This window comes from Hirundo rustica, chromosome 5 (genome assembly GCF_015227805.2).
Source record: "Hirundo rustica isolate bHirRus1 chromosome 5, bHirRus1.pri.v3, whole genome shotgun sequence".
Lineage (NCBI taxonomy): Eukaryota > Metazoa > Chordata > Aves > Passeriformes > Hirundinidae > Hirundo > Hirundo rustica.
In genome coordinates this window covers 27,244,320-27,532,677 of record NC_053454.1, presented here as the reverse complement: position 1 = coordinate 27,532,677, position 288,358 = coordinate 27,244,320, and the positions used below count along the sequence as shown (strand labels likewise).

The 288,358-nt window shown below is 40.4% G+C and overlaps 5 protein-coding genes across 17 annotated transcripts; 3 read left to right on the top strand and 2 right to left on the bottom strand.

The window, feature by feature from the left end:
• Positions 1-54,293: 54,293 nt before the first annotated feature.
• On the top strand, positions 54,294-68,116 carry NMU (neuromedin U). Of its 5 annotated transcripts, XM_040064645.2 has the most exons (10): positions 54,294-54,458; positions 57,148-57,206; positions 60,366-60,413; positions 60,512-60,571; positions 61,102-61,131; positions 61,235-61,285; positions 63,257-63,331; positions 65,549-65,602; positions 67,030-67,069; positions 67,642-68,116. In XM_040064645.2, the coding sequence occupies exons 1-9, from the start codon at positions 54,320-54,322 to the stop codon at positions 67,063-67,065; spliced, it is 552 nt and encodes a 183-aa protein (XP_039920579.1). In that variant the 5' UTR covers positions 54,294-54,319; the 3' UTR covers positions 67,066-67,069; positions 67,642-68,116. The 5 variants fall into 5 exon arrangements, with proteins under 5 accessions (XP_039920579.1, XP_039920580.1, XP_039920581.1 ...); XM_040064646.2 differs by lacking the exon at positions 61,102-61,131; XM_040064647.2 differs by lacking the exon at positions 63,257-63,331.
• A 10,442-nt stretch (positions 68,117-78,558) lies between these two features.
• CLOCK (clock circadian regulator) lies at positions 78,559-145,249 on the top strand. Of its 8 annotated transcripts, none has more exons than XM_040063987.2 (23): positions 78,559-78,627; positions 88,737-88,838; positions 109,098-109,208; positions 111,446-111,536; positions 113,240-113,299; positions 113,697-113,845; positions 117,921-118,012; positions 119,334-119,423; positions 120,706-120,826; positions 122,337-122,450; positions 124,957-125,075; positions 128,754-128,836; positions 129,058-129,164; positions 129,616-129,763; positions 129,969-130,044; positions 130,941-131,082; positions 131,442-131,542; positions 132,467-132,556; positions 134,495-134,641; positions 135,993-136,199; positions 137,242-137,450; positions 137,749-138,013; positions 139,569-145,249. In XM_040063987.2, exons 4-23 carry the CDS (start codon positions 111,490-111,492, stop codon positions 139,743-139,745), a joined length of 2,544 nt encoding a protein of 847 aa, XP_039919921.1. In that variant the 5' UTR covers positions 78,559-78,627; positions 88,737-88,838; positions 109,098-109,208; positions 111,446-111,489; the 3' UTR covers positions 139,746-145,249. The 8 variants fall into 8 exon arrangements, with proteins under 8 accessions (XP_039919921.1, XP_039919915.1, XP_058276529.1 ...); XM_040063981.2 differs by having other exon boundaries at positions 134,483-134,641; positions 139,569-145,248; XM_058420546.1 differs by having other exon boundaries at positions 78,566-78,627; positions 88,740-88,838; positions 134,483-134,641; positions 139,569-145,248.
• Positions 145,250-148,900: 3,651 nt separating this feature from the next.
• Positions 148,901-158,568, bottom strand: TMEM165 (transmembrane protein 165). The gene is made up of 6 exons (XM_040064262.1): positions 158,401-158,568; positions 156,546-156,771; positions 154,020-154,195; positions 153,248-153,430; positions 151,070-151,175; positions 148,901-149,804 (listed from the first exon to the last, which is right to left on the bottom strand). The coding sequence occupies exons 1-6, from the start codon at positions 158,566-158,568 to the stop codon at positions 149,728-149,730; spliced, it is 936 nt and encodes a 311-aa protein (XP_039920196.1). The 3' UTR covers positions 148,901-149,727.
• A 1,333-nt stretch (positions 158,569-159,901) lies between these two features.
• Positions 159,902-166,693, bottom strand: SRD5A3 (steroid 5 alpha-reductase 3). The gene is made up of 5 exons (XM_040064968.1): positions 166,485-166,693; positions 163,459-163,610; positions 162,851-163,045; positions 161,673-161,795; positions 159,902-161,269 (listed from the first exon to the last, which is right to left on the bottom strand). The coding sequence occupies exons 1-5, from the start codon at positions 166,691-166,693 to the stop codon at positions 161,010-161,012; spliced, it is 939 nt and encodes a 312-aa protein (XP_039920902.1). The 3' UTR covers positions 159,902-161,009.
• Positions 166,694-224,672: 57,979 nt separating this feature from the next.
• On the top strand, positions 224,673-255,510 carry KDR (kinase insert domain receptor). Of its 2 annotated transcripts, none has more exons than XM_040064947.1 (30): positions 224,673-224,794; positions 226,028-226,118; positions 226,632-226,828; positions 228,011-228,135; positions 228,428-228,596; positions 229,809-229,948; positions 230,148-230,316; positions 231,720-231,831; positions 231,925-232,088; positions 232,895-233,051; positions 234,160-234,280; positions 234,870-234,978; positions 235,743-236,087; positions 236,990-237,136; positions 237,281-237,412; positions 239,076-239,182; positions 239,626-239,761; positions 240,011-240,115; positions 240,755-240,868; positions 242,124-242,212; positions 243,908-244,064; positions 245,565-245,665; positions 247,008-247,130; positions 247,275-247,386; positions 247,775-247,874; positions 247,990-248,095; positions 249,157-249,308; positions 252,573-252,669; positions 252,768-252,856; positions 253,710-255,510. In XM_040064947.1, exons 1-30 carry the CDS (start codon positions 224,743-224,745, stop codon positions 253,912-253,914), a joined length of 4,023 nt encoding a protein of 1,340 aa, XP_039920881.1. In that variant the 5' UTR covers positions 224,673-224,742; the 3' UTR covers positions 253,915-255,510. The 2 variants fall into 2 exon arrangements, with proteins under 2 accessions (XP_039920881.1, XP_039920880.1); XM_040064946.1 differs by having other exon boundaries at positions 252,570-252,669.
• The last annotated feature ends 32,848 nt before the right edge of the window (positions 255,511-288,358 follow it).

The following is a 288,358-nucleotide window of genomic DNA, read 5'->3' as shown; positions in this document are numbered from 1 at the left end:
ACTCTAAGCTTCAGGTTTTATAAGTATGGGATTTTAGGATAAATTTAATCTCTTAGCTTTAAAGTCTTAATTTAGGAAAAGAGCAAGATGCTCACTTCCAAATCAAGATATCTGCATTTCAGGAAACTGCCTTCTTATTGAGACTTTCCAGAGGATATCTGAGGCACAGGGATGCCCAGGTTTCTGCCCACAAATTTGATTACTTGGCCATGCCTTGAATATGAGACTGCTGTACAAATTGGCTTGCAGTTCACTGTCCCTCTCTGTCGGCCAGACATTGGAAGAATTGTCAAGGCTGATACCCCAGGCTTCAGTTCATTACCACCAGTGTTTAATAGTGCCATGGCTGGAGGTTTCAGTGCTCATACTCAGTGCCAGACTCCTCATTAGGAGACTAATTTTGGCTTCGTCAGTCTGTAGCTCATGTTGCATCTCAGTATCTTCAAAAATTTGTTTCAGATCTGAAGCAACAAAGGTACAGACAAAAATACTTTCAGAAAAATACTTGCAGCTCTGGAATAATTTTCAATCAGTTTTTCCCTCATTAAAGATTCAGCTGGTATCAGAGGAACTACCTAGAGGGCAAGTAAGGCATCACTGGCGTCTCGGACATGATGGAGCTAAGACAAAAGTAATGATTAGTAGATCTGACCTCTCTTGAATCAGATTTTCATTTTTCACAGTTTGATCATACTGTGAGTTTCCGCAAGAGTGTTCTGAGGTTTGATACATATTCTGCAATATCCTTTATTGTATTCTCAAATGCTGCATTAAACAACCCCTCTGAGTATGTCGTAGAAAGGTGCAATGAAGATTTTAATGGGTAATGTTTTAATAGGAAACATAAAAAATTTGTAATTCACTATTGCTCTTGATTCTTTGGATTATTTATTCACCATCCTCTGTTACAACATAGCAGATTTCAGATCCACCTTAACTGTGATAGTATAAACCCAAATCCTAACAGAATTCTGAAAGGCAACAGTTGAGCTATAACTCACGCAGCAAACAGGGATACACTAACTATGGACCAGGAGCAACTTATTTGACTCCCAACATCCCAGCCAGCCATCCCTACCTCAGAAAATAGCACCCTGAATGAGAGTCATATAGACATAAATCAGAACAAACTAAACTAATTGTTACAACGACCACAAAAGAATTTGCATCCAAATTTACCTGGGATTTACATGTAACTGCCCAAATAGATGAATTACAGATGATTGTGAAAGTCACACAACTCCTAACCCAGGCTGACAAAGGGAGAAGTAGTCACTGGGGAAGTGTTTTAGTCCCTTCTGTTAAATATTAATTACTTTTGTACCGCCCCCCCCCCCCCTCCCTTTTCCCAGGCAATTTTTTCCCATGTCCAAATAGAGTTTTACTCTACCTAGGATATTAACTTTAACAGATGTAGCAGCAGATCCTAAGAGGATAAATCTCTTTAATCTTCATTGTTTCTCAGTCACACTGTTATGGTAAAAAACCTATTCACCAGCTTTAGAAACAATGTTTGTGATGAGCCCCTCTACTTCTTTGGATCTACTACTGGGCATTAACCTACACAGGTAGCGTGATTATTTGAGGCTTGATCCAAAATGCCTTAGATCAATAGCAAAATTGTCTTTTATTCTGGTGGGCTTCAGAGTAGTCATTACAGGTGCAGTAGAATAGCTACCGTGTTTAGGTGGGACTTCACTGTGGTCTGCGTGTTGAAGCCCTCCAGAAGATGTATATTTGATCTTTCTCTCAGTTCCTGGCACACCTTACAAGGTAGTGTTTGCTGGAAACATCTTTCCCATTGCTCCTTGTTTAACAATGTCATGAAATAACGAGAAGGAAAATGCAACATGAAGAATAATTTCTCAGAGCTGCAAAGAATCCCTGTAGACCGAAAAATATAATTTATACTCTCTTTGAGGTTTCAGATACAGTTTTCTCTTTTAACAATTAGTTTATTCTCTGTAAATATTCTTCACAGTTTTGAGTCTCCAGACCACTTTTTTAGCGTCACAGATGAGATTTTAGAGTGTACAACAGAAACTGCAGATCACATTCTGCAGTGACCGAGCTGCACAGAGCAGTTTCCAAAGCTGACTTCAGAAAACTAGTTCTGAACAATCATAATTTTTTCCCTGTGATCTACTAATGATTTTTTCTCAGGTCTCTTTCCCCACTGGCATTTATAGAGGATCTGGCTCCTAACTATGGGTAGTTATTCCCATGTTTTTGTAACTATGCCAATAAACTTAGATCTCTGTGTAGTGAGGCATGAACCTAGCTGTGTTGTCCTGAACACCCTTTGAAGCAGCAGACATATCAGGGTTTCATGCAGAAATGCTATTCAGTAAGCCACAGCTTGAGACACTCAGTTTTAAAGTAGAAGCATAAAAATACGTGAAGTAGAAGACATCAGTTGGTTAAACCGTTCTTGCAGTGCTGCTTTTCTCCTGAATGTTTTGGGGAGCCCATTAAAAGAGTCTTGTACTGATGCCAGGATATTTGGGTGCTCAAACAGACAGTGACTCAAGATCTCACCAGTTCTGGTAAAGAACATTAAACCCCATATATGGCTGTTGTCTCTAATGGTATGATGCAATTACTCGGTTTTTAAAAGCAGTACTGTACTCTTTTCTTGGAGGAAAGGAGGTAAAAGAGTTTATTTTTGATTTTATTTAACTGATGTTCAAATTCTTCATGTTTATATTGACTTTATACTGGTTCATCATTTTCAAAATGTAATCATGAGTGTCACTGGAATAAATAGTCCCACACCATGCCAACATCCCATCCAAAATTTTCCTTTCACAAGAAAACAAACATGTCCTTCCTAGAATAGTAACCAGATGTTGTTTTATGGATGGAATTTGAAAGCGTATTTTGAAACATAACACAGAAGTATGAAGTATCCAACTCTTCTATGAAGAATTTACACATGTTGAATTTTACACATATATGAGCTAAAAATTAGGGCTGCATGTAAATTAACTTAAATAGTAAGACTTTCAGTTCCTGTTCAGCAGAGCACCTAATAACACCTTATGAATTGCAGCCACATTTAATTAACAGTGTGAAATCCTGGCATGATGGATTCCACACTCTGTTACTCAAATATAACCTCTTCAACGTCCTAGTTTTCTTTGTGGAGGTAAAACCATAAAAATAAGAATAAAGGGCAAAATAAGGGAAAAAGAGTTAAATCCTATTAATTTCTAGGCATACAAGTGACCACTAATCCTCTGACAGCTGATAGCTTTTGAAATTTTAGCCAAGGATTTTGGTAGCTGTGGCATGTTTTATAAAAATACAGAGGAGAACCCATAGTAGAGAGTTGCATTTATCAAGAAGTCAAGAAGTATCTTGATAATACATTAGAAGTAAATTAGGTTGTGATGCCAATGAAAGGGCCCTTTTATGTTCTCATTTCCTTGTAAATTTTTTAATAAATGGATTTTTTCTTCCAGAGTTACCCAGAGCAACTTTAACAGATATTCTGTCAAAAGCCTCTTTATACTTTTTAATAATTTTTTTCATCTCTACCTCTGTAGTTGCAAGTAATAAATTTCATTTGTCTTGGCACAAGAACCATTGTCTTCTTTCATGAAAATTGAACATTATTATTAATGTAGATAGTCAATTACTTCAGATTAATGTGGATTTATATTTTAAATCAATACATCAACGTGATGCAAAGCACTCTTAAAACACTATAAACTTCTGGTGGACCTCCAATCCATTTTTAAAAAATTCATAGAGTCGGGAATCTATACAACTGCATAATTCGTATGGATATTGTATTTAGGCCATGAGCTCATAGTTGACAGTTGTGTGGCTTAAAATATGTTTTATTTTATATAGATCTTTATAAGTTCTTATCCGGTCAGTTACTCAAAAATGTTAACGTCAAATACATTAAGAGAAGAAATAAAATACAAAAATGTTGAGAGTAAATTTGATTCACCATGGGAAAATACTGATAAGAGAATGTTGGACACATCTCCAAATGCTTTCAGAGGTGGCTGCCGTTGTCAAAGAGGTCAATTATAAAGTACAGAGTTCAGTACAAGGATAATTAATGCAGATGTAATGACATTAATGCAAATGTGTGAGCATTTGCAAATTGTGTGATCTGACTCTAAACAAGTTTCTAGCTTCCCCTTCCTGGAGTGTCTAAATGAAGACAATGGCCATTCTGCATCATCCAGTTTAGTGGAGTCCTGCACATGGAAGAAACTACTTGAAGATAAAACTATTCACAGGACTAGTAGATCACTTACTTTTCTCATAGCAGGATCAACTTGATCTCCCTCATTGATCTGGTCTACTTGTAATCAGAGCCACAACTTCTATAGTGGTCATAAAGTCTTATTTCTTGCATACCAAACTGCAGCACTCAAAGATTTCTATTTCCTCTGTTTGCTTTACCCAGTGGATGTTCTTGGAACTCTCTGGGTACATAAAGAGAGGAAGATTGATGCAGGGTATTTGAAAAACAGAGTAGGTAGTTTGTTCCAGGCCAAACTTCTGCTTTTTATGACTTAAGAACTCCTTAAAATTTGGTGTTGAAATCTTGGATTTATTATGGGTTCTTTTCTTGGTCTTCATTCAATTCTTACATTTCACTGCAGATCTGAAAATAAAAAACTAAAATTACATATTGATGTAAGATCAATAAAATAAATCTACGTGGTGCTTCATAACTTTTTCTTGTCTGAAATTTGAGTTAGAGCTAGAGAATATTGCAGAATGAGAAGATACATTCAATTGCACTGCTAGTGGGTCCAAGCTAGAGACTTTTGATTTTGGTTTTCATATTTTGGTAAACTTTTCCAATAGCCTGGAAACAATACTGAATAAAAGTATTAAATATATCTGTCCTCCCACCCCAATGATTCAAGCATATTGCAACAGGTTAATGAATTTTCACTATGTCTGCCAAACATAAAAACATTTCAGAACCAAGCCCATTTACTGAACTAATTAAATAATTTGTTCTGCAACTAATTAAACCTGGTTTCCAAAGAATTTCTGCCTACTGGGTGGTTGATTTTGTAGCAGATTTGCATTATGGCTGTGGGGGACCTACTCCCTGCTTGGACATCAGACAAAGCTGGTGGGGGCTGCTATGGATCCTTAACCACGGAAGAAGTTTTGGTCATAATTAATGTCTTATTGGACACCAGAGAAACCACATCACCCCTGTTTCAGTTTCTCCTGCAGTGAGTGGCCTGAAGGAGCTTGGGCTCCTGCTGAAGCACGCACTGCTCTGGGTGTGCTCTCTCCTGTGTGGCTTTTTGAACCTCTATCAATGACATTAACCAAGAGGTGGGGAAATGGGGTGTGTGACAATAATGATTGCTTGCACTTGCATGTGTGCTTCCTGCACCATTGCCTTTTGCAAAAATGTTTTCTAGGCTAGAATACTGCAGATGATTATGATGATTTAAATTATAAATGTACATTTTAAATAATGCACGCATAGCAACACGTATGTCACTGTTTTCCTTGATGCTTTTTTTTTTTTTCATTGCTTTGCTCCTCTTTTCTCCAGCTGCTTACCATTGAAACAAATGAATAATCCCGTTGGATTTACTGTTCTCATTTAAAACAAAGTGCATACAAAAATATGTTTTGAAGTGTTTTTCTTTCATTCAAGTAATAACTGTTTGTACTTCTTTTCTTTTTACTAGAGACACTGACAGGAGTGCCCTGGGCGATGCTCAGTTTAGGCTGTCTCCTGTTAGAAAAGCTCTTTACTCAAAACCAGTGATTATTTTACAGATAACCTGGTTAACCTTGTTGTCTACTTATTCTCCACAGTAAGACTACCCAGGAAGAGTAGCTCTGATACCAAGAAGATAAAACACTCATATTAAGCCGAAAGGGAGACTTTTCCCTGCTTCTCAATATCCTGCCTTGACTCTGGAGTAGTGGTAAGGAAAGTGGAGTATTGGTACAGAAAGAATTCAAGTTGGGCCCATGTAAGAAATCTTTCCTAAAATCATCTGAATCCTGGTAATCAATGCCTTAGGGACATTCTAAACCTGAGACTGTGTTCAGTCCATTATGTTTAGTAACCACCAGTAGATCTATCTTCTATGAAATTATCTAACTTTATTTTTAAATCATTTATACTTTTGTCCTCCTTAACATCCTTTGGCAATGAGTTCCATAATTCTGTTAATATGTTGGATTACAAAAGTATTCCTTTTCTTTCATTTTAAACTTGCTATCTGAAAATATCTTTGGACATCTCCTCATGATTGTGATTTAAGAAAAAGTGGAGGATTATTTCTGTTTTCGAATGGTTTGTGATTTTGTAGCTTATACTATATCCTTGCCCTTAATTATTTAATTTGCAAAGTGAAAGACCGTAACCTTTCTAGTCTCCTTATATCTCTGATCAGTCTTTCTACATTTGCCTCAAGCTTTTTCTTGTTCTATTGTTGAAGAGTATTTCTCAGCTGAGTGTAGCAGTCCATCAAAATGTCAGCTATTTGTCACTCACTGTCAGCTCTAGATTTGGTCAACCTGGAAAAAGTTAGTATTCTCAATAAATTGTGTTATCTAATTATTTACTACCTTTTTTTTCTGGTTTACTTGTCTATATATTGGACAGTTTATGTTCCAATGGTCCCTGAAAGACCTTTTGGGGGGTTTGTGTGTTTTTGTTTGTTGTTTGTTTGTTTGTTTTGTGAAAGCTAACCATTTGTTTCTGCCTTTTATTTCCTCTGTTTTAATGGGTTCATGGAAGGAATTTCCTTTTTACCCCATACCAGCCTTACCTGTGTCAGTCTCTTTATTTCTGGTTCTCTTCAGAGAAATGTCTCAGAAACCTGGGTACCCTCCTTCAGCTGGACAATGTGACCATAGGATTGTCTGCTGTTCTGGACTGTTCAAAACTTATCTCTGCAAAGCATATGGTTTCTTCTGCGATAGGTGGTTTCATGAGTTACATTTTATCCTGTGAAATAATATAGTTTCTAGCCATTTTTTGCTGTATACCATGTCAGACACGAAATCTTGTCGAATATTGTCTGCTCAAGGAGATTTATTCCTCATTTTACCCATCCAGTCCCCAAGCTTGCTGTAGTCTGCCCATCTGGTTGACCCTGTAGGTATATAAAGGCTCCTTCATTTACAGGAGATGTGGCCATGTGTAGTGGTCTGCCTGGAAAGATCACAACAAATTCTTTCTACTTTTTCCTATATTCTTGAACCAGTAGTAAGAAAATAAATCACACCAGAAAGTTCAACGTGTTTCAGACACAGACTCTGTAGTGGACAGAGCAGGTAAAAAATCAGCTACTGTATAAAAGCTGAAATTCAAAAGGTTGTAGCTGTTGGCTGAGTTTTTATTTGTGTAGTAGAAAGCATTCAAATATTAAGTATTAAATGTTTCACAACTTGTATATTATTGTATTTTGTAAAGAATCTGTTTTATAAATTATGATGTATCTCAAAACTTTCTGAAGAAAGCAAAATCTTTTTTCTCAGATACTTCCGTATCACTACTGTAGAAATTTTTATAATTAAAATACGTTGTGTCTGTGGGGAATGTGGGATGCAACTCACATATTTGCAGGGCCCAAGGTTTGCATATTCCCCTTATTTCAGAACACAGATTTTGAAAAGCTAAAGTATTTACTGAATAGTTGCTCCAAGCAAAGAAGCCAGCAAGACTGCAGGCAGGTAAGGAAAATCGATTTCTGCTGATAAATAATTAATCCAGTAATGCTGCTGCCCCATACACATAACCATTGTATTTATGCAAATACAATTTAGAAGGAGAAAGAGCATTTTCTTGGAGTGTGGAACATTATTGACAGTTCTGACGTTTTAGACTATTTCACTTGGAGCTGTCATTCCTGCCTTGAGTAGGAGCGTGCTCATCTAGCTGATATCAGTTTCCCGGCTTGAGGGAGCTGCACTTGGCAGCCTTTGCCGTGGTGTGAAAGAGGAGCAGATGACAGTATTGACCACTGGCAGTGTGTATCCTCTGGGGAAACTTGGCCCTTCAGTATATATTATTAGATATAAATACTAGAGTACTAAAATATGCCAGTACTTTAAGAGACCTGCTGCTATTTCTTATATTGAAGCAGCAATTCGGTTGGAGTCTTTGCTGTTACTTTACATTCTGCAGAGGGTAAAGAGAGAGAACAAGGGTGAAATGAGATAATTAAGGATGAATGAAAACAGTTCTTTGATACCAGGGCAATGAATATTCAAAATGGGAGATTTATTTCTGATTGGCGGAAGGTTTTTTTAGACTTTCAAACTAGTTCAAAGACATTCTCTATAGGGTTATCCAGTTGTTTTGTTTTTTTTTTTTTTTCTCACACTTAAGCAGGACAAGAAAGACATAGAGGGACAAGATGTTTTTCTGCACTATAAGTTCTAATACATTTATGTAAATAGAGTAATCCTCTTTTATTAAAATAAAGAGCAAAGAAATTTTGATTCCATTTTTTTTTTTTAGTGGATACAAAATAAACAGGCTTTTTAGAGTTAATAGGTTTTTGTTTATTTACATTAATAGGATAAACCTTTTCTGCAAGCATGAGACTTGGTCTATAGCATTTGGCAAATATTGACAAATATTGCCTCCTTTAAGAGGCTGCAACATCAGCTGTCTGACATCATGAAGGTGACTGTTAAACTAGATATCACTAGATACATTCTAATGCTTATAGTTCAAGCTACTCTTTTTTGTTGTTGTTGTTGTTGTTGTTATTTCACAGACTTGGCAGTGAGACAAACTTTAGAGAATTAAGGATTTTAGAGGGGTTAATATTTTAGTTAGAGATAAGCTTTCCTGAAATTAACTAAAGTAGGTAGGCTTTGCTGAAATTAAAAGTTAGTAATTAACTAAGAGAAACTTAGTTTGGGATCACTCTTCCATATTTGAATAACTGATTACTTGTCAGCTTTATGTTTGGTTAGCTGTGTTTATAACGAAGAATACAGAAACTGATAAATAGCTTTTAGGAACATAAGACAATTGTAGGCCTCCTCTGCCCAGAAACCCATTGAACAGTCACAAAGACAGGAAACAGGAGTCCTACCAAGGGTTCATTTATCACATTTGCATTGAACAGGTAGAAAGGTCAGAATGAGGAAGAATTCTTTACTTCCTCATTTTGGGGACCTGTCCCCATGAAAAGGAGCACCGACCCATTTCAAAGAACAAACTACGCATGCTTAATAGCTTTTGAGCTAATTACCATTTGAAGCCTGGAATGGGATGTACCAGGGTTATGAATATGCATTTGTGTTTTGGGTATTCAATACTTCTGTAAATAAAAGGACTCTGTGCTCACCTGTAAATCACAGTGTGCATTTGGGAGCTATCCCACACACTGTCCAGCATAGTAATAAACATACACCTTCTAACTTTAAACTGTTAGAGAGTTTTCATCCGTCACAGTTGGGTATCGATATCAGTGCCCATATTTTCTTTAATAAGTCAGCAGTATAATCAGTGTTCTGTTCTACCAAATATTTCTTAATATTTCTTGAGTTTCAAAGAGCGCTTTTTAATAAATATATGGATTTTATTTTTACAAATATTTACAAAGAGGAGCAGAACATTTCTGTATTTATCTGATAAAATACACCTCCAAGCTATAATTTATTGAATGTTAAAGGAAAGAACATTGCACCTCTCTCCAAACAGGCATTATTTTCAAATAAAACCATACTCAAAGTCTCATCAAAAAATGTTAATTATACCTCAGGCTCTTGACCTTGCAAAGTAAAATGTTGGCAAGTACCTTTCTGATATTTTGCAAATTAAGCCACAGCCCCATCAAACTGTGTCCAGAGTGGTTAAGGAATAAATGTCCACTGTAGCAAAATCAATGCTATGCTGCACAGCAAAACCAGTGTGCCATATAGAAGACTCTTTAAAATGTTAAAGCGAATTATTTAAATTTTAAATCCTTCAAATTGATCAAGATATTTCTTAGCTTTCTATCCTATCCTATCCTATCCTATCCTATCCTATCCTATCCTATCCTATCCTATCCTATCCTATCCTCTGTGGTTTGTTGTACCCACTACACTGGAAAATTTCCTCCTTTGTAAACATTTCTTAAAGGATGGCCTGCATGTGTGACATGTCCCAAGACAGCATAAGTGAATTTTTCCAATTACTCTGCAATTTCCTTTTTTTAGGTCTTTGAACGACCTTGAAGATTAATACCTCAGTAAAAAGGATTAAAAACCAGTCTTTCAGAATGCTGTGTACTACAGTTTTATGTGAAAATTGGTATTTATGTGTTTAATGTAAAAGTGTGGTTGATATGTTAGAGAACTGCTGAAGTAAATGGGACTGCAAGTTACTAATCAAGTGTTTTAGTGTTGTTTTATTTGATAATAACTGTACAGGAGAGGTGCATTTATCAGTGATTTCGTGGACTGTTCTGACCCTGGTATGACATAGTCTTGCTCACCATACCGGCCTTAATAAAGTCTCAGTGAGGGAACCTTATGCTTGGTTTTCTAAAAAACGTTCCAATGTCTACATTTTGCTGCCAATATTTTATACTTATTTACTGATAACATTTCAGCATGTTTAGTTTTTTATTTTGTTTTGTGCATGTGTCTTTTATCTATGAAGTTGGAACCATTGTTATAAGACAAGGACATGCACCAGGCAAATGCTATTTAATACTGTTCAGAAAATTCTGAAACAGTCAAAATTTTAAAGCTCAGACTTTTGCCTCTGAAATCTGAAGGGGGAGATTCTTTGTATGTACTTTCAAATTTAAAAAAAAAATAAAATTAAAAGCCCTTAAAATCTTTAAAGTTTTATTTTCAAAGGCAAAGAATGTAGGTTAGTGCTTTAACAATTACTTGCTGTCTTTTTTTATTAATAATTGAATAATATTAATAGTGTCAAAATAGTGAAATCTGCACTTTCACATACACGAATGTATATTGATGAGATTTATATTGATGTTGTGTCTGAGAATTTTGATGTGCAGTTTCATTTATATTGGTGAATGGGAAAACTGAAGTGGAAAGCATTGCAGCCCCTTGGACAGTAATATTTGTTCTGTCTCTGCAGAAAGAACATCTGTACAGGAGGAAATGGCAGGCTAGGGAAAACTGTCCTACAATTTAATGTAGAAGTCATTTTAGATATAAGGCTGAAGATTTCTTTTTCTTTTTAAGATTACAAATAAGAAAAAGTTTTTGTTGCCTACTCCAGAATTCTTTTTTGTATTTCTAATCTATTTACCAAAGGTATTTTCAAGTGTCCTTGTTGTTATTCAAATCATGAGTTCCTGAGGTTAGAATTCTCTCTAAGTACTTTTCTAATGCTGTTTTCCCAGTGTATTCCTGTTCTAATGAAAGCAGAAGGGTTTATATCAAGACATGCCAGGTACTGGAGTGAATTGATTATGTTCTCTGTAGGAAACTTTGAAGTAAGAAACCTGATTTATCTCCTTTGAGAATGGAGAAATGGGGAAACTTACTGACCCTTTTAGAACACTGCAGTGTATCTCTAGGATACTTTGTGGTCTTCAGTGATAGCTCAAAAGTGCTTTTGGTTATTGGTGTGTTTAATGATATGCACAGGAAAGCAAGGAGAGGCTTCACAGAGTTATTTAATGGAATCAAATAATGGTTCTAGATGGGTATAAAAGGTTGAGTATTTTTAATCAGACTCTTTTGTCAATGCTAAGCAAATAAAAGTCAATATTTAATATTCACAGAGATAAGTAAGGCTTTGAATAATGCTCAACCTACTCTACAATAGTGTAACTCCATTTGAGAATGTCAGTGGCGACATAGTTTGTTGTAAATTTTAGCAAAGTAACCAAAATATTGAAAACTATTTTCTTGTTCTTCAAAAAATCGTGAAAGTAGTACTATGATTTATAATAGAAGTATTATGATTTATTATAATCTCCTGTGCTGCAGAATATGCTGTTGAAGAAATTATATTTTTCCATATGTAAATACTGGAGAGAGGAATGATGAAAGAATCATAGAATATCCTGAGTTGGAAGGGCCCCTTCGGGATCATCGAGTCCAACTCCTGGCCCTGCACAGGAGACCCCAGGAGTCACATCATACGCCTGAAAGCATTGTCCAAACACTTCTTGAACTCTGTAGGGCTTGGTGATGTGACCATTTCCATGGGGAACCTGAAGAGTAAGCTGCATCCAGGAGTTGGAAGAGCTTGAGGAAAACAAAGATGTTATTTTTAATTTTGGAGAGTATCACACTTACTAAACCAGATGAAATTTTTTTATATTTTACTCTAAGATTCTAAGTTTTTGGATTAATTTTAGATTTGAATGTGCTGTTTGAGACAGAGGTGCTCAAAGGAGCAGAGGAAGAGAATCATCCCATTTCACCGCGAGGTAGGAATGAGTGTGTCATCCTGTGTCCTGAGACAAAAAGATTATACTTTTAATAATTCACTCCCTTAGTATTAACTGTTTCCAAGACAGATAACTTTCATGATTCTATGAACTGAATGCCAAAATCTTTGTGTACTGAAGGAAGCATCTCATACACCTTGGAAAATTGGGTAGTAAAGCAGAAGCTAATCCCAAAGACAGTACTTGCACAGCTCTCCTTTGCAGATGAAATAGGTCCAGTCTCAATTAGTGCACCACAGTCAAGACTGAAAATGCGTAGTGGCTCCTCTTCTCCAAGCAACCTCAGTCTTTGTAATACGGTAGCTTCCAGACAGGAGCTGCTCTGGTTTCTTTGAAAGCCTCATAATAGCTCACAAGCCACCCAGCCTCTAAAAGGGTGCTTTGAGTCATCCATACAGGGACTGTGACAATCTTCCAGAACTGCTAAACCCTGTAGCTTCTTTGTGACTCTCTTTATGATGACAGATACATTTTAAAAGTTTAAGCAGCCTTTGAGAAAAATGTAACTTTTTACAATAACTTTTTGTTGCATTTACAGGTTTTTAATATATCCACAGCTCAAGAATGATAGTCTAGCCATTTTAAAGAAATGCTTCTCCTCTTTTTCTTTGCTCCTTATGAATTTTGTTATGCATATTTTGATGGGGAAATGCCCTCTAAAGCTGAGAGAATGTCTTCCACTCACATGGTAGATGTCCATCTACAACTTTATGCATTATTAATGTCATAGAGTCAGCAAGGGCTTGTGGTTCTTTGTCTTATAGGGAAAGAATTGAAGTTTAAACTCTGTAGAAACTTGTCTACTTAAGGTGAACTAGGTAATGGAATAAAGAAAAAGAGTTTAAAAGCTTGCTCAGCTCTTGGGATTTGGCAGCACACTATAGAGGTTTTCACCTCTTGCATGAATAAACTGATGTAGAAGAAATTTAAAGTGTGGACAAACTTCTTCATCACTTTAGCAATGGCAATTACAGTCAGCAGATATATTGAAGAGATCTCCAAGCAGCAGCATCTGCTGTAAACTCCCCCTTTTGCAGTATTTCTACATAGCGGTCAGCGCTGTCCAGTAACAGCTGATGCAAATCGCAATGAAGATTCTGTCATATTCAGGCAAAGATCAAATTTGGTTTCTTTTATAGTAAGTCCTCATGAAGCCTATCAAGGTTTTATTACAGAATCACAGAACAGTTGAGGATGGGGGGCATCTCTGAGCACATCTTGTCCAGCCCCCTGCTCAATGGCAGCCACCGAGATCCAGCTACCCAGGCTGTGCCCAGGCAGCTTCTGAACAACCACAGCGATGGAAACTCCACAGCACTTCTGGGCAACCAACTGGTGACCCAGTGCTTGGTCACCCTCACAGTAAAATAGGGTTTTCTGGTGTTCAGAGGGGTAGTCCTGCATTTCAGTTCATGCCCACTGCCTCCGGTCCTGTCACTGGGCACCCCTGAAAGGAGCCTGGCTCTATCCTCTCTGCAGCATCCTTTCAGACATTCATACATGTTGATAAGATGGTGAGTTAAAATGTAATTCTGTTTTACAAAAGTACTACAAGCATTGAATTTGTAATTCTCATATTTTTAATCTCATCTGTAAAGACATTTCTGGGCCCACCCAAATCCCTTTGGAATTTTGGATTCTTTTTCGATTACCTTTTTGAAAAAAATGATGGGTAGCTTGCAGCTTCTGGATATTTGGCTCCAGAGTCAGAAACAGAAAAGTTCCAACTCTCTTTCTTTGAAATATGTGGCTCCTCTTTCATCTGGAAAATGCTACTGACTCCTCTTGCCCTGAAAAGAAAAATTCAAGTGCAGAAAGAAGTGGAAAACACTCTGAATCCATGAACTTAGAAACTTCAGCCAAGCCCTACCAGGGATGAAAAAATTGCCAAAATTAACCCATCAATGAAGAATCTTGAAATACTACCCTAAAAGAAACTTAATCTAAACAGGAAAGGAATGCCATCTAGAAACTTAAACCCAAAAAAATGCAGAGCAAAAAGTTTTCACTCTCCCATATCAGAAATGCCCAAACTTACATAAAGTTGTTTTTATTTGTTATTGCTGTTGATTTAATGTGGAAGACACTTGGGTGCAACCACCTCTGACCAAAAGTTTTACCATGGCACTGTGTCTTCTGCTTTATCTTGTTGAGATTTAGAAATACAAAATGGGGATCTCTTCTGTAGTATTTAGCTTGTTTTTATTTAATTTTGCCATGCCCAGAAGGGAATTTAGCAAATTGAATTTTCCAGCTAAAAAGACTTAAATTTAAGATTATAAGTTTTGCTGTGAAATCTAACTTTTTATAATGAGTTGGAGGAGAGGATGCCAGAGACCATTTTCTGTCTCTTACTAAGTAGGATCCTTCAGTAATACTTTTTAAAGAGAGTAATTTGTTTAATCCTGAGAGACAGCTACAATAATCTAAGGTCATTTAAGAGAAAAGAAGCTGCAGAAAACGTCAGAGCAGCGCCACCTGGGTCAGAGCAAACATTTAAAGAAGCAGCGTGTTAATACTTGAAGAATTTATTCATGCATATTTTATAACTTCTAGCTTTTGTAGTTGAACGTAATGAATGGATCTCCAAGAGCTTGAGTCATCATGCCCGTAGCTGATGCCAGTTTCCAGGCATTAACTTTAATTATTGATGCTTTCCCTAATAGACCTGATGGCACATTTTTAAAGTAAAGGTTCTGTCTTACTGAAGGCATGCCCTGCTGCTGGGCACACTGGTAGAGGGAAACGTGGAGCTTCCATCCGCTCTTTAAATTAAAGCTTGGTTTCTCAGGTTTTGTTCTCTAATTACTCAGTGCTTGGCTGTCACCTCTAGGCTAGGTTCTCTTTAGAAGTTTGTGGAGGAGCAAACCGAGCATGAAGGGCTTGAGGGGTCTTTCCAAGCCCATGAAGATCCTTTAGAAGGCAGCACACAGCTATGTTATGGCTTCTCAATGTTACCGAGCGGCCGCTTCCAGACTGATGTATGTGCCCCAAAGATTTTCAATGACAATGTTTTGTGCTTCATATTTTTAAAACAGTACCTTTTTAGGAAGGTAGCTGGGTGTTCCTTTCATGAGATTAAAAAAAAAAAAAAAAAAAAAAAAAAAAAAAAAAAAAAAAAGGTGGGGTGGTGAAAGATGTACTCAGGTGCTGGATTTAGAGGTAAATTTGAGGTAAAGAATTCCTGAAAAGTTGGAACTGAAGTTATACATTAATTAATAATTTTGCTTAAATATGTGCAAACTCATATTTAAATCTATTCTTCACCAGCAGCAGTTCATGAGGTGAGAAAGAGACGGGGCATTGTTGTTTCTGAAGAAATGACTGATAACAAAATACTTAATAAAATAGCTCTTTAGTAAGATATCATAAAAAAGGTATTATAGATGGTGAGTAAATGCCCTTCAGATTCTGAGCACACAGCATTCTTTCAGGGCCAGAGAGACCCCGGATGGATATTCCCATTGCATTTTATATCCCCTCCATGGACAGAGGCTCCTTCTTTCCATACGTTTGAGCTCTTATATGCTTTTTTTAAAAGAAAAAGAGACATAAAGGATATTCAGGTGAGCGCTTCTTCCTGTACTTTATGATACAGGTGAGGCCGTGCAGATGATGTAATTCCTGGTACTGAATGGGCGCTGCCCACGGGCTCTGGTGTTGCAGTGAGGTGGCTGAGGTTATCCTGCAGCCAAGGAATCAGCACAGCCCAGCCTTGAGGCCATGCTGGGCGTGCAGCACCTTAGCTGCCAGCTCGGGTTAACCTGAGTTAGTGTGGGTCACTAACTCCTCAGTGCAGGGTGGCGTCCCAGGCAGGATGGATACACCCTCCTATCCGGAGTAAGCTCTCTTTCATTTTGCGAATGAACGACCACACATGAGCTTTCACCAGCAAGGTTCAAACTGACTTCTGTGATGTGAGTATCCTCGCGAACAAAACCTAAATCTTGCGTGTAAGATGCCTCTCTCTCTTCTTTTTTTTTTTTTTTTTTTTTTTTTTTTTTTTTTTTTTTTTTTTTTTTTTAATAGAAGCTGTGAAAGGAAATTGAGTTACGTGTGTAATTTATTGCGTGAGATCAGTCAGGTATCGGTGTAATTTTGTTTTAAAGTTAAAGCATTAAAAGAACAATAATCATGAACTAAATAAGGCAGAAGATCAACAAAATAGATTGAAAAGGGACTGGACATTCAAGATCATCCAAAATTTAATCCTGGCATTAAATCCTCTCATCTTTAACAAGCCTTTTCATACTGTACTTCTGTCCCATGTTCTATAAAATGGACTAATTAGGGTTTTTTCTTCTGAAAACTGTTGATTTTCAAACCCTCCATGGGCACGCCTGCCCTGCAGGTGTTGGCTGGTCCCCGCGCTACGGCATCTCCCGGAGGGGCAGTGACACAGCGAGCCGCCACTTTGTTCCCAGTGGTGTGCTGAGAGAAATTTGAGCAGAAAGAGCGTGGTTTAGGGCATGGGTGACTGCACAAACCAATTCCAACCTTTCTCATTCTTCTTGCCTGGCGCGGATATCGGCCACGCACATTTTAAGTCTGTCATGTTACTTTCATGATACGATGTTATGTTAAATTGTTACTTATAATGCTGCTTGAACAACCACCATTTGACTAATTAACACACCCCCAGAACCTGACACCGGCTTTTCTAGCGTGAGATTTACTGATATTTTGTATCTTACTCTTCCCATTTCTGGAGAGCTACCCATTCAATGTTTTTCTTGCAGGTTCACAGTGTGTTCTGAGCTGGAAGGGACGCCAGGCTCTTTGGGTCCGACCCTTAAATCAGTGGCCGGTATGGGCCATTGAACCCACAAGTCTGGTGTTACCGGGTTCAAAATTGAACCCACAAGTCTGGTGTTACCGGGTTCAAAATTGAACCCACAAGTTTGGTGTTATTAGCACCATGCTCTCACCAACGGAGCTAATCTCAGCAGATCTCTCAATCATATTCTTGCATATTTGCTGTATGAAAAACTCTCCACACTATAAAACTTTCCAAGGCAAAATTTTCTTTAAAAAGCTGATTTCAGTCAGAGAGCCGGACCTGGCTATAATACTTTCAGGTGTTAGAGATAAGATGATCTCTTTGTCTTTCTCGGTTTTCTTTGGATTTTATTTAGCTTCATTGACAATCTGTCTAAATCCACCGATAATAACTGGAATCCTCTAGTTGACTGCTGAGGGTTGAATGAGGTCGTGATGAATAGGCAGCTGCAGAGTGCTGATAACTATTCCTGTGTAGTGAGCCAAATCCATCTCTAGTTTAACCATGTCTCTTCCATACAGATGCTGCTAATAAATTCACTTGTGGCATTAAAAACCGCATTGATTTCATGAGAGGTGTTTGATTTGGAAACTGAAGATAAAGGCCAAGGTAGTGGAACATTCATCAATTGAAGGAGCAACATCGTAAAAACATGAAAGAGAAGCCTAACAGGGAAAACAACAGATATTTTTAAAGCATCTTAATTTAGTGTTCTGCTTGGCTTATGCCTAATTCTTGTATCAATCAGGGGGGTTAAAATTTCTTTGTGTTACTATCACCATAGTTACAGCACAAATATAAATAAAAGCACAGAATAGTCACTATGAGAAGCTTAATGCATGACATCCAGGCATATTTTCTTAGTAATTTATTATTATAAAATCTGTATAATAATAAACTGCACTGCACTGCTGGCTGGTTGCAAATAAATGAAAATGGGTATATTACACCCAGTTTACAAATATCAGTCACATCAAACAGAATTAAAATTTGGTTTAATTGCACTTTGATTAAACTGCCACAAACTATTGGAAGAGAAACTTTTATTGGTTTAAAAATATTCTTATGCCTCTTAAGTGACAAAAAGAGAAGCAGCCAGCTTTAAACTGAACAACTTTAAACTGAACAAAGGTTGTCAAGACAACACTTCTCATATTTTTGTTAGATTAAAATCCCAATTTTAGTTCTCCTTACAGCACAAAATGACAGCAGTCTGTTCTGCACTGAACTGCATTCAGAAGGCCTTAAAATTGGCTGTATTAATGTTATGCCTGACATTTTCTGATTTCTGACTTCTGCTACCACATAAGTCTCTGGTATTTTTTATCAATTTTGTGAGGGACCCTCAATTAATAACATCACATCTTATTTTTGTAATAATTTTATGGAAACAATAATTTTTCCCTGCTTTCTGGATATAGTCCACCACATGTTCCCATTCCTCTAACTGGGTCAGCATGGTCTTTTTACCACAACATCTCAAACCCTTCAGAACATCATACACTGAGCACTGCTTAGGACCTCCCACTCTTTTTTGCCCTTGAGTGCATAAAGGATGGTGCCATTACCCAGATATGCCCCCCAAAATTTGATACCAATGAGCGTGGGTTTTAAACTGTAAAAAATACATAGACCCCAAATCTATACTTTTTGGAATTCTGGAAACTTAGATTTTAAGATTTTAGTATATAGTAATGTGTGTGAAGCAATATGGAGGATTTGAGGCATTGTCTAAGTCCTTCCTCTTCATCTTCTTCCTTCTTCTTTATGGATTTGGGTGGTTTTCTGTAATTAGTTAACAAAGTCCACATTGTGGATTTCAAGTAGTTAGTTATTTGGTTTAAAGTAAAAATAATTTAGGTGGCATTTCACAATTGGACAGATTGTCCTTGAAAAACTTAGTAGAGATAGAGAGGTACGCCATTTTGCACTTTGTTAACTAGAGGCACTGCAGAACTAGAGGTACTGCAGCTTGTGAGGCTGTAATATAGATAAGGATTAATGAATATCCAAGACCAAACTCAAAAACTCTGTTTCCTGTGTTTCAATCTCAGCTTCAGCAGTGGCTGAAAAGAAGCCAAAATCCCGACATAAACAAACAAGCAAAAAAAGTGTCTCAAAATGAGATAGCATGGCCACTCTAATTATTAATAATTAATCTTTCAATTTGCTGATGTATTTCATTATATACATCTAAATTATTTTCCATGTCTTCAATTTTTCCATTCTATATTCTCATAGGCTTCCCTCATTTGTATGGTAGCTGCCAGAGGTTGCAAAGGGTCTGGACACAAACCAGGTTTTTCTCTTTGTAAAACCTTGAGTGTGATGATGAGATCTCTAAAGTTCAATCAGAGACAAGGACCCAAGTTAATGAATCTGAAGGGAAAGCGTTTCCTGATCAGCTCCCACAGTCCAAATTCTTGGTCCAGCCTTCAGCTGACACAGGTGATTGCTGTTCCTGGTTTGGTCCCCAGGCATCTCCTTTCACCTACAGAGCTGCACTGTGGGGATCTTAGGATGTGTCCATCTCCTGGAACACAGGTTGTAAATTGAACAAAAGGGGTCTAAGCTCAGAAGTTGTGAGACCGTTTAAATCACGAATCTGGAAGTAATTTCTGACAATACTATTTTTTTTTTTCCCTGAATCTGCCATCTCTTTTCTATGTGACCTTCTTTCAGCCTTCTTGAAGTCCAGAATATGTTCTGGGGTTACTTTTGGCAGCCTCAGATAGAAACACATCTGGTAAGCGGCATAAATCATGTCCATCCCTAATGCTTAATGTTCCATTACCACATTTGCTGTTTAGTTTTGCTTTTAGATGTGAGCACATTACTGATGTATACTTGTAGTTTGAATCCCAGTGTGATGTGGCCTCATTTTTTACAGTAACTCAGCAAACTTGGCTGAGGGAAGAGGATTTGTTCCCAGCAGTATTTTTAGAAATGCCATGTGTTTAAACCTGGCTTTAGATTTTTTTCTATTTTATTTTGCTGAAATATTTCACTCTTTGGTAATTAGATTGGAATATGTCAGACATTTCTGGCAGCAATTTGTGACTGGACTTATTCACATCATTTTTGTAAAGGCAAAAGATTTAATAAAATCAATTTTTTTTTCTCCATGCATATGATGAAATAAAAATGAATATCTTGTACTAGAAGTAATATTTTGAAGTAAGAGCTTCAAACTTTCATTCTTGGAAGAGATGTGCATTTTTTTTTTGGTGTAACTGATGAAGGAGATTAGGAGGGACCAGAGGGAGGGAGATGCTCCATTGCTGCTGTTACTGATAGGTGTCATCCTGTCCAAATTTCTCAGGTTGACTTGTGTGTTACCAGCATATTATCCATGTGCAGAGATTTGCTTGTCCCATGTCTTCAACCTCCCTTGTGAGAGCACAAGTTTGTGTTGGCTGTGCAGGGAACTGAACTGAGGGCTTAATCCAAGTTGAAAACAATCCAACAGCAGCAGGAAGCAATAATGTCCCCAGACCAGTTTGGCCTCATAATCGCTTTTGCCAGCAGGAGAGGTTGATGTAGATGTGGGAATGAGCAGCAGCAGCAGGAGGTGAAATAACTTCTGGCTTATTTGATCTTAAACTAACCCTCTGGTGAGCAACCGAGCCCCTAGAAGTGTGTGTTTGTGGACAGAATCTTCCTTGTCAATTTGCATAACACTGCAAACAGAAACATTTATAGATCCTTCTCCTTAATGCAAACAGATTACATGTTTTGCTGGCTTAGTATTTTTAAACATTTTTCCAATATGTGACATGTGTCCCATCCTATTCCCTTCTAGACTACATTAGGCTACTCTCCTTAACACTGACAAAAGGTTTAAATGATTGTAAAGGGAGTAGGTGCACACCGAACATATTCCTTTGTGAGCAGCAAAACCACACTTGGTGGAGGCCAGGCTCTTCACCACTAAATATGTGTGGGGTTCCCAGCAGAAGAGTGCTTTCTGGCCACACAGCTGCAATTTTTAATTATGCAGCTGGTGACATCTGGTGCCAAGATTACATCCAGGATTCCCCGTGGCCGATGAAAGCTGGTGCTGCTTTCGTAACAAGGAGATGGTGGAAAAAGGTTTATGTCTGGGATTAGGCTCACATGTTACAAAACACATGCATGACCTGCTGGAAAGTTCTCTGCTATTTTTTTTTTTAAATTATTATTATTATTATTATTAAATTTACTTCCTATGTATGGCTAGATTTGAGATGCAATATCTTGTAACCTATAGAAGGCGATATCCAATTTACCCCCCACCCTTAATAGCAGCAAACTTTTAAATACCCCTCTGTGTGATTGTACATCTTTGTAGAAAGCAGGGCAAATCCTATTATTTTAGGTCACCCTAATTATTTTGAAATACTGCTATGAAACTGGGGAAAAAAAAAAAAAGCTTTAAGTTAATAAATCTTAAAAACATTAATTGACACAAAGAAGTTACTATTCAAGAGACACAGGGGGAACAGATTAGAGCTCATGAGAACGCTTGATTTTGTACAGATCTCAGATGATCTGCTCTGCCTTCACCTTTGCCAGATTATTTGAAAAAAGCAATTGGGTGTCATGGGAAGCTAAAAATGCCCAGCAGATGGTGCTGCCCGATCGCTCATAGACCCAGCCCGGGCAGGGAGAAGCAAGAACCCGCTGTTCGGCGTCTCCTGAAATGAATGAAAGGTGATGAAACAGCAATCGTGTCATTGGAGCAGGAACTGAAACAATCGCTGACATGACTTTTTTCCCTTAGAACTGATGTGATAGTTCATAAGCAAATTTTTCAATTCTCTTTGTTTTTTCTCTATTGTCCTAAGTCTATTGAAAGTAGATGTAAACAAAAATGGGAGCTCTACAGAATAAAATATTTTAAACAAAACTTGCAACTCTATTGAATGATGTATTTTAAAGATATTTACACATTACATAAGCTTGCAAAAATCTGTATTCATGATTATATCTCATCTAAAACTGTAGTTACATACTCATTCTTCAGTAGGCAACATTTCCTTTCAAAAATTTTTTCTTATACATGTTTGTATGAATTTCTCACAGGATTTAGCAGTTAACCACTTCATCACCTCAGTACGATAATTAGGACTTGTCAAACCCCGTTGATTTTGTAATTAAATACTAGTATTTATGTCGATAGCAGAAACCACTGCTGTTCCTGAAGGAAATCTGGTGTGATTTATGACTTCAGCATGAAACCTTTAATGTTGCATTTTGTACCTGCCTCAGCTCTCAATAGATGAATGATGCTGACTCATGTAGCGTGTGCTACAATAAACTTATAAGGGTATTAATCAAAAAAGAAAGGCTCATATCTTCCTAGTCCAATGAAAATAAAAGGTTGCACACATGGTCCACATGTGAGTGTCCACACTCTCATGGGGAATTAACCATTTGGCAGTAACTCAGCCACTGCACAATCTGCCTCCAGAGTTTTAAGTGCAGATAACTTCCCATGCCCACAAAGACACATGTCCAATCGCATCTTCTGCTTTTGCTTCCTCACTCACCAAGCTTCCTTGGGTTGGACAGGTTTTCTTGTGGATTCTTGGAGGATTTTACTAGCAGGGCTCTTACTGACCTGTGTGACACCAAGACCTCTTCTGGTCCCTCCTGCCCCGTGTCACCTGCCCAAGAGCTGAGCACCCTCTGGAGGGCACCGGCAGCTCAGGCTTTGCTTCACCTGCAGAAATGCTGGGGGGGTAAGAAGCACCTTCCCAGGGTGAGTTCTGTCTGTGGACACGTTTAACAGCATCTGCATTTCTCCTGAAGCAAGGGAAAAGAAAATTATCTGAGAGCGTTTTCTATGCATTCATCCCTTTCAGATTTCAACTCTTGCTTATCCGTGTCCGAGTGCTTCAAGCAGACAGTGATTTAATGATTTTGCAAAGGTTCCATTTGAAAAGCTGGGCTGAAGTAGCCTTATGTCACCGAAAACCACGTTTTGAGTTTCCCCCTTTTCATTGTTTATACATGAAACTCTCATAAAAGAACAGTAAGGTCTTGTGATCTCTTGGAAGTAACAAGATTAGAAACTTGTAGGCTCATGCATTCTATTTTGTTGTTGTTCCAAAGAACTTGGGTGCCAGTGTCCTTGTCAGTCTGAGACTTGGACAGGTAAAAATAGATTTTTCAAAATATTTTCCTTTTTTCCAATAAAAGCAACCATTTTGTAGCTAAATTTCTTCTTTTTCTTCTTTCATTCCCAAGCAGTTCCGCTTGCTGAAAGTCATATACCTATTTGTCACTGTTTTTTCAATTCATCATCTTGTCACTAGTGTTCCTCATGAGGAGAGATGTTTTCATTTGTTGATAATAATCTTTGGTTTTTTCTCAAATCCTGTTGTTTGACAGTCAGACTTTTTTGTATACTTGCCTACTTTGAGCAGCAATTTTCTTCCAACTGATATTTTTCATTTTTTTTTCAACATATACACACCAAGAACAAAGGAAGATTTTTATAATAATAGCCTTTGCCCTGATTAATTTACCAGTTACCTCCCTCCTACCTTGCCAAATAAAAGAGCTGCATGGTTTAGCAGTGTTCTTGTCAGGTTTTGGGTTAATGGTTGGACACAGTGATCTCAGAGACTTTTTACAACCTTAACAATTCTGCAATTCTCTGGCTCTGTTTCATTCCTCATCACTAGGCATCAGCATTGCTCACTCTACTTTTATAATATTTCCCAGCTAAGAAATGACGCTGTTTAACTTCAGTCCTAGCAAGGAAATTATTAGCTGGTGAACTATACGTCTTCAGTCGAGTTTTCTGTAGCAAATGGTCTTGAATACTCTGAGGACAAAGTTATAAAGAAAACTCCAGGTCAATAATTATCTGGTGTCTACTATGTGTGTGCTGTATTGATGTGATCAGTGCAATGAATACTCTAAATAACAGTTGTACTTGGTGGTTTACAAGGAATGGTTTCCAAAAGCTCAAAAATAAAGGTTAGCAAAATCAGGTGGAGAGAGAACAGAACAGAACAGAACAATGAAAATAACAATTAACAGTCGCTCGAGTGCATTTTACAAGATGTTGAACCCACGATCCAGATTCTTTTCCAAAAATATATGCTTCCTGTAGAAGTATTGTTTATACCTCTATAGGTATACTTCTACAAGGTACAACTGCTTAAATTCTTAATTTTAATCTGCCAAGAGAAGAATTGCATGTTAAATACTTCTGTTCTCTTCTGGGGAGGAGTTAATATAAGGGAGATAATATTTTCTATGGTAATGCGGAAATAATTTCAATTCTTGGAGTAATGAGGAGTAATTTTAATAAGGATATGGTATTGTAGCCTCACTTCGGAGGTCTTAGGACAGCTAGTATTGTCTGAGCGAAAGTTAGGATACTAACTAAATCTAAGAATGTTGGAAAAAAGCACTGAGGAACTGAATACTTTTTTTTGGTTGTATTTTTTATATAGTTACACAAATAGATATGAGAGTAGGCAGGGCATTTTTACAGGTGGTTGCATAGCGTCCTACAAAACAGAAAACTTGGAAATGCTGCAGCTTTATGATAGAAAGCCAACTGACCATGAAATCCCATTGCAAACTACTCGACAAGTAGCCAGAAAAGCCAAAGTTGCCCTGCAAATGTGTAAAACAGAGGAATATCAAGTAAGACCTGAGTTAAGGAGCAACACTGAAAGATTCAAAGACTAAAAGAAGAGCTGCAGGAATGGTTAAAGAACAGGAAAACCTGGTCTGCCTGCTGTTGTCTCAGACAGTGGTGGTTTCAGGCAGATTTTGGGAGAAACCCTCCCACGGGGCCCCCCTCCCCTCCTCCAACCGGTTCGGAAAAAAAGATTTCCTCAGAGAGAAGTGGAAAAAACCTGTTTATTAAACAGGCAAAGCACTCCTAGCACAATACTCAATGACAAGAGCTTCGTGCCGCTTACGGAGGGATAACAAACTTAAAGAAAGTCTCCTTGAGGGTCGTCACTGTGCTCTACCGCTCCGTCTCTGCTGACGCTGGGAGAAAAGGAGATGTGCAGGGCTGGTCTTGGTGGGGTGGGTCCCCTGTGGAGGCCCCCGGTGCTTCCCCAGGTCCTTAGTCCGGAGAGGTTGGAACAGTTCCGAGGAGAGGGCAAAAAAAGCAAAAAGGAAGGAAAAAAGGACAAAAAAAGAAAAAGAAAAAAAAAAAAGGCAAAAAGCTTCAGCTATTCTACAGCGTCTAACTACGCTAGCACTAAACTAACTAACTGCTGGGGAAAAAACAACAGAGCTTCTTTCGTCTTGCCGTGTTCCAGCTCCCCCGCTTCAAGGTCACTCCGATGAGCAGAGTTTTCCTGGGGAAAAACAAACCGCGCTTGCCCTCCCCCCCGCACCCAACAGAGGATTGGGGATACACAGTCACCCCAGGACAATGGGAGAGCAGGACTCCCCAGAGGAGGGGAGGAATGAGATGAGCCCTTGTAGCTGTGGCCTGAGTCGGGGGCTGGCGTGGGCTGGCTTCCTGCAGAGCCAGGTTTGTTCCCTTGGCATCCAGGCCACAGCTCATCTGCACCGGGGCAAACCAGTGACTGGCACGCGTGAGCTGCCCATGGGGAACATCGCCGTGACCAGAAACTGAAACTAGACAAACTCAAGTGAAAATAAGATGAGTTTCTGAAAAGTGAGTGTAACTGACCATGAAAACTGTCTCCTAGAGCTCGCTTCTCTGCCAGTGGAAATACTGGTAGCAGATGTAGTCCATTTTTCTCCTTAAGATAAGCCTTACTTGAGGTAGGAGCTAATTCAGTCTGGTTTCTCTGAGTGGGTGTTCTTCTTTTGCAACACGTGTTCATTCTGAAAAACAATAAAAGCTCTTGGAGCAATTATTTTAAAATTTAAAATATTTTCTCTGTAATAACTTTCTAAATGGAAGGGATTTTGCTTTCAAAAAATCATTATGACAGTTGTTTTTCTAGATATAACCAATAAGTACAAAAAAGTAGGCAATTTTATTCTCAACATTTATTTGTCATTAAATTTATTCTACTGTGTTTGTGCAACAATATAAATAAAACCATACAAAGAGAGGATGATTTACAGGCAAAAATTGTTCACAGATAGGGACAATGAACACAGGATGGACAGACCATCCAGCTGGGATAAGTGTTATCCCACTGCTCCTTTTGTTGCTTGCTCCCCTGGAAAAAGGACCTGGGAAGTGAGAGTCCCTTTTGCCCACTCCCCAGCCATGGCATAAGATGCTGTGGAATTGCACAGCGTCTTGGACATGCCCACACAGCTCCAGACCCTGTCCCCTCATGGCTACTGCAGGACCTTAGCCCTGTCCTTGCAGGAAACCTGGACAGAATCTAAATTCTCGTACGCACTGCGGAGCACTTTGGCCGGTTTGTGACAGCCATATCTATGAAAAAATCACGGTTTGGGACACATTTATCCTTTAGCAATTAATGAGCTTCTCTCCAGGAGCTGGTGAAAGTACTTGAGCTTTCAACCCAGCACACCATCCCCATTGCCCTGACACGTCCTGGCTCTGGAGGACAGGAGCTGCTGGTGACAGCCCGTCCTGGGCTTGATGTCCCCCCAGGCACAGTCAGAGCTGATGCAGTGACGTGGGTTTGCAGGCAGCTGGCTGGAAGCACGGGCAGAGCACACACCCAGCTGCATCCATCTGGATGGCACTGAGAAGGGAGGTAACAGAACTGCCTTCTGGCAGCAGCAGGTGGGGCCAAGCCAACCCCAGTACCGCTTTGCTCTGATTCACATGGAACCGGTTTAGCTGATGTCTGAAATGATGTGATGTTGCTTCCTGATCTCAGCAATGGAAGATGTCACCTACCTTTTGTCTTACAGAATTTGCTCCTGTGACTTAGACAAAGTCAGTGGGTTTGAATACAGTGAGGAAGAAGCCTTGGTATTTTTGATGGCACCGATATACATCTGTTCTGGTTGTGGTTAGGATAGAGCTGATTTTCTTTCTAAGACATAACAACATCACAGACTCCCTACTGCATGATCAAGCACAGGTTTGGGCATGCTGTTGTCTTGTTGGAAGCTAGGAGGCTCTTGGATGGTAACCTCATGGCTGGATTATCGAGGATGTCCAAAAGTCCAAACAGATGCTATTACGCACCTAATTGAATAAAATGGGTAGTATTTAATTCCCGTTTTACAGAAGAAACTGTGGGTAAGTGCGTGTGAGAGTATGTGTGTGAGAAACAAATTGTGAGAAACAAAATTAATTTTTCAGGGAATGTATGCCTTGAGCTATTCTTTCACAGCAGGCACTTCAAATTTGCCTGGTCCTCTTACTACCAAGCTGGCCATGAAAGACAAAACACAAAATTACTTCAGTTCAGAAGACTCCACCTCTCTAGTTGCCACAGTTATACCCAGAGTCTCCCTTTTTACCTTATATATGGGAGAAGGACAGCCTTGGCACCAATCTTAGCTGATCCCCTTCTGCTTTAACGATCTGAATATACTGGGTCTTTATTCCCCAGGAATGGAGTCATTTATGACTATAAATTTATGACAATAAAGGATGACACCAGGAAAATGATCAGCTCGACTTGCCATCGCTTTGCAGTGCAATGCAGTTTTAGTTAAGCAGCAGATGTATCATGAAATTTGATGTCATCAAGTATTTATAAGGTCATTTCTAATGTTATTTCATGTTTGTCTAATCTTTACAGAGAGATTTTCTTCCTTTCCCTGGGTCCAATTTAATTTAGACCAAAACTAGTCTGGATTTTGCAGGACAGAAGCCCTAAAAAATTAAATTTTGGGGGGCTTCTGGATATTAAAAAGAATTGAATCAAGCACCTTATGAGTACATTGGTCCTTCCTTTGCAGATCTCCTTAAATTTGCCATATGACAGCATAATTTCCAGATACTGCCGCTCAGTTGAAAAAGCGTAGATCACAAGGAAAACGGGGATAGATAAAATTATTAACATATGGAATTTTATTGTGGCACCTCTATAAATGCTTAATTATGCTAGCAAATGTTACGTTTAGCAAATGCTGTCATGTATCCCTTGTATCACATACTACTACAAAGCTAAGCAAAACCTAGAACAAAATAGGTCAGAGTCCAGACAAAGCTGGGGGTCCTGGAGGTTTGTGCAAGCACCTCTCACAACGCTGAGCAAAAGCCAGCCAAAGGTGTGGGCAGAGGCACTGCCTCTGCACTTCAGGCTCACTTTTCATTCTTATTTAACCTATGTATTACAGAAAGATCAGAAGATCCCAATTAAAAAGTGCAGTTCACTTCAATTTCATAAAAATAAAATCTCATCCCAATGCTTTGGAGCAGAGTAGGAGGTTTATTAACAAGCATAAAACGGTGTTTCATTTTTTAACAGATTTGCGGTGCCTTTTCAGAAAAATAGAGCCCAGTACACTGCTCCCTGTAGAGATATTACAGATTTTGCTACTGAAATGTAACATAATCAAATATTAAAAAATAATACTTTTTCTTGAAAGAGTGGGGAGAATTTTTTAATAACTAGATGCAAATGTACCCAGTTTTAATAGCTCATAAAACAGTTGCTTTGTCGCATTATTAGTGTATTTATCTGCCTTGATTTGCCACCATTATATTGCCAGCCTTTTCCTGGATTTGTATTGCTGGTCCTGGTTTTACTGGAACAGTAAATTTGCTCCTGATTTGCATTGTTCCAAGTACAAGGAAGGACAGGCTGTTAAAAACTTGACCTATAACTAAAATGTGTACCATATGGCTGCTAACAAGCTACATAAACCCTATATTTCTACTCACAAGGCTTCAAATTTCACCATGAACTGAAAAATATGTTAAAAAAATTTGCTTTCAAGTCAGCTTTTTGTAGCTTGGAAAGCACAAATTTCTTTCACTTCTATGGCATGAAATTACATTTTAGTAATTTTGGAGATTGCTTTGCTCCCAAAAATTTCCGTGTTTTTTCTTCTTTCTTTGGGACAGGAACAAGCATTATCTCGGGAAGCTCAAATGGTCACTGCCATATCGGTGAGTATTTAAATACACTACTTTCCAGAAGGTGCATTTGAAGCCACTATAAGGCGCAGCACTGAGGGTTGCTGTGACAGTGCTAATGCAAAGTCTGACAGCCATGAAAGCCTGACAGGTTTAAAGTTTCTCTAGACTGACAGGGCCTCCCCTGTTTCCATGTTAGGGTTTTCCTATCAAGCAGCCTCTGCACAGCTTTGTGCAGTCAGGATGCAGGATTTTGCTCATCTGTCAAGAAACAAAACCACAGAGAAGTGTCGCATGGCTACATCTGTCTACTGAGACTTGAAGCAGTCACCGCATGCTGGAAGGAGCTCTAACATCTCAGTAATCTGTCATTAGAAATTTTTCAACTATAAAGAGTTTCTCAGGGATGGAAAGATGTTACCTCAAGAGCCATCTGGGAAGCACCATAAATTTCTAGAGCCAAGACTTATGGATAAGGTTTTATGTTTTTATTAAAGGCTGATTGAGGACCCCACAGCATTTGAAAGGGAGAGCATATTTTACAATCACGAATTTTCTGGGTAATCAGAGCAACCTTAATATATAGGGCTGGTATTTGCTTTTTAATACCATAATTAATACTCTACCTTTTTTTTTTTTTTTTCTTCATATAATCTGATAAAATAAAAATCTGTATTCCTTAAAGCAAAACTGTATGGACTCCTGCAGTTCCTACACCCCACAGACCTGGCTGTCTTATGCAATTTCTTAGACTGGAGATTTCAAACCAGAAAGTCTTGTGTTTTAAAAATTACTAAAAGAGTGTTAGCTTGAGCTTCTTGCATGTTTCTGCTTAAATACTGATAAAATGCATAATCATAATAAATACGTTTTACTAAGCTCTAGCCTGGTACTAACGTGGGCAGTTGGATTGATTTGGACAGGAAGATGATCAAGCCAGGTAACGATGAAATAATGGCTCTTTATTATGATTAATGCTTCCTCTTTCTTTCTTTCTTTTCTTTTCTTTTCTTTCTCTTGTCTTGGATTCGTTCTGTTTGTGCTTTTGTCTTCTTTCTTTGTCGTTCTTTATGTATGGGGATGGGCTGTGGTGCGATCTGTTCTGCTTATTGCTTTCGTTCTTTCTTCTTTATTTCTGTCTTTCTTCTTTTTCTTTCTTTCTTTCTTTCTTTCTTTCTTTCTTGCGTTTTTCTTTCTTTCTTTCTTTCTTCTTTCATCTTTCTATCTTGTATTGGTGCGTGTGTGCATCGGTGTGGTGCAAAAATGGCAAAGAAATAATATTAATCAAGTGATACTTAAGCATATTTTAGGATGGTATGGAAGAATTGTAAGTTCAGTAAATGTGCTGATAAATCTTTAGGCAAAAAGGAACCATTTTTTAAATTAAAAAAACTTGACTCCAGAGGACACAGAATTATTTGGAATTCATCACTTTTTTTTTGTTTGAATGTACTCACCATATCCTGGTGTTCAAGCTGCAGTATTACAGCGTGTGAAATGAGGACATCATGCCTAATTGAAAAACTCATGCCAGAATTTATTTTATTAGAAGGGAATTTAAAAAGTCAGAGAAAATTAATCATTTCCTAAATTAATGAATGTATCACTTACTGTCATTAAAACCTTGCTAATTTGATCCAGTGACAAAGCTAATTAAGAAGATATATGTGCTTCTAGAAACTAATGAATATTTTAAACGCTTTATTCTTTTAACATCTTACTCAATTGGTTTAATAGACAATGTCAGCGCCGTGTCACTCTCTGCTGGCCAGAGGTGCCTTCGGAGCCCTGGCAGGGAGAGGTAAGAGGCACTGCAGGCAGATCAAAGAGCAGGCAGCATTTCTGGGAAGTGACAGCTCTGTTGGAAAGCCAAAGGGTGAAAGCAGAACTTCTGAACGAGGGCAGATCTTCCTCATCGGCAGCAGATGGTTGAAGCCAGAGACTTGTCATAAGTCTACTAACTCAAATGCAATTACAAAGCTGAGGAAATAGTAAAAGCCTTGTCTACACCCTTAAATGCTTAAAATGTTCTTGCTAGAGGATTTGTTGCATTGCCAGCAATAATATAAAAAGCCATGTTTTCAAATAAGCTCCTCACCTGTGCCCAGCCTTGTGCTCTTCGATTGATTTATAAAATATTTCTTTTACCCATGAAACTGCACCACCTCTCTTGAGATATCTTTTTTTGCAATTTAAATGAAGATTTTAACCTGAGGGTCTCTCTCTGTCATTTTTTTCACAAGAATTTATGCTCTTAAATAAACACAAAAATCTGAGTGTCTAGCAAGTTGTCATATCCAGTTTTTTCCTGTAGACTTTTAGAAAAAAAGCAGCGACTAAACCAGGCAGGCTTCTCTTTTATTGCATTTCTACAGTAGTTTAAAAGCACATGCCACTATTTTCCCTTCTCCTTCTTTTCTCAATATTCCCCCCCCCCAAAAAAGAAATATAAATTAAATAATTCAAACCCTCTCTCCTCCCCCTTACAGGCATTGCCTATTGCTTTCTGAACCATTTAAAAATAAGGCTTGAATAATAATTTGAATCTGATGGTCAACTTGTAGCTATTCCTTAGAGTGCTTTATGTTTCTAGAATAGCTGAGATTACAGATTATCCATATTCCATATGCCTTTCATTTTGCTGACATCTTCAGGTTTTCAGTCCCAGTATCTTCATCAACACTGGCTGTAATGCTTTTTAGCTGGTGGAGATGGCATTGTAAAGTTTTGCACACATGTGTGAAGGCATAGTGAAGGGAATGTTTAAGAGGATGGCTTTACAGCAAACAGAAGGATAAATTCTGTTCATTATTAAGAAAATAATTTTAAAAATAGTATAACTATTGCAGACTGAAAACCAGAAAATGTGGCCATTACCTTATAAAGAAAGCCTTGGAAGAAGCAGGTTAATGGTACAACAGGGGAGGTGTATTCTCATGATCATAAAATATAGCAGCAAATGGGATATAAAGATACTTTGGGTTTATCTGCCACGTGACTGAAGCATGGAAATATCTGGCAAATCAAAGTAAGCGAGGTTTATCACCAGATAAACCTAGAGTTTAGAGTCAGAAATGTAGCTGCCTTCTAATGCTCTAAATCAAGAAGTCAAGAAAATGTCTTACAAAGCCAAGAGTAACCCCGAGCCAGGCTTTGACCTGAGAGAGACCCTGCTCCTTCTGTGCTCTGCTGAGAGCTGGGCACACAGACAGAGGCATCTCATCAGTACCTGGGAGAATTAGGGCTTGGGCTGCAGCATTGAGCCCTGCTGCTGCTGCTGCTGTGGCGATTTAACTGCAAAGTGGATGCCAAGGCACAGTTTCTGCACCTAGCTGTTGGCCCCTGAAAGCAGTGGCCTCTGTTCTGCTGATTTTATAAGCCTCTAGAATGTTACCAAGATTGCTGACAGCCAGATTTGTGGGGATTTTTAAGTTGAAAGCAATTTTGGTTTATTGAGGAGTAAAATAATAAAAAGCTTTCCCTTGTGAAGCTTGTCAACATGCATTTAGGAAAATTAGTTTGGAAACTTCTTTGCTCCCTGTTGGAATGAGAAAATTGTTTTAAAGTGCCCAGCATTTCATTAATCTGGGGAATGTTTTGTTCTCGTGTCATCCTGACTGCTTTCACAAAAACAAATACAGGCTTGATGAACAGGATTTTTAGAGATACTGTCTACGTACAGTGGCTTTAAATGGAAATCTGTCTCTTGGGTAAAACTGATTCTGTGGATATTACATCTTGCTTCAGAGAATAATATTTGTGTGGGAAAGGAGGAAAAATGACTGGGTTCTTACTGTTTGTTAGAGAAAGTGTCTAGGCTCTTCACAGTGTTTGTGCATACACACACAGGCACACACAGTATGCTCAATGAACAAAGACCGACATAAAAGCAAATAATGCATTCCTTCTTTTAATAAATGCAGGATAGTGGAGAGCTGAAACAAAAATAATATTAATTAGATTACTAATGTTGCATGTCAACAAGTCTAAAAACTAGCTTGGTGCCAGGCTTACATTAATTCTGTGATTGCCATGCCCACCAATATCCTCTCCTAGTTTCCTTGTTCTCCCCAAGTCTTGTTTTGTTTGGTTGGGTTTTGTTTGTTTGTTTGTTTTGGTTTGGTTTGGTTTGGTTTGTTTGTTTGCTTTTGTTTCAGCTTTTAACTTTCAAAGTGCAAGTATTTTGCTTGCAACAAATCAGCCCTTTCCAACCAAAATAATTATTCTAGGCAAAAAACCCCCCGACACTATTGCTGTCTTTCTGATTGCATATATTGGAACTCTGGCCCTTGTTTGTTTGCTGGATGTACTTGGTCTTGGGTGACTGACGCCTCATTGACAAATATTACTGGAGGATTGAAGATAACAACAGTGCATTGAGACACTTTCCTAGGTCTTCCTGCATAGGCTGTGGAGTGATTCTTTCCACTATCCACCATGGCTTTTCCTAGTGGTATTTTCAGTAGATGATGCTTCGTGTTGTACTGCTCAAGATGTGAGATAGTATTCAACATTCCCACGATTCAAATGGAGGCAGGCATCAGCAAATTAGCATGTTAAAAATTTAAAATACAAGTTAATAGACATTGAAATACAGATTTTGTCAAGAAAGTTATCTCTTAAATTAACAACAAATTATTTCTGAATTAAATTAATTCTGAATTAATTCATATTAATATTAAAAAGACCTTATGGGCAGTAAAACAAAGGAGAAAGATGATTGACCATACATGTGTTTCTTAGGGGTGATGGCTGGTAGCTGTGCATACGTGTCACAAGACAAAAGCAGACCATCTCAGACAGATTTTGTGTTCCTCTGAGCCTGCAGCATGGCTGAGGGTAGGCCTTGAACAGCAGGTTTTTTTCTTGAAAAGTCTCTTTATTTTTTATTTGTCCCATTAAGAACCACTCCATTTGCTTGCCTCAGCAGTTCACCCAGGTTGGAAGGTTGTCCAGCTCACCTCTGGCCCCAAACCCTGGTGCCAGTTGTGAGATGTCATGTGTGTGCTGAGCAGTGCCAACATCTACATGTGGTATGTGGAGCTCAAACGCTTGACCTAGTGTCAGACACAGACTGAGCAGCAGAGGGCAAAGGGCTTCAGTATCTGGTGGGTGTCCCTGTCCAAAACACCGGGTCAGCGTGTGCTGGGGGTCCCCAGGGATTCACAGCTGAAACAAGCAGAAAAACAAGCAGATTTCCACCACCAGTAATTCCCAGCACAGTGCTACTGTTTTAGTAGTATATTCATTGCAGGTGGAGGAGTTTGTAGGGTGGGCTAAGATGTGGCTGGATGGCTGCCCTGGCTTCTTGCTCTTAGTCCATAAATACCTGAGGGAACACGTCTGGAGCTTTGCACAGCCCAGCAACCACACGCTGAATCATGACTTCTGGGCTCCTGTTGTACCAGTCTATGTGTCTTTATGCACCTTCAAGGCTCATTTTTCCTCCTCTTAGTTGTGGCAGGCTTACATGCCCCATTACAATGGAAAGGGAAATTAGTAATCATCCTGCTTCCAAACAACACTTTCTTTGTTTCCACTCCATCGAGCATTAGCTTAACTTATCTCTGTAGAAAGTCATTATGCTTTCCTAACCACAACACTTACTTAAAGTACCTTGCAGAACTGGTTGAACATCTCAGATGTTCCACATGCAGTTTGAGATTTCTGTAATGACATGCTGGAGTTCTTAGCTATTTGCTACTTGGTCGGTAAAAATGAGTTTGCAATTATATCCCATTTGCTATTGTGTGCTGTCAGAGATAAAACAGTAAATTATGTTTAATATATTTTATAGCGTGTTTTAGCCTCTGTCTTCACTGACTCTCCTCAGACTGCATCCTTATGTTCAGTCTCTGAGTGTTATGACTTATTTCAAAGCAGTACTGTGGGAATATGCTTCAGGCACTCAGGACTACCACCCTGCCAGAGCAAATTGTCACTGGAATTGGGGGTGGCTTGTGGAACTCATCTGTATTTGAGTTGGATCAACATTTGACTAGAAGTAGTTTGCAAAGTTGCTGTAAATGTAGCTGTGTAAGTGTAAAAGTTGCAAACCGTAATATTTATATATGAACTATAGGGAAAACAGTTGGTTTTTTACCAGAATACCTGTGTTATGTGAAAATAGTCATAAAATACCAGTAATTGGAAACAGAAGCAATTTCTTCCAGTGTAAGAAATGAGTCTTTCTGAACCACAAAGACTTGTGCTGTTTTCTGGGACAGCACAAACAAAACCAGAGAGGCCTGGAGAAGAATTTAATGTCACTAATATTTTCAGTCCCAATAACAGTACAATGAAAATGGAAAGCTTTCCATTTGTAAGGACACAGGTTTAGAGCTGGCAAGCTCTACCACACCATCCTAGGTCAGGTAGGAGACCTCACTATATATAATCCAAAATCTTTCTGCACTTGAGCATGGGAACTAAGGCAGAAAAGGAAATGTTCTGGGCTGGGCTATTGTGGGGCAACCAAGTGGGACATGGAGTGCTGTGGAGTGACCACGTGGGACTTGTGAAGGCCTTGTAATAAATGAATGCTGGTTTTGGGGGAGAGTTGGCCTTTGAGGTGTATGCTGTAGCCATCTGTTTTACATGGGTACCCATGCTGGCTTTTCTTTTTCTAGGTAGAAAAGTGGTTGGGTGTGTTTGGGGTTTTTTTGTTTGGTTGGTTGGTTTTTGTACAGCTTGGACTAGAAATACACATTGAAAGAGATGAGAGCTAACCAGGAAGTTCACTCACCACGCTGCAGAAGTGCCTGTTTTCTAATTATTTTGAGCCTGTGGCCATAGGCTCCTCTAAGGCCAGAGATGCGCATTTTTTAATGCATTGTACCTAGGAAGGGTATAATGAAACAGGTTAAACTTGCTGTAAGGGAAATGAAAAAAAAAGTTAAATACATGCTCTGGTTGTAAATTTGAAGGACTTGGCAAAGAACTATTTAGCCTCAGATAGAGATTTTCAGGATGTTACTTTTATTTTAGTTATGCTTCAAAGAACAAACTGGGTTTTTTTTAGATTTGAAGGACTTGGGAAATGCGAAAATGTGATGAATCAGAGGTATCACTTCTTCCAAAGCAAGAAATCAAATCATTTTATTAGAATTTGTTTTCCTACAAATGAAGCAGTACTGTAATTAGAATGTGGTTTGTAATGTAGATACTCTAGAAATTTGTGCATACTCCTATTTCATTGTCTGTTTCTGTGGGCTATATATCTTGGTGTGGGGTTTTTTTGTTTGCTTTGCTCTCTTTGAGCAAACCAGCTGCAGCTTCTTTTACTTTTCATCAGCAGTTTGAACTGGACTATAAAAATCCCATATTTGGCAGTAGTCTATACATAAATAATCAATGTAATATGCTGATTATATTTATAGTAAGGTGAAAATATAGCCTCATTAATCTTCAGAAAAGAAGATGTGTTATTCTTCTAATAAGTTTTGCATAATCCTTTATTTTCTAGAATTTGTATGTATGCTGTCTATACGCTGCCTGAAAACCACATGCCTTTTTGAACATCTTAATTTTGCAGATCTAATGAACTCCTGTGGGCCCAGGTTTATGAAACACAATTTATTAAAAACAAAGACCATCAAATTTATCTTCATATACGGCACACTTAACTCTGATCAGCCTCTTTTCAGAGCTAAAGACAATAGATTTTCCCCCAGTTATTAATTTTAAGCCAACATATGATTTGCATGCATGTACCAACACCATGTTTGTAGGTTATATGCACAATAATACTCAATAAAGAATTGCCTCAAGTGCTATGGCTTCACCCTGAAAATGTGTACGTAAAGATCCTGCCTGTGCTAGAAGATGCACACAACTTTGTGTTTTTCAATATCCTCATAAAAAGTGAGATAAATTGCTTTTTTAGAGATAGGAATCAAGTACACTCAAAAGTTTTTTATGAGAGGCAGGACAGACCCTGGAAATTTTTTTTTTTTTTTCCACTATGAGTTTATAAAAATTATTGCCCATTGAGGAAGGTGAGCGAACCCCTTAACAATGTGTCGCCATTGACAGTTACTTTATAGTCTTATTTTATATCACGAAATGAGGGCTACTGAGGTTGGAAATGCACCTCTTTGCCTCATGATTCTCAATCAAAGAATACTGAGTTGAAATTTAGGTAAATCCACTACCAGAACCTGGGTGAGAGAAAAGTTACGTTCACGATCTGTTAACGTACCCTCAAAGATAATAGCACCACTGAAAAAGAGAGAACTGAATAAAGTCAAATGCTGTTCTCTCCTGATGAGAGCTTTAAAGAGTCTCTTGAAGGAATAGGCTTAAGGAGTCTTTCTTTTACAATGTGCCTCTAGAAATAGAAGGCGCCTCTTTCTTCTCTTGAGAGAAATTTGTGTAATTTAAAAGGTCATTCTTACTATTCATGTATCCCACAGGATCACATCTGGAATAACAATTAGGAGAGACAGAGTGACTGATGCTATAGTTACTACCCTTGCTATGTATGTCTAAGGTCTGCAGATGTCCATAGAGAAGATGACCCTGGAGAAAGCAGCACCCACAAATCCAGCCTGCCTGTGGTTCTGGGGTGTGTTTGTGCCTCGTGTGGACGTGTGCTTCGGGAAGAGAGGAGCTGTCTTTGTGTAGTTTTGCTGCATCTGTTGCACTGCGTCCTCCTGTAGTCCTAGTCCATGTCAACCCTTGTCTTCTCTTCAGCTGGGGACTTGCACTGCCAAGCTGTGGATTAGCATGAGTATTTTAAGTATTTAAGTATTTTAAATTCATGACTAGTCCTTGCTGGCTCCTGAAATTAGGTATGTACCTCAGCTGTGTCTCGAATACACAAAGAAAATTAAACCTCCACTGATTCTTCATTTCTGCTGCCTGAAAGGTGTGACCTAAGCAAAACCTGGCCAGGGACACTATCACAGAGTCGGGCACCCATAGCCAGAACAGGCACTTTTAGTGCTCCATGGGATAAACTTAGCCTTAAACCTTTTAGATGTCAAGATCCCAAGATGTACTTTGGGAAATGCTTCCAAGTCTACCTGCACCCCTTTACTCAGACAATGTTAATAAGAGCTCTAGGATTCGACTTTAGGATAGCGACTACATAGAAGTTCATTTTAAATGAATATTAAACCCCCCTGCTGAATAAAGCTAACAGCTCCATGGCTGTGCTTGAATGCATTCATTATGAGAAACCAATTTTACCCCGGGCCAGAAAGACACTGAGCAGGCAGATCAGGGAATTGTCATGATGAGGCTTTCTGAGCCCCTGGGCAAAGCTGGGAAAGTGGGGAAGTATTACAGCAACTTCAATCATTTTTCAGGTAATGCTGTAATTAATATTCACGTAATGAGTAGAAGCTTGTGCCTGAAGAACCCTTTAGTGTGAGATGTGATGAGGGGTGAGCAGTGACAGGAGCAGAAGCCATTCCCAAGTGAAGACTGTGGGCAGTTGCTGGGGCAGCTGCTGCCGTGTCTGGGCTCCTGCCACAAAGGGCTCCATGGGTTGTCCTTCTTGTAGTGGTGCTGCCACCTGGGGAAACGCTTCCAGTCCCCAGTGTGTCCTTGCAGTGTGGGCACATTGTAAAGGAAAGCACGGAAGCAGCTCTCCCAGGCTGGGCAAATGGAAAGCCAGAAATAAAACCAGCCTTCTGGGACCTCTGAACAACAGGCAGGCAGCTGGGAAATGCTGAAATAGACATTTTGGGGGAGAGCTTTCTATACTCGAACATTTTACTGCTGGTTCCACAGAGTATAGATCTTTTATGTTTTACTTGTTTACTGTAGGAAAATTTATCGTAGGTGTCACAGTGTGAACATGGGAGCACAACAACTGTGAAGGAAAAGCTGCAGGGCAAATAATTCAGGACAACTTTCCTACTCTGGTATGAACCAAACTGTTTTTGTACTTGTCATCTTTCTTATTTTTACTACTCATCAGGCTGGGGGCCATGTTCTTCTCTGAGCTGTAGCAGGAAGAAGAAAGAATAAATTACCAAGCCAAGCGTGGGCTAAACTGAAGACAGATGATTTGCTCTGGATCCTTCATGCTGTGGATAGGCTCAAGGTGCAGGTGTAATTCAGCAGAAACTGGCTTTTTATATTTTGTTAGCCAAGACACTTTGTTTCTCAGGCAAGGCATTCTTTCAGAGAGAGCTGTCGCGCAATGGAATGGGGTGTGTGTGGGGACAGCCTCAGCCCAATAATCCTCGGACACTTCAGGATTATCCTCCAAGCGGCATCCCTGATCAGGTCCTTATATCACTGATTGCTGGTCTAATTGTGCTACAGCCTCTGCTAAATGCTCCAAACCCAGTTGCTTTTCCAGGGATCCTGGAAGGATCCAGGAAATCCTGGATTTCCTAGGGCCTTTGGGCCCTGAGCCAGAAGCTCTTTAAGAGACATCAGCCCCGCAGATGTGTGTAGCTGTGCACCACGAGAGACAATGTCCCCGTTAACAGGGCTCTCCTGCCCCTAACAGCGCACCAGCTGGAGCCCCCGGAGAGCCCTCTGCTCTCTGCCTCCATGGCCACCCCCAAAAGCTTTTTTTTTTTTTCAAGCTGTCCGCTAAGTTATAGGAGCAGTTTCAGGATTCGCCATTACTGGTTCAGGATTACTTTTACAGCCTGACAATGACCAAAAGCCTGAAATGTTAGTGGGAATTAACGCCTATTGCAGACTTCCACTGGTGAAGTATTAAGTACAGAATTGATGAGGCCTCATGAAGCGTCTCAGGATGTTCAATGGATAGCTTGCCCCTGAAACACCTTCTCACATAGTATATCAAATTGTCCCTGGGTATTTAGGGGAATGAATGAGACTTTAGTACACTTTTCTCTATGTGTAAATCTGTAGTTGATTTCATCATCTATAATTTAGAGTATTCTTGTCATCGCTGAAAACGTTTGAATATGGCAGGATTCATTTACAGCTTTCAGTGTGGGATTATATTTGAAGGATGGAAAATTCCTTGTGTTCCTCTCATAAATTAGATGGTGCTCAATTTCTATTCTTTTTTTAACTGCTCCAGGGCAAAGGGGAGCAGGTGTGAGAGAGAAGCCTGTCAGAATCAGTTCAGGAGCATCACCCCTCCAGGTATGTCAGAGCTCCTTTATTATCTTAGGATCAAACATTTTGCTGCTGTACACAGCGGTGTTACCTTTGCATAATTTGTGGGTGAGTGCTTTAACTTCCCTCTTGTTTGGAAAGAGGAGTATGAAGTTAAATGACAAATCCTAGATGATAAGCTACAGCAGAGGTGGTCCAAAGGGACTACTTTTCCTAAAAGTGTCTTGGGATGTTTAAGGTATCGTGTCACTGAGACACACAAAGCAGTCACACGCAGACAAGAGATTTTCGCAGAGGTCCTTCCGATCCAGCTCCCAGCTGAGAGAGCCGAGAGAAGGAGAAGAACCCCTTTGTTTATTTTTTACTTTTTATACATTTGTGGGTCTAGCAGAAGATTGGCTTTTTGGGGTTTCCACCCCTCAGCCTCAGTGGCCAGATGAATTGTCAGTTACAATTGTTTTCAGGTTAGAAATATGCAAACAAAGGACAGAGAATGAAAAACAAAGGATTTGTTTATATTACATCTGTGAGAAAGGTAGAAAACTGCTCTTAATATTGTACAATAACTAAAAAGTTCTGACTCCATTTAAGAAAATCAAAAGGCTCAGGAAAACTAGAGTACCAGTATCAGGCATCACTTGTAGAGTCACCACTTCACATGTGTCATATATAGACTGCTTGAAGTAATACATTAGTACTTTCAAGCACTTGCATCAGCGGGGAGGCAAAGTTAAAAAACCTGTGTGTGAGAAGTTTGTGGCACAGCGAGTTGCAGGGAGGTAGTTTATAATAATTATCTTCAAACACAAATTGTATTTGTCTAGCTAGGAGAAAAACCCTGTAACTAGCCATGAAAAAAAAAATCATCACAAAGAAAATAACAGGTCTTAAGTCAACCTGACATTTGTTCTCCACTTGAGGAAAATATCTGAAAGAAACTTGGCCATTAGAGCTGTAGGAAAATGGGCTATTGGAGTGCAGATGAACTTGTTATCTGCCGTTCTGGTTAATGATACACAACTGCTAGTGCCACATGCACAGGATAACAAAAGAGCCATCTTAGCCAAGTCAAGAAAGATTAAATTGGCCCCCTCTATGCTCCTACTCATTTACACCATTAAATATTTAGCAGCTTGGTTGGGTGTCATAAAAGGGGAGAACATTCGCCTGAGGACTCTTAATTACAGTTTTGAGCTGTTCTTTAGTGTTCTGCAATTCCAGCACCAAGAACTTAAATAGTTAAAAGTGTAAATGGGTTATTAACTAAAACTTCAATGTGTGTTGTTGATGTAATGAAATAAGCTAGGCTGGAAATTGTTATTATTTCTATTCAAATCCAAGATTAGTACTGCTAAATCCTACAGATGGGCATATTGACAATCACTTCAGTGCTTTTTCTGCATATCTGCTTTATGAATCTCCTAACTAATCAAGGTAAGGCACATGTACCTTTCCTTTCCTTGGAAGTTAACTGAATGCCAGCATGAAGCCTTGGAATAGATAATTCTTGCTTGCAGGATATAATTTTTCTGACATTTGGTTAGAAAGGAGAGGAAAAGCAGGGTTTGCTGGAGATCAAGAAAAGCTGCCCAGGCAAGACAGAGTTATTCACCTTTAAAGAATCTTCTCCCAGCGTGACAGACATAGCAGTGGAGGTTGATGCCCTCCAGTGTCCCCCATTTGCAGGCTGATGAACATGAAGTATCCCCTGAAGTACCAAGGTACCAGGAGAACAGTGTGCCGACCTAATCCCTGCAGCACTGTCAGAGCTGGTACATGCTGTTCTTGTCCTGGTGACCAGGAAAAGCAGTTAATTTCCTAGCAGTGAGAAGGAGGGGGATTTACTGTGCAATTTCAACCACCACTGTTTTCTTATGCAGAAAACAGTTGCTGATTTTGGACTCCAGTGGTTATTTAACAACAAATTTACTCATTTAACCAGAATTATTCATCTCTCATTATGTTTGATTTCTACTGCCAGCATTCCATGTACCTATATAACTCAGTTCCATTTTTTAAAATCAATTTTCTGCAGTCTAGACCATTGTCGCATGTAGCTGGCATCAGATCAGTTTGATGTCCTTGAAAATGACACCATCATTGAAAATGATCTGGTGTGAAAGTGCAAGATTACTTGGCAGAATTGAAGAAAACCCCACTACTGCTTTGACACTGGACTACATTTGGATCTGGTATAAACAGGGAAAAAACAGATATTGGGATATCCACCCTTACTTCATGCATAAATTTAGCCTGATGCCTCAAGTTTTTATAACTTTGGTTTCATGGTCTTGCTTTTGGCCAGTAGACACCAGCTTTGGATCTGAACTGTTCTTTTCTTTGGGGATTTTTTTTTTTCCCCCAGCTTTTTGCTGTTACACATAAACTAGCTTAACATTGTTTCTTCTACTTTTACTGCTGATTTTTTCTTTTAGGGACTTTGGTTTAGGAGTTTAGGCTTTATTTTTACACAATGGGCACTATATGTAAAGGTTTTTTGTTTCTTTTTTTCTTTGTTAAGGTTAAGATGAATAATACTTGAGAAACATTAAGTTTAAACTTAGAATGTTTATTATATTTTTTTTATTTATGGTATTTACAGGCTCACGCATTGTGAGCTCAAAAAAAAAGTAAAACTGAGTACTTCTAACTTTTAAAAAAGTATTTAAGAGATATTTTTTTAATAATGAGATGATACATTATTTATAATTTTGATTTAATGATGATTATTTAAGGCCTGCAATGTGGACTTTCTTCATTTAAATACAGAAAACTATTTTAACTTATGAAGAAGAAGGAAGAAGAAGGTGAAGAAAGACTTAGACAGCACTCAAAATCCTCTATCTTGATTCACATGTACTACTGTACACCAAAACCCCATATTCTAAGTTTCTCTTATAATCTTTTTCTTCCCAATAATAATGCAGATTCCTTGAAGTCTGAGATTTTCACACCAGGCTGTTCTAAACATTTTTACCTAAAACCTGTTTTCTTTCTTTTCATAACATTTATCAGTTATTTCATTAGTAAAGATGAACAAATTGCTGAGATTTGCCTACATCCGCCTGATTGGATGGAGTGATTGAAGAGAGCAGCAAGGAAATATGTCAAATTAATTCAAGGTCACAAGTTTGGCAACAAAGAAACAAACAAACAAGAATATTTTTCCCCTTCCCAAAAGTGATTTATCTTTCTTAAAATTTTTTTTTTTTAGTATAAAAAAAAATTAAAATCTTCTTAAGGTATTAACAATAAGAAAATCATCAGACACATTACTTTTAAAAGCTCACTGACTTGCTTCCTTAGGAGTATCGTGGGAATGTGAAAGAAAAGAACTGGCCTGTAATAGGGCTGTGTGGTGATTCTCTAGATAGACATGAAGAGCTCACATGTCTTTAAAAGTATTTGAATGCATATTGTTATAACCCAAATTTCCAGCCATTATTCCCCACAGGTATTACATATCTGAAAATACAAGTGAAGTATCAAAGCTCATTTTAAACTCCTACATCACAAGCCTACTGCTTTTTCAATGGCTGGAACACAGCATTGTGTTTGAGTTCCTTGGGTCCGGACTGAAATCATCCCACTGTCTCCTTGACAACGTGAGGAACATCAAGCAATTGAGAAAAGGAGAGCCACGGTGACAAAGGCTGCAGCCCTTATAAAAGACATTTCAAAGACTTAGATCTGCCCAGAGAAGAGACGTCAACTCCTGCTTGACTTTTAGAACCAGCTGACTTCAGGGACATTATTTTTCAACTATTTTTTATGAGATGGAGATGATGTACCTGATCACCCCATATGTCTGCAGCAGCAAAAGAAGAAAGATGTGCTTTTACACTGTTACTGCAAGATTAAGAAAGACTTATGAGTAATTAGAGATAGTGAGAAAGTAACAGATTTGTTACAGATTTTAACATAATTTTTCATGCATCCAGGGTACCCTTATTTCTAAGACCGTTCTTTTTCTAAACAAAGTTTGTACTCGGTGAAAATCTTGACGTAATGCCCATTGGGGAGGTTTAGATTAAATATTAGGGAGAGTTTCTCCACTGAAAGGGTTTCTGAGCACTGAAACAGGCTGCCCAGGGAAGTGGTGGAGTCAGTCCCCAGAGGTATTTAAAAGTCGTGTATATGTGGCACTTAGGGACATGGTTTAGTGCTGGGTTAACGATTGGTCTCAGTCTTAAAGATCTTCTCCTAAACAGTTCTGTGTATTGTAATTCAAGATGAATCAGGACTGGTAAACTGAAAGAGATACAGGGGCTGCAAAAATTTCTTAAATCTTCTTCCTACCATGTAAGTGAAATGGTTTGCAGGTACAGGAGGCTGTAGTTGTGGACATAGCAAAGAATCATCCATAGCTGAAGACATATCAAGGAATCACAAGGAGAAGACCTGTATGTCTGAGGCTGCAGAAAGGGATGCTGCCAAAATAGGGGAAAAGGTGGGAAAAAATAAAAATCAAAGTAAAGAACCTTTATTTTCAAACAATAAATGTATCATAAAACAGTAGATTTAGTTTTAGGTACTTTACCTGTTGGACAGGCATAACATATATTACAGCTGCTTTATGACAGTGACCAACTCAGATTTTTAAAAATGAGGAAAGAATTCCCACAGCATATGGAATTAAGCCTATATGAGCATTAAGACTAAGTGTTCTTCAGCTAGGTAAGGACTCTAAATCTGTCTAACACAGAGAGGCATTTACAAATTTTCAGATCTTTAATCTGGAAATGTGAAGTGTGATTTGAATCAATTCAAAATATCCGGAGTGTGTTTATTTTTGTGGAAGATGATATCTCAACTCCCACTTCTGAATCAAGTTTTAAGAAGACAAAAATTACCACTTTGATCCCAAGGTAGGTCAGAAGATTAAGAGAGAAAGTCATGAAATCATGCCATCTGAAAGGGGGAAATTGCAAACACTGGTGATCAGTCATTCTACAGAGGCAACCAGGGCATCTGTTACAAAGAGTGCACCCGCCCTTCAAACCTTCTTGGATGCAGCAAAAAGAGTGGTCTGCTCCCCTTTCCCATGTAGGAGCCTCCTGAGTGTGTACAGAGCCTTGTCCCAATGGAAGGAAGGAGGTTTTGATCCCTTGTTTCTTTTTTTACCTGCCTGTTCATTATAGCTGAGTAACGTAGAGTGTGTGTAGTGGTTTGTGGTCTTCTCTTTTAGTTGTCCAGGGGAAGGGTATGTGCTTCTATGTTTAGAAACCAAGACAAGGCATTCAAACCTTACTGGCTGTCCTTGCTGGCCTTTCATGAATAGTTTCTAGTTCTGCTCTCTGTTTTTGAGAAAAGCAGGTGACACATACTCTGTTTTACCTTCCTTCTTGGGGCACACCAGGAGTGGTTAATCTCTTTAAGTATCTGTTCCTGTAGAAGTACTATCCTGCACAAATATTTTTGTCCATGGCACTGGAAAATGCACACAGACTTTCAGAAAAACATAATCCAGAAAAGGAAGCAGAGCATGCCATTGTGATCTTCAATGATAACAGAAGTTGTCTGGGCAATTAGGCTGGGGAATATTTCCATGTAACTTCTAAGGGATTTCACTTTCATCAGCAAAAATAATGCTTTTCATACGAGTTTCACGAGTTTGGGTTATCCTGTTGCCTGATTCTGCACATGGTGATGGCTGCATAAGGAAAAGCTGATTTCATAAAACAGGGAGTTCACTGTGTGACTGCCCTTACCCTCACATACCTGCCCAGGACTTGGTTCAGCTCTGAGTCACATGCTGTAAATTCCGGTTTAAGATGTCAGAGCTGGTGCTGGCCACTAAGGAAAGCCAATGCTTCATTGCCTTGCTGAATCAGCTCCAAAATTTCTGCTGTCACTTGGAAGATGGAGAAAACCCTCTATATGCAGCATAGAATATGGTATATGCAATATTCTATGTTCAAAATTCTACAAAAATCTACCAAAAAAAAAGTACAAAAATTCTATATACAGCATAAAACATTGTATAAAAATATAGAGAAAAACTCCTCATAGATTATTGTATCTAGAGCTCAGTCCTAAGCCACCAAGTAAGATTATCTGGAGCTAAACTTCAGCTAGTGTAAACTCATATAAGTCCCCTGATACATGTCCTTAGCATAATTGTGTGGTTCATGCCAACAGAGTACATGAGGTTTTTTTTCCTTTTAATACTTTTGAAAATCAGAAGCTGTCTCAGAGCATTTGTCACAAGGAGCTAACACCAGGAGCTGTCAGATCATGTATGTCTAGCCAAATGTCTAGTGAAATGTTAGCTCTCCAACCCTGACAGACACTGCAGCTATAGCTTTAGAATAAAAATTTCCATAACAGAGCATGTTAATGATTGGCTTGGTCTCAGTTTAAAGTTAGTGTAGCTCCATTAGGTCTCTGCTTCACCTGTGGCACACTGGAGTAACAGAGCAGTGGATGCTCTTTCTCTGGGGACTGACCAACCACTGTAGGTAGTCCACACCTGCCATTCAAGTGGAAATTGCACTTCCATTTAAAAGTCTATTATTTTATTAGAGTGCAATAAATGTGTTTTCCTTAGTTGTGATCCCCAGCCTCTCACTGTCTTTCACTTCTAATGTGTTTTCTTTGGTGACATTTTTTCTTGTCAGGGAAAGGTCGTGACATTTCAAGGTGTTCACTTCCTGAGCGTGACTTCTTGAAGTAATGAGATTCAGCTGATCCATCAGTAAAAACCTGCCACAGTGAAAACAAGCCTGGCAAAAGCAGAGCTCAGAAGCATCAACACAGGGTCACTCCTGATGGAGCTGATGGCTGCCCGTGTTCTCTGTGTCATTACAAGATATTACAAGAAAGGACAAAACCCCCAGGATTATGTGTCACTGAGCGCTGTTATTATTTGAACCTCTGTTTTCAAGCATCCCATTAATTTGCATGGTGATTCAAGCTCAGGCAAACTTTGTTTCATTTAAAATTTAAATGATGTTAATCTTAAATGTCAAAAAATGTTTTAAAGCAATTTTGTTTCCTTAATAAGTATAAATAGATTTCAGACTGCATATGCTAGTTTCCTGACTGAAATTCTTAGGCATTTTTATGGTGGTTGTCACTTAGGAGAGCAACACTGAGGACCTTGATCTCAAAGGGAAGTCCTTTTAATGCTGGCATCTCCAGAATGTAAATCAAAAGTAGATTAGGGCCTGACTGAAAAAGCTGGTTGTTTTCAGCCCAAGTTTCTTTATAGCAGAAAAGTTGCGTACAGTTTTTATTTTGATTTAACAATGCTTTGCATTGTCTTTTCACCTGGGAAGGACTACATTATTCTACAAAAACTTGCTCAGCCCGGGGCGAACCTAAAAATAACCTTACTTGTCCCCTTGTGCCCATGCATGCAGAAATGATAAACTGTCTTCTGGAGAGAGAAGTGTGCTCTAGACCTTTTAACCCCTACACAATCTTCTTACTAGTAATATTTTGTCAAATAAACCTTTCTGATAAATTCATCACATCTCCTCAAGAAAAGACACGATTTGACTGAGTATATATTTTTGCCTGTTATGCAGTACTCTGTATTTCATCCTTCTTCCATTTTAGGGGCTGTGCTTCAGGCTGATAATTCTGCTTTTCATAAGTTGCTGTAAGTTTTCAGTCCATTAAAAAAAAACTTTATTTTTAGGCATGAACTTCTTGAATTGATTTATTATCTTTTATTGGATCTCCCAACTTCATAGTTTTATCGGAATTGTACTTGATTGTCTTGATTTTATCGGAAATGTACTTGATTTCTCCAGCGCTGATTGATCATATTCACCAACAGAAACAAATAACCACTTTTTAAGAACCTCATGTCATCACTAAAACTGGAGGTTTTTCATAGATTACGTGTATATTTGAGGAGTTCTTTTGTCTGGGAAGACAGCAATGTGAAATCAGAATGAAAAGAATTTAGGAATCAAGATCTCATTAGTGTAGACTGATTTTTCCCTGAAGAATATGATGGTGTCATGCTCCTCCTTAAAAACAATTAAAACTATTTTGTCCTAAATTTCTAGGTGTATTTAAAAACCTCCAAAAACAAACCCATGTCTTTCTCCTGACATCAATCCATTTTTAACCTATTACAATATGTTAAAATATTAAGTTACTGTACTTTTTATAGCCCTTGTAGGTTCACTTCCATGATAAGAATAAGAAATAGTGATCCTACTCACTCCAGGGCTGTCATTTGAGATGAAGAGTGCAAGAGTGGTGCAGACAGTTGGGTTTTATTTGCTTTTATGGGGAGAGCTGCCACTCATAGCAGCAGTAATAATCAGTATTATTCATAATTTGCAAATGTTCCTTCCTGTTAAGTAGAATTTTTATAAGGAAAGTCACCTTCCATTTTTCCTGGAAGTAACTGCGTGACCCATCATGTACTAGGAGCAGCTAGACTTATAAAGAGAGGGTTTTCAACAAAATCTGGAAGGAGTGGGCAAGGATTATGAACTGATCATCAGATTTGATCAATCTGCACAGAAAACTATTCAGTTTTTAAGATAATAAAGAATGTGGTGTGTATAAAAGGTTTTAGTAATTCAAAAGTTGCAGTTTATTATTGTAAAGCCGTTGAAAAGTTCATGTGTCTGATCATGGTGTCTCAGATTAGACAGGCAAGCTGTCTTACAAAACCCTCCTCATGACGGACTCCAAAAGACCTAAAACTATGAAAAGAGAAATTTCTTGAGTTGTGAGGGCAAAGACTCTATTGATGGGTTTTGGCATTCTTCTGCATTCAGTGGTTGGTAGAATTAAAAAAAAGTAGTTGCAGGCTCTGTACAGAAATAAAAATCCTGCACAGTAAGGTGCCTTGCTGATTAACCCACTGCTGATTAAGAGCAGCTTTGTGCTGGGATAAGAATGAAGGAATTGGTAGAATTGGGGGTTTGTTTACAATTTTGACATAAAAAAATCTATGAATTTTTCTTCAGTTTTCTGCTCTCTTAATAAATACAATTTCTAAGAAAATCTGACATGAGCCAAGTGCTCTGGTCTTAGGAAGAGAGTGAGCAGATAAACAGAACAAGCAACAGACCACTGGGACCCCACTGCTTCACAGAGAAGTGGGCAGAGAATCTCTGAACAATTCAAACTGGAAGACACTCAGAGATTTTAGTCCATTCTTCTAAATTATTTCCTTTTGGTCTTTTCCTTCAGACTTTCAAGCAAGTGCTTGCATGTTGCATCCATGCAAAGAAATTCCCTGCAGTTGGCATCAGTTGTACCTCACTAGGAAGCAGGGAGGAAACTTTTGGTGAAATACTAGAGTTTAGACAGAGTACCAAATTCAGCCCTGGATTATGTATTTTTTTTTTCTGAAGCCAATGACAATTCAAAACTTATGCAAAATATGAACTTTAAAAACCAAATTTAGGATTCCTTCCTTTCTGCTGGATTTATGTGCATGCTGTAAAAAAACTGCACAAAACCATTGAGAGGTCATGATATGAGTTTGTCTCTCATTATAAATGATCCCATTGTAAACTCAACTCATCTCACAGAGGTGTGGAAGAGAAAATGACATTTTCTAAGTGTCATTACTCATCTACCTTCACTCTTCTATTTTCTTCCTCAAGGTCTTTTCAGATGATAAAAGCTGTAGATTCTGAAAGCAATACTGAGGAGAGAAAAGTGAGATGAGACTATCTTGAAGATTAGCCTTATTCAAAAATATTTATGCAGCCATACTTCTTACATAGTAATAATAGTAGACAATTATCTCTTTCCTTTGAAGAGAAATTTGTATATGTTTTTACAATCATCAGGACTTCATAAAACAATAATCTCTTCTGTTTCCAGTCCCATGTTTGTACAGGATGCTGGTAGAAAATATGGAAAATGGTGTGAGTTGGGTGGAGAAAGGTTTATCATCTGTGACCTATTCCACTTCTAAAACAAACTCAAGTCCATAAAAATTACACATTTCTTCTGGGTATTCACAGGTAGCCACCATTTTGGAAAGATTATCATGTTTTTCCTGAATTTCGTTAATGTCATCAATTTTTCTTTAGTCATTAAAGGGTTCAGTCATCTCTTTTTTACACAAGGAATTTTTAATGCAAAACATTCTGTAACATTTGAAGAGAGCCCTGAACACTTGCTGCAGTCAGTCCCATCACTGTTCCCTAGTGGAATCTCTCTTAGCACAGGGGCTGGGTTTTCTGTCCTCATTTCCAGTAGTTCAGGCAAGATCTAGTTCATTAGAACGTCATTTATGTTTTACTTATTCATAAAGGAAGAGCTGAGGCATCATCTTAGATAAAATAAAAAAGGATTTTTTTGAGAAAATACAGGGTCTATCATGCCCAATATGATTTGGGTTTTGTTGTTTGCTTTCTATTTGTAGGGAGACATCCCTAAAGACTACTACTGAGTGATTATCTCTTTCTGTTAGGTCAACACTGTAATAAAAGCCCATTTAGAGATGCTTACTCTTGAACTGAGACTCCAGTGACTTTTCTTTATGGATCTTTTTTCTCCTCTGACATAAACTTTCCATTCATTATTAGTAATAAAAGGAGAGAATACCTTGAAGGAGCACAGTATCTGAGCAGCCATTAATTAATTTTTGAGACTTGCCTACGCAAAATTTAATTCCCTAGAACATAAACAAGTAAGAACAAAATCCATATACACAGTCCATTGTACAGAAGGATTAACAAGTTATTAATGGACCCATCTGAAGGTGTGAGAAACATCCTCATGTTTGCATACAGTGAGCCAGGTCAAGCACTCTCCAGTAAGTTTGGAATATCTCGGTGAAGGAAACGCACTATGGATAAAAGCACTCCTAGTGCTTGCGTTCAGATGAAGGAGGAATAATTTCTCATAATTTCTATTAAATTAAAGTCGTAGAAAACCCAGATGCATTGACCTCTTCACAGGCTGCGTGTGCGTGTATGCAGCGCGTGGATTCAGTGACGTACCTCCTGACCCTGCCTTGGCAGAGACAGAGAAGATGATGTTTGCACATACTCAGCTCTTTGATTTCCTTTCCACTAGCCATAATTAACATTTATTCAAGCAACATTAGGAAGAACATAAATATTTCAAAGAAGCTAATTACAGCATCCAAAACATCCTCCAAGCTATTCGTTTAATGAGGATGTGTTTTGTTCCTGCAATAGTGTAACATTAATTTCATCAAGCAATTAAACAAAACAAAACAAAACCAGATACAATAGAGAAAGACGTATTTTTTTTCTCCTGTTTACAAGAATGCTTACTTGAATTTCAGTGAGTTCCTTGAATAAAGATGACTGTCATAAACCCTACAAGCTTCCTATAAACTCAGACGCAATCTTGGTGAACTTGCCCTGTCAAAATTTGCACCAATTTCAGTAGAAATATTATCTTGGTATAATATATAGTCTGAGCTTAGTGCAAAGGTACATTTTTGTTAGAAGCTATATTGTTTTTTCTAGTATATTACAAGAAGGATTACAACTATGCCCAAATCAGTTCACCTTACCCATGTATCAGGAAATGCAAACTACACTATGCTCTTAGTAAAAAGGCATAGCCTAAAATGAAATTGAGCTCATACTGCGTTGGAAGAACTGGAAGAGTGTAGCCTGTTAGGATTCAGACACTGTAACTCGTGGCACAAAGAGGATTGAACGTGTAATGGCTACTGCTTTTGCCCATTAGCAGGAATCTGCTGAAAACAAAAGCCACATTTCTGATGAAGGATTATCAAGCAATACCAATCCAAACAAGAGAGAAATATTAGGGTTGGGGGAGGGGGGGGATGGGGTTTAATGGTAAATGGAAGACCAGAAATTTTTTACCTGGAAATTTTTTCTCATCATCTTCAAAATATCCTGATATGTTTTTGTGCAAGTGGCCTCAGCAAAGCTTTTCAGTTTGCAGTACTAAAACACACTGTGCAAAAATGTAACTTCTGGGCTAATCAGAACCCTTTGACCTGAAAGCCAAGTTTAGTTCAAGATGTATCTTTTTTTTCCAGTATTCTTAAAACACTCTGCACCATTCAACAGGTGCAGAATATTTAGAGGTATCCTGCATTCCAAACATAATAGACTGTAATTTATTTTATTTCACAATCTATTAAATATTTAACAAGACTCTAATAATTAAAATGCATAACAAATTAAATCTTTCCTTAGGCTAAAGCTTGGGACACTGATTCATGCAGTTGAATCAAGATGGATTAGGGAGATACCTTTCAGCACTGATGACTCCCCATTTATGATAATTTCTTCAAATAAATGTGTTCTGCTTTTATTAAAAAAAAAACCAGAACTAAATGCAATCCCTCAATTAAGACTGTTTTTAAAAACCTCTTTTAATTAGGTAGATATAAATGCAATCATCCATAAAAAATACAGGCTTCTTCAATTTATGTACTGGTCTGATAACTGGCTCTCCATTGACACGAGGATTAGCTCTGTCCCCAGACATATAAAGGAAAGCTTTGCTACTGAATCTGATAGAGAGAATTCTTCTATTACCAAAAGAATTTTATAGCATCTTAGCCTGTTGCTTGGCAAAGCTTTTGCAATTTTGATGGTCTATCAAAGTATCCAGAGTGGCAGAGCCCACTTTGTTCCACATACAACTGATAAAACTGAAGGCAAAGAGCAGATACCAACACCATGGCTATAATTCAAAATTTTGTTTTGTTTCACAATAACAGCCACTACTCTTGTAGGGCAGATTTACTCCACCACATACTATTTAGCCCCCAGTCAAAACCCACTGGAATGGTAAAAAAGAACTGCAAGTTGTTTTGGAAAATTACAGTCTCTACTATTGCATTATTGTCTCATTGCTGGACTGCGATGTACTAATTTCCTCCGATAGAAAAAAAGCAACCAAGCAAAAAATTATGAGTGAAGGGGAAAAGGAGGGAAAACAAATCATAAAGATAGACTCTAAACTGGGATCTCCAGTCCTGAGACCATCTCTGTAGCATTGGAGCAGCACCTCAGCTGCGCAGGATCTTCCTGGAGCAAATGGTGAGAAAGCAGAGACAGTCAGACATTCCTCTTACTTCCAAGACAGACCTGGATGCCGGGCTCAGTGTGAGGAACAGGTCAGCACCATCCTGAGCACCTTGCTCACTCTTGGCTGTGGCGATCATCATTTGTTGGATCTGATAGCAGGAGGGATGGCAGACTTGGGGAGCCACTCTGCTAAGCCAGAGCTTGGGGTGCTTCAGGAATGACTGAACTGAACTGCCCAAGTGCCGTAACAGATTTGGAATCTGTGTACTTTTGGCTGTCATATAATGTAGTTGCTTTCAGTATCTACAGGCATAAATAACAACTGAGACCAAGGTCTGCAGCTGTATTATGAGTAAAATACCTTGCCAAGCACAGTATTAGGACTTTAATCACTAAATATTACCACAGAGCTGAGTTCTGTTTCATGGTGTGTCACTGTGCGTGTATCCAAGGCGCAGGAAAAGTCAGGAGGCAGTCTCACCCCTGCAGCCGGGGAGTCTTCAGAAGATTCGGTGCCCAGCCGGCAGGTGCCAAGGCGGAGGGTGCCCATCGCAGAGCCCCGCAGCCCCAGAGCCACCGCGGCTTCTCCCACACGCGAGCTGCACCAGATTTACTCCCAAGTTCAGCTAGCTGGGGGCAAATCAGCTTCTGGGTCCGATTCACCCACTTGAAATCACGCCTCCTCTCCCCCGTACGCCGGGCTGGGACAGTGTCTGGAGGCCCCTTTGCCGCCCTCCTTCCATCGCTCCGAACACCCACGGCAGTGAAGGAGCACTACCTTCCGCGCCAGCCACCGCGGCTCCTGCAGGGCTCCGGGGGGTTAAAACACGGATTTGTTTGTTTGTTTGTTTGTTTGTTTGTTTGTTATTTTTTAAGAAGGGGATTTAATAAAGGGCCCGGAGCCCGGCCATGGCCTCGGCTCTGTGCCAGGCAGGGGCTCCCTGCGCTCCAGCGCGGCTCCAGCGGCGCCGCGCCGGGGCGGAGCGGGCTGAGTCACCAGCCCCGGCCCCCGCGGGCAGCGGGGCAGCCCTCCCGAGCCAGCCTGGGGCTCGTCCACGTGTCCGGGGATTTAAAAAGTTGGGGCAGGGAGCGCGGACATGCCCAGAAGAGCGGCTGGCGGAGCGGCGGCGCCGGGAGCTCGGCGGACATGGGACACCTCTGGCACCGTCAGCCCCCCGCCAGCCCCGAGCGCGGCCCGGGGAAGGGAGGAGACGGCGCGGCGCCGCCCGGGCCCCCGCTACTCCTCCTCTTCGTCCTCCTCGCTTCCTCGATTTCTGCTTGCAAAGGTGAGGACGGCCGCGCTGGCGATGCCTTCCTGCGCCGCCAGCCGTGCGCATCGGTGGGGAGCAGCCTTGCGGGGCAGCTGCTGGGCACGGCTGCGGGCTTGCTCTGCCGGGCTTCTTCCCGTATCCCGCTAGCATCACTCTGCGCCGGCAAAACGCTCCAGCAACTTGGGGGATAGGCTTCTGTTAAAAGAGATCTAATTTTAAGCATCGTTTACTCTGATTTTAAAAAGCCAAGAAAAGACATGAAGCAACATGTATCACAAAATTGCGGGACAAATTAAGACTCCCTGGCACTCGTTCCAGCCTGTAGCAATATTAATCAGGTGAAGAATCCTGAAAGTTGCTATTTTTGTAGCAGGGGGCTCTCGTGAAACATCTAGCGGACTGTTTAACAAACCAAACTCTTTCCTACTCTATTTTCCTGCCTCAGAGAGATTAGCTGCTTACACCTTGCAAAGTAACATTACAAAATGCTGTGCAAGGACTATTTCTATTTTGTTTGTGTTATATTTGTGCGATTTGCTTTAGTTGTGAGGTTTTGTTCTGCTTTTTTTAAAATATTTTTAATATCAATAACCAAAGAAATCTAATTGCAGCATACTTAATATTATGTTAAAAATAAGTTCTGAAGATGTGAAAGAGGGGAGGGAAGGAAGAGGAGTGCAATGGAGGGCAGCGGCACACAGTATTTCATCGCTGTTCTTACAAATGATTGCCAGGAGCTTCTTTAGGGATGCAGCAGAGAGAAGAGAAGATGTAAGAAGTGAGTCCCAGGCTGTGCATCTGGCATTCTACTGCCTTGAGAGACGTTGAATTTCTTGAAGACAGCAGAATTGAAGGATAGGACAACAAACGTGCTGTGGACAATACTGATTTTGTAGGATTTCCTCCTCCATGTTCCTTTTAAATAGGACTCTTCTTCAATAGCACATGCTTTCTTTCCTTTCTCTCTCTCCTCTTTCTCTTCTCTCTCCTCTCTCTCTCTTCTCTCTCTTCGCTCTCTTCGCATCTTCTTCCCTTCTACTCCCTGACACACCCCCCCCCCCCCCCCCCCCCGCCCCCTGGCTTTTTTGTGTATGTTACAAAAAACCGTAACGTTTCAGTGTGTGTGCTCTTGTGTAAATGAATGAAGTCCTGTAAGTACTGCAGCCCAGTTCTGGGTAGGGTTATAGAGGAACACTGCTCAGTCTTTGGAGGAACACAGTCCTAGGTGCACAAGAAATAAAAATTTCTGACTATGTGGAGGAGTGGAGGAGGGTAAAGGAAAGTGAGGAGTGAGGAGTGAAATCCTTTATCTTCTCTGTCCAGAAGTTATAATATTCAGGTTTTCCTGCTTGTTGCCATAAGGTTTACTAATTCATGCTAATGCATTTCTTTAGCTCTCCCTGAAAAGCCTTGGGAACCAGCCAGTGGCAGAAGCAGAGTTCAGGGGTAGGCAGGCAATGCTTTGTTGAGGAAGGTGTGCTAATTTGAAGTGCTGCCCTACTCCACTCTTTTAACTAGGATACTAATCCCAGGTAGTACTCCAGTTTGAATGCACTAATTAAAGAGCAGAAGGCAATATAAGATAACTGTAGCACCTTTAATTTATTTGGCATTTTTCTTTGAAATGAAACAAATAATTGGAAATCAGTTTCCCTTTTATGTGAGCAAATCATATTTTTTAAAAAAATTCCACTTCTATATGGTGTAAAATTAAGAGCCCCTCTAATTCTTTTTTGCAGCAATGCCAGCATCTGTGCTAGTTAGTCACCTTAAGTCTGTGCCAGTACAAAAACATGGTTTTGAAGACCATCCCTTCTGCTCATTGGACATTCTAGCTAGGTCTAGCACCAGTTTCCCTCCCGTGGGAGTTACAGCATATCCTCTCACTGATACCGTTGTGTGGTATCTGACGTACTCACAATGCAGCAATGCTCATTTCTGTTATTTACAGAGACTCTAACAGTACACTGCTATCAGAAATACACTGCCAGGTAAGAGGGATATTCTGAACATTGAGCTGGAAGGGATCCTGGGACAGTAACTTCCATGTCTGCAGCCTGGGTGGGTAGAGATAGAGAAAGGAGCTGCCTCAAGTTAAGCACAGCTTCACTCCCTCATTATGCAATTAGAGAACACATTTAATCTACTGAGGGACAAGTTTTTCCACATCACATATGCAAGACAGAGAAAAAAAATCCAGTTACACTTGTACTGTCTATCAGTGTCTCAAAACAACATGTTCATTTCATGGGCACTATTTATATGCAATCGTACATTACACAGTGCATGTTCAGTTCTGCAGCTGTAGCATACAAGGAGGCAAGAAGTAGAGTCCAGATCCTCCACTCACAGTGAGTGCACTGGAGGGGAGAAAAGTTTGCAGAAAGCTCGAGGTTGTAGGAACTGGAATGTGATTTTCTGAGCAGGTCTCAGTGAGACCTAAGTAACTTCCATACTGTTTATTGCTCAGACATGTGAATGTCCACATCTGCTGTGAACTTGTGGAAAAGCATCCTGCTGTGTTGCTGAAATAGAGCAGGAAAAAACTGCCTGACAAACCAGAGCACCCAGGGTCACAGGCTTCCTTGGACCAAGCAGCTCTGGGACTTTGCAGTTAATAGTTGTGCTAGGTATGTCTGACATGGGACACTCATACAAATGACCTTTGCTGTACAGTATTGCTAAGCATGGTTTGTGCTTATAGGTGCACCAATGCCATCCCAAGCACTTGAATCTCATGAGGATTTGCAGCTGTTGAAAGAGGTAAGCATCATCTACCATATGGTATCCTCCCATTTCTTCTGTGCCCACCCTTGCTACAGTCCCACCTCAGTAGCCAGTATTTCTCTTGCACAGAGTTCAGCTGTGTTTTCTTCCAGTATGTCTTCCTGTAGGTCTCCTATCCTGGCATCAGCAAAGAGATGAAATATCTAATTTTAAAGATATTCTGAACAGTTGCTTCAGGAGGAATGTTGGAACTAAGTGTTGAGATGTCATTTTGAGAAGAGATTGTCTTGTCTCAATGGAGAGCTATGTTTGATAACGATCAATGACCCAGCAGTCACTGTCCCTGGAAGCATCACAGTGTCCCTCTCATCTGGTAGTTTTATAATCTGTACATGAAACTCAGGAATTATTTCAACTCATCCAGTCTTGCTTCTTGCATCCTCTGTTCTGCACACAAGGCTGGGACACTGTTCAATCCTATCCTAGCCTCTCAATTTACTAGGTAAAGGACAATGTACTGTGTCAATTAGCTCCTCTAACATCTGGCTACTGACTGGTATCATAACTTCTGCTCTTATCTCTGAAATGAACGTTTGTTTTGACTCTGGAGTGTGATGCATGTGTTAACACAGACACTTCCCTGCCCTTTTGGAACGGATGGAGTGGCAGGGCATAAAATGTGGAGAGGGTTTATTCTGCAGCTTCCATGCCCTGGTGTTGCTGCAGCTGTCAACTATTGTGTTGACATTTAATTTAGTGGTTTTTGATAACATTGGAAAATAAGTGACTCATCAGAGGGCCAGATGCAGAGAGTAAATTTCTTCTGATTGAGACCATTACAGGAGACATTCTGCTTACTGTCATCTCCCCACAGTTCATATTGGACATAATAACTCAAAACCCAACCTATTCCAGACTGGCACTTGAATGAGCCCTAGAGATGCTTATCACCTGGGAAAAACAGGCTCTTGGGAAGTAAGATCCTGATAACTGTAAGGAGTTTTTGAAAATGAGTTATTTATATTCTAGATTTAAAAAGCTGGTTTTATACATTTCTGCATGTCTTGATAAGATTTTCTAGCTGTAAGATTTGTCCCTGTGGTGACTGGAAATCAAGGCAAAGGTCCTGTTGATTTCAATGAAGAAAACGGAATGCATAAGATACTAAATATCATAAAACTTTGTAATAGGAGCAATATAAAACTTACCATTAAAACTAGAATTAGGCTGACTAGAAAGGATCTAAGGAAAGAGAATTAGATATATAGTAGTTACATACCCTAAATCAACCTAATTACTCACTCATAGCAGTTCACCAGGGTTTCACAAAGCGCAAATAATAATTATTCCCTCTTTGCTACTTTACTAGTGGATCATTCAGGAGAAAACCTGCCTCTAAATAAATCTAGTAGGATCCAGGAATGGCTCTGAGTTTATAAATTTGAGAACTTTGTTACTACATATTTTGTTCCTTTACTTGGCTCTTACTTCCTTGTATTTATGTTATTTAACCAATTCCAAGCAACCTGCAATCATCTATCCCCAGGCCACATTTCTGAGATAGGAGAGAAAATTTTGGAGAAGATGCATAAAAGTTAAAAACCATTAATTTTTAAAAATTAATTAACAGAAATTATGGCATTCCCTCAGCCTTTGCTTTGTCTGAGAAGGTTTCATCTGAAAGACACCACTGTGTTGAACACAAAGCAGCCTCTGGCTTGTTCTGCTACTGAATTATGGGAGTTCTTTGTGTCAAATAAATAAACAAATAAAACCTAAAGAATCCCCAAGAGGAAACAGCCCTTTTTTTAACATAAGCTTCCAAAATTGCTTCAGCTTGATTTGATCTCATTCATTGCTGACTTCTTCCTCTATACTTTCTCACTCTGAAAGTAGTGAGGCTGGACTATTACACTCAAACACATTCAAAATGAAGGAAAAAGAGAACAGAGAGGATGTGTTACCAACAATACCTATTTGAAAAGGGTTTTCCCACTATGTTTGCTAATGCTTTCTCATAGATTGTCTCTGGAGAAATGAATCATCTCCTGTCATGAAGTGCTCAGATAAGCATTATTATTTTTTTAAATTTCTTTTTTCCTTTGATGTTTTCACTGCTAATGTGTGTCACTTAGGGCTTTTTATCTATAAAAAATTGCAAGAACAATTGCATTGCCTGCTTTATTAAAAAAAAAAACCCACCCCAAATTACTATGTTTTTTTGCAGCCTGTGATACAACTCTGTAGTTATTTAATAAAATTTTATGTTGCTTTTTGTCATCGTTATTAAACTGTGCAACTTCAGTTGCAGTGCTGGAAACTTTTCCTTACAGAATACTCGGAGCTTTCAGCGCTGGTAATATTATAAATACCTTTTATTCTATTTCTTAGTCCTTCTCTATTAATAACTCCACTAAAAATTAGTCAGAATTACATTGTTCTTTCATCTTGGAAAAGAGACAGAAGGAGGATGTAATTAATACAAGGTTATGAAGTGTAGGGAGAGGGTGGGTAGGAATCACTTGTTCGATACCTCTTCCAAGACAAGATCAGGACAGCACGCAATGAAGGCAGCTCTGAAAAGGCTGGTGAAGACGAAAACTAGTGGTGTTTCACATGATATTTAGGAAACTGTTGGCATGAATTGACTGGTGTGCATAAGACATGCCAGCACATATCATAATCGCCCAAGGGACGCATGTGTCCCGTGCCTGTAGGGATGCTGTAATCCAATGAAAAGAGTTGTGTCTAAGGATTGATCCTTGAATCCCTTGCCTTAGTTCTGTCATTTTTTTCACAGTTTTGTATAATTCAAAGATATTGCAGAAGAGATTCAAGTTCATAGTTCATGCCCCCGATGCTTACAACCATAACTTAAAATATGACTTAGTCTGAGAAGTTTGCAGTTAAGAGGGGTATGTGGTGGGCAGGGAATAAAGGTCACAGATATGTATGTTTGTTCAAGTCAAACAAGTATAAGGTTGTTGTTGTTGTTGTTTTCTTTTTTATGTGGTTAAGGCCCTTTCCCCCTTTGAATGCAAACTATTTAATGGATGGTCCTATAAGGATGCCTTACAGCAGGCAAGCTGGCCATGCCATTAGCTGCACTAATCTTTTTCTGAAAATAAGCATATATCACTTGTTTTTATTATTCTGTTTTCCTAAAAAAAACCCCAACTGTGTGAACTCTTACAGATAGATGATGCATGTTCTGCTTACCTGTCCACAGATTCTCAGCCTCAGGTGAGTCAGACAGAGGTAACTCTACTATTTTGATGCTGTTTGTTGTATGCAGTGGAATTGGATGTTTGATACCCGGGTTCCTGTTTTCTTTGCACTAGGTGTCCAGTACAGTGGAAGAACTTTGTTTTTTGGTCATGGGATTTCTCCAGAAGCCACAGGTAATGCACACAAAATCCTGCTTAGCATTTTTGAAGCCTGATCCCTCATTGTGCCATTGTCTACAGTGAATTCTGAGGACTCAGTATGCAAAGTGTCATTCAGCTCTGGAAGTACTTCTATCAGTTTTTATTCTGAAATGCCATGTGCCAGAATGTAACACCTTGTAAAGACACCAGGGATAAGTCAATGTTTGGAAGATCATCTTCAGGTTGGGTACAAGGTGTTAGGTGTTTTTATTACTCTAGATTAGAAAAGCTATGAATCCTCAACAGACAAATTTACTTAGGAGAGTCTGAGGACGAACTACAGAATATCTGCTAAACACATCTAACTCTTCTAGGACAGACTAATCAATGCTCTCTACAGAGTTTGAAATGATTAGTTAGATTGATAAGCAAAGACATACATCTGCCAAGGAAAAAGAATATTTCAACTCAGTGCTGAAAAGATTATGTATGTAATCAAAATTATCCATTGTTCTTTTTATTTTAATAAATAAAAGCCTTTCTACCAACTATTATTCCCACAGGGTTTAGATGAGAAAGACAAGACCAAAAGGGTAAGATGTCTATATATGTCCTACACACTAAAGAAAGGAAAGAAAATCATAAAACTCTTGCCCTGTTTTGTAGTAAAACTCCACCTTTAATTTTTTCAAACAGTTCTTATTTCATTATTCTAAGACTCATGACCCGGGCAACTCAGACATCATGGTAAGTGGCCTAGCACCTCCTTATGAGTGAGTACATGTGTGTTTGTATATAAAACCAAGGCAATATTCCTTTTTTCCAATAGTCTCTCCAACTGTACAGCAAGTTCAGGACTGTAGAGGTGTGGAAAAAAAGATCTAACAAACTCAACCAAACATTCATGGAATCCCAACTGAATCTTAATCTTGTAGTTTCAAATTTTAAGAATGAGACCAAATACTTTTATTGGGTATTGGAACATAGCACATGCAGTGAAACAATGTGGACTTACAGGACCTGAGAACATGACTATAACAATTAGATGTTCTTGAAGCATTTTTATTAATTATTAATTAAACTGTATTAATTCATTCGCACATCATAAATATGTAGCTGGCAAAACAGTATTTAAGTCTCACTTGGACTTTGGATTATATTCTGAATGAAAAATATAATTTAAACCATGATTAAGAATTGTTGTTCTAAAAGTAATCTCATAAACCAGCAAGCCATGTACACGATCCATTCTCGCTTTTGAAGTGCAAACATACTCTGTTACCCATGTGCACCTACACACCATAGGATTTTGAGAGAATTAAACATATTTCCTTATTTCTTAGCAATCATTCTTATACGCCGATGTCCATTTTTTCCTTGTTATGTACATTTCTCCAGATATATGTGGTGTATTTCCTAAAAAGTGATGTTGCTCATATTGGCATCAATGTTTTCATGCTACAGCTGCTTTGGAGGCTTAATGGTAATTAAGGCACAGTGAAATGAGCTCTTTCTGCTACTGTCACTGCTCCTGCTAAAAAGGTTACTGCATCCCACTGCACCACCATCCTGAATACCTTTGCTGCTGCTGCTTTCTCACTTCTTTTGGTTTAGCTGTGCAGATGACTATTTTCTAGCCTTTCTCAGAGATACTAACTTAGGTGAGATCCACCATTCCTCAGCTTTATAAGCTCTCTCCACTGGCTGCAAGACAGAGCCCAAGTGGACAGCTGGGATGCTCATTAACTACTTCAATCACATCAGACTCCTACTTTTCTTAGGTATTGTGATCCCATATTGTCTACCTTAGGCAGATAGCAAAACATTGGCTACAAACAAGCAAGTTCTTTTTACCTATTAAGTACAATAACACTTTGATAACTCTGGTTCTCCGTATATTACAACCCTCTTAATCGCATTACTTTTATAAGAAGTATGGTAGCAAAAATACATTGATTTTTAACTATATTTATAGGAGTTGAAGGTTTAAATTAGTTAATGGAACACAGGTTTTTTATACTTTATTTCTTCCTGCGGACCTCTCTCCAAAATCCTACCTAGTTGTGTTTTTCCAGGGTGAGCACACAGGCTGCACACAATGCCACTGCACATAATTGGCCTGTCTGCAAGCTTAAAGTCCTGTTGAACACAAGGAATTTCATGATCAGAGCTTAGACAGAGTGACCAGTGCCATGGGTACAAATGTCCCTTGAGAATGGATTTCTACTGTACACTGTTCTTTAGCAAAAAATCAGATTGTTTTTGTTGTTGTTGCCATTTATTTTGAAGTAAAATGAACTTTTCAGTACAACAGAGGTTGAAGCTGCTAACTTTTATAGTAGAAAATTGTAGAACTGTTAGTAGGAATACTGTATGGAAATATTCTCAGTACCACTCATAGAGACTGATCAAAGTTTGAATAATTACAGGAGTCTGTAAATGGTTCTGAACTTTCAGTTAGTAAGGGTGAGGATACCTAACTTTTCCCTCCATCACTCTGTGTAGTGTAAATACAAATGTTGATGCCTGTTTGTTGTCAAGTCAAAATGTAAAAAAAAAAAAAAAAAAAAAAAGTTTTTCAAGTAAGAAGTTTCTCAGTCTTCAGTCCTTTTTTGGTGCATGTTTGGTCCATGAGCCAATGGTGCAGAAAGAGACTTTTTTTTGCCTCGTAAGGGCCAGATTTTACTGTTGCTCATGTGTGTGTTCGTGTCCTCTCAGTCCTCTGTCCTGCATCCTTTACTGCAACTCGTTCCTCAGCTTAATGAGAGAAGACTGAAGAGATACAAACTGGACGTATGTAAACTTAAACTCTGCATGCTTATGTTCTCACACTTTGTGATTCATTAGCTTTTCTAAAAATGCCCTTGTAGACCTTTCTGCTTATATATTTTGGTTGGACTACCCAGATCTGGATGTCACAAAATGTGCTTCAGGAAGCTTTATCGCGCTGCTGATCTTTTTTCTTCCTCATATTGGGAAGAAAAACAGAACCTGCTGTACATAAACACATCCACCTCTCTCCCTGATTAGATAAGGAATTGAAAATGTGGATGGGTGAGGAGGAAACATGCTCTACTAAATTCATTCTTTCTCCCCAGTTTTAAACAACACCAGATTCTTTCATGGCTTTGATTCCTCTTGAGCTACAGCCTACCTGGTAGGAAATATCTAAGACAGAAGACTCGAGGATTTTCTTGGCTAATCAATATAAGAGCCTGAGCAAAATACCTTATAGAGGGCAGGCATTAAAATTAAACTCTAAGTAATCATACACCTTCATGAATACATATCTTTCTGTGTACATATATACATGCAGGTTTGTGAATAATCTCGCATATTTATTACGGCAGGTTTTTGGTTTTTTCTTTAACATCGCCAAATCCTTAGAAATTTAGAAGGTGTGTGTTACATAAATGACAGAGTCTTAGCTTCAGCTGTTTTCTAATACCAGACTTCTGACATGAACTCAAACAAGAACAGGTAATCTTTAAGAAGTGTCTGGTTGTAAGAGGAAAATGACATTAACATAAATCACAATTTCTCACTAATAATTGTATTCTTGATTCCTTTTCTATTTTGGATGAATCTCTTACTCTTGTAGCAGCTGCCTATTTTGCTCCTGTTTTCAGTTTTGTTCACACGTTGAATAGGAAAAATAGAAAAAAATTCATAGGAATACTGTAAAGCTCAAATGGCAATGTACTGAAAAAATTTTACTCTTTTGAAATATAAAAAAATATAGTAGTGATCAGATTATAAATACAAGATGGGTGTAGATAATGCTAGAATGAGAAGAACAAGAGAAATAAAAATCACGCAGATGTTTTATGTACAGCAAGAAACTGAATATAATGCTATATGTGATGAACTGAAGTCAGAATTAAAATCAAGACTCAAAAATTATATATGTTTTAAACTCTACTTCCTTTGAAAGCTTCCCTGGATTGAATCTACTTCAGTAGTTTGGAAAGAACTGCATGGGAATCATGGGAAATCAGTTCCCATGATTGATGTGAATCACCCTGTTTTGCACAATTCTCACAGCATTAGAATAGAGCATGGTGTGATTCCTTTCTTTGACACTTCACCTAATGGTATTTACCCAAGAGGTCACAGCACCCCAGATTTTAGTTAAGAAATGCCCTCATTGCTTAATAAAAGCCATCTTCATTGTAAGCTCTGGTGAGAACACTGAGACTATCTTGTTTCTCAAATTTACTGTCTCCCCACCTGCAGGACAGACACATCACTCTGATACCAACTTCAGCAAATAAAACACTGTGATTAAGCTTATGTGTTCTCTAATCATGAAGGTCTCAGTAAAGCAACTGGATACTTCATGCTTTGTAATTGTTACATTTAAAGGGAATTTCTGTTTTCTTCATGATTCGTTACCCTCCTTGCTATATGGATCACCAGGCAGCTGTTTCACCCTGTGTGTGGCATGCACAGGACAGACTATCATAAGCACTGCCCTTTGGGAATTAATGTGAGAGGGGTGTGTATGGTACATCTTTGGGAGCAGTGTGGGGTCTCATTCCTGGGAGCAGCCCAAGTATTTCTGATCCTTAAACTTTGTATTTTTGTCCTCCACAAGATGCAAAAAGCAACTCTATCTGCAGAGACTCTGCTATTGTGAAGACGCTCTTGCTATACCTGGGTAATGAACCCTGGAAAATCAGAGGCAAAGGCTGTTCATCACCTCTGGTACCATTCAAAAGCAATCTGAGCTGATCTAAAACTTCAGGTGGAATTCAGCTCTATTCATATGTTCTCTGCTATTTCTACATGACAACGTAAACTTTGTGTTACTGACATGGAGAAATGACATAAAGCATTTAAGGAGTAAGACTGTACATAGTACTGGAAAAAAATGTTTAATATATACATAAACAACCTCTCTGTATGAATTAATTTACAGCTGTAGATATAATTTAAAATATTTATTTATTTATTTATTTATTTATTTATTTATTTATTTATTTATCTATTTATCTATTTATTTTTCAGGAAGAACTTCAGGGACCTGGAGCAATTCAAAGCAGAGGTTACTTTTTCTACAGGGTATGTTTGGGTTTGATTTTTTTTTTCTTCTTTTTTTTTTTTTCTTTTTGTTTTGTGGCGAGAGTTACCAAAAAAGCCCACAAAACAAACCAAAACAAAACAAAGCAGATAAATAACTGAATTACAGAAAGAATTACTGTGATTGAGGACACTTTTTTCAGTAAGAGCATTCCACCCTACAGGACATCTCCAGGTCTGTTCCCGACATTTCCTTGTATTAAAATAAAGGCATTGTAGGAATTTTTTAAAATCGTATTCCTAGGCTTGTGTATACATGATACCATTCTATGCCTTAAGAAGTCATTGGTTATTTTGTATCTGTTTGTCAGAGAAAGTTCTAGAAAATATGGCATCTTGGCAAATCTTTGTAAAACATTGTTCAACAGGGTATGTTTGCACATGAAATAAATATGATTCCATGTTTAAAAATGGTGCTAGATCTGACCTCACCATTTTCTTTCTGTTTTGACCAGTATGGTAAGAAACTAGATACAGAAATTCTCATGAGACTGAATCTACTGTGCTCAGCTTTTATGCCACAGAACCTTTTTTGTTCACTTTAGCAGTATTGAGAAGGTGGCAAGTCAGACATTCGAATAGTCCTCTTGATTTTGCTTAGTATTTCCACTTAAATAAGGAACTGCCTAATGGCTTTAAATAAAAATGAGGCTAGGGTTGTACTCAATGATCTTGAAGGTCTTTTTGCAACCTAAATTATAATATAATTTATTTATATTCTATAATTCTAATGAGAAGACCACAGATTTGTATAGTTGAATTCTTATGTGTCAGGCTTGGATCTTTAGAGTTGTTATGACGGCCAAAGTTATGGGTAATATTAGCATTGGTGCATTCATGCTTCCAGAGTAAAAGACAAATCTGTACGAAGCCCAGGAAGAAACTTTTTATCTGCTTTAGTAGAAGTTGTATCAAGTCCCTCATTAGTGCAAAATATTTCTGAAAAACACCGTGGTGAAAAGAGAGAAAGTCCTTGACAATATCAAAGAATCTAAAAAGAAACAAACAATCTAAAAAGAAAGTCATTGAGTGGCGTGTATTTGTTTGTTAATAGCAACAAACACTAATAATGCAATAATAACAACAATCAGCAAGCACATTTTAAGAAAATGCAAAAATAATAAGGATTAACTATTTCTTAAAGTGACTTCTTAGTTTTCTCCTCTTTATAAAATCATACAAGATAAACCTTTCTTCAATCAATATGCAGTAAATTTTAGAGTATAATTCTCCTCCAGAAGTAGCTATAGATTAAACAATGACTTATCTTAGGTGTATCTTTGATAATAATCACAATGACACTACTGAGAAATTCACCAATTTCTATACTCACCAAGTTGTTAGGGACTTTGTTAGTAAATTCTGTCCATTTTACAGAATATATAACTAACTGAATATTTGTCTTTCAGCCACGTAATGGAAGGAGATCAGTGGATTTTCGCTAAGGAGGTATTTATTTAATGCTTTTAATCATGATCTATGTGTAAACTACTTCATTTTTAGCCAAATAGACCACAATATTTTTGTTGAGAACTTGTCTCAAAAAGCCTTTAACTGTGTAATTGGCTTAGATTTCCACCTTCAAACTTCTCCCAGATGTGTTAAATACACTTCTGTTCAGATGAAGTGAAGCTGTAGGTATTCTGTTCCCAGAAGAGAGAACACAGAGGTGTTTCAGGCAGCAAATGGAAAATATTCCACATTTGTAAACAATTTGGTCAGTACTGATGATAAGTAAATCTAAGAAAGAACTGAGTCAACTACCTGTCAAATGAATGCTGAGAAGTAAACCCACATCTTGGAGGTAATTCCCTAATCTTATGAAGATAAGGAACTCACACTGAAACTGAGTGGAAACTTCAGGATTTCATTTCAGTGCCTGCAACTATTTGGAGAGATGTAAAATGTACACCAAAAATACAACACTCTCTTATCTAATGTATTTTATACTGCCATTTTTTAAAAATGTTGTATCCAACTTAGTGTTGTATCAACAGCTGATGCTCTATCTTATTTTGCAGGATTATAGATTCCTGACTTAGAACCAAAACTGCAGGAATTCTGAGTACATGGACATACTGTTTTCCTTACAATAATTATTCCTTATTAATGTACAATTAGAAATGACTTGAATGTAAATATTCTCAAACCAGCTTCTGTTAAGAAGGTCTTTACTATCTTGATTATATTAAAAGCATATTAAAATTATTTGTTTCCTAGCGTTACGATGTTTACAACCACATACAATTCAACTGTAAAAGAGTCAGTGTTTGCATGCAACAGACATGGCCTCTAATAACCCTGTTAAGCAAATTTTCCCTTCTAAATAAAGGCCCTCAGCCAGAGAGTTGTTTAATGAGAATGTTTGCAATCAAAATTACTGTTTTTTTTTTTTTCCAGAATACTTTGTGATTTGTGTGTTTCACTGTCTGAAAAAAAAAAAAAAAAAAAGAGAGAATCCCTTTTCCCTTAATAAAAGGAACCTGAACAAGCTGCATGTTTTGAAGAAATATCGTGACTTTAGTTCAACTAAAATATAATGGCATCCTTTTTTAGCTATTAAAAACACAGATGCACTATGGTTCTCATTTAGAGGGCTTCATTGTAACTGGGATCACAATTCACTTGCAAACTCAAGTGCTTTCCATGGAGACTGAAAGAAACGCTACTCAGAAGCACAAGTTAGCCTTACAATCTTCCCAGCTGTTCTCTCCAAGTTTATTTTTGCACCAAAATTGTGTTAAATCCTGTTGTTGAGGTTGTAATTATATTGAAAGTGATCACTTGGAACTAGATGACCTTTAAGTCCCTTCCAACCCAAACTCTTCTGTGCTTCTGTGATTCAGTTTAGAAGTGGACTGGAGTTTTTAACATTATATTGGCTGGTCACGGTTTGAATTGGCCTCAGCACTGCTACTCCTGCTTCTGCACTTTTGAATGAGCAATGAAACCTCAGAAGGTAGCTGGAAAAATTATGGCCTCAGAGGAAGCCAAACTGAGATGACCTTTTCCTCTTCTTGCCCACTTGTTTTTGCTCAGCATTTTAATAATTAACACTTCTTATAACAAAATTTGTTCACTATTTATGGTTTAATTTTAATTATTTTCACTTGGTTATTTTAAAAAGGATTCTGAATTAAACATGCAATACAGGTAGTGACAACTAGTATGACATCTAACATTCACAGATAATTAATTTTCATAGTTTCATAAAGGAGCCAGTCAGTATAAGGAAGATTACCATTCTGAATTTTTGGTAGCAATCCACTCCTCTATTTCTCTATTTTCCTGTATAGTTATAATTAAATAAAGTACTTCCCACCCCCCCCCCCCCCCCGCCTTTCTCTTGCCCAGAGTTATGGCAAAGTAATTTCTGAAATAAATACATATTTTTCTTTCATTAGTTCTACATCTGCTTATTACTTTTCATACATTTAAAATGTTTGGTGACTCTGGAGAACAAAAGATGGACTTATTTTGGGTTTTTTATTTTGGTTTGGGTTTTTTGTGTTTCCAGTGAAACCATGTGATGAATGAATCTTGAAGAACTAAAGGAAGCTGAAGGTGGCTCTGATGAGACTGATAGGAAAGGTATTGATATGTACAGGTGTAGTGAGAGATATCTATCCAGATAATTACTGCACATGTCACTATTGTACAAGTACATGCTCCTAAAATACAAACTCAGAATCTTTTGAATAGTAATGTCTGCTGACTGACACAACTGCCTTTTTCCGCTTTCTACTCTTTTGACATCAGATAGCACCCACATTACTGTCCTACTTCTTCCTGATAGCCAGCGGCACAGAGAAACAGTTTACACCATATTTTGCTTTGATGTTCTGTTAGAACAAAATTATTCACTCTGAAAGCTGGATATTTAAAATAAAGTGTTGAACAGGCCACAGTGGAAACCACTGTTATACATCCTCAGTTGTGCTGAAGATGCTTTGGGCCGCCAAGTGTTTGGAGGGGTTCTATGTTTGAAGTGTTAATAGTCTCAACATTTGTCCAAGCTACACAAGCAGGGCTCATTCTGTCTGCCTTATTAAAGGGTACCCCTCACTGCCACACCAAAGATACTTTCTGCTAGTCTTTAGGACTTCATGCAATGATGATAAATGTTCAAAGAAAGAAGTTCTGCATCCCATTTTCTCTCTTCTGTTTTGGATAGAGTTTTCTGTGCATTTCAAGCCAGAAAGAGTGGACAATCGGTTGTGGATATCCCTTTTCTCTCATGTGCACAAGAAAAATAGGAAAAAGAAGATCTCATCATACATGGCTCCAGTTTTGTGATAGATAAAGGTACGGCGCCACCTATATATGAGGATGGCATGCCACTAAAGAAGAAAAGTGTATTTTAGTGCTGGAATCAAACTGTTCAGTTTTTTTAATTGTTTAAGTAATTAATTTGACTATTATGAGCAAAATATATTTCTTCTTTTAGCATAGCACTGATTTCTGGTACAATATGGTTTCTAAATATATTACTGTAATAAAAATGCAATTTATTATGAATTACAGTAGTAATTACTACAGTTTCATTAGATCATACATTAACATTTCTGTGCTTTAATGGTGGTAGCTGCAGAACCACAGAATCACAGAACAGGTCAGGCTGGGAGGTACTGCAGTGGGTCATCAGATCCAACACCCCTGCTCCAGCAGGGCCATTCCAGGGCACATGGCACAGGATTGCATCCAGACAGATCTTGACTATCTCCACTGAGGAAGACTCCACAACATCTCCGGACAACCTGTTCCAGTGTACAGTAAGAAACCTCTTCCTCATGTTCAAGTGGAACTTCCTGCATCAGTTTCGGCCCATGGTCTCTTCTGCTATTGCTTGGCACCCTGAGAAGAGCTTGACTTGACTCCATCCTCTGACACCCTCCCTGCAGATAGTTATAGACATTGTTGGGGTCCTGTCAACGGGTCCCCTCTCAGTTTTCTCCTCTTGAGGCTGAACTGGCCCATTCCCTCACCCTTTCCTCATAAGAGAGATGCTCCAGTCAATAAACTTGTGTGGTTTTAAAACCCGGCTGCGGATCCCCAATAAACAGCTCTTGTGTTTGGTTTGCCTCTTATTCAAGGTAGATTTTAATGGCTTTTCTATTTCTTACTTCAGGAAAATGTTCATTTGAAGTTTGTATTGGAGGAGGCTCGGGAGAGACCAAATCAATGTCTATAAATGGAGGGTACAAAGCAAACAGCCAAAGTGTTTCCAGTGGTGCCCCATGACAGGACGAGAGGATGTGGGCAAAAACTGAAACACTGGAGGTTCCCTCTGAATATCAGGAAACACTTTTTTTACTGTGAGAGTAACCAGTTGAAATGTTGCCTAGTCTTCTCCCTTGGTGATGCTCAGGAGCTGTCTGGACATGGCTCGGGATGTCCTGCCCAAGGCTGATGCTATTTAAGCTGAAGGGTTGAATCAGGTGATCTCCCTTTCAAGCCCAGCCACACTACAATTCTGGAATTCTGTGATACACAGAGCACTGTTCTTAGGCTTAACTGCGACACAATCAACCTTATTCCACTATTTAATAGGACTACACCAATCATTTTACTTACAGTACCATACAGAGTCAATGTGTTTCTGAATTTGGGTTCAGAAAACCTTGGCAACTTGTATTGACTTCAGCAATTGTTGCTATACCAGACATTCACATGTATATTTTTGTACGTATTTTACAAGGTACTCTTTTGAGTTCTGCTCAGCACTGCATTGTAACTAAGAAAAATGAGGCATGCAGTTGACACAAAATAAAAATGCCAATGTGATCAAAACGTTCCTGTCGCGGTGCCTTTCCCGGAGCAGCGGCTCCTCCCACCCAGGCGAGCTCTGACACTGCGATCAGTCGGGGAACACTCCTCTGGATTTTGGGAACCAGAGGAGCAGCTAAGGGGGTTTTCCCCTTATCACCGGAGAGACCTCGCTGAAAACAGAGGGAGGAGTCAGACTCCGTTGGAGGGAAAAGTCCAAGGTGTTTATTAAAATGTCCCACACGGGGACATTTTAACAGTAGGGGGTATCTCCAGCTGAGACGGCTGGGGCGGTGAGCTCCGGGATTAAATACAGGGGAGGGACTAAGGGAGGGGACAAACCAACATCCAGTGAGGGAAAAGGTGGGAGTGGAACAGGGTTGGAGGGACATTTAAAGAAACCAATGAGAACATAAAGGGAGGAACCTCCTGGGCTCCTGCCCTATCACTCGATGCCCTTACCCGAACTCTCCAGAAGCTGGGAGGAACAATCGAGGGGCAGGGACAAACCTTGCAATATAACATCTCTTCAGGAGAACAGGGGAGTGCAGAACAAACCATTACAATGAAAATAAATAACATAAAATACAATAATAAAATAAATAATACAGAGCACAATGCAACACATTTCCTCTGTCTAGATTCTACCTGTACTTGCTGCTGTTGAATTGTTAAAACGACTAAAATAATTCTAGGACTAGCACAGTGTATCTAGTAATGTACTCTCAGAGAAAGAAAATAATTCACATAAATATGTGGACGCTGTAAACCAAAACTGTATTGTATAGTTGCTAAAGTATAAAAACTTTGTACATTCATTATTTCTTTTCGTGTGTGTGAAAAGCAATTCCACAGTGGCTTTCAGTTAGTGTAATTAATAGCTGCTTTTAGTTCAACACATTTCAGTAAAACATTTTCCTTTTTTACTTTGCAAGTATTTTTATAGATGAAGACTGCCATCTACTGATTTTTTAAATTTCAGTTTTCATTAATTGTTTTAAAACTGTCTGGTAAATACTAGTATAAGTACTGTTATTCTTCTTAAACTAATCTCATATTCAGAATCACACAAATATTTAGTACCTGCTCTAATGTTTTCTCACTTCACCTCAAATGATAAATCCTTGTGAAATTTTTTTGTTACCCAAGTTTCCCGTATGTGATACTGATTAATTAAGAAAATTAATTTTAATGTTATACTATTGAATAAAGATTGGCATAGAAGCCTTTCTAGCACTAAAATTTTGAGACCGCAAGCTCAAGAGTTCCTCAAATAATGTAAGTAATTGAGATGCACTAGATACTATTTTAAAATGCACGTAAAATGTTCCAAAGACGCATTTTATTATTTTTACTTTCTCATCAGGCAGCAACACTTGCAGGAATGGAAATGTCTTCAGAGGAGGCAAACGCATGTGAAGCTAAGAGAAAGTTGTGGAAAACAGTATGCAAAAGAAGTTTACAAATGCTCCAGGCAATGTTTGAATTGTATTTCATCTTTATGGGTCAAGGTAATTACTTCCTTGCATAAGATGTACAATACTTCAATACAAAGAATTGAACTGGTAATTAAAAAAAAAAATCTAGAAAAACTAAATGCAAGAAGCTAATGAAATAGCATTTTTTTGGAAGCAGTGGAGTCATAGATCTGAATCTGACCTACTCAATTTGCTAATTCAGTTTGTGAGAGTTAATCGTTCACTTTTGTTCAAATACATGAAAGATTTATTTTACTGGGCATGTTTATCACTTTGTATGTAACCTTACTGAGATCTCTGAGTTTCACTAAGAAAGTGGCATCCACTGTTTGCAGTTTCTTTTCTCAGTGGGAGTGGTCTAACAGGATTATTCTACCTTTATTTCACCTTTGACCTGAACAAATCAAAAGCCCATCAGGAAAAGTCTGTTATGCAAACCGAGGAAAGCTGGGGGGACATGTTAGTTTATCAATTGCCCTGTAAATTCTCTAATGGTAGCAGAGGTTGTGACAGGATGCAGCAGAAATGTCAAGAGACTCCCATGATTAGTTCTGTGTATGTTAGCAACTGTATTAGAGGTTTTTGAAATGCACTGACAATTAGTACAGAATGTTTAATCATTTTTTAGATTCAGACCAGTTTTCTCTTTTCCTTCTTTTTAAGTGTTTTGGGAGGGAGTTTCTTCTCAATTGTCAGGAATCAAATATTTCTTGCCATGAGCAAAAGGAATAGGACAACCAAATGAAATTGTTAGAATATAGTAATTTAAATTTCAAGATCTGAAGAAAGAAAATAGCGGCCTTTCTCGATTTTCATGTGATATGTAAAATGCAGAACCAATTCTGCAATTAACCATTGCATAAATAAGAACCTCTGAGGAAACTTGTAATCCCTCAGGAGTGAGTATCCCCAAAGTCTCTCATTGATTTTAACAAAAGTGCCTCACCTGCCTTTGACCTCCAAGGTCCACAGGCCACACCAGCTGATTTAACTTCTGTCAGATACAAAGGATCCCAATCGCTCAAAGATTAATGGGCTGGAGGGAAACGAGAAATACCCTGTTGCTTGTGGTGTTTTCTGTGTCTGTGTTTTCTTCATTGGTAGGTTGGTTTTTGGGGTTTATATAGTGATTATATTTTAAATAGTAACTATGAAAATAATTAACATGGTAAGGCATGGTAAAAATATACAAAGGTTTCCCTGATGTTACTTAAGGAATGGAGAGGTATGTAAATGTTAAAACTGAAATCTAGCTTAAATAAATGGAAGTAAAATATACGTTACAGATTTAAATATCTCATTTTGACTCCACAATGGACAAAATCAGTTTTAAAAACTTAGTGAGGAATGAAACTAAGGCACAGTGCTTGAAGTGTCTGGTAGTTTTACTAATATATTTTGTAGATTGTGCCTGCTATGTATTTTTACTTCAAGAGCTCTTTAAATCACAATGATCTTGGAAGATGCTAAAAATTTGTTCTGCAATTCTTAAATTAAAGTAGAAGCAGATTATAGGAAAAGGTACATATATTCTTCAAATGCTTTAATAACTTCAGTTATTTTACAAATCATTTACATCAGAAGTGTCATTATATTTCCTTACTCTTTTCTGGTATCCCAATGTGTTTACTGGTTAATGAACACCTCAACCTGCTGACCTGAAAGCTTCCAGAAGGCAAGTTTCTCCAAGCCATTGTAAACTGTTGCATTCAAGATTACCAGGGCAGGTGTTTACCGACAACACTTGCATATAAACTGATGAAATACAAGGCAGGTTCATTGGACTAGCTAAACATGGGGGAATAGATCTGAAAGCAGAAGGTACTAGAAATATTTCTAAGTAATTCACATTATGGAAAATTTTTTTGTTGTTTGCAATAATTAGATCTAAATGCCACTTCTTAAAAAAAAGGTATTTGAAAAGGTATTTGATTATTTTTGAAGTGAAAAAAAGATCTGAAAAAAGCAAAGAAATTGTACAGAATTTCTGTAATTCTGTGGTAAGAATATTGCCTAAGCATGGATATTTTGCAATTTCACGGTTAGATATCTTACTGAGATAAAGCTGGGTTGGCTCTAATTTTTGTTCTTGATACATAACTTGATCTTCATTAAAAGTCAGTTCCTTTTTCTCTTGTGAGAGTTTATTGCAATATCAGAATAAATTGTTACCTGTTATTACAGTAGAAATTGGACAATACAAAAGCCAGCAATGTGATAAAAATGTATTGCTTGAAAAAATTTTAATTAAGATCATGTGTTCTGACATAAGTTAGTTCAAATATGGTTTTCTACCCCTTTGGTAAGCTTATTGGTAGATACCTACTAGCAGATATCACTGCTGGAAGGTTTTATTTTGCAGATTCAAAGAGATAACTAGTAGATGCATTTCAGAGACAGTGGCTTATCTGCCACTTCAAACTAGAACGTTAGCTAGTAGTTTTAAATGTAAGTAGGTCATCAGGGACTTTAGATATGACTGCACAGCCCCTTCAAGTATCAAAGCTGGCTGCTATAAAAGTAGCATTGCTTTCTCTCAGCAGCGAGCCTCCCTCCCACTACTGTGGCTGCTGTGTGACACTGGACGCAGATGTGACAGGACAAGAGCCAAACCTCCTCTTTGGTGACCCTGTCTTTGTCCAAGCAAAGGGACCACAGGGTTTTAATTAAAGCCATCAGATGTGACAAATCAGCAGCAAAATCCAAGGTAATCTGCAGGTTATAAAACCAGATGTTTCTGGTGCTGAGTCAGTTACACTGTTTGGAAGAAAAGGATCCAGGAACATTAGCCAACCTTGCTTTACAAGGATTATGTGGACTATGACAGGCATTCAAGTCAACATCCACTCATTTTAATATTCTGAAGTGATGTGAAATTTACTTTCAAGGCCAGTTTCCTCAAACAGATCCTCTTTTGAACAGGCCAGCATGGATCAAAAAGGAACATACTAAGCAGATGGTCCTTCTGTGGCTCTGAAGTACATCATGCGGGATGGCAATGGCATTTCCCTAGGAAATATGGCTATAGTTAGGAGAAGTACACTGGAAATTTCTGCATTTACAGCCCAATGCAGTCCCATCATTCACCAATTCACAAAAGATCTGCTGCTCCTAATCTGGCATGGTTTAAAAGTTATGTTAGCTCTCACATAGCCCATGTGAGTGAATCAGAACTATTATTAAACAGCAAAGTCACACTGATGACAAGAGCAGAGCCATGGTATTTCTAGGAGAATAGTTCTATAAAACCACACCATCTCTGAATTGTTTCCTTGGGATCCTGCAAAATCCTGCTAAAAACAAAAGTAGCATTAAAAAAAATGTGGCGGTGCGAGAATTGTTTTATTAGGTTTTTATAAGAAGTTTTATATTATGGTTCAGTTCACTGTATCCCCAGTTTTGTACCAGTCCATCCCTTTTTGAGCTTTCTGTATAACAAGGTGTTTTGTGTCAGTCCTCCCACCCCTCACCTGACCTGGACCATCCCCTCTGCCCCCACCCCCAGCCTCTGGGGCAGCCTGTCTATCACTTCGGGACCCCTCCCAAGATTGGGAAATCTGAGATGGAGAGCATCAAGTGATAGGTTGCCTTGGGGCGGATTCCTTTGCCCTTGATGTCAATGGTCCGAGGCTTGGGGGTGGGCACACCTTGTTACCCCCTGAATCCCCTGATTTGTTGTCTTGTTGTAACCGCCACCCCCTTGAACCCCTCTCCCAGATATAAGGTGGAGGAGGGAGATTCAAACCCTCTCTGCTCTGCTCTCTCTGCTCTCTGCTCTGGCCTCTCGGGCCTGAGGTTTGGACCAGCTGTGGGACTCCCACAGCTCGGCCTGAATAAACATCTTTTAACCTGCAAAGCTGAGAGCCAGCCTTTTCTTCTGCTGCCGCTGCTGTCATGACACTATTTAGTCCAGCTGCTGCTGAGAAGCCGAGCCAGCAGGTAAAGATAACCTGCGTGCCCAACCGAACTGGGAACATCTTGTAGCCGTGCAGAACTGAGCTAGCCGGAGGCTGGCGCCCGCCCGGTGTGGAGACAGAACCAGCTACAAAAACATGACCTTGCTTTGGCAGAAAATGCAAATGTGCCTCATCTCCACAGCTGTGTTACTTGTTTTGATCTTGGAAAAAATAATTTCTTATGGCAACACTGCAGTAAGTAGGTGTTATGCTCCCATTGATGTGTGATGCATTAAGGAAGGTGTGAAGAGACAGTGCAGCGTCCCTACCTTTTCTGAAAAGTTATCACTGGTTACTAAAGATCTACAGGCAGATTCTATAGATAGAGCCTGATGTTATCTGTAGCCTCCTGGTTTCTTTGCCATATTCTAGTTCTGATAATTACACATTTTTGTTGAAAATATTCCTGCAGTTTTTCTTGGATGTTCCATTCCTGCTGTACCCTATTATCTCTACTATATTTCATCATCAAAGTGTTATCCTTTGTGCAAATGATAATATTATTAATTTTCCTTATGTCTCATTTTCCTCAAGTGAAAGCTAGAATCAAGAGTATTATGAATCAGTAAGAAAAAGAAGTGTTTTTACTAATGCTTTTCAGAATTCTTCCAGTGGAAAAGCTCATGGTTAGCTCTTTGGGAGCATTGCCATTAAAGAAGCTCCTGCCCCTATGGTATCTTTGCATACGACTTTGGTCACAAGTGTGACTCAAATGGGGAAACTGAACTACGTGAAAAGTAACCCAGAAAGGAAATCCATGACAATTTGCAGCCGAGTTGTTTATTTTGTTGTAGACACAAAAAAGAATTAAACTTCTGTAGATACTTTTAGATACATCATTATTCAGGTATCAATTGATCTCAGTTAAAATCCTTTTAACTGAGAGAAAAGATTGGAATTGCTTACGCAAGATTACTCCCAAGCGTTTTATTTTACAGAAAATGGTTTGCCGCAATGTTCTGCTGCACACCTAACAGGTTTACATCTAAATAGTTACCACATATTTATTGAATGGTATTCAAAACCTCGTACACACAAGAGGGTTGAGGCAAACACATCTGGTCTGTACCGTTCTGGGAATTTCACCGGTTTATGAAAGGAAAGAAGAAAGACCTCCGCTGGGACGGGTTGGTTGAAGCCCTGAATACTTCGGAACGCATTTCCCAGCGAAGACCCGGCATGTCGCTTGTTCCGCTTTGGAAGGCGCGCGTGCCCGCGTTCCGTGCCGGTTCACCGCGCCGGTGGGGAAGCGCCTCCGTCCCGCGGAGCCCGTTCCGCGGGCTCGGCTGGAGGCTCTGCGCCCGCAGCCCTGCGGCCCCCGCGGCTCCGCGCCGCCGCCGCCATTTCCCGCGGCCGCGGGGTGAGCCGAGGCGAGGCGAGCCGAGGTCAGGGAGCCGCGCGCCCACCGCGCCTGCGCAGCGCGCGCCCCCCTCACCCGGCCGTGTGCGCAGGCGTGGCGAGGCGCGCGCGCAGCGCGGGTTTCACCTCCCCGGTGCGCCGTTCCTGCGCACGCGCGGCGGCGGCGGCGGCGGCGGCCCCGGGGTGCCGCGGGTTGCAGTGCGCGCCGGCGCACGCGCGGTGGCGCGAGGCGCCGCGGCGGCCGGCGGCGGTGGGGGGCTCGGCGGCGCAGGCGCGGTGGCGTCGGGGGGACTCCCGGGCCCGGGTGCTGCTCTGCCGCCGCCGGAGGAGCAGGAGGAGGAGGAGGAGGTTCAGCCGGGCACTGCCGGCGGGCGGCGGGCGCGGGACTGCGCGCGGGGAGCGACGCTCGCCGGAGCAACGCGGGCGGGCGGCGGCAGCGCGGGGCCAGGTGAGCAGCGAGCCCGGCCGTGCGGGCGGACCCGCCGGGCCCCGCCGTGCGGTGGCGAGGGGAAGGCGAGGGCACCGCGCGGAGGGGAACGGTGGAAGTTTGACAGCGCCGGCGTGTCTCCCGCCGCGAACCGAGGGGCGGGAGTGCAGCGGCTGCCCTTGGGCGGGCACGGCCGCGGCCGGGGGCGGGGGGCGCTCGCGGGGCACCCGCTAGGCCCGGTGACCCACTTTGCTCCTGTCACAACTCCCGGGCGCGTCGGGAGCGCTGCCCGCCTGGCCCCGCGCCCGCGAACCGGGCAGGGCGGGCGCGGGACTCCCCGGCATCCCCCGGGCCGGGCCGCGCCGGATCGAGCAGAGCCGCGGGCGGCACCTCGTCCCGCGGCCCCTCCGCCGCCGCTCCGCGGGGCAGCTCGTCCCGCGGGCGCCGGGGGAACGCGCCCGGCCCCGCCGCCGCACGCACGGGGGAGGTTTCCGCGGCGGCCCTGCGGAGCGCGGGTGTTTATACGGCCAGTGGGCGGCGGTCGGTGCCCGCACGGCCCCGGGCCCTCCCCGCGTCGGGACAGCTCTGCGGGGCCTCGGGCTCCGGGCGGTGGCGAGAGCGTGCCCCGCGCTCTCCCTGCGGCAGGTGGGCTGGAGCTGCGGGGTTGCGTATGCACTTAATAGGCTTCCCCACACCCCCCCGCCTTTTTTTTTTTTTTTTTTTTTTTTTTTTTTTTTTTTAAACTTTGGTTCCGATAACTTTATTGCGATAACTGCAGCGTGTTCACGGTCGTAAAAGCTGAGCGTTTCTCATTAGCCCCCGGTCATTTTTCGAGTTACTGCGGCCTTAAAGTCAGTGTGGTAAATACTCTGTGCATGCAGGTATGAAATGCGACCAGCGAGGGACTGGAAATCCATGCTACTTCAGTTTTGTGTTTGGGTTAAGGTGGATCAGGATTTCTGGTTGGTTTCACTTTCCAATTCCAGCTACTTTAGGCCTCGATATGAGTTGGAAATATGTTATTTTTTTTCCATGAGGAGGAGTGCTTTGAACTAATCAAACATATTTGCAGTGAGACTTTTGTAAGGCCGTTGTTTTCATTTGCTGGTAAGAGTTAACCTACCAAGAGCTACAGGGAAAGTCAGGTATGGTTTTGGCTGGAATATGAAATTGCATGTAGAGGCTGAGTGGCTGATCATAGAACCTGATCCTCTAAGTCCTTAAAGTAGATATTTTTTCGTAAGTGACTCCCTAAATGACTGATTGACATACAGTGCTTTTGGTGGCAGTATTGACTTGACCTGGCCTGCCTTTTCCTTGCTCCAGCTGGACCAGCACAACAGTTCGTGGAATTGTGTCCCGTAACTAGCTTGAGGAAATGATCCAGGTTAAAATTAACTGCCTTGGTTTTGTGTTTTTGTTTTTTCTTTTTAATGTGGTTATATTTAACCTGTATAATTTCTCTGGCTAACAGGTGTGTCAGGAGGCAAGAGGATTGTTTAAGCAAATACCCTAGTGAAAGAAGTACTTGAGAAATACACCTCGACTGTGGTAGTCCTGGCAAAGTTCAGTATGAACAGTTGCAGTTGTTTCACAATATTCAGTTTTACAGAAATAATACTGACTTTGTTTATAAATGTCTGTGGGGTTTGGGCCTGTTATTTAAAATTGGACAGCATTTGATTGTTGTAATAGAGGGATTCTACTTGAAAGTAAATCTGCTTTTTAATTTTTTTTTAATTTTCTGGTTAATTTTCAATATGTATCCACTTAAGATACTTCCTCAAACTCGTTACAGACACTATTTTCAGATTACCAGGCATAATGTATTTGGTTTAGGTTCTTTTTGTAGAATATGGCAACTTTGTCTGAGAATTTTGTTGGTAAGGCAAGGGTTACTGTTTCTTAACAAGCAATTCAAACAGGGAAAAAACCTCTAAACTTCCGGGTTGATATTTAATAGTTTAAGGTGCCATTCAGCCATGTCTTGTTTTTTATTTCTTCCGCTTCATGTTCTTAACATGGAAAAGTTTAACACATTTAGGCAAAACAAAAGAATGTGAGGAAAGCAGCCTGTTTTCATTACTAATGCTCTTCTAAGGACCCCAAAACCTCTGCTCTAGGTAACTTTACTTTCTTTGTACTGAGTAATTTAAAAACTGAGTGGTGATTACCTTAAATGTAATTTGTAGTGTTGGCTAATTGCTCCTTAGTATAGAATTCAACAGAAGTCGTGAATCTTTGTGGTTGGATTGGTCTTGCAAAAGAAATTGCTGCCTTTAAGAGCTTTGAGCTTTTGCCTCTTTTTTTTCCCTCTCTTTTAAATGTCTTCAAAAAGTCGAAGATGTAAAATAGTAGTAGAGGTATTGCTCCCCACCTTCTCCACGTGTTCTTTATAGCAACTTGGAAAGTTGTGAATTTTTTATTAAAACTAATACACTTGTGCTTAAAATAGTTGTGAATCAAAAGCTCAGTTTTCTTCAATAGGTGATTTCCTCATATGAAAGCAGCTTCTTTTTTATCTATGCTTTCCTTCAGGAGATATATGTAATTTATTGTCAGTGCCTCATGGTTTCAGCTTAGTTTTATACATGAAGACTATGGATAGCTCTCCTCTTAGAATAGAAAACTAATATCCTGATATAGTTTTAAATACAAAGTATAATTGAGAAGAAGTGGAATTACAGCTGAAAGGTGCCTTTTTATCACATTGTAATGAGTTAGTTTTTCTTGAGGCAAAGACTTTGGTAGATCTCTGAAGTAAATAAAAATTCCTTTTCATGTTTCAGCCCTTTTAAAGTACTAGCTTCCCTATGAACACTGCAGACTGTGAAGGCCAGATGAGAAAGTAGATGTAGGATTGTGACGATTTGTGATATTAGTAGGTAGTGGCATAGCAAAGTCATTAGTGATTGTTCCTGCCATTCTTACTTTCTGTTTATTTACTTGGCAGATTATTTTTAACCTTTCAGTGTTAATGAACTGGTTCACCACTGGTGGGGTGGCACAAGACCAGGAGAGTCACCAGGCTGTTGGGAGAACGGTAGCTGTTTTACAGTAGCTTTATCTCTAGAGGAGAAAAAAAGTATGAGACTACAGATAGTGACCAAACCATTCAACTGTTTCTCTCATCTTAAGCTAATACTGAATTATTGTTAGTAGCATTGGTATTATTATTTTGGATTTAGTGGTCTTTCAGGATAAGAAGACGTGTTGGAAGCACACCTTCAGTCCCTTTGCAGAATCTGAAATGAAATCTCTCAGTGTCTCTCTGAAAGTGGCGCAAGCAAATTTGGCTGTATCCGTTAAGAAGGTCCCTCATTCACTGCTGTGGGTGGCCCACCTGGGGAGAGGGACTTAATAGTATAATTGGTTATTTTGTTAACTAAGTGGGAGTCTGTCATAATTTGAAACTCTGACAGACATTACACTCTTTATTTGTTGTAGGACTGAAAAGATGTGAAATGCAAAATCATGGAAGAGAAAGGAGACTCAGGGTTAATGCAGCTGCCCTGAAGGATTGAATTCTTTATCCCTAATGCTGCCACAAAATTCCTTTGTCATGTAAAAGCCACTTTAATTTTGGCATACCTCACCCCTAAGTGTTTAAATTTATAGTCCGGGTGTTCTCTTACCATACTTTTTGTGTGTATTATAAATTCTTTATTAAAGCCACTTTTAAAATATATAATCATATAAATAAAATGTTCGTGGTTGTCATATATCTAGTATTATGTGGAAATAACAAGGCTTCACAGATTCTTTCAACAGTTTAGAGTTGTGCACTTTGGACTCTTTCCAAGTGTTACATTTTGTCATTAAAATAGTGAATAAGTTTCCTTGTTCTATACTGATGTTCTGAGTATATTACGAAATAGTAATTAGTAGTATAAATAATTTATTAAGTCTAGATCCTTAAAAATTAGTTATATATATGAGATTCAAGACTGATAATGACTTACATTTAGAGTGTGATGCTTTTGAAGCTTAGTAGATACTATGGGCATTCCTCATATTCATGATAAAAATGTAGCCAAATTGGGCATAAAGGTGGCTACTTCAGTGCTTTGTTCTTAAAACTGTGTTTTTGATAATCTCAAAGTATGTGAGAAGGCTTCAGCTTTGAAGCTAATGTCATTTTATTGATAATGACAGCCTGGTAGCGCAAGATAAATGGCGTTAGACTATTATCCTTTTGTTAAAACAGAAGAAAACACTTATTGGAGCAAGACAGATCCAATTAAAGTGGATTTTTAAAATTAATATATGTAACATCATTCTTCTATAGAGGTCCTTCTAGAGTTCCACTGAAAAGGATGTTTGCAGGTACCTCTGAGATGTATGGTATTTGATGTATGTTATTTTGGTATATGGCCAGATCCATGAAACAGTATGGAGGAGTCAAAATTGATTTAGACGCATTCTGCCTGTCCAGCCCCAAATAAAATTTGTATCCTTGTTAGAGGTTTCTAGGTTTTCACTAGTGAAGTTTTCCAAAGGTGAACACTGGAATTTTGTTCTCATTCACATCTTCCAGAATCTTATCGCATCTGAGCATCTTGGCATCTAAATCTGTTTACTATTCATAAATTAGGCAATCTGTAAATTAGGCCTTCACTTGTTCCAAGGCATGTTCAAACCACACCTCAGGCACACCTATGGAATTGGACTTGGACCAAAACCTTGTGGTGACTCTCCCTTTTGTTCAGAAGCACAAAGGAGTAAGGAGGAAGAGGTTTTGTTCATGTCTCCTTTAAAAAAAAAGAAATGCCCAAAATAAACAACAAACCAACAAAACTCCAAAGCCTAGAACCTCACTTTTCCTTGCAGACAAGATGATTAAAGTCTAATTGGTCTAAAGAGATATACTGGGCCAGTTGTTTTCTTGGAGGAAAAGGAGATAATAGATATACACCTATATTCTGGCCTGTGTTCCATTTAAAATTTTGAATGCCATTATGAACTGGAACCCATGGCTTATGTCTCTTGTTTGCTGCCCTTCTGCCTAGAGAGGCATGCATACCTCTGGCGCTCCTCTGTCCAGTAAAGCTTGACTTTTTATTTTTGCTTCCATATTCTGAAAATTGCCGCTGAAATGAAAAGTTAGGAGTTGATGCATCTTCCCATTGCAATGCATAGCCTGCTGAGAGATTATGGTTTGAGCCCTGTTTGGCAGACCAGAGAATGGCTTTCCACTTTCTGTGTTCCAGGTTACTGTACTGTAACCCTGTGCTGCTGGACAAAATAAGAACACGTCATTTTATCCCTTCTGGCATGTTAAAATAGTATATTATTCCTGCTTTGATGGGAGAAGCTTAGCTACATGTATGACAGTGACAGGGGCCAGGATTGTGAGTAGTAACCTTACCTATGTCCTAGGCCTTCAGAAAATGTGAAGGCAAAATACTGTGTTCACTGTTTACTTATGTAGTTTTCATCTCTAGTCACTTTTGAAAAGGTCTTGCTGAATTATGCAACTCTCCCTGGCTTTGGTACTTAAGAATTGTAGATCCTTTTGTATGCAGTCCCCTTTTTTTTGGCCCTGTTTTAGTGAAGACTGTGCTGCTTTGGGGTTGTGCTGCCTATTACAGCCACAGCAGGCCACAGAACTTATTAACCGTGTTTGCATAGTAGTGGTCTTGCTGTGGGACACTTAGAAAAGGAGGAGTGCCTGGGAATGGGCTGATCATCCAGCATGCTGTCAGAATTTTGTGTGCTTTATAGCAGGGAGTAGTTTTGCTGGTGACCTCACCTACAACAGTTTTTAGCTTGCAGCACCACAAGTTTGTGACTGTATCTCCATTGCTTGCAGAAGAATGATCCCAGATCCCATAAGCATGCCATTAATTGCTAAACTGTTAGATCTCCAGAAGTTTCAGCATTTTCTTCATTTGGGGGCAAGTATTTGTGAACATGGAGGAGCCGGCTGGCCTGTTAGAAGTGGCTCTTGTGGGAGGTTAATGTGTGAGTTTCCTAATGTACATTAGGAACTGAGGAAATATATATTTTTACATCTTAAGTGATGATCTTAATGAGAGTAAAAGATACTAAGCTGCTTAATGAAAGAAGATACTTCAAAATACATTAATACAGCTAATTTAATATTTCAGATTCTGAGAATCCTGTTGCTGTTATAAATAAAACATAAGTCTCCATTTATATGCTTGAGTAAAAATTTTAATGAAGTAGTTAATAATGGTTTCTGGCATTTAAGGGCATTTGAAGTGTCTGGTGGTTATTTCATTGCATGTTAAATGCAATGTCAGTGACTGCCTTGAGTTTTGGCTATTATTGGCATGCACCCTGGCAGAACAACGTTCCAGGAGTTTAGAGGTTGCTGTTGAGAAGATAGTTGTGAGTACAGAGATGGTAGACTCCTGCTGCTGTGCTCAGGTAGCAGGTATGGAATTTTTTAGATTACTCTTGCTAGAGAAATGTTAAATGCTTGGATTTTCACCAGTCATCCAAAAGCATCAAGATACATTGGGAGAAAAAAACCTGTCTTGTTTCATGTGGTAACTTTCCCAGACCCTAGTTCCCCAAAGCTTAATTTGAAACCTACGTGTGAAATCGTAAAAAGATAAAAAATATTTTGCCAAAACCTGCTTATTTCCTTGGCTTAGTAAACAACTAGGAGATTTTCTTTGAGTGGAAGCTGTAGGGAGTTGCCTTTTTTTAAGCCTGATTTCCTAAGAAAATGTGATTTATACTTTTTCCTTATTTTCTCTCATTCTTTCCTTACATATTCACCAGTAGCTTTTGAAGTCGTTGATCAATTGTAGCCATGTTTGTAGGAGGGATGAATGTAACCACAGGTTTTGGGAAAATGGGCAAGCTGGGTAGAGAGAAATGTGTCACTGCCCTCTCTTGAGAGAGAGATAATGCAATGGGAATTTGGTGCTGACCTGTTTTTTTCAGCATGCACTGGGTCTGTGTTGGATGGGAGAACAGGGGTTGAATGTGTCATCAGGGCTTGAGGAGACAGGAAGAATATTGGGCTGTTCTGGAAAGGGATGGGGACCAACAATATTTTAGTGTGACACTATAGCAGAATAATAAAAATAATATTTTTCTGTCAGCATAAGAACAAAAGACAGTATTTCCCAAATCAGATTTCCATTAAACCCACTCCTCTGTCTTTTAACATGGAATTGCTTACTGAAAAGCAGGAGCTGAATTTATGTCTAGAATAGCATTTCTCAGCTTCTTTACTGTCTGGCCTGTATTTGCATTACCTGTCTATCATAATAAACAGCAGACTGAAATCTACCTCACTTTGTTCAACTTGAAGATTTTTATTTCAATAGAGAAAAGTGGAGTGTCCTGCTGCTTGGTTTAGACGAACTGAAAAACTTAGTCATGGTAAAAGTGAAGAAAACTTTATTAGCTTGTGCTGCTTTCATTTCTAGAGAATTCTCTGCTGTATGAAATACATGAAATTGTCAAGCTTTTAGTAACTGACATAATCTTCACGAATTTTAATTTACTGATTTCAAGTATTAAAATAGTTAATTTTTAAAATATCATAGCAGACTGCAAAATAGGTGGTTTTGATTTGTGCTTATTTTAAAGTAGTTTTCATAGTAACAACAAATACTCTAAAGGAAACAGGGTTTTTCTCTACTGTGAGTAGAAAAGCAAGTAGTAGCGTGAATCACAGCTTCCAAGAACTGTCAGAATAGGAATGCGGATTCTCTCTCCCTCTCACACACACACATGCACTTTCCTGTCAGTTTTAATGTAATAATGTGATTTAATGAAGTTTTCTTACCATCCACTGCAGCAACATCCATTATGTGTAATCAAGCTACTACTAGCAGTTGTGTGTTTGAGAACTACAGTTCAGAGCTAGTATGGTAGTTTCACTGATAATTCCTTAACATCTCAGCAATTTTTCATATAATATATTTTTCTCAAAGTGTTTTTGTTGTTAAAATGTTCCACTTCATTTTTAATATAGTCTTTTTTTCTAGCTCAGAAGCTTTAGCTAAAACATTTTGTGCTGCCCTAGAACTTTTCATGATGTTTCATAGATAATAAGGTAGAGTTTCAGCCTTGAGAAGCTTGTGATCTGAATTTCACTGACACAGAAAATGATGACAATGACCTCAGAAAGGGGGACAAGGATTCAAATTAATAAGCAAGTCATAGTGAGTGAATTAAAGTTCTCATTTCTAAGAACATGATAAGATAGATCAGCAACAAGTAATGTGAGAATATAGAGGCAAAAGACAGCATAAACCAAGTCCAAATAATATACAGAATTGGAGGAAAAGAAGCAAAATATTTTGCAGGATCTGGAAAGCATAATGAAATCAGAAAAGTAGACTGAATCAAGAGAAAGAGTAACTAGAAGGTTTTATGAAATAGGGCAGGAAAAAGATCTATAGAAACTTAAAAATTATGTTGATGGGTTTAGCTCTTCTGAAGAAGATGAGACAGGAAAAGGATTTGAGAATATGCTGTTTTGATCAGTTTGGCGGAGAGTTTAGGACACAAATTCTAGTACTAAGAGGTTTTTTTTAACCCTTGAAAAAATTAACTGCCACTCAAACTTGCTTTTAAAGTGAATGGCAAAACAACAGGCAGCTGTGCCTGAAAATTTCATCCCAGGCATTCCTGTTGCTCTGTCGCTATCTTCTATTACACACGTTTTTTTCTACAAGTTGGAGGACTTCAAATGAATTTCAGTACAATTCAGGGTGGGACTATAGAAGTTTTTAATATCAGTGGTGAGTGACATACTACCATTTTATCTGAGTCAAAAGGATCACAAACCTTTTTCACTAAAATAAGTGAAATTGCTTTTCCAAATTACTTTAGTTAAATTTGTACTGCCTTTATATAGACAATTAGATTTATGGTTGGTTTAGATTGAGTTACATTAAACTTCTGTTGCCAACAACAGAAATGAAAAATAATCTTTCATAAACTGGCATAGATTTTTTTTTTTTTAGAAATGCACCTAAACTTCCTGCCCTGTAGAATATAGTTTGCCATTTCTTATCTACATGCTGGTATTTGATTCAAATCATTGATTTCTAATATTAGAATATTTCATTTGACCACTTAGAAAAATAGATATGTAGGTGATTACGGTCTGCATTTCTTATTCCATTAGACTTGGCAATAGATCTTCCTCAAACATTGGCACTGTTCTTCCCCAGGCTGACAGCTGCTTCTTTCTGTGTTCTGTGTATTGGGGGACAAGGTGGTAAAGAACAAGGGTTTAGAAGTTACTTTGTTTGGGTTATTTTATGTCAAAGGAAATCCGCCTGTCTTTGCATACAATGGAAGAGAATAGATTTATGCCTTAAAGGATATGCTTTGCCACATGGGAGTGCTGAATGGAAAGTATCAACAGTGGGTAACTAGGAGTAGATTTTTTTCCAGCAGGATTATCAACAGTTAGATGATACTACCAAGTTGGTGCATGTGAATTTAAAACACAGCATAGTGTGTAGGATACAGAATTTATGATCTGTAGCGAGTGGGGAGCTATTTCTTCGTTGAATAAGTAGAGTATCTGTGTATAAAAATCTCTGTTGTATAGTTAGCTTTTGCTCGGCACATCTTATTGAAATTGGTTTTTTATTAGTCAAGAGAGTTTGATTAGTATGGGGAGTCTTGTGCTGTTGCATGCCGTGTTCTCTGAGAGTTTCAAGTTGTGTTCTTGTGTCCTGTTTGAACCTTAGTACCCACAGTTAAGATTTTATTGATGCATTTTCTTTCCAGAAGTTTGCGTAGTGTATTATTGCTGTTCTGCAAGGTCATAATACAATCCAAAGCAATTGTAATACAATAATTGTAATATTAATGTTTTGTAGACATTGTTACCTCTGTAAATTTTATGCTACCATTGGGCTATTCCATTTGTCTCACAGGTCTGGATTTCAGACAGTGCCAGAGCTATGTAAAAAGGTGATGTGCAATGTTGTAAGTTCTCTGGCATGAGCATTTACATCATTCTATTGAAGAGAAAAATTGGAAAGTGAAATTGTGGACAATTTAGGGAAGTAAAATGACTGAAATGGCAGGAGATAAAACAGAAATTATCAAGGGTTCATCCCCCAAAATTTTTTTGAACAGATTAATTTTCATTAAACTATGGGGTTTTTGTTGTTTTTCAGAAGACTGTGCCAAAGAAGACTTTTAGTCAGATGACATCACATTTGGACTACTAATGCTACCCACCCACTCTACAAGGCACAATATATTTCTAGATAATTTAAGTAAGTATGTAGATTTTATTGCTACTAGAACAGTAGTGCTTTAAACAGAAACATCTCTTTTTCAACCTCAGGCAAGGTAGACATTCCACTTCAATTTGAGATTCAAATTAATGGTGTGTGTGGGCAAGAATAAACTTCAAATAAGTTTTTTATAAGCTTTCATCCTGTACACTGAAGCATGGAATGAAACAACTGAACTGTACCTGTGCTGCCTTGGAAACTAGGAGGAAGAAAAAATCCAGACCTTATGAAGGCACTGTCCCCAGCAATGCAGCATGCTGAAGTGGCCCTGTGGTTTCTGGAAACTAAACTACTATCTCTCCCAGGGATGCATTGCAGTGAGTGAGCTATGCTCACTGCTTTTCCGAGTGCTTTTTTTCTTTCTTTGGGGATTTTGTATGTTGTGAGGTTTTTCCTGGGGGAAGGGGTGGGGGAGGGGGGGTTGGGGTTTTTTTGGCAGATGCTCTAGTTGAGATCACTCAATATCCCATTCATGTAAGGATATAGCAGAAGAATGCATCTTAATGGGTTCAAGTACCATTATCTCTGTTCAAATATCACTTTATTTATGAAAAGGTTGTTTCTCCCTGCTTTCTTGATTGGACACTGTACTGCCCAGCTGAGGATGGGCCAGGAGGTGCAGATTTTCCTCTTTGCAAGATTTGTCCATGTTGTATCTTGCAGTAAGGTTGCTGATTGCTTTGTGTATCACACAGAGGCACAGAACACAGGGTGGTTTATTTATGGTTCATCTTCTGAGCAACAGAGGGATTTTGATTCAGTGTATCGTGAGGATCATGGCCATGGACCTCTGTAGACTTCATGTAGGTGTTTTTATGATTTGTCTTTCTAAATAGGTGTTCTTTTTCAGACATTCTGGGGTTTTTTTGGTTGTTTTTTGGGTTTTTTTTTGACTGGGTCAAAACACACACTTTTATACTGAGTAAAAAAAAAAACAAACCAAGAAATTGATTTATTTACATGGACCAGACATTGTGCCAATCTTGCTGAAACGGGATTATATTGTCTTGCTGGCAGAAAGCCTTCCTGTATTCCTAGTGGCTTATAATGCATTTGAGGTGCTTGGTCATGCATGAAGTTTGGTCATGAATGGAATTACAGGTAGCAGTGCTTGTAGTTAATGGTGCTTGACACTTTCTGTTCCAGAACCCTGGGTTTAGTTGCCTATAATTTAGTAGGACTTAAATCTCTGTTGTATGTCTCCTTCACCTAAAATTGGACCAAACATCAGCTTGTGTCTGAGAATGAGCTGAGAGGGAAGAACATACTGTTTTCTTGATGCAAAATGCAACAAAAATCTTGCCACTGGAAAAATAAAGCTGCATATGCTGGGGCAAGCACTCAAGGTTTTAGGAGAAACAAATTGTTATGCTGCAGTATTTTTTTCTGCTATCCCACTTATATTAGGCAGCATGATAGATTTCTGAAAATATGTTTTGTACCAGTTCAGTGAATTTCCTAAATCCATTTCATCTGTCCAAATCAGATGAAGTAGATATATTCCAAATCCTTTTAGTCATAAGCAGACAGAGCTACTGAGCATGTTCTAGCTGGACTGTGAGAGGTAAACAGGTCTAATCTCCTTGACTCCATTGTAGTGTCAGGTACAAACACTGAGCAAGATTTTCTTCTGTACACTTTGTGCTTTTTCTTATCACCCATCTGCTGTTGATTTGGTCCTTCAAATTCTTCTTCAGCAGTATATATCCATAACTGTTGTCCATTTTTTCATTCATTTTTTCTATATTCTTTGTTTTTTCTCTTTATTGCTACTCTAATGTTCACAAGAGATTGTAATAAAAGTGATCTTTTTGGACAGTGCAGGCTGTGTGTGGTTAAAAGTTATGAAATACTTCTTTTTTAGCATCCTGAAAACCTCTGTGTGCTGTGCATCTTTGATGTTGCTTTTCAAGTAATATTTTAGAACAATTTTAGAAGACCATATTTCTTCTGAAATGGAATGGCAGTATACTTAAAATTTTCAGATTATGTACGTGTGAAAATTTGAATAGTGTTGTTTTTCTTAAAAGATAATTTTTCTTTAGGAATTGCTCTAAAGAGATCTGATTTTTTTTTTTAAATCTAAATTTAGCAAATGTAGAGAGAAGCCTATTCTCTCATTTGCAAAATCTTCTGGAAATTTATTTGGATGTTGTATACTGAGCGTCAGTAACACTGGGTGAGTGAATAGTTTGGTTATTCTAAGCAACTAATGAATTAATTGTATGTGAAAAAAAGATTTAAAAATTGTATTTGTAACTTACAATTCTAGGAGAAACTCTGGCATATAATCTAAATTATTATATAAATTACATAGCCTAGGAAAAAAGGGCAGAGATTAAGCAATATATTCCTGGCTTTACATCAAAGGTAAAAGGCTACACCAAACGTGTTTTATCTAGTGTTTCTTTAATGAAGTTCTTGCATTCCATAAATTGCTTGATTAGCTTCCCTTAGTATTTCTTTGTTCCTGTGGCTGTTCTCCGAGATGATGTTTAGAACCAGGCTAATTTCAGCATTACTGTAGACTAATATTCCTGTGTCATTAATCTGATTTTTATCAATTCCCATAGTTGGTTAGCATGGGATTTAAAGATTGATTTGAGTCATTGCAGTAAACATATGATCATCTTTACCCCTTTTAAATTTTGTTTTAGTTAAGGCAAGTTAAATCACAGTAGCAGTACTTAAAAACCTGTCTCAGACTGTACTATCTGATTTTCCAGGGAAAAAAACAATAACTGACATCTATGTCTGAAAGTTCAGAGATGCAAGAATATTTACTTTTCCCCTAGTGTATTTAATAGCAGAGGTAATAGGAGGAAATGAACGAGAGAAAAGGTGAAAGAAATAATGTAGAAATAAGAAGAGAAGTAAAATACTTGAAGTGAGAAGACAGGACATAAAAGATGAAGTAAATGAGCAAAGAAAAGAGAAACTAAGCCTAAGGAATAGGGGTATCTTGATTTACGTCTTCTGCTGAATTCTGGCTCAGAGGAAATGATTTTTTGTGGAAGCCAGTAGATGGTCTTTTATAATTATTTTGTTTTTCAATTGTGAGGCATTATGAGGAATGCTTACAGAGTTTTTCTGAAGTCTTTTAGTGTGATCAAGTATTCTGTTTATGGCATAACATCTCTGTGTGGTTTGAAAAGGCAGAGTTTAACTCCCATGTATGCTTACAGTTGTGATTTGGATGATTAAAACTGCTTTGGAGAAAATCTCACTGTTGTCTTCCCTTACCACTTGTTTGGCTCAGTGTGTTTGAACTACATTCCTTTCTCAGAAAACTAGTCTGTGACTTCTCGTGCAGAATGCTCTTCTGTCTACTGGGGACATAGAGTTCTGCATCAATCATGAAATTCATGGAGAAATTTGAATGGTCCATGTGATAGTGATGCTTGCTTCTGGAGACCAGATGAAATCTAATCCAAAATAAACCCTCTTGAACAGCTAGCGTAGGAGTGTCAGCACCAGCTGCTTTGATCTACTGGTCCATTTCTACGGTCTCAGATTACTTTCTAATGGGGACAGAGCCGTAGTTGTTCGCTTTGGTTATAGGTCAGTAGATGAGGGCAGTGAACACTTAAGATCTGTATCTATGCTACAAGTCCAGCCATAAGTTTGGGTGCTGATTTTGAAAAATTTTAAAGTGCCAGGAATACTTTTTTTCAATTTTGGTAATATAAACTGTCAATGAAGCACATATATACTATAAATGACGGTGATTCAAATAACTAAATTGTAACTGCCTTTTGTAATTCTGAAGGATTAGTTTGGGATTTCATTGTTAAATAGAGGAGTCATCTGATGTCTTCCATTTTATGATTTTTGTATAGAGTTTGAAAATATCTATGCTTCCCACCCCAAATGTTTTGCTTCAGCTGCTCATCTGCATTGATAAAACCCCAAGGCAAATGTTTTATGGCAGTCATTAAGTAAAAGCAAGACAAAAAATGAAAAAAGAGATGGTCTTCACAGGTTTTTGCAGTTATTACCCTTCTTTGTGCTTTAGCTGTCATGAATCACGATAGGCTTGCCTTTTTTTTTTTTTTTTTTTTTTTTTTTTTTTTTTTTTTTTTGCCTGGAATGAATTCCTCAGTTGTTAAGGTGTTGAAAATCTAAGTAATATTTAGGTGCTGGTGTTAAATCATTCATTTTATCTTGAAATAGCAGTTGAAAGAGTACTCTCCATTTGCCCTGTTTAATTTTAAGTTCAGAGTTTCCCAAGAATTTTGCATGCTTAACTGTAGCATACTAGCCCACATATATAAGCCAGTAATAAGGACTGAATTCAGCAATGTTTCCTGTTTTATTAGATTTTTGCAGAATCTTGACCTTGGCTTTCAGCTTTTTTTCTAGAAAATTTCCAACATTCAATTAAGATTTCTGTTGATAGGGAGGTTTAAACCTACAGTCTTTTAATATAATCATGTCTTGGTTTTGAAAGTTGTCTGCCAAGGAAAGCTAGAACTTCCCTTGGAATCGAGAGTTGTAAACCCCCTTCCCTCCAAATTATTATAATTTTGCAATTAGGGGCTTTCAGGCAAAGATATGGGAATAGGAGTAACAGTTCTTTACGAGGTATATTAAAACAAAAAAAGAAGATTCAAAGAAGATTGTAGTAGTACAAAAAAACAAGCAAGGAAGCAAACAAAAATCCTGGAAAAAACCCTGGCTGAGTCAGGGATATGACCTGGCACCCTGGTAGTCAGGGTGTTGGAAGCAGTCCAAAGAAGTCCTGGAGTAATAGATGTGGTTCTGTGGAGTAGAGATGGTCCTGTAGAAAGTCCAGTGGTGGCAAGATGGGTCTGGTCTTCCTCCAGGAATCCAGTGGAAAAATTGGATCCCTTGTGTTCTTCAGTCCCAGTTTTTATCTAGCTGGGAACAGCTGGCTCCTCCCCCACTGGGTGGACTGTCTCCCAATGGGATGATGGAGTGTGTCATGTCATTGGTGGGCCCTAATGGCCCATTATCAGAAGGTATCCCCCTGGAAGATGGAGGGGTGGTGAAAGAGATAAGAAACACTGCCCCACCTGGTTTTAATGGCTGGGCCCTAACAGAAGGCAGCCGCCCCCCCCACCCCCTGGAGTCACAAGAGATAAGGAAAAAACATCTCCCCAACAGCTTTCAGCAGATGAACTAGAATACACATTTTTTGGTTACGTAACCCGAGACAAATCATTAAACTTCACCCAAAACTATTAAGCTTGTAACAGCGTAAGTAGCAGCAGCATTTTGAAACAGTTTGCAAAAAATCACTGGCTTTAATAAAAACAATAAAATTATTTGCAATATTATTTAATTTGTTCAAAATTGAGATATAAATCTCAATTTAAATGAAGAAAAATGTTGAGAGTCAAAATGTGAGTTGCAAGCCAGTAAGTTTTGTAAACTCCTCATTATTTTAAGTAATCTTGCCTTTAGAATATTTCACTGTTAAGTTGAAGTGCTCTGCTTCTGTATTTTTTAATGTGTTTGGTGTAAGTAAACTGTTTCAAGCTTTAATGTGTGCTTAAATACAATACAGCTGTTTTCATTACCCTGTTAGCATATGGCCTGAACGTAAAATTTGTATTAGTTTGAGGATTTCCTGTGAATATTGATAACTTTTGGTACCCCATGCCTCAATACCGGTGTTTCATAGGCCACTAGCAAGATCCCATTCTCGCAAAGTGATGAGCAGAAGACAATTAAATAAAACCTGATTATAATTTGGGTTTTTGATAATATATTAATTGTAAATTGAAATAGCTATAATACTTTTATAAATATTTCTAGGTGTTGCTTTTAGGGACTTAAGTGCTGGATTATCTAAGTCAGGTTTGTTAATTAAGTGGAAAAAGACCCTGTGAGGGGTAGAACCACCCACTGTGAAGGGGCCTCAGTCCCAGCAGTGAAAGTCTCTGATGGTGGGAGAGTACCAGATGCCAGAGTGGCTCCTGGATGGTCAGGCAGGGAACATCCCTTAACATTGCCATCTCAAGAATTCAGAGGAGACTTTGAGGGGCAGGAAATAAGCACTCAGAAACATGTGTCTTGGTACATAGAAATAATGTGGTCTGATGGTTCTGTGAAAGAAAAACATGAGAATTGTAGAAGATAAAAATTAAAAAAACTGAGGGAGTTTAAAGTCAAACAAATGTAGCAAGTGTGGTCCTAAGTAGTTGATACGATATTTTTGTTTAGTATTGTAGATGGTAAAAAGGACTAAAAGTTCTCACAGAAATAACTTTGAGGACTTATTTGAAACTTTGTAGAGTTTATATGAGGTATCAGGATAGAATCTGAATTACAAAAATACAAAAAGGAGCTGAATTTGTCATCTGTTCCCCACCCTTAATCTAACCTCGAAAATTCTTATCTTAAATGTTGTACCTGCAAACTTTATAAGAGCTTGGTGTAGAATTTCCTGATATATTTTGTCTTTCAGTCAATATCATGATCTTAAAATATTTTTGAAAGAATGGGAGGCACATGACAGAATTATGCTATGAGCATAGAATTAGTCTGCAAGGTATTGAAAGCTGCCATTATAAAAATTCCCAGTGCCTGAAAAGTAATACTCTCATCATAATTAATCAACTTAATTTACAATTAAATTGACTGGAGCCAATATTTTGAAGATGATACTGATATATGAGAAGAAGGAATCTGTTGTTTGTCTTTTGCTGTTCTCTGGTGACCCTCAGAAGGTGATTTCAGTAGGTATTCTGGACTTAGCTTAGACAAGCTCTGAAAGTTTCAAAAGTGAGTGCATGCTTCTACTGCTCAGGAGAATAAAGAAAAAGTGAGAAAATTTGGTATCTACATAAATAGATAATATTTTAGAAGCACAGAATGTTAAAAACTCTTAAATGTTACAGTGTTATTTTAAACCATAATTTTTCTTTGAGCTTTGTTTCCTGAACATTCAGAACTTCAGTTTGTGTTCAGTGCTCTAATGTTTGAATTAAGTAAAGATACTCTTCCTTTATTCCCATGTAAGAATATATGCAGAGTGATTACAGTAAAGTTAAATTAAAATTGGAGTTGATTTTATATACTTTTTCCTGTTGCTGCATTGCTGTTTCTGTTTAGTTCATGTAGCAATATCTCTTTTGTTGCAATAATGTATCATCTTTTCTACCTGAACAAATCCAGTGACTGACTAAATGTTGGCTGATGCCATTTCCTTCAGATTCTTGCTTGTGGCAAAAGGATAGCATCTGTACCCAAAGTTACTGTATTTCCTCTGTGTATCAATTGCAAAACTCTTCTGTTTTGTTGCTTTTTTAGTGTTGTATTCCTCTTTTGGGTTGGTTTATTAATTTGTTTTTTCTTGGGGGGGGGTGGGGGGGGGGCTGTCCCTTCTCCTTGTTGAGGCATTTCTTGCCTTTAAATTATGAAGTACTTGACCTTTGACTTGTACAAGTCTTGCAATCACTGTAATTTCATTTGAGCCCAGATTCTTCTGTTTAAAGTTCTGACAAAAAAGTAATTCCAGTGTTTTCTTCAGTATAGTGTTGAATTTTTATTTACAGTATAAGCTTGTTTTGTCAATAACAGGTACTTGTATTGAGGGATAAACTGAAGAATCTGGCAGACATTAGAGTTCTAGAAAATTAAGTTCTTTACTGCTGTTAAATCTTGTTAACCATAGGAATATAATAGTAAGCATGCTAATACAGAAGTGTGTTTTGCCACATATTTTTTGGATGAAATCATAGGCTTGGTTTGGAAAAGACCTTAAAGATCATCTAGTTCCAATCCCCCTCCGCCAAGAGTAGGGAATGCCATTCACTAGATCAGATTGCTCAGGGTCACATCCAACCTGGCTTCAAACACTTCCAGAAATGGGCCATCCACAGCTTCTCTGGAAAACCTGTTCCAGTGCCTCAGCACCCTCTGAGTAAAGAATTTCTTCCTAACATCTAATCTAAATCTTTGCTCTTTTAGTTTTAAACTATTCCTTCTTGTTCTGTAATTACCTGCTTGTGAAAAGAGCTGCTCTCCCTCTTTTTTTAAAAGCCCCCTTCAAGTACTGGAAGGCTGCAATGAGGTTTCTGTGGAGCCTTCTCTGCTTCAGCCTGTTTTCAACAGGAGAGGTGCTCCAGTCTTCTGGAGGCCATCTTTGTGGCCTCCTCTGTGCCTGCTCTAACAGGTCCAATGTCTGTGTTGTGTGGAGGATCTGAGAGCTGGATGCAGTCACCCCTTGTCACTGGCTTTCATCTGGACATGGAGTCATTGACCACAACTCTCTGGCTATGTCCATCCATCCAGTTAGTTTTCTCTCCAATAGTCCACTGTTTAAATCTATATCTCTCCAATTTGGCAAAAAGGTTGTTGTGTGGTACCATGTCAAAGGCCTTACAGAAGTCTACTTAGATGACATTGGTTGGTCTTAAACTTGTCAGCTGTTGCTCCATCGTAGAAGGCCACCAGATTGGTCAGGCGCGATTTGCCCTTGGTAAAGCTGTGTTGGCTGTCTCTAATCACCTCCTTGTGTTGTATGTGCCTTAAAATTGCTTCCATGATCTTCCCAGACACAGAGGTGTGGCTCATTGTTCTGTGATTCCCTGGATCTTCATTTCTCCCTGTTTTTAAATGTAGGACTGATGTTTATGTTTTTCCAGTCAACAGGGTTTTCATCTGACTGTCATGGATTTTCAAATACGATGGGGAGTGGCATTGCAACATCATCTCATCAGGTCCCATAGATTTGTGGCTATTCAGTTTCATCAAGTGGTCCCAAACCTGTTCTTCTCTTACAGTGGAAATACACTGAAATGGCCATCTATAGTGTTTCCCATGTTATGTTTTGTTCTTTTTTCAGTTACCTCATTCGTTTTCCTTTTGTTAGCACTTTGTGGTCTCCAAAATGATATGCAGAACTTCTGGGGAAAGTCGTGGGTAGAGGTAGGGAGGAGGAGCTTCTTCTTTGGTAATTTTTGACTTGGATTGCACTTCAGTGTTGTAGCTTAAAATTTTCCAACTGTCTCATTTTATGGAAATGTGAACTATCACTTCTTTCTTTTTGAAGATGCTTTCCAGTGAAGTATACTGCCTACTCCATTTTTTAGGCAGGCAAACAGTCCATTCTTCACAAAAGCCTTACAGAATAATTTAGCTGTGTATGAGTCACTCATGCTGGGAAATTTAGGCATCAGAAGCACTTCCACAGCTGCACAAATCATGGATTGTGCAATCAACTTGTAAAAATAAAATGGTGACTAGAAATAAATATTTTTAGAAGTGTTTTACTTACATGTATGCATTTCTGTGTGATATAGATAATTATGTTTCAGATAAAATATTAACTTTCTGAAACACCTGTCATAAGTTCTTGGATGTTGCTGTTGGTAACTTGTAATTTTTAAAAATTATGTCCACTTCGTGTACCTGTACAATTGTAAGTGTTACAAATAGATGCTGTTGGTATAAATCATTCATCAAATTTTCTTAGTTTCAGATTATTAATTTAGAGGAATATCCTTGTATCTGTACTGAGGGTCATCCAAAAATGGTCCAAGGTGATGCTAATTAACATGCTGTTTGATAAATAGGTTGATAACTAAGCAACACATAAGGTATTTATATTTACATTTTGCTTGAGATTCCCATTGACTCTATGGCTGAGTTCTGCGTTTGTTTTCCTATCGAGAAGCGGATCCATGAGTCTGGATCAGTATATAAAGAATAAATCGCATTCTGCCCAGAAGTTTAATTTGCCATGGATTATCATGTGAGAGACAACAGCTCATGGGAGAATAAAGATGTTTCATTTAAATATGATGCAGGCTTCTCATGTAGTAACTACAATGCTCGTTTCTTTGAGCACAAATTTGCATCTTGTTTTTCCTAATTTTGCTCTCTGACTGTGATTTAATGCATGGTATAGGTCAGCATGAAATGAAATGCCACTGTTGTCAAAAGATGTCTAACCTGGTGATTTGCTGCTTCCCCTTCCCCTGTGCCAACATAGCTTTTGATCACTCTTACAGTGAAAAAAATGTAGTTGATTTAGCGGAATGAAACACCATTTGGGTTAGTTTTGGGGCTTGACCAGTTTTAGGCTCTGTTGACTGATCACATATTAATGCTAGCTGAAGAGAGGGAATTTAATGTGGCCATGGAAATGAGGAGTAATGATCAAAGGTTAACATTACACAAACTTTTGGCTTGATCAAGGAGATTGGTAAAAGTGCTTACAAACATAAGTAGCTGTTAGGACATGAAGTGCCTGGTCTCTGTAGCCATGTAGTTACTGGTGTGGTCGGTGTGTATTGCTCTGACTATCTTTCATATGGTAATTCTTCATCTGTGGACAGATTCAGAGGAAGTATTTAGTTTTACTTCTCCCACATGCTAGGTAAACACCCTAACCACGAGTTAGGAATAAGTCTTTGTCTCCTAGTTAGAGAAAACCAACCGACCAAAAAAGAAAGGGCAAAACAAGCAAAAATCTCCCAACGAAACAAAACCACCTACAAAAATCTATTGAGTTAATTTTGTTTAGTTGTCTGGCATGGTGTGCCAGATCTCCTCTGACCCCTCCATCACTTTTTCCTGTGCGCATAACTGAGAATCAGTAAGATGCTTCTGGACGTGCTAGATAATTGTATCTTAAAAGAATAACTTGATGATACAAAGTAATTTGATGTCTCTTAAAACTGATTTGAGACTCATCAGCTAAATCCTCTATGGACTGTAAAGGGCAAGGATGAAGCAGGGCAGCAAGTAAGATTACAACCATGGACTTAGGAGAGCTAACTTTTGCCTCTTCATGGGTCTTCTTGAAAGAATCCCATGGGAACAGGAGTCCAAGTGAGCTGGTTGATACTTAAGCATGACTCCTTTAAGGCTCAAGAACAATGAGCATGAAGTTGGACAAAAAGGGCAGGAGACCTGCATGAATGAATGAAAAACTGCGGTCGTTTTTCAAGTGTAATCAGGAAATACACAGGAGATGGAAGCAGTAGCAGACTGCTTGGAATCAATATAGAGTGCTTGTCAAAGTAGAAACAAGACAGGAAGGGCCAAGATCCACCCAGAATTAAATCTGATTGGGGATGTCCAGGATAACAAGAAGAGCTTCTTCAAATACATAAATAACAAAAGAAAAACCTAAGATAATGAGGACCTCTTACTAAATGGAAGGGGCCCCAGTGACAGAGGATGCAGAGAAGTTGGAGATGCTGAATGCCTTCTTTTCATTGGTCTTCACTGACAATGCCAGCTTTCTGGAATATCTGACTCAGAAGACCAGGGTATGTGAATGTTGGAAGGAAGACTTTCCATCAAGAAGGATTGGGTTAGAGAGCACTCAGGTAAACTGAACATTCAGAAGGCCCTGATGGATTGCATCAACAAGTGCTGAGAGAGCTCGTGGACAGCATAATGAGGCTGCTCATGAGAGATCAGGGCAATCAGAAGAAGTACCTGAGGACTGGAAGAAAGCAGATGTCACAGTGGTCTTCAGAAATGACAAAAAGGAGAACCCAGAGAACTGTTGGCCAGTCAACCCCCTGGAAAGGTGATCGAATGTCTGATTCTGGAGGCCATCTCTATCCACATGGGTGGCAAGAAGGTGATCAGGAGCATGGATTCACTAAGCGCAAGTCATGCTTGGCCAGCCTGATTGCCTTTTATGATGAAACAACTCCCTGCAGGGATGAGGGGAGGGCAGGGGATATTTTTTAACTTCAACTTAAGCAAGGCTTTCGACACTGTCTCTCACAACATCCTTTTAGGCAAACTCAGGAAACTTGGTCAAGATGAGTGGACAGTGAGATGGATTGAGAACTGGCTGATCCCAGAGAGTTGCTATCAGTGATATGGGGTCTGTTTGGAGGCCTGACACTAGTGGTGTACCCATATTGGGTACATATTGGGAATTGTTTAACTTATTCATTAATGACTTGATGAAGGGACCGAGACATCCTCAGCAAGTTTGCTGATAACAGAAAGCTGGGAGGAGCAGCCAGTACCCCAGAGTGCTGTGCAGCCCTTCAGAAGGGCTTTGACAGGCTGGAGAGATGGACAGAAAGGAAATTCAGTGAAGGCAAGTGCCGGGTCCTGCACCTGGGGAGGAGTAACCACATGGACCGGCACAGGCTGGGGATTGGCCTGCTGGAAAGCAGCTGTACAGGGAAGGACTTTGGGGTTCTGGTGGACAAGAAGCTGTCCATGAGCCAGCAATGTGCCCATGTGGATGAGAAGGCCGATGGTGTCCTGGGGTGCATTAGGAAGAGCATTGCCAGCAGGCTGAGGGAGATGATCCTGCCCCTCTACTCAGCCCTGGTGGGGCCACATCAGGAGTGCTGTGTCCAGCTCTGGGCTCCTCAGGACAAGAGAGACATGGAGCTCCTGGAGCAGGTCCAGTGGAGGGCAATGAAGGGATTAAGGATTGGAGCATCTCCCTTGTGAGGAAAGGCCGAGGGAGCTGGGCCTGTTCAGCTTGGAGAAGAGACAATTGAGAGGAGACCTTATGAATGTAGGTAAGTATCAGCAGGGAGAATGTGGAGCGGGTGGATCCAGGCTCTTCTCAATGTAGCCAAGCAATAGCACAAGAGGCAATGGGCAGAAACTGCAGGATCATACAGGAAGTTCCACCTGAACAGGATGCACTTCTTTACTATGCAGGTGAATGAGCACAGGATGAGATTTCCATAGTCTGTGGAGTCTCCCTCACTGGAAGTACTTGGGAACTGTCTGGACATGACCCTACTGGAGCAGGGGGGTTGGATGGGATGACCCAGTGTGGTCCCTCCCAGCCTGACCCATTCTGTGATAAAGGCACTGGGTGCAGAAATAATTTGCATAATTTCTTACAGACCCTTTTGGCCAACTGGTGACTTTCGTGATTTCTGGAAGTTTTAGAATGGCATAATGAGAACAGAGCAGGAAATTTTGACTGAAGTTTTCTCTTGATTAGTAAGAATTCTTTAAGTAAAATGTGTAAATGTTCATTTGTATGTAAAAGCTAATAAATCTTCATTGGGTGTTGTTTTTCTGGTCCAGGATAGAATTTTAGAAAGATTCATTTGTGTGAATTTCATCATCTCTCTTTAGCTTCCTTTCCCACCTTTTAAGACATATCTGCGTGCTAAAAGTCTGGCAGTTGAAGTGCTCATGCAATGTGTAGGTTCATGTACTCTTTAGGAAGAGTAATTGAGGTGGATAGCTGAGCGTTGTTGCAGTAATAATAACAATGATAGAGTCTCATTTTCTAAATTTTTTATTGTCTGGTGACTTTATTCTGTAGAAAAATGATTTGTGTGTAGTAAATAGTTTTATGGGATAGTTACAATATTCAGTAAGAATTTGAACTTTAGAATGTATAAGTAGAATTTTTTCACCTTTTGGATTTCTGAAAAAAACCCCTGTCAGTTGTCTGCCTTCTCAGTTCCATCTGATAGCCTGGAAGAAGGAAGCTTTGTTTTATTTGTTCATTGTGAGATGTACCAAGTTTAGATGGGTCCTGTTAGAGAATAGCAGACTGCAGATTTTATACCATACATAGCACTTTTTTTCTCAGCACAGTGAGCTTAAATTTAGGATCTGTTCTTCAGCTGGCTAGCTGACTGCAGGTTTTATCTTCCTAGAATTCCATTAAAGGAAATGGAGATTTACGCAGAGATGTGAGTTTTGAGTTTTGAATTGTAACACTAACAGGGTAGTAATTAGCTTCCTGTGACCTAAACTCCTGTAGTGAAGTACTGGTGTTATGTTAAGCGCCATTTAAAGAGGGACAGTAGATGTACTTTTAAGCCAGACTAGATTATGAAATACATACTATATTTTATATGTGCAAACACAACATGTACTGAAGTATAACTCAGGGTACCCTGTTATAGGACCAGGAGTGGGAGATGTAGCTAAGAGCTTCCTGCTCTTTGTAGAGGGGTACTGTTTCTTAGCTGTGCCAGTTTTCAAAAGTAGATGGAGCCACAATTTTAAAATACAATCTTTATTATTTTTTTCTTATTAAAGCTGTGTGATATGTGCATTCTTTTAAACACATAATTTCACAAATCTGCTTCAGTATGTGGCCGGAGCTAAAGGGGTGCACACCTCCAGTGAGAGCCAAGAAGGGGTGGAACCTTAAAAAAATGGGAGCAAGGAAGGGTCATAACATGTAGCCACTCTTTTTTTGTGCAGACTAGTTGAATATGATTTGCAAACATTATATCTACCACTCACTCTTACAGCTTTGTTATTGAAGGAAAGGAATCTCTCGTAGGGAACTGTGTATACAAATGACTGAGAAAATATTTTAAGTGATACTACAGAAGAATAGCAGCTGTTTCTGATGGCTAGGTTATTAAATGCTGCCTTTCAGATTTATCTTATAGATTTGGGTTTCTACTACTTTTTCTTGTCCTTTTTGTTTTTCTGATTTGGGGAGCTTGTTCACTTGATGACTCCAAAAATTTGTATTGTATCACTTTCTTTGTTAGTAATTTGATGTAGGCACATAAACAACACCTCAGGTGTTTATAAGTGTAGTTAGTTGGAATCATAGAGAGCGAAGATAATACAGGCAGCCTGGAGAGGGGTGGACTAGGAAAAAAAGCCTAGTAAGTGCTGCAGCATCCCACAGCCAAGGACCAATTATTAGACACCTGGCAGCCTGCTGAGTGCTTTCCTGGTCATCCCCAGGGAGCTGGAGGGAAGCCAGGCTCAGGCAAAGAGCCCAGATTGCTAGCAAATTCCTGGTGAGGTGGCATGTCTGAGGATGTTTTGAGAAGTCAGTTTGGTGAGTCAGAGACCTGATCAGTGGGGTACATGGGCAAGTGTGGGCCAGGTTCGAATGTATCATAAAATAGTTTGGGTTGGAAGGCACCATAAAGATCATCTCGTTTCAATGTTTCCCTTTTTCCAGTCGCCTGGAACTTAGCTTGATTGCCATGACTTTTCAAATATTATGGAGAATGGCTGTGCAAATACATCAACGAGTTCCCTCAGGATTCCTGGATGCATCTTATCATGGACTTACATACAATTGCGTTCCTCAGGTGATCATGAATCTGATCTTCCCTTACAGTGGAAGGGACTTTGTTCCTCTAGTTTCTGTCTTGCAGTCCATCCATTCCAGAAGTGTGGGAAGAGCGGTTGCAAGCCAAGACTGAGGGGAAAGAAGTTTTGTACCTTAGCCTTCTCCTCATCTGTTGTTACCAGTTTACCAGCCTTGTTTAGTGAGTGTGTACACCTTCTTTGACCTTCCTTTTCTGGTTAATATACCTATGGATGTTGTTATTCTTTGCATCCCTTGTCAAGTTTGGCTCCAGCTTCACCATGGCCTTCCTCATGCCATTCCCTCTTAACTGGACTGCATCCCTCTCATCTTCCTAGGATACCTGTCCTGGGACAAAGTAGAGGGATGCATTTATGTCCTGCCTTTTAGTTTGACCAGCAGTCCTTTCTCATCCTTGCTAGACTCTTGCCTTCCGTGCCTGATTTCTTTTGCCTGGAGATCATTAGCTTTTGTGTCATATGGAGGACATCCTAACAGATCTGCCAGCTCTGTTGATCTCCCTTGTCCCTGGGGTTCATATCGGATAGTTCCAGGGGCCTAACATTACAGCTCATCCCTCAGGACTGCAAACTCCACCAGTGTGTAATCACTGTAGCCCAGTTAACGGCCTGAGGCTCATTAGAGCTTTCTTGCATGTATCTTCACTGCAGCCTGGACCAAGATTGGGGAGCTGCACTGTATCAGGGAGGGAGCTATGGGGCCATCTCCTTGGTGAGTAAGGGGAGGAGATACAGACTGTAAAGAAGGGTAGAAGAGTGGCCGCAGAACAGCTAGTCAAGCAGAGATCAGCCCAAATGATCTGGAGCAAAGGAATGATGGGCAGGGGTGTTTTCTTGTTCTGTGAACTGGAGAGGTGGAAATCGCAAACTGTGGTTAGTCCCAAGTCCTAGAGAAATCTCTCTCCTGATGGTGGGACTGTCTAATACATGAAGCATGCAGGAAAGAATTGCTTTTTGCTTTAATCCTCATAATTCATGTTTCTATGAAGATATTATTTGCAGTGACTTTGGAGCAAATGTTTGAGCAGTTTGTTTAGGTCCTTTGCCTTGTCAGGGAGACAGGTGGACCAGGGCACATCTGTGTGACAAACCGTTTCTAAGAACTTAACCTCCCTTTACCTCTGCAGTCATGCTTTTTGCTGCTTAAGGTGATCTATAGCCTCTTCTAGCTGCTGTGGTCTGTGTATGATGGTACACAAATAGTATGCACTCTCTCAAATGTCATTATAACTGAGCTAAATGGTGATATACTGACTACTACCACAACAGGCCTTCTAACAGGCATTTAATCTCTCCTGTAGACTGCTTGGAATTACCCTCTTCCCAAAAGTCCTTCAGTAGCAGACATGAGACTGCCATTTAGGTAATGGCAACCCACACCACCAGTCTTCTGTTCTACTGCACTTTCTCCAATAGATATGAGTACTCCCTGAAAAGATGATGGACCTGAGGAAGCTGCTCATCCACAGCAGACTATTCACTCAAAAATTTTCCTATTAAAAGCCATCTGGGATCCATCCATGCTAGAAGCAGCCCTCTCATCGGCTCTCCTGAGAAGCACTGGAAGATGAACACCTGCTGCTATAGTGTGTTTTATCTCAGAAGATGACATTTCTAGGATGTGTCATCTCTTCTGCACAAGCACAGACCAAAAACTCACTTGTTGATGTGGTAGAGGAAAGCTTGCAATATGTGACTATTCCCAGCTGCTGGAATAACCTGTTCACTGCCAAGTTTGAGCAATGTTCCTTGAAGCCCTATCTTTTGATTTTTTTTTTCCAATTGTCCTCCTTTTTGAGGTAAAAAAGGAAACATGTCTGTTTAAAAAAGTGTTTTCACAGACAGCCTTTGATAAGCAAGAAAATACTAATCAGTCATTACCCTAATTTGCTTTCTGTTGGTGTGTATACAATTGCAAACAAAGAAGCAATTACCTTGAAACCTGCTTGCTTGTTCTATTAGACCAAACAATGTGTGATTAGACAGTAGGTGGTTATGGTTTGCCTGTCTAAAATCCCTTGTTCTACAAAATACTATGGTTCTTGGAGAGAAACTAAACCAGAGCAAATTCTTCCTCTTCTCCTCCCTTCTACCCAATCTCCAAAAAAGAGAAAGGTAAAGAGAAAAATGGTTGGGCTGGAGGTAATCCAATGAAGCAAAATGGAAAATACGAGTGATAGTGATGTGCTTTTCTGGGCAGGAGATAATGGCTGGATCTCTGCTTGCCCTAATTATGGTATAATGTCCTAGTAGAGTAAAACCCCAGAAATTCATAATCCAAATGATCAGAAGCTCATGGAAAGGAGTATCAGGAAGGTTTATAATTATCTTCAGAATCTCAGTGATGAACAGGGCTTCTGACACTGTGCTTACATTGGGAGTCAGGTTCTGCTCAGCTGTTTACTCAGTGTGTTGTTTCTGCTCTTGGTCTTTCTTACCCTGGTGGGTGACTAGTGTTAGAGCTCTGCAGGGCACGAGGTGCTGTGGCTTTGATTCTTTAAACAAGATCTTCTCTACAGCTAATCCTCAATGATTTTAAAAACTAGTTTTCTTCCCTGGCAAAATTGGATTATAGCACAGAAATCAGGTTGTATTAAAGAAGTTAATCTATTTCTGTTTGAAGAAACGGTAGGGTTGGAAAACTGTATTGCTTCATGTTTTTCCTGTTATATTCCTGGTATGAAATTATTTGTCTTAACAATACAGTCCACCTCACATTATTTCTGAGGGCTGTAATCTGCAAAATCATGTAAGAATTATTTGTATGCCATGACTTAAATTTTACATAAATCAAGGCTTTTCTATAAAAATATTTTTGCAGTATAAGGACAATACTTATCTTCCTCAAAAATATTTATCAGTGTTACCATTACATTAAAGTGCTGGAGACGCAGGGATTTCAGTTACTGGCTCTGTACAAAATGAAATACAGGCAATGCATTCACTATTTTCCCACTCATTTTTTAGTCCAGTCCTGACAGAACATCTGTCATTAGCAAGACTGTACTGTAATTTCACAGTTGTTCAATCTCTGAATTTGTTTCCAATATTTAATATTGCAAATCTGCAAATATTGCAAATTCCAATATTGGTAATAAAATTGGACTGAAGGTACTGAAATTCTTTCAGTCTAAAAAAATGGAATTTTTTATCAGATGGTGTGAACTTTATTACCTTAGGTTGGATTATCACATTTTAACCTGTAACTTACTCAGAACCTTTTTTTATTTGACCAAGCAATGACTTGGGACCCAATAACTTATTGCCTCTTCGTGAGTGATAATGTCAGCATAGTGCAGAATTTGCAGTATTGCTAGTTTTTGTAATTTTTTTACAGATTGAGCAATTTTGTGTAGTAATGGTTTGCACATCCACAGCAGCAGCTAAGATTTTTGATTGAGGATCTCAGCTTCCTTTAAGATAGCAAATTTCTTGCCGCCTTGGTTACAGAAAAGTTGGAAAACATGCCTGAATGTGTTCAAAACACATAGTATCAAGCGACAGACAATTTATTTTTCTAAAAAAACTAATGAGTTGTGGGGACAGGACAATGACCTTTGAACACTTGTGGCTGCCAGTGCTGGCATGTAGGCGTTTTAACCTTTCTGCTGGCTTTCACATGCATGCCATTTCTACTGAGTTAGAGATCTATGTGGTTTTGGCAACAAAAGCTTTTCCACTGTGATTAGCTTCTCTTTTGGTCTGATTTGCTTGTGTTCCTTTATTGTATAAGCATATTCCTCTCCTGCTCTTCTTAAAATCTTTTTTTTAAATATGTGTAAGAGCTCCCTTTTTTGACATTATAGAGGATAGTTCTGTGATTAAGACCTGTTTATCTTAAGAGTTTAATTGTGATTTAAAAGAAATGTACCTCTACATCCTGCAGAGAGGAGGTCTAAAATTTTCATCATTAGAACTCTGTTAGGCACTGGGTGAGAGTTGCCAGAGTTGTTTCACTCCAAGCAGTTTAAAAACACTGGTTTTGTGTTGCAGACATCTGTGGACTCTTTGTCACTATTAATGTTTGTACTTGTCAAATGGAACAAAACAGAATAGGAGAGGAGGCTGTAAGCACCTAAAAAAGTAGGTCAATGGGCCAGCAGGTTATTTGGCCAGACAAGAACGAGTGGCTTCACTGAATCATACTGCAATTATTTTTCTCCTGTTGGCAGATTATTCTGCTATGCTTTAACTTCCTATGTTAATATTTGCATTTGTATTTTAACCACTTGAGAACCTCTGTTTGGTGCAAGAGAAGGGACTTAACTTTTCAAACCAAATAAGTGATAGTTCTGATGTTTCCATAAAAGTCATCAATGAATGGATGAGTAGCATAACCTTAGTTTATATATTCCAGCTTCCTTTTTCGAATTTAATATACTTTAAAATAAAATCTTTCAGAAATGGAAGAAGTACATGTTATAGTGGATTTGTTTTGTTTTAAAACCAGAGAGGCACATGGAAACAGGAATGGGGGAAAAAACCTGATTTCATGTAGTATAAAAATGTGGAAAGTGGCATAGTTCAAGGGAAGTAACTATAAATGAAATGTAGTGGTAATGAAAAGAGACTGGAAGTAGGCAATCATTATGTCAGTGCTGAGTTTTTGTTTGGAAGAAGTGCAGTTATGAAACAAATTTGTGGTACCTTTTAGGAATTGGTTTTGAAGTGGGCTTTGAAACAAAGAGTTATGTGGCTGTGTTTGAGGGAGAAGCAATAATGCAACTGGGCAACTTTGCTAGTTGTCACTAGCAGCAGCATTCTGCACATGCTGGAGTCCTGACAATAACAAGTCAGGAGACTGGGGGTGGAGAGGATGTAACAGAGAAAGCCAGAAGAGACCCTAATAAGAACTTCAGTGAGAAGATGTTTTAATAATGGTGTATAAATACACTTTGAAGGTAGTAAGTGGACATGAAGATGTAGATGATACAAGTAATACCAAATTTGAAAGTGAAAAGGCCATCAAGAGTACAGATAGGCAGAAAGTGATAGCTTAAAGCCAAGATAAAACTGTGTCAGAATATCCTGCTCATCAAGAGGAACTTTAAAGCAATGTCAATTCAGATAGTGGAATACTTGAAATATTTTTGATAAGCAGAACATTACATTTAGAGATTACTCTTGTTAAAACAATTACTTGTCTTTATTAAAAAATGAAGAAGTAGATAATTTTTAAACTCACTAATTTTAAAGCTCTCCATTGTTATTTTTTGACAGTTTGGAATTTATTTTCTGCAGAAGAGGATACATCTAACTCCACATCGTTCTTCACAGGAACAAGATTTCATCCCCAAACCTCATACTTTAACAAGTCCCAAAGTGTAAAAGGTAAAACTGTGTTCTTATGATTAATGAGATTCCCATGGCTTTCAGTTACCAACGCTGATGGGCTGAATAGCAGTGTTTAAGTAGTGTTTTTTGTTCTCCAGAACATGACTGAATCTTAGAAGTAGACATAGTCATGTATTTACCTAGCGTTTACTTTAAACTTGACTGGCTTTGGTGGCATTGTCTCTGCAGTCTTATCCTTGGCATGCAGTAACACTGAGAATGTTCAGTGTGTTGCAAATTTGGATGCAAAGACAGAAGAGTCAGGCCTTGAAAGATGAGAAACTGGTATGCTACAAGTGCATTTCCTGTACTTTGCAGTACTTCAAACTATTTGTCTTGGATACCAGATCTAGGTTGCCAGTTCTGGTGTAGGATCTGTATATTGTAATGAATGATTTTGTTGAATTCTGGGGATTGGGTGCTCTGTTAAAGGGAAAAATACTGACTTTTAAATTTTGATTCTGCATAATGAATATGTCAGTTATGTCACAAGTAAGTTTTCTGTATTTATCTATACAGGTGTTTTTCTTTTGCAGATTAGAGAATGTATGTAATTTGTCTTAAGAGAATTTCATATTGCTCTTGATCCATAAAATTTAGGTACCATTTTTGTATAAAAATTAACACAGGGCTAGAAGTGTAATTAGTGCATAACTGTATTAGTGCTTACCATGTTAGCTAAATAAATACAAGTTTATAGCTTTTGTTTTGATTGTAAACTTAATTCCATGCCAGTCATGATAGTTAGCTTTTACTGCTGAGCAAACTGTCTCTTGTGCACTTTTGACAACAATTCAAACAGACACTTCTTCATAATTTACTTTTCTCGTGCCATTTATGGCTGGCTTTCGAATGGCACAATTCTGTTACTTGGCCAACTAATTTGGGGAATTTAATTTCTCAGTCTGGCCAGTGCAATTGTTAGTTTGAAGAGTTGGAGGAAAGAAGTGGTTTGGTGCTGGTGTGTTTTCATAGCACTAGATTTTGGAGGGTGAAGGCAAGACAAAAGTGGTCCATACTGGTTGAAGAAGTGGGGCATTTGGGCAGAAACACCAGCACGCCTTGAGATGTGCCATGAAAGATTCTCCTGCAGCACAGCTCTCCCATTTACTTTCCTGCTCCACTCAAGTTATGAAACTTTGTGGTGAAAAATGCTGTTCTTGTGGAGGAAACCCACGCAATATGTGGCTGTTGTAGATGCAGAGACGCTTTGGTTGAACTACAAGCTTTCTTCCTCAGTTTCCTCATCATGCATTTGCTGCCGTATTTCTTCTGGTATTGGCACTGCAAGTTCAGGTTTTAGAACTCTCAGAAACAAATCTTGGAGAATATTGAGTCGCTAAATGGACTAAGATCATCTTCTTTGAAATAAATAGCCTTTTTACTATTAAGTTTGTAGCCTACTAAAAAGTCCTGAAGATCAGCAAGTTCAGCTTATATAAAACTTGCTGCATGCAGTTTCCTAATCACTGCCAATGTTACTATCTTGCTGCTCTTTTTGAGCAGCCTCTGGTAACTAAATTTTCCATATGAAAGGAACAGGTTTAATTTTATTGTTTTATGTTTGAATTTAGCCTTTTCATAATCTGTGTTATATTCCTTCTCTCACTATTAATATTTTGTTCACATTCTTAACTCAAAGTCAAATGCACATCTGGAAAACCAAAAACTTCCTGTCATGAGTAAGTGACTGCTTTAAAAAATGGTCAGATTAAATTTCTCACAGTACAGAGATCACATTCTAATTGGTATCTTGTTATCTTTTCACGTATCTATGATAACAATGTGCTCAAGAAAAAGTACAGTAAGAATAAAGTATAGTTGTACTGTATCCCAAATTCTTTTTGTTTGCACTGTTTCTAAACAGAATGTACTGCTAAGTGTATTTAACATCTGTTCAGCCTTCAAACTTATGAGGGTTATTTAGGAAAAAAAGTTTAAAAAAAAATTAAAAGCTGTATCTGAATTCAGAGTCATAAAAAGGTTTGTATTGGTTTAGTGCAGACATATTTACTGTAGCCTTTATAATGTTCCCTTGAACTCTGTCATGTAAAATGAAATGTTAAGGCCCAGTTTATGCTGGTAATGGAGACTGCTTTAGAGAAGGTAGGAGGGCAGAGCAGAAGGTTGGAAGAGAGGGGCGGAGTAGGAGCAAATGAAAATGTCAGTATGCTCTAATGAAGAACACGTTTTTTCTGCTCAGTCACATTTTGGTATATTTTCTTCTCTTATAGGCAAGCGTACAAATGTCTACCACAAGACTAAAGTGTGATATGTTATGTTTTTTACCATAAGCACCCATAAAATGAGCTCCATTGCAGACAGGTATGTTAATAAATATGGAGAGTTTTAGGAAAATTACTGGTCAGTTCTTTCTTTAATAGTCTTTTTTGTATGGTTAATACATTTAGATTTTAACTTATGCAAAAATCAAAGTGTGAGGTTTTGGTTATTTTTGACGAAGTTAATTTGGTAGTTGTTAGATGTGTCATTCTTTAGTCACTGGAAATAGTGATTTCAATTGCTTGAGGTTAGTCTTAAAATGCATTACTTGTTTTCAGCTATGGAACAACATCTGTGCAAGTTGAGCTGATTTTTAACATTTACTTAACTTTTAATTTTTTTAGTACTTCAGTTTTTGATTAAGAAAAGCAAATACATTTAAATGATTAGTGTTGCTGTAGATGATAGCAAAGTGACCTGCTAACCTATTTCAAGGGAAAAGTAATAGCTGTGGTCTGTTTTCTACTTGATTCCTTGAGCTGCGCTCTCTTAGCAGCTTAGGTGAACAGCTGTACTTAATATCCTGTATATTACCATTTTTGAGACTTTGGGAGATGAAACTTGCATCTAATTTATGTCAAGTTAAACACAATTAAAAAAAATAAGAATAAAAGCAAAGAGTAAAACTTCCATAATTCCAAAACTTCCATAAACCCTAACTTGTCAGTTCTTCTAGGGAAATTTTGTGGCATCTCACTGAAACTTCAGCCTTTTAATACATGAATTGCTTCTAAAAGCTTGATGTTTATGTAGTAGCATACAAAGTAGTAACTTCTTAACATCACTGCTTATCATAATGTACAGTACAATTGCCTGATGGTTTATAAATCAGAGAGATGACGTAAGCATTTTAGAAGGGTTACTTGGCTTAAGGGAAGGAAACACTAGCATAAGATGTTTCAGGACAGACCACAGAGGTCAGTGTGGACAGCACTAAGTAGACTAAAAGCAGGGAGAAGTTAGAGAAATATCACGTGAAAGTCCATTAGACAGCAGTTTTGGAAAACAGAAGAACAGTTTTGACTTGACTTTCAAAGCAAAAGGAAGTGAAACAAAGTAATCGTATGAAGAATACTGAGGCATCTTAGAAAGAAAGCACATTCTTATTTTGGTATTTTAACACCTCTTTAGCAGTAGATGGACAGTTGTCAAGCTAAAAAATTTTATGATACTTATGGAGGAAGCAAATAAAATGAATACTTATTGTTAAACATTGATATTGTGTATTTATGAAATTACATATGTGGATGAAGTATAGCATATTCCTTAGGTCTCTTCCACTAATAATATTTCAGAGTTTCTGAAAAATACATTTTCAGTAATTGGAATAGAAATTGCCAGTAAGTAAAAATAAATTACATATGTCCTCACTCATGTTTTCAAAAGGGTAAGGTCCTGCAAGTAATAAAGAGGATAGAAAACCAAATTTAAGTGTTGTTCAGTTAAGTGTTTGTATAGGGCTGTAAGTTCTTTTAAGAAACAGTCCAAGAATCCTTTGAGTTGTGTCAGAAATACAAGATTTTTTGCTTTTTCTTTAGCAAATGCAAGCAGAACATAAAAGACTTAGCTTCAGGTCACTGATGATGGTCCTTGTGAGACATCACAGTAAAAGTTCCTTGCTTTCTTGATGTAACAGAGGTGATGATGGTGAATAGTCAGCTCTTTCCCCTTCCTCCTTCTTTGTGATTGGACTTCAGAGGGGAGGAATTTCCACTCCAACATTTATTTCTTTTTGATTCTTTCAGAAATGATGGAAGCATTTTTGATGGGCTGGTGGAAGAAGATGACAAAGATAAAGCAAAAAGGTAAATTGCAAAGTTATTTAAAGCTAAGAAATGTCCTGTTCTTGTATGCTTTAACTTACCAGTGTGATTTCTGAACAATAAAAAGGTTACTCTTCAAATAAATGTATTACTCAACGGCATTTCTTCTACTGTGATTTTTCAGATATATTGTATATTTATAATCGTGGTTCAGTTATTTGTGTTTTGTAAAGTGACACTTTATTCCAAAGTCTTTGCTGCACTGTTCCTTGAGGTGGAAGCCATTCTTCAAAAATGGTGTTTGAGATACAGAGTAGGTGTTTTTGTGACAGTTATCACAGCAGAAATACTTAAGGGGCTGTCAGGAGCCTGGCAGTAGTATGCAGTTCACAAGGAAGTCTCATAGTTTTTATAAAACCTTTTCTGATTTGCTTTTCAGAGTGTCTAGAAACAAGTCCGAAAAGAAACGTCGAGATCAGTTTAATGTCCTTATCAAAGAGTTGGGTTCCATGCTTCCAGGTAATGCTCGGAAGATGGATAAATCCACTGTACTGCAGAAGAGCATTGACTTTTTACGGAAGCACAAAGGTAACAATAAATGTTATTTATAAATTCTTAATTTTTCAAGTCATACTCAATTATTACATAAAATATTAAAAATTTTGCAGCTTATTTAAGGAATTTGTCAAAAAAATGTGAAGCGCTCCTGGAGAAAGATATTCTTAAAATCATCTAGGTAGCAGAGATCTAACTGTGTTTCTGCTAATACTTAATAAAAACCAGTACTATTTGTTTTGTCCCAAGTTGTCAACGAAAACTGTTCCACAAAGAGGAGATTTATTTTTGAAGAAACCTCAAAAGTTTTTTGTTCTGGACACACATTGGTGCAAGTCATTAGTTTTGCTTCACAAGAAAACTGCTGATCCATTTCAGTGGGAATACTTATTTGATTATTTAGATAAGCCGGGATTGAACAGTTGGTTTGTCTCTCCAGGTTCTACATGAAGCAAGATAAATCACTGAAAAGCTAGTCCAAGAGAAGTTAGTTCTTGTCATGTCAAGTGTCTACACAACTGGCTGCTTAAGCAGAGGTGATAAGGCAGTAGGGCATTGTGGTTTCCAGCAATGTTTCTGGGTTGGTTGCTTGACAAGAGAAAGTGAAATACAAGGGCATAGAGGCCAGGAGTATGGGCATTTTGGCTTTTTTTTAATCCTTTTAGCTAGGAAAAATTGCCAGAAAAATCTGTAAGCTAAACTTCAGCTAAACTTCTAAAGTTTTAAAATGTGCCCATGGATGTATATGCCGCTGAGTGTATGTGTGTGTGTACGTTGTTCTTTAAAGGTCATGTGAAATGTCAAAAAGATCAATATCCTTGAACATCCTTGCTATGCTTTGTTGCTCTGGCTGATGGCATCAGCTGATGGTGGGATATACCCAGATATGTTGTACTGAAGTTTGTTACAGGTTGTTATTTCTGTAGTGAAAAAATAGTCTTCCACCAAGTGTACACTTGTTTATGGCTGTTAGATATATAAAATATATATGAAGAGTCCCTGTTCCTGCTCCTACACTTGTTCTTAATACAGCACCTTGTGGTTCACACTACCAAAAATAAGAAGGAAACTGAAGAAAATGGACTCTTTTGCTAGTTAAGTAATTTCCTTGGGTAATTTCTTGGAATACATACTAACTAGAAAGCAGTAGGGTCAAAAGAAGTCACTAAAAAGTTATAAAATAAGTAAAGCTGTTAAGTGGATGAATAGTTATGTAATTATCGAATGTGTGTCAATTTAAGGTATGAGAAATGTTTTTCCATGCCCTAGTCTTTTCCATTAGTGTTATGTTTCCAGTAACACCAAATGTGTACTGAATATTGCTATTAAAATTGTAAGCATAACTTAAATGAAAAAGCAGAGGGATGTAATTCATATGAGAATTCATAGGTTTGGGTTTGTTTTTGTCCAATTAAATATTGATTATGCTATTTTAATTTTCTGAGATACGTGTGTCTCATAACAAAAAGAAAAGTGGTATGAAGGCTCTTCTGTAAAATTCAGTTCTGTAGGTTATAAGGCCTTTGTGAAAATCGGTTCAGTTTCAAAATTATTTTGTTTTGTATAGGTGATTCCTGACATAAAATATAGAATACAGAACATGTGTGCCAGCAAGCAGCATATTGGCCAGTTATACTTTTTTCTTCAAAGTGCTTTCTTTTATTTTTCTAAATAAAGGGGCAAAAAAGCAGCTCTGAAGATGGTTGCCTTTTAGGGCATGGCACTTTTGTCCTTCACTTGGTGTGCCAGAATGCAGCTCTGTGTGACTGCACATATCATATTAAGTTCCCTAAAGTTCTGGCTGCCAGTGCATGCTAGCATTGCTGTGCAGTGTTTTACATTAAAATTTTTTGGGACAAAATTTTAGCAAAGTTCAGAAGAATATCTTATGTCCTGAAGTGCTTGGATATGTTACTATAAAGCCAAATTACCTAGCAATAAATGGATTGTTCAGCACTGAGTAGCTGCTTTATGTTTGAAATCCTACTGTGTTCAGCCACCAGGATTTAACTGTGTTGCTTCTGGCTCTTTCTGGACTATTTCCACATTAACTAAGCTTGGTACTCTGGCACCAGCTCCGGAGGAGCTGAGTTGGTTATTGGCCAACATGGATTCCATTTCTCATGGGGAAAATACGGGTTAAACACACTGAAGTTGTATCACTGGGAGCTTCTTGACTAATACTGCCTGTCATTTTTCTTTGAATTTGTAAACAGTAAATTTTTTTTAAATTAGTAAATACTGAGGAATTTAGTTGCAGGTACAATAATTGCAGGTAGTAGACTGATTGTCCTATAACCCACAGAGCAATTGTACAGATCTTGGCTTGGCTAGCAATTTCTATTGAGAATTCTCAGTGCTGGTATAGAGTTACTTCACATACAGAACTTGAAGACTGAAGTTTAATTAGCAAGTTTGGTTATGCTCCTCTTGCTGTTATCTAGCTCAGGAATGTGACCTTACTGCCATTTATCTATGAGTGCAGCCTTCTGACAGAACTAGGCATTTCTCTGAAGGTACTGTTTGCCTGTGTCATACTTGCTCTAATGGAAAATGTGACAGAATGCCTGTACTTGTGGCATTTCGGAATGGTTTGTTAAAGGCATGAATTTTAGTTTTTATTTAGCATAAATCCATTCTAATGCAAGAGACAGTCTTTTTAATTCTGAAGTAGGATGGTTATAAGGGCCAGAATGAGCAAATGAATCAGACTTAGCCAATATTAACTGAAGATTATCTGTGTTCTGTGGAATGAATGCAGTAAGTTCCTGGAATTTTGCCTCCACTTTGGTGGCAGAGCTTTTTGTTTTCGTGTCCTTTGACTTGCTCCTCGGTGTTCAGTATCTTTGTGGTGATTGAAAAGCTAAAATTTGGGTTATACTTAGGGTTTCTTTATTCTCCAGCCTACTCTTTCTGCTTTGTGCTACCATTTCAAAACAGATTGGAAGAGCCTGATGAATTTATATGATTTGTGAGATATGGTAATTGAAAAGTCTTATTTATTGTTGCTTTTTCACCTCTTCTTGTAGCTTTCCACTTCTGGCCAGTTTCTTGCATGATGTTGCTGTTGTTTGCTCTTCTTTTATTTAAGTCTAAAGCTCTTTTGTAAAGTTATCCCTCTTCACTGTGGTGAACAAAATTGCGAACTGCTCCAGCCCTTTGCATATTTAACTCAATTCCAGGTTTTCTGGCTCTTTAAGCCATCTGAACTAAGATTTATCGTAGGATCTTTGTACAGATTTAAAAATCAAAAGCCGTAAAGAATTGGTTTGGTTCTTTTGGTTTGTCTAAATACTTGATTGCTTGTCCAATATTTTTCTTAAAACCAGCACTTCTGTGATGCCTTTGTTATTAATCAAAACTTAACCCTCACAAGGTCTTGCTTCTTGTTGTTTCATCAACAAGTTGATAAGGAAGCATCGCTTTCAGAACCCAGGGTCAGGCTTTGCTTAGCAGCTGTTGATTCTCTCACCTGTATATGGAAGTTAATCTGTGTATTTCTCAACTCCTGCAGAAATCTCTACTTAAGATTTGTCTACATCCAAATTCATCTGTGTGTACCAGGGAGGAATTCTAGAATAGAGTTTGACATGCAGCACTTAAGTCTTTTTTTAAAAACTACTCTTCTTTGAGTGTAACCAGGAAAAAGCAGGAATAAGACAAAGGACAATGACAATTTTTTGTGCAAGGGTTAGAATGACAAGGATTTGCCAAGATACTTGAGCATTAGCCGTTTCAATGACATAAACAGATCAGGAATTTTGGCTTCTAAGTCTTTATAAACAACACTCTTAATAAAACATTTTATTATAGTCTCAGAGGAAAGAGTAGTATTTTTTCATTATCAAAATCCAGTACTTCAGTATTACCTTGAAGTGTGGCAGGGCTGTAGCACAAACTGGTTGAAGGAAAGAGAGGACAAATTTAATTATTACATGGGATAAGACATTTATTTTCTTTTTAAGGAGCAATATCTTTATGTAATGAATGAACAGCAGAGGAGACTGGAGAACTTTCTGCTGTTTTTTAACTGAGTACATGTAGCTTAGGGGGAAAAAGTGGCTTTTGGAGGTATTAATCCTTATACTGTGTATGTGTTTGATTGTAGAAATTACTGCACAATCAGATGCCAGTGAAATTCGACAGGACTGGAAACCGACATTCCTTAGTAATGAAGAGTTCACACAGTTAATGTTAGAGGTATATTATTTCTGTTTTTCTGGGAGTAGAATAATTCCTCACCAGGAGTCATTTCATTATGAAATTTTTCAGTTTGATGACATATATTTTTTTTTTTCCTCATATTTGGGTTGTAACTATATGTTTTCACAAAGATAAACCATGAAAATACCTATGTATTCAGTTTCAGAATTTTTATTCAAAAAAGCAGATTTTCTTTGAACTACATTTTCAATTAAATAAACATAGTAACAGAGCAAGTCTGTAAATGATCGTGTTTACTGTCCAAGTGGATATTTTAAATTATCAACGTAAGGAACGTACTAGAGAAAGAATTACTGTGTATAAATTAAAATCCTGATTATAAAAAAGGCATAACATATCCATGTAACTTGTGAGCAATAAGTACGTGTTTAATTTCTTTACTTGCTATGCTTTCCAAAACTGGTGTGAGAGCATTGTGTTGCTGAAGATTACATGATAGTTTCAAAACTACCAGAAAGAAACTTTAAGTATAAGCTGTTATTTCATTGACAATGAGCAGAAGTAATTTATATCCTATTAATGCAACAATTTAAAATAATAGTTAAATGTAAAATATTACAAATTAGCAAACTCTTTTTCATTTCATAGTTAAACCTTTGCTTTGATGCACAGATAAAATAAAAAAGTTCTGGGTTTTGATATTTAAAAAGTTTTAAATATCCTCTGATATAAGAGGGTTTTTTGAAGATGTGGGCTTTAAAATTTCCTGTTTAGAAATACAATTCTGTCATGCTTTTGTTGGTAGCTTTCAACTGAAACATTTTGTTGTATTCACAGGAAAGAAATTTGAATTCAGTGGAAAATAAGGCAGTCAGAACTGTATCTCACAGGTTTCAAGTCTCAAATCTCACAGCAAGCTTCTTTCTTTGAGATTGGGGATATTGAGATTTTTGGAATACTAAAATTCATTGATTTGGCTGGCTCTTTTACTTGTTTTTCTCATAGTTTTCCCACAGCTTCTTGCTTTTGTCTCTAGATAGTTTTTATGAGCTTTCTGAGGTATAAAATGACAGAATTAAAAATAACAGACAGGCAGAGTGGGAGTCGGGGAAACAGTGTCTGTCTATATATGTACTTGCTTCTGAAACCACAGATTATTTAACAACAGAACAGCATGGAAATTGTAATGCTTTTAGTGTAGAAACAAAATTAGGGATTTTTAGTAAGGAAAGGCATTCCCATTTTTGTAATGAACTAAACTAAAATTGGCCTGTATTATTTTCTGCATTGAATATAGCGTAAAATTTTTAGTATGCTCTTTCTTTTTTATTTAACTGCCCATTATGTTTAATTTCAGGCTCTTGATGGTTTTTTTTTAGCAATTATGACAGATGGAAATATAATATATGTGTCTGAAAGTATAACTCCCTTACTTGAACATTTGCCTGTAAGTAACAAATTGCTTTCAGTAATATATCGTTTTGTCTGTGGTTGATTGGTGTTCTGATATGAATGCTAATTAATTGTTGGCCTTTCTGGCATTGTAGGACAGATGTATGCTTTGTTTTAATGTTTCTGTATTTTCTTCAGCACAACTGCTTCCTACTGGTCTGTCTTCTATAGTAAAAAAATTCCTTTGGAAATGCAAAATGAAGTCAGCACTGTTAGAAAGGATTATGAAGTGCCTAGCATCAGTTTCAATGTTACTGAAGTAACACAGTTGATTGCAGGAGACTAGAGTTCACAGCCTCTACGTGAGTCAGAAGAGAATTATGAAATATCTAAATCGAAAATTTTTTTGACTAGTTTTTTACTTCTTTCTTGACAAACCACTCTGATAAATACATTGCTGCTGGTTCTACTTTTTAAATTCAGTACATACTTTTGGTTTTATCATATTCGCTTATCTTTAATCTGAGTGATTTTGCTCACTGGTACATGTTGCATTCTAGTTTTTAAAGTTACCTTTGAATAACGTTACTCTGAAGTGAGGCAAATTAATTAGTGGGAACAATTGATGAGTTAAATTGAGTCCTATTGTAGAAGAGAAGGACAGATTCTATGAAGGCTAGTTGTCGTACTGTGGTAAGAGAAAAAATAAATTCTCCTAAGGTATGTATGATAACAGACTGAGAAATTTTAAAAATATGCAGGTAATTGTGATTTTTATTTTTTCTTTTATTAGAATTTGCCAGGTTCTCAGAGGCATATTTGTTCTTGGCTTTTAGGTGTGATTTATGCATTCTAAACCTACTTTTTATGATTCCTCTTTTTTGAATACTTAACCAAATGTATTTATGCATATAATCAGTTGCTCAGTTTTGCTGCATCAGTCTCTGTTGTTTGCAGTTTTGTGTACATAGCTATAGAACTGATTATAAGATATGGTAACTGGCAACTCATCCTCACCCAGCAGCCCACTCATCACCCCTCAGTGGGAGGCAATTGGAGGGGTAAAAGTGAGAAAACTCATGGGTTGAGATAAAGACAGTTTAATAGGTAAAGCAAAAGCCATGTATGCAAACGAATCAAAGCAAGGAATTCATTTACCGCTCCCCATGGGGCAGGCATATCAGAGTGAGTTTTTTTCCTTGCAGAATATTAATATGTATTCCAGCAGGTGGCTTTGTTGAGTCAGTAAAGAACTACGGAATTGTTTTACATTAAAATAGTAGACTTTGTGACATTGTGCATCTTGAATTAATGTTTATTAAATCTTTTTCTTTCAGTCTGATCTTGTGGATCAGAGTGTATTTAATTTTATCCCAGAGGGGGAGCATTCAGAAATTTATAAAATATTGTCTTCTCATCTGCTGGAAAGTGATTCCTTGACACCGGAATACTTAAAATGTAAGTAGTTATTTTGGGCTAACCCTTATAGGCAGCTCAGGCCCACACAGCCACTCACTCACTCCTCTCAGTTGGATGGGCAAAGAATCAGAAGAGTAAAAGTGAGCAAACTTGTGGGTTGTGATAAAGGCAGATTAACAGGTGAAGGAAAAGCTGTCTGCACAAACAAAGCAAAGCAACAGCGTCTGGTTGGTAGGCAGTTATTCAGCCATCTCTAGGAAAGCAGGGCTGTCATGTATGGTGGTTACTTGGGAAGACAAATGCCGTAAACCCAGATGTCTCCCCCTTCCTTTCCCCAGCTTTTGTTGCTGAGCACAGTGCCATGCAGGGATATCCCTTAGTTCAGGTCTCCCTGCTGTGTCCCCTCCCAGCTGCTTGTGCACCCGCAGCCTCCCCACCAGCGGAGCAGAGTGAGATGAAGAGAAGGCCTTTGCACTGTGTAAGTGCTGCATCCCTGTGTTAGCAGCACTGTTCTAGTCAAAATCCAAAACAACGCCATGTGAGCTGCTATGGAGAAAATTAACCCTATCCCAGATAAAACCAATATAGTAGTTGTGTTAAAACTGTCTACTTGGAATTCCACATGATCAGTTTTTCTAGTGTTACTTAAACAGAGACATATACTTCAGCCCTGAAGAACAGAAGTGTTACTTTGTGTTGCCCCTACTCTAGAGGAGAATTTTCAAAGTTACATTGCTTTTCAGTCTATAACTTTCCTGTGTATTAGAAATGTTCCTATTGTTTATAGAGCTTCTATTAAACAGTTTTAGCAGTTGGCAGGTATAAATACATAGCAGCCTAATGGAGTTTAGGAGCATGTGCTTTAGCGAGCTTAAGTTCAGGGCATTTTCTTTAATGCAGCTCTAGTTCTCAGAGGTTTTCATGTCACTAATATGCAAGCCCTTCATGCACAAAATCTAAAGGAGTTCTTTAGATTAGTTATTGTCATGCTGGCTAAAAGCAGACGCTGTTGATGCTTTAAGATTTTAGCCTTTATATTTTTCAAATCTTACACTGCATTAGTGTATAACTCTAAACTCCACATAAAGTTGACTGTCTCAACATTTTGGTCAGACAAAACAGTCCCTCTAGGCCTGAGATTCAAGGACACCCTACAGCCTCAGGTCCCAAAAAGTATAAATAAAAGTCAATTGGGGGAAGAGCTAACTGGGGTATATGACTTCATTACCTGAAGCTGTAATTGGAGGATTAAATAGACCAAACTTATATCTGTCTGAAAAAATCATAAGCCTCATCCATCTTGGGGGTATCCTCTGGAAGGCTCCTGACAGCCCAAGGTGTGCCTGTTTGAAGCCTTTAATAAACACCTACTTTATTCTCCTAATCCTTGTGTAGCCTCTCCAAGGTATCACTGTAGCCAGCTGTAATCACTACACTTACAGTACCTCAATATGTATTCAGCTTAATTATTCCTTCTTTCCATTTCATGTTGCCTGTGTGCTTCATCAAGCATATAGCCTCTTACTTTGTTTGTGGGTTTTTTTTGCAGCAAAAAATCAGCTAGAATTCTGTTGCCATATGCTGCGAGGAACAATAGATCCAAAAGAGCAACCTACATATGAATATGTAAAATTTATAGGAAATTTCAAGTGTTTGAATCACGGTAAGTAATTTCAGCAGCATTGGAATGGAATATGTAGGCAGCTCCATAGCTGAACTGGCTTGAAATCATGGTGCAAAATGCAGGTGAATTAAAATCAGGCTTTCGAAAGAAGATCTGGAAGCAGTTTTATCACTTCTATCTCAGTGTAATGGAAAAGAAGAAAAACTGCCTATCAGGTATTACAGGTCTGTGTATTTAAATTCAAAATGTAGTGATTATACTTAATGCTTTCAATTAAAGAAAAGTAGTATTTTGTAAAACATTGTTTAAAAGATTGTAAGAGAAATTTAAACAATTGTTTTATTTTAGAGTCTGAATTTAGTTCGGCATAAGCCATATTTAAGCAGGTGACTAACTTGAAGATCACTGGTACTGAGTACCTGCAGTTCTCATTACACAGGCAACTGGGAAGGAAAATGTAGGTTTTCTCCCCATTTCAGTTCAGTTTCATTTGATAGGAGTTACCATTCAGATGAGCGCTTAGGCCATACAGTTTTCCACACTGAGTTCCTACTCCCTTCCATTGAAATTATTTTTATTAGCTATGTGTAGGATTCTTCCTCTGTACTGCATCTCTAATCTCTTTGGCCAGGCTGTGTTTATTTGTCCAAGTGGGTTCTGCAGTGTGATCAGTAAGTAGACTCTTAGAAAGCTCACCCAAAAATATTATGAAAAAAACAGTATGCTGTAAATAAATCTGTGCATTATTTTTATCTGATACCAGTATTTCTCTCACAGAATGGGAAGAGGTTGAGTCTTAATGCAAATGCAGTTATGTAATATTATACGAAAGAAAAGAAACAATCTTGAAAAGGCCAAATATTGTGCTAGTCTTGGAATGAGGAGCTGGGAAACTGCCGACCTATTGGTTGCAATTCAATATTTGGAAATAGTCTGGAACAAATAATTAAACTATGTATGAGTTTCAGGAAGCTAGCAGGGAATTGAATTGTGGATTTTTCAGGGGGAAATAGCATAAAATCAGTTCAGCTTCCTCTACCAAAAAATAACACACTGTGTGGATAAGAGGATAAAGCACAAATAAATTATGGACTTGTAATGTTTTTGTTCTTATATTCTGTTCTCACAAACGTGTAAGGGAAGCACATGTTAATTTAAATTGCTGGAGAGTAGAGGCAGAAACTAATAGGAAAAGTTGCTCACCATCAAAGTACAATTTTAATTGACAACTTCTGGATTTGATCAATATTTTCATTAATGTTATGAGCAATGGAACATAGTTTGCAGTTATGAAATAATCCAGTATAAACAAGAGTAGAATTCATCCCCAAATTTAAAAAAGAAATTATTTTGGGCTAAAACCCCAGAAAAATTGACTAAGAAAAAATGCAAGTTACTACATTTAGGAATATCAAACTGTATGAACAGGGGTGGTTCCAGCCAGCTACATAGCAGTCCTTTAAGAAAAGGAGTTACTGTGGAATGTAAACTGAACGAGACCAAATCACCTTGACCAGCCACCAAGCTGGGAAATGCAAAAGCTTTTCTAAAATACAGTCTAAATCACATTAAATAATCTTGCTGCACTTCTTAGCACTTGCATGTCCTCATCCAGTTTTTGATACTTATCAGAAGTAAAGAAGTTGGAGAGTTCAGAGTACAGCAACGAGAGCACAAAATAGTTTATAAATCTAACTTACAAGGCAAGATAAACGCTGAAGAACGAAGGACAAGGGCTAAGATAAATATTAAAGAAACTGCCTATTTTCTTTCTGATGAAAGGAGTAAAGAGCTGTAAGATGAAATGGCATGAAGAAACTTCAGTATGAGTTCTAATCTAGATCTGAATTAAAACCACTTAGCCTCACAGTGTTTTGAAATCACCATCTCTATACCTTAGTAAATATAAACTAATTTGGTAACTGCTAGAAATGAAAGATAAGATTAATCTGTTTTGAGGTCTAGTCCATCCTTTGTCTCCTTTTGATTCCACTGTGTGATTCAACCAGTGGAATTTGTTCTTAGCTCAGCATTCTGATTCTTTCACTTCCATAATTGTGCCGTTGATTCTTCTGTCACTCAGCATGTCTTCAGCATGTATTGCTTAAATGTGATGGAAGTCTAGAGAATAAATATTTTTTCTCAGAGTTCAAAAGAAAAAATTAACAAAACCTGATACAAAAGATAAAATTCAATGATATTTCTGAATAAAGTCTAATTCAGTCATTTTTACCTGTTAGCAAGGATTAGAACTGTTACTAGTTTCTTAAAAATGCTTCATCAGTAATAATATCATATTAACTGTAGTTTTAGTTCTTTGAGAAAATCACTTAGTGGTCGTGTTCCCATTACTACTATGTAACTGCTCCTATTACTGTGGTACTATTCCTGTGCATGTAAGTGTAGATATGTAGCATTTTTCTTAACGGCTATTAAATTACAAGCAAACCACAGAGAAATACTATGCCACTTGTCTTCAGATATTATTGCCATTTTCTTCCAAATTTATATTGTCATCTGTGTTGTCATCTCTGTCTGCCTTCAGTTCCCAACTCAGCGCACAATGGTTTTGAAGGAACTATTCAGAGATCACACCGGCCTTCATATGAAGAGAAAGTTTGCTTTGTAGCCACAGTTAGATTAGCTACACCTCAATTTATCAAGGTATGTACAAATGAAATCACTATTATATCATTCTTAAATGGACTCCAAATGGGAAAACTTCAGAGAATGCACACAACATTTAAAATATTGATGAAAACCATAAAGAATTTTATCATATGAGACTGGAAGTGACTGTTTCTTACTTCAAATAAGAACCTTGATGCAAAGTATCAAACAAAGTTATGGTGAACACTAATTTTCAATGGTAATATAAAAGAGAAATATGCTAGAAATAAATTTCAAAGAAGTCTACAGGAATATAATTTAGCAAGATGAACTTAAACAATATGAAAGATTGCATTGAGATTCCACTTTCACTGGACAAATGATTGATTTTAGTTGAAATTTGGATGTGAATTTTTTGTTGGTGGTGGTCTTTCTGCAGTTTGACACATGTCAGTAATGAAGAGTTGGGTTTGAGGTAATAGAAATCTTTTGTTTCAATGCAGTTATTCAGTAACTCAGTGACTGAAACATAGCATTTTGCTTAGCTGCTTATGTACAACACAAAGCTGCCTTTCCAAGTTTAGAATCAAATGCATGTGATACTTATAGTTCAGTAAGTATAATCCTGTTTCTCTCCAACACTGGTCAAAATAAATACTCAGGATACAGTACAGTATAGTCTGTGATTGTGATTCCAGTTATATGTTTCATACAAATGTATGAATCAAGGTTCAGGATAGTCTGCTATGTAACACTTGTTTTTGCAATTCAGCTGTAAAGTAATGCCATGAAATGCGTGTGGCCCGGTGTTAAGTTATTGTCTGAACGTTCAAACATTCTGCCTCTTAAGTTTAAAGCACTGATGTCTTAAGCTGAAGACTGTTGGTGGTAGCTTCTGAAGACATGGTTTGTACACTTTGCACTTCCAAAAGCATAGCAGGGAGCCTGTGGAGAAATCATATAAACTTCTTCAGTCCACCAGGCTGAATAGGAATTTTGTCTCTCCAGGTTCGATGGCAGAGAAAATTTTTTCTGAAACTATGGAAATCTTTATCTGCCACTTTTCTTCCCATGCAGGTCTAAAGATATTCTTCCTGTTATGACTACACTTGGTAGAGGTCTTGTATGTGGGATTTTTGCTTCATGAAATGGTTGTGGAAAAAAAGGCCAACCTGACATTTGCAATTGCTTTTGTCTTTTAAAGTCTGATAGTTCATAGAAAACTTCTATGTTTCCTACTTCTGCAAGCTGAGGAACATCCATTTATGATCTCCAAGTGTCTCAGTCTCCTGCAGGCTGAAGCCTTACAGATTATACTCTGGCCGAAGTTTCATTCCTTTATCTGAACCTTTGAGCCCTTAGTGCTGAAAAGAGCTTCCATGTTACAAAAGTTTTACTATCCTCATGAGACTTTTGACTGATGCTGTTTATTTGGACAATCTTTTGAAGAAGACTTACGTTTGAGTAAATGCTTAATCTGGCAATTCATGTTTATACTTGTGGTACCTTCTGTTCTTACTGAGGCTAGCATTGACTAGACTTTAGCAAATGAGTGTATGTCAGGAATTTTACCGTCCCAGTAACTTCACTAACAAGTGTGTGATGCAGCCAGTAAGGAGATGTGTGTTTCAGTACTTGCCTTATTTAAGGTAGAACCTTCCTGTTCATCTGTCACTTACTCTCTTTCTTTCAGTTGGTATACAGTTCTGAATTTTTTTCCTCTCAAATGTAATTTCTCAGGATATGCAATGCTTTTTTTACCTTTAAAGTTCATATTTTTATTTTATGCATATGACCTTAACACTTTTGCAACAAAACATGTCACAAATTTGCTCCCTAGTGAAGACATTTGGTTGTAGACATTCTTTAAAACATTTGTCTTGCATTTTGGCTAGTTGAGGATTGCATCCTCTCAAGAAGGCAGGATTAATCCAGCCAAAAGGATTCTACCAGAATACTTTTTGTTACAAATGAAAGTCCTTTCTTTTCTAGATGCCTTGTTGACAACTTCAACAAGACGCCTTGTTGAACAAGCTGGCTTCTGCCCAGGGGTATTTTACAGTGGAATATCTGCAAATCATTAATATAAATGCATTGAGTAATTGGATACTAACCTGCTGCCATTTCCTCTCTAACCATGATGTTTTTACTTTGGTTTTATTGCCTGCACCTCAGTGATTTTTACTTTTCATTTTGACTTGTGCCAAAATAATTAGATCAAAAGAAACAACAAATCAAAAGTGTATCTCGAGGATATGCTCTTGTTCTGTCATTTCTCTTACTTTGAGTGGTGCTTTATTAAATGCTATAATTTTAGAAAAGTAGATGAGCTTTGGGTTCTAGGGGCAGTTTCAGGTTTGAAGCTTAAATCTTGCTGACTGGAGTTCACATCAAGAGTCATAAATTTGTGCCCAGAGTTGTTTAGTTCATTGCCTCCATCTAATTCATCCATCATTCCATTGTTTTCTAAGTCATTGTCTTTAGATTTTACAATGATGAAGGTGAGGAAAAAAAACGTAGTGTAGGTATGGTCACTTTTTCCTTTCATAGAAAGAAAACTTAGATGTATTTAAAAAACTGCAAAGTATCCAAAAGTATCCAATCCTCTTTGGATTATAACCAGAAAGAATGAAAAGAAAGGTGGTCCCTCTGTTGGTCTTCTGCTGTATTTTTCTGCAGGACTACTTTAGTTAGAGATGTTTGCAGGGCAGCAGTGTGCTCATCTGTCCACACTTGAGAGTATTCTGTCAGTGTAGCAGCAGCTTCCACATTGCAGTCTTTAGGAAACTCTTGTACCCCATCATCAATAGATTCCAGTGTGTTCCTGGCACTGGGAATGCCATTGCAAGCTCCTACAAATGACAAATGTGTGCAGCTGTCCAAAAAAGAAAGATTTACTTATCTCTAATTTTAATGTCGTTCTTTGAGGGGTGTATTTGTATGCATGTATTCCATCATCCATCTTCCTTCTTGTGAGGCAGTACTAGAGGAGTTTGCAAAAGAATTGGCCGACTTGGGGTATGTGGTGTTGTGACTGTCTCTGCATGAGGCACAATACTCAGTGGGGCGTCTTTACCTTTCTTGAAGGGGACAGTAGAAGTTGACTGACATGCTCTGAATACATTGGAGCAGAAAACATTTAAAATTATGTGCAGAATACCTTAAGGTTTTGTTGTAATGGAAGTACAGCCATTCTCTTATTTCTCATGAGTTCTAACTGTAAGAATGGTGTGTTATTTGTCGCACGTGTCTGTGCACTCAAAGAGACGTGGAGTACTTTGTGTTCACTAAAGGGAAGAATTGTATTCCTAAACCCAGGGTAATGTGAACATCTTACTAATGTTGGTTTTTACCCATTATAAATACAGACTATAATCAGACTGTCTGGCAGGAATGTTTCATCTCTTTTCATGTTACCATTTAAAAGCATAGCTGCTTTTAAATCCAGGAACTATGGATTTCTGCTGGTACTACTGTGTTTGTAGATACTGAGTTTGAGTTTATCTCATGACATGGTTAGTCCATTTAAATCAACCAAGCATCAGCTTGACACAGTTTAGATTAGATTCTACCTCAGTACCGTGAGTCTAAACAAGCAAAACCAATGAAGCTGTCTAAAAATAACATTATAACTATTGTGGAATTATCTACTAACTTTAGGTGTCTGAATTTTGAAAGAGCTTAGGTACTAGAATAGAGCAGTTTTAAGAGATTTTTTTTTTCCCTTTTTAGGAAATGTGCACTGTTGAAGAACCCAATGAAGAGTTCACATCTAGACACAGCTTAGAATGGAAGTTCCTGTTCTTGGATCACAGGTGCATTTCCTTCTGTGTAGTAGCAATAGCAGCTGCATCAGTGGTGGCTGTAGTATTTGAAGTTCACTAATATGCATCAACTACTTATGGCTTGTGTTGGATTTAATTTTTTAATTTTTTTATTGGAGCACATACTGTAAATAACCTTATATAATTCTGGTTTGTTTAAGATTGTTTCATGTGTGTGAAAATAAAATGACATTGATTTTTTTATTAATTAGGGCACCTCCGATAATAGGTTATCTTCCATTTGAAGTTTTGGGAACATCAGGCTATGACTATTATCATGTGGATGATCTAGATAATCTGGCAAAATGTCATGAGCATTGTAAGTACAACTAAGTCACTAAAATGAGCAAGTTTTTTAAATTGTACAACTGTTCTGGTGAAATTTTTTTATATTTTGAGTGAAGTGTCTGTAGTCCCATTCGCTTGACATTATTATACTGCTGTTCTAAATATTTTTTTCTTGTAATACAGAACTACAGAACAGATTTAACTTTATCTTACAGTTCTGGGGTTTCATTGTGGTAAATTGGAGTGCACAGCTCTATGATTAATACTTTTCCAGTTCTTCCAATAGCATTTAAAAGTCTTTAGAATGTTTAATAAGTGCAAAAATTGGTGGAAAATTTTCAAACGTGTTCTTAGTCATTGTCTTAATACTGGATTTAGACATGAATTTGAACTATATGAACCTGGGAAATAATGTTCTTTTGTATGTAATCAGAGTATTGACAACCTGACAACATGGTGAATTTTATTCTTCATCTTTATAGTAATGCAATATGGGAAAGGGAAGTCATGTTACTACAGATTCCTTACAAAGGGACAACAGTGGATTTGGCTGCAAACTCATTACTATATCACGTATCACCAGTGGAATTCCAGGCCGGAGTTTATTGTCTGTACGCACACTGTTGTAAGGTAGGTTACTTTTTAAAGTAATCCTTCTGGCATGGGAGCTATCTTGATGGTATTTTGGAGGTAGAGAAATTATAGCAGTATGAAGAATTACTGGAAAGCTTCCTGGGAAACTTAATAAGCAAGATGGGTTTGAGGAGTTTGTCTTTGAGGTGTACTTTTTAAATCAACCCACGATACAGTGGTCATCTTTGGTTTATTCCTCTAGCTATGCAGAAGTCAGAGCAGAAAGACGACGAGAACTTGGTATTGAGGAATCTCTTCCAGAGATAACAGCAGATAAAGTGAGTATTTTATATAATTTTATTTTACATCTTCACATACTAAAAATAATACAGGAGCAAATACACAGCAGCAAAAAATGTTTTATCCCATTTGTCCTGAAATAAAGTAATTATTTGATCTCTAAATAATATGACTATTGAGAATGATCTAAAAAGTTTAGAAAGAGTGTTTAACTGTACTCTGCCTATAACACCCTTCTCTTTTCAGGAATTAATGTGCATGTAGTTATAACATGGTAGCACCCATAAGTTTTTATTAAGATCTGATTTCTGCACCATTAGATTTCTATATAAATGGTCTCCCTTACTGGAAGTACCCATAATCTGAAAAACCAGGGTCAACACACCAAGAAGGAATTCACAATAGGAAAGTAGGAGCTATTTAATTGTGTGACTCTGTACCACTTCTTAAAAGTATAAAAAAAAAAAAATTGAATTAATGTGTTTGGAAGCTCATTGGGTCTTATCAGCTTGTGGAGATGATCTGATGCATTTTAGTCTGACAGTTCAGAAATGTTTTCCTTTGGCAGTTTCACAAATTTCATCTGTCGGTGCTCCTGGTGGAATAAACTCATCCTTTCTCAAAAGAAAAAGCAGTTCATTCATTACACTGTTGTTCTGAGTGAATTGAGTGGCTACAGAAGGAGGTCGGCTCAGTAGCCAGTTTGTGGCCTAAGTCTGCATGCATTTTGATTTCTAGGCTTATATAGCTTTGGTTTCCAAGGACAAAAGCCTCAAATGGAAACAGAGCTTACAGCCATCAAACAGGTCAACACTTCTGCATGGTCACCTGTGTAAGGGGGTTGATTAGAAACAAAAAGGTCTGAGATAGTTTCTAACAGAAATACACATTGTGTGCTGAGTTAGATAAATGTTGTTTATGTGTATCTCTTCAGAGTCAGGACTCTGGGTCTGACAATCACATAAATACAGTGAGTCTCAAAGAAGCGCTGGAAAGGTTTGATACCAGCCCCACACCTTCTGCTTCCTCCAGGAGTTCAAGAAAATCTTCACATACTGCAGTATCGGATCATTCATGTAAGCACCAACTGTTGAAAATATAATTGCCGTCCTAAGGAAGGCTTTCTCTACCTAATTTAATTAAATGCATAACTGGCAGTTAATCATTTTATGAGAAGTGTGCAAGTGAAAATACCCTTTTTGATGTTTCAGAGGTCTGTAGACTACTCTGAAAAAGACTTCTACTTCTAGGAGTACAATATTGGACGCTAGTACACCCTATTTCAATCCATCAGATTGCACTATTGGCGGATAGCCGGGGAAAACCAAGCCTTAATGGGGTTTTATTCATTAAAAGCTTCCTGTAGTTAGATTATTGCATTACGGAATTGAAATGACAAAATAGTTCTTTCTGTTCTTACTCTCAACATTGTCAGCAACACCAACTAAAATGACAGTGGACACTAGCACTCCTCCAAGGCAAGGCTTATCTGGTCATGAAAAGACTACGCAAAGAAGATCATCTCTGAGCAGTCAGGTAACTTCTGAGAAAAATGTTGTACTTAAACAGGGGAATTCACTTTTAAAGGCTGTTATTAAATCCATATAAGCTTTGTTTTATTTCTTCTAAAAGCACATTTTAAACTGTAAGAGTTTCTCTTGGAATACGGCTCTTAGAACTGCATTGTCAGTATGCAACTTTGTTATACTAGATATTAAAGGAACACAATAATTAAGCATATATGTATTTAGGTTTTGTCCTTCGGAATTGCAAGAATGAGAATGAGTTTCTGCTTTCACTCAAACAGAACTTCTTTCTGTGATTCTGGATTTTTAATATATACACACACACAAATACATATATGTAAAATTGCCAGTGTAATGCTGTGTGTGTCCCTGTAGAGAATTCATACAAATTTATGGCTAAGAATGTTAGTGAATACTTCCATATCCTTTCTCAAATCTTTGTAGTATGAGAAATTGTCATGCTTCATGTACTTGGTGCTTGTTTTCCCGTTGAACTAATACATTCGCTTCATAAGCAGACTGCTTATTAAAATATGTTAAAAATCATTAGTTTACGCATAGATCAAAGGTGTCAACTTGCAAACTTGTTGAAAAAATCTTTCCCTTAATTAAGACTTTTAAATACTTGTAGTTGTAATTTCTGTTTTATACCTACTGGTTATATAGATATTTTTAGCAGTGGAAAAATCATGTATATATTATGTAGATATATCTAATATATAAATAATAATAGTAAATTATATATATATATATATATATAAAATGTAGATTAATTCCCTAATAATTAAGGTTAGATATTTCAGGAAACAATTTCTTGGTTTCTATTATATGTTCATATGATGCTGTTTTGGATTTGACACTTAAAAGAAATACTTCATGTCAAGTAGGAAGTTAATTCTCTTATGATTATGGAACTTTTGTTTTTTAATCCTAGTCTTTAAGCTCACAGTCTCTTGGACAACCAGTAACACAGCCAGCAATATCTCAGCCTGCAACTTTACAGCTCCAGTCTGGAATGACTCAGGTATGGATTTTCTAGATTTATTGTTTATTATTTTTTAAACAGTCTTGCTCTCCTAGAGAACAGCATTCTCCTGGAGGAATGGGCTGCCTGTGGCTTGGGTGGGTGCAATGTTCACTGAGTGAAAAACAGTTTGGATGGTCAGGCCCAGAGAATGGCGGTGAATGGAGTTACATCCAGCTGGCAGCTGGTCACTAGTGGGGTTTCACAGCATTCAGTAGTGGGGCCAGTCCTGTTTAATATATTTATTGATGATACAGACAAAGGGATTGAGTTTGCAGATGACACCCAGTTGGATGAAAGTGTTGATCTGCTGGAGGGCAGGAAGGCTCTGCAGAGGGATCTGAACAAACTGGATTGATAGACTGAGGTTCAACAAGGCCAAGTGTCAGGTTGTGCACTTGGGTCACACCAATCACCAACCCCCTGCGGCGCTACAAGCTGGGGGCAGAGTGGCTGGAAAGCTGCCCAGTGGAAAAGGACCTGGGGGTGCTGGTGACAGCAGCTGAACATGAGCCAGCTGTGCCCAGGTGGCCAAGAAGGCCAATGGCACCCTGCCCTGGATCAGCAATGGTGTGGCCAGCAGGAGCAGGGCAGTGACTGTCCCCCTGTGCTGGGCACGGGTGAGGCGGTGTCTGGAGTGCTGTGCTCAGTTTTAAACCCCTCAGTGCAAGAAAGACGTTGAGGTGCTGGAGCAAGGTCAGAGAAGGGCAAGGGAGTTGGTGAAGGGTCTGGAACATGAACCAGACAAGGAGTGGCTGCAGGAGCTGGGCTGGAGAAAAGGCTCCGGGGAGACCTCCTGAAAGGAGGTTGGAGCGGGCGAGTGTTTGTCTCTTCTCTCAGCTAACTGGGACGGAGTGACAGGAAATGGTCTTGAGTTGCACCAGGGAAAGTTTAGATTGTATATTAGGAAAAATTTCTTTATATGAAGGGTTGCCTGTTATTGGAACAGGCTTCAAGTCATAGTCATAGGCACAGGCTGACCAGGGAATTGGTGGAGTCACCATCCCTGAGGGTGTTTAAAAGCTATGTAGATATGGCATTTAGAGACATGGTTTAGAGTTGGACTTGGCAGTGCTAGGTTAGTGGTTATCCTTGATGATTTTAAAGATCTTTGCCATCTTAAACAATTCTCTGCTTCTGTATTCTGAATATAATGTTAATTTCTTTTTTAGAAATTGAGTCCTTTGGTGCCAAATATTCTCTTGAAATGAACAAATTCTGTAATTTGACACTTTTCCTTTATTTTTTTTCCTTCCTGTTATTTGTGTGGATATAGTCTTCAGCCTTGCACATTAGCAGCGTAGATATAAAAACAGTTAAAGCTAAAATATATAGGGCATGAATTTAAAAATCCATCAACTCTGCTGGCAGCTTTCAAGGCATTTGGTTATAACACAAGGTTGCTTGGTCTGTGAAATGCTTCTGTGTAATAAGAACAGGATATAAGTATCAAAAGGTCATATTGACTTGGGGCCTGTAGCAGATGTCTGAGGAAGAACAGAAGTGGCAAATAGTTTCTCTATGGGCTCAGCCTTCAGCTTTTTGTGACTGATGGTATTCCCATGTTACTTGTATGTTTTAGCTCTTGGTAAATCTTTTTTTCTAAACTGGCACAGTTGTAATTTTGAACATGAGAGAGCTTTAACATCCACAGTACCTTGTAAATTACTAAGGCTATATGTATGTATGTATGTGATTTGGACACCAGTCAGTTTCTTGTGCTATGGATTTTTTTAGTTCACCAATTCTCATGCATCAATTAAATGTTGATTCAATGATGTTTTCATACTCATGAATTGGTCCTCAGATTATGGTTTATTAGTAAAGAGCAGGGCTTGATTTTTTTGCTTCTGTGGAGGACTGTACTTATCTCTTGTAATAAAATGTCATTTTTGCTCAGCTTTTAATTTATTAATTGCACTACAGCCTGTGTTTCAGTTTTCAGCTCAATTAGGAGCTATGCAACATCTAAAGGACCAGCTGGAGCAAAGAACACGCATGATAGAGGCAAATATTCATCGGCAGCAGGAAGAGTTGCGTAAGATTCAAGAGCAGCTTCAAATCGTTCATGGTCAAGGACTCCAGGTGAGTTAGTGTATCACAGGTTTCATCTGTAGAGAATTTAGGTATGTGAAATACATCTTGTGCACCTAATTCCACAGCATGATCCTCCATATTCCCTGTCAGCTGCCCTCTGGGCCTAATATGTGTAATATCCATAGTATCTGAAGCTGCCGTTGCAGAGGTGTACCTCATGTTTTGCTGCCAGGTGTATCTGGAAATGCCCCAGTGTTGAGCAGGTCAAGCCTACCTTATGACTTAACATAATTAAATGTGAAAGGATGGAATGGTTGTTAATTCTTGCAAAGTTTTGCAGGCAATAGAATATTCATCCAAAATCTGCAAGATGAGCATCTGTTTTCTTCTTCTAGCTCTGAGGATGTTAAATTCAGGTTTCTTTGTTTCTTAGACTTTCCTATCAAGCTGAATGGCTCTACTTTGCATGGTAAACTTGAAGGAGTTACTGAGCCAGAAAGACAAGAAGTCTAGAGGGTGCATTGCTCAGTCTAGCAGCTGGCTACCTGATTTCTGATTTTTTTTTTTCAACCAGTATTTATTTTTCTATTTTTGTCATTGTCTTTTCAGCAGGTATATTTGGAAGAAAAGAATTATCCTGTTGGGTTTTTCTATTTAAAAGACCCCCCCCCAAAAAAAAGCTGATCACCTCAAACTAAGATACACTTTAAGGAAATAATTTAATATTGTCAGTCTGGATTGTGACTAAAGAGTAGAAAAAAATACTTCTTGGAAGTATTGAGTATGTTGCTTAAATTCTGTTGGAAAAGTAGGAGTTTCTGGTGTGTGCCATTTTCAGTGTTGTGTGAAGTCTAGTGTAAATATTCCAGCAGTAAGACTGCCTTATCTGTGTCTCAAAAGGAGAGATTCACAGCTCTCCTTCCCATGCAGTGTGGAGAGACTTTGTTCAGGCATGTGAAAACTAGAGAAAATACTTCAGTGCTGCACATTCTGCCTGGCTGAAGATCTGGGCCTAACTTTTTGTAAGGAACTTAATACTTTAGTGCTGAATTCTGTTTATTACAACAGTGTTGGAAAGTTCAGTATAATCATTACGATTTCCTGATTGTCAGGGAAGATTACATTCTTGGTACTATGCCTGGATCTACTAATTCAGAGATTTTCTTCATCTGATTTAGTATTGCTATGGAAGGTCCTACAGATAGAAGTGTCATCTCAAATATGTTTTGTCTTTAGATAATTGTAGACTTCATTACTGCTTAGTCTCTAAATGGCGCTTTTTCTTTAAGAACAAAATTGAATGTTAATGTTTAGAACTCTAGAAGTCAGGATTCTTGATTCTTATCAGTTAGAGTTGAGTCTCTGAATACTGACCCTATAACTTGTGGAATTTTTTAAGATGTTCTTGCAGCAGTCAGCGTCTGGACTCAACTTTGGTTCTGTGCAGCTTCCTTCTGGAAATTCTTCAACCGTTCAGCAGCTTACGCCAGTAAACATGCAAGGTCAAGTTGTTCAGAGTAATCAGACTCAAAGTGGGATGAACACAGGCCATATAAGTACTCCACACATGATACAGCAGCAGCCTTTGCAGAGTACTGCAACACAGGTAAAATTCTATTACTGATTTTGCTGGGTAGAATATTTGCTCAAAACCACAGCTGAAACACAACAGCTTCCCTGACATTCCCCTGTTATGAACAAGTGTTTGAGACTGCTTAAAAAATCAAGGGTATCAGCAAAAGCCTGATTTAATGTTAAGTGGCAGCACGACAAAGTTTGTTGGCAAGATTCACTCTACTACTTAAAGGACAATTAAAGCACAACAAGGGTAAAACAAGCAGCAGCAAAACCAAACAAAATCCAGGCAATCAAAACAGAAGTGAACTGAGAACTATCTAGGGGAGAGTGTGTGTGTGTGTGTGTGTGTTTCCGTGCATGTGACAAAAGGACAGTGAGGGCAAAGATAAAAAGGAACGTGGCCTGAAAGCTTAACAGCACTAAACTTATACATCAAACCTAATAATGTAACAGCTCTTAACTTATACCATAAATTTAACCTTAACAATTTAGCAGAGGAATAGCACTCAACAGCATGTATCCCCACAGAATCTGCTTCTTCATGCTGAGCACTTCTAATTCATTTGACCATTATGTGTATGGAGACTCCATATACATCTGATCTCTGTGATCTCCCTCCTCTGTGCCCTTTTCCGTATTCCATACATTGTTTTTGAGATTTGTGAAGAGGCAGACTAGTGATGCATTTTACCATCTCTGCAGTAGGCTAGTTCCAAACTTTCAAGTAAGAAATTCTTGACATTATGTGCACATTTTAGTCTAAGTTGGGCACAGAGATGCTAGAGGAGTAAAAAGATAATTTTGAACAAACAGTATGCAAGTAGCTGAAAAATTCAGGGAAAAAAATTTCCCTGAACAGGAAAAGAAGTTAAACATAAGAGACTTGGATGTCCAAGGTCCAGTCCCACCTCTAAATCCTCAGTCAGTAGAAACACCTGGGTAGTTTGAATTAAGAATACATTTGAATAGAAAAAAAACACTGGCAGTTTTGAACTGTGGGCAGTGACAGTGTGGAGAACAGCTGTAGCACTTGGCTATTTTCAACTTACTATCTCAAAATTTCTTTTCAGCATAATCAACAAAATGTACTTAGTGGACACAATCAACAGTCTTCTCTTGCCAGTCAGTCACAGAACACAGTCTCGGCACCTTTGTACAACACTATGGTGATTTCTCAGCCAACAGCAGGAAATGTGGTGCAGGTTCCCTCTAGCTTACCGCAGAACAACAACCAGAATGCTGCCGCAGTAACCACTTTTACACAGGACAGACAAATCAGGTAAATCTTCAAGACCTATATTTAAGATGACTTTCTTATAATGATATGCCTATGCAGCTGCAACATATACAAAAGGTACTAAAGCAGCGTTAAAAAGATAGTGTGATTTGTGTTTCGACTGTATGGATACAACCCTTGAAACTAATCTGCCCAAAGTAACATGTTTGCAAGCTTATTGAAACCCGTGTAGTTATAGCAAACTATGACTTTGAGAAGTCTGCCTTTCTCAAGTATATGTGATGCTTCATGTGTTTTTTTTTTTCCTGAAGGGACTCCAAATGTCTTTTTCTATTAACAGATTTTCTCAAGGTCAGCAACTTGTAACAAAACTTGTCACGGCCCCAGTAGCATGTGGAGCAGTAATGGTACCAAGTACTATGTTTATGGGACAGGTGGTGACAGCTTATCCCACTTTTGCTGCCCAACAGCAGCAGACACAGACTTTGTCAATAACACAACAGCAGCAGCAGCAGCAAAGTCAGCAGGACCATCAGCAGCAGCTCACCACAGTGCAACAACCAGCTCAGTCACAGCTGACCCAGCACCCCCAGCAGTTCCTACAGGTAATGAATGTAGAGCTGTCTACAAATTTTTCCAAGTCCTGGCACTTTCAGCATTGCTAGGTTATCCAGGGGTGCTTTACCTGGAAACAAAGCCCTTAAAGTAGTAACCCGTGAAAAAGCCCAATGCATGAGGTAAGTTTGTTCTGTAGCTGTTCTCTAAAATTGTATTCCTTAAAGGAGAGCTGGTATTTCCTACAGTGTTGCTCCATGCATTGTCCTTTGTTACATCTTTTTCCCTTTGAATTGCTGCTCTTAATTGTGGGATGAAATAAGAGATGTTTCCTTTAAAACTGTTTACATTTCTCTCATTAACCTTATGTGTTAATGCAGTAAGGTATGAGAGATGATGGTTGGTCTGGAAAGCAGCACACAGCCCAAAGCAAGACATGTCCCAGTAACACGAGGCATGAAATTCTGCCTAGGCTACAGGGGAGGCTGAGCAGCAACTAACTTTGTAAGCAGAGTGTAGGGAATAACCTTGTTTTCGTGGAGAAAGAAGAGAGATTGAGTCAAAAGAGAAGGCAGACAAAACCCAAGGAGTTTATAAACAGGAAATCTCTAAAAGAATCAGAAGGTAGGAGAAATTGATGGGGAAATCTGTTGCCATTTGTTGATTCCAGTTGATTACTGGCACATGGGTCATCCAGCATCTAGAGTTGGTGAAGGAGATGTAGTGGTGGCTAGAAGCCTAGAGAGGCTGTAGAGTGTGTATCTCTGTTTCTAAATTTAAAAGTTTATACAATTTTGATTTAATTGTGGTGAAACAGATATGTGACATATGAAGAACTCAAAAGCTCTGTTCCTACTTAAGCATTTTGTTCTAAGAAAAAGTCTAGTATTTTTAATACAAACTATTAATGCACTAGAATTTGAAGTGAAACAAATACTCTTTAAAATGGACAAAAGTGCTTTTTCTGCTTCTGTTCACTGGAGCATCTTACAGTCTGATTCTGTAGGTGGAGTGGTTGATGTACTTTACTTTTTGCTGCAGAATATTTCAGGATTGAGATGTCCTAGTGCATTTGTACCATCCTTCATTGTTTTCCTTCAGTAATCAATTTTTGTTGTTGTTCTAAGAAGAATACTGTTAAAACTAAGTACCAATCCCAGTAGTGATATGTCTCCTTCAAAGGGGATGTTTGGGTCTGCAAATGCACCATTTTCTTTGACTGTGCATTTTGTCTGTGGGGAATAAATGTGATCTGTGCCAAATCATGCACTATTTTTTCACTTGACTGCAATGACAGCTACTTACACTTACTCAAATAGATTCCTTACGCCCTATGCTTTTGTGGTTTGAAATGCAGACAAATTGCCAGGTGTTCCTACCTATCACCACAGAAATTCCAAAGACCAATTACAGCTGCTTTATTAATTGGTCAGATGCACTGCTTAAATGTATTAGTATGAACAAATCTTTGCATTGTTTGCTCAGTTTAACTGGCCAAATCCGAAGTTTATTTTGACTGAACCTTTACAAAAAGTTAAAAGGCAGCTAGGGCCATGTGTCTCAGTTCAGCAGGAAAAATAATTTTCTTCTATTTTCATGTTTTAGACATCCAGGTTACTTCATGGAAATCAGTCAGCTCAGCTTATTCTCTCTGCTGCTTTCCCACTACAACAAAGCACTTTCACTCAGTCCCACCACCAGCAGCATCAGTCCCAGCAGCAGCAGCTGTCACGACACAGAACTGACAAGATGACTGATCCTTCCAAAGTTCAACCACAGTAGTGTGGGTGCTGCCTCTTTTTGAAGCAAACTTCCAGGAGGGGCTGCGCCAAAAACAGTTGCACTGAAGCTACAGAGATAACAGTACGAAGGTTTCTAGCACCATGGTGTTGAGATCTACTTCTAACTTCTGGAATCTGTTAAGAAAAGCCACAAGATGATGGTTGGGACATGGCCAACTTTGAGTGTTGCCCCAGTTTCTTTGTTCTAAAGGATTTGCTGCCATGTTGTAATTTGTCCAGGTGAAATCTCCAAATGTGACTGAAATGAGTGATGCTGAAAATATTGGTATTTTTATCAATCCTGTACATTTTTAAAGTATTAAAATGGACATGGAGCAATTGTTTTGAATTAGCAGGAAAAAATGCCAGAAATATAGTCCAAAAACCATCTAATTTTTTTTTTTCAGATGATTACAGGACAGTAAATATTTTGAAAATGTTGTGTGAAATCCAGTTCTCTGTTGTACAGATGCTGTAAAATATTGTGTATATGTCTGCATAAAAGGAGAAAGAGCAAAATATTTTATATGATGCATGAAAATGTAATCTGTTATTTGTAGGTTTGAATATGTTTCCCCAAATTCTCATGCCATACTCAGACTAATGTTTTCCTCTGTTCTACCCTTTTGTTTACAACATGATGCATCATTATTTTCACCCTTAATGTGGGCACAAGTCTCTTGTTTGTGCTTTGTCCGTGATGTCAGGGTTTGTTCGGTGAGGTATAGTGTGTTGGTTAGTTGACTGCTTGAAGTTAAATTATTGATGAAGCTGTTTGAACTGGTGATCATGCATCAGGGTTCAGGACATTCAGATTCATAAATATCATCCATCATTTCATAATGAATTCATAATTTTATTTGAAAAATAGGAATTTGCACTGCTTTCTTGCGGATGGTTTGGAATTTTATTCCCCAAAGCTATCTTTTGATATAGTTCATAGTTGGAAATATTTATGTAAAAGGTTTAAAAAAAATGACAGTAATTTTCAAGAATGTTTCAGTTATAGGAGTAATTTGCACAAAAATATATTTACATTTAATAACCTTTTGGGCACTTTTTAACCACTTTCTCTGTGGTGAGAATTGTAACTTGTTAAACCATGTTGGAATCTTTTTTTTCTCCTTCAAAAATTAGTCAGAACTAATTCAGGGTCATTTTAACAACAACAACAAAACCCATAGTGCCTTGATTTTAATTCAGGTGATAATGTTGAACATCTTGAATTACAATGTCTTGAATCTGTAACCATTTTCAATTTTGAAGTCTTAGCACATTGTCAACCAAACTTGTCTATCTACTTCATAGATATTTCTGTATTGTGTTAATTTTAACAGTGGTCTGAGTTGAGACCATGAATATTTTTGACTGGTACTCCCCCTCAGACAGCAGCCAGAAATACAGGAGTCTCAAAAATCTCAGATCTTTAGGGTAATACACTTTAAAAAAAAAAAAAAAGCACACCTTCAGAGACAAGATTCCTTTTGCAGAAGGAAGAGTAATAAGCTGTTTGTTTTGGGGTTTTTTTAAGATCATTTTTGGAAGCATTTAAAGTGCGTTTTGGGGGAGATCATGATTGCATTTAACACTACCAGGTATTGATTTAAGAGCTATCACTGAACTAAGACTTCAGAAGGCAACTTTACTTTATAAAGAAAATAAAAAGTTCCAACAGATATGTGCTATTTAAGTAAATGTTGGTAGGTTTTTATGGTACTAGTTTGTGGAAACCAGAATTTCAGAGGAAAATTAATAAATGCTGATAGATCTGATAATTAATAACAAAAAAGAGTAAAAGCAGTTAAAACTAGTGCTAGGGAGAGAAATCTGGATTAATCTTGAATACTAAGGAGGAGTTGAATGAATGTAACCAAATGGTGATGGTCTGTTTTGTACTGTGGAACAGTTTGATTGTATTGCTGGATGAACCAAACCCGCAGGAGGTAATACCAGTTTAGCCAAGCCTTTGATGCCGTTGGTTACGTTTTGGGGCAAGCCTCCGCCTCTGCACGTGTCCCAGCATTAGACCTTTGTTATTTCCCAGTCATAAAGCAAATGTTGGCACCAAAAAGCTGAGCAGTGAACAAGGAAGGAGAGTGTGAGAAAGTACCAAAGAGAATCAGATTGCTTTCTGCTCCACAAAGCTTATTGCAACGTGGAGCAAGGAACAGATGCCAATACCAAACATAGCAAGAAACACTTTCCCTTCCTTAAAGGGATTTCTGGCATTCTTCAGACTGGGATAATTGTCAGAGACCTGTTTCTGTAAAGTTCTATGTAAAGAAATCCTGCCTTGCTCTGATATCCCTACCACTCCATTCCGCCTGTTCCTATACGAAGCTGCATTGACTAGAGGTCTGTGCTATCACTTCTTTGCATAATGGAAAATAAGTTAGATACAAATTTCTTTAACCAATTACAATAAAAATGTGGCACTAAATAGAAAACTGGGAGAGCTTTAATAGTGCTGTTAGAACTACTGAATAGTAAAATAGGTGTATTAAGCTAATATACTGAGAATTACAGAAATCAGAGATACCAGCCAGACAGTTAATGATGCAGCTTTTTATATAAAGCTTATTTCAACTTCTCTTCCCATTCTCCCCTCCCCGAATACTTTGGTGTGCTGCTATGGTTCTGTCAGTAAAAAGGCTAAACTAGGAGAGAGAAATTAGATGGAGGGATAACGTGGTTGCTGAAAGAGAACGTAGAAACATACGCTTTGATCAAGAAGCTTTTTGTAGTCTCAGAGAGAGGTCATTCAATTACAGAACTACCAGCTAGTAGAGAAAGCATAGAAGATGGGGAAATTCTAAGGAACTGGAAAACTACAGCGCACGTTTGAAAAATTCCTGATGTGAATCAAGCAAACTTTACAAAGGCAAGCGTGTAGAACTTGGTCCAGATTTTGTGCAAGTATGGAGATGCTTTGTTCACAAGTAGTGACAAAAAAGCCTATATTTAACAGGTCTGCAGCTTCCCCTGTTGCTGAATCAATAGCTGAACTGTCCTTGAGTTTTAGTGAGAAGAGTTGCCTCTCTCTTAATCAGCCTTTTGCTTCTGCCTGACTCATTTACTGCAGACTGACTTGCAACATCCTGATAAATAGCACGACAGTGAATGCAGTGATGCTGCAGAAGCATCATCTGGAGCAGAAATATTGCAGAACAACTCTGACAGAAGGGAAGGAGTCTGTTAAGGGGAGGATAGTGTCCGTGAAGAAATGAGCTGGTGATGCATAATGGAGTGAAAAGGATGGCATTTGCACAGAGTTTAGGAGACAGACATTGTCTGCAATGGGTGAGGCTTTGAAGAAAAGTGTCTGGGATAACTTCAGAGAGAAAAAAGAATATAGCTATTTTTATATTATATTTAATATATATTATATTTGTATATAAATATGAAATGATTCTAGTAGGAGCTCTCCATATGCCTTCCACTTCATCTAGAAGGTTTACCTTCTGCACTACAGTTCCAGTGTGTCACCACCTTCTGTGGGCATCTTGCCTACTGCCAAACACCAAAATTAGTAACCCAGCATCCTTACAAGAAATAGGTTTCATTTCAGCTTTATGTAAAAATGACTAAAGTAAAGATATATCAGGCAGTTTTTCACAGGAAAAAGAAATTATCTTAAGACTTAAATAGCACTTTCTCTTTTTTTTTTTTTTTTTTTTTTTTGAGTAATAACAAGCACTTTACTGAAAAGACTATTTGAAAAACAGTTTATTTCTTTAGTCAGTGAAACTGTTAAAAAGGGGGCGCATCAAAGAATAACAGATAAAACTGTCAAGAGAGACATTTCTGGAAAATGTTTCTTTATTATGGTGATCCTTTGAGGTTTAAAGTGCAGGATTAAAAAGGCTTCTAAAGCTAGTTGCCTTTGTGTTTTATATGGCCAGGGGAAGGGATTAGGGATGATAGCTTCCTTGGAAGGAGGCTTTTTAGGTTGCACAGTTGCCTATGAGAGAGAATCATCTGGAGGCTTATTTGCCTGCTCAGTAATTCTAAGTGTCCCTTAGGATTATACATTGTGTGAAAATTTTCTGAAGGTTTAAAGATGTGGCCTTTTTCAAATGTTAAAGTCAATTCAAGAATCATTTATATTTTCAGAGATTTAACCCAGGTATTGTTATGAGTGTTTTAAATGTCACGGCATCAGGAGATGTCAAACTTGTCAGATTCATAAGCTTCTCTATTTGAAATAATTATTAAAATTAGATGTACAGTCAGAGGGCTGGAAAATGGTTATTTTGATTAAAAGGGAAAAGAGACTAGTTTTAATAATTAACCTTTTATTTTTTTACTTATCCCTGGTGGAAAAAAATGAAGAAAATGAAATTAATTTGGATTAAAAAAGACATACTTAAATCATAGTAGATGAGACAACTGTGTGAGAACATTTGAAATTGCCTTGGTTGTCCATGAGACTGGGTAGTTGCTTTTTCACTACCATGATTTTTAACACTACATTCCTTGTCTTTTTCTTTTTTTTCTTTTTTTAAACAGGTGATTTTAAACTCTGCGATATTTCATGCTTATGCCATCTGCATGAATTTTGCCAGCATGATATGCTATATTCAAATAGAGTATACCTAAATAAAAAGGAAGGGGGGGGAAACAGAACACTGTGTCTGAAAAAAATACTTTATGGCCTAATAAGAGACCCCAGCTATGACTGAGAGATGCTGCATTAATAGACAATCAATCAGTGGGTAGTTATTTATGAAACACTTTTGGGAATGGTCTTAAAGATGTAACTGCTTTGAAAGCAGTTGGTGGGTTGTCTTTTTCTAACAAGAAAGGTAAAAAATATTTATTTTCAAATATATCAGATGGAATTTTGAGTTTTTAAGCAGTGTTGATTTCACAGTGTCTTGGGTTTCAGTTTTGTTTTGTATTTTTTTAACTGGCATTAGATTTATATACGTAAAAGAAAACAAACAGAAAAACCCTAGTGCCGTTCATATTGACGTCAGGAAATGTAGATACAGTTCCCTGGTGTTCATGTGACCATTACTAACTGTCAATTTTTTAACTGAATAAATGTAACTCATTTAAAATTTTGCTTTCTGTAGCTTCTAAGGTTCTAGAGGTTTTTTTCTGAGTTGCTTGATGTCAGTTTTATCCAAGTTTCACAGTGAAGCGCTCTTACCCTTCCCACGACTGTACCAAAGGCACTCTCTCTCCCCCACCCACAGAACTGACTTGTGAGAAGTTGCTCGATGTCACTTTTATCTTCTCTCCCCTACCCAGACAAATGACTTGTGAGATTTCAGTAAAAATGCATACTGTATTTTTTCCTTGTCTTCTCTCTGTATCTCTTTATAAACTGATGCCCCACTCTAAAGTGTAGAGACCTCTGATTTGTGTATTTACATTACTGCTTTGGAATTTACTCACATGGTACTTGACTGAGTGTGCACAACTTAAAACTGCTTTCATACCTTCATGTCTACAGTCCCTGTTCTTGCCAAAGGATGGAGCAGCACGCTGCTGGGTTTGGATGGGCAGAGCCCTTCCCTCACTTTCTGTCATGGGCAAAACACCCCTCTCTTTAATTTGGTGCCACTGGGTATTTCTTCTGCTGGTGAAATGTCAAAGAATCGTATTTTTAAAGGAGTAGAGGTCCGAAATGTTGGCTGTGCCACTGAGCAAGGAAGCAGAGACTTGCCTTTAGCTGCAAGCATGGTTTGTTGAGAGCGTATAGCTCCTGTCTGGAAGAGCTGTGTGATAATATGTAACCTGTCAGGGTGGCTGATCCTCTCTTCACTGATCAAAGTGTAAACATTAATAATTTCAAATTAATTAAATGTTCAGGGAAAGGAGGGCGGGAAGAAAATTGGGTAATTGAAACTGAATGCCTGGAGAAAATGATAAATACACTTAACCATTTTTACAGTCTGCAGTACTTTTCCTGTAATATCACATCAGATGCCTAGAGGAAGATACTGATCTTTTGCCTTTGAGAATTAAATAATACTTGTGCAAGCTGTATATTACTTCTGTATGCCGTGAGGCCCCTGTGCCCCTGGAGAAAAACAAAATCAGCTGTAGAAGTGCTGTAGCTGTGGTTAAGAACTGTCACCACCCATCAGTGATAAGACTGAGAGCATGTAGCAAGCAAGATTGTCAGTTTTTCTAAAACTGAACTTTGGAAATAGCAGTATATTTTTCATAAACTTATCAAGAAGAAGAGTGGTAATTATAACTGCTGCCACACCTGAAGCAATTCTGTTAAACAGCATTTTGCTGTCATGCAAGCTTGAAAACAAAACCCATGTTTATATGAGAATGAAGCTGTTACGTAACTTGTAAAGATTAGCAATCCAAAGGTTAGTTGCACTTCTGACTCTCAGGCATTAGTGATATAAATTCCAGATTTCAGCTGTTTGAGGATAACATACAATGAATGGCAAGAGCCTTACTAGCATTCTTTGTAGCACACAGTCTCTATCACTGTCAGGCCCTTTGGCAAATACATTCTCCCTTGGGAAGTCAGCGGAAGTAACCCAAAGAAAGGCACAGCTATCGTAGATGCCCACGTCACTGGGAAATGGCACGGAAAGGAACCCTGCATCTCCATTAGCAGAAGCCTGTAGCTGCAACTTGCCAAGGGTGCTGACTTCAGGGGCCAGACAAGGTCATCTCTGGAAAAATGCCACGTCACTACGGCAAGTGCCATTACATCATTATTTCCATGCCTCTAGAAATTAAGGATAGCTCGGATTACATTAGGATGAAACAGTCTGATCTTCTTGATTCAAGATCTGATGTTTTTTAAATGCACAGTATCCAGGACAAACATGGAAGTACGCTCGCATTGATTGGGTGGCAGTGTTCCAGGGGCAGCTGAGGTGAGGGACAGCCTGTGTGGCAGCAGGGGAACACAGCCCCTCTCTCACTTCCAGGTTTTCCAGCTTGGTGTCTGACTCATAGATCTCAAAACAGCAAGCCCAGGCACCAGCCTAGCACACACACACCTGCTGGCATTACCCTGGGAAGAGCAGGCTTGCTGGGGACCTGGTCCTGTGTTTTGGTTCAACGGGTTTTACCTTAGTCTTGCCTAATTGCACTTTGCCATATACAGAGTAATGAGACAAGCTTTACCTAAAGATTGGGAATAAGGGACCTTTGAAAATATCACAAGCTTTTCTCATTGTAAACATTTCAGAATTTTCCATCCTGGTAGAACTGACCATCATCTCCATTTTACTTCCATTGCCTGGAAGTGAGGAATTGCAGTGTGCACTTGCAAACCGCTGCTGTGTGCGATGTGCAGTCAGAGCTGTAAATTCCTGCTTTAGATGCTGCTTTCGAGGTTCCTTTGGCAGCAGCTGAAATCAGCTGCATCTCATTCCAGCAAGGAGAGGTGCAGGATGGAAGGAAACCTGTGGTGGACAGTTGCCCATTTCCCACGTTGCAGACACAGTGGTTGGCTGAGCTCTCACTCACTGCATTTCACAGTTACAAAAGAACAAGACAGCGCACAGGATTGTGGTAATCAAGGCTGGTTACCACATATACAAATGCCCTTACACTCTATATTGCCTGTATCTCAGGTATTTTGAGACAGAACAGCACAAGACAAGAAGTCTTACAAACACGGCTGAAATCCCAGCCCCCAAACCAGGAGAGCTGGCAGGGTGGAAGTCCTTGGACACACTGGAGGGACAAGGCGAAGTCTGTGCTGGAAACTGCACAGCAGACACAGCACTACTAAGAATATGCCACTGGATCCCTCCATCATCTTCAACAGGCTTTCCTTATGTCCCAACTTGATTCTTTAAACTGAAGAATTCCAACAGGCACTCACCAATGTTAAATCACTGTAACTAGTAGCAACTACTAAAGCACCTTTCAAAGCTTTTACTAAAATTTCACGAGCCATCTAATTTCATGCTAGACTTCCAACAAGTCAGTGCTGGTGCTTTGAGAAAAAACAATCAAAAAACCATTAGAAAGCTACTCTAACAACATTATTCAAATTAACCTGCCAGCTGGCCTTTGAAAGCAGCCAAATACATTGCTATGACTGGGCAAAAGCAGTACTTGGCATCTGTGTAAGTTTGTAATAATAAAACATAGATGTGGTATAATGCTCACCTCTATAAACCTCTTGGAAGAGCTTCATTCTTCTGTTGATCCTGATCCTAACTTTTCGTATCAAAAATAGCATTAAGCAGCACCCACAAACTTTGGGAAGTTTCTACAATTAGATAGTGGCAAACCAGGTTAGCTTTTTGGATTTTGAGAAAAAAATTTCCATGTCTTTTCCCAATTACATTTCTGTTCCTAAAAAGCAAAATCGGGTGGCACCACAGTTACCCTGCCTGGGACAGCTCTCTATGAACGTCCAGCAGCACCACTTCTGATTCAAACAAGCAGTTATCCCACAAACTGGCAGAAATTTAGGCTCTTGCCTGCAGATCCCTGTTCCTGCCCTGTTTTAACATGACCTCCGCTACAAATGCGCTCCCTACAGGAGCTGAAACTCATTATGGACAGTGTGGGTCTTCAGACTGTGGGAAAGACGCTACAGGTTTTAGCAACAAAAAAACCCCAAACAAAACCCGTTAAAACAACCACCCCAAAAAACCCGCAAACCACCAAACCATACAGTTCCTTTGGGCTAAGACATGAACGTAGACCTGGAGCCTGAAATGGCAGCCTGTTTTCATACCACTGTGCGTGCCTGGCCTTGCACTGCTATGGTCTTAAGAGTTTGAGAAATGTGGCATTAAGGGGTTTTCTGGAAAGAGAAACCTAAGAGAAGGATTAGGGTCTGCTCTGTTTCTGATCTACAAATGGAATGGTCAAATCTGTAATGCTTCATAGTACTTCAGCTTCAAAAAAAGGCAAATTCATAATATTAGAAACCATGTCTTCTATCTTCCAAGACTGCTATAAGGTAGATCTTACTGGGTTATACAGGCTCAGAATCTAAATCACCACTGGAGAACAGAGATAAACATGTATTTCTGCAACCCATGTATCTTCAGTGTTCGACATTTTCAAAGACTTTCTAACACTGGCATTTATCAGTAACCAAAATAAATTTAGTAAACTTTCCTTACTTGAAGTACATAATCACTAGGTAAACCTTAGTGGCAAGAATTATGGCAGCCATCAAAACCAAACTGAAAATAACACAAATGGAGACACTATGTTTTATTAATACTCTTCCAGATTACATTTCTATTCCTAAAAAGAAAAATCAGGAATACATCTAAACCTAAGAATTCCATTACTGCTCAGTCCTGGGAATAGAACACGGTTAAATTGGAGACCACTTCATTACTTTCTGTATACCTTAATATTTATAAAAAGAAAAAAAAAAAGTCAAATAGTACTAGCTCCAGCCAGATTGCATATTGAACACAGTAGGTTGTTAATCACCCCACATCAATTTCCTGATAAAAATCCCTGATTAAGAAGTTTTCCCTCTAAATTAGGTTTATAACATTCTCTGTTGGTTGGCTCAGCCACTGGATGGCATAGGAACTGCTCCCAGGTTTCTTGTTGCTTAGATTATCCAGCCTCTGGTGCACCGTGGAACCACCATCTTTGGAGGTGGGAGCCAGCAGTTTTCTCCTTAACACAGTCTGCTCCAAGAGGCCTGAAGAATCAGCTCTTGGAAACAGGAAAGGTGGTTGTGTGTAGCGGAGGAAGAAACAAGGAATTCTCAATACTTTGGAGGGTAGATCCTTGAACTCAGCTGAGCCAGGTCCAGCAAGTGAGAAAACCACTCAAATCCCACCATAGGAGCAGGCACCACAGCACAAACAAACCAGACAATAAGCAGATCTCCACTGCAGAAGCTGTCCATAAATGCATCGGTCCCATGAATCATCCGCTATAAAAAGTTCAGTGTCTCATCTTCAGCACTTGTTTAACTAGAATTCTGTACATTATATACAAAAATGCACAAGGACATCTGCTTGATGCTTCCAATCCTTGTTCTTTTACAGCAATGAAAAATTTTAAAAACCAGAGTCTGGACTTATAAATAGTGCAGAAAATGCAAATGCTAAGAAGACAATGCCTCCTATGATTGTCACTGAAAAGAAAACAAAAAAAAAACAAGAAATTAGATATTAAAAAGTAATTATCTTCCATGACACATTACAGACTTTATTTTTTAAATGTCTGATTCCCACATAACGTTACTTAAAAATTCATGCTACAAGCAGTGGATGTTGTTTCTATCTCAGTATTGGGATGCCCATATGCCAACCCACTGTCTAACTGCATCTCCAAGAATATATTCTGGCCCACAGAAGGAAGCTTTGTTTTACTCATTACTTGAGACAGTATAAAACTAGGTTAACACCTGCTGAGTATTTGGCTGTATGGCACAAAACAGGATAGAATATTCTCATGCCAGAGCAAGCCATCAATTGGTACTGACATATAATTAGCATTTTTTGCACATTTTAGGCAACTGCATTGAAAGAAAAAGTATCAAAAACATTAACTGCTTGCAATGGCCACAATCTGCTAGAGGCTGGGACAGAATTCTGGGAAAGCACCACTGTATATGTTCCCCGACTCTTTAAACAAACGAACATGCTAGAAGGATCTTTGGTTTAATCTAAGGCTCTTCCTGTGGCTCAAGATCCACACTGTGCTTGGAGCATATGGAACCGTTGTTACTTAGCATTTTGTCACCAATTTCCTTGGCAAACAAACACAACAGAGTGCATGTTTCACTTTTAGCAGTGAAGTTGGTTTTTTACCACCTCTGCAACTACAGAACAGATATTATGAATGAACATATATAAGAAACAGCTTCACAGGATTATTCTTGGGAGCAGGAAATCTCACCACATCATTAGACTGACAGCAGAAGCAAGCTGCAATCTAAGTTAAAGAAAAACAAACAACCCAATGTAACCTTACTGGTCCTGCCTGTTGCAGTTATCAGATCTGATTTAAAAAAAACATTTATGCCACACAGAGTAGCTTTTATGGCTTTTAAATGGTTGGTGTAAGTTATTAAGATGCAGTTTACTTTCTCACCTGATAGTCTAGACTCAGGATTGCAACAGAATTTCTACTACCCACTGTCAAACAATAAATACTGACCATTTAAAATAGTGTATTTCCTTCCTCTGTCTCCTAAAAGGAGCAGCTAATAGTGAAGCAAAACGAGGTGGGATGTAAAACAGACTCAAAAAAAATCCCCAAATAATCCAAAACAAACCACCGGTTTTTTTGGGTTTCCCAAAAGTTTTGAGAAACACTGTTCCCAAGCATGCAGCTCTTTACACCACAAACATTTTCAGCTCTACGTTTTTTTGGTTGGAGTGAGTCTTCACTTACCAGTCCTAACAGAAATTTTTTGTGCTATCATTCTCCCTCCAATAACTGCTAAACCAGTGCATAGGCAATGTCCCACTGTTCCTCCTACTGCCACACCATAGGGGTCCTAAGGGGGAAAAAGAAAAGCACAAAAGGATAAATCAGTGCTGCTGAAAACCCACTAGTCCTACAAGAACCTCGGAGCAGTGCTTTGGTTCCCTGGTTACAGACTGCCAAGCTTGGAGGATACTGTCCCGTGATTCCTCTGCTCTGCTGTTCAGCACTGTATTAAATAGTGAACATCAGCTGGTGAGACAGCCTAAGACAGGAGCTTACAGCATGTTTCAGCCAAGCAGCATCTTTAGGTTGTTATTTAGAGATCCAGAAATCGCTCTGCTGTAGTTAAACCAATAAGCAACCTCTAGAGGGAAGATGGCAGCTGTTGAGAAACACAATATGCATCAGCCAGAAGAACACTGAGCTATCTATAAAGAAAGAGAGAAGTAAGTACTTCAACTGCAAATGAAAGTTTTCAGCAGCTACAACATTCCGAGTTCTTTGCCCTGCTTCACCCACTTGTGCTCTACACTCTGCCCCACTCTGTCATCCAAAGAGGGAAGCATGAAAGACCTGAAGTCCAGAGGATAATAAATTATTTTATAATTTACTGTCAACAACAGCTTTTCACACCACTGAGTAACAAGCAGCTCCTCAATGAGTGAACACCTACTACATAAAGAGGTTTCTTACATCTCCATAAAAATTACACAGTTAAAGACAGTGTATGTCCTCTGCTCATCTCAATGTGACACTTTTAGTTCCAATAGGAAAAAAAAAAAAGCTGCTGCCATCACCTGAGGAATGCATGAAATCTCAAAGAGGCAAACAGTAAAACTGTTAAAGAAATTCTGTGGTTTGAAGACATTTCTCACTGGCTCAAAAGAACCAAAACCACAAGCCAGTAAGAGAAGGTGGCGAGCACCAAGCAGTTGGCAGGTTGGAAAGCACCAAGAAGTGCAGGAAGCAGCAGGGCTGGGCCAGCAGAATAAACAGACCCCCAGGAGCAGGAGCCAGAGTCTCTGGATATCCCTACAGCCAGCAATTACTTATACAGCCCTCACTGGCAGAAGGTGGATCTCATCCTCCAATTCCATCATAGTTATTCACTGATTTTGAAAGCCAGTATCAAGATAACTTCAATTCATTTTTTATTTGTTAGCACTCTTATGAACATTTCATATTCTGCAGGTAGAGCCCACAGGCTTTAACTACAATGCTCAGCACTTCACAAACCAGATTAAAGACACTTCCTAAGGGGACACTTAGGAAATGCAGACCAGAAGACAACAATCCCCTGTGAAAGATGGGCTTAAGCAACTTGCCTAGCAAATTGGGCAGAGGCTTTTAGTGCTTCCTTTTTTTTCCAAGAACAATGAGATCATCCTCTCCTGCTGCTAGCTCTAAACATCTTCCCTACACTGTAATAGACAAGAGGCTCCTGCAGGTTACACTCTCCTTCATTACACAGCCCTGATTTATCCCTAGGGAACATCTGAAAGTGTACCTGAAAGAAGCATGAGTTCTAGGGAAAAAAAATGTAAATTATCTCAATGCATCAAAGAGCACAAGCAAGCTACTTATGTTTATTAAAAGCTTGACTACAAGCCTTCATCTTCCTTTAGTAATACAGTTATATACACTCTAATCACCACAAGGAATATAATTTAATTTTCAGCATCACTTAGTGCCCAGCAGTTTAGAGTTTTATTGTCCTTCTATACACTGTATCATATTAACTCAAATTTTAGTAAGAGGTATCTGAGGAGGTATCTTTCTAACAGTTTAAAGCTTGATGGAATGGAAGTATCTTTTAAAGTTACCCAGTTAAAACAGAATGACCACAAAGAGTAACATCTTCTGCAACATCTGTTACAAACAGTGTAACAAAATCACTGTAACAAAACCCAATTGATTTCAGCTGCAAGACATAAAGCAGAAATGCCAGCGCAGTCCCAGTCGTGTAACAGTAGTTTAAACACTACACACAGCAGCACATTTACTGTCAGGTCTTGACACAAACTACATAAAGTACATCAAGGCAGCAGGTGTGAATCTGGTAACTCCTGCAAGAGTATTTGGTCTCTTACCTCTCTATGGGCAAAGGAGGCAAAAGAGCAGCAGGGATTCTGCAACACTCACCTCTCTGGCAGCCAAGACGATGGTTGTTAATTGGGAACGATCTCCCCATTCTGCTAAAAATGTTAAAGTAAAAGCTTGAACAAAGATTGGTGAAATAAAGTGTAGCCACTTCTTCTGAGGTATAGTAGTGCCTGGCCCAGATTCCACATCTCCTGGCCCATTTAACAGTTTAGTTCTCTGAAGCTGTGGAGGTCAAGGGAGAAAAAACAAGAAATAACCATCAAATTAAAAATGTCATCTAAACAACCCTAATGAAACACTCAACAATAAAGCTAGACCTTTAGTTTCTAGAATGTTATTAGCCACTGCCTGCTGCATTATCAACATATTTTTACAGTCACCATTACAAAAAAAATAGCACACATGTATGTGTGTGGAAATATATATACATATAAGTATTTGTAATCAACTCTAACTGCTGATTATTGTTCATCTTGTTTTGCTTCCAAATAAAGTGTGTGACCATAAAGAGAAATAAAAGTAGTGCCAAGAATAAACTGTTGGTGTCCTCTCTGCCAACATGTATTGAAAACACATCAAGAACTCCCACGCTAAAAGAAGGTCCCTTCTCTTCCTAAGAGACCAGGCTTGCCACAGGACTGGAATCACCTGCTGAAAGCCTCCAGAGGCCACTTCCATCTACCACACATTTTCAGTGTCAGTTTATCAGTCAGAGACACAAGTGAACACTCCAAACATGACAGTGCTGCTCTTCAGCTTCACAAGCTGTAACTCTTCCACCAGCAGTAACTAACACAATTTTATGACTTACTTCCTCATCTTTTTTTTTAATTTCTGCTTGAACTTCCTCCAGCTCTTCCTGACCCTCATCTGGACTCATTTTCAAGCCTTCTCGAAGCATTCGGATGCCAAAGATTGCAAACAGTGCTGTTGACACATAGTATGTGTACACACGAGGAATAACCGTGGTGGCATAGCCAAACAAAACTGAAAAGAAAACAAATGTGTCATTTAAAAAAATAAGCATGAGGATCATGATTGTTTTTCCCACATCTAAGAAATGCTTGCTAGCAAGTCTGCAATGCAAATATCCACTGATAAATAAATATTGCATCTATTGTTAGTTTTGTATAATTTTCTAAGTTTTTGGAAGATAACACGCTTGACCATTACTGGTCATGCCAGAGACTGAAGTCCACTAAGACAGAGACAGTACACTCCAGCCAAAGTTGAGGTGCTGCTGTTCCTGAGAGCCAGTCCAAACATCATTATCTTTCCCATCAAGGTCTGTGCAAGTCCTGCCTTTCTCCATGCACACCATGAAACTACCATCTGTTATTGTGTCAGATTAGTCATAGTGTACCCCAGTTAATTCCATTTACATGTTGGATAGCATCTCTTTCTAATACTTTAATTTATCAGATAAAATTAAAATGAGATTTTCAACAAGGTAAATCAACCAGGCATATCTACAAATCATCCAGCTGGGTGAATCCATGTCTGTCTTCCTTTGCCAAGTGCACATCACTATTCCCTTGTCCTCCATATTCCCCACATACACACAATGTGACCAACTTTGATCTTTCTATATTTCAAAGACAGATCCCACTTACAGACTGAAAAGCAACTTTCACAGCATGTCTTTTAGAGGTATTGAGGGTGATCAAACTTAGCCAAAACTAGTTCATGAATATGTACCCAGGACAAAATACTTAATTTTCACAAAGTAAGACCATTTAGCATTTTTTGATAGAAAAGGGCCTATATAAATGGGAAGAAATAAAAAGTCAACACCTTATATACAAGGTAGCTTAGGCAATGCACTCGCAAGTGTTTCTGCTACTTTATTCCACATGCAATTAGCTAAAAGGAAACCTATTACCACTTGTGCTTTTGTGTACACACCTTTTTAGTTGAAAAATGCCCTCAGAAGTTACTACATGATCTAGAAATAATTCTGCACTGCCACTACTAGAAGTAAGAATGAGAACAGAATTCATCAGCCTTATTACTCTTAAACACAGCACATACATACACAAATAGCAGTGCTATTTGCAAAGTTAAATAAATCAGGAGTTGCACTAAACTTTAAAAAGACTGAAAATACTGCAGTAAAACAATGCAAAAAAGCTAGACAAAAGAGCTATCTTTTCTTAGCATTTCTTACATATATAAGCATAGACACAGTGAAATAATCAGAACTGTTGGACAGCTTATTTTGTCAAGCACAGTTTGATAAAATATCCCAAGAAGATTACTTAGAACTAATGGGTTTAAATGAGCATGTCTTCATGAAATCAAGGTGGGCAAAACTCAGCTTGTATAAAACAAGGGCAAGAGATAGAAGAAGGAAATGGTGTGGGGGAGGAAGAACCCAACAATAAAACAAGTTCCTTTCTGAAAAGGGACAAAATAATTGGGAACCTCTAAACTGGGGGATAAAAGCAGGAAAGGAAGCTTTTATGAGAAAGCTTTAAGAAAGATTTGAAGAAAAAATTTGTATAGAAAAAGAGAGCCATAATGGGCAAGAGAAATTACACATAATGCAAGCGGAAACTGCTCTAACTAAAACTGCAATAACTGCAGCAATGTACACAGCAAAAGTTACACACCCAAAAATCATTCACAGAAACACTTGCTAAGCACCCTGTGCCAGTGAATTGGCTGTCTCCATCGTGTATAAATAAACCAATCACCACTATTTCCAGTATTTCTGAAATAGGCATGGTTAGAAATGAGCATACAGGCAAACTCTGTGCTGCACCTGATGTACCTGAAGGCTGCTCCATTTTACAATCAAAGCTACGTAAGTGCTCATGGCTACAGGTTCTTCAAGTGCCACCTGATACCTTACTTCCCGCTCCCTCCTCTCCAACTTCCACTTATGCAGTTTCCAGCACAAATCCAAACAGCCATGTGTGCAGGAATGTAAGTCAGATGAGGAAAATGTGTCACCATATAAAGAATTGTTTGCCTCAGGAGGAAAAACAGAAGCCACTCCCACATTCCCTTTAGGCACATTAATTTAATAGCGGGGAAAAAAAAGTAAAAAAGTAAAAAAAAAAAAAAAAGTCCAAAAATCAAAGGAAGTGCTTAGGCTCTCCATCTCATTCCCCTTCCTTAATTTCCAATTGAAGCCTAGGGAACACAAAGACTTCAATAGAGGAAAAAGCCTAAATACTTGATCTGAGATTCCGTGCTCCGCAGGAAAAGCTTCACACTCTCCTCAAGACAGAAAACTGCATATATGTACTACCTGCATTGCAATTCAGGTTTATTGGCAAATATATACCCACCATTTCTTAAGAAATAAAATGGAAAAAACCAGAGTGCTAACCTGATAAACACGTCATCAGTCCCAGGGCAAGCATAGCACCAGCCAGGACAGTCAGACGGTTGTAGCGCATGGCCATAATGGCCGCGATGAAGAAGGTCTTGTCTCCCAGTTCCGACACGATGATGACCGATATAGCAGCCACAAAGGCATGAATAAAGCCCAAGTTAGTCTTGTCAGCTGACTCTTCACTGACAATGTGGACTGGAGCAACTAGTGAGGAGCCTTTCTGTAAGAAGGGGGGGAGAGAAAAAGACAAAACAAATCCTGAACACTCGTCAGTTAGGCTTGAATGCCTCATATATTTCTCCTGTCATACCATCCTGTGCAGTGACATTTTAAGCAGACACATCTCTCATGCTCATTAATGATCGGTAACTAGTTCCTGGCTGCCACCCACCTCAAATTGCCAGTTAGGAACTTGGCAAGAGGATCAGATCTTGCTGATTATTAAAACATTACTTCACCATGCACGCTATTACCAGAACACAAGAACCACCATTACAACAAAACGTGGTCAGCTCAGGTCTAATACTGCCGCCTTTAAAATACCTACCAATTTTATGACCATAACCTTGAACAGTTTTCTGATATAAATATTAGTAAGTGCTTCAAAATAAAACTGGGTTACTATGATACCTTAGAAAAAAAAAAAGAAGCCCATTCAAAAATGGTCAGGATCATTTTCTTCCCTCGCAAAATCTCTGCATGTCAGACGCACTAAAATTTTATGGATTTCATAGAATGGGTTGGGTTGGATGGGACCTTAGCAATCACATAGTTTTAAGACCCCTGCAACGGGCAGGAACATTTTTCACTAGACCAGATCGCTGAGAGCTCCATCCAACCTGGCCTTGAACACTTCCAGGGATAGGGCACCCCTAATTTCTCTGAGCAACTAGTACCAGTGCCTAACCCTTCTCAAAGGAAAGAATTCCTTCCTAAAATCTAGGCTACATTTCTCCTTTTTCCGTTTGAGCCCAAGCCAAATTTTCAGTGCCAGTGCCAGTTTTCAACAGCTTCTTCTGCACTCGCTCTATGTTTGTTGAAAACAAACTTTAAGACTCTCCAGCTCCCACTCACTCACCGAAGTGTTTACTTCTACACACAGTAAGGAATCTATGATCAAAAGCAAGGCCCAAGATCTCTATACCGACGTTCACATCCGTGACCAGGAACGGCTGAGAAAGCTTGTTCCAGCACATCCACGAGCAGAGACAGCCTGCAGCGTGTTTTGACATGACGGCTTCCCAGCATTCCACTTGCAGCCGTGCTCCAAGTTTCCTGGTGCTGATATTTAGCTCCCATGCTCTGTGACACACTGTGACTGCCCAGAGCTCCTTCACCTTTTGCAGCACTGTGTTTTCCGATTTGGGTATATGACACCTGGCGCGCTCGATGTGCTACACCAAGCCACATGTCAGTAATTTTTCGATCCCTCTGTGTGATCAGTGGAACTAGAGTTCCCTCACCGAGAACACTGTTTAATAAGTTTCAACGCAAAGGAATCGATATTAACTGCTGACCGAAAAAAAAAAGAAAAAAAAAAAAAAAAAAAAAAAAGAAAAAAACCCAAAACAAAACAAAAACCCTGGCAGCTTTGGAGTAGCAACAAAGCCTGCTTTCAGCCGCTTCTACGGGGGAAAGAGAGCACTGACCCCTTTCCCACGTCGGACATAGATGTCCCTCTTTCAGCAGAAAAAGGGGAGGATGCGGTGGCCCTGAAGCTCTCCTTTCTTCCGCTAAAAGCGGGGAAATTGGGAGCCCGACGGCCTCCGGAAGGCGCAGCGCGGCGCCGGCCGAGCGCTGCCGCGGGGGGCACGGCGCGGGCAGCCGGCGCGGCCCGTCCCCGCCTCACCTCAGCCCGCGGCTCCGCTCCCTGCGCCGCCGGCGGCGGCGGCGGCTCCTTCTTCCTGCCGGGCTCTTCCTCGGGAGCGGCGCGGAGCGGCGCCGGGGCGGCCAGCAGCAGCGCGGCCGCCAGCAGCAGCGCGGCGGCCCGCGGGAGCGGCGGCGGCGGGGACCCCATGGCGGCCGAGCGCGGAGCTGGGGGGCGGCGCGAGCCCCGGCTCCGAGCTCGCGTCACCGCCCGCGCCGCGGCCCCGCCGCCCCGCCCGCGCCCGCTTCCTGCCGCGCGCCGAGGCCCCGCCCCGCCCCGCCCCGCCCCGCCCCGCCCCGCCGGCCCCCGCCAGCGGCGCCCGCCGCTCCCTCACGGCCGGGCCCGCCGCGCCCGGGGCCAGAGCCCGGCCGGGGTTGCCGTCCCCTCCTCCGGCTCCCGACGTCGCGAGGGAACGGGCGGAGGTGGCAGTGCGGCGTTCCCGGGGAGCGGGCGAGTCCAAGCGCGTCCCTTCTCCGTTCGGAGTTGCTTACGGGCAGGGAAAGGGCGCAGCGGGAGGGACGGGGAGCGGCTGCGTAGGGCGGCAAAAAAATCCGCGAAGGAACGGCCCGGACGCGTCTCGGTTTCGTTGATGGCCAAGTGCGCGGCAGCGCTTTGCGTATGCGTGACCCCGGCAGGGAATTCCGAGCACGGAATAGCAGAACGGGTCGCCCGTCCAGCCTCCCGGCACCAGCAGGGCCATCCCAGAGCACACGGCGCAGGGTTGTGTCCGGCAGCTCCTGAATATCTCCAGTGAGGGAGACTCCACAGCCACTCTGGGAAATGGGTTCCAGTGCTCAGCCATCTGCACAGTAAAGAAGTTCTTCCTCGTATTCAGGGGAACTTCCTGTGCGTCAGTTTCTGCCCGTTGCCTATTGTCCCGTCGGTTGGCACCGCCAAGAAGAGCCTGAATCCATCCTCTTGGCACCAGCCCTCTCTTTAGATACTTGTAGACATTGATGAATTCCCCTCTCAGTCTCTTCGAGGCAGAACAGGCTCAGCTTCTTCCACCTTTCCTTGTGTAAGAGATGCTCCAATCCCTAAATCATTTCTGTTGCCCTTGCTGGACCTGCTCCAGAAGCTCTATGTCTCTCCTGCATTGAGGAGCCCAGAACCTGACACAGCACTCCAGATGATGCTCCCCCTGGGACCCCAGGATAACCACGTGCCCTGATGCTCTCCCCAGAGCAAGGACAGGAATGTGCTTCCTGAGGAGCAATTTAGGAAATAGAACAGGAACACCATTTGAACAGAAGACATTTGGATACAGGCTCAAGGAGCCTCTCGAGAACCACTTTAAAAAGTTATACAGATAGATGCAGTTCCAAGACATGGCTGCTGATGTCCCATGGTGAACGGAAACTATGGGAGTGTTGATGGAGAGAGGGATGCGACAGCCAAGAGAGGCACAAGATTTTGTGTAAAGTGATTGCTCATGTTTTTCAAATATGTAAGTTCAGTTTTGAAAAACCATACAAAATGGAAAAAGAGTGTAATAAGCTTTTAATTAGGCAATTCATAAGATACACTTTAGTGTATAAAAATACTTTTTATATACAAAATAACACATGCATGTAAGTAGACTGAAACACCAGCACTGTATACCTTCATCACACAAACTTAAGATTCACACCAGTATCATGAGAAGGACCAAAATATTCAATAGTTAAGTGCAAAAAAGGTCCCTGTGCTGCATGACATCATCTCCCCAGTAAAGGTTTTCTTTGCAATGCTTGTCAGGTACTGCTTTCTGTGTGTGCTCTGCCTTGGCAGTTCCTTATAACTATTTTAAAAAACAGTGTAGTTATGGTCATGGTCATCCTGCACAGCTGTCTCCTCTAACACACGAGGGACTCCAATAACCCACTATAAAGACAACAGAACCACAAGAAAGAACATTAATTTTCTGCAAATTCTCTTCTACTGTCTTTTTAGTCAGGGAACCTTCCACTATTTTCCCAGTTTAGGCATAAAGCAGTCTTCATCAATGAACAAAACCGCTCTGGTGCAGAAGAGATAATGCAGCAAATGGGTCTGTTTATCTCCACTGCTGAGCATGAGTCACTCCTCCACCCAGCTTTCTCCATTGCTTTTTGTGCTTACAGTTGTAAAGCAGTGGCTGGTTTTCATTGTCACCAGAGGAGCACAGAAAGATACACAATTTGCCTCCCTCTGAAGTGATTCAAAGAAAAGAGACTTGGAAAGAAATATGCTTAAATATTAGTCAAGACATGAAATACAGTAGTTCAAATGATTCCCTCCTTTCATTAGTTTTCACATATATAAATTTGGACTTGCTGCACAACAGCAAGTGTTTTATGCATAAGATATAATTATAAAAGAGGAAAGACACAAATAGCATCTCTCTGCTTTGAATTAAGGTCTTCAGTAAACATTTTTTAGCTTGCATGATATACAGAGACCTTACATTTCCTCACAAATTGGTGACATGGATGAGATTGTCATTAAAATTATGAGCTTTTGAGGTAGAATCAGAGAAACTGTGCAACTTTACCTTGGTTTGAATAAACCATTAATGTTTTACGAATGTCTAATGTGTCATGTTTGCATGAAGATACTGTAGAAAAAATTCTCTAAAAAAGAAGTGGTATAAATGCTTTTCGATGTTTTGGGTAGGAGCTAAAGTTTTTCTGATAAAACTCATGAGACAAAACAGCAGCCAGTGCCTGGTTAAAAAGAACATACATCACTACACACCACCACGTCACATTGTGAATTCCAAGTGTGATGGCCATAGAAACATATATGAGGAGCTCGGCAAAATAGTGAGGGCAAGAAATGCTCTCAAACCAGTCTCCAAAAGGTACACTGTGGCTCAGACTTACAACCTTTCCTGCAAGGAAGCAGAAAGAAATTAATTGGGAAGATGAATTAAACACTCTTCTCACAATTACAGAACAATATGCTTATTAATCATCATCCACCTCCATCTGATCTGGCAGCTTTCCACTTAATGAAATAAGATGCCACCTCTGGCTGTGCAAACACAGAGTACAGAAACCATGTCAATCCTTAAGATGTTAGAAGACAGAGCTGCATTTTAAGTTTCACAGAACTGTAGATACAGACATACCACACCCTCTCCCCAAAGCAGCCATCCAAATAGCCAAATTTAATCTACACACTACGGGAACTGGGAAACACTCATGTTTAAGGTATTAGAAGCTATAGAAGCTTATTGAAACAATCAGAAAAAAATACCTCAGTAAACAGTTGACAGAAATGAAACATCTTACCTGATCTGCTTTTTCTAAGATTAGCTAGAATTGCAAGGCATCTGTGTTGGTGAAGAGAGGCCCAAACGTACATCATTACTCCTATAATGTGATACCAGCAGATCTGCACAGAAAGCTTCTTTCCTGAATGAAACATGTTTTATTAATATACAGCCATGAAGTAACTTCCCAAGCATCACTCCAAAACACTATATACTTGGTCTCAAATGTTACTGTCTTATAAAATTCTAGCAGTGAGCCTCTAATTCCTTGAAAGATGCTTTTAAATCCTGTATCATTTAAGTGCCCTAGCTCATTTCCCTTGACTGCTCTATACTAAAATACCTAGTTATTAATCCAGTGGCTTGAAATACAGTGTGCTCAGCGATACATAATCTGTAGTCTAAGACCTCAATATTAAACACTGTTTGTAACTGTTATTATCTTAATTAAACATGTTGTCATGGCCCAGGTCAACATGCACGCACACAGTTGTCTTCCTCACAGCGATACACATATATACACACACCTACAAACCATCCCCTGCCAACACGGTTCAAAGGGCTTAAAAACTTCACCAAACTTGCTAATGACTGCCTCACAAAAATTAATCACAGGAGGAGTGCTACAGCCAGCTGATGGTTCGTCTCTGCAGGGGATTTAGCAGCTCAATTGTGAGACCCAATGGAATGTGTGGGCAGAAACAAGTCATATAATACAAATTTCTCATGTATTAATGGAAACATTACAGTACCAAGGTAAAGAAGACACTGCCTGAGTCAAGGCAGAGCAGTGGCAAGTTCTCCATAGAAGAAAAAGGGGGTGGCCAAGACAGCCTTGCAGACTCAGCTTGCAGAAAAGCTTTCAACAAAAAAACTCCTCTGCAGTTTGAGAACTGAAGTTTGAGAACTGGTACCTATTACTGTCCTTCACAAAGCATATGATCTGTATCCTTTCAGCAAATAACTGTGATGGTTAACATGAAAGTATGCCCCTGTCTGTGTTTGCATATAATGCTGGCTTGTGTATAATGTATGATATACTGTAATGTCATTACTTTGAACTATGACAGGAAGTAATTTTATGTGTCATCAGTCAACACACTTCTCAAACAAGCAGCCCTCTACAAAACCATTTGCCACAATGGAAACAAATGAGAGCAAAACTGCACCTTTGATGATAACTAAGCGGGCACTTACCATTCCTGGCATTAGTAGGCACTTGACACAGCACAGTTGAGCCAACAGCAATGTAGTAACCAAGTCCAAAGCAATACTGCACGATGTGAATGACACCACTGGAAAACACACTGGTCCAGAGGCATTCTGCAAGTCTTCGACAGCTGTGCAGCCAAAGGAGCAAGAGAACCAGGAGCGCTGAGAAGTGCTCACTATCTGCTTACAGATAAAAACCAGCAACTTTGAAACAGACAGGAACAATTTAACCCTGACAGCGCTTCAAAAAGACTGTTGTTCCCTCTTCCCACAGCAGAATTTTACCCTCATTTTAAATTAACTGGGAAAAATATTCGTACTGGTGAGGCACTGCTGACAAGAGCAAGATTTCTTCCAAAAGGTACTAATGGCCCCTTCTGTTTAAAAGGAGTGCTAAAAGCCATCATATCCATATATCAGAAATATTTCTATCTTCAATAATGACAAAGGTACTTGGTGCACCAGGAAAGCCATTTGAAGCATAAGTTGAAGAGCAACCAATGAAGTAGCATTTGAATACAAATTCAACACGCTGTTGGTAATACAGTTTTTTAATATTTATATGGCAACATTATAATATCTGGAATACTTGCCCATGTCCTTGCTCTGAGAATCTCTGCCAAGAGCATGGTGCATGTCCTGAATCCATGACGGGAGTGACTCTCCAAGGAACTCAGCTCGGAAAAGACAGAGCAGCAGAAAACCATTCCAAAGCACAGAAACCACATAAAAGTGTGTAAACCATCTGTGGGAACAAAAAAGGGCTTTCATTAATGTTCTCGTCATTCCTTGGAAATGTAGCTGCAGGACATGCTTGTCTGATGGTTGAGTACATTCCATTTTGGTGCCCACATCAAATGTCCAAGTAGAGAACTCAGGACTTCAGTGGTACCAAGCAGGAATAACCTTGAGACATTTTACCCCAGTGAAAGGCTGCCTGGAATAACCTCTAATTTTAGCTTACCTTACTAACCATAGGTGCACTAAAGAGGAGACAGTGTAATCCACACATTGCAAAAGTATTCCTCAAGGCTTACAAATAATTGTGATGTACATAACATTTTCTTTATAGTTTACACCACTCAAAGCACATCCAGATTAGTTTTCTGCTTATTTCCAAGCTGCTGCACCTCAGAGCACTCCCACTTTCCTCAGTTCCAGTAGGTCCATTACGTGACATGTTAAAGTTCATCAAAGGAACCCAGAAGTAATTACTCTGCTCTACTTTAAAATATCTTGTCCTTCTGCAAATTCAAGGTCTGCAACAATCACATAGAAAAAAAAGAAGTGACCATCAACACTGATGGGTGATTACAAGGCAAGACCACACGTGTGGTTTTTTTAAGAACACAAAGAATCTCCCAACCCTGTCATGCACTTGTAAAAGCATACTGTGCATTACCAAAGTGCAAGACATTACAGTCAAGGTAGGTAACTGGGCTGAGTTAAACAGCCTACAGCTGTTTACAACATCCCTCTGTTTACAAAATCCATCTCAAACTAGGTGATCCAGTATTTCCTTTTGCCTTTAAAATTAAAAGTCCTTCTGGCAGTGAAGAAAAATCAGGACTTCTGGAAACATCTGCAAAGAAATAAAATATGTCCCATGGGAAGACGCTGATGGCTTTGACTTGACAATGTTAACTATAGGTACAAAATTAGGATATAACTGTATAGTCAAGGGAAGATCCTATTTCTGTTGAACATGCAAACTCTTCTCTTGGGGCAGTGAAGGGGTACAACACCCTTGCTCAGGTATCCCCAGAGGAGCTCAGGTATCTCTCAAGAGCACAAAAAAGATCAAGTCAGAATCACAGCAGCAGCGAGCATCCCTGAGTACCCCAGAGCACCTTGACCATGAGCAGCTGGCTTCCCCTATAGATTATGACTTCTCCTCACTTCCTTCTCCTACCAAGCAGAAACTGCAACATTCTGTCTGCTCATTTGCAACAGCAGAACTAAAATTTAACCCCTCTCCCTCACTTTCTGTTTATATGACAAACTGAACTTGTATATGGATAAAAACTCACCATCACCTCCAAGTTTCAAACTCCTTCCCCACAGTCATGTTACTCAGTCGACTCATATCTTGTCACTTGCCAGGGAACTTTATCCACATTGATTTTTGCTACCAGCACACAAACAAGCCCTGGCAACTTAAAAGAGACACACCCTTCGAGCTTGCAGCAATCCCAGTTACACTGGGGGTATATCTGACCTACAGATCAAACCAGCACTGAAGTAAGTACATGTGCCATCCCTCCTCAATGAGAGGAATTTTCACTATTTGCCAAACCAACCTGAAATGCAACACAACATTTTACAAGACAGAATGGCAAAGTTAAAAACAGGTCCAGGCTAGTGAAAACACAATGCTTGTCTGGAAACAAGACACGGATGAAAAGAATAGAAAACACCTCAATGGCTACCTTCAAGATCTTCTCTATTCTTTCAGGTAGAAATATTATGGACTCACTGATTAAGCAACAGAATTGCTTTGTAGATGTTGAGACCTTGAGACCAATTCCCTGAAAAAGCACATTATTCAGACACCAATCTCCCTAAGAAGGGGTGTTGGGAAACTTCTGTTGGAGAAAGGTCAACTCAGACAAGAACCTGCAGTACACAGTGATCAAGACAAAGCCTAATTTATGAATCCTTATTTTCACTCAGGGTACTGCACATTTTAAACACATCCCTAGGTATTTTCTGTATCAAGAAGCCTGATAACTAAGATACTACATTACAACCTTTCCATAAATAAGACGTTGTGTCACAAAACTTTTTTTTTTTTTTTTTTTTTAAACATTTGGTTTAAAAGCCTTGTATACAAAATGTGTCAGCTATTGTTACAAGAAGGGCGATCAGATCTTCAGGCTAAATAGCCTCCCAGTCCTCTCCTGCTGGCCTTGCAAGGGGCCTACGTTCAAGTCAAAGACTAATTCTAGTCATGAATCTCAGCTGATTAAAAAATAAGAAATCCCATCATACATAAACCCAGAAACATATAAAAATCTGTAAGGGGGGTGTGTGTGTCTCATGATTTCACTAAACATCTATTTCATTATTTCATTTCATTAAGCAGCTAAACATATACATATATTTAACTTCATTTCATCAAACATCTGTTAAGATGGATTTGGATAACGCAGTGGTTCTTTTGCCTTATCAGATACTGTTCATGCAGGGTCTGGATTGCTGTGTCTCCATGCTGTTATTAGGTACATTTCAAAAAGAAACCTTGCAGGCAGAAGGCAACGACTGAGATTGGAGTAAGACAGTCAACCTGCAGCATATTTGCACAGTCACAGTTACTCAGGATTCCACGTCCCTAGGAGCCTGACCCGAGTCTTGCAAGGAGGTTTGTTTTGGAGACCTCGCATGCGACTGGGATTCAATTAGGTTTTTATTCCGATTTGGAACACACGGACTCGGTATGATCGCTCGCAGTCTCTGCGCTCCTCGGTTCCCCATCTGCAGAACCAGGGTAACACTTTGCAACAAAGCTGAGCCCAACTCTATAATAAACTCCGCCGTGCTCTCTGCGTGTGCTGTTCACTGCCTCCACCTCCGGCCGCGGTAACCGAGACACGCTCGGCCATCGCTGCCCGCGCCTCACCTCTTGGGCACCTGCAGGAGCTGCAGCCAGCCCGGGAGCTGCCCGCACCCGCGCTTCGTCTTTCCGTAGCGAATGAGGTCCTGGAAGAGGCCGGAGATCACCAGGCCAACGCCACCGACCCGCGGCGCCGGGGCCCGCCGGAACAGCAGCAGCGCCGCCAGGAAGGCGGCAGCCAGCAGGGACCAGGCGGCGGCCAGCGCCGCCAGCATCGCCCCGCTCCCTGCCCCGTCCCCGACCCCGCTTCGCTCCGCCCCGGTCCCTGCGCCGGCCCGTTCCGCCCCGCCCCGGCAGCGGCGCGGTCCCTTCCGCTTCCCGTGCTCGGGGAGAGCGGCGCCCCGTTCTCGGGCCCGAGCGCGCTCTGCGGGCCGCGGCCGCTGCGCGCTGTGCCTGCAGCTGCGCCCAGAGCACGGCCGGGCCATGCTGTCTGCCCGGGCTTCAGGAAAGCTCTTGATGCCGCTCCCCGCCGTACTCTCCTGGAAAAGCTGGCAGCCCGCGGCTTGGACAGGTGTCTTAACCCCTTCGCCGGGTTAAGAACCGGCTGGGTGACCGGGCCCAGAGAGTGGTGGTGGATGGTGCTGCAGACAGCTGGTAGCTGGTCTCCAGTGGTGTTCCCCACGGCTCTGTATTGAGCACAATCCTGTTTAATATCATTGTTGTTGATCTGTATGAGAGAGTATCCTCAGTAAATTCATGGATAACGAGAAGTGGGTGATAGAGCTGCTCTGCTGGAAGGCAGGAAGGCCCTACAGAGGGATCTGGACAGGCTGAATCCGTGGGCTAAGACCAGCAGTGTGAGGTTCAACAAGGCCAAGTTCTGCGTTCAGCAGTTGGGGTCCCAACAACCCCCTGCAGTGCTACAGGCTGGGGTAAGAATGTCTGGAAAGCTGCCCAGTGGAAAAGGACCTGGGGGTGCTGGTGACAGCAGCTGAACATGAGCCAGCTGTGCCCAGGTGGCCAAGAAGGCCAATGGCACCCTGCCCTGGATCAGCAATGGTGTGGCCAGCAGGAGCAGGGCAGTGACTGTCCCCCTGTGCTGGGCACTGGTGAGGCTGCACCTCAAGTGCTGTGTTTAGTTCTGGGCCCTTCACTACAATAAGGACACTGAGGTGTAAATTTTATATTTTACCAATGTACTCTACTAAGCAGAAGTGTAAACCCTGTCTAGATTATTTTGAGATTTGACTACATTAATCAATCCTGTCAGTGAATCCTTCAAAGCAGAATATGCACTGCTGAAGCACTCATACATCAGTAACATTGCTTTGGGAAAAAAATCATTGAAGTTCACATTTTCTGCTAAAATGTGTCAGTAGCTCTCTGGTTTTAACTGCATGACAGGTTATAATAAATATGTTTAATTCAATATCATTTGTGTCAGTGCTTGGTGCTCAGTCTAATTTTCTTGTCAATTCTGTATAACTGAAACCTAAATCTGGTTCAAGGATTTCATGGCCAAATGGTTTTGGTAATTAGCAGGAGATAAATATATCAGGGTATAAATCTTTGGGGACTGGGAGGAAGGAGCTGGCTATGTGTAGGTAATCCCTGAGCTGGTGAGAGCAGAGGGAAGGAGAGCATGTCCAGGCTTTGCTGGGCAGGAGGTAGGGGTGTCACCATCCCTGCTTCCCAGCCCTGCAGCTGGGGAGCTCAGTCAGCAGCTGCCTTGCTGTGCTTATCTCTGCGTTCCGCACAGCCACGTGTCCAAAGTGCTGCTGTGGTGACTGGCTCCAGCAGAGCAGGCTGTGTGTAAGCAGGGAGCAGCCATGCCTGCTTTGCAAGCAGTGATGCCACAGGGGCTGTCTGTGACAGCCTGCAAGTCACAGCTGCAATGTGCTTCTGCAGGTCGTGACTTGAGGCACCGTGTCCTCTTGTGCTGCACATTCCCCTCAGCTGGGCATTGTCCCTCTTGCAGTGTGTCTCTCTGAAACACAGCACATGTATGTACCCCTTTTCAGCCTCATCTCCTTTCTGAAACAAAAAGGAGACACGTTACAGCCTTGTCTCTGCACTCTGCTCCTTTTACGGCTCCCACAAGACAGATAGAACAAGGGGCAGAAATGGTTCTGGCCTATAAAGCAAGTCCTTCCTTTGTCTGAGCAGCAACCTTCTAAAACTTGAAATAGGTTTGCTCAGCAATTTTGGTGGCCAGTGCAGTTGCCATTTTCATGAAATCATGGTCCAGAGACTCCTGGCTGGGTGTATGGCATGACTCTGCAAGAGTCCAAGTGGATCCTTGGCTTCCACGACACTCCTGATACATTTTTCTGTAGAGTTTTGGCTTTGAGGATGTTTATAGAGTGAAGGGTAAGGAATGTGGCTGTTCCAGTGCTCATGAGACAGGGAAGGCCAGAGTGCCTACAGGTGTGCTGCTGGGGAATAGATCTGGTGTATGACAGCAGGACTCCAGCAGGACAGTCCCACATACCCAAAGACATGCCGTGCATCTTGCCATATTCCTGTTTAGTGGTGACAGGTACTCAAGTTTTTGGCGCTTCAGTAATATTCCAAATTTATCCAACCCAGCTCCTTGGAGGTATAGCTCTCATGGAGGTCAGTGAACTACCAAATATTTCATACCAAATAACTCTTTCAGGAACTAAGTTTTAAGGAATGAAGACCAGGAATCTTCTGTGTGTGGTTAGGAGTGTATGAGGCACTAATTCTACATGGCAAGGTGTGTTGGCAGCCATGGTGTGTTGACTGCAGTGTTACTAGAAGCAAGCCAGGCAAGGAGGGATTTAGTAGGCATGGCCCAGCGCTTGTTCTGCACTCTACTGGGACACAAAGGTGGGAAGGGGAAGAATTAGTGCTTGAGAAAACTGTAGCCGTAACAGGTAGAACAGGTCTCTTTTAATATCATAACAATCAGCTTCAGCACAGCTGATGTGGGATTTCCCATGGGGCAAATAAGAGCCACAGCATAAATGCTGTGCCCATGGACCAGCCCATGGCAGTGATCATGTGTGCAATCTTAAGGGAAAGTGCTGTGGTGCACAATGTTTGGTCAACACTTATTCAGAAATTACTTTAACCTACAATGAAAGGGTTGCAGAGTCCACCCAACAGCAACACTTCCCCAAGCTCCATATTGTCCCTGCAAGTTATTGTCACTGCTGTAATCATGGTGAAACCTACAGAATGTAGGTGGCAGATTTAATGATGAAAGAATTACGACGATTTATGTTTGTGCTTGAATCCTGCGGAGCAGATTTAAGTTACACAGGAAGATGCTAGACTCCAGACAGTTCATTTGGTTGTCTGCAGAGGGCTGTGGAGTTGCATCCCTGAGGCTTTCTTGACCACATAGTCAGTGCTTCCTCAATGCCCGGGGCACCCTCAATGCCGGCTGGCTCCAGCCATGGCTGATGCTACAGGAAAGCAGAGCCCAGCCTCCAATGTGGTCAGCTTGTTGGCTATTTCCTCAGAGTTCAGATAATTGGAGGAAGAAGGGAAGGAATACAGCTTTGTGGCTGGGAAATTGTTTGAAGAGGAATCAGTATTTGGTTGTCTTAAATATACTGTCTGCATTTATAATTTCAAGCTAAACTGAGATGAAGATGTAAGTTTTACACTGCTGCTGCTCATATTGTGAAAATTGTTTGCACAGCAGTAAGAGAGAGCCCTTCTTTCTAGGTGTTTTTTTTTTTTTTTTTTTTTTTTTTTTTTTTTTTTTTTTTTTTTTTTTTTTTTTTTCCCAGTGCTCTACAATCGTAGCAAATAGTGTCACACCGTGTGCGGTGGCGATTTCCCCACTTTTGAGGCGAGTAATTCCCTCTAGGTGGCACCGGCGCTCTTCGGTTTCCCGGAACGCGCCCGCCCTGCGCTGGGATCCGGCTCCTGCTGCCCGGGAGTGCCCCGAGCATCCCTGCAGCATCCTCCCAGCATTCTCCCAGCAGCAGTTAGCTGTCTGGAACAGCTGATATTTGCATTTGTAGGCTTTGAACTTCGACAATTGCAGACGTTTGTGGTTGCCTGTTGGCTTTCTGTGGCTAATACTTGTTCTCAGCTCCGTGACACTTATTCCATCTTGAGGAATGGAGTTCAACTTACCTAACGTTATCCATCTGTAGATTAGGTAAATAGATGAAACTATTTGGGTGGGTTCCTGATACTACTGATGTAGACAAGTATCTCCAGAGTCCAATTTCTTTCTTCCTGAGCATGGATGTCTCGGCTGTTGAGCTTCATTGTCCTGCCTGCTGAAGATCTGCTTGAGAGAAAGAGAATCTTAGAGGATCCAGAATAAAAGTGGGTATAAATTATTTATGCTCCCAGAACTAGGGTTGATTTGATGAGTGTCATGCAAAGAGGTTTCCACTAAGTTAAAAAATATATACTTTTTTACAAAAGTCTGGGTCATGCAAGAGAGTTATGTGTAAATGTAACTGCTTTGTGTTTCCTGCCTGTTAAAGGAGAGTTACCCAGACACTTTATAGGCTTCTTTGAGACTTGACTTATAACAAAACTTCTTAGATTTTAGTATATGGAGAATGGAGAGAGAGCCTGGAAAGATGTTGTGCAAAAGCTGAGGAGGATCAAGGCTTGGCTGAACCATATAGGAAAAGCTGGAGAGGTCAGACAAGAGCTCAAATTTCTGTGTCACAAAGCTGGACTTGTGTGGGCTACAGTGGACCATAATGTCTGATAGAGCTTCATGAAATTCTTGTAAGGTGTGGGACAGGAAAGCTCTGCTTGGAGATGCTCAACACAAGCCATCATATTATTCAAAGGAATTTTTCTGCATGAGAGACAAAAATCAACATCATTTACTGGCCAGCCCACAGCAGATTTCACTGCAACTCCAGACTTAATAGACTTACCCACCTATATTATATGGTGATTTTTTTTGTTGTTCTTTTTGTTTGTTTATTTTCATTTATAAGGGGGAGTAGTGAAATTATTCACTTATTCAGATAGTTTTTGCTGGTTGCTTTGTTCAGACTTTTCTTTCCAACAAATATTTTTAGTTGCTAATGAAGCCCGAAAACTTTGTGAACAAAATAGCTACAGTTAGGTTTCTTGGTAATCTCTGAGACAGGATTCAATGTGAATTTAGCAGAAAGACAACCCAGAAAGTAGAATTAGAGGCCACAGTCTTTTGGACTTATATCAAAATGCTTAAAGCCAGTATGAGTAAGGATTTTGAAATCTAGACACTTGTTTGTAGGATGTAATGATCTGTGTTTAGTTGGTACTAGTGGATCTAGAAACCTTAGCTGTCAAAGCATTCTTTGATTCAGCTAATTAACACAATGGGGTAAAATCAAACGTTTCTGTAATTTGTGGGCAGTTAACCAAGAAACCCATCAGATTGCTCCATTTTGAATTTTAAAATGCTAGCCTATGCTCTACTAGTTTTGATCACTGGCAGAATATGCTGAGGTGCTATGGCCAAGAAAACTTAAATTGCAGAGCACAAAACCCCCCACGTTTAGAGATGTGAGAAACTTATACTGAAATTCACTTCCCACCATTTAAGGGATGACTATATGTCCTTGGCCTTCAAACTATAAAATGTGAGTGTTTCCACTTGCTTACAGAAAGCAGGAATCCGTCTCTGATAAGATGAGGTCATGCTGTTCAGGATTGGTGCTGTGCTCCTGGGATAAACACTGTTATATTTGCATAGATCTTCATTCATAATTCATGCACAGGAATCCATAGACTTCAAGGTGTGACTTCTACATGTCTTAGAGCCATGATACTAAGATACATAATTTATTCACCATTCAGCTGTATTATTTGCTGATTTTTCACCAAACACAGCAAGCCAGTATCTTGCCAGCGTAGTCAGCTTGAAATCTGAGACAGTTTGGATTTTCACCCTGGGAATAAAAGCAGCTTTATTCAGATTGTATGACATGGCATTGATCTCAGATTGGTAATGTCCTGTGATGTCTGGGCAAGTTGTTGTTCGCTATATGAACTGGCATTTGATTTTTGAGAAACTATCATTACCAAAGGAAATTTTTTAAGGGAGAAAATTACCTAAAGCTCATAATTATCACTTGGATTATTTTGATTTTCAATATAGCTTAATGAAAAGTAAATACACATTTACTTAAGATTATAAGTAATTTATGGTCAAAATGAGAGCAGGGAAGATAACTTAAAATTCTCAGGAATGGGTCATTAATAGTTTCTTTGTCAAAGGGCACTGGTCTGTGCTACAACCACAGGACTTGGCAGAGGCAGAATTCAGGCCCTAAGAGTAGCAAATAAAAATCCTCAAAGGACATACCTGTTTCTGTATTTTTATATATATATATATATATATATATATATGTGTGTGTGTGTGTGTGTATGTATGTATGTATGTATGTGTTGGAGTCCAGGGCATTCCTTTGGTTGCCCTGGAGGGTGAGGGACCTGGGCAGGGGGGTCTGGGACCCCGGCCCAGAGCTCAGAGAGACACTGGCTTTGATCTCAGTCCATGGGAAAGACTTCCTGCACTGCAGGAAGCATTGCAGGCCACAAGAGTGTGAGAGATTGTAGTTTAGTATATCACAGGGTGAAAAAACAGTAAATTTATATTTCTAGCATTGAAGTGAATAGGGGCAAGATGGAGAATTTGGGGCGTTGTCTCCTGCTTCTTCATCCTTCTTCCCTCACTCCAGTGATGTGGGCACAAAGTACTTTGTGAGGATTGGGTCGGAGTAGAGATGACCTTTTTCGTATTAGTGATAGACATTGGTAAGAAATAGTAAATAAAGAATACGTAGCAATGAGTATGAAAGATAACGACAGCCCAGTTCGGGGGGAGTCGGGGAGTCGTCAGAAGTCCAAGCCGTGGCAAACATCTTGTTGGACACTGAGAAAACTGTAAGATAAGAAACAATAAACGAAGTATGCAACCTTGAAAAATCTAAACCTGAAGGCTCTGTCTCTTCCTTCGGTTTGGCACAGAGCTGTGCAGAGGGCAAAGGACTCTAAAACCACCTGAATGCCGGGGAACAAACCCGACAACTGACGTCCCTGAGTGGGCACCCTCATGTATGTATGTATGTATATAAAATTCTTTTTAGAAATCTGCCAGAACATATTTGCTTGCAAAATGACCGTGATTTTCCTGGAATAGGCAGATTGCATTCAGGCATGGGTTCAAAAGTAAAAGTTTCTCCCTGAGATTCCTTTCGAAACTTTCAGACTCAAGTACGAGATTTGAGAGTTCAGTAACTGCCTGCCAAAGGAGAAAGACCAAGGCTGATAAAAGTAATGGGGGGCAGTTAGCTTTCTCAGGGATATCAGCTGAAGAAGGGAAAGCTCTAAATAAACTTGGCAGGCAATGAGAAAGGTAATAACAACATATGTAGCTCACAATTTGGAAGAATCAAAATTTCCTCAAGGAAACACAGACCATTTCTATGCTGTTTTATACACTCCATGGAAATGGATGACATAAGTGCGCTTTTCCTACACCCTCTGGGACTGTGAATATAAAGTATTTTAATGCTGGTACCTATTTAATAAGAATAATCTCAGAAACAGAAGGAATTCCAGGACAAAGGGCCTGCTCTCCGTGGTGACAGATGTTCCAGTCTATACATGAAATCATAGATAGGAGCAGGACCCACATTTGTCATGGACTATGAGAATGATATTGCTGAGTAGCAGAAGCACCTTCTCAACTGGGCATTATCTGGAGTGGCACTATCTCCTTTTGTATAGGAGCTAAAGAAAGTGCCTGTGTCCCAGGGATACCACCAGCTGTAAAAAGGCAAACATTAGGTTTGAAAATGCCAGGCTACTGCTCTGTTCCAGAATGCAGATGTATTCTTTTTCCCTATGTTATCAGTGTTCTACCATAACATGAAGTCATAGGCTAAATTCATGTATCTGCTCATACTTACTGGTGATCCTGCCTTGGGAAAGATGCAGGCACTCAAAGAACCCTTACTGTCTGTGACCTGTGACTAGAAAGAAATTCAGGTTTTCAACTACTAAGTACAGTTAACAGCTGTAAAAACAGCTGTAGAAAATAATTTGTGTTGCTAAAGGTAAACATGTCACAAGGGAAATGAAAGCTGTTGATGAATATTCAATTTTTTTTTTTCATTTATCCTTATTGTATAAATATAATCTGGGCAAATTAACTTTTCCTGATTTAACTGATTAACTAATTTAGTGTAATATCGCAAAGACAATTTAACATCTTCACTTTCTTATTAATGCCACATTGCTACAAAGGGCAAAAAAGATGAAAGGTCTGTGCTAACAGTGTATGGTTTGTACTTCAAACTGCTAAGTTGCCTTAGCAGGATTGTTCCTAAATACATCTGAGCTCAGCCTTTGAGTCTGATGTGGTAAATGAGACAAACTTGTTCTGGCTTTGCAGTATTTTCAAGAGAAGATGCAAGAGAATGAGATTTTATTCAAAGGAAATCAATCAATCAATCTGTAGCTTTTGTTATAAATCCCAGTCTAGTTCTGAATGAAATCTGGAGTGAGAAGGGAATCAGTTCCACTTCAGCTCATGCATCTCCTTTTATTCTCTCAAACCCTTTGCTGTGTACGTCTTTCATTGCTGGTATGTGCTTAAGTGTGCTTTTTGTCAGCTGTTTGATTGATTTTTATCTTGTCTTGCTTTTCTAATTATTTTTTTGCAGTAGCAGATTTTTAAAGGATTTTTTTTTCCTTGGTGTGCTTACTGACTGAAAATCTCTGGTAAATATTCATCAAGAAAATGCTATATTAGTAATTTTCTCAATAAATATTTATTAGAGACTTAACATTACAAATGCCAGTACAATTATGATAAATACTGGCTTCAGCTGAGAGAGAAACAGTGCCTGAAGAGCACTGCATGCTGCAAGCATGTTCAGATGCAGCCAATCAGTGACAAATATCTGGTGATTTTTAGGTAGGAGAGCTGAGATTTCTTTACCTACCAGGTCTGTCGTAGACATGACGGCACAGGATTAGCTTCTGAGCTGGGGGCACAGAATTAAGAGGCAAATAATTTAAAATGGCAGCAGCAAACTAGAGGAGCTGGGGGCTGGGACCGGTTTTAAAGAACTTTTGAAAATACGCTGCATCTTCTCCCAGTGGAAACAGTCATCTGGATTTGATAGATATGTGGGAAGGCAGAGGGGTTTCTTGTGATACAGCTAGACAAGCATGTTGGTGTCCACTTCATTGGCATCAGGGCATATGGCTGGAGAAAAAAAGTTCTAAATGAACCCTGGAAGTGTTAAAGCAAATGAAAGGTTGTCCACAAGTTAATTACTTATAGTGCCTTACCTGTGTATTTGCACTGACACATGCTGCTCTGCTGCTCTCTGAACTGAGGGCTAGAGAAATAAACAGTTATGAGCAGGTAGATATGATTGAGGCATGGGGGGTCTCTGGTAATAAATAATCGCAGCCCCTGCGTTCAGATGCTGCAAGCAGCTTTGGCTAACGTCACCACTTGCTTGCCACATTCATTGTGTGATTCATCTCGGTTCAGCAGCCGAGACAACAGTTAATAAACATTCTTATTGTCCGCACTCAAAACAAAGCTGAGGTCACATGGGGCTGGCACTGTTACCTAGGAGGAGATGCAGGCTGTGCTCTCCAGACTGCTGTTTTCTTGGCTGTTTTAATGAAATCTTATCCTGACAGGTTTCAAACCTCTTGGACTGAGAGTAACAAGATGACTGTCACAGCAATAGGGATGTGTTATTTTGCATGTGCTTCTGGTCTTTGTGCCAGGAACACAGCAGTGTGCCAGGAACTCAGAGCAATGTGCTTTACCCATATCTCTGCTGAGCTTTACATAAAGACTACAATTCCTGCTGAAATCACTCCTGGAGCAGTTAGAGAAGGGGGAGAGAGAGGTGAAAACCGCAGCAATTTGTACCACTATGTAAACAATTTAGGTTTCCCTTTCCAACTGTGCAGCCCATGGGTGTGAGGAGAAATGCAGCCAGATCATTAAATCTTCTAGGCTAGCTTGTCTGAGCCAGTGCTCAGCATAGACAGGACACAGGACAGTAAGTGATAAACAGCTCTCCTTAACTGCTACTCATTTACACCGTGTCAGAGGGGTACAAGCCTGTCTCTGCTGTCATTGGCAGGGATGTAGGGATGTAAGCACTGGGCATCCTGCATGGTGGGTCCAGGCTCAGTGGGCTGGCCTGAGAAGGTGTGCAAATGCTGCTGGCCAAGAGGACAGACCGTGGCCTGTCAGAGCTCTAACTGGGCCAGAGAGACTCTCCCTGATTCCTTTAAATTCAGTCATCTTGCAGGTAACTTTGGCCTTATTTCAGGAGTCCCTCCCTATTCAGCAAAGGATTAAACACAAGCTTCATTGGCTTTGCTGAACAGGGATAGAGTTAAGCTCAGGACCTTCCTGATATTTATTAGCACAGTAGTCAGAAGTCTGACTGTCATGAACAGTGTATGTAAGAGCTGTGAATGCCCACTGGATGGCCAGCCTGCTGCCTGTCACTCCTGCATTTTCTTGGGACCACCTGTGCAATGGTCGCGCAGAGTCTCTCTGCTTGCCCTCAACCCCTGCCTGACCAGGTGTCTGTGGATGGCAGCATTTGCTTCCTCCCCAGCACTGCAAAAATCAGTTTTAGCAGTATCTCATCTCTCTCCTAGTTCTTAGTATTCAGAGGGCCTGTTGGAAACTTTTGGACTCAACACTTACTATCAAGGTTGCATGTGGTTGAATTCAACTCCTGATCTGCTCATAAGCTCCCTGAAAATTCATCCTGGCTGAGGAAACATAGTTTTTCATTTCATCCCAATACAGACAGTTTTAGCCTGCTAAATTCCGTAGTTCACCTCCAAATTGAATCAACAGCTTCCACTTGGCTTGTGGACTTAAGAAAAGCATAGATTAATTCCCAGTGAGCCATGCTGGAGCGATGTACTGGAGTGGCAGTTTCAGTGTTTGTCACACCTAAAAATGCAATGACAGTGGACTGTTCTCTCTGCTCCGTTCCTTTCTTTTGCATGTGGCATTTGTTTCCACTTAGATCTGAAGAGACTTGGAAAGTGATCTGATGAATTAGAAGACACTACTTAGGAGGAAATGAAAATAAATCTACGCAGCTCTCTGTTGCTTCCTCAAGCTTTTCTGTGACTAGTACTAAGCTGTTATTGTACAGGATTTTTGAGATGCCAGGGATGGAAAAACAAAGGGATTTCTGTGCAGCACGAAGTTTTCCACCCTGGGGTTTTGGATTCCTGTTTGCGGGGCTGACAGGGAGCTATCCCGCTGCTGTCTGCCAGCCGCCCGGAGCCCTTGCCCATGGCGGGGGCTGGCTCTCACCTTGCAGGAGCTCCACTCTGGCCCCTACCAAAACTCCCGTGGGCTCCCAGGAAAACAAAGGAGAATTCTTTCTTCATTTTGTGATGGAAATGAAGAACGTGTTCCCAGCCTGGCCTGCATGGGAGCGCACTGCACTAGTCTGAGCATGCCATGCTGCTGCTGAGGATCTAATAAAGTCTGCTACTAATAGCGTTTTCATGTATGTCCTTCCAGAAATCTCCCTCTCTCTCTTTCTCTCTCCCTATCTCTCTCTCTCTCTCTCTCTCTCTTTTTTTTTTTTTTTTTTTTTTTTTTTTTTCCTTCCCTTCTCCCAACTATACAGGAAATGTTTTGGAAGGGAGAGTCAAGTGACTTAAGTCTGGAATTTTTATGTACACCAGAAACTTAAATGTGTGGTTCAAGCTGATAAACTCACCACACCTCTTTCTGTTTTCTTTATAGACTTATTACAAATATCTGGCTTGGAACCTTGATTTATGGTCTGAACAAAAGGAATATAGACAGTAGAGACATGTCTCCTCACTGCAGGAGACATAAAGAGTTTGTTCAACTTTTAGAACTCTTTTAGAACTCTTAATGAAACAGAATAACAGAAAAACAGAAAATTAGAACACTAATTTTTAAAATGTTTGTGTTTAAGGAAGTTACTGGACATTACTGATGCCATGTATAAAATATCACCTCTATTGTTTTATGCTTGAGTTGAAATAACCTATAGAGTGCAGCCCTGAGTTTCTCATATCACCACAGTTTGTATTGCTCTCAACTGGAGGTTTTTAAAGAAAAAGCACCAGCAAGCACAGAAAGCTAATGGGGTATTTTTAAACAAGAGCTGGCCAAAATTTCCCAATGATGCATTTAGGATAATGTTTTTTATTTATTTCAAATGGAATGTTTTGTGAAAATGTGTATATTGCCATGATATTTAACTGAGAAAATAATAAATTGGTAATTTCTGTTTATTTTTTATTTCTCCTGTATATGGTATTTTAAATAATTCTAAACAACATGAGTCTTTGTGACTTCAGTTTTGACAGTGGCATAAATTCCAAAGCCTCTGTGGATATACAGGGTGCTTTCCTCCCCAGCAGAGACATGAGGCTTCCATGAAAGTTTGACCTAGAACATCTTTTAGAAAAAAAAAAAAGAGAGACATTTACTCTTGACTTACAAATTTTCAGTGGTAGAGAATTCACACAAATTCTGGTAAATTTTTCCAGTGATTAGTTATCCTTACAGCCAAAGAGCTTGCACTATATTTCTAAACTGAATTTACGTGGCTTCAACCTCTCAGTCTATGGACTTATTATACCCTGGTCTCCTACGGATTAAAATATCCAGCTTGTAGGCTCAACACAAGTGCACGCAACTATGATCAAATAATCTCTATTCTGATTTGTTAATTTAAATAAGAACTGCCACTGGCATCTGTCTGTTAAAGACGTATGTCCTTTATGGCTGTTCTTTGAATCTCTTTCAATTGAGCGGAGTCACTCCTTGACTGCAAGCACCAGAATGAATCCCCCTGCTCTGGCAGCAATTTACTCCATGACACATAAAGAAGAAATCTAACCTTCCTAGGCAGTATATATTATATTACCAAGAATTACACAGGGCATCCTATTGCAAGAGGAGTCCAATCAGTACTCCATAAATACCTGAATGCAGTTTAGTTTGAATGACAGTGTGTTCATTTGGTCCACCTAATTGTCTGTTTTGAAACCTCAGAGATTTTGCATGTCAAAATCATATGGCACTGAAAATGCATGAGGATGATTTTGTGAAGTCAGCAGGTTTCTACTGTGTTCACATATAACCATATGATGTTCTAGGACCCCTTTGAGGGTTATTTTACCTAGAGTGGAGCTCTTTTCCTTTGGAAAAGGGGATTACTCTTAGGAGTAAAGATTCATATAATACACAGACTCAAGCAAACATGAAAAAATGGGTGCTCCAAGTCTATGTATTTCAGTATTTATTGCCCAGATAAACAAATTAAGATTTACTTTCCACCGTGAAGCTAGAAGATCTGGGATGAGGAGCTTACCTGTAGGTTTAGTCTGCCCTCGTGTCACTGGTGAGAGTTACTGGTCTTCAATGCTTCCTGGGTGTCCTGTGTGAAAGGAACTATTGAGCCTTATAACCACAAGCAGCCACACTATGGTACTGCCACCACAGTTGCTCTTAGCAGGCACTTTTCCCAAGGACTAAGTTAATATTCCAGGGCCAAAATGACTGTAGAGACAGACCTACCCATTCAGCCCCATCAGGATGTCTATCAGAAAAAGAAATAAGGCACCTCCTCAGGAACAGGTGGGGAATTTACACTGCTGCTAGCCGAGATGTCATTCCTCTGTGGCTCAGTAAGATATTTGCTCCCAGCTCTTTCAAGAACACTAAATTAACTTTAAAAAAAAAATCAGGTCTGTATCCAAATGTAAACAGATTATTTCTGGGCCCTAACAAATGAGATTGCAGCAAAGAATTATGTAATTCTCAAATTTGACCTCCAGTCAATGCAAACCTTCAAGAGCAGCCTCGTCTTTATGGGGATCTACTCCAAGCTTTAAAGCATCCATGGCTCTGGTTTTGTCATGAGCACATAGTAAATGTGTCCAAACATAGCTACTGTGAATGTCTGGAAGTTACCAGCAGAGGCAGAAGCAGCTAATTAAATACAGCACCAGCAGGCATAATGAATGTGCCTTGATTTTAATGTTATGTGGAAGATTTAATATTCAAGTGACTATATTATTATCAATTGCATTGCTTATTCTGCAAATGAAAAAGGTAAAGAATTACTAAAATTACTATGTTAATTTGACTCAAATGAAGGGATTAAAGGTAGAGGGAAAAATGAAAACAAAGCATTACCAAATCCTTTTACTCATTTTTTTTGGTAAACAAGATCTTTCTGTTCAACTAAAAAGAAATATTGATAATTTTAACGTATTATGCACCAAGCGAGTATTTTCTATTGCAACAATTATTTTCACTTAACACATTAATGTTGACAGAAAAAGACCAAAGGCACCCTTGTGACTTTACCAGCATGTCATAACAAAATGAAGGCTTAACCTGTTTCTGAAGGATTGACTTTCAAGCAGGAAACTGGGCTATTTTGGAAACTTAGCTAATGACACTGTTATTTTTTCTCCTGAGTGATAAGGTTGATGGATACATACCATTTGTATTTTGCTTAATCCTTTTTCTCCCATGCTCAGGACTATCACTTACACCATAGTGTTGATCAATCACTGTATATTAGTATCTAGCTCCGCAGACAAATGCTCTTGCTCTGTTGTTTTCAGCTGTAAATTTATTTTGACAGAATTATCTGACACGCAATATCCTTTTTCTCCTTTGGAGAACTGTAAAGAATAAAATTTTCAGAGGGCCCTAGTATAATTTGGTTTCCAACTCTTAGTGAAATCCTAGGGGTTCCAAGTGCCTGTGTGCCCCAGTAGTCCTGGACAATGCAACCAAAGTCTCCTTATGCTCCAGAATAATGTCACAGTACAACTAATGGGATAGATGAAATTTCTAGAAAATGTGAAAATGTAAAGAGCAATAAATGTACAGATTTATGAGATTTAGAAAGGGTGCTAATAACAGTAGCTACCACAGGTGTGCAAACATTCCAATTTTTTTTTTCCTAAGGTGAATGTTTTCAAGCTATCTCACCAAAATGAACTCTTTCAGTGAGCACACTGTAAAGGATTTATTTGGATTACAGACCTCTGCAGTATCAGTGCTTGGCTTCCTTATAGAATTTAAAGTACATTTTAACTGATGGTGAAGAATTTCCAGTTGAAGAGAAGAGATGCTCAATAAAAACATGATTTTACCATCACCCGACACTTCTGCAAGGTCACGGGGGCAGATAAACAACTTCCTGCAGCTGTGGCTACATCTGGCACACGACTGCGGCAGAGAGCGTGCTTCACAAAGATAAACATATCAGGTTGTATCTCCATAGTCTCCTACACTTCTGGATAGAGCTTGGGGAACTGAACTTGGCCCTGCAGTGCCAGCAGTAATTAATATCTGAAATGGCTTTGTCACTAATTAAGCAAAACAGCCCTGCAGTGAGTTCAACCCCCCCACTCCAATAATGTGTGGTGATTGTGGGTAGCGTGGGGCCATTGTGCCGCCCCTGAAACCCCACTGGCTTTCTCACCTGGGGCTGTAGCTTCAGGGGCGGAGAGCTGAAGGAGAAGAAATGACCTGTGGATCTGTGCGTGGTCTGTGGGTGGGTAGTGTGTCAGATCCAGGTAGTAGATCTGCTCCCATAATTGTCACATAAGAAATTCTTGGGCTGGGGAATGAGTTCCTCATGGCCTTAGGTTTGGGGATGCTGCTGTGTTCCCAAGACGCACTTTATTAGCCATTTTTAGAAGATTGCTTCAATTCAGCAGGCTTGGTTGAAGGGGATTTCTAACACATTGTGACTCAGGTGGTTGGCTTTTTCCTTGGAGGCTGTCATGGTACTTTTGGCTGTAGGGTGAGGTAGTTCTTATTTGCTATCTTAGCAAACTGAAATCAATAAATGATTGTTGACTGATTCCGGATTGAAACTTTTGGACAGAGTTAATGGCACATGCTGAATTAGCTTTAACCTCAATAGTAGATAAAAGAAATCAATTAAATTTTGCATGGTTTTTGTGTTTGGATAGTGGAATAACATTGCACAGGTGGAGTGGATTTCCCCTGTAGCTCCTTAGGCATATTCTAAGTGGGTGCCTCTGCATGTTTCTGGAGGGAAATCCAGAACTGAAAAGGTGCCTTCCTCTCTCCCTGGACTATCCCAGGAGCCCAATTGTCCACACAAGGCAATCCAGACCCTCCTGAGTCAGGAAAGGAGTAGACCATTGTCCTGTCTGCTAAGGTTGGGCAACTTGTGGAACAGGGAAAGGCATATAAAAGGGAAGGATAGGCAGTACCCAGCATTTTATTATCTTATCTATTATATTACATTTTGGTTATTGGTTAAATGGGGTTACGTTGATATGGTCGGGTGGTGACTTTGCCCATGACTGGGAGCTGCAACCCTGTGAGCTTGAAGAAGCACCTGAGAAGTACCCCACAAGCTCTGTACAAGAAGTCCTTGGAGAGCCTGCATCCCAGTGCCTGGACAAGTCTGTCCATAATCCACCACAGAGGTGGCCCTTGGTGGATGTAACACAGTGGGGCTGCTGGGCAGACATGGAGTTCTTGAAGCAGCCTCTTGGCCCCCTCTGATGCAAGGACCACTCAGCCAGCAGCTGGCAATGGAAGGATCACATACACGTTGCACCAGCCAGATCCCTCAAAGAGGAAAAGCAGAATTCCTCCTCTGCCCTTAGCATGGCAGCACCAAGGAATAGTGGTTTGGTGGGACAGCTGCCTTCTTACGTGTTGGGAGACACTACTTCATTGCTTGCTTATATGTTAGGAGATTGCTGGCCTTGTTGCCTATAGATGGTCATGATATATTCCATGAGAAAACTAAAGCTTCTAGAGACTTGGCCCCAAGTTTATTCTATCTGGAACAGTGTAGTTGTTTTGTTTGAATTTAATTCAGTTTAGCGAACAAAGAAGCAAATAAATGAGTTATAAAACATCTATTTTTTTCACAAAAGCCGAAGTTCTGTCACAAGCCACATCAGGTAAGTATTTGTCCACAATTCAACACATCAGAGGGCGAGCTGCAGGAGCTGACAATATACAAACCATTTGATGTTGTGTTTCTATCCTGCTTCCTGGCAGACGCCTCTCAGAGATGACAAGGGAGTATCATTTTTACATGACGGTGTTTCTACCAAACTGCTGATAGAGCCCTTCACAAGATCACAGAAGGGTCCATATCATCTGATTAGCATTTAGAGAAGCTGGTCATCTGGGAGGGAACCGCAGGAGACCACAGACTGCACCCTCAAGGGCTGAGAGAGGAAAGACTCAATCAGTGGTTGATAAGGCTTAGCAATGATAAATCACAAACAAAACTCCAGGCTTAGGAATTCACAGCACAATCTGTCACGAATTTCCTTCCCTTTCCTCCCTCCCTCCCCAATATCTGATGAGAATTTGACTTCTAAAATGATTCTCTGGCAGTACAAGAAACTAATTCAATGTGAATTGCTGAGATATTCCTGGCTTTGGTTAATTTTCTTAGTGTTCTATTTTATTTTACTTTTTTAATATATCTGTTTGTTTGTGTGTGTATGTCTCTGGGTATATTTTGCAATATTGTAATGCTAAAACATGAAACTCCCATGTGAAAAAACACTTGGTAGCAGATTATGAGCACTTTAAAAGAGGGGCATTTGAAGTCTGTCTAGGAGTCCCAGTTCCCCACCGAAGCAGAGTGCAGAACCCTTCAAAAATCACTTCGGAATTGTCTTCAAACAAAAAGACCATTTTTACAGGATGTAATTCTGCTGGGAAGAGTGCTCTCTGCATCAGGTTTTCCAGCAGCTTGAGAGGCTGTCCCATTCACCCTGGTAGCTGCACACAAGCCGGCGTGCGGGCGCGGAGGCGGAGGGCAGCGCGTGGGCTGGAGATCCATCCTGCCCCTCCGTGGCTGTGGGGCACACGGGGGGCTGCGGGGACCGACTCGTGGGACAGCACGTGTGACTGGGCTCTGTTTGCAACGGCAGCACTGCCGTAGGACTGCCCAGGACACTTCTGCTCGGTGCCTCTTCCCCTTGTTAACCATTTCATTCATGAAGTGGAAAGATGCAAAGGTCTTCGGGTCTCCCTTTGCCTAAGAAGGCTATAAATAGAACTTAACAGAGTATTCCTTCCTCATCGTAGCACTTACAGTCACACATGTACAGCCTCTCTCTCACTTTCAGGGTACAGTGGGCAGGGTAGAAGCAGGCCCTTGTCTTGTCTCTGCCTTTGGCCACAGGAGCCTCCCTTTAGACTGTGAATCCCATCCCCTACACCTTTTCCATGCTGCACCTCACATGAAGGTTGGAGGCAAATGAGTGCTATTGGGTGTCTTTCATAAAAACCAGTTTCCTCCCCCTCTTCAGAGAGATGCCGGATGAGCAAAGCCCACATGAGCAGCGTCCCTCCCAACTGCACATCTACTGCCCCTCACTTCTCTGAAAGGAGAACACGGGGGTGCAGGAGTGGGGTCAAATAATCACATCTATCCCGTTAAGCTAAAAACAAGAAAAATACTGTTAGAAGGGATTGTGGAGGGGAAAAATGGATTTGAGGGGGAATGTTTTGCAAAAAGAAGACAAGAAGAAAATTCTCTTGGAGAAAAAATCATTTGGAAATTGCACATTCACCGCTGACTGGTTTGAGGGATGGATGCATCCAATGAAGTAAGAACTGCATTGAGCTTCTCACAGAACTGCCTTGTAAAAAACATTAAAATGTTAGCCAGTGGACTTGTGATGGAAATCTGTAAATTTTAACCCAAACCTGTGATCCTGGGATATTTTGGGGCACTGATGCACTGCTTTACTATGGTAGCTGATAGGATGAACTGAAAAAAAAAGCAGAAATGTCCTTTCCAAACTGATGTGAGAAAGAAAACTGTTTCCAGAGGGCAACACTGAGGATCTATTTTTATTTTTTGCCTTATCAAAAATCAGTGTGTAACTGCCATGGTCTGCTTTTTACATCTGTAACAATTTCTGCTCCATAAGAACAGAAGTAGGATTCCTCCAAGGGATGCCCAAGTATGCAGAGATGCTGACACTAGCCTGATGCTGGTGCTAACAGCGTGCACTGCTTGCTCTTATTAGACAATAACATGTACCCTGGGGTGTCTTCAGGCTTTTGATTAAGCTCTCTGGGATTCCAGCTTTGTAGATGGGCCATTGTAAATGCAGAGGCAGAAGAAAGATGTGATCCCCTCTGCTCCAAGGGTGGTACAACCACCTCTCCCGGCAGGAAGTGTTCAGATGCCCTTGATGACTATGGGCAAACAGACAGTGTTTTTGTTTATTTTCTCATAAAGTGCTGATGAACAAATGAGGCAGAGGCACTAAGAAACTCAAGCTGTGAGAAGAGATTTGAGTTTATCAGCTGCTTCTTGGCAGGCTAAATTTTACATAGAGTGAGAGTATAAAGCAAACCCTTCCTGAGTTGTGAGACTCTGGAGTTTTATATCATAAATAAGAGGGCAGGAGTGCTTTCCTGAGAGATTTTCTCTTTTCTGAAGTCAGATTTGAATAACATAATTTATTTTCTCTGGTTTTCTCTGGTGTAACACAATCATGAGACACATCACAACTAGCTAGTCTATAGTAGACAGACAGTAGAGAATGAAAGGCAGCACCTATGGATAAAGCACAGCCTGAAAATACTGAGGAAGATCTCTAACTAACAGGCTAAACTTTTCTATTAAACTTTGTTCACATGACAGTCTAAGCTTTCTGCTGAAAAGCTGTGTTCAAAACTCAGGCTGGTATCTGCTCTTCCTGAAGGCATCAGAAATGGATCAAAATATAGAATCACAGAGTATTCTGAGTTGGAAGGGACCACAAGGGTCATGGAGTCCAACTCTTAAATGAATGGCCAATGGGGGTTCATACAGAGTCATGCCTAACAAAAATAGGCAGTAGTGACCCTGAACTATCACATAATTCATGGGCAGATCTCTGACCTGCCAAGTGGTGAGGGCTGAAAAGATCAAACCTCACACACCAGTCTCACTTTTACTGGTACCATCACCCAGGACATCCTTATATATTTCAGCAGAGAACTCATAGTACATGGCAGATTTGGAAAATATTCTGGAAATTGTATGAAGCAAAGTGGGATTTTCCCTCCAAAGCATCTATGAGCCAGTGGCAATGCCCTCATGATCTCTTGTAAAAAGGTGATGCCATATGGCAGGAAGCCATTTATCTGGCTTCATTGCTGTAGGGAGTGAAAATTGACAGGACAATGCTATCTGCAGAGCTCATGGAGCTGGGTCAAATCCTGCTTACCTTACTTATGTAAATAGTTCTCTGCATCTCAATAGCTCTATGTTGTTACAAACTGTCCTGATTTGCACTTTGCAAACTGAGAGCAGAAATTGTTTTCCAAACCTTCTAAATGGAGCTTTTCCCTAAAAAAAAAAAAAAAAAAAAAAAAAAAAAAAAAAAAAAAAAAAAAAAAAAAAGAGCTTTGTCCTGCCCAACCAAGTCATCCACATGACTGCAGAAACCCAGTATTGTTTAACAGGGAGTTTTCTTTTGAAGTTTGGTTGTGTAAGTCAGGAGGAAAACCTTCCCTCCCAAACATAACCCTGTAGTGTGAAATCAGCTTTATATTTATTTATTTTGATATTCAAACCATTCTTTTTAATCCATATGTATAAAGTCTTAAGGATTTAGGTCTTCTACACAAGGAAAATATTTTTAAGAAATTCCACAGTTTAGGCTTTGCTGTTCCTTTATAATGGTTGGAAAGAGAAGACTGGCGTGGGCAACAGATGTTTAAACAAAATGTTCAGGGATGGTTTTATAGACTACACAATCCAGAACTCAAACCTCTTGAATAGTTGCCAAGCCTTCTTCTCAGATTCACCTGAAATATTTTAAAGCTGGTGCAGGTCAGGTCTGAACTTCAGCAAGAGTTGTCCTGTGTTACCCCTAGGGAGACATACTCCCCTGCCATTCTGCACCTGCCTTTGCCAATAGAACATCTGCATGGTGAAGGAGCACTGAAAACAATAAAGGAGGCTACAATGGTTAGGAAATTATCCTTGAGCACAAGCTCTGCATGTGCAATAAACTTTCCTGCTGCAATCCTCCTGTGCAGCTGTGGCCAAGCCCCTGGGACTGCAGTTTGTAAACGACAGGACATGCTATGATTTGATGGGATCACCAGCCCCAGCACTCAGGAGTGTCGTGCTCAGCACCCCAGCTCTCACCACTGCATTTCTACAGTTCGCACAGCTGGAAACTGGCTTCCACAGCTGGAAGTGTCTGGATGGATCCCCGTCCTGGCAGTGCCATGATGCCTGCGTCTCACTCATGAGGGGCCTGCAATCACTCTTTCATTGCCTGACACTGCTGGAGCCCAATTCCTTAATTCTCCCTCACACCAGACAACACTGACTGGGAAAAGTGAGAAGACTCATACATAGTCTTGGACTCATGAACAGAGATGTGAGCTAAAAGTTGATTTTTGAAGTGTTTTGCTTAGTTGTTTAAGTATGTAAGCATTTCTTCCGAGTAAAATGCAAAATATTATCATAAGATGGAGAAATTCAGATGTGCTCATCTGGAATTAAATGCAATCTTGATTTGTTAATTTTGGCATTTGTAAGCCTGTTTGAAGCTGGAAGGAGAGCGATTCCTGCAGATCTGTGTATTGGTCTGGCAGAAGACTAAAGAAATTGAAATGGCGTAAAACCTGGGATAGGAATTAGTCTGCCTAAACCCCACACTGATCCTACTTTCTTGGACTGGCTAATCTCTACTGATGCCAGAAATTATAAGCATAGTGTTAGCAACCCACACCCAGACTTTTAGGCAATAATCAAATTGCTAGAGACCAGAGTCCCTCTCTGCCCCGGTCTGAAGGTTCCCCCTACATGCACTCAACTGGATAAGCATCCATTCACCCACTTGCTGAGCAGCCGTGGCAAACGCCGCCTGCAGCAGCCCTTCAGGGCTGGATGTCCTTCCTCTGGGCAGGGGTCTTTCTTCCCCTCCTAGGGGCACCCAGGAGAGGCCTGAGCACCAAACCTGGCCTGAGCAGATCCCCCTTTGGGCAGGCATGCTCTCCCCGTGCGGGTGAGAAGTCCAATTCCCTGGATGGGATCTGCTTCTGCGGGTTGACAGAGGCAGCTTCCTCCTGCCAGGGCCTTTGGAGTATTTAAGAGCTTACTTTCAGAGGACTAACTCATCCCCTTCTTCTTCTTATGTACAGTTGAAATAACTATCCACATTTGGAGAACTTAACTCTACCAGCGTGTAGGTAAATTAGGCATCTAAACTGGACAATCAATAAGCTAAAACGTGAAATGACTCTGTATTTTCCACCAGGTGAAGATGTTCCACACAGAGTGCCTTGACTTCTGTAGGTGACCCCCGTCTCCCCCTTCCATTCTCATCCCTGACAGCATGTCTTTTGAGGGAACACTAGAAACAGGCTCAAGCACCTACACTTCTCCAGCTCCTATGTACCTATATGAAGAAAGGTAGCACAAGTTTGCTCAACACATTGATTTAGCTGCATGAGCAAGGCTCAGGATTTCTTTTTTTGGAGGTCAGTTTGTTATTGACATACATTTCCATGTATCCATAAATCCAAATCTATCTAAATGCAAAAATAGCTGAGTCAAGCCTGCAAAAATCCTGTGTCCCCTCTGCTATGGTTTTAATTGGTTGCTGTAAATATTTGGAAAACTTTGGGTCCTGAGTTCCCCAGCTCTCTAACTGCTTGATTTATAAAAAGCATTCTAAAATAGAAATACAAAATGGCAATAATTGAGGGAGCCCACTCCTGCTGCTAATATTCTGGCTTAATTAAGTTACTCTGTGGAAAGATTCATCATGGTTTGTTTTTCTAGAAAAAAATGCTCTGAATAATAAAGGAAAAATGTATTCAAAGGGATGAAATTTCTAAATTATAATTTATGTCATTTTCATTGTGCTTTGTAACTCTGAAAAAAGTCCCATTGTTTGGTGTTATCAGGAATTTCAGTGGGAACTCCCTAGAGAAAGGTGCAGTTGGCTCACTAAAAGGCTTTTCATTTAAAACATTACTGTAGATGGGCCCATATGTGAGATAAGAAGGAGGGGGCAGTAAAGAGGAAGCAATAAAATATGCCAAAATGTTCTGAAATTATGGTGCTGTGTTGATTTTTTTTCTTTTTTCATTTCCCTTTTTTTCCCTCCTGCCTTGTCATGTGAAGAACATGACTTCATATTTTCATCAAACAGACAATACAAATTCAACACTCTGGGAGGAAGGGGAAACTTCCAAACTTTTCAAAACCTATGATCTGTCAGTAAAAGCAAATATGTTTATAATAGAGTAATTAGTTGAAATTTTATTTACTGCAGAAACATGGACTTCGGTAACTCTTTCTTTCAGGTCCATATCCTGCAGAGTGGCAAGAGCTTTCAGATTGGCAGAACATGTTCATCGTTTCAGGGAAAAACATGATAATTAAGGATACCTCTCCTGACTCTGTGTTGTCTTTTCAGTTTGTCTCTCCTTTCTATCACTTTTTTAAAATTACATTTTAACCATAAGCAGCTCATCACTACTATCCCAAGCAAAACAGAATAAAAAAAACATTTCAGCATTTTCTGCTGCCTTTTCAGCTCCTGGTCCAACTCTGTAACCATACAGCTCAAGCTCAATCCTTACAGGTAACTCCTATTTTAAGAGCTGATTTCTAATTTTAATCCATCCTGTTTCTTCAAGACCCTAAATGTTTTATACATTTACTCTGTACAAAGAAGAGAGCATCTTATGCCACCCATCTTCAGTTTGATTTCACCTGAGTCTCAGTGTATCTGTGTGTTACAGACCTGAAGGAATAAAAAGCATTTGTGTTATAAATTCCCTGTTTAATGTGTTCTTCATTGTATTCATACTTTGCTCTGAATTCTTCAATTCTTGCTTTCTGTTCAGGATACTCCCACTCTTCCCTCTTGCTGCCTGAAAATTAAGCTTATATGAATTGATATTGAAGTAAATGTCACTAGGCTGATAAGGAAAAAAATAATGACAGGCTTTGCATAATTTTGCAGAATAAAAAGATGCAAGAAAACTACTAGTTTTTGTATTTTTATGGTGAGAGAAGCATTTCAGGATTCTCCACCTTACTTGCTCCCAGACTTCTAAAAGTAAGAAGAATACAGGGTTTTTTTTTGCTTGGTAGTAGTGGCTATTATTAATGTTACATGTTTTTACTTCTTGCACATGTCAGACCTTTGAATTGATACCGCCCATGCTGGTGGTCTGCTTCAGTAATAGTAATCATCATCATCATCTGCTTTCCAGTCTTAAAATGGTGGGATTTGTCTGGAAAACTATGACTTTTTACATAGAGAATTAAATTTAAGGTATGTATTGGTCCTGAAAAAAAAAAAATCTGCCTTTTTTATTTTCAAATTGCAAATCTTTTGAAAAGAAGCCGTGATCTGAACATTTGATCTAGGCGTTATTGCCAAGATCTCAGAAGAGTCTTATCTTGCTGAACTACCTCTGCTTCAGCTCTTGCCATGGACCGCCTGCGCTCAGCGCACGCGTTACCTGGCAGCAGCCAACCGGGGCAGATTGTACCCAGTATATTATTGACTCTCAGTCCCCAGATTTTAGGGAGTGAGACAGCAGCCAGAAGAAGTGGAAAACCTCATTAAGGCCAGGATTATTTCTCCTTGTCCATGGAGTCCATCTTTCAGAATAAGAAATGGAATTTAACACTGACTTGATATCCCTCTACTCACATGGATTGAGTAGTGCTTAGGGGTGTCACTAGACAGCAAGACAGCTAGATCAGCAAGAAGGAATTAACGTTTGTTCGTCCCAAGATCCTCTGGCAGAAAAGAGAATTTCAGTCCTTGGTTTTGCATTAAGATGAGTGATCAATGTACTGGTTATGCTATTTCTGATAAAGCATTTCTTCTCAGCAGTTGCTGTTCTTGGGGCTTTACTTTTTCATACTGGTAGCTCTGCTTCCTTCTTGAACTGAAGAAGATAAATGTAATGGGAAGGTCAAAGATCATTGGAACATGAAAATTGAAAAAGCATGCTTTTCTTTCTGAAATTGCCACTTATAATCTATTTCTGAGTTTATTTTTCCCAGTTGTATTTTGAAACAGCCTTCCTGATCAGTGACATCTTCCTTGGTGTTGCTCCCAAGAAAAGTCTAGGTACTTCTTTTGCAATTTCTTTGAGTTAAAATCATTGAGAGAGAGAGAAAATGTTGAATGGGAGGAAGAAAACCATCATTCAACCAGCATACAAGCCACACTCTAATAATGGTCAAATAATAAGGATAAGTCAGAAAAACAGGAAGAGAAACAAATTCACTTTCATTAGGAGAACTGCAGGATTTCACCTGTAATACTATCTTCTTTCCTATGTTTGTGTAACTAACAGGCTCCATGTGAGCAAACAGCCCAGCTGATAGCTCTTGTGGGGTGTTCACAACAAGGCTCATTCCCCTAAGCACACATCTTACATGCTAATTGATTCCACCTTCCCAGAACGGCAGGATTTCACGACGCGAGGCCTCGGCGCGTGTCCACGGCACGCTGTGGGGACCTGCAAATAGCAGGGAGGAATTTTTAGAGTGCATCTAATGGCCTTTGCTTGCCATTAAGCTGATAAGTGTAAAATCACTCTCCAGACAACTTGTGACGCTTTGTGGTTTTCACACGGAACTTTTGTAACTTAATCATCCCTACATCACCTCCCTGCAGACGCAACCTGTGTGTCTGAGCTGCAAGGCAAAGCCTCTGCTCCATGGACCTCAGTGGCTCTGAAGGGTTTAGCTGAAGGGGTTTGTGGTGCTAGAGGATAATGTTCTGCCCATATTTGATGGGTTGCATACCAGGAGATATTTTGTAAAATGTTAAATAATGAGAGAAGAGTGAATGTGATGTAGGACTACAGGAATGAGCAAATCTGCTGTTTAGGATAAAGATGCATCTCAAATGCCTTGATTTCATGGGGCTTATATCATTTACCAGGACTAAGAGGGAGATCCCTCACATCCTTTTTCCGATTGAACTTAAGTGCCAGTACCCCAGCTCACCTTCACTGGAATCTGCTTTATGACTTAATTGCAGTACTGCTAAGACATCTGGCAGCAAACACCATTCTGAATATGGAGCATGGAGCTGGGTGTTCAGTGGCTGGGACAGCTCTCTGTGGTGGGACTGCTGGGGATGCAACAACATAAGTCACACAGGTCCAAAGGAAAAGCTGCTTTAGGGGTTGGCAGTACTGACTTCAGGATCTGTCTAGTTACCTCTTTAAAATGAGGAAGAGAAGATGGAGCAGAAGGTCTGAGCAGGGGTAACTGTATGACAGGAAAACAAAGCAAATGCATCACCATTTACTTGAAGTTTAATTATCTAGCTTTATTCTAGTCCCTCTGCAGCTTTTTACTCAAGGCATGGCATCACCTACGACACAGATGGAGCAGTACTGGCCATAGTTGCAGTGACTTCTCTGTAGGAAGCCCCAGCAGCTCTAGTTCAGGCAAAGGGACTTGCCAGCATGGGGCCATGTCCTGAGGAGAAGGGGGAGACCTGTGACGCCTGGGGAGGCAGCAGGGTGAGGAGCGAGTGGGGATGAGCAAGGAGAAAGGCCCTGCAGTGCTGGGAGGACTGGGTGCTACTGGACTCCTTTTCTTTCCTCTCTCGTGATACAGGCAGGTGTCCGCTGAAAAAAATTTTTGGTTTTTTTTCCTCCTCTTGTCACAGCTTTCTGCAGTAATATTTAAGGGTTTAATGGAAGAAAAAATAGTTTTGCTGTCTTTGTTCTGAAAGAAACACCCTGTCTCCACATTGCGTGTCCTCCATGATTATTTTTGCATTACTTGTTCTCCCCTGGACTATCAGTTGTTAGTACAATAAACTACATGATTTTTTGTCCTTTTTAAGTGATGGCTATATTTTAAATTATAAGATGTTTCTTTACATTTTCCTTGCCAGTATTTCTCTCTTAAGTGCCAGATTCCAGATTTCTCACAAAATCAATCTAATACCAAATAGTGCTTCCCTGCTCATTAACTCAGAAAATGTGGCCAAGCTGTAAGTGATACTGCTATTGGTAATGCACTGCTTAAGGTGGTGAACTCGGTGTGGGGATTCTCTTTCTATTTGTTTGTACAGTACCTAGCTGAAGGAGGATTTAATCCCTGCTTGGACCCTTTATGCACTATCACATACTAGAAGCAGTGGTTCCATTGCTTTCTCGGCCTGAGTTTGTGCAAATTGTCAGACATTGTCGAGTGTTTTTAACTACAGCCAGTAAGTGTGTATTGAATTAACATGTGGGCTTCCTTGACAAAACTGTGGCAATGCCAAGGTCAGCTACTTTTCCATCTAGCAGTGCATACCTTGCTGGGCACAAAGCATGGGGCTGTTTGTTCACCACTGACAGCCATCGGCACATCACCTGTGGTTGCCAGTGTCCCCCTACACCATGTACAGCTGTGTGCCCACCAGGTGTTGGCTTGAAATCCTGAGCTTTAGAAACAAGTCAAAACCACCTTTGTGTGAGCAATGCTAGTGGTCCACCAAGAGCCTGCAATGTGTCTCTACTACGTGAAGATTTTTCTTTCCTCACCAATTAATGTTCGACTGGTTTTCATGACACTTTTCCTTCACAAAGTATTGTTTTTATATTTGTGAATTGGTAGACTAGGGATCTGCTCTGCTTACAGAAGAGCTTATTTTCTTTGCAGCTAGTAATGACTGTTTATTTTGTCATAACAATGGAGATAAGATTCTGTGATCCTGTTCAGCTGTACCATGATCCTCATCTTCTTGGAAAGGATACACTTAATTCTTTTCTACAAGACTCCAAAAACTGTAGGCAGCTTGAGGGTCAAACTTGTGTTGTGATATATAAAAACCAGAGTGTTATGTGAGTGCAAATAAAAGTAACTCCAAAATAGTGATAGAACACTGGTTCAAATATAAAATTGTGTGAAAGATGATGTTTAACCTCTCAATGAGATCCCTTTGAAGTGGATATGACCTCAAGTTTTACATCACCTCCATTGTAAGATTGTTTGAGTTTCTAAATGAGGCTACTCATGACCCATCTAAATACAGTGTGTGATTATATTTTTACCTCCAAATTTCACATTTTCACACCTTTTTTGACTATCTTTCTCTCTATGCTTGACAGATTTTGAAAGTCTTTGAAAGTCTGAAAGAAGTATGTCTAAAGATTCCCTTTATTCTGCTGTGTCTTTTGTTGCACATGCAAATATAGTTTGTATTATTCAACACAACGCTGATAAATATTGTACAACAAATACAAGGAAAATCCATCTAAAAATTATAATCAAAAAAACTAGAATGAAAATAAGAAATTAAAGCCAAACTAATTTCAGTTTAGCAAAAAACTGGTTTTATTTAAACAGTTCTGTTTAAGAGAGGGAGATATTATGGAAGTTAATGTGTGTGCCTTTGGCCATTAAATTATTACTAAAATATTACTAAAAATTACTAAAATGTTACTACAGGAAACAAAATTTTCTTCTCTAGAAGTATTTTAGTGGATCAAAAGAAAGACTAGTAAGTAGGAACAGAAACATAAGTATGTGCTGAATTAACTTTTTCTTCATTTATGAAAGTTATGACTCTATACTGCTGACAATGCTAAATTTCTCATTTGAGACCTTTGGAACTGATACATTCTTGAGGAGTTAAAGCCTCTAAGTATTCACACAGCACCAAGTGGTTTATTTATGTTTAAATCAGTCCTTCTTCATTAGACTTTGTCTAAGAAAGTTTTCAGTTTTTCACTATGTGGATTACCAGGCACTTGAATTAATTTTCCAGAAAGGCCATGCAATTTCTGTTGTCAAAGATATTAAAAACTGGACTAGACAAGGCCATGAGACCCTGATCTAATTTTTATGTTAGGTCTAATCCAGGAGCTGCTCTGAGTGGGGAACTAGATGATCTCCAGAGATCCTTTCTAACTTAAATTATTCAATGATTTTGTGCTTTTATCTGTGAGTTTTAACACTTATGACAAATTATTGAAAATCAACAACAGTGTTATCAAATAAGGTAAATTTGTGTTCTTAGGATGGAAGAGACTTTTACCTAAGTTTTGTGATCAGTGCAACTAGTTACTCTTTTATTGTCTTCCTTCTGCCTTTGGAATGACTTTCAAGGGTGGAATATGTTTTGTAGTTGTCCACAGCATGAGGGACACTCAAGGGATCTGGAAATACACTCAGCTGTACACAAAAGGAAAATAATCTAAATATAGACTCTTCCATAGTTAAGGTCTTCCTGCTGGACTTAAATTAATTTTGTTTTAAAAAGAGAAGGATCCTGTGCACTTCCCATCACCAGATCCAAGCATAAGTGCAGTTTACATAAAATGCAAAAGAGCAGAAATCCCGAAGGAGATTGAAACATTTTCTTGGGATAACACTGTCAGTTTCTAATTCAAATTGAGTATCACACAGATTAAACTCTATTGTTAAGCAGCCAGTATCACTTAAGAGCAACCTTCCTGGTTGCCAATGTAAGCACCTGAGTAGAAAAAAATAGGCATTTCTGAATGTGGATTTGACATCAAACTCTATATTGCAAGCTGCAAAATGCTGGCAGGCAAATACTTCATAAAGCCTTATGAGGTAGCAGCCAGCATGTGGAGATGAGGGAGGAAGATGCTGGGTTGCAGTTGCAGGTACCAGGGGAAACAAAATTTCTCCTTAATTTTTAACTCTCTTCTCCTCTTTTTTTTTCTTTTTTTTTCTTTTTCTTTTTTTTTTTTTTTTAGGGGTCTTTTTTGTTGTTGTTTGTTTGTTTGTTTGTTGTTTTTGTTATTCATCATATAGCACTATCTGAAACACAATGCCTCTTGTCCCTGTGCCGAGGTGTGGAGTCTGGCACAGCCTCAGTTACTGTGGTGGGCTCAGTGGCCCTCATGGGATACTCCCCCATCACTGGGCTCTGGCACCAAGTGCTCACAAAACAAAAAATATGTTCTTTTGATCTCCACAGTAAGCATGGAACCAGTTAGTTATGTCTGTAAATCGTTCCTCAAATAAAAATGGCACAAAGCCTTCATTTCAGAGTGTAACTATCCACTACAACTTAGCACAGTGAGTGCTGCCCTTTTTCATGTGCCAGATATAAACTGACTTATCTCCTATGGGCTCTTCATTTTACCAGATCCATGACAAATGAATCTAACTGAACAAAGCTTCCTACTACTTCTGTCTTCTCCCTCCCAATGCTATGCTATGACTTAAATGCTTAAATCTGAAGACACAGAGAGGTTTTGTGAACTGAAAGAACTCTTTCTAGCTTTGGTGCCGCCCCATTTCACTTTAGGAGGAGCTAGGTAAGAAAAGTCTTATAATCAGTTGTATTTTTGATCATTTGCAAATGAAAGTGTTTTTTCAAGTATAACTTGAAATAAATCTCTTCTACTCACTAGGTTGGAGTGGGATCTGATTCTGCTGTACTGTACAGATGAAAAAATTACACAATTAGCATAAACGTGTCTTTTCTATGAAGAAGGGGGTGATTCAGGGATGTATCCCGAAGAGCTGTAAATCCCTGATCCTTTACTGGCCACGTGCAGAACAAGGAGGCAATAAGGAACTTTATGATTAGGGAGGAACCAATTGAATAGGGGGTTGCTAAAAATGGTTTCTTAGGATCACATTCTGATGGGTTCAGACAAGTTTTGTCCACATGCTTTTTTCTAGTCCTGTACTGTAGCAAGTGCAGGATTGATGAGTTGGTAAAGGTTTTCTTCATTTTTGGAAAGTCTCCATTGCATTGTCAGTCAAATCATCAATAACTTCTTCAGTCCATTGGAAAAAAAGGAACAACAGATGCAGTTTCAGTTCATATACTTAGTTTGCAAATGAAGTTATATTTCAAAACTGATGTGTCTAATTTTTAACTTCTTTCCTGTTCTGTTTCATATGTGAGAGAGGATAAAAAAGTGATGTTTTCCCTTTTCTCTGCTCAGATAAAATTGGGCTTTTATCCTCTTCTGAGCTGACACCTTTTGAGTATTCTTTGGAGTGCTTTTTGTACTGCCACAAACCTTTCCTGTGCCAAGTGTATCATTCAGCTCTCATTTCAGCTGTGTTGAAGGGATCTTTGTGACTTCACTCATCAGCTTCTGTACTTGCTCAGCAGTTATTTTTTTAAAAAAATCCCATCTCATATTGAATTAAGAAAAGTTAATATTATCAAATAGCTCACAGCACTTCTGCTACCATTCAGGTGTGTAGATCTGAAGGTCCTTTTTCACAGAGGTGCTGGGTGTGCACCACGGCTCCTGTTTTGCAGCCAGGGAATGTGAGGCGGTGACTGTGTGTCCAAGCATGGGTGGAGGTGAGATCCCTGGGCTGCAGTCCTGTGCCCTGACTGCTCATGGTGCCCCATCCTGCTAGAAGCTAGCTTGCCCTGCCTCAGGGAAATGAAAAGGAAAAAAAAAATGGATGTACTGTTCTCCTTGTGCCTGCTCTCTCTGGTTTAAGATGAGTGAGGGCCGACCACAGGCAGGTTATCTCAATGACAGCAGCATGCTGGCTGCTCTGCAGGCTCTGCTGGCGCTCATGCTGTGCCTCTGCAGGGTAATGTTTGGAGCTGACACAGGGAGAGAACACAATCCTCTGGTGAGGTACGTCAATACCCTGCCTTGGCAGACTTTTAAAGTTAAATTTGCTTTCTTTGTATCTCACCTTGCTTGGGAGCGTGCAAATCCCCTCAGTACGGTTCTGACAGTAGTCTGATTCTAGAGAATTCTCTGGATTGGGAAAAATCTACTGGTGAAAATGATATGCTTAAAAAGACACTTGTTCTTTGTGAAAAATACTAATGGCAACTTAGAACTAGTACCAAATGACTGAACACAAAGGAGATGCCCAGTCCAGCTACCTGCCAGAGCTGCAATATCTGCAACCGTTCCTCCTTGTGGAAAAAAAATGGAATAGTTGACCTAGGACAGCTTCTCTTCCTCACAACAGCTGATTGTAATTCCTGTGATTTTATAATTCCTTTCTGGATGTGCATGCCTGACTAGCTCAAGTTCAATGGATGTTAAGGCTCCTTGAGAGGATGAGGGAGAAGGTTTGTGCAATTTTATCTTTCCCATTATCTTTCTTCTCTTTTTTTCATTTACCTCCCAGGGAGCTGAGAGATCAGGGTCTGCACCCCAGCTGTCTCCTCTATGATCCTGGTAGCCCACTGCATTTAGCTGGATAGTGGGAGTTATGTTAACTCACCTTCATCCAGGAAACCAAAGCACTTCGTTTTTGTGACAATCTCAGCAAAGATGATACAGAAATATTTGAAGTAAATCAGATTTGCACAATGCACAGAGTTAATGCACACAGTATCATTACCATGGTTTTCCAAGGTTATCCCATTTACCTGGAATAAATATTTACATCTAATCAAATAAACTGGATAATGTTGCTAATAACAAATAAATAAAAAGCAGCAGGATTCTGGGCTCTTTAAATTCTATTACAAAGGCTCATTTGAAGTGTATCTCCAAATCAAGATCAATGCACCTAACCAAATCACATCCGGGATCTAAAAGCTGATTATCTTACTGTTTTCAGTGAAGAGAAACTCCTCCTGCTAACCCTGCAGTGCAGCTGCCTCCGCAGTACCAGAGCTGATTTGAGTGTGCTGTGCATTGGCTCATACAAAGAAACGTGCTACAAGCTCCCTGTTAGCCTTCCAGTCTCCTCTTTCCATTGCAGACCCCTTCAGAAAGCTTTTTTAGGAATAATGCCACTTTCTTGCTTATTATTTGTGCCAGTTCTTGTTCCAGTGGACTCCATACAGTCCTACACTCTGACAGCAAATACCACTTCCAAGTCTTTCAAAGACTCTTAGTCACTAAACCCAAAAGATCCTGATGACTTTCCAGCTTTGTCCTGCTTTGCACAATGCAATAAGTCATTAGCAGTTTGGAGGTGTAAGAAATTTACTGTCATATCACTACTTTGCCGTACAAATTAGACCCCTAACAAGTAGTTGGTTCTTCGTGTTGTCACAAATACATTTATCTGCTTGTATCTATACATTTTTAGCCATTTTTAAGAGGCATCTCTAACTGAAAAATAAGATTATGCAAGGAAATCCTTTACAAATTCAACATAGCATAATTACTTTCCAAGAATATAAAATATAAAGAGCTATTAGTTTTTCAGTGTAGCAGAAACTCTTTTCAACTGCATTGACTCTGGGTCTTTTCCAGTCTGAAGGCCATGACTCTACAGAACTCCAGCACTGTCCTACAAACTTGTCTGGCATTACCAACCTGCTCCAGAGGTGTCTTTTTCCAAAGAGAGATGGTTCACTCCTTCCTGACTTAGCATTGTTCTGGGTTCAGACTCAGCGGTGATTCCTGGGGTTGGTGTAGGCTATTTTGTGCTTGCATGCTTGTTTGTATGTGAATGTCGTATAACGTCGATGAATTATCAGTTAAATATGTATTGACATACAGAATAGGCAACAAAAACTAGGGCTGGAGCTTAAACCTCATCCCTGAATTTCTCTTTCCCCTCCTGTGTTCTGCTCCCTGCAGGAAGTTTACTGCAGGAAGCTGTGCACTAATCAGCCTGTAAAAGGCTGCTCTGGGGCAGACTGGCTTGGGCAGATAATAGACTTGACAAAAAGATAAAAGAGTGCATTTTGTTCCTCATTATTTCACTGGTTTGGGGAGGTGAGTTCTTTCCCTCTCTTGTTTAAACCACATAAACCATGCCAAGTGTCATGACAGGAGTGGGAGCCTTTCGATCTAGCCTATAATTACAAAATTTCCATGCATGAGGCTAAAGGAGTGTTTTCAGGCCACTTCCTGACTCACTCATCCATAGATCAAAAACCTGAGTAAGATAAAGAAAAGAAGATGCCCAGGAAATAAACATGCTCCATACTGCTAATTCAGACAGTCTTTTGTTGTTGTAGTTGTGATCAGGGGCTGCCTCACATGGCACTTCTGCCTTGCCACCGCATTGTAACATCAGTACTATAAAGGTCAGCAAGACAAAAGTCTGCTGTCCTGTTGGGGCCAAGCATTTTGTCTTCATTCCTTCGGTCTTCTTTCTTAACCAGAGCATCCTTGCCAGATTATTCTCTCCAAACTAGTAGCAGAAGAAAAATCTGCCAAGCCACCCAATGGAATATTACTCCAGTTTAATTTTTGTATTCATCTGCTTGCTTGCTGGCATAGTCCCACCACATAAACACCTTGCTTTTTGTGAATGCCTCAGCTGAGCTCCCTGATTTGTCTCTGTACAAACACAGAACATGTGAACACAAATAGCAGTTAGGAATATCAGTCTCTGAGTATTTCCTTTCTTGGTTAATATTTTTCAGTATTAAAGTCAAATTAATACCAAACTGTTTCAAATTCTCACTGTTTGGGGCTGGGGTACGGCAGACTGGTTCACCACAGATGCTTTCAGATACCCAGGGAGAATAGGGCAGGGGGGTTTTACTGGCATCAGCATCCGATCTAGTCAGACTGATGATCCTGGTATCTTAATTCTCAGGAAAAGCACCATGGGCTTTTCAGCAAGAATGTGAGGCCAAGACCTCGGTCCTGCAGCTCCGCTGAGAGTGTGTACAAACTTCCCACAAGCGAGAGAGTTAAGATCGTCTGTCAACAGTTCTGTCCCATAATGTGCTGAGAAGTCTGGCCCTGCTCCAGGGCCAACTCTAAACCTCCTCCAAGGCAGTGAGAGCAGCAGAGCGAGCTGCTGGCTCTGTGAGAAGGGCGCTTAGGCACTGGTGCCGCTGGACCCCGAGGAGGCAGAGACAGTAGCACCCCAAAGTATGAGCTCATGGGTTTTTTGCAACCCAGGTTCAGCCACCCCCTGCCCTACATACAAGCTCCCAAGGCACGTTAGGTGGTGCCAGGGTTGCTGCACTGCTCATATTGCATTGGATTTCCCGTACTGCCTGGCCAGTTCCCATGCACCATGACAAGCATACGGGATATGTCTTTTCCTGTATTTTTGCAGTCCCACTGTTCCAGAGGCTTGGGAGTGCCAGCTGGAAGCTGTCAGGAAAAATGTTTATCGCACACCTACAGATAAATCACACTGCATGTACCAGCCTTACATGCTGTGCTACTCATCTGGGTGTGCATAGGGCTGCACAGATGCAATTGTGTCTGTCTGAGAGGAAAACACACTCAGAAACATGACTTGAGTCTATAAAAGCTTTAACTCCTAAGCTTTATTAATGCAAACACCCAAAGCAATGTCAAAATGTTTTACAATATTACTGCTTTTGTTGTTTTGTTTTTTTTTTTCACTTGGCATGAGTGACATGAGTCTGTAATTTTATGTAGATGTCATATAGATCACATTTTTAGCAAAGAGTTTAACAGCTTTCAGCTGCTGTTGTTGCACTTACCTACTGAAAATTTCCTGGACATGTACAATTACTAGAATGCTAATTTAGTTTCCGTTTTCAGAATTTCCTAGTGAAGATTACATCTTCAAAGTTAATACAGTATGCCCATCTTTTATCTAAATCACTCACTATCTCAGCAAAGGCCATGTCTATTACAGAGCAGCACATACATGAAAAACTCTTATTATCTAAGCACATTTAACTAGGTAAATTCCATATCTCCCTACAATGTTGGCTAGATAAAGAAGGTTACTGCATATTCAGGACACAGCCTACAGAAAAAGCAATGTGCCCATATGGGTCTCTGCTTTACTAAAAAAGTCTAATTCTTACCCAACTTTTTCAGATTCCCATCTCTCCTAGTGATTTTTTTAGACACACTGATGCCTCCCCAGCTTTCTATTTTCTATGCTTTGTTTCTCTTCTCAATTTCCAGAAGATGTAATTTCTTTCCCTTCCTAGCTGAACAGCAATACTATTAACATTATGTACCAGATGTACCAGATGGTTACTGGCAAATAACTGAATAATTTGTGTCCCTTATTATGTTGAACCAGGCAGCGATTGTGCTTATCAACTCAATTAATTAAAATTATTTCTTTTTACCCATGTTCCTTTCCTGTGATCTAACCTGATAAATACATTGTCTATATTGAAAATACCCCTTGAGGAGCACCTTACTTTCCTCTTCCAAACAGCAGTGCAGGGCTGAGCAGCTTTCAAAACTCAAGGATCTTCCAGGCAGTCATGTAGGCTTGCTGGTTGTTATTGTTTTGGCATTTCAAGTCTTGTGAGCTGCACCATAATCTTGCCCAAAGAAGTTTGCTTAAATCCCCCTTGCTGCTTTAGTGGCTATGAATTAAAAAAATCAAACCAATTCAAGCAGATTATAGTCAGAAAATGCTGACAGTTATGAATCAGAACCAAGGCTTTCTTCAGAGGTGTTTTCTTTAATTTACAAGTAGAAATTCAGGAACTCGTGCTATCGACGAGGAAGCCCAGGAACAATGGCTCTTTCCTGTAAGTATCAGCAAAGTGGTGACTAAACAGGCACTCAATAGGCAGACAGTAAGCAAGGCTATCTCCAGTGGGCATGCACTGGAATTAGGATGGCTGCTGAGAAAGATGGTGAAATTAGACCCTCTTCATTAACACTTCTTGCCATATTCCAAGAAGGGAAAAGTGACTAATAAGCCAACACCAGACGGTAACTGCTGTAACCGTAAAGGGTGTCAAGGTCATTGGGTAATAAAACGTACCTCTATATGGTCCAAGCCTCTCATGCAGCTGTGTCACACCTGCATTTCAAATTATGTTCAGGAAAAACAACTGTTGCCTTCTGCATGGCCTGTGTGGACTGCTGGAGAAAAGGCTTTTCTGGCTCACCCAGACCCTTCCTTGGCCATCAGTTCACCTCCTCATGTCATCCTCTCAGCCATACCCTCATCCCAGGCTTCAGGGACCCCGTGATGGTCACCCTACCAGGGATGAGCTGCACCATGAGTGCAAAAACATCAGTTGCTTTCACCAGTAAAATGAGTACAAGTTTCTCTAGGACTACAAGCAGAGAATGTCATCCTGTAAAATGCCTGATGGGCCCCAGCTGACTCTTGAAGGGCTTTCTAGGCAGGAGCAGATATGGGCTGTTACCGTGGGACAGACAGCAGCATCCTGTCTGCAGTGCATAAAGCAAGTCTGAAGGCCACAGGAGGTTCTCAGCCAGGATCCAGCTGACACAAGAAGGAAAGGACCTATGGGCTCTGCGGGGCAGCTGTTGTTTCTCAAGGGCAACCAGAGGTGAATTTGGTGCAAACCTGTGTTTGCGCACTGCTGGAGAGAATATTCATAGAATATGCATTAGAGTAGGAGCCTAATTAGATTAAATACAGTTACATCAGTCAAGATCAATTAAATAAAATACATTTTGATACCACAAAGGATGGGTAGTTAAAATAAGAAAGCTCAAATTTATTTCAGCCATCCAAGCTCAAATTTATTTCAGCCTTCTCATTACAACTTTTCTCAGTTCTTGATGATTTTAATTATGAGTAAATCTTTCCTCACACACTGATGATGTCCATACACGCTTATGCTTGTAGTCCTGCTTGCACACCTGGTTTGGGCATTGCTCTGACATTCTCAGCATGACAGCAAGCACATTTGTTTAGAAATAAAGTTATATGAAATAATTTGAGAGACTTGTTGAACTTGGTTCATTATTTCCCAGAGAAATGACTGGTAAACAGATTTATTTGTCATAAATTTTTAGCTGTGTAATTTCTGCACATGAGTTTTGGATGCAGACCATTTGTAAATAGTTTGCAATTAATACTGGACATTTGAGATGATTTGCTTCAGGCTACATGAGAAATTTCTGCACTCTTAGCTAAATGAATATAATTCCTAGAATCAGGTTTCTTGTAGAAATTCTTGTGTGCATAAAATGCATATTTACTTTCTCCAGATTCTTGAGTGTATAAAAGGATTCTGCAGATTCTTTTTCGTGCGTGGTTGATCCTTCCGGGGGCATTGTACACTGTCTGCTCCAGAAAAAACACTTCTACCTGTGCTTAACTTTAAGGACAAGATTAGTTCCCCAAAAGCCAAGTCAAAATTAATTTGAGCATATATAAGAGAAAAAAAGCAATAAAAGTTGTTTTAAGATTATATGATCAAGAAAAAATGGGCGTCCTTTCTTGGTCCTTAAAATGAAGCCAGTGCTGGTCTTGCTCCTGACCATGCCTGTGGCACCTCTACCCCTGCTCAGCCAACCCCTGCCCCAGTTTCCCGCTCAGCAGCAAAACCCCAGTGGCTCTGGGGGGGCTGTTCTCCCCAAGCCCTGAGGTCTCTTCACCTTCTCCATCACTCCCAAAACACTGCACCCCATTCCCACCCCCTGTCAGTATGGGACAAGCACCCTCCTGGTTGGTTCTAAGCAGAACAGTTCTGAGATCTTTGAGATACAATTTCATCCTTATACCAAGTTGAAGGAAAGCGCACACCATGGTGATAAAAGACCTCTGTTTGTAAAAACCTTTTCCAGGGATTTCTCTTCTCATGGTGCAGGATCATTCCACACCGCAGCTATTTCTTCATAGAATGAAATACAACTTTCTTTTCTGGAGCTGGCAGAAAAAATTACCAGAGCAACAATCTGTTCTGAAGGGAGCTGTGGTTTGTCTTAAGGACAATGGCATTATGAAAAGCCTAAGGTACAAGGCACAGAAAAGACCAGGGTCATCGATGCCAACTAATTACAAAACCTCAGTGAGAGCTTCTGCAAGTCTAGAATGAACAAGCCATACCTTTCATAAATGCCTCTTGCTTTACAAGAGTCCTGTAGCATCACAAACACCGCCTTTGCTTCTGCTCCCTGCATTATAGCATGACTGGGACCAAGGATAATGCTTGTCAACCGTGTCACCTCATGATATGTTTCTCATTAATGTCTGAGAACTGCTGGGAGAATTTCATAAAGGCCGTCCCATAAACAGCTTTGTACTCTGCCTTCCACTTATCAGTTCTTCTAACTGCACTTCACACTGGCTAAATTCTTCTCTCATATCCTGAAGGCTGAATCAGTTGGTACAAATGGAGATGGTTTCAGTGACTCTGAATAAATAACACCAGTTTATACCAGGTCCAGCTTTATCCCATGACACTTCTTTTCCTCCATTATAAGTGAAAATTTGTCCCTTTGTAAAACTTATTATCTCAGGAAGGCACCTGTCTTGATTTTTTTATAACAGACATAAAATCTTAATGGAGCATGTTGTGCTCTGGAGCCCAGTACAGAAACAGCAGGCTAGGTGAGACCAGCCTGGGAATGAGCATGTCTCAAGTGCCACTCGAAGCCCTCTCCAGTGGCAGTGCATGCAGACCTGCTCATCTGGAGGTAACATGGAGCATTTTGCATCCTACTTCCATCGTACAGCCTCAAGATGCAGAGTCCTCCCTAACTGCCACTGCAGCTCCTAATTCCAGAGCTCTTGGCTAAACACTTGCACAATTTTCTAGCAATTTAAATTTCTGCTCCTGGGCAAAACTCATTGCTCCAGTGCAATTCTCCAGCCATTTTGTGTGGGAATGACAGTCACTTGTGATGCCATGTGTTCATGGATCTGCTTTCTGTTACAGCAGCATGGATGGCCACGCATCCTGCTATGATTACTGGTGTAGTAAGAGACCACGTTGGCCCATTTTGTCTAAGTCTGGGAGAGCAGATGTCCTGTATTGGTGTAGTCCTCATGTACGGGAACTTTCCCAGCCCTTCGGTAGAAGGCTTTGCACTCCTATCTTGTCTTCATTATTCACAGGAACGCAGGATTCTCCTGGTCTCTGCCTTTTGAGCTGCAGCCTTGGGACCTCATAATTCATCATGCTGCCAGAGGGAGATGGGGATCGGCGACTGCCCTGCTCCTGCCTGGTGCAGTGGGGCTGAACAGCTCAGCAGGAGCACAGCTTCGTGCAGCAGAGATCCCCATTTCCTGTTTGTCCCCTTCTCTAAAGAAAATCCAACAGCAAACAAAATACCTGTTGCTAAAACCTTCAGACTTAGGGCTGACTTAAAACTGTAGAAAAGTTAATCTCCCCTTTCCAAATGTGTTCACCTGGATGATGACAGAATGCTAGCGTTGCAATGGAGAAAGACTGCCTCTGTAAGCAATCAGAGGGCTTCAATCAGACTCTGAGAGTGTGAGCCTATGCCCTGCTACAAAAGCTATTTCTATTAATAAATATGTAAAATTAAGAGGGAGTTGGGTGTCCCATCCTTCCACCTCAGCATGCAATAACAGTTGTCAGTAAGCCCCATGTGAGAAATAAGTCCTCACAGCTGCTATCCTGTTAACTTTAGCTATTTTGTTATTTTGGCTAAGTTGTCAAAACGTTCATTTCCTGATGTCTGGGAAACTGGCTGAACAGCATATACAGCTCTGGGCTCTGCTGCTTGCTCCTGAGATAGAGGGAGGCTGGGTATGAGAGGCTGGCCTTTGGCAAACGGTAATGCAAAGAAAGGGCTGCTCTTAGTTCCCCAGCAGCAATTTTATCTTATCTGTGCACATTGCTCTTTCCAAATCAAGACCAGCCTTTTCATTATTATAAACACCAGAGAGTGGGAAAGTACTCCCTGAGGCAAGAAGCAGCACTTGAAGTAAAGCACTGTGGTGGAAACTGCAGCACGCAGCAAAATTACTCACTCCTTAAGACATATTCCTGCTCTCACTGCAAAAGTTGCTTTTCTCCAAATGACACACAGCTTAGGGCCAGTTCCTCGAGTCCAGTGAGACCGTATTAAAGGACAACATGCTGAGTGACAGCTTCAAATCGTGCAAGGCTTGATCTCACAACATGCTGCAGATGAGTGTCCAAGCTCCAGTCCCATAGTGCATGTCAGCCTCAAAACACTCTTCCTGTTTGTGAAAGCCATGGGAGATACAAATATGCTTAAAACTGAGGACACACGCTGGAACCTCTTCAGGAATAGCAAGGGCAGAACCTTGCAAGACTGAACTAAAACAAACCATAAGCAACTGGCTCTGTGTGAGGTCAAATCACAAGTGTTGTTAGAGGTGATGTCCAAATCAAATTACCTGCTTCAGCAAAGAAAGTTGCATATTGAAAAATAGGGTTTTGTCAATGAACCTTTTTAAATTTTATGATCCTCCCACCCCTTCTCCTGAGCTGTGGTGTTGTTGATTTTATTAATTATGAACATCCTCATTTTTACTTTTACTGTGGATCTGCTTGTTGCTCACTGCTATATGCCTTGCAGTGCTGGTGTATCATTTCACTCCACATTTTCTCCAGGAAAGTGACTGAGCCAGCCTGTAATTGAAAGATGGTGTTTGTGAGAGTGTGGTCAAAGTGCACCGCACAGCACAGGATGACAGCCTCAAAGTCAGCCCTGCAGCTGTTGTGCTTCTTTGAAAAAGGCCTCAGTCAGCTCTTACAAATTTGCTGATGTTTTTTCATTTCCATGAAACAGGCCAGAGCCCCATAGCTGTTTCTTTCCCCATTTGCTGTTGCCATCTCTGCACACCTCGCTGAGAGCTTGCTGGAAATGTTTCCTCTCCATTTGAAAGCCTGCTGGCATTGTGAACCAAGTCACTGTAGCAAAGTGCTCACAAGCAGACAAAACTCAACATAGTCTTGAAATGTGATTGTATCAGATCAGGGCTTTGGGTCTGAGCTTTTTTGAATTAACCACTTCCAAAAGGGAGAAAGAAAAGCAAAATTTGTATGAAGTTCAGGTTGGTGAAAACTCCGGGGCAATCCTCCAGACTCTGTGCTCCCATGAAGGAACAGGAGAGTACGAAGAGGGAATCACGAGTGTGATTCAGTCTGCAAAGGCAAGTGACACTGCTGCTTATGCCAGTTCTGAAGATGAATTTTTGGAAAACAGGAAGCTTTGCAGAGAGCACCATCCACTAGACTCAGTTGAGGCGGCGGCATTCTGGTACAATTTCAGTATTTACCAAATCAGACCTCACTGCTCACTGCCAACAAGGAGTTGATCTATGCTTCCCAGCTTTTACTATAAGTTCCCTACTCTCTAATGATTGCATGGTTATGGGTTGTGTCGGTCTGTTGATCTGAGCTGGTGGAAAGCTGTTTCTTGGAAATGGGTCTGTCTTCTGCCAGATGACTCAATTGACCAACTCACTGTATGATTATGTCAATAAAGAGAAGTGACAAATTATGCCCGGAGGTGTAGCATGGGATCCCTTCCAGTGCCCCTGGATCAGGCTGGAAAAAGTGAAATATTCAGGTTCATTTTCAGATGCCACGTCTGAGGCACCAGCTGGCCAGCAATATTCAGATTAGCCCTAAAACCTATACTCTCTTAAAGGGTGGGAAGGATCTGTGTATCCTCTAGGACTGTAGCACTAATGCTGGCCCTAAGAAACCCACAGGGAGGTCTGGGGCAGAGGCTGGGACCATCTTTCTCAGAAGCAGTCTCAGCACAGGCACATATGAAGCACAACATCAGGACCTGGACCTGCTGTGTTTATGGGTAATATTAGTTAAATTTTCTGTCTCTGGCTGAGGTGAATACTATTAGTAAAACACAAGTCTCGAACCAAAGTTTTTCACTAATATAAGTAGATGTGTGTCACAATGAATGATTCAAGCTCAAGATTTTGAAAGCTGACTATCCAGCAGCTTTGGCTATTGCTACAACTATGTAGTCAAAATCTGTTTGGCTGCCAGAAGAAAGAATTTCCTCCTTGTGCAGTTTCATTTACCATGGCAGGGAGCACAATGGCACTCACAACATGAAAGGAAGATGAGGGATCAAGCCATGGCATCAACAGCACATCTCTGAGTGAAGACAGAGGTCTTGTGCCCATGTTGGCAGTGACAGATTGCTGAGTATTTTTTGTTGCAAAAAGTAGGCATGATTTGGTAAGAAAGTGGAAGGGGAGCTCCAAAGCCACTTCTGTGTTGAGTGATGCTCCACCATCCCCTTCATTTAGGTGTCTGGACTCAGGTATCATAGGACTGGCTAAGAATTACATGACCAGCTACATCACTGTTGTGGAAGACCTCAGAAGCAGGTTACATACCTAGGAAGATGTGATGGATTTAGTTGTCCAGGTCCCTATCTCTTCAGTCTTCTTCTTTCCTAAAGGATATTGCCCTTACTGAGCCATTGCAGCTGATAATCTTTTCACAAAATAGGCACTCATTCTGAGATTTTGCTGGACTGTAAACCCCATGGATTCACAGAGGCCAGTGAGATGTCCTACAGCAAAAGTAACAGCTTCTGAGAAATGGATGACAGAAATCGCCACGAGTTTTTCCAGCTCATAAATCAGATTTTTTTTCGAAGAAAACCCACAACTTCTGTTTTCTTGACCACTGACATTTCTTTTAAAACAAGCAACTATGAATAAAATTTGGGTCCTGCGAACTTACTTCCACCAGGTAAAGTTACTGATTCTTGGTAAAAGGGAATTAGATGTTTAGACACACACACAGCTTCCTCTATTGTTTTGTTGTTTGGGATTTTTTTCTCAGAGAATGAGTACTTGGGCAGTAAACAAAATGAAGGAAGCAATACCTTCAAGATGTGTGAATAAACACCAAAGATGGCATGATTTCTGCCTAGACTCATAATTAGGAATTTATCAGAACCACGAAAATGAAATGCCTTATGCTTTACTAATTAATTACTCTCTGATGACTAGAAATGGAATAAACTGACAAGTCTTATTTGAAAACCAGCTGAGGGAAAACTGTATGAGCCTTCTGGTATTTTCCTTTTTTTTTCTTTTTCTTTTTTTTTTTTCTCAGATTTGATAAGTACAGAAATTTCACCATGCATTATGTTCTCAATTTTCCCTTACTTACTCTTTAGTCTTAAAAGCACAGTGTGCTTTAGATGACAGTGGAGAAATGTATAGTAAACTTCAATTGGGCTGGGATATAGAACAGCCCCTGCTTTAAAATGCTTTATAGGAAGTGGGATGGGCACACAAAAAATGTTCTGCTTCCGGGCGGTTAATTTTCCATCATTTTATTTTATCTAGGTCTGGGTGTGCTTGCCACTTTCACTGGAAATCCATACTTGTGTCTGGGTTATAAGAAAAGATTCAAGGAGTAAAAATCAGATGGAAATATCCTCCATAATGAAGAGGACTATTAGAGCCTTTTGCGACAAGATTCCTTTTATGTGTGAAACATTTATTAGTCTTTGCCTGCTCATTATTTGAAGGGATATCTGAAGTAGTACATCCTTAGGGAATTATGAGGGGAGCAGAGAGAATGTTTACGATGAAAATGGTGCTTAATCTCCATGAATGACAGGAAAAGATTAAGCAAACAACAGATAAACCCTCTTATCATTCAGAAGTATACATGCTGAATGCGTTGTAAAATAAATACACTGCTGGTCTTCAAATCCTCTGTGCATCAAAGGACCGGGAGCACAAAAAGGACTTACCTCAAACAGGTTTTACATGGACTCTCCATCCAAAGATTTAAAAGTGCTCCCATTGATCAACCACTCCAGCCTAGCCTCTGAGCTGGTCTGGATGTCCCTGTTGGCCCAGAAATTGTATCTGCTTGCTGTGCTGCCTCCATAGCCAGAGTGATGCTGGCTGCAGCAGCTCCCTCTCCTGCACTGTGATCCCGGAACTAGGCAAAGTGGCTTCTGTTCCTATGCTGGCTTCGCTGGGCTATAATATGACTATAGGGCCTTTATTTTAGGAAAGTCTACCATGGCAGCCCACTTGTTATACAACACAGTAGTCAACTTGTATAGCCAAGAAAGGGTGGGTTTCATGCCCATTCTTGTCAATGGTAACTCAAAATTGTAGTTAATACTGGGTTAATACTGTCAGGCGCTAACAAAACCTAAGAAAAACCTAAATATTTACAGACTTCTGGATTGACAATGTTCGTTTTGAAAAGTATTTCATAGAAGGAGAATTTCTGTGCCTATAAGACCTTTATCAACTGGGTGAGAGCTCTTGAGATACTTTTCTCACTTACATGTTCAGAAGATTGTCTCTTCAGACACTATTTTTTTTATTTCCTCACTATAACATCCTCTCTCAAAACTAGAGCCTTTTTTTAATCATTAAACATGCCAAACCCAGACACTTCCAGCCTTCATAAAAATTCCTTTTGCAGAGCCTTTCCTGGCATTTCACATCAAATGGAAGTTTTTCTTTATCCAGTCCATTACAAGTCCTCCAGGGTATAAAGGCTGCAATTCCAAAGTGCTATACAGCTATTCCTAAAGTTGATCCAAAGATAAGGGGCAGTTTCATTCATCTCTGGAAGAGGGCAATGTACAAACCCTTCAGTGCGATGGATAAAGTGGGGAGATTTGTTGTTGTGTTGTCTCCCAAAGTAAATATCATCCAGATTAAGGCTATCCCCAGATATCACCTCCAAAATTTGACATGAGTTTGTCCTTGTATTGGAATTCATCACCCAGCACTCTGTGTTGATGCTCCTTTTGAAGAAAATTATGTCTCTGTTCCTACTGCATAAAAAGTCCCACCACATTCACAGCAGAGGATTATATCTTTCTCTATTACAGTTTTAAAAGTAATGACTTCAGGTAGGTAATTGGTAAAATCCAGCCATTAAGAATTAAATCTAAGGTGTCCATACTGAAGACATCTAGATTAAACTTTACTAGTGGGAATAGCCTTACCACTTATTCAAACAAATTGTAGCTGAATTCCAAAGATGTGTTCCTGCCCCCAGTACATAACTTTTGCAGTTGTGGGTTTTTTAAAAAACCAACAGATTACTACAGGCTGTGCAAGCACTTCCTGATAAGTGAAAGTTGGTTTTCTTCTTTGTTTAGGTTCTTTCTTGTATGGAACACTGACCATTGTTTTCAAGAAAATAGATCTGATATCAGCTCATGGATGAAATATGAGTAAAAAAATACATATTTTTTTACTTGTTGGTAGAAGTTATGGTCCTGCATGAGGACTCTTTACACTGCAATCAGAAGATCACATTTCAGATGAAGAACTACCCATCATTTATTCTTCCATCACACTGAGCCAAAGTCATTATCAGCTTCAGAGAAATATGGGGTTATTGAATTTGGGTTACTGTCAAAAGGATTATTAAAGTTGAATAATCCTATCAAAAAATGTGGGGATTTTTTTCTCTGTCTTTTGGCACTCTCAGGGTGAGTTAGTTTAAGTGACATTTTAGATACCTTGCATTAACCAGTAAAGGATGTTCATGCAGAGTTTTCTGGTCTGCATCAGTGCACAGGAGGTCAGAACTGGACTTCCTTTGGAAGTACTGTGGTTTCTTTACGGAAGGCACTGGTCTTTAATTTTTCTACGATTTGGAGTTAATACATCCAAGGCACTTCGGCATTTGGCACCTGAAGTACATTTGAACATTAGCACGCTGGATTTTGATGTAGCTCTGCTTAGCATGCTCTGGAGTTCCACGGCTTTCCAAAGTCACCACACAGGCAGAGAGTGTTGTGCTGCTCCTTGGCCTGCCTTGTCCTCTTGGAGAGCACAGCACTGGGGACTCAGATGGGATGATCTGTTTCCACTGCCCAGTCACTGTCCTTCAATGATACAGCCTGATAACTGCAGGTGGGCGGTAATTTCATGTGTTATAGCACCAGAATAGCAGCCATCTGGGGAGGTGGGTCAATAAAGGTAAGAAAAAGTCCATGCTGAACTCTAACTGGAATGAAGAGAGTTTTTATGTTCCATGCCAAAACATTTGGAGACAGATATGTTTCTCCTCCTGGCTATGCCTTTTTAGGCTTGTTTTTTTCTCAGTTAAGTTACCTCCTTGATGGTGTCTCCTGCTCACCCTCCAGATATGGCTATTCTCTTGTTTCCTCAGGAACAGCATCTCATACGGAGAGATTCTTATCCTGGGAAAATTACCAGAGAAAAAAATAGGGGTGTGTGGGCCAGAAATGGGATTGGGAATGTAGGAGAAAGTGCAAATTACTTTTTTTCCCCTGTCACTCATAGCAGCATCTCCTTTGGGAGAAGAGGACAGACATATTTGGAGAGAAGGAGCTCAGCTTTTTCACACGCAGTGTAAACTCTGCATGCCGTTTTGCAAAGACCCAGGTCCCCATCCCCAGGAGGCATTCATCATCCTACCCAAAGAGGCAGCCAGCCTGATGCTACACAGTCTTTGGTCCCTTTTTTACTACTCAGCTCTCCCTTCTGCAGCCTGCAATGGAGACACCGCTTTGTTTTCATTCACGAGGGTCGTTTGAAGCCAAATACGTTCCCATCGCACAGCTATCCTATGGGCCGATGGAAATAATGAACCCTGGCCACGGGAAGGTACAGGATGTGGTTGTGCTAGCAGAGCCGGCGTGCAGGTGGCAAACCCTCGCAGCAGAGGAGCCAGGGGTCAGGAAACATGTGGAGCTAAAGGGGCGGAAGAGAAAGTAGGGAGCCTGGACTTAGTTTTCCTGATGACACGCATATCCAAGAGGAAGGCTGGAGGCTACGGAAAGGGACTTTCGCTGACTGCACCAGGCAAGCGTGGTAAAGCTGCCCACTTCTGTGTGTTCTCCTGGCCAGCTGGGGCCGTGCTTTGTAGGCCAAATGGGTTAAAGAAGGGAAGCAATATTCAGAGTCATTTAACAACTTTTAATCAGCATCTGTCTTTGTCTTTTTCTTTTTTTTTTTTTTCCTCCTACTAGCTAGAAACCATATACCTATATTTTGCCACTTTCTTCCTTTAATAACTGGATAATGTTATTGTATACCAGTAGGTGTTTTATTCTCCTAGCATGTTTTGACATCCATACCTTGGATTTGCCTGAAATATTTTTGCACCAGTTCAATCAAAATATTTTCACAGGCTGACACACACACAAAAATCTAATGGCTGAAATGATAACAAGAGGATAGAAAATTCACAGTTAAACTGTGTGAAGATAGTAAAGAAGATTATAAGTGAGGCAGAGGGAAAGGAATGAAGAGACAGGCTTATTCTACATAGTGACTGTTCATGGATCTGTGGACATTAGACAGATCTGTTCTTCACTGACACCTGTTGCTGTATTTTTGGGGTTAAAATAATTGTGATTTTTAAGAATTTAGAAATTATAATTTTATGCTTAGATTCTCACGCTTTATAAATCAAATATTCCTGTATTTCCAGGTCTGAAATAAAAAGTCTTCTTGGCAGTATCAGTGACCTTGATCTCAATGTCTTCCTTCCTTGAACTGCTCAGTTACCTTTTTCTTGGCACACGACAGTCTGTAGATGTCAAAGAATAAGGAGGTGTGTCATGTGTGGTGCCAACACTTCAGTGTTGGCATAGTATTTCCTGCAATAAAGGTCTAATTTCAGGCTTATGGAGAATTCCTGCTGACTCATATCCTGTGGCATTTTACGGACAAAAGTCCAAAACCAGAAAAACTGAGATCCATGTCACTTTCATAAGGTTTTCACCCTTTTCACCCAAATGGTTGCTTTTACCACTCTTTTCTAATGGAGATAGAGAGTCCTTCCTACCAGTTTAAGCCTGGAGATTTGGTATCCCTTATCTACACCTGCACCCATGTAATTTGCACCATGTCGTTCTTGGACTCACAATTCCCACATCACCCCTTCTCTATTGCCTGGCATTTCGCTTCTGGTCTCAGCTGAAAATGCCACCACTGAATTATAACCTCTGCAGAGAAAGCAATGCCCCAGAGGACAGTCTGGAAGCCTCCACCATGCAGTCCCACTGGATCAGTTCTCCCAGCCTGCAGCGCTCTGTATCCAGGGCTTGCCTGGAAAATGTGATCTTGACTGTGGAAAGGAACACAGCTGGGCTCCTTCCCTGACTGTTCTCTCAGCTTCAGGATGGTTCTCTAGGAAACCCTCCAGCCCTTCCCAAGGTTCTTTCCTTTCCTTATTGTTTTCTTGGCATTGTTAGCCTTAATCAGCTCCTTCTGAGTCTGGGAAGGAAAAAAAGTGTCCTCATTTCTTGCTATGAGTGTTACAAGGAAGGGTCACCTTGGTGACTCCCACAGCTGAAAGGGTGGGAATGGTAAGGTATTACAAGCACTGAATCAGCAATTCAGTGAAAAGAAATAATTTCAAAATGCTCATCAGCTATATTCACTATGTAGTTAATAAATGCTATACTAGTAGAATTCTGGAAATATTCCTGACCTCTCACAAAGTACATATATAAATATAAATTTATGTATTATAGCCCCCATATATATGATTATATAGTTTGTCTTTTAGAATAATCTCATCACAGTGCTAAGGTTGCTATTATATATGATGCTAAAATCCTCCTGAATAATTTGCAGGCTCTGAGCCCTTCATCTGCTTTAAATTGTCTGGCTCTAGCTTCAGCCAGGCTCAAGCTTCTAGTAAATATTCCTCTTCTCTTCTAGTAGAATTTGTACCTCAATAATGAAGCACTGCGTCCCAGTGGGCTCCCTTTGCTGCCTGTGGTTTTCAAAGGTCAGAATACATGTCCTAATATTTCCTTTCGTCCTTAGTGATTATTCTGTGAATTTTTGCATGGCTTGTTTGGGCGTCCCCCTCCAGAAAACAATGTGGAATGTATTTTTTAACCTTTGGTTGGTGACAACCTTTGGTGAGACAAACCCAGTGAAGAATACAGTCAGTGCCTGGTCACTTCCTTTCCTTTCCTGTTGATGCTTTTCTTCTGGTCCCACATTACCACACATCAGCTACTAAATGTTCAGAAGGTTCATTTAGCTACAGCCACAGCAGAAAACAATGAGAAGGTGGTACAACATTTGTTATGATTTTTCTTCTTGGATGAGAGATGTGAGAAAATAGTCAGATGATTAAAAATAGTGTAATCAATCAGTCAACTTGTTCACAAAGGTAAAATACATAGAAAGCAGAACTTTGGGTTAGGGTTTTTGGCTTTGGGTTAAAGAATTTAACCCAAATTAATTAATTAACAAATTAATGTGAGAATTGAGATAGTCTGCTTCCCCAGACTGTTGAAAAATGATTCGTACCCCTGTAAAGAGACCACTTTGAACAACAAAGAAGTTGTGATATTCTCCCTGCTCGTTTTCAAACCTGACTGATTTGTGTCCTGAAAGGGAAGCCTGAACAGAAGCTGAACTTGCTCTCAGTGGAACAGTTCTTTTCTTTGGAACAAATGATGGCCATTTTCTCATGAAAATGGGTATGAAGTAAAACAAAGAAAAATACTGACGTGAAAAGACACAATTAGTTGTGATGAACTTTTACACTTTGTAAGAAAAGGCTTTTGAGACACAGGTGTTAAAAATCAACTCCTGTATTACCACTTCAAAGGGTTTAAACACATTTTAAATATCTGCTGTATGAGTAAATTTTGACCGTAAAAACATGGGTTCCTCACTGTTGAGATAAAAATAGTTCTTCAGAGGGACTGCGAGAGCCAGGTGTGCTAGTACCTGAAAAAGTCTTTAGTAGAATGGTAGAGTGATGGAGATCCTTCTTATCACTCAAGTAGGAGCCCTTACTGTGTCTTGTGTGGATCTCGAAGTTCTTGGTCTTCCAAAGTCCCTACATTATGTCCCATAATACAGTTACTATTTAGTTATCCTGGCTGTGAAAATATTTGGGAAGAAAAATAATTACCTGGAAGGAACCAATTTGGAAGTTTTCCCAAATGCAGTTTAAGTGTATTAGCAAGCATTAGCTGGGAAAGACATGACACCCTCTGTGCCATTTGCTCTGATTTGCGAAAGTTGCCTTCAGGCATCTCCCAGGAGCTATTGGCTGGAAGCAGGGAGATGTGAATAACGGTTTGGAGGTTGGGCGGTGGTTTGGAGGTTGAGTGGTTTGGGATTTTTTTTTTCAGTTGTGTTGCCGAACACCCAAAAAATGGCAGGAAATCCAGTCACTTCAAGATACATTCTTGGTGTCCTTAAGATACCAAAAAAAAGTGTAGAAGAGGTATCAACTCAAACTGACCACGTTAGTTCTTCTAGCTGAAAAGGAATGCTAAAATGTTGTTGTAGGCTGGATGAAATATTACACTTGACTCAATAAAGAAGTACTTAATTTGGGGTTGTTTTATTAAATAATGGAAAACCACAAATTGTATTACTATTAATTATGGATACATGTGACTTGAATAAACCTAAGAAGACTCTCCAATACTGACTTCTATGGTAAATCAGAATTAAATATCATCCCTTAAAAAGATTTGACAGACCTGATCTGAAATACCTCAACTGATGCCGGTTCCAGAATCTCCAGAAAACTTTATTCAGTGCCTAACTGCCCTGAAGATCAGAAAATATACCCCATTATCTGAGATAAATCTCCTGTCCAGAAAATTAGACTGATTATTTCCTCTTTTACCTTTGGTGACTATAAGGATAATTGATCAGGGACCTCCAGCCTGTCCCCACTGGAAAGCTGTTATCACACCTGCCTGTCTGATCTCCTCTTCTTCAAGACTGAACAGTCTCAGACCTGTCAGCCTTTCCTTGCAGGCTGAGTATTCACAGTTCCTAGCAGCCTTTTTCTCTCCTTTGAGCTTCCTCCAGTTTCAACTCTCAATGCTGTTCTGTGAAGTGCTTGTGCAGTTGTTGTGACCAGTAAATTTTGGGCTGGTTCCCTAGGGAAATAGGACTTACTAATAAGATTTTATATCTCTCTGTTTACTTTTCTATCTACTTGACTCCTATTTTTTAACTCTTCTTCCAGTTTCAAGCAAATGTGACAGTAGTTAAATGTCTCAAAGTTATTAGGTCCCTATTTATTTCATTTAAGAAGTGTTAAGACGAAGGAGACATCTGATTACAGTGCTCACCAGTGAAAGGCTGCAACCCAACAAAATCCTTAGCAGACACTGAGGCACCTCCATAGCAGAAAAGTGCTAAAAACACCACAAAACCCTTCAGATTTTTCCTTTTGCAGTGTGGGACACAGAAACACCCTGAGAGCTGGGGTGCATTGCTTGTACACCTAACACAATGATGACTTGTAAGAATATGCTGGATTGGCTGGCTCCCTGTCAGATACATTCATAATTTTTCTCTATTTCATAAAAAAAATAGTAACAAATATCTGTGGCATGCTGTTTCCCAAAGTTAGGCTTCTACTACCATGGAAATTTCAGCTGTGGGAGGCCTGGCTTTGTGTCAGTAGAAAGTCTCAGACACCGTGCCATAACAGGTGGCCATTTCAGGTTTCCTGATGGTGCTGTTCCACATCAAACGAACTCCTTCCATATTTGCAGGTACATCATCCAGAATCCAGGTCTTTGCTCCAGGACCTTCTCTGTGAGTAGTGTGATACTTGTTCCCTTGTTTTCCTTCAGTGAATATTAAGGGAATTCATGTAAAAACCCAGCCATTTCAACAAAGTGCCTAAGGATGCTGCTTTCTATTTCTACAGCATGGAGGTGAGAATATTCTTGTGAATGCAAATCTTTTCACAGGAGGGGATGCAGTGAAAATATGCTGCACTAGGCAACTAATAGAAAAAAGGATTTTGTCCTTCTCCAGTAGTTTTTTCAACCTAGGCTTTGAGACCTTTTTTCAGAGACTTTTAACTTTAAGCCTCAAAAAGGAAAAAGAAAATTCAAGGGGGGAAAAAACCAAAAAAACCCCAAGAAACCCAAACCCAAAACCAAAACCAAACCAAACGAAACTAAACCAAACCAAACCAAAACAAAACAAAAACCCAAAAAACAAACAAACAAACAAACAAAAAACCACAAAACAACAACAAAACCCAAACAAACAAAAAAACCAAGCCCAAACAAAAACAAGGGGAAAAAATATTGCATGCCACTTCTGTGTAAGAATCTGTAGCTTGTCCCTGTCATCAGTTGCCCATCCATTAGCCAAACTGACTGGGGGCCCCAGACACCCCCTGCTTCCTGCTCAGAAAGTGATGCTTCAGATCTGCTTCCTGCTGCAAGCAACAGAGAATCCGTAGATTTCAGGCACAGAAACAACAAAGGCATTTGTCCCTTCTCCACAAAGCCCTTGACTCACAAAGAGTTTGGTGGGAAAAAACAACTAGATAGGGTAAGAAAAGGAACAACTCCTTGAATGAAGGGTGTGTAGGACCCTGTTGTCCTGGCAGGAGTAATTATGCAGAGTTGTAGGACACTACAGGGACAATTAAATAATCAGTGAAATAAAATGAGTTTTTCAAAGGTGGTTCCCTAAAATTCCACATGCCTCAAACCATAATTACATGCCTAGGAGTGGAGAGACATATCCAAGTGACTTTAGACTAGTCTGGAGCTTGACAGCAATGAACCTGCTCCTCTGGTTTAGTTACCATCAGCATCCAGCCAAGCTAGAATAAAGCTGCTTTGGGGATGTCCATGCACACCGAACTTGCACCTCCTGTTCATAGATGGACAAAGCCAAATACAAAGCACATAACCCTAGATTCCAACAAAGGTATCAATGATTTTGACATACTCTGAAAACAGAAGCATTCAAACCTCTACCTTTAGGCAACTCTGTCTGAAAATTAGTGGGTTTATTCCTACTTTCATATCTGTTCTCACCTGAGACAATTGTTTCGTTTCAATGCCTCTTGCAAACCAACATTCTTTGTGGGGTCTACACACGAAGTGTATGCTCTGGTAAACGTACGTTCTGATCTTGCATGCCATTTACATGAATGCCATCTCATTTTCTTGAGGCGGCATCTTGCACGTACTTCCACATCTGCCTCGTCAAAGTTTATCAGTGTGCTGGGGATGCACGCCTGGTGAGAGCCACACTGGGGCCAAGGCTGCAGGCTGCTGCAGTGGTGCAGTCTGCAATGCAGACAGAGCCGAAGGGAGCACGCACTCCTGCATTAGATGCTGAGGAGTGGTGCAGTCTGCAATGCAGACAGAGCCGAAGGGAGCACGCACTCCTGCATTAGATGCTGAGGAGTGGTGCAGTCTGCAATGCAGACAGAGCCGAAGGGAGCACGCACTCCTGCATTAGATGCTGAGGAGTGGTGCAGTCTGCAATGCAGACAGAGCCGAAGGGAGCACGCACTCCTGCATTAGATGCTGAGGAGTGGTGCAGTCTGCAATGCAGACAGAGCCGAAGGGAGCACGCACTCCTGCATTAGATGCTGAGGAGTGGTGCAGTCTGCAATGCAGACAGAGCCGAAGGGAGCACGCACTCCTGCATTAGATGCTGAGGAGTGGTGCAGTCTGCAATGCAGACAGAGCCGAAGGGAGCACGCACGCCTGCATTAGATGCTGAGGAGTGGTGCAGTCTGCAATGCAGACAGAGCCGAAGGGAGCACGCACTCCTGCATTAGATGCTGCAGTGGTGCAGTCTGCAATGCAGACAGAGCCGAAGGGAGCACGCACTCCTGCATTAGATGCTGAGGAGTGGTGCAGTCTGCAATGCAGACAGAGCCGAAGGGAGCACGCACTCCTGCATTAGATGCTGAGGTGCTTGCAGCCGCGGCTGCGGCACGGAGGTGTGAGCGGGAGGCGGCACAGCGCAGGCTGCCGCATCCCAGATGTATTCTGCGTGGGATGCTGACCCCTTGCAAACTTGTTGAGCTACAGGAGCAGGAAAGCGCATAACCAGTGTTGCCAGGGCCAGCCCTTATCTCCCCCCAGGTTGTCATTTGAATAATTAAGGCAACAAAGGGCCGCTTGGCCGCCGCTGCTCTGGTCTCTGGTCGGGCTCCTCGGCAGGGCTGCCCGGGGAGCCCTGACAGAGCCAGAGAGCCTGGAGGAGTCGTGACAGCTCGGGGAGGAGACGGGAGGGGGCTCGTCCGCTTCCTCTGCTGCTTCTTTGTGTCTTGTTTTTAATGAGCTTTTGGCGATCAGGGCAGCAGATGCACAAACAAAGGCTCGCCCGCCCTGTTTGGCCGAGGCAAGGCTTGGTGCCCCCTCCCATCGCACAGACCATTCCCAGGGACCGCTCAGGGACGGAGCCGCCCCTGGGCGCAGGCTGCAGCAGGAAGAGGCTGCAGGGAAGGAGGGAGATGAGCCCAGGTCTGGGAAGGCGCTGATTTCAGAATGGGGCTCTGGAGATGCTGTGTGAACTGGGAGTTAATCTGATGAAGCGTGGAGTGATGCACAGGGTTTGATTGCATTCTGTCTGTCAGCCACCAGTTCTTCCACAGCTCCCTAGGTCTGGTCTCATGCTGAGATGAGATCTGCTCAGTGTGCCAGGAAGGCTGAAACTTCATGGAGCTCCTTCTAGCCCCACGTTTCTTTACTGTTATTGTCTGGCCAAGGCAGAGGCACTTTTAGAAGTGAGATTTAAGAAGTCTTGATAGGCTTTCCTGTTATTCGAGGCTGGTGAGAATACTGAGACAGAGGGGAGAGTATCTTTAGAAGCCATTGCAGGCTGGATTTAGATCCCAGGAAGTTTTCCCCATTCACACTGTACTGGAGAAGGAGGAAATCCCATCCTGTACTCACTGAACTACGTTAATATGTTTTCTTCTCTCACTAGATCCCTGTGGTTCAGCACAGATAGTCTCTGGGGCAATCTGGACTATGCAAGACACTCTACAAATCTGAAGGATGACACAAAGGCTGTGCAAGGCTCACAGCCTAAAAGGCTGGATGAGAAAACTGCTATCCCTTAAACCACAGGGGTTTTGATTTTGTAGCCAGACATCTGTGTCCCATAGCTATCACAGCAGCATTATAGTTACATGAATCTTTCACTTGGATTTTAGGTGACAGTCTTTCTTCTGTGCTCTGGTTGATTTTTCTCTCAGAGATTCCCCATGGCATCTTCCAATGAAAGTCCACTTGCTCAGAATAGAAAACTCAGTTTTGCAAAGTACATATGACATCATACATCATGTATTGGTAAAGTCATCTCACACCTTTGCCAGTTCTCACTTTCTCCAAACATCTACCATTGTCAGTGATACTTGGGTCTAGTTTTTATTTGCTTATCCTGGAGGATTAATCTCACAATAAGTAATTTGAATCAGATGAAAGGTCCTACATCTGTTGAATGACTCTTCAGAATAAAGTTACTTTTGTGCTTAAATATTTACAGGATTAGGGCTCCATGCAAAGAAGTTGCCTTCTTGTTCTCATTGGTACTACAAATGTCCCTGGTACTACAGGAATGGCAGTTCATGAAGAAGCAGTTCCTGCAGAATTAGTCTAGTTTATTATAGACCAAGATTATACTGACAGCCAGGCAAAGTGCTGAAGGATTGTGTCCCATTTAGGAAGCACAGTGTAAAAACTGAGATCTCACTGTGATCACTCAGGGAGATAAAAACCAATTTGTGCTTTTGAAATGTAGAGTTCCCTGTGGTTAAACTACAGTCACAACGTGCAGGCTCCTTGCTGCCAGCTGCTCAGTTCGATGTGTGCACTCGCCAGGTTTGTGCGTTCACAGGGTCAGCCCCTCTCTTTACTTCCCTTCCTCAGGACACTGTAGAGGAGAAGGAGGCAGGGAACGTGGCAAAAGCCAAAGGGCCTGTAGAGGGCTAGCATTCATCTGTCTTGGCTTAGATGTGCTTAGGGCAAACAGTAGGTATTTGTTTCCATAAAGCTCAGGCACCACAATAATTTTCAACAATGAAAGCAGCCTTCCAAACCACTCACTTAATAGCAATGACTGTTCACGAAAACAGAGCCCAAGTGGTATTGCAGTCAGCTGTAGCTGCACATCATCTGACTAAATTTTAGAAAAGTTACTTGTTAAAATCAATATAGGGGCATATTTTCTACAGCTGCATTTTGGAAGCTCACATGGGAATGCAGAAAGCATTAAAGTGAGCTCCCAGTGAGTTTACTGTTTTATGTGGATCCTATAACAATTCCATATAAACAGTTTTTAACTTACCCCTATAATTTAATTTTCGTTGTTGACTACGTAAACTGCTTTTGAGGCAGGTTTTGAGGCCACTTGCAGGTCATCCAACCCTTATCAATTTTCTTTCTCTTTGTAGTCAAACCCAACACAGCCAACATTGCCACAAATAAAGTTACCAAAACTGGGTTTTTTTAGCATTGGATGCCTTTGGTTTTCACTAAGTATCTGTCACTAGCACAGAAACCTTACATGCAGCCTAGTTTCAGCAAGATCAGTAGCTGAACTCACTGCCGGAGTTCCCCAAATCACTCAGCAATACCAATGACCCACAGTATGATGGAGGTGGGGGTATTAACGAGGGCTGCCAATATTCACAAGAATAGCAAGTGCAATTTTTATTTGCATGATGCTGACTTGCTGCCACTTGATTGCGAGCCTTATTTGACTTTTCATGGATTTCATTTGATCTGTAGGAAAACTTTGGCTTCTGCCATTCCCTGTATCTTTCTGTGAGCAACAGGGGTGTAATTTCAAAGGAAATTACACTCTTTCCCCAGTACAGTAAAACAGCTGGAATTGCATTACATGCAAGATAAAATCGTTGCTTCATTAACTTAGTCATTTGTGGACAAGCTCCCATGCAGATTTGCAGGGAAAGAGGAGAAGGCAGCATGTAGAGGCACACCTATGTATATGCACACGTAGTTCCATACACAGCTGTGTGTTTCTGTCCACCTGATTATCTACCTGTTTATCTACGGACCTCTCTTTACTGATCTATCTCCACCGGAGGCTTTATATTGTGCGTATGGATAACACATTAATGACCACTGTCTGTTTATTTTTCCCAGAGGACTACCTCACAGATTTCTCTTCAGCAGTCACTAGTTAATAATTTTGATTCAAAGGTATAGTTCCGATTGGGGGGTTCATTTTTGTTAAGAAAACTCAACACTTGGTGTGAGAGGGCAATGGCTACTGCCATGGGGAGCATTCCACAGAGAGCAGGATGCGACTGCTGTTGGGTGGGAAGAGCAGCTGCGGCAGGCACTTGTTGGATCCCATTAGCTGAGGTGGTTGGGTACATGCCACATGTTTTCTTAGGGGACTCCACGTTGTGAAGTCAGCACTGATGCTGCCAGACACTTCAAACCCGGGGGTACAGTCGCTGCCAGCAGGAACACGGCCGTGTCTCACTGACAGTACCTCGTATGGCTGGACTTTGGGATGTTTGCTGTTGGGGAGATTTTAAGAGACCCCATAAAAGCACGATGAAGCACCAAGCGACGCTGAACTTTACTGCCGAGACCCTCCTGCCGCTGAGCAGGGGAGAGGGAGAGCTCCCGCTGCCCCTCCGATGCGGAGCATCCCGGCGGGGTGCGCGGGGGCCCCGGGGCCGGGCCGGGGGCGGGATGGCGCTGGGGTGGGCGGGGGCTCGGCCCCGGGTCCCGCCCCGGGCACCGGAGGGGCGGTGCCGCTCGCCGGGGTCCCGCATCCCCCCGGGCGGTGCGGGGCGTGCGGAGCGGCTCGGCTCGGCTCGGCTCGGCTCGGCTCGGCTCGGCTCGGCTCGGCCCGGCCTGGCTCGGCTCGGCCTGGCTCGGTTCGGCTCGGCTTGACTCCGCTCGGCTGGACGAGGCGCGGCTGCCGTCGGGCAGAGGGTTCGCTCCGCGCCCCGCAGCCCCGGCGGCCGCGGGATGGAGCTCGGCGCGGCGCGGCTGCTGGCGGTCCTGCTGTGCCTGGCTCCCGGTAAGCGCTCGGGGAGCCCCGCATGCCCGGGTCCGGTCTGTCGGGGGGCCGCCGGGGCCCGGCCGCCCCGCGGGACCCGGGGAGAGGGGGCGCGGGGATGCGCGGGTGCCCGAAGGGCGCGGGTGCGGCTTTCCCATGGGTTAGTCGGGGAGGCTTGAGCGGATGAGACGGCGCGAGTCCCCGGGTGGGACGGGACGCCCGTGGCTGCGGGCTTGCTGAGCCCTCCCGTCCTGTGCTCTTGGCCTCTCCTGTCGGGCCGGCTGGTGCTGGCCCGTCGGAGAGGGCTGCCTGCCGTGGCATAGTGCCCCGCACGCTTGGCTCCAGCATCAGCCGCCGTTTCCGAGAGCAAAATGTCCCTAGAGCCAACGGCGGGAAACCTGTCATCAGCGAGGAACCTGCTCGGAATGCAAGTGATGAAAGCACCGGGAAATGCTAGCGAAATAGGGAATGTCCCGGCCCGGCCACGCTTTCTTGTGGCCCGTTGAAGCCGGCCGAGCCGTCACGGCTGCGGCTCGGGCCGGTGAGGCGGGATTCCTGAAGGTGATGGCAGCAGCTCGGGCGGACTGAAAATCTCTCCCTGTGGTACTCCCAAATGTTGCACAAGCTGGGCCGGTGCCTCAGAGCAAGCACTGGCACCCAGATCGCAAGCGGCAGTGGCCCCGGGTGGGTGCGACGGAAGCCGTTGTACGGATAGTCCGGGAGTAATAGGATTTTGCCTAACTGCTTAGGAGGAGAGAGACAAACTTGGAAAATCGTGGCACAAAATAAGTTCATGGGATCTCAAATTTGTGACAAACTGTAAAATAGTTTCTTTGCATAATTCATTGATCAGTAGTCTCAAAGAAGTATATTCAATTTATTATAAGAAAAGTTCATAATCCCCGAGGGAGTGAGATCACCAGATGAAGGTTCCCTTCATTTCAATGTCCCACATCCTCTTGTTAGACCTTGAAGTTGGCAATGCAAGAAAACAGGAACTCCACCCTGGCTGGCTGAATTGTAGTGCTCTGCAGCTAGCTCCTGACCATCTGCCTTTGCTTCCTGTTATGACAGAATTTTTTAACTTTTTGGGATGTGTGAAAAATCGTGATTTAGCCTTCGCTGCTAAATGGGTGATGTGAAAGTGTCCACTTAAAACCTGCTGTGTATTATTGTATCTAATACTTTTCTGATTGAGTAGTGTTTGCTTTGTTTATTGTGTTTATTTGAGGGGTTTCATACATGTTTTTGCAGGTTTATCTATTTCTCTGGATCAGCCAACCCTTAGCATCCAAAAAGATGTCCTCACAATAATGGCAAACAACACACTAAATATTACTTGCAGGTAAGGACAAGCCGGTTCAGCATGATTTTGATGATTGGTAATTTATGTAGTGAGCTTTTCTACAGAATCACACATGATGTGATCTCTCTCCTGTCATATCTCCTGTTTTCTCTCCACTCCCTTTGTGCCTTCTGCTTCACTTTTCCCTGACAACTTTTAGAAATTATGTGGGAGGGCTGGAGCAAGAGAGGGCAAGGGAGTGTAAGGTGGCTGGGAGGAGGAAGCGTTGGCTGTGTCCTTGTGGATCCTTGTGGATCCATACTCTCAACGCTCTCTTTTGGGTGTTTTGTCACTTTGATTCAGCAGAATGTAAATCTCAAGTAGCTTCCTTGTATCTGTTACCAGTAGGTTTTATGTGTGTGTGTGTGTGTATGTGTGAATTTGTCCTGCATGGTCTGACTCTCTCTCTCTCTCTGTGGCGGGGCAAAGCCCATCCCTGTCCATAGCCACAGGGGCTGGTGGGGCTGGGGTTCATATCACGAGTGTCTGCTCCTCTAACATTTGCTTTCCCAGCGGTCAGAGACCACTGGAGTGGTCGTGGCCAAGCAAGCAGAGCAGCTCTGAGAGGCGTATCTCCGTGACAGACTGCAGTGATGGCCCCTACTGCAAGGCACTTACTCTGAGTAAAGTCATTGGCAATGACACAGGGGACTACAAGTGCCTTTACAGGGACAACCAGGCAGCTACAACCATTTATGTTTATGTTCAAGGTAAGTGCTTACACAGCTCTCAGGTGTGTAAGCATTCTCTAGCATCAAGAGAAAAAAGGAATATCAAGTGTTTGGATGCTAAAATTTATTAATCCTAGAATTTTTGATCCTACAAAACATTTTTCATGTTTTCATGTTGACTAATTAAATTCAGGTATGCTAGTTGCCATCAACCCAAAAGCCTTTGTACCTATAATTCGTAACTGACCTGCCAAATGCAGTACATGGTCTGCTGTTCTCCACCCAGAATTTAGCATACATACCTCTGCTGAGCTCTGAGCCTGTCCTCATGAATGCAGAGCTATTACTGACCTCAGGAGGAGTTTCGTATGAGAGAGGATTACAGAGATTTTATATTTGTTAAAAATTACAGATCCGATCCCAGGTACGATTTGTACTGATTAACATTTATACTGATTAACCATTAACAAAACCCCAAAAACCACCCAAACCCCAACACATGAAGTTCCATACATTTGCTGACTCTGGTGGTAAAATTTATGTACTCTGTAAGAGCTGTTTTCAAAGCTGGGCTGTCAGCTGTGTTGGCAGCAGTGCAGCTGAGTGTCACAGACACTGCAAAGCCTCCAGTTGTGCACTCAGCTTCAATGAGTGCATCCATTGAGGCATCTGCCTTTTTGCACTGATGGCTTCATCCTCGTTTCCATATGCATCCTGTTTCCTCTTTATTGTTAACTTGTAGTTACCATTTTGAGAAATGAGATATAATTAAGTACATAACTTAGCTTGTTTTATAATATCACAGACCTATTTTTTAATATTTTTGTCTGACTTTGAAAAGGATGCTGCCATCAGGGAAGTCAGTGTAACATGTTACAACTTTTAACTGATATTTCCTGTAATACTTACACAAGGAAAGTCACACCAGGGTAAATCAGTTTTTGTCAGCGAAAGGACTGCTGTAGCAGGAGGCCATTCTCCAAAGTGCACTCTGCTGCTAATAACTGCTTTGAGAATAATGATATTCTGAATCTGGGGGGTTAAGATGTGTATAAAAACACATATCTCCCCTATCTAGTATCATTATTTCAGTGCTTTATGACATGGAAAATCATAAAACTGATTTGTGAAAGAATAGACAGGGAGAGAAGAAAACTGGAAAAGTTTTCTCTATAATGATGTGATGAATAACACCCACTTATCAATTGAATATCATTCTAGATTACAGATCGCCATTTGTGACTTCAGTTAGTGATCAGCTTGGCATTGTATACATCACTAAGAATAAAACTGTGGTAGTGCCGTGCCTTGGAACCGTATCAAATCTCAATGTATCTCTACATGCGGTAAGGAAAAAGCCAGCTACTTTCTCGGGAGTTAGTTGAAATCACTGTGGCGTAAATATGTTGTTTGAAGTATAAATACATTTCTTAAAAACTTCTTTCCATCCCTGTGAGTTTTATAGACTGCGATTACAAGATGAGTGCTGTACCTGTACTCATCTATGGCATTGCACTCTCAAAGCATGTACTAATTCCCTAAGATAGGCTGTTAAAATGGGGGCCCTGCAGTTGTGGAAGATGCTGGGTTGTTTGATTTTTGAAATCTGACTATGTGTTTTATCAATATTCCAAACAGAAGTATCCAGAAAAAATATTTGTTCCTGATGGTAAATCCATTTCATGGAATAATAAAAAAGGCTTCACTATACCCAGTCATTTAATCAACTATGCAGGCATGGTCTTCTGCGAAGCTAAAATAGATGATGAAAGCTACCAGTCTGTGATATACATAGTTGCAGTTGTAGGTAAGCCGAAAGTTTTTATTTCTCTATAACCAATGTTCTTTTGCTTTCTACAGCGTACTGAACCAATTACATTTGGTTGGACACTAGGTTATTCAATACTGACAATACAGCTAATGCAAAATGGATGTTGCGATTTATATCACTTTTCTTTTAAATGCAATGTATTGTGTTCTTTCTGGTTGATCTCTGGGATAAGTGCTTCTATTTTTAGTGCTTTACATTGATGCCAGGGGCTTTAATTTTTCTTTTTTTCTGACAATGCAAACCCTTTTCCTAAAATCACTTATCCACACTGTCAGTTACAGTTGAAGGAAATGAGAGGCAAGCATCCCTCAGCAGCAGATGAAAAGAAATTGCACTGAGGGTGTACCAAGGGAAGGGTGGATCTGAATGTCTCGCTACAAGCTGGGTTGTCTTGCCTCCCTAAAGACCTGTGTCTCCACTCTCGCAGGGTTTTATGCTTTCCTGGTATATTTTGTCAGATATTCATCAAACCCCAGAAATAATGTGATAATTCTGTGGAGGCTTAAGCCTGAGCTGAAATTCAGCAGCTATTTCTCTTTCAGCTGAGGACACAAGTGACCATTTCAAGTATCCAAATGGCACCAAGGCAGTCTCTCCTGGCTTGTCAGGAAGGCATAGCAGCCCTTTCCTCTTTACTCTGTGCAGAAGGCTTTTACTTCTCCACAAAATTCACAAATCCTCACTCTGATCTGGAGGAATTTCAACTCATCTGTAGAATTTCTGCATTCAGAATATTCTGTTTTGAAATATTTTTCTATACAAAGTAAACTTTGGATAATTTTGCTAATGCCTCACTGTTATTCCCTATAAAGTTCCTGCCCACTGCTGGGAATGGGTATACATCTCCCTTAGTTTTAGGTCTCATAAGGATAAGAAGAAGGTGCCTAAGGCAGAGGAAGTGTGTGAGTCACAGTCTCTTGCTTGCTCCCACTGCTGGTGGGGCTCTGATCAAGTGCATATATCCTGCTGTGTCACTGTCTGACAGGGGTCTCAGCTGGGAAGTGCTCAGGGCAGGCACATCGCTTCTCTCCAGGCTCCTTTCTACACCCATTATCATGCTGCACTGGGGCATCGAGGGGCTTTTTTGTAGCTGGGGTTTTGGTGAATTCACCTGGGAAATTTGGTGCTGAGTACTTTAACAAACTCTTCTTACCCCCATGTTTTGTGTGCACCTTTGTGTTTCTCTAGGGTACCGAATTTATGACCTGACAATGAACCCACATGATGAAGTAGAGCTGGCAGTGGGAGAAAAACTTGTTCTCAATTGCACTGTTAGGACAGAGCTGAATGTGGGAATCGATTTTAAATGGGACTACCCTTCCATCAAGGTAAAGCCATATGAACTTATAGGTGCCTTCATCACAAAGCAATTTGATTTATTTAGGTATAATGTCACCTCCCCCTTTAAAACATTGAGAAAGAAGATGTTAATACACAATGAAATTTCTGGCATATACAAGTGTGCCAAGGGTGACAGAAGGAATAACAATGTCATTTCCAAACATCTCTGTCTTTTGTCTATTACAGGAAAAGCGTGCCACTATTAGGGATGTAAAAACCACTGCAGGAGAAATAAAGAAGTTTGTGAGCACCCTTACCATTGACAGCGTGTCCCTAAGCGACAGAGGCCGGTACACTTGTGCAGCATCCAGTGGTCGTATGAACATGAAAAACAGCAGTTACTTCGTTATCCATGGTATGACATTTTCCACTTTAGTTGTTTCAGATTTGGGATTAATTCCTGGGATGCAGAAGGCATCTCGATGATGAATCAAATGACAGAAATGAACCAAACTACAGCAGCTACAGTATTTCTCTTACAACTAGTATGGGATTATTTTTATACCACAGCCTTAGTTAATAATAAGATTTTAAGGGATGCTGTATTTTACTGAAAGCTGTAGAATCCCACCGGAAAGTGGGCAGTAAAATAAACTGATATAAGCCTCTGACCCTCTTCTGCATTGACTTCCTTAAGGTCCTGTAAAACTCAATTTGTGTAGGTGGCTTTGTACAAGGGTTGCCTGTTCTCACTGTTGGTGAACTTAAGCTAGATCTTGGTGGCTCTGTGACACAAGAGTCTGGGGTCAGCATGAATGAAGCTAAGAAAATAAAACTTTTAGCTTTCGCATTATGAATAGATGAATCAAATGGAGTTTCGGTTGTACGGAAATGATGCACGGGAAACAGCTTTGGCTAGTGAATAGACAAGTACGAGGCCACATCCTACAGCCTTTTCTCAACCCTCTCTTGGGCACAGCCCCAGCTCCACCAACTTATAGAAAAAAATTAACAGCATGAGAATGGCTCATTTTTAATCACCAAGTCAGACAAAGAGGTTTATATTTTGAAGGAGACTGTTTTTCCTGAGGTCTGATTTCAGGGGCCAGAATATTAATGGCATTTTTAAAATGAAACAAAAATCTTTCAGACTTACTGTGGACATAGTGATTCAAGATATACTGAATTTTCTCCTGTGTTCTTTCTGTTCTGCTCTTCAGGAGCCAAAATTAAATCATGTGCTATACTGAGTGTACCAGATACTAAGTCTAAACCACCCTAAATCTTAGTCAAAAGGCTAATTTAGTCAAAAGGCTATTCTCTGTCTTACGTCTGAATGCAAGTTTATAACTTAAAACAAGTAACGTAAATAATTCCAAAGTACTCTGTGACTGCAGTGGTTCAAATACATATTTGAGAATAGTCTGAGAGTATTTAACTTCATCATACTGTAGTTTTGAATAGTCTAATTTCCTGAAATGAGTATATTGAGAGGGTTTTATGATATGTGTATATATATATATATATGTATGTATATACAGATCTGACAGTTGGCACACTATCCTGAGAGCTGAGTCTTGTCTCTGCTTTCCAGAGCTCCTCGGTGAGGGAACTGGTCTGTTCCTCTGTGTGAAGGAAAGGATCAGGTTTTCATGGTGGCATCTCTCCAGAGCTCAATTTGGAGCCAGCTGTGCTTTACCAATGACCCATAGTCCTGTTACTAACTTCAGTTTGTCATCTTGTTAGGTGCCAACCCAAATGGTTGCTTTGGTCCATGAGAAAAGACCATTTAGTTTACTTCCTTTCTTCTCCCCCCAGAAAGTCCTTTTATTCACCTGGAGAAAATGGAGAATGTAGTTGAGACAAGGCTAGGTGACACAGTCAAAATTCCTGTCAAGTTTAAAGGATATCCTCCACCGGAAGCTAAATGGTAAGAGCTGGGATATAATGTGTTTGAAAAAAATGAGCTATTCTTAGTTAAAGCAAATAATTGAATATTCAAAGTGCTCTGTACTTTCTTTAGGTATAAAAACGGAAAAGCCATCAACGCAAATCATACCGTTAAACTTGGCTATGCATTAGTGATCACTGAAGCAACTGAAAAGGACACAGGGAATTACACAGTTGTCCTTACAAACCCCATCAACAGGATACAGAAAAGACATACATTTACCCTGCTGGTAAATGGTAAGTGGGGTAACAGAGGTGCCTTTCTTACATGTGTGGATGTGGTATATTACCTTCTTTAGGCTTAATTTGTCCCACGCCAATGAAGATTTAAGTACTGAACAGCCCTTGAACCTCAGCCCTGGGAGAGCAGAGGTGACCGGTCCCTCCTGGCTCTAGGATGTATCAGTCAAGAGGCTACAGACTCTGGGTGTTGGTGTTGTGATGATGTTTTGTGTGGGGTGGGTTTTTTTTTGTTTTGTTTTGGTTTTTTTCTGTATATTATTCTTTGCCTCTGTGTCCTGCTCTTTTCCTGCCCTTCTTGCTGACTGTGCTGCTGGAGTCCTCCTCCACCCTGCTCCATCCTGGCCCTGTCCCGCCTCACCCATCCTTCCTGCCCCACACAGGCTATCCCTCCTCTTCTGCCCTGTCCTCTACAACCCTCCTCCTCCTCCTCCCCTACCTCCTCCTTTCTGCTCCCCAGGAAATAGCCTATGCTTTGAAGACAGCAGGTCTTGGAAAGGGCAACAAGGCTACGTGCACTGGGATCAGGCCTGGGGAATAATGTGCATTTAATGGCTGGGAATGGTGGTGAGAGTCCAGGAACTACATTTTATACCATAGAATATTGAAGGGGAATTTTGTAGGAGATCCTAAGTATCCTGATCCTCAAAGTGTTGGGCGGGTTCACTGCTTCCCCACGTGTCCTTGGAGATGCTCTGTGTTTCACTCGTGTCGGGGCACGGTGTGAGTTGGTCACCACGGGTCTAATGCATGCATGCTGGGGAGCCTTCGGCAGAGCTGTGACCTGCTGCTCTCTCCTGCAGTGCCCCCCCAGATCGGTGAGAATGCGCTGATGGCCCCTGTGGACTCCTACAAGTACGGCTCCACACAGGCGCTCACCTGCACCGTCTACGCCGTCCCACCACCCACCACCGTGCTCTGGCACTGGCAGCTGGAGGAGGAGTGCACTTTCAGCCCCCAGTGAGTGCCAAGTCCTTGTTTTCTCCTGCAGCTTTTGTAGGTCTTGAGGGATATTTGTGTTGGGTTGGGGTTTGTTTGGTGCCTCCCTCATCCAGGCTCGTTACGGAGTGCAAACCCAACGGCCAATGAAGAAGCAGATTGTTGTACTTAATTTGCAGATTGCTGCAGGCAGGCTCTGCCAAGGTCATTGTTGTTGGCAGAGGCGAGGGCCACCCGCCGAGAGGATCCAGCAGTGCTGGCATGTTGCTGTCCTGCTCTCTTGAAGGGAATCTCGACTTGCACGGGGTCTCAAATGCAGCTGTCTGCATGCCCTTCCCTCAGATCCCCCTGTGGGCTGCAGGCCCAAAACTCCATCCCAAACAGAGGAAATTTGCTGTTTATGCTAATTATGCATCCCTGTAGTGTTTTTTTTCTTGTGCTCGAGCGCTGAGTGTGATGGTGCTCTTTATCTGTGTGAAAGTGTATCTCAGAGGAAGTGCACTGATTGATGTTGGGGAATGATAGAGAGAGTGCCTGACTGAGATTCACTCAGCTTCCCTTATCTAGGCCTGCCATAAGCCCAGATTTCCTTTTTAAAAAAAAAAGCCAGGATAAAAAAAAAAAAAAAAAAAAAAAATAGCATTCTTCTTTCCTGTTGTTGTTTTTAAAATGATCCCACTAGTTTCTTCCTTTGGTGCCTGGTTGCTTCCTACACAATGGCTACTGTCCTCAAGAAGTTCTTGTAAGGAGTTCAGTGATTTTTATGTCTCTCTGTCTTCCTTTGAACTAAATCAACTTGAATCATCCATTTATGAATGGAGGTTTGTTCCCAGAATAGCTGCTTTCCTCCAACCATCCCAACTGAGCTGACACAGGCAGATTAATTAGGAAATTTACCTTTAGGCTTGGGGGTCCTTTACTTTCAAGAGCATGAAGATCTCAGGAGGTTATAGGGTGAAAGTTAATAGAATTATTTCCAGAAGCACGTGCTTCCCTCACAGATGCAAGCTGTGGCCAGTGATGCATCTGACTTACAAATATCTGCATATTATAAGGAGAACCCAAAATACCTCTCTTGGAGGGCAAATATTCCTCTTATCTAATGCACATGTCTCTACTTACATTTCAGGAAAGTTCGCTCAGGAGCCAATCCATATGCATGCAAGAAATGGAAAGTGATCTCAGAGAGAAAGGGAGGGAATCAGGTTGAAATTAAGCATCGAGTCGTTACTATTGCTGGGAAAACAAAGGTGAGCACATTTTCTTTTCTCTTGGCTGGGGATGATGAACCCTCTTCAGCAGTGCACATGTCTGGAGATACATCATTAGAGATGAGACTCTTCACCTGTTGTTAAACTCGGGGTTCTACTCCCAGTTAGACAGGCAAGCTCGTGCTGAAGCCGAGAGGCAGAGATACACGCTTTCAGGTCCTTTGAACACTGATCCAAAGTGAATCTCCATTGAGGAATATAACTGACTTAGACTTTGATAACTGCCCTTTAGTGGTCTAAAGTTAGATGAGTTAATCTTGCCAATTAACAGTAATAGAAGTTGGAGAGACTGAAAAGCAGAAAAAATTGTGGATGCAGCACTTTTTAACACATACACCAAAGTTCACCTTCTGCTTCTTCCCATCTCCTTCTACCTGATTTTTACACACTTAAGGACAAAAATGTAAACTTCAGAAGGGGACTGTGCTTCTGCCACACCATGGGTTTGTGCTTTGGAGGGATTTTTGGTTGTACAGATATCTGCAGAGCCCTTTGCTGAGCTGTTCAGGTGGTTGGGCGTTGCTTTAGCACTGATGTGGTATGAAATTGCTTGATTGTTTTTTTCTAGACTGTGAGCACCCTCGTGATTCAAGCAGCAAATGTATCTGCTTTGTACAGATGTATGGCTACAAACAGGGCTGGGTCAAGTGAGAGAGTGATCTCCTTCCATGTGACGAGTAAGTGCACCCTGCCAAAGGCAGCCATGTTAAATTAATGTTATTTTGTCTGTTTGCTAATGAGAGGCACTTCAGTGATGATACCTGATTCCTGTCCTTTATGAAATCCTTTCTTTCAGATTTTAGGTTTACTTAAGGTTTTCTTTAGACAGCCTTTAAAGTTGCCACTAATTTCAGTCAAGTAATTAGTTCTACCAGCATCAGTGGAATGGTGGGCCAGTGAAAGTGATGGAAGATGGGCACTGTTGTCCGAAGAGTGCCTGCAGTTGAGCTTTTGCAGCCACTTAAAAGAGCAACAGAGAAATATGGTAGCGTCACAAAATGAGTAAAGAGCTCTCTACTGTAAGAGCTAAGGCTAAAATTTTCCAAACCAGTGGTGAAGAGCTTCTGTCTCCTTAACAATTAGTCCCCATATTCACATGCCAAAATTTTATTTTAATCCAAATCTAAAAATGAACCATAAGATAGTGCTGAGAATCATCTTAGGTTGCTGTAAGTTTCTAAAGGAAGAATAATTTATTCATTACACAGTCCTTCATTTGATCCATTTGAAATATATTGCTTTTAATGAGATTGTACTCCTTAGATAATTGATTAGTTGACTGACTGACTGATTGATTTGATTGATCTTTTTAAGTGTTTCTTTTCCTTATTTTCAACCAGCTAGGATGACAAAATCTGTATATCCAAAATGACTGTCAAGTTTATGTTAGCCACAAAATGCACAATCAAGTAGGAATTTATTTTACTTTTTTAACTTGCAGGGGGTCTTGAAATTAATGTCCAGCCACAGAATCAAGTGACAGAGAAGGATAACATGTCTTTGCGATGCACAGCAGACAAGTTCACCTTTGAGAAGCTCTCGTGGTACAAACTCAGTGCTCATGTTGCACAGACTCCCTTTGGAGGGTTGCCCATGCCTGTTTGCAAGAACCTCAATGCTCTCCAGAAGCTGAATGAGACAGTTTCAAATACCAATGGTGAAAACGTCACCTTAGAGCTCAACCTTCGTAACATCTCCCTCCAGGATGGAGGGGACTATGTTTGCATTGCTCAGGACAAAAAGGCTAAAACACAGCACTGCCTGGTGAAGCACCTCACTGTTCAAGGTACAGATCTCTTACTCTGAAGCAAAACGAGTGGTTGTGTATGAAAACAATTGCAGTAGTGGCAGTTTTTGGTATGTTAGGCTTTGCATGTGTTTGGTTAACGGTGTGCTCACTTTGTTAAATAGATTTAAACCAGTTGTTGTAGCACACACTTCTGGGGCTTGTCCAGGCAGAAGGGATGGCTTCATTATTACTGGTGAGGAAACACTGACTGAGCCACTGTACTGTGCAAGGAGATGTGTTTGACTTCTGCTGGAGTAATGTGTTTAGCTCAGTAACTTCTCAACTTTGCTTTTCAGAACACATTTTTCTCTGTAGCTGTATATGAGCGTGTATATTCATAACATCAATGATACTGCTTTGTGTGACTGACTCTCAAGTTTGGAGTAGTGCCTATGGTTTAAAACTGCCATGAGTGATACTGGTATTCAGGCACAAGCAATGCAAGCTGATAATCAGTCAGCTTTTCACACATCACAAATAGTGATGGCTTTGCTTTGGGACCTAGATGTCTAGGTCGATTAGGCAGATTCAGGAAAATACTTACACACGTTCACAGCCTGTCCTGAGTGGACATTTAATGGACCAAGAGTGTGAAGCCTCTCGTAAGGACGCTGGACACAGAAATGCAAGGGAAGCAACTACTCCCTCTTCCCACAGCAGCCTGAGCAGTTACAAATTAAATCAGCTAAAGCAGGTTATGTCAATACTGTTGAAATTTTCTTGGCTATTATAATTTTTAGTCATGTGGAAATTGAACTATGACCTTAGCATGAACACTGTGGCTCTTGGTGTAATAAAAGGATTTGAGACTTTGTTCCTGGGACATACATTGCTACTACTGAAAAAATTTGATCATTTTCTTAATAATCAGTAATTTTACTCTATTTTCAAACTAATAGAACCCATGGCACCCACGCTTGTTGGAAATCTGGAAAATCAAACAACAAACATTGGTGAAACTATAGAAGTGTCATGTGCAGTGAATGGCATTCCTCCTCCAAGCATCATGTGGTTTAAAAATAATGAGACCCTTGTAGAAGATTCAGGTGAGGATTGCTCCCTTGCTATTATCATTAAAAGGCTTTCTTTCATGGGACTGACTGCTGATTTTCACCCTGAAAATTTCATTTTGAATTCTTAACAAAAAGAGGCATAAAAATAGCAAATTTAAGAATCATAATTTTTTCCAGGTATTGTTTTGAAAGATGGGAACAAAACACTAACCATCCGTCGAGTGAGGAAGGAAGATGGAGGGCTATACACCTGCCTTGCATGCAATGTCCTCGGATGCAGTAAAGCAGTGGCTTTTTTTTCAGTGGAAGGTTGGTGTTAGCTTCTTTCCAGATTGTGCATAAAATCTTTAGAATAACTGGAGGACAACCTACTGGCTATCCTGATGGGAGATCTGAAAATATACTGTGAAATTTGTGAAAAGTCCTGACCATTCCCATCAGGCTCAAATTGGGTGCTGTCATAGCTGTCATACTCCAGCTGTTGAGGTTGATGCTTTCTTCTCCACTATGCTGCTTAGAGCTTTTCAACGAAAACTGGATTTATCTTACCTGTGGTTGCAAAGAAAACTCTGTCCATCTATATTACATGCAAACTCATACCACAGAGGTACATAAACATGCAGATATCCTGGGGCATCTCTGTTGTGTAGGTAACGCAATTGTCATACTGTGTTTTTTAGCGTAGTGTATTGCACCTTTTTAAATTATGTCATTGCTTTCACAGCATCTAAGGAAAACATAGTGAAGGGTTTTTTGCAGTCTGTTGTGATTGCTGTCCCATTTCAGTGAAACAGGGAGTGATTTTGAGTTAGGGGACTCCAGCCACCAGACTCTGAAACAGCATTTGTGAGACTCATCTCTCACTTGTTCCAGTGGCACACCAAAATACAGGTGCAATGACAAACAATAAATGGTAGCAAGAGGTTAGCCTGCAGTGTGGGTAGTTGGGACCATGATGGACTTTCCACTAAGAGTTGCAACAGGAAGCCTCAAACGAAAAGCTTCTTGCTCTTGATCTTAGTACATTTACATACTTTAGTCACTGGGCCCTTCACAAACCTCTGTCTTTAAAGTCGGGATGGTTGTCTGATCCATACCATTAGGTCATTAAAGCAATATCATGTTATCCTCATAGGTCTCTTCGGGGTATTTAGATGTTGGGCAAAATGTTTGCATGGGGTGGAAATTATCTGCAGATGACATCAATGTAGATTTCAGCTGATGTGGTAAATACAGCTGGGGCATATTCTACTTCTGTAGATGTTTGAAATCTGTGTAGGACATACTGTCTCACTCCAAGAAATTTATAGTGCAGCTGGTGGAGGTCATGCAAAGGAGGGTGCTGCTGTGAAGGGAAATCTCTGTGGTGCAAGGGATGAAATACAGGAGCATGATGTAGCAAACAGGCAGAGGAAGAGAGCTGTGTGTGTGCACTAAAAGGCGTACAGACAGTATCTGCTGGCCACTGTTTTATGGGAAAAGGAACATTTTAAATAAGACCTTATTATCATGTGTTCTTGTAGAACCACATTTTTCATGCCCCAGCTGAATGATGTCAGGAGACAAGAGAGAGATTGTTCTCTAGATCATTCTCACAGCTTTTTATTTTCTATATGATGGAGGTGGTTTTTTGGTTTCTAAAGAAAGAGTAATTAGTTTTTGGTACTCTAAAACAATTATTATTTATTTCCAAAATGTGAATTTTACTTTTTTATATTTGCCAAAGGTCCAAGCACGGTCCTTGGAACAAAGTTGATGCTGAGAAATGGGATGGTGTGTAAAACAGCACGCAACTGTAATATTCCAACATAAACCCCCAAGCTTTTTGTTTTATTTTGCTTTCGTTTCCTTGCTCCATGTTGCAGTTTTAAAACGAACCTTCAGAACAAGGACGTCCATTCTTTACTTTAATGAATGAACAAAACAAATATGCTTCCAACTATCACTCAAATATTCATTTATTTCTTCCCAGGCGCTGAAGAGAAAACAAATCTGGAGCTCATTATCCTCGTTGGCACTGCAGTGATTGCCATGTTCTTCTGGTTGCTTCTTGTAATCATCCTCCGGACCGTTAAGCGGGTAATGAAAAAATTCTCATACTGTCCTATCAGCACTGGTCTTGCATGACAAATGAGAGCTGACTTGAGGCCTTTTGTGTTGCTTCTTTCCATTGTTCTTAAATCAACAGACACATTTTTTCTCTCCATGCCATAACATTCTTGCCTGGAACCGAGGGTGCAGAAATTTGTTTTTAATTGAACAGGCCCTTGCAGGAGAAAAATGTTTCATCTGGCTCTGTTTATTAAAAAAAAAAAAAAAAAAAAAAAAAAAAAAAAAAAAAAAAAAAAAAGACAGAAAAGTGCAAGTAATTAACAGTGGTCACACTCATGATGACATGGTGTAGCGAAATGGTAGCCTGGCATCTCTGGGAACTGATGAAATACTCTAAAATAAGAAAATGGCATTTTGCCTGCACACTTTCAGCAAAAACCTGTGCAACTGCAACTAATACCATTTTCCAGGCCAACGGAGGGGACATGAAGACTGGCTACTTGTCAATCATCATGGATCCTGATGAGGTCCCAATAGACGAGCACTGTGAGCGGCTCCCATATGATGCCAGCAAGTGGGAGTTTCCCAGAGACCGGCTAAAGCTAGGTGAGTTTTCAATGCATGAGCCATTTAGTGATACTGCAGCCAGCACTGTGCTGGAGGGTGTTTCGGGTCCTGGCTCGCTGTGGGACTGCCCTGCTGCATGATCCCTGGGTGGGCTCTGTGTTCCTGTCCTCTCTACATTTTAAGTCCTCTATTAATTTCTGCTTCATGAACTCATTTTGGAGTAGCTTTTTTTATTCTACAACTTTTTCCTGCTGTGCCAAGCGAATATGTTTGTGTTCTCACTTCAAGGTAAACCTCTTGGACGTGGGGCTTTTGGCCAGGTCATAGAAGCAGATGCATTTGGGATTGACAAAACTGCTACCTGCAAAACAGTGGCAGTTAAAATGCTTAAAGGTAAAAACGATGACTAGAACTTCCACTTGAATATACAATATAGGGATATTTGTCAACACTATAACCATTGTACCCATCATTGTAAAAGCTTAGCTTAAAGGCTGTTGTCATGAAGCAATGATTAAAGAATGTACATGTCTTTCCTTCATTGACAACTGGAGCAATGCAGCTGTGGTTTCCTAGCCACTGCTTTATGATTCCACTTAGGTTTCAGCAATGTAAAGTTGCTCCTGCAATCAATTTGCACGTGTCCATTTTTTGCCTTATGCATCCTTGTTGGAAGCTTTCTGCAAGTCTCAAGACAATGGCTTAGGCACGCTCCAGACTGAGCTGTAGTTTGGAATAGCTTTCTCCTCACTTTAAATCATATTATACGGCCTCACATTTGCCACAGGAAAGTTGAAATGTGTGGTTCCCAGACACATAGTTCCTAAAGAAGACGTAATGGGGCAGCAAAATGGGGCTGCCAGCAGCTGGGGGCTGTATTCCACAGCATGCTGTACTGGCATAGCTGACACAGCCTACCAGCCAACAAGGCTCGTCACTCGATGGGCTGGATAAATAACAGAAGAGAATGGGGAGGAGGGCGAAACCTTTCTCTCTGTGGTGCTCCTGACCTGTGTTGCTTTACCTCTGCAGAAGGGGCAACCCATAGTGAGCACAGAGCACTCATGTCAGAGCTGAAGATACTCATTCATATTGGCCATCATCTCAATGTTGTCAATTTACTTGGAGCCTGCACAAAGCCAGGAGGTGAGTAACTTCTTAGTGGGTGAGAAGGTGCTAATGACAAGCCCATTTCTTCAATTTCTCCTGCGTAGGCAATTGGAATTCAAAATCAAGGATTGGAAAGAGTAGTTCTCTCTAACAACAACAACAACAAAATCTGGCAAGAGTGAGCAGGTCCAGAGGTGGAATAAAGGCAGAGTAAGGGTGGAATAGGGGCCATGCGGCTCCATCCCTTAGTTGATCTACCACTTTGCTTTTCTGTACCTGAGATCCACCTTTGCAGTGGGCAGCCCATGTGTAACAGACTTCAGAGCTGACTCTAGTACCAGATTTAACAAGTTACTCTTACTCTTATCACCAGCTACAGTAAGGGTGACAGCAAGTTAGGACTTCCCCTCTCTGTCTTTGGATGAGCTGTTGGTGCCTGTGTGTGTGTGTGTGGGAGGGGAGATTGCAATTTGGAGTCCAGCTCTGGGAGGATGAACCTATTTCACTCTATAATCAGAGACAGATGTTTTGTTCAGCAAATCCAGTACTACAAACTAATTTGGAAGAAATTCAATGTAAAGTAACTAAGTAATAATTTTTCAAGGAAGCTGACTTGTTGGCTTACTGTGGGATGAAAATTTAATTTGTAAAGTTCCATGACAGAAGTCAGTAGTTGAAGGAAACATAATCCATAAATATTTATTTCCTTGTTTATTCCATAATAAAGTAGAGATGGCCAGTATCTGGAACCTAGGATGGAAATTTATCACCATAGCATATGCCTATATGAAGTAAATTTGAACATGAAATAACCTATTTGTATTGTGCATTTAGGCATCTATGTCTGAATTCTGAGTCTTGTTCTGAAAACAAGATTCCTGTTTTAAATTTTTAGTACTTTAACCACCTGTAGAAAAATGCATGGATAATTGCATGTGTATTTTATTGCAGAGGTTAATTGCACTGAAGTTCGTTCAAATATTTATGTTGCATCCTTACTGTGTCAATTAGCTTGGGCTGTTAGTGGCACTCCAAATATAAACACACCACTATACTTCTTGACATGTGAAATTAAGCCAGTGATTTTGTGCTTTGTTTTTTCCCTTTGAACAGCAGAAAAATGAATAATTTCAGTACTTTGATTCGATTTTTTAATTTTAATACTGATATTTTTAAAAAACCTTTGGCTATTGGAATCCTCTTTGAACTGTATGTATTTCTATCCAGAATTTATGCTGTGAGATCAGGTGGGATATAAATGGTCTAATGAATTGCTTTATGTGTTGTACAGGCCCACTCATGGTGATTGTGGAATATTGCAAGTTTGGAAATCTGTCAGCTTACCTACGGAGCAAGAGGAGTGAATTTGTCCCGTACAAGGTAAGGAGTCAAGGTTAACAGTAAAATGTTTGGTCTGGTGGGTTTTTTTCCACGCACAGTGTTTCTTTTTCTAGTGCAGACTGAAGCAGCAATCCCTGGGGACGCTGGATGTCTTAGTACTTCTCATGGGAATGAGAGATGGCAAAGACATCAGAGGTCATTTAGGCTTTCCCCTGGCCCCTGCAATGTAGCTGTTTTGTTATTGTTAGCTTAAAATGTGCAAAGGAACTAGGCTTCCACTATTTCCTTTGGCAGGCTATTCTACACTTGGCTGTATCTTTCAGGAAGTTTTTTCTGATAATCAGCCTGAATTTTTTCCTTTCTTAGTTAAGCTCCAGACCACCTTAAATAACTGTACTCCTTGCTTAGTGTATATATCCGTCAGATATCCATAGGTATCTTTCACATGTATATCCATTCTACTGTCCCCTTGGCTGATTGCTGAATAAGGCTATACATTTCTTCTGCTGTTAATAGTTTTGTAAAATTCATGTAGCTCATGAGTTCACATTCAGCCTTTCACCTCCTGAGTCCTTTGCAAAAAGGAGTTCCATGACAGCACCGCTTCTGCACCCTGATTTGAAAGAAGTGGGCAGATGGAGGCTGGCATTTTCAAACTCATTTCTGGGCACCTCTGAGAGGAGTCTTATATTTGGAGAGTATCCATCTGGAGGATCCATGCCTTCTGAGGGTCAGATTGCTGTATGAGGAGCTGTAGCCAGCGCTCAGGGTCACCCTAGGGACCCTACCTTTTTCCATCCACAGCCGAGAGTGAGGCCCCTGGGCTGGACTCTCCCACGTTGGTAGACTTGAGTTTTCCTGCAGCTGCTGTGTTTAGATCAGAGCTTCTTCCCACTGCTTGTTGATTCTCCAGGGGGTTATTTTTCTTTATCCTTGGAGACATTGTTTACTATTTTATATTGGCAAAGGTAACTCAGTGCATCTCCTTGTGAGGTAAAAAGACAAACAAATATCTGAGGGGCCTTGAAGGAAGAGACAAGGTTTAATGAGAGTGCTGACCCTTGCTTACACAAGCAGTGGGAATGGGATTTGGCAGTGTCAAAAAAACAGCTCTGCCAGGGAAAAAATCACCAAACCAAAGCAGGAGAAAATGGAAATGTTTTGGATGACACCTGTGGGGCTGGATCCCTTCCTAGAGGCATGCAGTGGCTTAGGGGAAGAGGGAAATAAGTCAGATTTTGATGGTTTTTAGGTTTTTGGCCAAGGTAGAGGTTTAGCAGAAGGACCTTTGCAGCAGCAGAAGGTAAAGCCATAGCATTACAGCGAGGCTGGAGTGTATGGGAGGGTTTGGCAGCATCCATCCCCGTGTGTTTCGCAAGTGGGGGGCACCAGGGGCTGAGGACACCAGTGTGCTTTCAGTCCCCGGCGTGTGGAGGTGTTGCTAGGGTTTGTCTGGGGGGTTGTGAAAGCAGGAGAAAGTTGTGCTGTGGAGTGGCAGAGGGTGCTCCAGCTGGTGAACTTTCATGGCCATGGCTTGGATTTTGCTGGTACTGTCAGTGCAGCAACCAGAGCTGGCTTGGAGCAGAGCAGCTGATCATGCCTTCACTGGGTTGCTCTTGCTGCCTTCCCTGGTGACCTTGGAACAAACCATAGGGAGGATCACTGCCTCTCCACCAGAAGCTTCTGGCATGCTTTCAGCTTCTGATTTTTCTCACCCTCCCCTCATATTTCTAGACCAAATGTGCCAGGTTTCGTCAGGGGAAAGAGAACTACGTTGGTGATGTCTCTTCTGACCTGAAGCAACGGTTGGACAGCATCACGAGCAGCCAGAGCTCAGCAAGCTCTGGCTTTGTGGAGGAGCGGTCCCTGAGTGATGTGGAAGAGGAGGATGGTAGGATACATCTTCTTCTGATGTTGGAGCATGTGTCATTGGTGGGGCTGATGAGGGACACTGGGGACTGTGTGATTTCCAAAGCTTCCTCAGAACTGTGTACGGGTTATTCTCTGGATGACCAAGGTTCCTCAGGATTAGAGGAATTCAGGTTCCTATGGATTAGATGGGTCAGCATCTAGATCAGCATCCCAAACCCCTCAGCACAATCCCAGGTAAAGTCCTGTATGAAAAGGGTCTGTTTTTAGTGTGAAGCCTTTTGCAGGTATGTCTATTTACTGCTCCAATATTTTCAGGGAAAACTGCACAGTATGAACTCCAAAGGCAGGGCAGAGAGGGATGCACCAGCATGTTAACTGAATTTCTGTAATGTTTACCCAGAAGTTAAATACTGTGAAATGCTATTTGATTCACTGCTTATTAGCAGAGAGCTTGCCTTGCCTTCCCTCTGCCCAGGTGGTCTGTCAGGAACAGGAAGCCTGAATTATCTACTCATTCAAAGCCTCCCCAGGATGCACACATCCTCTGCAGTGATTTCACTGATGCATTTGCCATGTTCCTCTTTGGCAGATGCAGCACAAAATGCTCAGTGCTGCCATTTCAGAGACTGCTAATTTCACCTAGGGGTTGGATCAGACTAGTTGGGAGGAAAGCCATAGCTCTACTGCCTGTACCTCTACTGCTAATAAAAATCATTTAGGGCAAAGGAAACATCAGTACGTGGAGGGAGGAATGGTCTTGCAGTTTCAATGCAATCTAATAGGCAATGTCATGCATGCACTTCATGTGCTTCCACAACATCTTGGTCCCTTTCCTGCACTCGCTGGTGTAAACATTGACCCTCTGAGCTGGGATGTTACAAGAAATATGTAGACCTGAAGCAGCCCTTACAGCAAAGGTTTTAGCTACCAGTGTTGTAGTTCTTGGTAGATGTCTGCTTAAAATCAAAAGCTGAACAAAGTCACAGAGTTGTCTATTTTAGCAGGAACTAAATGCCCAGGTATCTTTGGATATTTGAGTACATTATTCGTCCAGGTCACTAGATGATGAGGTTCGGGCTCTTCCACATTAAATTAGCATGGCTTTTTGCCAAATCAAAGTCTTTCTCCCTATTGCATATTCTTTCTTTATAAAGACTAGGTGGGGCCTCCCTTTCCTTGGTTTCTAAATTCATCTGCTGAAACCACAGAAAGCTTTACTGTGCTGGGAACTTGTGAGCTGAGTTTCAGTTGTTTTTCTTTTGGGATTGTCTCGCAAATCTTTCCTCTGGAAATAAGCAAGGAGGCTTAGGGTATAACCCGTCATCTCAAAGTTTATTTTGCACAAGACTAGTTTGATGTAAAATGGGTTGTTAGTGATAATTATATAGCTGTGAAAAGTGCTTGATTTGCTCTTCCAGTCCAGTGTGGTATAAGGTTCAGATGGACTTTTACCTAACAAGCAGTTATTGGTGAAATCAGTGACAAAGGGCATGTTTGACTGTCACCTGATTCTTTGCAGCTGGTCCTGAAGACCTTTGCAAGAACCCTTTGACCATGGAGGACCTCATCTGTTATAGCTTCCAGGTGGCCAGAGGAATGGAGTTCTTGGCTTCACGCAAAGTAAGGAACTTCTCAGGACGAGTGGCATGTTATTTATTTGACTGCAGGAACTAATGCTGTAGGTCTATGGAAGGAAACAGCACGTTCATCTTTGGACTGGCAGTCATCCGCAACATCTTCTTTTTGCTCTAAGACATACTCAAATCTTCAATACCACAGAGTGAAACAGCCCATGCATTTATTGACACAAATGTTAGTGATCTGTGTAAGGTTTATGGGCCACCAGTTCATAGAGGAATGGTTAAATGGTTAGAGGAGGGGAACTTATAAGGACAATTAAAGGAATTAGGGACAACTCCCTGGTAACAGGAGCTAAACGAGAGTAAAGGATTTTTCTCTGAGGACATTGATTGTACTTTGTACATTGGGATTGGAAGGGCAATGTGAGGAGAGACAATACTCAGCTATGAAACTTCACGGATTACTCCTTGGAGAATCTCTTGCCGAGGACACCCTGGCAGTCAACAGCACCTCACCTGCATTTTTGCCGCCTAGAAGTATTTTTCTGTGGTTTGAGCCTAAATATGTAGAGCATATATTTCAAAGGATGACAATTCCAGCAAGAGTGAGGAATTGCCTGCAGCTGTATAGGAACAAAAAGTACGTAGAAATGGGAAAAGAAAATGGAAGCAGAAAATACAACTGCTCTGGAGGGCAGGCTGGATGTTCAAGAACAGACTTCAGAGTCTTTCTAAAAAACATGCTTTTGTCTGCCTTTCATATGCATCCCAATTGATTTGCAAATGTAAAAATACCTGCTTATGGAATCTGCAGTTTCAATCCATAGTAGAAACAAATCTGTAGCCACTTTCAGAGCCTGATTTTTTTACTTTAGGCTATTGAGGCTTGAATTTTGAAGTGTTTGGGTTGTTAACTAAGCTGTTGTTCTGCATAGGTAGAGATGTGGGCTTCTTTCTCTGTAGTAAAGGTTCATTTGTGTTGGAATCAAGTCAGCATTTTACTGTGGTGTTTTTCAGAGAAATAGTGGAGTACACAGATTTGAGTGAACCTAAGTAAATCTAAAGGTAATCAGATCTTAACCTGTTTTGTGTCAGCTTCTTAGGATAATTAATTAGCTAACTTCAAAGGCCCTCTCTGCACAGTGGATAAACAGATGTATGTTTGGACTTGGGAACACAAGTCTCCTTGAGCCAAATCAGTTGTGACCATCAAAAAAGCACTTACAATCAGCAACTGTTGATGCTGAGGTTTCTTTTTCTTAAAAGGTTTTAAGAATTATCTGGCCTTTGAGGGTAGGAGAGCACATATGTGAAAGGGATCAGCCCTGTGGACAGAGCTGTGACGACAGGCAGCATAAGAAGTTGTTTACTTCTCTTTGCAGTGCATCCACAGGGACCTGGCTGCTCGTAATATCCTCTTGTCAGACAATAATGTGGTCAAAATCTGTGATTTTGGCTTGGCTCGAGACATCTACAAAGACCCAGATTACGTCAGGAAAGGAGATGTAAGTTTCAGATTATCTGTTTGATAGATAATTAATGTGAAATCAGGATTTTTTTTTTATTTTTTTTTTCCCTTAAAGAGATTTTTGGAAACTCAGTGTTTTGCTAAACTGTGATACCATTTTGTTTATGAAAATGCTTTTTAGGCCAGACTACCCCTAAAATGGATGGCACCAGAAACCATTTTTGATAGAGTATATACCATTCAGAGTGATGTATGGTCCTTTGGAGTTCTGCTGTGGGAAATATTTTCATTAGGTGAGTCGCTTTAATTTTACTGAGCCGTCTCTAAACAAAAGGGTTTGAAGAAAACAGTCAAAGTGTTCTTGGATCCTCTGTAGCATTTTCTTTTTACTTCTTGAAAAATTCCTATATATTTTTTCCATCAAAATAAAATACTTAAATTTTCTTTAAAATGCAAATGTAGGAACATAGGCTTGAAATGTTTCTTCGTACAATTTCAGTATGTGATGATGAGCCTCATTTACTCAGTCATTTGCTGTTTCCATCATACATATAAATTGTTTACACATCCAAATATACCAAACTGTCTTATTAACACAAACCATAGCAAGTTACTTGCTTGAAAATTAGTCCCTAAATTTAAAAGTCTAATGCATAAAAATTACTATTGCTTTCATTTTAGGCGCATCGCCGTACCCTGGAGTGAAAATTGATGAGGAATTTTGCAGAAGACTGAAAGAAGGAACGAGAATGAGAGCACCAGACTATACAACACCAGAAATGTGAGAAACTGTTCTTCCATCCACCCACATTTACCCACACTACTAGCAGGTGCAGGAGCAAGCAATAGATGATGTTTTCTTTACACTGGTATTTTAATTGGTTTTGTCATTTCAGGTACCAAACAATGTTGGATTGCTGGCATGGAGATCCTAAGCAAAGACCAACTTTTTCAGAGCTGGTGGAGCACCTGGGGAATTTACTGCAAGCCAATGTCCGTCAGGTACGTGAACTGTATTCTCTGGTAGCTAAAACCACTGTCTGAATCTGTCCTGTCCTGCCAGCCATCACAGCATTCCATAGCTGGGTGCTGTCTGCTGGAGCTGTCAAGGGGCCTGGGCTGCTTCCACTGCTCCCATTACTGACCAGCAGCTGGGTCTCTGACTAGCAGAGAGTCACCTGTGGTGTAAAGATCCTAGAGGCTGTGTTGTGGTAACCAAAGGCCACTCTTCCTGCCAGCAAAGCTTCCCATGACACTACTGCTGTCTTTGGTCAGTTCCCTGCGCTGCTGCTAATTTCTCTGCACGCTGCAGCTGCATTCCAGCAGGTAGCTCCTGTTGATCTTACTGTGCCAAAGATGGTTATCTTAGTGTGTGTGAGGGCGTGGGCTGCAATGCTTTTAATGGCTATCCTGGAAAACAAGGATACGAGAACTTTGTTGCCTGTGAGCAGCTCCACACAAATCAATGTATTAAGGCATGACCTGTGTGCAGGGATTGCAGTGAGAGAGCCCACTGTGACCAGGTGGGGACATGGGCCTCCCTTCCAAGCTCTCCATCTTGTGGCTTCCTGTTCAGTTACTACGGAAGTGGGCAAGGCCAGGGCCATAGATGTGAGCCCAATGAATGAAGGAGGATGGATTTGGCTGTGTGCTCCCTATTAGACACACTCTTCCTTTCTAACCTCTCGGTGAGGATGGGAATTACACTGCCCTTCTAAACTATCAGAGTAATTTTCTTTGTGGCATTGGGATTCAAATATTACTAAGAGCTACTTTTATTTTTTCAAAGGCATCAATGAAAGTCCAGTTTATACATTAGGTTACAGTATATCATACAAAAACCTATTTTTAAAAAAATTTAAAACTACTTGGAAGTAGTTTTCATTAATCTTCCTTCTTTTAATGTAGCTGCTTCTGCAAAGGTGGTATAATGCTCATAGTTTAATAAAACACCCACACTGTTGGACTGATGCATTCTCCATGTACGTGCATGTATCTTTTTATTTATGTCTGTGTCTCTGCAGCCTATTTAATTTTTGTGTTTTTTTCACTGCATTCTACAGGATGGTAAAGACTACGTTGTCCTTCCTTTGTCAGTATCCTTGAATATGGAAGAGGATTCGGGTCTCTCTCTCCCAACTTCACCTGCTTCCTGTAGGGAGGAAGAGGAAGTCTGTGATCCTAAATTCCATTATGACAACACAGCAGGAATTAGGTATATTATATGGTGGACATCCTACTGGGGCCTATGGGAAGGTTTTGTTCACGGTGGGGGAAGGGAAAATGAAAGGAAGAGACTTCAGCTGCCTGGTCCATATTTAACCTTCTCCATAGGGATAAGAAGGAATTTGTAAAGCTTTTGTAGGCAAAAGCTAGTTTCTTACCTTCCCAGTTAGTGACGTTTAAATTTATTTTAAATGTTGCTACCCTTTCAAGAATTGGTGTTCTCATTCAAAAACAAACAAACAAAAAAGCAAAACCCATGAAAACAACTGTTATTTGTTTTTTAAGAACCAGAACATATAGAAAGTTTTACTGGCCCAATTCAGTTGTGTTTGCAGGGCTCTTGTGTTGCAGCTGCCAAGAATATTAATGATGATAGATCTATCATTAATAACCTCTCTGGCATTTCTCCTCCTAAAGTGAAACATTGGAAAATAGCTCATGAATTGATGGCCAAGAGGAACATGATGTAAATAGTGTTGTCACTGGTTTTTGTCCACTCTTCACTTCTGGTGGGCTCCTAGGGCATCCACAATGGTAGATGATGTTGGCTATCATGGCAAAGGTGACTTTCCAGCAAGGAGTTTGTACTAATGCACTTCAGGGGCTTATGTTGGACCCTTTGAGGACCTGTGGCATTGGATGTAAGGGAAAAAGGCACTTTCTTATCCAGTGCAGCCACTGAGATGCTGGGAGCTCTGGAGTGTTCAATGCAGCCTCAGAAGAAGGAGGGTAGAAAGAGATGGATGCACCCATCAGGGTGGAGACGGACTCTGTCGGCAGGTTTCACGTGGTTTCCATGAAGGAGAGCCCTCTGCCTCACTGCTTGTGTCATACCTACCACAGACAGAGCTCCCAGTGATTTGGGGTACAGCAGGATAACATTTTTATGTGGTTCTAGAAAAGACTACATAGGCACAATGTGTTTCTCACTCCAGTTTAACTTATCATCCTGCAGTTCAGCTCTCAACCCCATGTTTCAGTAGTGGGGCAGTTCAAACTATACATGTTTAAAAGACAAAGCATGATTTAGCATTTATTTTCCCACTTTTAATACCTCCTATATGGCTTTTCTTGGTCCCCATTTCCTGTTATGACAGAAACACTCAGTTGACATTTTAAGGAGACTTTGAACCTCTTCTCTTTTCTCTTGTCTTGCATTGTGACAGGATTGTGGAAGTACTTGTGGCAACCATGCTAGGAGAGGCAAAGTGAGAAGGTTAAGTCATGCTTAGGGGCTTTATTCTTATGTTCTGGTAGCTGAAAATGATCCTAGGCATGGATCTTGCTATACAGGTAGTGGAAAAGATTGATCTGTTCAAAGATTTTTTTTCAATCTTCACAAATGTACTAACTATGAAAAAATATAATCTCTAAATCAAAGCTGGAGGAGGATAGCAAGCACAGGGAAAATGTGGAGAATATTAAAGATTGTTTAGATCGCTGATATAAATTAAAATTCGTGGGACCTCCTAACATCTGCCATGTTTGGCTTAGGAAATAGATATGCAGTTTCTGAACCTTGAAAGATTATCATTAAAAACAGTCAGGTGAGGTACAGAAGAGTTAGTGTAAAGTGTAAAGATATTTCCTACTCTTAGAAAAAACAGAAAGTGTGTAATTCTGCAATCAGTTTAATTTGAATTTTAGGAACTATCCTAGAATAAACATTCAGACAAATAATGGTAAATTCCTACAGGAAAACAATTTGACTACAAATGGCCAGCATGGATTTGTCAAGAGCAAACCAAGTCAAAATAATCTAAGTTTCATTTTTAGGGAGAGTAATTGACCTGGATGATAGCAGAGAAGATGCATTTTGATGCATCTATAACAGCCCTTGTAAGCTGGCTCTTGTCTGGGCTGAGCAGAGGAGGGTCTCCCATACCTGGGAGGTCATTCAGATGAAGAGGCTGAGCCTCTGAGCCCTCACCACCCTGGGCTGGTGAGTAGTAGTCATCAGCTACTGTGCTGACTACTGCAGACCTGGCCATGCAGTTCTATACCTCTGTGGAGGTTTAATGCAGGCACACAGGGAGCTTCCCAACTTAGAAGGCAAGTTGTTGAATGAACTTCTTGTTGTACAGGTTCAGGCTGTCCAGGAGGGTGCGTGGACTAGATTGTCCATCTGATGGTTTTGGTCCTGAAAGTGTTGGATGGGAAATAAATTAGATACCACTGCAGAGGAGCAGAAGTACACACATGGCCAGTGCAGAGAGCTTGAAAGAACTGGTTTTGTTAAGTTTAGGAAGAGAAAATGGAGAGGGAACACAGTAACAGTTTTCAGTATATGAAAATTTGCTCCAAAGAGGATGTGAAATATGTGTTCCTAGCATTAGGACAAATTTTATTTGAGCCAATACTTAGGTTTAATATTTGAAAAACATTCTTAAGTGTGATTGAGCACATGCGCAGGCTACGCAAGGAACCTGTAAAATCGCCACCAATTTAAATAAATGTCTGTTGGAGATAAGCAAGATTCAGCATAGCTAGACACAAAGCTGGGAAAAGGAATGAATGCTGCTCTTAACAGTCTCCAGCTTTGCACTTCAAGTGGATGCAGGTTACTCTTCTAATTCCGTGGCTTTTCCTTCATTAGCTGTTAAGAACATAAATGTGCCCTGTTGAACTGGGACACCATCCATTTCATTCTGTATTCACTCAGGCAGAAAGCTCAGGGTGCTGTTTTGTTTGCTGTATTAGTTATCTCCATGAAAGTCAATTTTATTTTTTGTCCAATATTTTTTATGGATGTTATCCTGAACCAGAGGGCTTCTTTTGGAGAAGAGCCTTCAAGGGAGATTTAGCACTCCCTGTCCTGATCCCCACAGTTTAAGGGCAGCAGTGTGCTGACTCTGCTGTTGTTGTCCTAGGTCCAGCCAGGGGTCTCAGAAGTGCAGTCCAAAGGAAAAGACACATGTCTGTGCTCCTGGCTTCTCTGTTTATTGTAGTTCTGAGCAAGGCTTGCAGGAAGTGAAACCCTCCAGTGTTACTGAGGAAAGAAGCTGTTTTCTCAAAGCAGTTCTTAGAATTTGCTCAGAGATCAATATTGTCAGGAGCAAAAGGTCAGAAATATGCCACTTTCTAGGCTGTTCATCCCTTTCAATAAATAGATATTTTGGAGTTTGCATAATATGTTTTGACAAAAGGATTAACTTCTCTGAAGAGAGATAAAAGGATTCTGATATCATTGTTCTGTTTGCAGCCAAGTTGTGGATAGTGGACTCAAAATTTTTTTGTTTTGTTTTCTTAGCAGTCAGTACCGACAAGGTAGCAAGAGAAAAAGCCGCCCTGCAAGTGTGAAAACATTTGAAGATGTCCCATTGGTGACCACTGTAAAAGTTGTTCAGGAGGTGAGTTTGTCTATTTATATAAACTTTCCCTTTGTTGATCCTTTTTCATGTGTGTTTTTAATGTTTTTTTATTTAATACATTTCCAACACCTTTACAGGAAAACCAGACAGATAGTGGGATGGTTCTTGCATCTGAAGAGCTGAAGGCATTGGAAGAGAGTGAAAAACAAGTGAAAATACCCTTTAGGTAAGGCTCGGGCTGCACATAGGATTGAATATGACCTTTTACTGCAGTATGTCAGAAGACCGATTGGTTTGTAAAATTGCAAGACAAAATCTTTTCTTAAAGTATTTTCAAAAGCAGAAAGCAAAGTTGTGCCCAATGTGCCCGGTCATCTGCATTTGTTATTAGGAGAGGGGAGGTGATGCAGCCTTTGGAAGCCTCAGCCAGCACCAAGAAAGGACTTGTATTTATCAGCTGCAATAGCATCCACCACCTCTCGAAGGTTCTGAGCTGGTACGCAAAATTGAGCATGTGGCGACCTGTCTGAACCGACAAACATCTCTTGGTTTTTTGCTTGATTTTTTTTTTTTTTTAATAGCTCACACTCAAGTTTTCAGGATGTACCTGGGTGTATTTTCAGAGCATTGTACAGGGGTTTCATTGTGCAGTTCACAGGAAGCACAGTGACATTCATGGAGCTGAAACCTCAAGTATGCTCTTTGCGAGCTTCTCAGGATTTTTTTTTCCAGGGCAGCTTCAGTGCAGATGAAGGTATACTGCAGTTACAATTGCACCACAGCTGAAGTTAAGCCTCTAAAAGCTTTCTCTCCATTTCATCTGCGGTCGCAATCTAACTCCTTGTATCGTCATAAAATTAAACATCTTTTTCATGCATTAGTGAAGTTAGGGCATATGAAAAGGTCTCTCCTTATAATCAAATGCATGTTTAAAAAGGCTTGTAGCCAGGTTTGAGTACAGCCTTTTGCTTTGGCTGTTGCTGTGATGGAAAGCAGCTGCCACCTGGAGTCGCCCACCTGCCCTCCAGGAGACAGTCTCCACAGCTCTCTCAGCCCAGTTTCTGATTGGTTTTTTGCAGTACGCTGGTGCCCAGCAAGAGTAACGAATCCGTCATGTCTGAAGCCTCCAACCAGACAAGTGGGTACCAGTCAGGATACCACTCGGATGACATGGACACCACCGTCTACTCCAGCGAGGAAACTGAACTCTTGTGCGCCCAGGAGGCTTCTCCCCCGCTGTGCCGCGCTCACGGGCTCCCCTACGAGAGCCCCGCGCCGCTCTAGGGAGAAGCCGGCAGCTCCAGCTCCCCCTGGGGTGTGCCTTCATTGCCCGGGCTGGTGGTATTTGATGTATTGAAAGATGGCATCCACGGGACTAAGGAAAGACATTTATTTTTCCTGAACACGATGCAGAAGCATCTGGCAGCAGAACTGCGCCGTGCCAGGCTGGGGTTCTTTCCCCAAGAGACGCTGATGGCTGAGGGTGCAAAGCCCTGGCCGTGGTGTGTGGGCTGTGCCAACCCCACGGCAGAGGCTGAGCCTGGTGATGTCGGGCAGCTGCCTCATGCAGGCAGCATCATGGCGTTCGACTTAACTGTCTCTACTTGTACGAAAAAATGGCACATCCCTGCTTTTGTGGTTTTTTTCTGTTTGTTTGTTTTTCCCCTTGTGGCTGGACTCCAGGAAGGAAACAGCGCAGCACTGCCTTCTTGTTTCTCAGAGTTATTCCTTGCTTGTACCTTCACAAACAAAAAAAGGAACCTCCAGCTCAAGGCTCTGGCACTCTGGTGGCCTGAGACTAAACATAGGCTGGGCTAAATATAGGTGGGGGTGATGGTCTCTGTCCTTGGCAGAGGAAAAAGGCTGCTGTACAAGTCCTCGTGAGTTGCATTTTCTCAGTGAAGCTGGTTAGTAGGGAGAATGCAAAGCATTGAGCGATGTGATGGGACTCAAATAGCAGGGCCATGCCTGACCTCTGAGGATGGCTCTGCTCCGCTTTCATCCCCAACACCCTCACTCATGCCAGATGCCTACCTGCCTCTGAGTTGCCTGAAACTGCTGCAGAAAATACTCCCCTCCCTGCAGATACCGCTTGGGACAGCCTCTGCAACAAGTAGTAAAGGCAATGTAATTTACGGACCACAGGAAGCACTGTGGTTCTGGTGGGGCAGCCTAAGCACACCCTCCCTTCTCATCTCATTCCCCCTCCCTCAGATTTAGGTCTGACTCTTTCACTTTGAAAACTCAAAGTCTGTTTGCAGTGGCAGAGATCTCAGTTTATGTAGCCTTGGGAATTCGTGACTGGTTTCATGGCAGCTCCGATCTTCTCCGAGTGATGAATTTGTGCCTAATTGTTGGACAACTTCTTACCTGTGCTCTTGTAGTCCCAGAACTCTATTGATAGACACAATGAGGACTACAAGATTTTAAAGTGTAAAGCTATTTCTACTGAGTTCTTTTTGTATTTTTATAAGTATTTTTTTGTTTGTACTTACTATAATGTCAAATGCTGGGAACCATGAATATAAGGCATATACAGTATTTATAGCCTCTTTATGTAGAAATAAATGTAATATATTAAAATATAAATATATATTATATAACAGATGTTGTACTATTCACATTTTGTATCAGTGTTCTGTAGCATTACAAAGGTCACAGAATTTTTTAATAGCTAAAACTTTTCAGTTTATTAAAAGGGACTGGAAATTTAGAGCTGGGGGCTACAAGTAGGTTTGTTTTCTATTGTTATATCCTTTCTGTTGACAGGGAAGTTTCTAAAGTACTACTTGTTTCAAGTTTACAAATGTGTAGTAAGCATGTGTAGTAAGAAAATTCCGTGATTTTTAGCAGTTGGCAATAAATACCTTTAGAGAAATGGCCAGAGGAAGAGACTGCTTGTACAAGCTGAATCTCCTCTGAAAGAGTTTATGTTCATTTGGGGATGGTTGATCCAATTGTTTTGTGGCTTTTGCCTGGGGAGTGGCATTTTCCCTTACAGCCTTGTTCATCTTTTCCCACTTTTGTTTCTCCTAGCACACTTCTCACAGATTTAATGTTGTCCCTGCTCTTGTGCAATGAAGTCTTCCTTTATTTTAAATCTGTACTTAAAGCTCCTACATTTTCACTTTGTCCAGTTTTTGACTTTCTCTTCTGTGCTGCATAGGCCTTGATTCTCAGGGCGAGGCTGTCCACTGCTAGGGACATAACAGCTTTTGCTAAGAAACAGAGCAAGGAACGTTAAGCCACAAACTGCAGACTTTCATACTGTATTTTGAAATGAAACAGGCTACTGCATAGTGAGAACCTTTGTTTAGGAAGGGGGAGATCTCACTACTGAATTCTTCTCAGGCGGAACACGGTACTAGCGCCTTCTACACGTTACGTGCATTACCCAGATACAAGGCTATGGGATGTCAAGCTGGAAATGTTTCTCCACTGCTCCCCTTAAATCTAAAGCATTTTGCAGCCAGGAAGTCAGGAGCAGGGAGATCAGATAGGAAAAAAGGGAGAGGCTTCCTAGATCATGCACAAGGGCTTCTAGGAAGGGCTTGTATTTTCACGTATATATTTGACATTTGTCTTGCTTCCCAGGCAAGAGTCTAGCCAGCAGAGTATGCAACAGATGATGCTACATCCTTTAACATCCCTCCTCTGCAATATTTCTCAATATCTTTAGTGAAAGTGTTCTTCTATGTGTTATTACACAATTGACATGAAATACTAATGCTGGCAGGACTTTCATGAGCCATATGTTAGAGGGTCCTGACACTGAGGTGGAGATGGAGATGGAGATGCGTCATTGATATCCAATGCCCTAGACCTGCATTCCTCAAGGTTTGGAATGTTCAATTTAGACATCTCATTTTGGAGTTTTTTTCCCTCTCCAGCTTGGTGAAGGACATGATATGTGCCACATATGCACAGTCAGATGCTTTCCTGTGTGTTCACGGTACCTCTAAAACAGCCTCCCACCACAATGCACCACAATGAAGTTTTAAGACATAGCCATGTCAGTTACTAAGTTCACACTTACAATTCTTGTCAGCCAATTAAATCTCTTCTGTGTCCAAATATCTTTAAATATGCCTGGAAAATGTGGCAACTAGCACACATCTGCTATAGGAAAGGAAATTAGTTTCTTTAAAAAAAAAAAAAAAAATCAACCCAAACCATATATTCACTCTCAGAAGTAAGCAAAGGTTCTATAAATGTGTTCATATATTTGGCATCCAGTAAGACAATTCTTTTCTTAAGCCATGGCCATTACATCCTTTAAAACACCTGGAGTTTTTGTTGTATTCCGAATACAACACATTCAGCTAAATCCTAGTCATACTTAATTTGTCTTTGAGATGCTTTAAATTCCGAAAGGGATGTTTTCAATGAAACAACAGAAATATAATGTACAGATTTGCAAATGCCTTGCAAACCAGCCCCAGCTTTATCTCTATCCTGCAGCCATGCAGCAAAGTGTCAACATTTTGATCAGCATCCTTATCCATGAAGTTCAGCCTGGATCTGAGCCCAATGAGCTACAATAAATAGACGGGATGGGTATGAAATTATGTATCCAAAGATATCACTGTGAGCAGCTGGGTTGGAGTGAGGAGCAGTGATGGGATGGACTCCTTTTGTTCAGAGGAACTGCCAGAGTGAACTGTATTTGCTGGTGGTTAGGGTTTGGGAAATCAAGCGCAACCATGTCAGAAATAGGCATTTTCAGGGCTTGGAGATGGCTCATGTCAGCTCTTATCACTGTAAACACAGCTCACCTGAAGAATGCAGGGGTGTTCAAGCATGGTAGGTGGGTCCTTTTCCCTGCAAAAGATACTGTAAAATGTGTCTCGTCATTTGCATGGAAATGTCTTGGCAAATCCAGTCCTTGCCTAAGCTTTTCTTATAATGCATCTCCAATTGGAAACAAGCACACTTCATATGAGAATAAAAGTGTTAAAATACTCCATGTTTTCTGATGTGGTCATCCTGAAAGACCATGCCTAGAGACTTTTGGTACAGAGTGCTAATTAATTCTAAACACAATGTGTGAGTAAAATCACTACAGTCACAGAGCTGCTGACACTGGGGACAAAAATTTCCTCTTCATGGCATCTCTTTCTATGGTTCCAAGGCTGGAAAACGTAACTGGGCAGCATGGATAGCCTCCAGATATAAAGCTGGAATTTGCTATTTTTATGCAAAACATTCCGAAAGATGAATCATCTGAGGTTTCCCCCTCATTAGTGATACTTGAGTACACACCCTGTGTTACCTTGCAGTATGGGACCTCTCACAGCAACAGCAAGGGCAAGGAAAACAAAGTTAATGTTTGTTTTTTCTAATAGACAAATTTATTAGGGACAGAAGTTAACCAACAAAGACCTTTTCTTTGGATTTCAGCCCTGCATTTTTATTCTGCCTGGCTGAGTGTTGCATTCTGTGTTGTAATATATGTCCTCAGCTCCTCAACCCCTGACATTTAGGCTGATTAAGTCCCAGAAGGTCATTGGGAAACATAGCAGGAGCTTGTAACATATGGTGCTGATAAACATCTCGGCATCAGAGATAAGGAGCTGCCCAATGTAATCTTAGGAAGCTCAGGTTTTGTGGCCATAAAACTGTACAATGTAAAGCCTAATCCCTACACAGGTTTAATTAGCTGTTAAACATATCAGATTCATGATGAAGGGTGTTCTGGTTACCTAGACATTGTTCACTGGCTGCCACCAGTTGGTTCAAATGTGGAGTATCTCTGCCCTGCAGCTTGTTAGGATGACTTGTTATGGTGAACAATTACTGCTCTGTAAGTTTTGGGGCGGAGTGGGGGGGAAATGGACTCAGTTTCCAGGCCCATCTGTGATGTCAGACACAGCCTCTGGTGCCAGGTAAAACGGCAGTGCTATGGGGTTTCCTAAGTCCTGGTCATAAAAAAGACTTTCTTAAAAGGTGGAACATATGAAATGAAATTAACTTATCTTTTCCAAGGAGAGCTGAATCTGTTTACCATCCTGCAAAGTGGTTTCCCCAGGCTCCACACTCTTTCAGTATAGTCATGCTAAATGGTGTGAATAGCAACGGTTTCACAAAGAGAGTTTAGTTTTATTTCTCCTGGTCTGTTTCCACACTACAGTCAGAAGCACGATTGTCACTCAATGCAGAGACATAAGGTAGTTTTCATCCTGCCCAGCTAAGCAGCAGTACCAGTGAGGGTTTGGCAGCCTGGAGTTCTGCCTTTTATAGTGATGGCCCCATGATAGTGGGGCACACCGCAAAGTCTGTGCTGCTGCACCAAGCTCACTAGCAGGAAGTCAGCCACAGGGTAACCTCTGTATGCACTGAAGTCACACCTTCAGCTGCAGCATCTTCCCATTTGGGAATAACCAGAGGAATGCGAGTCTCGTCCGGTTGCTGGAATTTCTTGCCCTTCTTGGTGTATTCCACTCCCCTGTTGTGTCATGCACTGCAGCAGCAAAGGTTGTCTGTCGCGTTTCACCTCTCTCAGACCCATTTGAGGCTGAAGGTGGCAGGTTGTTTTCCACCACTTATTCCCCGTGTACCAGATCTCTGCAGCTCATGGGGGCCAGCAGGCAGCAGTGGCCTTGGTTTTGGGACTGACACTCTGCCTAGGCTTGGCAGTGCTGCATTGCATGGAGCAGGGGAGAGGAGCCAAAGGCTGAAAGTAAGTTTTAGTAACTGTGTATATCCTTTTCAAATATGCACAGGTCCCAGAGAATTGTGCTTTAGCACCAGGAACCGAGGAAGAACAAAGGGGTTTTTCTTATTAGAGACCTTCAGGTTGCACTGTCTGATTGGAAGACCAGCACTGCTTGCTGCTAGTTATGTAGAGGCTGCTTTATAGTGCATATTTCATGCAGAAGTAGGGTCCCTTTATTCCTGGGGCAGATAATTCCTGAAGTTTTCTAGGGTTTCACTCATAGAATTGATCCATTTATTTCTCTGTTCACCATGTTCAGGCTATGGTTTAGGAGCTGATCAGTTGGGCAAGGCATCCAGCAATGGACCCTTAGGTTTAACATCCTCTGATGGATTTTCCAGTTTTTGAACTCGTGTGTAACACTTAACATCTGCAACACCCTGCAACAAGAGCTGTTTGCATGCAGATTTTCACTTGACGGCTCAAGCTATTTTCCAGTACATTGATCAAGCTTTCCCTACTCACTTTCATTGTGTTATTCAGGATTTTATGGACAGCTATCCCCCAGTCTTTCCCTTTCAAGCTAGAGTATTCCTGCAAAATCTCTTTGCATCTCCCCAAACCTTTAAAGGGGCCCCCTTGGTGAGAAGGTGACATCTGTCTGGCATGATTCCCAAGCAGGTCTCCACAAGATACCCAGCTTCCGTCGGGAGGAAGGAGGGTGTGGGACCGTCAGCAGAGGACGGGGTTTTGTCGAGCCATTCGCGTGACGGATGTACCGCAGCGTTGGCGAACATCAGTCAATGTCAAGACCCGACTTTGCCGGCATCTTCTCAGCGCTGCTATTTTTGGCCGGTGAAAGGTTTTCAGGGGCTGGGCTGGACTTGTCTCCTGTGTGCAGCATCGCCCTGCTCCCAGGCTGTTTGTGCTGGCTCCTGGCTGGCTGCAGGGAGGGATAAGAGGCAGAAGGCAGGGGCTGGATGACTGAAATGCAGCACAAACAGGAGCACCTTTTACCACCGTGAACCGGCCGAACAGAGGGGAAACCAGGCCTATCTTATCAGTTACTTACTGAGTTAAGACTCAGGGGTATAAAAGCTCTCTTTAAACTCTGGGTAATACCCATAAATGGAGCTCTTAGGAGATAACTTTGCCAGCAGAATTTTTTTGGTGCACTTATGTGTAGTTTTGTATTACAATCACAAAGGAATCTTTATACTGTCTGATAAACTTCTTAAACTGGCAACAACTATTTAGCATTTCAGTGTAGTTAAGTACTAAAACAGCAGGGAGTGCGCAGCTAAAGCAATACAATTATTAATGTACGTTTGGTAATGCTATCAGAACAATGGCTTTAGTAATTTCAAGCCTGCTCCCGGGCTAATGTTGCTAATTTTTCAGGAGGATTATTGAGTTTTATTAGCAATTTGCTTCTCAGTATAATTATATAGCTATTAGAGAAATCAATATTGTATCATGTAGAGTCCCTTAATAGCTATAGTTTGTTGAGTCTGTTATGGGGCCAGCCTTGAAATCAGATAAGGAGGAATCTTTATAATTCCGCTGAAACTGGGCTTTGCATGATGAGATAGATGTCTTAGACATGGAAGAAAAGTTTGCAAAATCTGTCTGCAGTCTTAAATCTTTGCATTCAATTAACTGTTTTACAAGTAGACTGTAGAAAATCATTGCTCTATATTTAAAACTTTCTCCCCTCTTTGGACTCATAGACATCATTAAAATTCCTGACTGCTACATAGCTTTCAAGCAAATAAATATATTCATATAAAGATGTATATTTAAATCATCGTGCCATAAACATATTTGTCAGTTACTCCAAAAATTCACTAGCCTAAGGTGAAGAACTCTTTGCCACAGAAGTGTCTGCAACAGATTTCTCATCTGAATTGATGAAGTGCTTTTTATTTTTCACTATATGATGCCTTTTCTTTTTAAAGAACATATTCCTAGGTTTGGGCATATTACAATTCATCACAGCTTAAATGTCATGGTAAAAAAATGCAAGGTACATCTCAGGCAGCTCTTGTTTCATAAGCTGTGCTTGCAGTATATATGCTTTCAGTATAGCTCAGCCCAGAATTTCTCTGACACTTACTCTGCCATTAAGTGTCAGCTGGGCAGTTTCTTCATCAGAAGGCGCTCCCTAACTTTGGCTTAGGACTCTTGGGCTTAACCCTTACCCTGTGTTCTGTGGGGGGTTTTGGGCTAGCAAAGGACAGAGATGGCTGAAAACAAACTGGGGTGGGGTTATTTGGTTGGTTGATTGGTTTTCTCAGGTTATTTTGAACTCAGCTCCCAGGACATGGTTTACTGACCATCACAGCCTTAAAAAGGGACATGGCAGCAGTGAAAAGCTGTGGATGCTGGCAGTAGTGGAGAGGCACAGTCCTTTCTTCAGCTAACACTGCTTGTGAAACTAGAACCACTGCAAGCTTTTTCAGATACAGCACAGTGTATCTATGTGGCTGTGAGCTGCAGATGGGGAAAGTCACCTACTGCTCCCATCTGGGGCATTTTCTGAAATGGTAAGAAAGATATTTTCCTCTGTCCACTATGTTCTTGTTTTGTCTTCAGTAGCTGAAGGAACTTCAAGTGAACTTGGAGATATTCCTTCAGATGTGTAAAAATCTTCATCAAAAGAGTTCTCTGCATTCTTTTTACTTGTGTTACAGAGAATAATACAGAGAATAGATAATACTTTGCTCACTCCTCATTTAGGCTGTGTCTTACAGAAACAGAGTTGTAGGGAAAAAACCCATTTTTCTGTTGTTTCTAGCCTAAGAACTAGTGAGCATCAGCTGAAAATAAATTAATATAGTTTTCATCTCTGCTCAATAAACTTGTGAAATTCTTTTCCACAGGTTGTAAAAATTTACATCAGTTGATCAAACTGTTGAGCAAGTTCATGGAAGAAAAAAAAACATTCAGAGGTACTAAATATATAAAACACATCACAAATTCAGGAAATCTCTGAGCTGAAAATCATGAGAAACTGAGACAGGGTGCTGGGGGGAAGTTTTCTATGTGCTTTTCCTGCTGATTTACTGTACTCCGCTATCGACTGCTGGAGCTCCTAGAAGGGTGCTTTGGTGTACTGCGACCCCCTGAAGCTTTTATAAGCAAACTTGTAAGCTCTAATTGTTAACTAAAACATTATCTTGACACTAATTCTCTGCAAGAGTTACAGTTTTTGGGCAGCATGTAAAAGATGATAAATGTGTGTTTTCCAGCACACGCTTAAAGTGCTCTGCAAAGAACACTGTATACATTGGTAAAAAAAATTCTGCTAAAATTGCTCTAAGTGGTTCCAAAATGAGTGTGTCTTCAAAGAAAGGATGAAGAGCAGTGGACCAGACACTGTCTCAGACACCCCACATGGGTGGCTGCAGCCTGCAGTTAGATTTCAGTGATGCTTCATTGCCACCAAGTACCAGTTGCACAGCTTGTATCTCGCTCAGCAGCTTGTTGAAGAGTTATTTAACCTCTGGGTGAGAGACTTTAGGCCCTGATTTTCAGCCTTTTTCCTGCAAATAAACACTGCATTCCTGACATTTCAAGTACACAGGCAGAATATCCTCAGCTCCATCAGGCTGCTGACATGTTGTGCAGAGGAAATCTATTGCAGCCTCAGGAACTGATGGGTTTCCTACTCCTTGTCAACAGATTGACTGGTGCTAAATATATATATCCTGTATTTCCACACAATCTTGGTGAAGAAGTCAACCTGTTTACAATTATTTTAAGATGGGAAAAAACAAAAGGTGAATGTAAATTGGTAATTCATAAAGGAAAAACTAAATCACATTTTTCTTATCACTCCATGCTTCTAGCTCAAAGTTCACTAAACACAACACGAGACCATGCTCAGCAATGCACAGAGAGGGAAAGCTCATTGACACCTTTGGGATGCCTGTCTAGTTAGTAATTTTACAAGGAAAAAATTTCCTCGAGTCTAAAGCACGGAAATTCTAAACAACTGCTGAAAGCTCATGACATGTAAGGGCTATTTACTTTGGTGTCTTTGGATGTTGCCCTGTGGCATCAACCTTTAAGACAGTTAATATTCTGGCCTTGGGAAAATCCCCAGTGACAAATTGTAGCTAGATACACTCAGCTCAGTCCTACAGCTGGTGGGACTCGTGCATCCACAGCCTCTCTGCAAACAAATGAATAACTGCCCTGAATATGACCCTGAGCAGAAACACCCTGTCAGATTTGCAGCTTGGTGTTTGCTGCAGACAAGCACCAAATACCTGGCAGTGCTGCTACAGCCCTGTCAGCCCATGCACAGCAGGTATGTGAGAGATCCGGGTCCAGGGGTTGTGCAGACCATGTGTGATGCAGTACAGGTAAGAGGCCTTCACAAGACTGTAACACAGCAATTAACCTGTCTGACTTCTCCCAAGCCTTTCCCATAAGGCTGAAGAAACAGAACAGACAGCCTGATAAAGCTGCCCTCTGGGAAACCCAGCTCCCTGTTTCAGCTGACACCTCACTACTATCTGAGTCCTCTTCCAGCAAGTCACTGCCTCACTTAAATCTTCTCCCATGTGAGAGGTATGATAAGAGCTTGTAAACAAGTTTCTTCTGCAAATATCATTGTAAATCTGGGGTGGGACCACGGGAAATTTCAGACACAACTAACTTTACTCTCCCTTAAAAATATTCTACCTTAATATTTTAAGGTTAGACCCTAGGTGTTAACTATTCAAATAGGTTATTTCTTCCTTATTGCCTTGTTTCACATACACTCAGACACCTTTCCATTTCAATCATCCTCCCAATTATCTTTAGAGCAATACTCTAGAAACCTGGTATAGCTTTCCTTAGTTGTTTCTGGGAATAGATGGAGATGCAAGCAAGGCTGTGATTGGCATTGTCCAAGCAGGAATTAATCAGCCCCTGGGAACAAACTTTTGCTCTTCTGCTAGGAAAGCAGGGAGCTAGGGAAAGTAGGGAGAACTCAAATTATGTCTGGTTTTCTCTCAACCCAGCTCTCTCCAGACAAGGGCATGTTAAAATAAAACTCATTAGAGGAAGAATTTGCTAATACTACCTGAGACTGAAATAAAAGGGGAAAGCAGACAGGTCTGCCCTCTAAGCCTAGAATCAGTGAAGCTGAACTAGCTGTGGCTCCTGCTCTTGCAGTCAGATTTCATAGTGCCTATTGAGTCACAAACTCCATCTGCATTATTTCCTCAGCGTTAGACTATATATAAAATAATAAAGTGGGAAATGAAAAGATTCAAGTAGTTAATTGACTAAAAAGTTACTGCAGGGGGCAGGAAGGGAGGACATGCAGACAGCGTGATCATAATGGAGTGTTTTCCAGCCCAGGGTCTGCAAGAACCTTCAGAGTGGTATGCAAAAAGTTAAATGCCATAGATGCTATACCATAATGGCCAAATACATTTTTTAGAGAGTCCAGGGAACCAGTTTTCTCTGAAGTTCACAGGATTTTTGCCCTCACATAAACCTCCTCCCTGTGAGGAACATCATCCTGCAGAAAGAACTATGTGAAACTTTCTCCTCATTGAAACCCAAGGAAGTTTCACATTGGATTTTGAACCAGACAATATTTTAAGTGTTGCTTTCTCGACAAGAACTGTGCATAGAAAAATCACCTTTCACTGGCCTCACAGTTTCTGAAGCCCTTGGGACAGTATCTGTGGAAAAAAACAACAAGGCCAATTAAACAACAATAACCCAGGCTTCTCCCTACAAAACAGCAGTCCCCTCCCAATGCAGCTAAAGGAAGCAACAAGCTAGATGAGGAAGGCAAACTTGGGATCTGAAAGGAAAGAGTCTCTGGTATTTATAAAAGCCAGAGGTTCACACGGAAACTTGGTTACAGCACTGATCCTCTCCAATCTATTTCAGGACACACAACCCTTTTCAGCCATAGTATTTGACTCATTAATGCTGGAATATTGCTTCTCTTTTTAACTCTTTAAGTGGAAAATCTTGTATTGATTTGAGACCATAGTGACAGCTAGAAAATATGAAGTGAGAGCCAAGTGCTGAAATTCATTGTATGAGTAAAAACAGAGAGAAAACCAAATCACGGCTTCAGCGTGTGAACTGGTAAGCAACAAAATCATTTGACCCATCATGGTCTTCTGTGATGGACATACCCACAACATGGAAGAGCAGAAGAGGCAATTGCTTGCAGCAGACACTGTGATGAAGTGCAAAGAATGATGATGCATGCTACATTTCAAACATTAATATTCTCGGAAAAAACAGCATGGATTGCATTTAATGTCTTCTCACAAGATCTTGGGATAGCTGAGGTTGTTGGAAGGGACTACAGAAGGTCTCTCCTCCAGCCTCCTGCTGAAGTATGGCCAGCTCTGAGATTAGATGAAAGTGGACTTCACCACCCTCTTTGAGACATTGATAAAGATGTTAAACACAAGAGTTTACAAGATGGACACCTGTGGTACCCCACTTGTTACCTTCTAGATAACAAGTTTCTAGGTGGAGGATGACCCATTAACCCTCAATGCCTGATTATCCAAGCAATTTTTCAGCCCTCTATTTATCCATTTATCCAGACTGTAGAGCTCTAACGTGGGATACAAGATCATGGTGAGTGGTAGCCTCAAAAACCTCAATAAAGGTGCCTGCAAAGCCAGTTATTTTATCACAGGAGACAATCAGGTGGATCAGGCAGGACTTACTACTCTTAAATCCATGCTAACTGATACCAATCACCTTCATTCCTTCATATGCCAAAAAAATACCTTCCAAGAGTACTTTTTTTCAAAATTTTCCCAGGGATCAAAATGAGACTGGATTGTCCTTTTTGGTTTGTTTGACCATGTGTGTACAATATTTGCTTTTCTCCAGTCACTAGAGAGAGGCCTCTCCCAGTTTCGCTGACTTCCCAAAGATCATACAGAGGGGACCTTGCATCTCAGTGGACAATAGCTACAACTTCTGGAGGGACCAGAGTCAATTCAATCCTTTAACTCCAGACAGCTAAGAAACTATTTTGAGGAAGTTGGTCCCCAGCACTGTGAGGTCTTCTGGGGGCTACAACAGGAGTCTAATCTCTTGCATTTTCTATTCAAAATGTCTATGTGATATAGATGGGAAATAAAGGCTCTAGCTATGATGATTAATAGATGTCAAACAGCAAGCTTAAAGGATCAAACTGTAGATGACACCTGAGTTAACTCTTAAGTTTCTGTTGCCCCTGTCCAGGTGATATCATCTCAAAGGAGATGATCCTTGCATTTAGAGAGCATTCAATACTAAAACCTGAAAAAGAGCTAGATGTCTCAATCCACATAAAAGGAAATATGCTTACATAAGCCTAAATATCTACAGCAGTAATAATTGGAAAACAAGTGGGATGTCCTAAGGAAGGAGATGTCTATCTATTCACAAGCCAAGTGTAAAATGTCTCTATCACAGAATCACAGAATATGCTAAGTTGGAGGGGACCCACAAGGATCATCGAGTCCAAATTCTGGCCATGTGCAGAACCATCCCTAAGAGTCACACCATGTGCCTGGGGGTAAATTGTTCTTTCCATCCATAGATGACTGTAACATTTTAGCAATTAATGCTGGATTATTCATCACTCACTCGTACTAACGATGCTTAATTATTGGATTTTCTGCCTGGAAAGTTTGGACTCTGCACTGACCTTTGTCAGCTTTCTGCTGCAGTCAGTGTAGAAAGCAGCAGGCAGCCCAGCCAGAGTCACAGTTACATCCTTACATACATTATCCCATTACACAGACCCTATTGCCTTTCAGATACTAGGAGGAGATCAGTATATATAATTTCATATGCAGCTCCTTGGAAAGTTCAGGAAAAGTGCCTGGATCCTCAGAAGTGCTAGGGCTTCCACATGCAGTTATGATCCATAGAAAAGTCATGCCCGGTTTTATTTGGCTCAAGATGTTTCTGAGCCTTTTCCAGTCATGTGAGATATTATCCTTGGAAGGACAGACATGTTAGCGAACATTCTGCTGTGAGGGGAATATTCTCCCTTGCAAATGCTGGTGAAGCATAAAAAAACGTGCAGGCTCAAATTTAATCTATTGGAAGGTGGGTAAGTCTTTTGTCATCCTGGAGAATATCTACTGGGCTTTTGCCATTGTACCTTGTACCTTTTGCCATTGTAAATTCTTGTAAATAAATACTCTTGGATTTGTTGACCAACAGGAATTGTCTATAAAACTATGTCAGCATTAGCATCAATGTAACTCTCTAACATGATTCATGAGCTGGTGCCAAGGACTCAGTGACCAAACTGTATGTGGAGCTAGGAGATTGCTTTGACCCTTTTCTAATCTGGCTCAGAGCCTGAATGCCCTTATGTGGCTGGGGCATGTCACTTGTGTTTCTCGATCTCACCCTTTTGTCTGGCATCATCTGAAGGGATCCTGGTTCACACATGTTATAATGGTATCAAAGAATTCAGTCATGAGCAGGAGTGGAAGATTTGGTTCCAAAATTTTCCTTCAAAAAGGACCAAATGCTAAGGTCAGTACACCCTGAATATTGGTCTTGATTGTAGGAGTTTCCATATCACTGTTAGTCCGGGTTCCTCTCCTTCTCCAGACCTTTCCTACAACTTGTTAATATAAGCCTTTAGCTTTTCTCTACAAATTGGTTTGAACTTTCTAACCTCAAAGGTTAAGCCTGCTGCTCAGAGAGTATCTCATATTATCTGCCTTTATAAACTGGAAGAACGCCTGTGTCATCCCAGCTGTAGATGCTTGCTCCACTCCTGGAAGGATTTTAAAATTGCAGGTTACACCTGTTTATCATCTGGAATGAGAAAAGCTATGTGACTCTCTCTGTAGCAGTACTGTGTTTATCTGACAGCTCAAGCTCAGGATCATGAGATCCTCAGGAGACCACGTTTCAACTTGGTATCCTGATTTGTGGCCTCTAATTGTTTATTTTGAAAACAGAACTGTCACCAGCATCCCTTGAAAACAGAGCTCTGGGTTTTAACAATGTTGTAGCAGTCACTTGATATTACTGCTAAAATGAGAGAGCATGTTGGTGTTAATTGAGGTCAGCATCAGATGTGTTTTATTGGCTTCTGATTGCTACCATTACAACCATTATTCCTATTGCTTACTTTTCTATAACCTCCTGCTCATCATTAGGTAGTATATCAGTTCAGCAGGTTTCTTCCCATCATAATGAATAGCAAATGAGGATGATAAGAAAGCTTCTGCTCCTTGAAGTTAATGTAAGTGTTGTCATTTCACCATCTTCATCTCAAGCTAATTATGCTGAAAGACGTATTATAGCATTTCCCTTCTTAAAAAAAAAAAAAAATTAGGATTATGCACTTAAATCAGTCTTAAAATGTAAAAGCTATGATTCCAAGAAGGTATAAGGGAGAGGGGGACACCTGACAGCACCATCACTTTGAATAATGATGGCCTCTGTTCTAATGATAAACATTTTTCTTTGCTTTGACTTTGGGAAGACATCCTAGTTTCTGCATGCCTGAAAATAATCACAGGGTACATCATTCACAAGTACATTCAAATGTAGTTGTGTCACAGGAAATTTGATATATAATAGAGGGATATGTTGGACAGAAGTGCTGGGGAAGGACATACCAATCCAGGCCATCTCAAGCAAGATCCTGAGATGGTGGAGGAAAGGGCTGGCAGGAACTTTCCACAAAGACCTACAAAAAAATGAGGTGTCCCGTGACTTTGTCTGCTTCATGGTTTAGAGGCTATGCTACAGCCCCTTTTCAAAGCATTTGGTGAGTTTCTCCAAAGAAATAGGATCTTCTGTTTCACATCAGCTGTTGATGTTCCATTAATCCATCCTTAAAGGGAATAATGCGCTTTGCAAGCAGTTTAAGGTATTTCCAAGCACTGCATTCCTCAGTAGGTAAAACACAATTTCTTCTCCTTCTGCTCCTATTAGCTTGCATTTATCTGATCAGCTGGTTTTGTTCCCATTTTTCTAAGTCAAGTTCCTGTGGTTTTTTTACTCTTAGGGGTAATTTTGATATATTGTGATTAAGGTTTCAAGATTTTACAAGGGAGCATAAGAGGACAGAAGATTTGCAATAACCCAATTCACATTTTCAGGGAGATAATGGAGTCTGAATTCATGCATTCCCTTTTCTCTCCCTTGTGAGTAAGGTGAAAAGTCATCAATTGTGGGCTCAGGGATGAAGAAAACTGGCCTGGGAAAATGATCCCCTTGACCTCCTGAATGAAGTGAGAACAGGTAAAGATGACTAGGTAGGGTAGCAGATATGTTTCTGTCCAACTGCCTGTGCTACTCAGAGACACTGGAAGAGTGCAGTAAAAAGGAATGAAAAATAAGGAGTGTGAAGGATGATTTGTTGAGTTGGCCAAGCTGCATGTTTGTAGCCAGATCTTGGAAAGAGATCAGGCTGGGGAAAAGATGGAGTATGAGAGAGTGTCTTCTCATTCTCTGTTGTCCAGTGAGTTTGGGTGGTTGGAAGCCTCGAATTCTTTTGCCTTTATTATCTATTTCCACACAGCACTTGTGAATTACCAGGGGCCAACAGAGGTGAAGTGGGACGTGCTTGGAGGGACAAGGTTTTAAGACCAAGCCATGGCCAAGCACTTATAGGATAAGTGTCACACATGGATAAACTAATTTTACTATTGTCATTTGGATGTCATCAATACCCATCTGCACTGGAATTAAGCTGCATGCTTTTAAAATAAGGCATTGTGTTTATTTGGTTAACAAGATGACTGGCAATGACCTAATCTTGAGGTGTAATATTTACACAGTAAAAGTAAGGATCCTTGACAAATAAAAAATCACAATTAATGGTAAGAAACCAGGGATTCATTCATAGTAAACCTGAGCCTGAATGAAGAAAGGCACCTTAAAACAAGGGTTGAAAGAGCCTTGGAAGAAGAAAATCATCATTCATCTTTGCATGTCTTTTGATTGAAGTTGTTTTAGGAATCACCTTTCAGAAGGAAAACAACCATCACATATAAACTACTTTGGCCATTGTTTATCCAAGGCAAAACACAGGGACACAACTTAAGTGTGTATAAACAATTAATTTCATGGGGAATTAGTCTGTATTTCAGGGATCAACAGGGCAGCAAGGTACAATGTGCTTCAGGTTGCCACTGAAACTCAGAATGCCTATGACAAAGATTTTAGTAGAATTTTTAATGTTATTCAGAATATTTATCTTTGTAACAATTTTTATGCTCTTACATTTATTTTTTACCCACAACAACACCTACCAAAACTGAGGTAACAGTCCAGAATATTTATCTGGCTTACTTATGACATTTAAGGTTAAGATGCTTCTCTGGGAGCTCTGAAGTCAGTTTTTCCCATCACAGCCTTTAATAACAGATTTTAAAGAAAAAAGTATTGCATAAAAATAATTATAAATAAATCAAAACAAAGTTTAAAATCTACCATACAAATTTTGTATTTCAGGCAAATTTGAAATAAAAGCAGGACTTGACTGGCTCTGCCTCTGTATATGGCATTTAGCATGAAAAAAAAGTCAACAAGAACATCATGGTTGTTACTTCCAGGAAGCAATCTATTTTTAATATTACAAATGATTTCCTGTTTTCTTTTATCCAAGATTTCTTCCAAGCGTATGAAATTCAAGGGTTTAAACATTTTTTTTTCCCTCTTGCCATGGTATGCAATCATGGAGAGACATCAACATTTGTTACTTATTTTAAGAAAGCCTCTGCACTATATCAACTGGGCAGGGTAACATCGATAGGCTTTATGGCTCAAAAATGTCACCCTTGTCCTAGGTGAAAAGCTACTGCTGCTAGAAAGCTTGTGCACTGTGTGTGCATCCAGTGTACGTGGGATACATGTTCTGAGACTGGGAGCAGCCAGGATATCTACTGATCTGCAATTAGATTATCCATGTTATTATTTTTAGTTCTTATTGAATTGGAAGCAAAGTGAGCTCAAAAAGAAACCATCAAATGGCTCCAACTGAGATCAGTGATAAACATTGTTTTTTTCACACAGCAAAAAGCAGAGTAAACACAGCCCAGGTTTGCTCTGGTGGTGAAACTTGTAATACAGCAAGAACATCCTTTTCAAATTCCAGACTGCTGCAACAGGCAGAGTGAGGTGTGTTAGAGGGACTTCTGCAAACTTTACACAATCTCTGTGGCACCTGCAGCACAGTCTGGAGGTGCCAGGGGAGCAAAGATATCTATATGCACAGCTGCATGTACAGCAGGTACTCATGTAGATGGTCAGACAACATGTGAGGTCCTGCAAATTAGAAGGAAAATCCAGTAATGGAGCTGATTGCCTTTGCTGGATAGTGAATATCTATGAGAAAATCATGTTTCTTCTTGTAATTTGACAAGAATTTAAGTCAGTAAAGCCAGTCAAGATGCCGGTGTCAGGATGCATCTTGATTGTTCCCTGATTTTGCTCTGCAAAGTACCTTTCTCAGTGAGAGGATCCTATAATTTTCTGAAAGCTGTTAACTGCTTTTGCTGAAAAATGAAAGTTTGTGGAAACCACTTTTAAAAATAATCATGTTTGGATTTGTCTGTATGTTATATACTCCAGTTCTTTACTGCAAATTCAGAAGCTGTAATGATGTCCAAATGGATGTTTGAGTTTACCTCTTCACTGAGGAATGTCTGCTTTTCCAGTCAGAATCCCTCAGTCTCCAGAAAATTGTTGAAGTTTTGTCTCGTGACTACACTGCTCACTAATCTTATGCAATGTGTACTCAATATTGAAAAACCTACAATTGTTATTTATGCTCCCAGACTTAACCATAAAGCTGATTTTCATACACTCTGATGTTTCCTCAGTGTCCACTTCAGAGAGTGGTTTGTATTTGTGTTGCTCCACCCTCTTCTGTCTGACCATCTCATCAGTTCTGAAACAGAATTTTTGCCATTGCAAACTGAGTTAAATTGTTTTCTGATCCTTTGTGCTTTGTCATGAGTGGCACCAGAACTGCTGACTTTCAGCAAGACACAGAGCTGGAGTCATTAGGCTCATAATGCTCTGCAGCCATCTTCCCTGCTAGCACCTGCTTCCTTTTCTGATGCACTACAACAACAAAAAATGTAAGTAATATGGCAAATTCCAGAGCCATTCACAGTCATCTGGCATCCCTCCACTGACCTTGGTCCACAAACTGAAGACCAGCTGGAAGGCCTGTGAGTTGGTTCACCGCCAGTTTATCCTGGAAATCCTTGGTAGCTTTCTTATCCGCTTTGAATACGTGACTTTGGTGGTCCTCCAGCAGCTCAGGTGGAGTCATCCATCTCCCTCCCAGCCCTAAGCCGCCATGCCTTGTCTTCATTCTCAGCTGTTTTCCTGGGCTGTTCATACTGCTGGCTGTCTCCAAGCCACTCAGTGATGGTCTGTCCACAAGCCAGGTGGCTCAGACTGTTCTGTAACACTGAGGGAGGCACCATTCATTCAAGGGCATTGACAGGCACTCCTGCTTCTGGTAATCTCCCCAAAACAACAGCAACTAGAGAATAGCAGGTTTAACACTTCAGTAATGACCTAGCTCATGGGACAGAGTGCACACTTAGCAAGTTTGAAGGCAGTACTAATCAGAAGGAGTGGTTGATATACCAGATCATTGTGCCATGCAGTGGGACATGGACAGGCCAGAAGAATGGACTGGCAGGATCTTCATAAAGTTCAACAAGGGGAAATGCAGAGTCCTTCACTTTGTGAAGAGTAACCCCAGACACCAGTACAGGCTGGGGATTTAAGGTCTGGAAATCAGGCAGAGGTGGCCTTGAGATCATGGGGGACACCAAGTTGAACATGAGATAGGCATGAGCTCTTGCAGTCTAGATGTTCAACAACCTCCTGGAGTGTACTAGGAAGACTATCTCCAGCAGGCTGAATCTTACCCCTCGACTCATTATTGGTGAGACAGGTCTGGAGTGCTAGGTCTTGTTCTGGGCTCACCAGTTCAAAAAGCACGTGGACATACAAGAGTGTGTCTGCCAAAGGGCTACAAAGATAATTAAGGAACTGGAACATCTTTCAAATGAGGAAAGGCTGAGAGAGCTGAGACTCTTCATTCAGCCTGGAGTTGTCTTGGGGAGATCTTAGCTATGTGTGTACATACCTGAGGAGAAGGAGTAAGAAGAGGGAGCCAGGGATTTCTCAGTGGTACCCAGTGGGGAGAAAACACAAACAGAAACACTGGAAACACTTTTTTTATTGTGAGGGTGACTGCGCACTTGCACAGGTTGCCCACAAAGCTATGGACTCTCCATCTTTGGAGATATTCAAAACCTGACTGGGTATAGCTGTGAACAAAATAGCCTCAGCAGAAGAGTTAGAGTGGGTGATCTCCAGAGGTTCCTGCCAGCCTTGCCCATCCTGTGATTCTCTGATCTTTGCAGTATCTGAAGCTAGATGATTCAGTCTCTCCTCCTTCTATGGCTAGAAACAGATGAAAAACCAGTCATAATGATAAAAAACCTGATCTGACCCTTTATTGTTGTGGATGACTTCTACAATATCCTGCAAAGTGTCTGTCTGGTTTCTTTTGGGAAATATTTGTGTTTGTTTCTTGAGTCCTTGTAGGACCTCCTTTCTGCTAGCAAGAGCCAAGTTGGGCAGAGGCTTCCTAGTGCCTTCACACTTCTAGTCCATGTCAGGCATGCTGCTGTCCTTGTTTTTCCAAGCTTCGGATGTTACAAGGTGGACTTCCCATTTCTCTAGGAATTGGTTCTTTTTATTCATGATTACAAAAAATGCATCCCAGGCAAAATACTTTTCATATGATATTTTTGTGAAGCCTTAAAATTCCATTTGAATCTGTGCTAAACATATTCTTTAAATTCATACATCATTGACCAACTTAAGGGATGTGAGAACTTCTACTGTCTGTTAGTTCATGTTTCAGGAGGACCACAAAGTTCTCTTTTCACATTAAACCAGTCACAGTTCTTGACACTAGCTCATGCTATTTGAAGATAAGGTCTTCCCAGAAAGATAAAATCAGGGGATAGAATTAGGGATCGGATACAATCTTGGATTCTCTCAGAGATACATTGCCTCTTTTTCCTGGATTTTCCTGAATTCAAATAGGAAAGAGATCAGACTGTGTATCCAAAAGCCTTTCCACAAATATATGACTCTTATAGTCAACTTAACTCCTTCTGAGGGCAGTGACACTTCACTGTCTACTGCTAGTGTATCTTTAGTATTAATTAGTACCTCTTGCCTTTCTGCTCCTTTTCTCCCAATGGCCTTTGGAATTGCCACGTCACTTTCTAGGACAAACATGGGATGTGAGCCGTAGAAATACATGAACGCTTTGGTTAAAGCCTTCTCTGGACCTCTTGTTCTGCCAGCAGCTGCTTTGACCTGACTAACTAGAGGAGTCGAATGGCTTCTTTATGTTTTTCTTCAGTAAAAATAGACCAAAATTAGGGAGGTAATCCAACAAGGTTTCGTTCATTATCAAGAACCTGGTTTTGGCAAACTCTGGACTTGGTGATCCAAGAAAGATGTCACAAGTAAAGCTCTATTCCTCAGACCTCACCTACTTGAATAACACCTGACAATCTCTAGAGAGACTGCATCTCCAAAGAGAAATTACTGACGACTAGAGATGCAAAGCATTAATCACAGAATCACAGAATATTCTGAGTTGGAAGGGACCCACAGGGATCATCAAGTCCAACTCCTAAGTGAATGGCCTGTACCGAGATCAAACCTATGGCCTCAGTGTTATTAGCACCATGCTCTGACCAACTGAGCTACTCTCAGGGTCATGATTAACACGGATTCACTCCAAACAAAAATAACACTGAACTGTCAATTATTAAGCAATAAAATGGACTTGGGTTTTTTTTTTTCTTTTCATCACTCAGGAACTCACACTGTAGAAGTAACCCAAGGCTCTAGCAGATTTCAAGCTACTGACTCTCTAACTGCAGACATGTAGGCACTTACCACAGCTATTTAATACAAAATATTGCTCTGCACTGGCATTTGCAAATGAGTTTCTGTGGCTGACGTTCTCTGCTGTATATCTTAATTTTTAATTCCTTCACTTTCATTATCTGCAAGTAGTGATTTTTCCATTATATTTGTGAAGATACAGATTAGAAAAAAAAAAAGAAAAAGAAAAAGAAAAGAAAAAGAAAAAAAGAAGCGTGAAACAACAAGTGGCCACTGGGCAGGAAATGAATCACTCTAACTTGAGTGTGCTAACTACAGATATTGCAAATATACAGGATCACTTTGAAAACTTTCCAAGGACAAAGTTCTGTTAAAACTATAACGTATTCTGAGGATATGAATGTATTATTACGCAACTCTTAGAAAACAATGAACCAAATGAAGCACTCAGTAAAAATCATGGGGATGTGTTTGGATGGGAACATTTGTTTCAAATGGACTGACATCGACTATTCTCAAACTGTTCTCTATAGCCAGGTCTCTATTCTCCTTTCTAGGAAGGACTCAGCAGACTACTGACTGAGAGTTACATTAATTCTTGACAGATAATTTGTCTTTTTTTTTCCTGCACACCAGTATCAACCCCAAAGGATATTGCCATAAACTGTTGACATATTTTGTTAGAGAATTTATGATTTTTTTTTAAGAGAAGTAAGGTTTTTTCCATGCCCTGTTGTGACATTTGGCATTTTTCAGATGTCCTTGGCCATTTGCCAACATACTAATATTTTACATAATATTTCAAGTTTGATTTGCTTCAATGGCTCCCATTTGCTCAAGAGAGCCAAAGATAAACTGTTAAGATTTAAGATTTCTCAGAAACTTTTCAATGTCCTCTACTCCTATGTTGTGATCAGAGCAGAATATTTAAAGAAAAGCTGCAAGCTGTAGACAAAATTTAATCCTATCTTGTCTTTGTTGATTCAATTTAAGTGATGGGAAACACCAGCAGTTTGAATAGGATCCATTGCTTCCCAACATTTTACACCATCATTAGTAGAAATTACGTTTATTTCATTATGTTTTTAGGTATGTGCAGAGAATTATCTAAAAATCAAATAAAATATTGACTTTCTTTCTGAGACTTCTTTGTTGAGACTCCTGTTTGAGCTGCCCAGATGTGGTCTGGATAATAGGTGACTCAACCAGGGATGAAAAAACCCAACAAAGTAAAACATCTGAAACCCATCAAAGAAAAACATCATAACAAATAGTATAAAGTGTGAAAGTTCATGCAGCTTTATTTGAACAGCCTGACTCGGGATAAACCTGCTGCATTTCTTCTCCCTCAACTCTCAGCACAGAATGAGGTTTTTCCTGGCCATTCAGCTTTCAGCTGGACCTGCAGCTGGCTTAGCTCTCAAATGCAGAGTTGCTAGAGAGTTTTTATTCAAAAAAAGCCCAAGAGGAGAAAAAACCCAGTTAGTACCAGCTGCTACATACTTAGAAGAAAATTTAAACTGGCTAGTCCAGACTATGGGAGAGGCTCCTTTCCCATTAGGCTGCAGGCTCCTTCACCGCATGGAGTGAGGAGTGCTGTGCCAGCAGCGTGGAGATGGCCAGCCCACCACCACCACACACAGCAGCTCAGGTGCTTGGTCAGACATGTAGCCTCTATCCAGATGGCTCTCTGTGTGGGAGGCAATGGCTGTGGTGCCTCAAGGACCTTCCACAACTCTTTTGTGAACAGCCTGGCTTTACTACCCAGCCAGAGAGGGTCATTATTTCTCTATAATGATTTGATACATGTATGAGAACATCAGGCTTCACTGAGTGGTGTTTGGATGGAGTCAGGGGATGACCAATGTGAGGGTTTATGCACCCATGTATGTGGCATATGATGTGCCATCTGCCTCTGGGGGATGCTGGGGTTCTCCCTCTCACCCGCAGCATCCCTTGGGACAGCCCAGAGCAACAAGGATCTGTCATGAAGCATGTTCACCTCCAGTCTTTCTGCATGACTACTTCTTCTCCCAAGAGTGCTCCTGCCTCAGCAGTTTCTGGAAGAGGTCCAGCACTCATATGAATTCAACAAGAGGCGGAGACTTCACCTGAGCACCGCTCTTGATCAAGCACTGAGATCAGACATGTATGGCTTTGGCTTCCAGCTGCCAGCTCTTGCTCTGTCTCCGGACCTTAATTTTTTTTCCTTGTCAAGGTAAATTCAGTGTAATCAAAACATCTTTCCTATTTCTATTCTTCCTCTTTTACTACTTCCCTCTTCTACACTTTTCTCATGAACTGCAATATCTCTCATAAAATGTGAGCAGAGACCTATACATTACCCTTACCTCTGCCTTGCAAAGGAAAAAATGATCTCTGCGGCTTCTCCCTTGCGTATGCCTTCAGACTTTGCACTAAACCTCTGGGGTCACTACAGATCAGGATTATTTTTCATGCACAATAATTACTATGGTATTCCAGGATACTGAACCATTTGAACCCAAGGCAGTAAAGCAAGGCCTGTCCTTCATCTTGTGTGTTAGGTTGTGTCCAACCCATGGAAAAGAGGCAGTGGCTCCAGTCTTTGAGTTTGTATACTCAAATGTTCATATTCAGAATGTGAAGGAGGCTCTGGAGAAGCCGTAACAGTCTCATAGCATTGCAAACACTCATCTCCTGCCTCACCTGCAGTGCCTCTGCCCTCTCAGAAACACCTACTTCACAGGGATTTCTTCTGGTCTTTTATTTCACATTTCTTCACTCTGATACACAGCATCAAAAGTCTTTTTTAATTAAGTTATCACTGATAGATGTTGCAGAATGTGACAGGTAATAGGAATAAAACTAAGATAAACTCCACTTGGCTATAGTTATCACAGAAATTTCAAACCTCACAGTCTGAAGAAATGCTTCCTTTTCAACCAGATGTCTAAGGAGTGCAATGAAACAACTTTGATTTGCAAATCACAACGTAAAAAAACAAATTCAGGTGCCACTCATGCATGTAATTCATGTTATTATAAAATATTTGCATTATGAGCTTTAATGGGCTTCTAAAAAATAAGCCATTTATGCAAGGTTGTGTAATTTCTCTTCATAACTTCGATGCATAGAGGAAACAGTAGATAAGCCCCTAAAAACTAGAAAATTAAGAACCTATATGATGTACAGTTGGCAGGAAGCTAGTGACAGCTTTCAGAGTGAATTGGTAGAGGAAGAATAGAAGAAAGGGAAGGTGGTCTTTCCTAGCAACAGTGATTTAGATGGGTTGATGAAAGTGCCATTCCCTACCAGGAAACCAACAAAAATATAGAAAGATAAGTGCAAAGTGACAAAAATCTAAGGAATTTTTTTAGTAGCTTAATATAGCATGCAAAAATAAGAACAGACTCTGTGCCAAGTGAAACCAAGACCTCATAAACTAAATTACCTTCCTGCTAATGCTTTTAATGGGTACTGATACTTTATAACATATTATAGAAAACTCTGACTTTAGTGGATCTTCCTCTACAGCTCTGATATAAGTAAAAAGACTACAAAGAAAAAGCATATAAATTTTCTGTAATTAACGTTTATTTTGTAATTAACGTGTTTATTTTGCATGTTTGTTGTTTAAAAATTTTGAATCAAAGATGGGTTATTAAATTCCCTTAACCCAAACTGCCTTCAGATGTCCTGGTGTTCTTGTAATACTCACTGCTTGCTCATTGTCTTTCTGTAAAATTTGCCATACCTTGTTACCCTGGTTTTTCTGAGTTTTTTAAAGCCTTTTGAATTTTTATAAAATGGAGTTAGACCTTTAGCTACTGCACAATAATAGGAGCAGTTTCTATCTTTTTCTCACAGATGTAACATAAACAAATCCTTTGTTTTTCATTCTCTGTCCTTTGTTTGCATATTTCTAACCTGAAAACAATTGTAACTGACAGTTGGTCTAGTCACTTGGCTGAAGGGTGAAAAACCCCAGAAGCCAATCTTCGGCCACACCCACAAATGTATAAAAAGTAAGAAATAAACAAGGAGGCTCTCTCTCCACCCTGACTCAGCTTGAGCTGGATCGGAGAAGTCTCTGTCCTGCAAAAATCTCTCGTCTTGTGTGATTGCTTTGCGTGTCACGATCACAATACCTGATGTTAAATTACTGATCCTCACTAAAATGTTTCAATGTGCCACTACTATAATGAACCATCCTACAAGATCCACCTGGTCATAAAATCATAAAATCACAAAATGGTTTGGATTAGAAGGGACTTTAAAAATCATCTGTTTCCAGCCCCTTTGCCATGAGGAGGAATGTTTTCTACTACATTAGGCTGCCCTGCCCTTGAACATTTGCACAGATGGGGCATCCACATCTTCTCTGGGCAACCTATGCCAGTGAATCACCACCCTCACAGTGAATTTCTTTCTAATATCAAATCTAAGCTTATGCTCTTTCTATGTGAAGCCATTACCCTTACCTTATTCCTCCATGTTCTTGTCAAATAGAAGGCCAGTGGCATCCTGGCCTGGATCAGGAACGGTGTGGCCAGCAGGAGCAGGGAGGTCATTCTTCCCCTGTACTCTGCACTGGTGAGGCCACACCCTGAGTGCTGTGTCCAGTTCTGGGCCCCTCAGTTTAGGAAGGACGTTGAGACGCTTGAGCGTGTCCAGAGGAGGCAACGAGGCTGGTGATGGGCTTGGAAAACAAGCCGTATGAAGAATGACTGAGGGAGCTGGGGTTGTTTAACCTGGAGAAAAGGAGACTCAGAGGTGACCTTTTCACTCTCTACAGCTCCCTGAAGGGTGGTTGTGGTCAGCTGGGGGTTGGTCTCTTTCTTCAGGCAGCAAATGACAGAATGAGAGGACACGGTCTCAGGCTGTGCCAAGGAAAATATAGGTTGGATATTAGGAAAAAGTTTTTCATGGAAAGAGTGATAAAGTATTGAAATTGTCTGTCTGGAGAGGTGGTGGATTCACCATCTCTGGATGTGTTTAAGAAAAGTCTGGATGTGGCACTTGGTGCCACGGCTTAGTTGAGGTTAGGGTTGGGATGGACTTGCTGATCTTGGAGGTCTCTTCCAACCTAATGATTCTGTGATTCTGGGATATCCCTCTCCATTTTTCTTGTAGGCTCCCTTTCAGTACTGGAAGGCTACTACAGGGTCTCTCTGGAGCCTTCTCCTCTCCAGGATGAATAACCCAAACTATCTCAGCCTGCCTTAATGGAGAAGTGCTCCAGTTCTCTGTTTGTCTTTGTGGACTCCCCTGGGATTGCTTCAGCAGGTCCACATCTTTATGTTAGGAGCCCAAGTAGTTAAACCATATTTTCTCTCATATTTTTAGTAATCCAAGTTTATGTTGCTTATGTAGTGATGCAATGGACACTTTTATACACTGCGTCCAATAATGGCAAATAAAGTGTTTTAAAGGCTGTTACGAAGCACAAAGCATATATAATCAAAATAGATCAGCATAACTGAACTCCTTAATCTAGAAGATCCGCAGCTGCCGCGTTGCTCCTCTTTATTAAAGACAGACTGGGAGCATTCTCACCACCATTGCTTCCCTTTGCTACCCTTAGTCTCCGAAGTAAAAGGAAGGCTGTCCAGAAAGGCAAGATTTCCTCGGGGTTGCAGAGCCATCTAGTGTCAGAAGAACAAGGTTCTCACGTACGTAATTTCTTTCCATTTACTCTTAATTCCTCGAATATGCTGTCATACCATATCTTAAAGATTTTATCACTGTTTCTCAGGCCTCTTTTTTGTTCCCTGCACTACCTTCTTTTCTTTTCCTTTTATTTTCAGTCTTTAGAAATCTGGCATGAAAGGACAACGCTATACCTGTACACAAATTACGGCACATCCAACTTTCTGTATTTGTTTCTTCCCTAGAATAAAGATGAAGGAACACAAACTGAGGACATATAGGGATGGATCTCAGCAAACAGTCTTTTATTGAACGCTCTGCAATACCCAAGGGTCAATTATGCCTCAGCTAGCCCTAGCAGATGTTTGTCTGTCCCATGCCTAAAAACATCCAGAACATTCCCTACTCCAAAGGTAGGATTTTCATATCCTCTGCCCAGCTTTTCCCCTGTGGTTGCTCATTTTCGCTAGCGAAGTTTGCTCTCAAGTCTAGGTTCAGTCTGTTTCTTACTGGTTTAAGTTGCTTCTTTTTGTCCTTCATTGGGAAAAAAGGAGGCACTTGACCAGTGCTGTCTTTGTTGTATCATTTGCCTATTGGTGGATTTTCTTCCCCTTCTGCTTTTGCTCCATGCAAAGCAAATGTCTTTCTCACAGTCTTTCCTGTGTGTGTTTGTGGGACCTCTCTGCCATGCTTTCTTGCTTCCTCCTGACCATCTCCATATCTAACCTCTTACTGCCAGAGAAGTGGCAGCCTCGGATACTGTTTCAGCCAAAGCTTTGTTAGTGCAGCACAAAGAATGTCTGTGCCTTACAAATGATAAACCTGGTGCTGACCAGGCTTAGGTGACCGCCTCAGGCAGGGCAGAAACAGCCTGAAGAGCTGAAGACAACCCAGAGCACAGCAAGCAAAGGGATGTCTGAGCGCAAGTTGCTCAGGAAAAGAGGACTAGAGGATCTAATGGGAAATATTATCTCCAGTTCCAGCTGGCTTATGAGCACTGACCCTCTGGGTCAGGAGGAGTAGTATATGCAAATAATGTATAAACATGCACATTTTCTACTAAAAGTTTTAGGTTAATGGATACAAAATAACAACTATTTTAGAGATGGAATAAAACAGTGTAATTCACCAGATATACTGAAGAACAGGTCAGCTATATGTAGGTGGAATTTTACTTAGTGACCAAAATACTTCTCTAAGTCAACAGGAAGTGTATTTGTAGATGTCTGTTCTGGGTCCATTAATCAACAATTAAAAAAAGAAATAAAACTTTGGGGCCAGAAGTTTCCTTATTTCAAAACTAGATTTGACTGTATAAGATTTGGCTGCTGATTCTGTGTTTCATTTGTATTTGTGGTGTTATATGTTATCCAATATGACTCACAAAAGATAGGCTGCTCTACCTCACACAGGACAGGAGGATCTCAGAGGGATGCCCTTTATGCTCAACTCCAGCTAGAGCAGACTTCAGTCATCTGCTTTGGAAGTGATGAAGAAATAAATGGCAGACAATCTGCTATCTAAGAACAGAGGCAAATGTAAATGAATGACAACCTGAAAGGGACTGATGATAGGAGGGATATTGCTACCTAAACATGTGAATATCCATGTAAGATACCGAGGGGCATTTATCACCCATGCTTCTGTTTAGGATCTGAAAATAACAAGCCCAACAGAATTTCAAAAGCACTTGACAGAAGATGGGCAACCTTGGCTTTCCATTGAGATGGTTTATTTTTAAGCTGGTTTGCTAAGAAAGATAGTGTGTGTGATCACACAGTCTGTCTCCCATTAGTAATTTCTGAACCTGCTAGGGAGGTTGGATGGAAGACTAGCAGTCTCAAGGATATGAAATTTCTCTATGTTCCATGAAAATCAGTCATAGGGAGATGAAAGAGACCTGAATGAGTATCTTTGTAGAGAAACAAGGCATCTAATGAAGTCATCTGTTCTTGGTACAGTTTGGTCTACCAGTAAGTAGATACTGAGCAGACTGTAAATAAATACATGCACACACACTGCAGATCCAGGCACAGCAGAGCACTGCCTGCTGTCTTTTGGGGCCCTATTGTGTCCAACTGCTAGAACAAAATGGGGTGTCCCCAGGGAAAACTGGAAATATGAAACAGATGGTGACACTGGAAAGGGGAGCTCTTACTCATAGAATATGAGCTACACTTATTATTGCTGGTGAGAGGAAGATACTAGATCCTCTGCAGTGTATAAAACATCTGTTTCTTTCTCTGCTAATCTACAAAAAGATATAATTTGTTTAAATAAAATATTTGTTAGCTTTTGCTGGTGTTAGCTATCCAGCAGTCAACAATTATATTAACTGGAGATTACTTTAAGAAGAAAAAAAACCCCATCATTTGCCTCACAGCCATTGTGTTTTTTCACTTCTTACTCTTTCCTATCCTTAGTGCTGCGACATACAAGAGGGAAAATGGAATTTATCAGTGTAAAACCTTCATTTCTGCACATTGCATATAGCATAAGCAAATGTAAACCCCTTGGGCCTTCTTTGGTTCTCTGTATTTATAACATGAAAATGTAATGCCATATGTGATCACCTGAGCACTCCCAGCTTTCAAAGAAGGAGACAGCAGGTCCTTCTCTGTCTTCCAAGACACATTTGTTGGGCAATCCAGGGGCTGGGAGACCTCTGCAGCCAGCAGCACTGTCAGCTCTTGGCTCATTGGTATCCTCCCATGCTGATGAAGGTGGAAGCAGTTGTAGTATCCAAAGTGGAAAACGTATTTGGATCAACATATGGAGTGTCTGCAGTGGTCTGGCAGTGCAGGTTATGCTCACTAATGCTCTGCCCAGTACAGGTGGTGCAGGAACTGGTGGCGCAGCAGATGTCTTTGTGCACACATTGTTGGTCAGTTCCAAATCCTTCTCTGCCTCTCATCTTAACAAAGCCCAGTCTGGAGTCCTTGATGGCATTGGCAGTGGTCTTCCCACACTTTTGGGGTGTGCAACCACTAATTAGGGACCAATCCTTGATGAGACTTTCTAGCAACTGCCCTGTGGTCTTGTGCTTCCCCTCTCTTGGTAGCCAGTGTCTCGTTCCTCTTTATCTTTGGCAGGTCACAGCTCTGATATAGCTCCTCTCTTAATTGATACTTCTTGTAAGGGACCATGGTAGGCACTTTATTGAAACCCTGACAGAGCAAATCTGCTGGGAACATCATCTGTCTTGTCAGAGGAAGATGCTGGATTAGTGTGGCACTGTCTGCCTTTCAATGAGCCTGTGCCTCCTTTTCCCTGTGCACAGCTTGGTGTAATGCATTAATTGGGTTTATATTGTGTTTCATTGGATTTGTAATGTTTTTTCCCTGTTCCCCTTTAACTGTATCACGTGGTCTGTCCCTGCTCAGCAGTTCCCATCCCTCATACTGGAATGTCACCCAACTCTGTTCCATTCCCACCTTGTCCCTGACTGGGCAGTGGCTTGTCCCTGCCTCTAACCCCTGCCCCCGGGGAAAAAGCCCTGGGAAGAGGGGGATTGCTCTCTCTCTGGCACCGGTGTCCATGGGGAAAGGACTCCAGAATAAAGCTGTGATATCCCCCCGGTGAGAGAGCAGGCTCTTTCCTTTTGCCATCGGCGGTCATCTGGTCTCATAAAGAAACACCACAATAGCTTACCTCCATGTCTTGAATTACAGCTTCCTCCTGCCAAGTGGCAGATCTTGGGAGGGTAAAATGCCTGTATTCAGACCAGGACAGTACCAGTCATCAACCCCTTTGTAAACAATAGGGGTTTTCATCTGGGATATTCCTTAGTAATTACTAGCACCTTTGGTCATAAAGAGGAACTGATTCATCACAAAAAATCTACACCAGTATCGCAGCTTGACATGAGGACAGGATTTGTCTATAAAATAGAGGCAGGCAGCATTAAGGATCCTTACTGCCATTGCTGGCTAGACTAATCCATCAATTCATGTGCAGCAAAGAGGTGTGTATAACATTTTTCTTTTCAGCAGCAATGGTTAGATGAAAAGATGAATGAAATTTATTCAGGAATTAATAGAGAAGATACCTGTCAAAACATAAGCAGTATCTGGAAGAAGACAATGAAATTATAGTGGTAATAAATTCACTCTATCTGGGGCCAAGTTCCTACCTCTGCAAAAGGTCAGGCTGTGTTTGATCTGTCTGCTTTTACTACCAGGTGCTAAGAGCCTGGTCTCACCATGGTGGGTGTCACAGTTTCCTGGGAATCACATTTGGTTTGCACACAAAAAATGTTTAGTCCATATGATGTCCCTAGAGAATCACCAGTGGCAGTGAGTGATCTCTCTTCATCTCTTCTCACTGAGGCACATTTTCATTGCAGAGTCATTGAACTCTGCAAAGACACCTGAGCTGGTATAACCAGGACAGCAGTTTGTTCTTCTGGATGTGTTCCCGAGGTATGGATTGCTCTCTTTTCTCTGCACCTGAAGGTTGGGTCACAGCCACATGATGCAAGGAAGCTGGATTAGGTCACGTGAGATGTTCAAATGCTGTTTGGCTGATGGAAAAGTCCTGTTTCCCATGAAAAGGAACAATGACTGGACTATAGTCTTGTGGCCTTGTTCTCTGTGCGGTTCAGGGTTGATAGCAAGAGAGATGACATGGTGACAGATCATTGCTCATTTTTAGTAAAAAGCCCAGCACATGGGAAACACCGTCTTTTGTCTTTCAAGCAATGTCAACAGCCCCACACAGCGGGAGTTCCCTTCTACCAAGACACTGAATTGATTGTGTGTGAATAAGCATGGGTAACCAGAGCCCTGAGTCTCTCCGAACTAGTAAAGAATTATTGGAAGTGTGTTTCACTGCCATTGCACTGGAGCTTTTCGACGGCCACTCTGCAGCAAGGTGATAAACACAAGCCCTAGGAGACTCTCGCAACCTTCCTCCATGCTGCAACATATTTTAAGATCTAAAATAGAACTGTTGAAACTGGCAGTGAGGCGCTCTGCCTCCACTCTGCACACCACTGTCTCTCCCACATTGCAAGATTAAGCTGTTTGGTGAATTTTGTACTGTCCTGCAGCATTTTTTAAGCAAACAATCCTCAGGCATTTAAATGAAGTTCAGTAAATACAGCAGACTAGAGGCTCAAATTTTAAAATGCTTGGGTCAGCAATCAGATGGTTGTTGTATACAATGGTGTAGTAAGAGAGAGATGAATCTTACCCTGAATTTAGGTGCCTCTGAGGCACATCTACATTCCAACTTGGCAGCTAAGCACCCTTAAGAGTCATCAGAGTTAATGAAATGTAGAAAGCAATTACTCTTGCCTAAAGGAGTTGACTAGATTTGCCTAGATGCATTACAACATCTCAGCTGACAAAATCTCTGGCAGGATGGGCACCTCAACATTAAGTGCAGATGCAGGCAGCTACTGCTGCAGTGGATAGCTAATGTTGGGCAAAATAAATGTGGTCCAGATATCTATAACGTTTCCCCAAGATGACCAGGTACAAATGCTACAAGAGTAATTAAGAAGATTCTATTAGAAATAATCAAAACAGTGCCAAAGCAAAAGATTTTCAGAAAGATATTATTTCTCCACTGCTTACTGACAGGATTAGGAATCTTAGTTCCTTATTAATTGAATCTCACCCTTCCTTGCACCTTCCTTTCACAGGGCTTTTAGATGTAGGCAGGAATCCTTGCCACCCTTTCTCAGGAGTCCCTTTCTTTTTCTTGGTACTGCTGTTGATTACAGGACCTGTACAAGACCTAAAGTAGAGATGCTCCATGGTCACAGGCTAATAACAAAGCTTCTTTTTTGCATTTTTTCTTAGATATAGGGAATTTGTGCCCTGCTTTAAAACAAACAAACAAACAAACAAACAAACAAAATCACACAATGAGAAGTATACCTAAAACAATATTCAGTTCTGGGTGAATCCTATTTTAAAAAACAAGTGGAATCAGACAGAAAACATTAGCATATTTAGGCTGTTGATTTAAAGAGTAGCAAGAAATTTAAGGAAAATCATCCCATATTGTGAACAACACTGTGTGACTGTAGCATGGACAAACCTAATTCTTTGGTGAATACTGCCTCATAGGTTACTAATGTCAGATGTATAAATAATGCTATCCCATGTTCCTGAAGCCTTGTTTCTCAGCATGGAGCCTCCCTAAGGGAAATGCTAAAGAGAGCAGTTCAAAGATTTACATAGGTCAGGATGTAAATCTTGAGGGAAGTAACAGATTTCCCCAAGCAAAGAACAGGAAAAGGAAAAACAGCAGCTTTCCTTCTTCTGAAAGGGGAAAACAGATAAAGGGCCCTGGTGGCTCCTGCCAAGTTCTGGCGCCTGCTGTGTTGCAGATAGCCCTGCCTTTTAGGGGCCACAGAGCAGTGACCACTCATTATTAGAAGAAAATCAACTTATTTTCCCATTTATTTTTTTCCTTTTGAAATTATAAAAACTGGCTTGTGGGAGAAGATAACACTTTGGGTTGCTGTATTGTGCCAATAATGGTCAACTGGCAGCATTAAAAAGTAGCAGCAGGAATACAATTTTCTCATCTGAGCCTTCTCTCTCACACCCCCACTAATTATCAGTGTCTGTAGATGGATAATTAGTGTTCTAGAGACAGAGAGACTGGCCTAGTCTGGAGCCATGGGTCATGGTACCCTGCTCTCCCCAGAAGCCCCTGAGGCCAGTGGTCAAGAAGTGGCGTGGCACTGCCAGAGTAAGATGTCAGACCATGTGCCTTTTTTCAGAAGCCCTTTCATCTTGATGTCTGGGCACTTTCCCGTGCAAGACACTTCAGTGGAAAGTTGATTCATATCTGTTTATGGCCAAATCCAATCCTTTAAGGCAGACATATGTTAGAAGCCAAAAATGCTTTGGTTGGAGGAGAGGATTTCTATTGCAATAACAAAATGTTGCCCCTTTGATGGTCTACTTCTGAATTTTTTTGCTGGTGAAATGAGCAGCTGTGGGTGAAGAAACAAGGGACCAGCCCTCCCTGGAGCACAAATGTGTTTTATGATCTCAGGCTGCCAAAAAAAGTTTTTACCACTTTTATATTCCCCATGGTATGGGGGTTGGAACTAAGTGATCTTTAAGGTCCCTTCCAAGCCAGTACTTTCTCTGATTTCTCTGATTTCTCTGACTTCTCTGATTTCTATGACATTGCAGGGGAATCCAGTTAATGACCAGGAAATGTGCAAGCCCAAAGCTCCTTCAAAGCACAATGAGGAGTTTCCTAGGTTCTTTTCAGCGTTCTGTTGGGAGCTCATGAAAGCTGTCCCAAGGGTGCCCTGATGCCCTTGCACGTTTCACAAGCTACAGCCAGGGGGATTTTGCAGAACCACCTTCCATGCGAGCTCTTGCCACAGAGAGGCAGCCTCCACCAGTAAGACAGAGAGAAAGAAGAAAGAAAGGAGGAAAAAAAAAAAAAAAAAAAAAAAAAAAAAAAAAAAAAAAAGCAGTGAATGTGAAAGAGGAGCTTTTCAGGAAGCATCAGTAAATGGGGAATAGGGACCCCTGCGCTCCGTACTGCGGG

Coding starts and splice junctions, on each gene's coding strand:
- KDR (XM_040064946.1), top strand. CDS start 224,743: ATGGAGCTCGGCGCGGCGCGGCTGCTGGCGGTCCTGCTGTGCCTGGCT. Junction 226,119..226,631: donor ACACTAAATATTACTTGCAG/GTAAGGACAAGC, acceptor TTGCTTTCCCAG/CGGTCAGAGACCACTGGAGT. Junction 239,183..239,625: donor TCCTCCGGACCGTTAAGCGG/GTAATGAAAAAA, acceptor ACCATTTTCCAG/GCCAACGGAGGGGACATGAA.
- NMU (XM_040064645.2), top strand. CDS start 54,320: ATGGGACACCTCTGGCACCGTCAGCCCCCCGCCAGCCCCGAGCGCGGC. Junction 61,132..61,234: donor AGAAAGACAAGACCAAAAGG/GTAAGATGTCTA, acceptor TTTTTCAAACAG/TTCTTATTTCATTATTCTAA. Junction 63,332..65,548: donor TGAAGAGATACAAACTGGAC/GTATGTAAACTT, acceptor TTTATTTTTCAG/GAAGAACTTCAGGGACCTGG.
- CLOCK (XM_040063981.2), top strand. CDS start 111,490: ATGTTTTTTACCATAAGCACCCATAAAATGAGCTCCATTGCAGACAG. Junction 118,013..119,333: donor TCACACAGTTAATGTTAGAG/GTATATTATTTC, acceptor GTTTAATTTCAG/GCTCTTGATGGTTTTTTTTT. Junction 120,827..122,336: donor GACACCGGAATACTTAAAAT/GTAAGTAGTTAT, acceptor TTTTTTTTGCAG/CAAAAAATCAGCTAGAATTC.
- SRD5A3 (XM_040064968.1), bottom strand. CDS start 166,693: ATGCTGGCGGCGCTGGCCGCCGCCTGGTCCCTGCTGGCTGCCGCCTTC. Junction 163,611..166,484: donor CTCCTGCAGGTGCCCAAGAG/GTGAGGCGCGGG, acceptor TTGTTCCCACAG/ATGGTTTACACACTTTTATG. Junction 161,270..161,672: donor TCTTAGAAAAAGCAGATCAG/GTAAGATGTTTC, acceptor GCTTCCTTGCAG/GAAAGGTTGTAAGTCTGAGC.
- TMEM165 (XM_040064262.1), bottom strand. CDS start 158,568: ATGGGGTCCCCGCCGCCGCCGCTCCCGCGGGCCGCCGCGCTGCTGCTG. Junction 154,196..156,545: donor ACTGATGACGTGTTTATCAG/GTTAGCACTCTG, acceptor TTTTCTTTTCAG/TTTTGTTTGGCTATGCCACC. Junction 149,805..151,069: donor AAAAATTTCTGTTAGGACTG/GTAAGTGAAGAC, acceptor TTTTCTTTTCAG/TGACAATCATAGGAGGCATT.